This window comes from Colossoma macropomum, unplaced genomic scaffold (genome assembly GCF_904425465.1).
Source record: "Colossoma macropomum unplaced genomic scaffold, Colossoma_macropomum, whole genome shotgun sequence".
Lineage (NCBI taxonomy): Eukaryota > Metazoa > Chordata > Actinopteri > Characiformes > Serrasalmidae > Colossoma > Colossoma macropomum.
Window position 1 is genome coordinate 15139636 of NW_023494787.1, and position 228667 is coordinate 15368302.

At 38.8% G+C, this 228667-nt stretch overlaps 11 protein-coding genes across 24 annotated transcripts; 5 read left to right on the top strand and 6 right to left on the bottom strand.

The window, feature by feature from the left end:
* Positions 1–26816: 26816 nt before the first annotated feature.
* On the bottom strand, positions 26817–42204 carry khdrbs1b (KH domain containing, RNA binding, signal transduction associated 1b). Of its 3 annotated transcripts, XR_005007051.1 has the most exons (11): positions 41847–42204; positions 38485–38609; positions 36929–37045; positions 32859–33005; positions 32165–32295; positions 31450–31663; positions 31205–31272; positions 30941–30999; positions 30616–30807; positions 28504–28568; positions 26817–27655 (listed from the first exon to the last, which is right to left on the bottom strand). XR_005007051.1 is itself a non-coding variant. In XM_036566214.1 (9 exons), the coding sequence occupies exons 1-9, from the start codon at positions 41941–41943 to the stop codon at positions 30701–30703; spliced, it is 1065 nt and encodes a 354-aa protein (XP_036422107.1). In that variant the 5' UTR covers positions 41944–42203; the 3' UTR covers positions 30414–30700. The 3 variants fall into 3 exon arrangements, 1 of the variants encoding a protein (XP_036422107.1); XR_005007052.1 differs by lacking the exons at positions 26817–27655; positions 28504–28568 and adding an exon at positions 28593–29296; XM_036566214.1 differs by lacking the exons at positions 26817–27655; positions 28504–28568 and having other exon boundaries at positions 30414–30807; positions 41847–42203.
* Positions 42205–64328: 22124 nt separating this feature from the next.
* tspan13b (tetraspanin 13b) lies at positions 64329–73797 on the top strand. Its single transcript, XM_036566215.1, has 6 exons — positions 64329–64547; positions 66998–67165; positions 67839–67919; positions 68453–68566; positions 70352–70462; positions 72332–73797. The coding sequence occupies exons 1-6, from the start codon at positions 64485–64487 to the stop codon at positions 72404–72406; spliced, it is 612 nt and encodes a 203-aa protein (XP_036422108.1). The 5' UTR covers positions 64329–64484; the 3' UTR covers positions 72407–73797.
* A 1524-nt stretch (positions 73798–75321) lies between these two features.
* Positions 75322–78196, bottom strand: agr2 (anterior gradient 2). Its single transcript, XM_036565648.1, has 8 exons — positions 78081–78196; positions 77619–77760; positions 77330–77393; positions 77093–77145; positions 76138–76214; positions 75987–76050; positions 75784–75867; positions 75322–75601 (listed from the first exon to the last, which is right to left on the bottom strand). The coding sequence occupies exons 2-8, from the start codon at positions 77749–77751 to the stop codon at positions 75552–75554; spliced, it is 525 nt and encodes a 174-aa protein (XP_036421541.1). The 5' UTR covers positions 77752–77760; positions 78081–78196; the 3' UTR covers positions 75322–75551.
* A 5358-nt stretch (positions 78197–83554) lies between these two features.
* ppp1r10 (protein phosphatase 1, regulatory subunit 10) lies at positions 83555–95059 on the bottom strand. 4 transcript variants are annotated; one of them, XM_036566221.1, is made up of 18 exons: positions 94521–95059; positions 89941–90053; positions 89733–89819; positions 89482–89617; positions 89332–89383; positions 89095–89181; positions 88797–88928; positions 88481–88586; positions 88215–88318; positions 87947–88050; positions 87460–87619; positions 87093–87236; positions 86743–86989; positions 86546–86621; positions 86053–86271; positions 85822–85963; positions 85325–85687; positions 83555–85203 (listed from the first exon to the last, which is right to left on the bottom strand). In XM_036566221.1, exons 2-18 carry the CDS (start codon positions 90045–90047, stop codon positions 85079–85081), a joined length of 2391 nt encoding a protein of 796 aa, XP_036422114.1. In that variant the 5' UTR covers positions 90048–90053; positions 94521–95059; the 3' UTR covers positions 83555–85078. The 4 variants fall into 4 exon arrangements, with proteins under 4 accessions (XP_036422114.1, XP_036422115.1, XP_036422116.1 ...); XM_036566222.1 differs by having other exon boundaries at positions 89941–90056; XM_036566223.1 differs by lacking the exon at positions 94521–95059 and adding an exon at positions 92908–93115.
* Positions 95060–95771: 712 nt separating this feature from the next.
* Positions 95772–98088, top strand: mrps18b (mitochondrial ribosomal protein S18B). The gene is made up of 7 exons (XM_036566225.1): positions 95772–95873; positions 96200–96350; positions 97050–97147; positions 97255–97323; positions 97421–97487; positions 97610–97669; positions 97771–98088. Exons 1-7 carry the CDS (start codon positions 95796–95798, stop codon positions 97965–97967), a joined length of 720 nt encoding a protein of 239 aa, XP_036422118.1. The 5' UTR covers positions 95772–95795; the 3' UTR covers positions 97968–98088.
* A 344-nt stretch (positions 98089–98432) lies between these two features.
* On the bottom strand, positions 98433–113710 carry abcf1 (ATP-binding cassette, sub-family F (GCN20), member 1). 4 transcript variants are annotated; one of them, XM_036566217.1, is made up of 27 exons: positions 113538–113710; positions 112873–112919; positions 111647–111724; positions 111370–111499; positions 111189–111220; positions 110855–110995; positions 110116–110175; positions 109771–109866; positions 108987–109046; positions 108106–108186; positions 107882–107977; positions 107674–107796; positions 107047–107147; positions 106792–106877; positions 106530–106669; positions 105602–105750; positions 105363–105446; positions 104559–104683; positions 104287–104399; positions 104021–104192; positions 102460–102534; positions 101239–101309; positions 100954–100986; positions 100698–100866; positions 100405–100469; positions 100247–100319; positions 98433–99387 (listed from the first exon to the last, which is right to left on the bottom strand). In XM_036566217.1, exons 1-27 carry the CDS (start codon positions 113593–113595, stop codon positions 99221–99223), a joined length of 2625 nt encoding a protein of 874 aa, XP_036422110.1. In that variant the 5' UTR covers positions 113596–113710; the 3' UTR covers positions 98433–99220. The 4 variants fall into 4 exon arrangements, with proteins under 4 accessions (XP_036422110.1, XP_036422109.1, XP_036422112.1 ...); XM_036566216.1 differs by having other exon boundaries at positions 111189–111223; XM_036566219.1 differs by lacking the exon at positions 110116–110175.
* Positions 113711–118756: 5046 nt separating this feature from the next.
* On the top strand, positions 118757–126934 carry cunh6orf136 (chromosome unknown C6orf136 homolog). The gene is given in 8 exon segments (XM_036566226.1): positions 118757–118938; positions 119958–120191; positions 121679–122356; positions 122453–122541; positions 122822–122921; positions 122923–123023; positions 124077–124146; positions 124541–126934. Coding segments are annotated over 7 exon segments (1281 nt in total). The 5' UTR covers positions 118757–118938; positions 119958–120092; the 3' UTR covers positions 124685–126934.
* A 1821-nt stretch (positions 126935–128755) lies between these two features.
* bag6l (BCL2 associated athanogene 6, like) lies at positions 128756–146547 on the bottom strand. Of its 5 annotated transcripts, none has more exons than XM_036566228.1 (25): positions 146435–146547; positions 145362–145449; positions 145028–145145; positions 144585–144820; positions 143916–143987; positions 143095–143217; positions 142768–142940; positions 142435–142564; positions 142092–142295; positions 140679–140907; positions 140439–140498; positions 139874–140184; positions 139030–139108; positions 138529–138845; positions 138106–138385; positions 137668–137837; positions 136720–136773; positions 136529–136631; positions 135917–136041; positions 134300–134434; positions 134116–134184; positions 132148–132360; positions 131566–131673; positions 131268–131414; positions 128756–129908 (listed from the first exon to the last, which is right to left on the bottom strand). In XM_036566228.1, exons 2-25 carry the CDS (start codon positions 145437–145439, stop codon positions 129813–129815), a joined length of 3630 nt encoding a protein of 1209 aa, XP_036422121.1. In that variant the 5' UTR covers positions 145440–145449; positions 146435–146547; the 3' UTR covers positions 128756–129812. The 5 variants fall into 5 exon arrangements, with proteins under 5 accessions (XP_036422121.1, XP_036422124.1, XP_036422120.1 ...); XM_036566231.1 differs by having other exon boundaries at positions 138529–138746; positions 146425–146538; XM_036566227.1 differs by having other exon boundaries at positions 146425–146538.
* A 554-nt stretch (positions 146548–147101) lies between these two features.
* Positions 147102–152163, top strand: tdp2b (tyrosyl-DNA phosphodiesterase 2b). 2 transcript variants are annotated; one of them, XM_036566232.1, is made up of 7 exons: positions 147102–147660; positions 147902–148071; positions 149011–149178; positions 149280–149371; positions 149447–149565; positions 149794–149964; positions 151332–152163. In XM_036566232.1, the coding sequence occupies exons 1-7, from the start codon at positions 147529–147531 to the stop codon at positions 151602–151604; spliced, it is 1125 nt and encodes a 374-aa protein (XP_036422125.1). In that variant the 5' UTR covers positions 147102–147528; the 3' UTR covers positions 151605–152163. The 2 variants fall into 2 exon arrangements, with proteins under 2 accessions (XP_036422125.1, XP_036422126.1); XM_036566233.1 differs by lacking the exon at positions 147102–147660 and adding an exon at positions 147803–147838 and having other exon boundaries at positions 147930–148071; positions 151332–151750.
* Positions 152164–160082: 7919 nt separating this feature from the next.
* Positions 160083–167980, bottom strand: tmem64 (transmembrane protein 64). Its single transcript, XM_036566235.1, has 3 exons — positions 167269–167980; positions 161865–162020; positions 160083–161638 (listed from the first exon to the last, which is right to left on the bottom strand). The coding sequence occupies exons 1-3, from the start codon at positions 167956–167958 to the stop codon at positions 161453–161455; spliced, it is 1032 nt and encodes a 343-aa protein (XP_036422128.1). The 5' UTR covers positions 167959–167980; the 3' UTR covers positions 160083–161452.
* An 8732-nt stretch (positions 167981–176712) lies between these two features.
* necab1 (N-terminal EF-hand calcium binding protein 1) lies at positions 176713–227827 on the top strand. The gene is made up of 13 exons (XM_036566236.1): positions 176713–176957; positions 180099–180123; positions 183779–183887; positions 191713–191738; positions 192000–192097; positions 201168–201304; positions 212397–212518; positions 214089–214165; positions 215904–215957; positions 221693–221805; positions 224707–224784; positions 227032–227123; positions 227302–227827. The coding sequence occupies exons 1-13, from the start codon at positions 176865–176867 to the stop codon at positions 227328–227330; spliced, it is 1053 nt and encodes a 350-aa protein (XP_036422129.1). The 5' UTR covers positions 176713–176864; the 3' UTR covers positions 227331–227827.
* Positions 227828–228667: the final 840 nt, after the last annotated feature.

Consider the following 228667-nt stretch of genomic DNA (forward strand, 5'->3'; position numbering starts at 1 on the left):
GAGAGAGAGAGAGAGAGAGAGAGAGAGAGAGAGAGAGAGAGAGAGAAAGAGACAGAGAGAGAGAGAGAGAGAGAGAGAGAAGAGAGAGAGAGAGAGAGACAGAGAGAGAGAGAGAGACAGAGAGAGAGAGAGAGAGAGAGAGAGAGAGCTCAGTCTAGGCCAGCCACAGTGAGTGGAATGTCTGCACTGGTGGTAATTCATTTATTAAGTCTATTAGAGTTTATGGGCCAGTGGACAGTAACTTACATTTATTACATTCTAATCTCACCAATCTTGAATAATAAAAGTGCCATTTTTTATTTTTAATTTCTTAACAGTTCAGATAACTAAACGGCACAAAATTGGGGTATAAATTTACATCAGAAACTTGGCTGTGCTGTAATAGTGGCTGTATTAATTGAGCCATGATTCCAGGAAGTTGTGTTTTCAACCTGAAAATCAGAGACCATCTAAGAAAGGTTTAAAATAGACCTTACAAGGTTTACAGGAAGCCTACAACAAGCCAAGAAAGGATTACAATGGATTAAATGAAGCAAACAATCTAAAAAGAGGACTAAAATAGGTCTTGAAGAGCTGTAAAAAGATCTTAGAGGGAAAAAACAGGTCTTAAAGAGGATTTCAGCCCCTAATTTAATGCATACAATAATTTTGAATTGATTTTAACAAACTCTCAATAGACTTGGAGCTCTTATTCTCTCATTCTCTGATTCGGTGCAACCAAATTTCAAACTGGACTAACAAAAAAGAAAATTAAGCACAGTTAATAGCAATTTAGCTTCAGTTCAGCTCAGCCTACCACTTTACCTAGCATGGGCAGACAGATGATTCGGTACTTTGTTGCCCTTTAAACTGGACAAATTGTTAGTATGGTACAATGCAGTACATGTAGCATATCTATATATCATTCTGACCATCATCTGGGGCTTGAAAAGCATTCCATTTTCCTGCTGTGCTGCCCATCCATGCTCCTCTGAGGTGCTCCACCAATGACTCTTTGTACCTTGGCAGTGTATTTCATATCCAATATAGCAGCATCCAACGTAAAAAGCTTGTGATATAAAAAAATACATCCCTTAAAAAGGCTCAATCATCATGAAAGATTATGAGCACCAACTGGGTCAGAGTCTTAGCACAGTCCTGCTATGGCAGTCTTCTAAATTTTGATTATCAATGGACCATTTCACTTTTTAATTGTACTGTGTACTTTAGTAATGTTTCATAGCCTTACAGCAATAGAATGAAGGGCCAAAGACCCATGAGGAAAACACTGTCTTGCTTTAATTGGGCCTGTAGCCCTTAAGCCATTCCTCTGCTGCCCATTCACGATGTTGCGCATTTCACAGCTATGCAGTAGATATGTCTTAATCCCATTTGGTGGTGGATAATCATACTCTTGTGCTTTCAAAAGGAAATACACTAGCATGACATGGAGCTTACATGTTCACGCACGCTCGGCTTCACAGTGTCTAGGATGAGGCCTACTGGGACGGAGAGTAATATTAGTCTGGTGTTCTAAAACAGCACCTCCACTTCAGACCTGATAAATCCCCACAGGGCCCATTGCTAGTGGACGTTCTATTCAGATTATGCAGAGGATGAAGACTGTAGGATTTATCATCTCTACTGCTATCTTTGCTCTAAGAAGACAATTTGTTAATGTTAAAGCTCATATCACTCAATTTTAAGACCACTATGGCTAATCCATCCTTATATTCTGAATAATTTAAAAAAAAATCTGTTACTGGCGTAATCTCTTCAATCTGACAGCTTCGACTAACATTATGATAGCCATCACCAAAATAGATGCTCAGAGAATGTTCTCCAGCCTGACTGACTCGTTATCTCCATCTATGTTATCTACAAAGTAGCAAAGTACACTATAAAATAGTATTTTCTGTCAAAGTACTATAAAATTTAATGGTCAAGATCAGTTTAAAAAAGGTTAAATACATGCAAATAAACTACACATATACTGTATTTTAACACTGCTGTCAAGTGACTTCTGAGTTTATTGCAATAGAGCTATTAAGAGTTTTGTAAGTCACTAATACTTCACCCATCTGGTTGTTAATGTTGGTTAAAACTCCCAGCTTGACATTGATGTAAAAAATATTGACTTATTGGAAACTTGTTTAGCACTTTCTGCTTTTAATAAGTGATGTTAAAAAAACGTCAGAATAAAGAACACAACTTGAAGTATTAGTGACTTATTTAACTCTTAGTAGCTCAAAAGCAGTAAACTCCAGAAGATACCCAGACAGAGAGCATATATCATTCGGGCTTGATAAGGTCAGCACTCCGCTGACTGTTTGCCATTTCTGGTCCACCCTTGGCCCACCCAGATTATTGTCCTGCATACAAGCTCCACCTAGTTTTTAGTCTCCTCAAACAGATTTTAAATGCACAGAGCCTTTTATTTTAGAAAGTAAACTAAGACAAATATTACAAACAACTGAGAGAGAAAAAACAATGACTAGGCCTAATTTTATAGAAAATGTTGTTGACACCGTACTAGAATTATTTACTAAACTAATTTACAAACTATAACTAAAGAAAGGAAGGAAAAATAAGTACATTGGACTGTGAGGATATGAGCAATGAAAAGTGGAATTTTGTCTAATACTCTGTTTAAACACTGGTGGGCCACCTAGAAAACGCTGAGCAAAATGCCAGCGGACCAGCTTTGTCATCAGTGGGCCAACAGTGGCCCACTAACCTCCTACTGTCTGGGGACCTGATTCTACCCAGAATCTATAGGGAAAAGATTTAATATTATACAAATTATAAACTAATAAAATGTAAATTTAGATGATTGTTTCATGCTCAGTAATTTGCAAGGTCTTAACAAAGTGTTACAGATAATAATGCTTTTATTAGATATTTCAATTAACCTCAAATTATGTACTAATACAGTAAAGCAAATACATGGAAGATGACACAACCTGCTGAATTCCTACTCCACACAGTCCCTCCTCCTCCCTCTTCACTCCTCCCCCCGTTTACTTACTAGTCTAAAGAATGGTTGCGTGTTCAGCATCAAACTTGATCCCTTTACTCGCCAAGAGCTGTTGTCAGCGCTGGAAAGCAGCATCAATGCTAACTATTGTTTTGCTTTTATTTATGCCACTTCTTTTCTTTGTGGTTTCTTGCCTGGAGTGTCCATGCTACTTCTCTCATGTTACACTGATGGCAGACTTGACGCTACAGTAGCTTAGTATCTCCTCTTGAGATGCAAAGTGGTATCACGAGACAGGACAGGCCAGGGCTAGCTGGTTAGCATGCAGTGTAGGCACTGCTAAGTTTGTTGATCTGGAATGAGGTGTATAACTGCTTGCGGCACAAAATCCTGCACCCACATTGGCAATGACTTTCAGTTACTGTGCATGCTTGTCTTTGTAGAGAGAGGGGGTTTGTAGAGAGGTTTGAATTGAGGGGTGTACTGCTTTAGGCTGGTGGAAGTGAGTAAGAGCTGCTAACATCATTCACAGCAGAATTACCTGTTCTTGGTCTACAGCCAACAGACATTTTTAACTAAACAACTTCCGATTATTGAAACTATGTACTAGCTCCATTCACACGTTTTATCTTTCAGACAAGGTCGCAACTTCAATTTACGCATTTCATTTTATGCATACCGGAATGAAATGTAAGACAAGGTAGTGTTTGTGGCAATGCTATCAAAGTGTCTATCATTGCAGGACTGTAAGATTAGCTTGAGGTGCCACTGACAGACAGGGGTATTTTATCATCACACTTCATCACTCCCAGAAGACATCTGGGGCCTGGGAATCTCCTGAAACCTCATCAAGCCTTCAAGCAGACAACAGAGAGCAGTGAAGAAGGGGGGTGAGGGGGTGTTGGAGGGGATGTGGCAGCTGGAGCTTATCGGGTTCCATTCAAACACAACCACAAAAGTATCAGTCTTCAGATCTATCAGCACTAAATGGAAGGTTGTGGTGACAAACCAGTCGTGTGACTGAAATGGAAAACAAGATTAAAACAAGATTAGGAGATGTGCTTAACCAAAACATGCTGACCAGTCTGGGTCTGTCACACTGGCCTCGTTCTCCTCCCAATTATTGAACTGGACTTGAAAGCCTTGCCTTAAAAGGATGTCAACTATCCACCTTTTATGTTTTTATGCACATTTTGCAGACAAAGAAAATAACCCATCTTTACAGAGGAGACAATTCACTGGTTGAAGTATTCATGGGATATTTTGTGAACAAGTTGTCGACATATGAACATGCGTACTTACTGGAACAACCTGAAAAATACACTTTTTGTGTGTTATTCGAACCAACAATACCAAGCAGACAATAAATACAATAAATACAAACAAAAAATTGAAAATACATTATAGACTATATAACCAGGAGTACAGTGGTGAATGAATAACGTGGTGGAGGACAGATAAAATGACTCTCTAAGTCCTCAGCAGTAATGATTATTTGCATATGCATATCTCTGCTGTCAGAACAAAGCCTTGCCATTTCCATTTTTGACGTTCTTAGATTTTTTCCATCAACTGCCCTTTAGATCGTGGGGAAAATTTATGATAATTGGACCAACAGAAACGGCTCAAATTACTTGGAATAAAATCTGATTACATTAACTTACATTAAAGGTAAGCACGATTTTTCTCATTCTTAGAAATATGATTGTTTTGATAGCAGCGATGTTTATTACTGTCAGTGCACACCGATATAGGGCTGTTGCACAGTTTTTGAAATCAAATTAAATGCTATTTAAGACCTTTCTAAGGCCATTTTAAGACCGCAACATAACAAAAGCAATACAATTTCCACAACACACACACTCAAATATGGCATGTATTAAATATTCAAACCTACTGGTTGAAAAAAACATGGATAATTGCACAATCCTTACGCTGTGTTTTCAGTGCGTTTGGTTTTATCTGTTCTGACTTCTTGATTTTCATCTTCAGTCAGGTTAGACCACAGGACTGCTGTCGGCTGGATGTTTTGGTTGGCAAATTACTCTGGATTAGTTAAGACACAGTCTTTTGCCATCATCTCTCTCAAAGAATAATTAGAGATTTCCTAGTTCTTGTTTTTTTTGCCCACCAATCTGATCCAAGTTCTTAAACACTGAATAAACACGGATCCTGAGTTCAATCTGCTATTTGTGTTCTCTTAGATAATAGAGCTGCACAATTCAGTTAAGTCATGCTACTTTGCAACATAATATGACTGCAAAATCAGTTCATTTTAGACTGAGCATTATGTGACATTCTGGACTGGATGTTTTGTTTTTTAGCTTACTTTTTCAAAATGTTCCATTTATAGTTCCATATATTTCCTTACGATCAAATTTGATTGACTGATCTGATTTTTTTTTACTGTTACTTTAATATTCTACTGTAAAATCACTTCATTTTTGGTATGTGAGCAGTATTGTACACTCTGAACTGATAGCTTTAGATTCAATTGCTCATGTGTCATTTATATAGTGGTGAATATGCTATGATTTCAGGCTGCTCTTACATGCCACAACAGCTGCTCCTTTCTCTCACCTTTGAACGTGCTAATGCTCCTGCTAACGTCAGTTTTGAAGCAGATATGGCGCACATGGCTGGCAAAGCACAACATTTCTGTGGTAGTTTAACCAGCTACTACTTGAGGGTGAAAAAGAGCAGAAGAGTATTTAGTACACAGATTTGTTGGCATGTCGTTCGCAGCAATCAGCAGAAAACAGTCTTTAGCTGCGCACTCACATTTTACACATTTTATACCGGATCTGCAGATATTACAGGTTTTAAGCTTCTTCTTTAAAAACAGTTCAACACTGCAGACATTTACACTGCTTTGTTTTCTTCTGAAAACCCTCCTCATCACTGCAGCTTGGTGAATAATGTCAGTTTATGACTCCTCTAAGACAGCTGTTCAATCAGAGTACAAAAACAAAAAACAAAGAATTCAAATTGCATCGAGCTTATTTTAGTTGAAACCTAAACTATTAAATGTGCCCAGAGTGAACATCCTAATAATTTAAGACATTTTCAGACATTTTATGACCTCTTTTATGATCTCTTTTAAGACTTTATAAGACTTTTTGAGGATCCATGGGAACCCTGTGATAGCAATATTAATAGTAATGCTCAATTCACTCATGGAAAAAGTATTGATAAGTAGTGAAAAGTAGTGTTACCAGCTTAATAAGCTTCAATAACTGCATAATAATGGACATAATAATGAACACCTAAAATGCTGTGATGTATAATACACAAAAAAACGTGCTCTGGAAAATGCTTAATTCACCTTAGTTGTTGCTTAATAAAGTAGTAATGAGCAGCTAGCTAATTACCAGCTACTGGCTTATTATGGCTTAATAGCAATACAAAAAAGTAATGCAAAAACATTAGAATATCCCTCTGTATTAAAGTGTTATTTGACATTTTCTGTCTGATTTTACATGATTTCAAATACATTTCATAGTCTCCCCCCTTTCAGCAGAGATGCCTGGTCTTCTGATGAGTGCTTCCGGGTGAGTGCTGAGTGGACAGATTTACCTATAGGGACTTTGCCTTAGATTCAAGGGGATTTTCAATGAAGAATCTAAAGTGACAGTGTAATTCAGCCCCGGACTAGACATAGTTTGTGTCCAAGAATTCAAAGAAGTAAAAGTAAATGCACTACTTTGAGCTCATATATCCATGTTTTAGCCTATTTACCTTGAAACTGTGGTATGATTGGTCTCATAGTATCTTATCCATTCCTCATATAGGGTGCCTTACTGCCTCACGCATTTTACAATCATCTTCATCCAGAGTAATCACTCAGCCACTCAGCTAAAGCACTTAGTGAAAGTATGTTCTTCATCAGCGAGGCTCAGGTGAGATCAGCTGAGTGATGTGATCAAGAAGCGCTGTACCTGCACTTAATCCCCTCGTGCCGGGTTACCTAAGACCCCCGTGACTAAACAGCTTCTCGGCACATTTCTGCAGGGAGATGATGCTGACACGTACTTTGATGATGAAAGGAGAGAAAATGAGCTGTTGGTGGGAAGAGAAACAGGCTCATTAAAAACACGTGTTGCTGGGCTGTAGAACGGGACCCAGAACAGAATCCAATTATCACCTGCCTCTTTCCCACCGCCACATCAATAATCCATTACAAAAGAAGCCTCCGCAGAGACGCAGCTCAAACGGGGCGGCGGGGCTGGCGTCTCACCCTCCGCCACCTGTTCCACTGCCGAGCTCGCACAGGTCCTTCTGATCCGGCTCACATCACACACGCGCTCACATCTCACCACTCAGCTCTTTTGCCGCCATGAACTGGAGCTCTATAACCCTCCACACACTGCTGCACTGTCTCTGTAAATTTGGCTGTGTTATGTTGCACATCTTCAAATAAGACCTGCATGTTAGAGTGGTTCTTGGATAGAATCAAGAGTTTTAAGGAAATCATCAACTCTTTCCTCTACACATGCACGAATACGTGCTTGTGCATTATAAAGATGGAAGAACCTATATGTAATAATATGTTACAGTGCTGTGCAAGTTAGAGACCACAATACATTTTCCAGTCAGAACAGCATTAGTACAAGTTATACGTTTTTAAGAAGATATATTGGAGGAGATTAAATGTAATATTTGCCTAATAAAGGACAAAATGAAAGACGAATAAATAAAAGAGATTCCACCACGTCAGTGTCCCTGCAGACCCGAATAATACCTGCTCTGTGCTGGTCCTTGAAGAATGGGGTGAAAGGGGGCTAAAAAAGTTCGTAGAGAAACAGGTGGACTACAGTCTGTAATTGTAAAACGTGCACCTACATGGTAAATGAAGCTGATAAAATGGACAGTATGTGTAGATACATGGAGGTGTTACTAATAAAGTGCTTAGTGAGTGTGTATATATATAGATATACATCCATCCATCCACTAAACCACTTGTCACGGTGGGGTGCTGGAGCCTATCCCAGCTGTCATTGGGTGGAAGGCAGGATACACCCTGGACAGGTCGCCAGTCCATCGCAGGGCAGACAGACAGACATACACACACACACCTAAGGGCAATTTAGCACGTCCAATTGGCTTGATTGCATGTTTTTGGACTGTGGGAGGAAACCCACGCAGACAGGGGGAGAACAGGCAAACTCCACACAGAAACGACCCTGGTCACCCGGGAATCGAACCCAGGCCCTTCTTGCTGTGCGGCGACAGCGCTACCCACTGCACTAGCGCTAGCCACCCCTCTCTATACACACACACACACACACGTAGTGCTATCTACAGCATATTAAGCTTTTCATTCAGGAAGCTGTTGTGTAAATCATATAGTATTCATGATTTACTTTGAAAGGCAGTGACATCAATTATAAAATGCACAATACTGGATTATAAATCATCTGCCCATTAATTTGCATGGAAACATGTCAGTTTTGTTTTTGTGCTATGGGAGGTTAAATTTTAAGTAATTAGTTGTAAACTGACAGAAACAGTATGTGACCCCACAAAAAATTGTACCGTGCTTATTCCCCCGAAGGTCTTTCTGAACGCTCTCCGCTCAGAGCCTAACTGCCTCATCTGGCATGTTGCCTTTCAAAAAGAGACAAGCTAAACAATGCCTTTTGCAGTCCCACAAGCCCTCAGGACCTTTACAGAGAATGTTCAAAGGTCAAAAGGAGAGCAAGGCAGGTCAGGTCACACCACTCATAAATTGGCTGCTCGCATGGGAAGGGAGCAATCGATCAGCTGTACAAGGCAATCCTCAAACCGCAGAGAGAACTGCAGCATAGCTAAATCATTCTTGAGATTCCAAGTTAAAGCATTTTTTTTATATCATTATGAATTGCTCTATCAGTAAATATGTCATTAATGTTGCTCTCATTCACTGGGATAATTAAGTATCATGACACTTAGCTTGCTGTTGCCTTTTTCTGGATTATAAACGTGTCACAACATGGCATCTTGTATATGAATGAATTGAATATGCTATTCAATGCAATACAGAATGCAAGTTACAGCAAACATCCAGTTGAAAGGCATTACTCATTATTTATTCAATTTATTCCATCAAAGGACAATTCAAATCAAGTCATTTTATACATTTTTTAAAACGTTTCCCCAGAAACATGTTGTGAAAGAGGTCAAGTATTGAATGCCTGAATTTGAAGACACAGAAGGAGACAATGAAAAGAAATCAAAAGAAGAAAGAAAGTAAATAATAAATAAATAAATGCATGCGTCAAGGGTTTGAGTGTCAAAAATCACGACAGTGTATTCGGAACAAGGGAAAGCTCCCTGAGGCAGGAGGAATAGTGCTTGAAAGATGCAGAGATTGACAGAAGGTTACAAAAAACAAAGCCTTAAAAAATTACCACACAACTCCGTTTACACATCCAGTGACCCACCGTGACCTGAAGCTGTGCATCATTAGCTTTTAAAGCCCCTGCTTATAATAGTACTACCATTTAGAAAAAAAACCCTCAGAACTAAGCTAAGCTGAAATACATAACCTGGTGCAGGTGGCAAAAATCCCAGGCCTCAGTGCTAAAGAAGAAACTAATATGCCTGATGAGTCATCTCTCAGTTTTTATTGCCTGCATGAATTTTTCTTTTGAATAAATCCAAACGAAGCCCACCGCCTACACCACCTGCACCCAGCTGCTCGACATGATAGCAGATCTTTTCTTGCCGAACGCTCCAAAGTCCAGCTAAACACCGTTCACGGCGTTTATAACTGTGCTACATTGGACCTCAAATAGCAGACCAGCTCTTCACTACTGAGACAGTTAAATAACATCAGCTGCTGCTTCTGTTCTCAGGCTCCCATCCGTTAGTAATGACACCACTTATGTGATCATTCGCTTTAAAAATGACATTTGTATTTTGACACCAGTTTATATAATCAATAGCAAGTAATAATTATCATAAATAAGTGTTAACAGTTCAGTGCATGCCAGCAGCAAATGGTACATCGAGGGGATAAGATACCACCGAAAAATAAATCATGTAAAATTGTGGTAAAATGCCTGGCAGCAAAGTTTTCAGTAAAAAAATGGTAAAGAAAATCAGTAACAAAAAGTTTTATTTGAAGGCTACCTATAACCCTATTTTCCCAGTTGGGATGCTGTGCAAAACATCAACAAAAACAGAATTCAATGATGGGTAAATCATTTAAACCCCTATATTTAACTGAAAATGGAACAAAGACAACATATCAAATGTTGAAACTGAGAAATCTTAGTTTTTTGAAAGTTATATGCCCATTTTAAATTTGATGCAGGATATTTACATGATTTCAAAAATATTGGGACTCTTCTTGTAACAAAACTCTGTAAGCATTTGGAAACTGAGGAGACCAATTGCTGTAGTTTTGAAAGTAAAATGTTTTCCCATTCTTCCTTGATATAGGATTTCAGCTGCTCAACAGTTCAGGGTCTCCTTTGTAATATTTTTGTTTAATATTGCAACAAATGTTTTCAGTAGTGACAGGTCTGGACTCCAGGCAGGCCAGTTTAGCACCTGGACTCTTTTATTATGGAGCCATGCTGTTGTAGTACACACAGAATGTGGTTTGTCATTGTCTCACTGAAATAAGCAAGGCCTCCCCTGAAAAAGACGTCATCTGGATGGCAGCTTATGCTGCTCCAAAACCTGTATATGTCAGGCAGCATTATTGGATACTTCATAGATGTGCAAGTCACCCATGCCATGTGCTTTAATGCACCCCTATACCATCACAGATGCTGGCTTTTGAACTGTGCTTTTAATGAGCCTGAGGGTCCCTCTCCTCTTTAGCCTGGAGGACACAGCGTCCATGATTTCCAAAAGGAATTTCACATTTTGATTTGTTGGACTACAGGATACATTTCCACTTCGGCTCAGTCCATTTTAAATGAGCTCAGCCCCAAAGAAGACTGTTTCTGGATCTTGTTTATGTGGTTTCTTCCTTATGGTGCAGGGCTAACTTGCATTTTTGGCTGCAGTGATGAACTGTGGTCACAGACAGTGGTTTTCAGAAGTGTTTCTGAGAGATTTCCACTGCAGAACCATGTCTGTTTTTAATGCAGTGCTGCCTGAAGGCCCAAAGATCAGCTAGACAATATTATTTGTCTGCCTTGTTGCTTGCATATAGAGATTTCTCTGGATTCTCTGAATCTTTTAATGATATTATTTATTGTAGATGATGAAATCCCCTTCTCTGCTACTTTATGTTGAGAAATATTATTCATGAATTGTTGCACTATTTGCTCGCAGTCTTTCACAGAGTGGTGAACCTGATTGGTTGTGAGATCTTCCACCAGGTGTTTTAACATTACACAACTTTAGCAGTCTTTCCTGCTCCCATCACAACTTTTTTAAAATATGTTGTTGGAATCAATTTCAAAACAGGCACATATTTTTCAAGCAATAACATTTCTCAGTTTCAACATTTGACAAGTTGTCTTTGTGCTGCTTTCAGTTAAATATAGGGTTTAAATGATTTGCACATCATTGCACGAGCATATGCACTGAAGAACACCACATATCAGTTCTGTGAGATTTTGATGCCCTCAGAACTGAAAACTTTCGTTCACGTTTCATCATTTTAGTTTAATGCTGCTTTACTTTGAGGTCATCTTTCATGTAACTAGTATACGGTGTTCTTATTAGGTCTTTTAATGTCTCTGACTTATAAGTTCTATTACTTGTGACTGATGGTTTATAACAGTGTTATGAACAGAACAAATCTCAGTCATTTTAGTTTAAAGGCGCTTGAGTCTGGGTTTGTTTGTACTATGGGAAGGACAAAGAGAAAGAGAGGACTGAAGACAATCTATATACTTTGCAAATCTCAGCCGTAAGAGTGTTTCATTAGAATAGACATAAATAAGCATAAATACAAAAGGGTAACAAGTATTTCTCACTTCAAAAAAACAGGAATTAATATCTTGTAAGGTAGTTTGAAGAATAAAGTTCTGTTTTTCTCTGATTTCTCCTGGACGCTTCCACCCATCACATAAATTTGTTAAATTCCATCACCATCTCACTTGATTTAACATAATGAAGTACTAATTAGCCAAACCAGGTACTAGATGAAGAAAACAAAAAACACTGGGCTTCCTGAAGGAAAGGTTTGGAAAAGATGCAATGAAAACACATTGATTTATTCAAAATCACTGCTTATTGTAATTCTACACTCTTGAAAAAGATGATTCTTCAAAGGTTCTTTGGTAAAGACATTGGTTCTAAATAGAACCATGGACACTCAAAGAAGCTTCTGCATGCTTAAATGGTTCTTTACATGGTGAAATGTTCTCCAGATTGATGGAGAATGTGTTGTATGTGTTTCTATATAGAACCGTTTTGAAAATGCTCCTATATAACACCAAAATGGGTCCTTCTATTGTTACAAGCTTGACATAATCACAACAGAAAAACCCTTTCTGGTGCTATATAGGGCCACTGTCAAAAACATTCTGTATAGAACCACATATAACGCATGCTCCATCAATCTGAAGAACAAATTCACCTTACAAAGAACCATTTAAGCATGCAAATGGTTCTTTGGGTGTTCATGGTTCTATATGGAACCATTATCTTTATTAAAGAACCCCTGAAGAGCCAACGTTTTTAAGAGTGCAATATTAGTGTTTTTTCTGAGCAAAAATGTTAAGAAATGTAAATGTTAACCGATAAATAGCTTTTAAAATATAATTTAAAGATTTAAATAAAGACTTCTGTACAGTCCTGTGTATATAGACAGTTTGGCAGATATAAAACTAATTGAAATTTCTTAGAAAAACAGCCTATTAGCAGAAATGGTAGTATTTTCATTGCTGTAATTTACAGGATAAATGCCCGTCTCTGCAATTTCACCTATTGTTTTCCACAAACCATGTCGAATTTACATCACAGTGACTGTGAAAGGCATCTATTTAACAGTGTATGGTGCAGACCTTGTGTGATCCCACCGGGTAGAGAGACTGAGAGGGCTAATCTGGAGCACAACAGGATCCACACTGAGCCCTTTATCATAAGTCTTACTCACAGGCCAAGAAAGGAAAGCAGAAAGAGAATCAACCTTTTCTAATGTCTACTACATCATTTGTTTTGCCTCTCAGTGTTTTCGCCAGGCATTTTTTTCATTCTCTTTTACACTATTTCATAAACAATCTGGTAGGCAAGACAATAGAGGCGCACAGGCTGAATGCAGCGAGGGTAGACGGGCCAGCGGAGATGGGGCTTTCTTTTTACGGGAGATTAAACACAACCTGGAGGGGGAGGGAAGGATAGAGAGAGAGAGAAAAAGCGAGAGAGAGTGATCTCATTAGTAGGCAAAGTACTCGGAGACTCCAGCCCTTTGTGTGTGATGCTATGTGTTGACGAGCTGCCAGGCGGTTCAAGGAGAGACGAGAGTGTCGTGGTTTCCCCCTCTCCACCACAGCTGAGCCCAGACTCACGGATCACTAATACATGAATGGTTACAGAGCACATAGGCTTAAGTAATGTTCCTCTGTGTTATTCACTGTAATGTACGTGCCTGTCACAACGCTTTTCACCGTGCAGAGGAGCTCGAGCGGTGCCAGAGGCTTTAGCAGGCTGCATGCGCGCCCTCGCTGGGATTGTTAAAGCCACCACGGGCCACAGAGCAGCGCGAGCCTGCGGATACAGAGCAGCCCACGCAGGCAGCACCGCCACGAGACACGCCACAGGAGCTCTTCACACTCGCACAGCCTGCTCCTGCACAATTAATGGAAGAGGGAGAAAACGAGAACACTGCTGGGAGAGGGGAGGGGGCAGGGTGGATGGTGGGGGGGGTGTAGAAAGAGAGAAACATGTAATATTCAGACAGAAGATCGGGGTCAACCTAAAACATTTACCTTCAGGGGTCCCTAAGGCCAGAACACCCTGACCCAACATTATCCAACAAACACTAACAAACCCAAATGCTGGGTTGTTGTGCCGTACCTGTGTATGATTGCTGGGGGTCTCTAGAATGTTCTCCATTCATTCACATTGTTCTAGAATGTTCTTCACCCATTCATACTCTTACATCCACATTGTTCTAAAATGTTCTCCCCCATTCATACTGTTCTAGAATGTTCACTTCCTCCAATACTGTTCTAGAATGCTATCATGCTCATGAATACTTATCGAGAATGTTCTACCGCCCATTCACTGTTCTAGAATGTTCTCCAGATTCACACTGTTCTAAAATGTTCTCTCCCTCAATTCACACTGTTCTAGAATACCACCATGCTCTCTCCCTCCCTCATGCATGCTGTTCTACAATGTTCTCTCCATTCACAATGTTCTAGAATGTTCTCTCCCCAATTCACAGTGTTCTAGAATGTTCTCCAGATTCACACTGTTCTAAAATGTTCTCTCCCTCAATTCACACTGTTCTAGAATACCATGCTCTCTCCCTCCCTCATGCATGCTGTTCTAGAATGTTCTCTCCCCAGTTTACACTGTTCTGTAATGTTCTTCAGATTCACAGTGTTCTAAAATGTTCTCTCCCTCTTTACACTGATAAAAATACTTTTGCACGATTCCTAACGCTACACTCGCCTACTGATTTCAATCTCTATGGATAAGAGCATCTGCTAAAATCCCATACATAACGTTTTGTTATATAGTTTATTTTCATTCTTTAGTTTCAGTTCAGTTTTAGTTATTTCTTCCTTAGTTTTAGATTGCAGAGCGCACCAATGGCCAATCACAAGGCTCTCAAATGTCTACTTTAACTACTGATATTCCATGTCTCCGAGAGATGTACACATGGCCGGTCATGTGTTTCCTGACTTTTGTAGGTGTGCCGTGACGTGTATGTGTTTACAACATAAGGTCTATTGTCCTTAGTATAGGCACAAACAGCTCCATTTACAGATATGTAGTTGTATTTAGTACACAGTTCATCTCCATGCTGGTTTTGTGTTTTCTTTTTTGTGATTTCTTTTTGTGATTAACTTTTTGTTGCATTGCACAAGAGGTGTGGGGGGAAAAGCAGAGAGGCAGAGAAGGCAAGATGACGATATACAATGCAAAGCATACACAAAGATGAAAGATAAGACAAAGACAGTACAAATCAAACAACCAGACAATATACACTGCATAATACAAATGGAAATTCTCCATTGTCCAATTGCTTTGTTTTGTTAAGCTTAGCTCTAAAATATTCCATTGGAACTATAATTTGAAATCTAGATATCCATAATATCATAGCTGAAAACTGTGGGGCAATCCAAAGTTGTAAGACAGTTTTTTTGTAGCAGTAAAACCCACCATTAGCATCCTCTGCTGAGTCAGAGAGAACTGAAGGGCTGAGTCATCATCTAAGAGACATAAACGTGGCGACAGTGGAAAACTGAGATAAAGTAACTTGACAATACAGAGGTCCATAGATCTGCTACTTCAGAACATTCCCAGAACGTGAAGAGTTAGAAATATTGCAGGCGTAATTATAAATACATGTCATTTAATATCTTCTGTAAGGTGTTGCATATCGCTGTTGTCGGAAGAAAACATTGTATCTCCAAAATGGTAACTTTACAGGAGAAGAAAAAACCTACTTTACTTTTAATGCAAGTCAATGGAATAAGAATTTCAATGTAAAGGACAACAGGCATTTTCAAAATATGCCAAAAATTGAAAAACGACAAAATTGGAGATACAAGGTTTTCTTCTGACAACAGTGATATGCTCTGTGAATTATTTTATACTGGATAAACCGACGAGTCAAATTTTTAGACGTTTGACCCAGATTAGACCACATAGTATTCCAATCTAAAGCAGGACCAGCAGAGGAAAGTTCTCACTTACAAAACTGTTCAGTTGCCAACCGCTTTGTATGACAGTCTACCAGAGCACTATAAGTGACACTTCATTTCTGTGTTCTGATGGCTGTTCTGGCATCAAAGTGTACAGCACACAGAATATTAATTTGATTCTTTTGGTCATCAAAATGGCACTATGGTCATACAGTGTTGTCATTTGAGACAGATGAATAACCCCCACCCCAAACACTACACTTCACTGTGCATGTCATCATTATCCAGTGTGGGCAGCAAGTCAGCAGTGGCTTAATAACAAAATATGTACATGTAGGTCCTTTCAGGGCTAAAAGATCAGTTGACATTAACAATAGATTTTTACACCATTTTTCACCATGAGAAATATTGCACATACCAACTAGACTTAAGATAAATTCTAAATTTCTTTGCCAAGATGCCATTTTTTGCAGTACAAACATGAAGCTCATCCATCGTTGCTAGTGTTGTTTGTTAACCCCTTATAATCCAAGGCATATTACATACTAAGGCTTATTATTCAATAATTACAGGGAATTCAAAGCAAACAGATTGACCTATTATTAGGTATAGACGTGCGTAATAAAACCGGCAGGCCCAAAGAGGTTAACATTAGATTTGCGAGTGAAATAATGTTTTACTCACATATAACCTTGCCTACTTTCATGGTCCCATTATGCGATGGGAAACAGGCACAGGTGCTCCACCAGGAGATACAGTGTTTTGAATTGAGATTAACCGCACCGTGCCATACCACAGTGGCTGTGCCTTTAAAGTCATGAACATAAACTATCAAGGCAGAGAGATTGCGTCTGAGCGAAAAATGAGAATTGAGCAATAAGGCTTGTAATGTGAACATAGCCTAAAACCCAAATGCACATATTATTCATAAAAGAAAGTGCAAAGACAGATTATGAAATAGTGGGTTACTAGGCTGCTTGGATAAAACGAGGGCCTTTTAGGAGCCTTCCTCTGCACGTTTAGCCATCTATCTTAAATTAAACCCTTAGGCAGCATCGTGCATTTTCCATACACCTGTCCATCAAACCTGCGTGATGCGCTGGGAATGGAAATGAGCAGCAAAATGAATGATCGCCTGGGCAGAATTCAAAAGCAGATAGCATTGACAGCACATGAGCAGTGGGTACGATACCACATCACTGAGTTCCACAACAGGTCCGCTTTCACTGATGAGCGAAGAAAAGGCTGGAGAGATCAATTAAACGAGTGGACCCATAGGAGTCTGAAATTGGCAAAGCTGTGACTTGGGGAGAGCCTGCCTATCTGAGAAAGGACAACATAGAGAGAGGGAGAGTGTGTGAGAGAGAGAGAGAGAGAGAGAGAGAGAGAGTGAGAGAGACTAACAGAGACAAAGCAGACATAGTAGGGACATGGGAAAGAGACAGGGACCTTCAAACAAAGACGGAGTGATGGGGCAGGGAGCACCGAAAAGCTACAGAAAGCAATGGGAAGGTGAAAGAGTAGCACAGACAGATAGAGAGGCTGAGGGATGGTTATGGAGGGAGAGCGAGCAGAGAGAGAGAGGAAAGAGGGGTCAAACAGACAGGCTGGTGATTCTCTGTCCGTCCTCCGTTCGCTGCTTAATGACGTCCCAAGTGACGAGCGCTGGCTTTCGCTCCTGGCAGCTGGTAGATTTGCCAAATCTATCTCCTCTTCTTCTGAGGGACGCGGAGACCAGATGTGACTCAATTCCGTCTGACAGCTAGGAAAGGGGCGTAAGAGGGATGCAAAAGTGAACAAATTCTAATTTCCCCCAACGTAGGAACATTTCCATACAGTACTACAGAACGGAGCATTTTCTTCAAGCTTCTGTCTGGCCGGGCTGCAGAACTGGGAAGGTTTCATAACAAAGCATTAGGGATTCTCTCAGGGCACTCCAGGCATTGATTAAAATGGTCCAGCACTGCCAAGTCCTTTGCTCAGAGCTCAGGGCATGCTTACCATCTGCAGCCTGTTGGTAAATGTGGGAGGCCTGGAATTATGAAGCCGAATTAATAATTTCAGTCATGTGCTTGTGCAAAGAATTATGTTGACGTCTTCATTTGTGAAGCCATCCAAACAAGTCAAGGGTAAAGAGCCGACAGCTTGGAGCAAAAAAAACAACAACCCACAAATATATTTTGAGCATAACATAGATTATAGTACGCCATCACTGTTAAAATAACCAGAATGATTTGACTCTCTGACATATTTAGCCTCATATCCTCAGGGTAACCCACTTAAGATAGAGAGTTACAGTTCCCATGCCTTACAGTCCAACCACACCCATCCAAATTAATTTGGTTATAAAATAAAGACTGTACTCTGCAGCTAAACAGACTTATTTAGCAAACCCTCAGGCAACAGTAAATCAAAGCAAAAAAGCTGCAAAGCCAAGCAGATCTATAAAGAATGAGTGGAATAAAAAGCTTTTTGTTTTACAACTTACTTGCTTAAAATGAACACATTTGACATTGACTTTTCATAAAAATGCTACAAACATGGATACATGATGAAGGTAAGTGGCGAACTGTGACTATTAGAACCAGGCCTTCGGTTCGGTTCAAAATGTTTCTTTTTTGATGACTCTGCAATAATGCTATTTTCTACTAGTAACCTTATGGGATCTCTAGTACTGTATTAAGCTAACAGTGGTGTGCATGAAACGTTTATGGTTTAAACACAGACCTCTGAAGCTTGTAAAAGACATTCCATGCTTCATTCTGTATATTGTACCTTGAATGTAGCAGTTTTACAGTGACTCCTTCAGTAAAGAGCCATAGAGCTGCCATTGTTTTCTATTTATAACTGCTGACTGAAAGCTGGTTGGACCACAGCTTGTATTCACAGTCAACAAGGTTTCGAGGTCTTTCAGGAGGCCTACTTTTTTCTCACAAAACTGATCCCACCTATGGTAAATCAAAACGCAATTGTCAATAAAAAGTAAAAGCTTAAAGTTTAAAGCCTTCAGTTCATCTGCTAATCAATAGAAGCTTGACTGAATCTACCCAAACAAAACAAAAACAAACTCAAAACAAACACAACAAACAAAAATCAGTTAAAAATTAGACAGTTCTGAGGATTCCTTCACATGAAGATGCCCTATCAAACAGGCTTCAAAATCACACACAAAAACTAAATAGATTTCAAAAGCTTTTATGATAATATGGCTCACAGATAAAACATTCTCCCCAACGTTTCAAGGTCAATTAAGAGATAAAATGCAAAATGTTGCCACTGACTTTCGATATAACATGCAAAAAATGGCATATTACTACTTTATCTAGGTTTCATATTCATTTGAACACTGTATTCTAAAAAAAGTAGATATATTAGATTCCAAGCCTATTCCCCAGACTGGATCCGGATTTGGGACATAGTTGATCAGTGCCTCTGAGTCAGCCTCAAGTCAGCCGAGCTGAAGCTGTGGGGAGGCTGTTACTGTGGTGACTGGATGGGTAATTAAGGTGGCAGGCTTCTGAAAGTGCTCCCTGCCCTCCCCTGGCCGGCCGCTCTTCTGGCCCTCTAAAATTAGAGTCCAGCCAAGGGCAGGGCCCGGAGACGTACAGGGACCAGCAGAGCCACATGAGAGGGAACAGGATGGAGGGATAAGAGGGAGGGGGTGAGCTCAAAACTCAACAAAGCAGTATAAAAGGAGCAGACAAGGTGCAAAACCTGTGGAAGGTAAGCAGAAAATAGTTGGAGAGAGACGGAGAGAGAGAGTGATAAAGTGAGAAGGAGGGAGAACCGGAGGTGTCGTCGTGGCCGAGGCACAGGGGACTCGCATGAGAGTGCCTAAAGCTCAGTAAAGTACAGCCATCAAATCCTCCACCGTCTCTCCTCACCACTCCGTCACACTGAATCTATTTAACATGAAAATTGATTCATACCGAGACCTAAATTGTTTTTGAGTGATTTGCTCCTGTGGCCAGACGGTGTCTGGAGTCAAGTGCTGCAGTTAATTAGAGGCCGCGAGTTACCATGCTAACAGAGATGAAAAGATGTAAGTGTGTGTGTGCGTGCGTGTGTGTGTCTCAGAGCACTGTAGACCACAAATCTGACCTCAGATGAACTTTCTGGTCTGATTCAACCTCAAACCACATAGGGAACATGTGCTGTTTCAGGATGGATCTGGAAATACAGCATTAAAGCCATGCAGTTATGTATAGCATTATATAAAGGTGGGTAAAAATGAGGAAAAACAACACAAAGTGTCTTAATAAAGCGCTGTTCCACCACAATGGAAAACCATTCTTCCGAAAGATATTCCCTCACTTGGTGTTTTGATGACGGTAGCGGAGAGCACTGGTCAAAAATCTCCCATAAGTGTTCAACTACACTGAGTTCTGTTGACTGTGAAGGCCGTAGAATATGATGAACGTCATTTCAATGCACATCAAACTATTTATTGACCTCTTGTTCTCTGTCGATGGGGACACTGTCATCTTGGATGAGACCACTCCCATCAAAATAGAAATGCTTCATCATAGGATAAAGCTGATCACTCAGAATAACTTTGTATTGACATTCTCAGTCACCTGAGGAACAGCTGCTCTTCTGATTTTCCTTACACATCACACTAATGCAACATGTGTGCTTTCCAGCACAATTTCCAACCTAGTTTACTGACATCCGTCCCACAAATCTAAATGCAGATGTCACTTTAGACTGGCTTTACAGGGTGAAATTTTCATTACTCCACTGTTTAGGCAAAGCAACTTATGTTTTCAATACACTTCATGAACCCTGTTATATAAAGTCACCTGCAAGGTTTTATTTACATATATGTAGCATTTTTATCATCTTCATACACTTTTTGCAGTCACTGCCAATCTTTTGTTCTAGATCTATATATTTGTCTTTTATCTACGTTTTTGGTTCTTTACTAAATTATTGACATTTTAAATCTCTTCTGTGTACGTTAACGCTACGAAAATTCATGTTTAAGTAGCTATTATGGTTGTGCCTAATGCCTCACTTAACGTGTCCATGTTGTACTGCAACGTGTCCATGTTGTACTGTGTTAGCTGGCTAGTTAAATTAGGTTGCAGAAACGTTAGCTTTGAGAAACCCACTTTTGTTGTTCTCAAGAAACTGATCGAATGAAAATCTACTAACCTAATTCAGAACAGAGCCTTTCGATAAAACATTTTAAAACATTTTCTTGTCCATTGATCTGTTATCTGTGTTTTGATTGCCTGTTAAATAAAACTTATTCCATGAAGTTTAGACATTTGCAGTGCAAGTGCAATTTAGTTTCGCGTAGGTTTCAAGCAACTAAAGCTGCATGAAAGTTTCACTGTGTAAAGCCACCCTTAGTCACGGTTCCTATCAAAACCTCAACAGAACACCTACTGAAGACTCAATAATGAACTCTCTTTCATCTTGGCCTGCTCTGCATGTTATACATGCCGCAGTGCATGGTAGGATGTTAATAGCTTAATTGTATCATGCAGTGCATCTGTCTGGAAGCATCTGCATTTGTTATGTTTTTCTGTGAATTTATTCGGATCTTTACATTAATTTAATCACATGTTTGTAGTTTTGTTGTTGCTGCTGCTGTTGGTTTTGTAAGATGTTTGTCATGATTCCATAAAGTGACCCTGGCTATGAGAAAGGTGCAATATAAATTGTACTCTATTAAACCTTATAGTGTAAGAATTTTTTCTGTCATTCATCAAATGCAGTATCCCACTGTGGACTGAAAAGAACCACCTGAAAAGCAAATCACAAGTCTACAAAGATGCAATTACAGCCTGATGTGACCTACAGTCAATATTGTAGTGATTCATACGCAAGTTTGTTCGTCACAAAGAGACAAAATACTTCCATGAGGGAAAATGGCTCGGCTTCCGTATCTAATAGACGGTGCTTTATATGATGAGAGAATGATGGCGCCTACTTGCCCCCGGAGTGCACAGTGCTGGATGAAGAGTAGGGCTGAATGTCTCATTGATCTATGTCTGCCACAGCATAGGAAACCTGAGAGTGCGTGCTCCAACAGTGAATACACATTCCATTAAAACGTCTAGACTTAAGCTATAACCGCTCTCAAAAGAGCATGGACATTCAATAGGCCTGCTTTCAGCTGAACATAACTTTTTAAGTGCAGAATGAGTCAGGTTTTCTGGGCTGCGGAGAAAAAGCACCCCTAGAAATTTGGAAGAACTTCAAACAGAGCACAAGTGAGGCTCGTTTTTGTTCTACCTTTTTTTTCTGGTTCATAACACATCACCCAGCACAGCAACCTGTTTCTCAGCAGGGCTAGTGATTTTTGGAGAAATATCCATCAGCCTTTTATAGCTGCCCTACTTTGGCTAGATTGGGTATCAGAGAGTACATCAGGCCTTCAACAGAAAACTTGCATCCGCAGAAAGCAGGCTGTAGCGTTATGAGAACAGAGCACAGAAGGGGTTTGAAGAATGTCGGTATCACCACTAGAAAGCCATTTTTAATTTTTAAGAGTGATTTACATCAATGTAGCATTTACAGGTTTGCGCAAATCAGTATTTTATCGACGAGGACTATATTCTCAATTCCTTTTGACAGTAATTATTCATTTACTCTCTGAAGCTGCCTCAGTTGTATCAACATTTAAACAGACTGCAGCCAAGTAGCAAAGACAAATGAGTATGAACAGTGCCATTTCATCTCCAGTGTCACTGTTTTGTATTTCTCTATCCAGAAAGCCAGAGGAGTAATGACAGAAATAGAGCAATACTTTCCAAAGAAGCGAAAAGGAGAAACTGTCCTATCGTGGTCAATCGCTTGTTCTGACTCTTTTCCATTACTTCCATTACTTATCTGGATGTAGGAGAACAGTGCATTGGGAGGTTAAGGGAAAGCAGCCAAAGCTGAGGTGTCCAACCGCACTCCTAGACAGCCGTTAAAGCCAAATTCCACATGGCCAGATTCAATTCCTTCTGTGTTTAGCGAGGCAGAGACCTTTAGGAGGCTTAGGTAATAACAGTGTTTCATTTCAAAACTTGCATACGTGGCTTACAGCCATGCTTCTCTAGGACCAGAGCCAGAAACACAGGCACACTCAGCCCCTTCTAACCTCTCCTATGCATTAGCAGGTCTGAAAGAGCATAAAGCAAGCACTGGTTCACTATGAACGAGTAACACGTTGTGACTGTGTTAAGAAAACCTCATATGAAATGGCAGCTTTATGGGAGACGGGGAATAAATGTTACCTTTTAATATACGTATTATTATTAATTAGTAGTAGTGTTTTCAAATGGTCCCTAACTATTAGTATAGTTTACTACAGGTACCACACAAGTATTATAGATAAGATTATAGACTATAGATATCTGAAAATCCAGACTTCATTTCCAGCACTTACTGTTTATGAACAATTCAGCTGAGAGCAGAGTGAGTGCTAATGTTACAAACATAGACAGGGTTAACTGTAACAGATGTAGGGGCTTGTTGTATTTTGTGGCTAAAATGCCTAGTAGATTGAAGCAAATATAATTAATTGAGTAAAAGAGGCTGTGTAACAGTTCTGTCACATATGCAAGTCAGTCGACCCTTCCATTATTAAGTTTCCAGTCAAACCGGCCATGAAATTATTCATTTTTCAGAAGATATTCTGAGGAGAGTAGATAATATAAAGTAATCCACCTGCATAAGTAAGGGGAAAGTCAAAGTAGTTTCCAAAAAGTGGAGTTCCAAAGATGTTAAAAAATATACAGGGAAAGTGAAACTCCTAACAACTGTGCAAGACCTGATAGATCACTAATACTGTCCCCAGCAGATAAACAGCACTCAAAGCTTTCATCTTTGAGAGAGAGGTGAAAATCAAGCTGCTTCAGATCTGAACAAATCCACAGGTGTTTCTGTCCATCCTTCCACTGTGAGAAGACAACTCAGTGCTATGAGTCTGAAAGGACGTGTAGCTGTCAAGAAGCCCTCATGGAGAAAATGAAACAATGAACAATGGACTGACCACTCGAGAGTCTAGACCTGAACATCAGTGAATATGTTTGGGATTATTTGGATCATGAGAAGCAGAAAATGCACTGAACCTTAGACTGAACTTTGGAGGTGTGGAAAAATATCCCTGCAGATTTCTTCAACTGAAAGTGAGTCCCCTGAAAAGAATGGAAGCTGTAATAAAGGTAAAGTTGAATTCTGAAAATCATGAGATTATATTTAGTTGCTGAGACATCTGTGTAACGTTCCGTTAAAAAACTTTTCTGCGTTTTTCACAGTGATTAAAAAAATCTCCTCTAATAGTTTAATTTGCAGTACTTGGCTATTTTGGCTATTTTGACCGGAAATTAAACAAACAAAGGATGGTCTCTGACTGTTTCACAGCACTGTACATGCAACTCAGTAATCAAAAAACAGGTGTGATTAAAAAAAGTTACTCTTATGGTACAAAACCAGTCTGCAGAGCGAATCTCAAGAAATACCTGTCCGATTGCTGTGAAAATCTGCAGGTGATGTTAGTATGGGAGTACAAGAAGAGCCAATTACATAAAACATCCATGTTATATTTTACCCCCTCTACCCTACTACATGAATGTTAAAGGAGGCAAAAATATTTTAGACTATGACTGAAGCACTATACTATAGTTTTGTGTAGTACTAAAACATCTTTTTCACAAGGGGTGTAAAAAATTGTCTGATTTTTTATTCTTTTTTTGCTGAAAATATGCACCCACAGGCAGAAAGTAGATGAGAAATTCGGTTCATGACCTCAGCTCTCATCACACCACACTTGCCCTCCGTATGCACTGGAGAAAGGGGTAGCAGAGAAGAGAAAGCCAAACCACAAGCTGAGATTCAGCCGTAATGCAAAGCGCCACACATGCCACTCACCCCATTGTAACAGGCATTTCCCCTGCAGCTGTAGGTCACATAGATCACACATGTACAGCGCGCACACTCTCCCCAACTCATTCTCTCTAAAACGGTATACATGAAATCATTAGCTGCAGAAAGATGACCTGAATATTGAGTTTTTCTAAAGAGCTCTCCACTTTTCCCCCAGCAGAAACATAAATGTATTATTTCCATTATCTGCTTTTGTGGTTTCTCATTATACTGAGGCCCATTTGCAGATTGGGCAGCCTCCTACTCACACATACGCACGGCTGTTCGATGGAGCTTCAGCACACGCTAATGCTTATTAAAATCTGTGGTGAGGAGTGATTTGTGTCTAATGTAATAACGCAGAGTTCCTGTTAGCCAGTCAGCAATCAGTGCTACCTCTAGGGGACTGACACACTGTCATCAACAGTAATTGGTTGGAATGACATGCCTCCGTTCAGCGGGAGTAATACTAGCAAAAGATTGAGGTGCAGGCACAAACCAGGTCTAGCACAGCATTATTGTGCAGGGTAGCATTTGATGTCATACATGTAGAAAGCCAATGTAGTTAAAGCTAAAAAAGCTAGCACGTTTTACCCATTAAAGGAGACTTCCACCAACGTTTCAAAATGTATGCATTATTAAGTGGTTAAGATGTCAAAGTCAGTCAGGTTTGATGGGAAACGCCCCGTTCTAGAGAAACTCACAGTGGTGTTAAGAACCAGACGTCCAAAGAGTTTAACGCCTCTAAGCGCTCTCTCACAGAAAGTTATTACATTAAATGGTTATAAATATGCTGAGACATTGTTTTACGATAGTTTTGAAATACGATTTTGGCCAAATTTTTAAAATACACCAAGGGTAGAGTTTCATACAAGGTTTTGCAAAGCATAATAGTACTCAAAGAAAACTTTTCCCAGATTTGCCTCAATTTAACCATCAACAACTTCACAAATAAAGACTTGGAAGACACATGTAGGTTCACCGGTTATTACTGACAGTACATAATATGGCTGTTTGTGTTGTAGACATTGTCGACCCTAGCTCCAATTATCACCACTGACGCTGAGTAGTGACAGACATTCATCTAATGTATAACTATAGATACACAGTGCTCAAAAGTAGTCTTTTCTCTGTCTGAATACATGTGCCATGCTTATTTATTACTGTCCAAACGTTAAAGTTATCATTTATTAAAGCAATAATGACCAGGTTTACTAACAAACTCAAAATGATACCAGTAAGTCACCGAAAACTCAAGGCAATCAAAAAGTGCTCAATCAGTGCTTTTTCGGTGCGAGTTAGTATTTTGTATTTTATTAAATAATATTATTTGGTTGTACATCCCTGTATTAAATGACAGCTTAAGGTCTTCTGGACACGGACTGTGTGAGCCTGCACAACCAATGCTCAACCAGCACTGTTTGATTTTCTCTTCTGGACGGTCAGCGAGTTGTTTTTCATATAGCAAAAGTTTTCTAGTTTGCTATTGTGCAGGTGAATCAAATGTACAAGTAAATCATAATACAGAATACCAAAAATGATGTACTTTTAAAAACTGCAACTACATAAAACTCCACCACTTGAGACCAATCAGGACACAATGTGTCACTTTATCCTTCCCTCACTAGATTTACTTGTTGGACATAAAGGGGTAAAACACTTACATTGAATCTGCACTTTTCTGTAAAGATACCAGCAGACTATGTTTTGCCTCTCCTATGGATGACTGGGCTTGAAAAAATATTACTGATGCTCATGAAACACCTTTGTCACCTCTACTTGGACATTGTTTAAGCTGTTACAACTTTGATAACTTGCATCCGAAAGTTCAGAACACTGTGATTCTCAAACTCTTGAGCAAGACTATAAAAGTCATGATGGCTTAAACAGATGCTTTGAGCTGTAGACAGTTTGGCTCACAACAGCAACTGCCATCTTACACGGGTGAACTTCTACTAAAACAGTACTAATGTGCATCTGCTACACATTCCTCTCGTTCGAAGGTGGTAGATATAATTGCAGTAGATATAATTGCGTCTCACAGCATGGAATCTAAGACGGGTATTTATCAAACCACCGTAGAAATCTGCTTCTTGTCGAGTGAGCTGTGGCCAAGAAAGCCACAAAGTGGACAGCAACACACAGCAAGACAGATTCAAAGTTCCATGCAAATATGGACATGCCTCTTGCTTTAAGGAGAGAATCTCCTCTGTGAGGGAATCACTAATCCCCAATGCTGACACCATGTTTAATAATAATATTTTATTAAATTACACACAAAAAAAAAATCTTACAGTAAAGTCTGTGCCACACAATTAATCACAGCGCATCAACTGTGCGCACATTGCTGTAAATGAAAAACAGTTCATGCGGCACACATTCGTTCAAAAGGATGGCTTTGGCACAAGAGCAAGACGGAAATTACCATGGCAATTAAACATGAAGACAAGGACTGTGCACAGACACACGGGCCAGTTAGTTCCACATTAGAATGCACGCTGCTCTGAGCGAGTTTGCGCCCATGTGTGACAAGGGGATGCTTGTCTGAGAGAATAAAACACTGTGCCATTATCTGAGGTAGACCAGGAGAGCAGGGAGAGAATGAGTATTTTTTTGTTAGTTGAGTTCATGGCTAAGAAATGGCTGAGGAGAAAACAGACATGACAACAAAAACACGATGGTCATTTTAAGGACAACATTAAGTGTGCTTCAGAAAGGCCTTAATGAGGTGAACATAAAAAGTGCCAGAAACATAAACAATAACCCAGGCTCATTTCCATTATGTGACCACACACAGCTGAAGGCTCTAGGACAACTAAGCCCTTTTCTGCTCCAGCTCAATAAGTGCCTGCTGCTGCACGCCTTGGCAGCAGCACTGAGAAAAACATTGATTTCCTTTTTCTTTCCTTTTTAAGATGTGCCGATGCACTTTGCTAGCACTCCGTCTTGGCGTTCTTGAAAGCTGTCCAACAGAACTTCTGTTTAACTCCATCTGTGCAGATTCAAGCATTCTTCCAAAAAGTGGTGGTGGTGTTCAAAAGTTTGCTTCAAAAATCAACAGCTTTCCCTGCAGGAGAGTGGGAGTAGTCAAATCAGCAAAAGCGACCAAGGCATGTTCTGACCACACTGCATATCAAAAAGTATCCAGACACCAATCTGATTTGTGAATTCTCTCCATAGAAAAGCAGTGACCAACAGGACACTCTGTAGCAGCAACACACAAGCCTAAGGTTACCATGCCCAATGCCAAGTATTCGCTAGAGCGATTTAAAGCTTCCCAGCACTGAGCTGTGGAGCAGTGGAACTCTGTTCTTTAGAGTGATGGAGCTCAATCTAATACCTTTGGGAAGAGTTGGAGTGCAGTTTGAGATCCAGAACTAATCGTCCAACATGTAGTACCTGACCTCACTAATACTCGAGGCTGAATGAAATCAAATCCTCACAGCAAATGTTCCAACATCTAGCTTAAGCGTTTCTCAGAAGAGTAGAGGCTGTTACTGCAGCCATATTCAAGGGTCTGTTATCACGCAACACTGAATTTCACACTTTTTTTGAAAATAAAAGACTTTGATGTTTGTGTGATGTCACAAAAAACATTTACATTTAGCCTATAGCAGTGTAGCTCTGCCCATTCATGCTGTTTCAGCTCAGGCTGCATCTTGAATGAGACAATTCAGGGCAGCCAATCAGAACAGAGATTGTAGAAAAAAAAAAAAATTAAAAAGCAAGTCAAAAATGTAGGATATGGGCCTTAATATCCTTGATTTAATAGGAAACACTGGATGAGCAGGTGTCTACAAACGTTTGGACATATAGTGTGGTTGTAACACAATTTGAACGCTTCATAGAGATGCTAACGAGATTTGTCATATAAATTGCATTGTATGTAAAATCTCAGATAAAACAACCACTAACCTGAGAAAAAGAGTTCAAGCTCACGTAAAGCTCAACTCCAAGCCAGGATCTCGAGGAACCATTACCTAAGGGAAGAGAAAAGACTCTCTGAACTCTGCATTAAACTACAATCTGACAGTTGTGTAATATAAAAAAAACATGCAATCTATAAAACAGGTTTAGATCATGCAACTCAAGCTTTATGAAATTCTCAATTGGAAAATATCACATAAGTCATTGTGTCAATTATGCAAAAGAAAAAAAAATAGCAGCAGCTTTACCAAGACACTATTACAGACTTATTACTAAAAACTTTTAGCAAGAGTTGCATTACACTTCTGATCTAATGTGTTAGTATATCAGAATATTTTGAAGAAAAAAAAAAATCTATCACTGTGATTGAGTAATTTTTTTTCCCCTTTACTTTTATTTTGGTGACTGTAGCTTTTAATTCATTACACGGCAAGAGGTTTATGTAAATGTAAGACATGACACACTACCCAAGTACAAATTTAGGGTTAGGGCTACCTTTACAATGCTGCACTTAAGGTTTATCAGTCCTCTCCTTGACTAGGTCAATTACTTTCATTAATAAAAGCAGCTTCAAACTTGACAAAATATGAACCCTGGGAGCTAAACTTTATTAAATTCTGTTATTTCAAGCTAGTCAAGACATTTCCCATTGTAAGACCAAAAATAAAACGTCATTCAAGAAAAGTTTTATACATACCCAAGCACCGAATGCTTAGCTCTCTAAAGTCATTAGGAAGCTATCCAGGTTATTTTAAAAGGCACAGGTCTTACCTCTAGGGTCCTTTTTAAGTATAGAAAGAGAGAGAAAGATTAAAGTTGCGCTTTTTAAATCAAATGAAACACTTTAAACAGAGTCCTTTAGTGTGATTTACGTCTCCACTCTACATGCATTGGTTTAAATTTAAAATCTGTTTTGAAGATGAAGAAAGGTTGATGTAACTGAAGGTTATAAGTTATTTAAAAGGGCATTTCAGCTTTTATAATGACAGGAAAAGAAAAATAAACCAGGTTAAGGTTTCATAAAAAACAAACTAGGCTTTATTGACAACTGCTGCAAAACATTTTTGGACAGATTTAGTTACCTATTTAGGCAAGCTTACACATGTAGCATTCTGCATTTTATGGAGAGGGTACAGAGACTAAATGGCAGTAAGTACAGTTTGAACGTAGTTTTTTTTAAACTATGTACAATAGAATCGGATTTAGCTGCAGTATCCCTTTACATTAGGAAGAGGTGACCCTTGTAGAGATTGTTGTCCCAATCCTTCTTAAGCAGTTTGTGCATGCAGTTTATATAACATGGTATCCTCCATGAAAAATTTGACTTATTTTATCTTTTAAATCATAAGTAGCCAAAAACAGGCCATTTTACAGAACAGTTTTGAAGAGCCATAACTTATTTTAACAAATTAAGGATTTGAGGACAGTCCATCTCAACAGTGTCTATTAGGGCTATATTTCAAAACTCTAAAATACAATGAAAAATATTGAAACCTAAATCTAAATTTACATCTTTTAAAACTATTTAACACAAATAAGGAATAATCAATGGTTGTTGGCAATGTCATTAAAGAGATTTTTCCTTTCCTTAATTAACGTTTCTTACATTACATAAAAGAAAAGATTTGATTTAAATGGCTTTTTTGATTTCCTAATATTGAGCAGAATTTTGAAATGTAGCCTAAATGGGAATCTGCAACTGCATCTCTATAGACTCTTTTAAAAGCAACACAAATTAAAGTTGTGTCCTGAGACACTCAACAGGTGGCTACACAGTTGTTAGGCTTTAACTTTCAAATTAAATATTTTACCCAACCACTGGGAGGAGAGGGTAAAGGAAGGAAGGAAAAAAAAAAAAAAAAACTATAAACAATGCAAAAAAGCAAAGTGAGAAAAGAGCAGGGCAGATGAAAATAGCAAACCAAAATAATAAAAAAAACAAACAAACAAAAAAAAAAAAAATCAGCTCTTTTTTAAAATGTCTAAACCCTCAAAAACTTCTTGAACTTTCAATTCTTGAAGCATTCAGTTGCCGATTTGTCGAGTTTCCTTTAAAAAATGTCCAGAGTAGAAAAACGAAACCGAAAGACGGACAATTACTTTTGTCGGGTTGCTTAAAGCGTGAGCTGCCATGGGAGACAGTCATCATGGTGACACATTATGGATGACGTCCTGCTTGTGAAGTTCAGTATCGTCCATAGGGGTGTTCTCTGTATGCCCCCTTAGTTTGTCTTTGAGCAGAGACCTTCCCACCAGTAGGAGCACGCTGTGTTCCATTCCAGTCATCCTGAGCTAAACATGCACAGGGACATTCAATACCATGAGTACAGATTCTCAAAACTTAAATGTATGAAACTGTGCTTTTAACTTTTCAGGAAACCTAAACAAGGCATGTATTGATGTAAGAATTAAAAATACTACGTACCATAATTGTCATATCCTTCCTGTGTCTCTCCATGTCCATAGTCATAGTACTCTGGTTCTCTGAAAGATATAACATATGATTTAATGCAAAATCTACTCCATAACGTTCTGAATTTACTATCTACAGTAAAGCATAAATAAGCTATATCAATCTAGTAAGACCTCAAGGTTCCCTAAAAGCCTAAGATGGCCTTAGTACAGTTTCTGTAAATTTGGCCACGGTCTACAATGACCCAAAAATATAAGGGATGTTGTTTCAACTCACGCCTGTGGTTGACTGTAATAGCTGTCGTAGGACTCGTAGGCTGGCTCCGTGTAGCTTTCGTCATAGGACTGGAAGGAGAAAGCAAGAAAACATCAGTCAAAAGAAGCAACTGCTGAGACAGCACGACCTTGCATGAGCACTCATTTGTCAAGCTTTACAACAGAACCGCATACACACAGATTTCAAGCAAGTCATTAGCCTCCAGACAGGCACTTAGTTCAGCTGAGGTGATTTCGGAAACTTACATATTCTTCGTAGCTCTCCTGAGCTGGAGGGCGTGGGGGTGGAGGAGGCATTCTCTGGGGTCCTGGAGCTGGGGCACGGGCGCGGCCGGCTACGGCACCTCTGGCTGGCTGGGCTGGTAGTCCACCTCGTCCTGCTGGAGCTCCTCTCACCGCTCCACCTCTTGCAGGACCACCGCGAGGTACTCCACCACGCATTGGCGGCATGCCACGACCCCTAGAAAACAACATACAAAGCCTTATTAAAAAAATAAAAGTGTTTAAAGGATAACACTACATAAGAGTAAGAGGTCCAGTTCTGGAGGGAAGACTCCAGACTACAATAAGTTTATGTTCACATTACTGGGCTGAAATGGCACACATCTGATTTTACTGCCCAACTGTGACCCAGATACATGCATACTGTTAGCTTTGAGCCTTGTGCCATTAAGTTAGCATTGATCCAAAATATGGCCATGCAACCGCAATAGGAAAGGTTGGTTTGGAATTTTTGTTCTCTGCATATGTGCATATTACATTTGTCACCCAGTATCAGCAGCGTGTCAGAAGCAGCTAATGATATTAGCTAATGATAATGCACAGAGGTTCATTGAGCGTAGGTGTTTTCACACTAATGACATATATGGATCACTTACAAACACAAATGGGAACAGTCAAGACAAAAAACAACTGAGCAAAAGTCAAGAACTGAGCATTAAGAATGTTGCACAAGTCATACCTAGGTGCAGCAGGCGGTGCCCCACGGCCCCTGACAAGTGGACCTCCTCGGCCCCTAACGCCATGATCCTGATTGCCATTCAGATAACCCATTTCCATGAACTGCTCCTGGCAAATTTCATCCATCATGTCCTACAGAACAAGCACAGGGTCAGGGGGAAAACAACACTTTCAAGCTACACATTCAAGAGTCAAGTTACATTTCACTATAATGCAAGGGTCTAAAGACGCATTAAAGATTCCTCTAATACACAACTCCTAATGAACAGGCAGAGAATCCAAGAACGGCTATTAACTGAAACACTAGCTGAGTGGCAGCAGGCGACAAACAGGTGCCACTGCACGCAGGGCCATCAACCAAAAGGATTAATGTGATTATGATCACAGTCTATAATGGAGAGAGAACAATGACAGTTGGTATGCAAATCTGACCGTCATTTTGCATAACCAAAAGAGGACAACGCAAAAGTGATTTATCAGATTAAATATTAATCTGTAGCCATGAGCAAAGTGAGCCAAGCTCTAATTTAACAATGTAAGCAGTTAATCAGTGTTAAACATTGACCTATTTGAAACTAACAAATGAGGTAGCGCTGCACGCAGGAAGAGGTAAACTAAAACCCCTGCGCTGCAGACACAATCCATCCGCCGGCTCCAGAAGGGGAGTTTTTTTTTTTTTTTAATTTGATACTTACAGGGAACAAGAACTTCTTAATCTCCTCCATTGCATGGGCCATGCGCAAGTATGCTTCAGGAGCAGGTGCGAACACCTCAATGAACACGTGGAGCTCCATGGACAGATGGGCGTACTTCGGCTCCCCACTTCTCCTCAGGCCTTCCTCCTGGTGAACAAACACCACACATTTTATAGGTACTCCAGCTCCTTATTTTTAATGAGGCTACAAGCTGAAAACTATCCGACAGTAATTTCAACCAATTACCATTAACAAGGAACTAAGAGCTTCTAAATGCAACACAGCATCTGCCTCTAAGCTTATGATACCCCAGCAAAGGAAGAACAAAACAGCAGACAGGCTTTGCTTAAGTTATGCCAGAAATACAGCTTAAAAGTTTGACCCTACCCATCTGTCCACTCAAAATGACAGAAAAATGACTGTTGAATGCAACACATCCACCTGCAGTGGATTCTATTCACTTCTAAGAAGCAATCTTTTATTGCTGTATCATCCATTCTAATCACTCTACATCCTCCATTCATCTTTTCTATTAGGCTGCTACAGATTTAGTTCATTTATTTACAACCATTACAAAAACACTACAACAGTGACAAAGCTGGCTAGCTGCAGAATGGATTGGTTAACAAGATGAATAAGAAATTTATTAAAAAAAAGAGGGAAAAGACTGAACAGCTTGTCAGCTAATGGCGATGGCATTTTGCAAAGGAGTAAAAGGAGTAATCTAACTAAATTCCGAGCGCTTATATCTCTTCTGGCAAAAATAACCATTAAGTAGTCATTAATTTGATCTACAAAAAGGAAATGCATGGAACACTTCTTTATTGTGAATGAGACTTAAAAAGAACATTTCACAATGGCATTTCTTACTGTGAAGAACAGGTCTGAGCATGTGTTACTCTGTAATTCAGGAGGGCCACAGCACTGCAGGGTTTAGTGTTCTCCCTGAAACATCTCATCAGCTAATTATCAAGCCCTTCATGAGTTCAATCTGGTGTGTTGGAGCAGGAATAACAAAGGAAATCCTGCAGTGCTCCATTTCTTCTAGATTCAGAAGGTTTTTGTTGCATTTTCCAACCCATCTGTTGTAAGAACGTGAGCCGGCACTGATTTAGCGCACATCATTCTAGGACGACATGAAATATATGGAACTACTGGCAGCCAAAAATAGCTCAACGAGAAGAACCAAGATGAGTTTCCTCATGTAATTTTAACAGAGATCTTAAAGTTTTGTGCTGCATTACTAACTTTTTTCCATTATACCTTCGCCCTGAGGACTTTGGTCATCTTGGGTTTATTGGCTTTTTCTGGTGTTCACTTCCCTATCCCATGCCACATGACTGTTAATCCATCACCAAGCTCTTTTGGCCAGTTGCACTGGGGCTGCTGAAAACTGACTAAATTCCTGTCTTTGCTGTAAGAAATAACATTAACAGGTGTTGGGAGGAATAACTAGGGCTCTCTGTAGAGCTCTGATGCAGAGAACACGAACAGAATTGCTGATTTCAGAAATTAAAATGGAACCACTCATTAATGTGGATCCCAGGATTCATTAATATTTCATACAATTATTCCAGACTTTGCTGAACTTTAAATATCAATTCCGGTTTGACGGCTTGCCATCAGCAAGACTGCTAACACCAACAGATGTGTTGCCAAGATAGCATAGGACAAGATACAGGGCAAAATACAGCACAAAAATTAGGATAAGATAATAAAAAGGAAAAGTAGTAGGAAAAATGTATAATTTATTCACGTCAGTGTTCTAGAAGTCAGGCCGTAATTTTCATGACTCTGGTTTGGCAAGCTTAAACTTGGCCCAGAACTCTGGAGATGGGATAAACAATATGCTTTTCTAAACTTAATAAGCGCCATGAATTTGTATTCCAAATGCACTCTGTGGTGAATGTGTGATAGCTTGCTTTTGCACTGCCATCTTTTTGCAGTGCAACATAAGCGTGTATGCACATTTTACGTTATGCTATTTCAACAACTGTAAAACGTAAAAGGAAAATAAATTCATGGACAATGAGACCAGGGACAGTGGAGAAGGAATGATCTTGTTGTCTCGGTCAACAGTTACCACATTTTAGTACATTTAGTCTTTTATTTTTCAAAAAGTCATTGGACTTTCATACATTTATACTAGGGTTGTATCGATTTTATCAGTTTTTTTTTGGACCGAGTACATATTTCAGTACTGTCAGATACCATATTAAGTAACCTACTTAGAACTACATAATTGTAAGAGTAAATGAGACCGATGTACCTTAACAGTTAAGTCATTACAATCTAGTAATTTTAACTGATGTGCATTGGCCACCTTTGCTAGCTAACATTTGTTACCTTGGATGGAGTAGAGCTGCAGTGGAGAACAGCGGGCAGAAAAGCGTTCTGTACAGCTGCAAGTAAGGTACGTTTCATAGTTTTGAACCGTGATCTGTCTCTTTCAGCAGCTGTCTCTGTAGCACAGCGACTGCAGCAATCAGATCCGAGGCCAATGCATCTGATGAGCTTACGTTTCAAGTTTTATGTCTTTTTGGGAATATTTTGATTGGCTGGTCGAGCTGTAGTTGGATGTCTTAGAAATCTTGAGCTTTGGTGACTTGAATTGTACATTTGAATAATCTTGTATGTACAAACCTTAACATTTATACATAAAATGCAGCCTCTACAGACAGCTCTGTCTGCAGACAGTTTCAAATAAAGCTGTTTTATTCAAAACACACTGCAAGCAGAGTACTGAGCAAACTGGCTGAGAAACTGAGCAGCATTGCAGTGATGTACACGGAAGAATACGGCCTATTTTATTTAAAAAAAAAATAAAATAAAATGAAATACTGTATTAACATTTATACCTTGTTAGTCTATTGAGTCAAACAGAGTGAAGTCAGCACACAGACTTTGGTATCAAATGTCAACCTTTTTTCTCTTCCGTTTAGTTGGCCTGCGTGTCTCCACCCATACTGGGAATGTAGTTGTTATGGTGTTTGTGTGTGTCTGTATTTAAAGCGGGCTAAAATCACACAGTGTATTCCTGGTTCGAATCTGCCAAGGCAGAACATAACCAGTGATTTGGTCCTACTGTCACAGAGTCAGTAGTTTTTCTCTGTGTGAGCAGAGCCTCTTTCAGTGCATTTATTCATTATCGTAGCAGCTACACTCTGCTTACGTCACAGCAGGTATCATGATGGTATCCGAATTTCTATGAGTAGGACTATGAGTAAATGAGCACGGGTAAATTGGGTATCAGCCAAATAACAGTATCGATATCAATGCATCCCTAATTTATAAATATTGACTCTCACTGGACTACTAATAGCTCTGACCCATCTGTCATTTAGCATAGAGCACTACTTTTACCTAACATTTGGTTAGTGACTGGACTAAAATAACTGCTGTTCCTAGCCCTAGAAAGGATTCGCTTACTCCTAATCATTGCAGTAGAGGTTAGGTATACAACAGGGAATGCCTTGTTTACTAAGAACGGAAGAACAAAAAAGCAATGATAAAAATAAAGTTAACTGAAAGCCTAAAATTACCCTAGCATACACTGCTCATCCTCAGAAATTATTTATCAGGGCTCAGCTTAGAAACACCTGAAAGACAGTTAAAAGTTTTTTTTGTTATTTTTAGCAGAACCAAACACAAAATGTATCTTAAAGAAATACTAACTTGCACAAAAAAACTGCATCCAATATTAGCTGCTGATGTGACTGACAGAAAACATGTTTACATGGCCAGTAATAAGCTCTAAAATGAGCTGGAATAACTTTGATCTGGTTTTAACTAAATTAAGCAACATGAGACAGACTTTGAGAGAAAAAAAAACAGCACACGCTTTTGAAGCTTTTAAGTACCATCAAAAGCTCATCTGTTTCGTTCAGCTGCTGTTGGACTACAAAGATAAACTTGCTTGGTCATGCATCCTGGGACTGTTTCAAACCATATTTCTCACAGACCTGCACTGGATGAACCATTGCACATCTAGTTACCGAAGGGTTAATATTTTCCACGTTGCACCAATAAAATCCCAAAATCTCAACCTGCAGTAGCTGTTTGATGTTTACCTTGGCTTTGTCTCTCATGGAGCCCTTCCCCAGCACAGAGATCTTCGCTCCCGTCTCCTCCTGCAGTCTCTTGATTGTGTTCCCCTGAGGCCCAAGAATCTTCCCAACGAAGTTAAACTGCAAAGAGGCACAGATAAAATTAAAAATTTAATTCTGAGAGTTACGAAAACCAGAGTTCGAGGTAGCTTGGCTGAACTTGTTTTCAATAACATTTTGATCTCTGTGATCAAGACAAGATTAAATAGAATTCAAGCCGAACAAAGTCCAGCGGTATTGTCTGGCTCTGCGATAAACTTAATAAGGATGTAAGTGCTCAAAAGTCCTGAGCAATTTCTGCTACAGAAGTCAATCCAATGGGAGTCAAATAAACTTATGAAGTAGAGAGACCACTCTTCTCAAACATCTAGACTACAACTGTAGCTTTAAAACTGCTTGTGCCCCCCATATTAAGCATGTTTTTATGATAAAACATTGAGTTCTGACGTCATAATGATGTGAAATCTTTGGTAAGACTTTAGCACAGGGCATGGCAAAGCAGACTAAACCCTGCTGTCAGTTTTCAGCAGTAAAGGCAGATTAGGTCTGGTCAGAATAGGAATATGATCCGTCACCAGTCATTTCAAACTAAGCACAAGACATTCCAAGTGCATGACTAAAGGGTGGAAATACTGAGAGGGGAGAGGAACCACAAGGGACGGGAGAACATAACACTGCACATACAGTAAAGAAGAGCACAAGGGCAGCAAGAGTGTTGCATTTTACTGAAAAACATTAAAAAAAAATATATGAATTCAGAACTTTTTAGACAAGGTTAGATGAGTTTGTTGAAACAAACAATGAGCCTCATCCTTATCCTAGAGCATACGTGGCTTCTTGCAGATCTGCTGCTTTAAAAAACCCATTTTAAACCTGAATAGGTCTTGGCTAAAGCGTTAAGTCAGTTTTGCTGGAGCCAAAATTGGGAATGCAAGAGTATTCCAGAACCAGAACTAGTAAACACTGAATGTTGTGTGACTACTTAAATAACTGTCACAGACATTATCATTCAAATGAGTTCAAAATGCATCCATTAGGTAGCACTTCATCGCAGATCACTAACTGATTAGCCTACATTCAACACCACTCAAAACAACTTTGAATGATGATAACCCTTTATCAATGCACAATGAACAGCAACCCTTCAACCTCTTTAAACAGACATTCACAGTGTCATTAGGGCTTGCATGCTGATGATGGATGAAGTTCTCAATATCCTATTTTCTGTCTAATATATATATATATATATATATATATATATATATATATATATATATATATATATATATATGTATATACACATATATATATATATAATGTATATATACACTTACATATATACATTATATATATATATATATATATATATATATATACATACACACACACACACACACACACACACACACACAAATATAATGGGAAAGATAGTCAGTGGCTGACTCTAAGGCAACAATGAACAACCTTAAGCACTACATGAATCAGCAGAAGACACACAGTCGTGAATGTGTGGCGCTTACCTTTGGGTACTGCTTGACTGGTATAAGAACTCTTTCCTTCAGTTTGATATTCTTCGCTGTGAAGAGATCCAAGTACGTTTCGGTGTCTTTCTCTGGTGCCTCCTCTTTCTGAACCCTCTCAATTTCTGAAAAAGAAGAGAAGAGAATTACTCTCCCCTCAGACGCAGCAGTCACTTTTACTTGTTATGCGGCTCTGTTCTCTCTTTGACATCACACATCTGCGAGAACACCGCATGAAATGACAACTGCTGAGGTCATTTGTGAACAGACGTAATTAAAATGGAACAGTCAGGCTTTGGCATAAACAAATAGGCTTTTTCATTTCAAAAGGAATAAACACAGCTAACTAAACTACATCACATATGAGGGTCAAATGCCAAATGCTGGACGGGTGAATGTCCTCAGTCATTCATAACAAAAGACAACATGCCAGTGGCTACGCCTGCGACTCTGTCTAAACTTCAGTGAATGCAACCAACTCTAGTCATTTATTTTGCCCCCAGACAGAGCAGTTACTGAGCACCAAGTGAAGCATTAGGATGCATGAGCATCAGAGCATATCTTATTTCAGACAGCTGAGGAACAATTACACATGCACGTTCCATTGAGATTACACTGACCATGAGCCAACCTCAGCAAAAACCTGAGAACAGCCAAGGCGATGCATCACAACGTGCATGGCTTAGCCTGACTAATTCGAGTAAGTCATGGTAATAAATCAACAGTATTAAACACAATACCCACCTTCGTATATAGAAGAGCACATGCAAGACGTAACTTATCCATGTTTAATATTAGAACATTCAAACAAAGCAAGATAGAGTCTATTGTGGTATATACATATAATACGTTCAGGCCTCGAGTCAGTGATGACCACTTTTTTGTTTTATATATGTATAAAAAAGGAAAAATCGCATATAGCTTAGGCCCTTGGGTTTTGCAACACAACCCGCTGCTTCAAAGACATGCAGGAGAAGCATTATTGATCAATCCAGGCCCCTAAACTAATGAGCTAATGGACTGTAAAGAGCGGATACATCAGCCGCTCTTTCTTGGGGGGGGTTAATGCAAAATCTGAACGGCCAATCTGTGAGACATGGAAAATCTGATAGGAATCAGTCACATTTGGAATCAACAGACGGTTTGAATCTACAGTAACGGTCCCACTGGGCTGCTGATCTAAAACATCTGGTGCAGCTGGACCAGAGGGAGGAGGATGACATTTCCTGTTGGGAAAAGAAATCAAATTTAATAGTCACATTTAACACTTCCCATATGACACACATAAGGTTCGGGATACATTTTCTGGCCAACAGTGGATCTATAGAGCTCCACTGTAACAAGTTACCCACTGCAGACCACACATTTAGCGCCCCATGTGAATCTCATGCATGCAGACTGAGCCAGTGCAGCACACAGATTAAAGGAACAGTTTATCAAAAAAAAAAATCTAATTTACACAAACATCCCCTACCCCTAATGACGATCAGCCACGACAAGTCTGATGTCTGAGTTTAACTACAAAACTAGAAAGTAATGTAAGTCCTCTATTATGAGTTTTACAGCTCCAGTGCAAAACTACAGACCACGTGTATCCCGGCCAATGGATTATATTTGGAAGGAAACATATTGTATAATTTTGATGTTTCTGTGAAGCATTATTTTAAAAAGCACAAAACAAATGTTTAAAAATAGTGTCTAACTGATGCACTAGTCAAACAACCTGCAATAGCTGCTTCAGCATTCACAGCAGTGATTTATATAAAGATAATTTTAGTATCTGAGACACTCCCCTAGAGTTCTGCACTCTAACATCCTCTAATTTATACAGCGTGTTAACGCCAGGTTTGCATTACAGCTACGTCTCCGCGAGTCGACGTGCAAACCCACAGGCAGCAGCGGGGAAACTCCACGAGGTCTCCCACCGGCTCTCTGCTCTGTGTACCGACATCCACGGAGCCCGCAGCGCTTCACAAGCTCAACCCAGCCGAATCGCAGCTATGCGGGTAAAAAGCAGCTCCAGTCGGGTGGGGGTGGGGGGTGGACTGGGACAAAGCGGCTTCCGCACAGGGCTGGTGGCGGAAATCCCGCGGTCCCCCGGGTCCGGCTCACGATGACAACAACGGCGCTCAGGCTTAACTCGCGATAACGTGCTCCGTTCTAACCTGTAACTGTCTAACAACAATGGTGATGGTGTTCTACCTTATCGCGCAAGGAACAGTGGTGGTAATTTTCTTGTTTCCCGTTAACGGCACAGTAGTTTTACGGTAACGTGCGTTACTCCGGTTCACAGTACAGCACTGATAACTGAATACTAGTGATGTTAGGTAACGGTTTTCTGGGCAGTTCTGGTTCACACGAACTAAAGTTAGCTTCTTACTCGCCCGCTTACTGTCCGAATTCTCCGGTCCACCTTAAAGGGGGATTCCACTGCCTTTTCAAACATTTCTACACAATTCAGTGGCTGAGATATAAACAAAGCCATTCGGACTGGCTTGATGTGAAATGGTTCGTTTGTAGAGAAACATACAGACTCTGATTTCTTTACAGTGGTGGTGATAGGAACCAGGGGTCACGATGTTTACAACACAAATATAGCCATTTTGTGCACTACCCAAAACCTCCAGTGAACCTATACGTGTCTTCTGAGGTTTTATACGTAATGTTGATGGTCAAATACTATTGGTAAAGTTTTCTTTGGGGACTATTTGCCTTACAACGCCCTGCATGTTCCCCTCCGCAAAAAATGGATTACAATAAATTAAAATACGTTTTAGACCAAAACCTTACGGCAAAAGGACTGTAAACAATGTCTCAGACAGAGCATTCATCAGGCAGCATATTCATAACCATTTCATGTTAAATCTTCCAGTGAACGAGCTTTCGAAGACATCTGGTTCCTGTCATTCATCACCACCACGGTGAACAATTCTTACTCGGTAAGTTTCTCTAAGACTGAGCATTTCACACCAAAGCACCCTGACTGACTTTGTGGACACGTCAACCGTTTAATTATGCAGAAATTTTGAAAAATTGGTGGAGTTCCCCTTTAACTGGTGCAACGGTTACACTCAGGCGCCTGTATACCTGCAGAACGCAGACTGTAGGAGCGTAACTGCTGCACCATTTAAGGTGGAACGTATAATTCGAACAGGCAGCCAACTCCAGGGTATATGTAAACTACATGTAAACTACGGAAACTATAGCTAACGGTTTTCTGTGTTCTGCCTCACAGCTTAACGGACACTCCGCCTCCGAACCGTAACGTTAACCGACTGAACATCCGCTCATTTAGACCAGCAAAGTCAGGAAAGAAAAGTGTGGAAGTGTAAGTTTGAGTTTTTGCTCCGTAGTTAATTTACCTGCGGATATGAGCTTCATGGCGTGGATGAAGGACGAGTCCAGACTGTCTCTCTCCGCCAGCAGCTGCGGGAGGTACTTACTACTCTCGTTCTCCATTTTGAGTTGGAGAGAGGGACGGAGGGAACCGGAGGGAGAAGTTTTAAACGAAGCGGGGCTGCACACCGCGATCCCTGCAGGGGGTTCTGGAGCGAGGATGCCGCTACGGAAGGTCCACTTTCCCGCGGCGACAGACACGGAGGCGTTTGTCTTCGGCTCGGTTCTGTTCGCTTTGCTTTACTCCGGTGTGATTTGAAGTGAGCGGAGCGGCGGACTGAGCGGACCTCGTGCGGGCGCGCGCCGGACTGCAAATGGAAGAACAATGCGCGCGCGCGGCGAAACGAGGACGAGCGCAGCGCTCGGGCGGAAGTGACGTCGCGGCGACGACCCACGGGGGGGCGCCCGCCCACTTCGGGATGGGGGAGGTTTAGAGGTAAAAAAGAGAGTTGAGTGTGAATTAGGACTGTTTTTACGGTTTAAACCGGTCTGATTTCTTTTACTACACGTCGGCATATATTTTCCCTCTCGTTCTGTTTTTGCTTCAGAAAATAATTCGGTCTGTAGTTTATAACTAATCTGAATCTTCGTTCTGGACGAAGCTGAACTCAGCTTCTTATTCGAATTTTCCCGTTCCACCTTAAATGGTGCAGAAAATACATTTTGACTGTGCCGTTTAAGGTGGAACGGAAAAATTCGAATAGGACAACTTCAGCCTCGTTCATACCGGCCAAATTAGTCAACTTCTGTTTAAATCACTTTCTTTATCTTCACTTTTTAAGCTGTAACGTTATACCTCCTGTTGCTAATTCGATCAGGTTCAGAAAGTAAAGCCTCGCTGAACAGAGGAGAGGTCTAATCAGTCCTCCGGCCACGTGTAAATTCAGGCCAAGTGCTGAATTTAAACCAAGAGCGTTCCTCTTCTGATTGATCAAATGAAAAAGGTCAGTGTTTGGGCAGAGCAAATGATTCCACGCTGATAAATGAAAGCGAAAAGTTAATGTTCACTCACTTCTGCCTTGAGTTTACACAGCTGATTTGGTGGCAGAGTGTGTAAACAGTGCAGTGAGGAGGCAGTGTGGGTGAGGTATGGTTAAAGGAAAATAGTAATGTTTGCTGCCCCCTTGTGGTGCAACTACGTAATTTCAAGCGCCAGGCCTGAGTGAGAGCTTGTCACTAAAGACCCAGTGGCAGCACGTTTTTACTCCAGAGTAATTGATTGGTTTATTCACTTGTCTAATTACATACATACATACATACATAGATGTATAATTAAACGAGTAATATACAGAGCACGTGGTGTAATAAAGTTCAGTGGAATGGTTTGGCAAAAAACATATACGCAGTTTAGATCAGCTCAGCTTTACTGTCATTGTACCATAATACAGCAGTACAAAGACAGACACTGGAAAGACATCATAATAGAAAAAACAATAAAATTGATGTTAAACTCTTATGTGAGGGTAGTTGTTTCATATTTATAGTGACTAATGACAATCCACGCATTCGGTGCTGAAAAAAATCATAGAAACCCTTTAAAAAAATACAATCTGTTGGTTCCTTGTGGTGTGCAGTAGTCACTACGATGGTAATTCGTGTTTTTCTAAAGGGTTGATATCACAGTGCACGCAAAGGCTTAACTAACATCAGCAGGCTATAACTTAGAGAAGAGTGGGAGGAAGAAAGAGAGAAAGAGAAAGTGGTGGAGGTGAGATCACCTGCAGGTGTCTTCCCCTGAAGCAGACTTGGTCAAAGGAGCTATAGCTTTATGCAAATTAAATGTAAAATAGACAATCTACACATACAATTGCTGATTCATCATTACAAACATAAACTTTTATGATGCACTGGATTGGCTCAGAAACAAACTGTCACCAAAGATAGTGTCCCTCATGCGTGATGTCAGCAAGAGTCGTTCTCAGTCAGGCCCGAAGCCTTGAAGGTTCCCAAATGGTCACCTTTCACTCTTCCAATGATTGGAAAACCTAATTCCAGCTCCTGAACCAAAGGCCGCCACCATATCTGATAGGATAGACTGGAGATGGGCTTAAACAAGTCCTTAACTCGTGTCAGAGCATCCTTCTCAAGAACACACCACAAGCCTTACAGAGACACAAAGGCCAAAGAACTAGATGTCTAGGTAGAACTAGATAGAGCCCTTCACTTAGGACTGATTCCAGATGCAGTTGATGGTTTCTTAATGGGATCTAAAAGTGTCCAACAGAAAACTAGTGATCTCTTATAGTAACCATTAAGCCAGTTCCCATTAGAAAGCAAAACAATCAGGTTTTAATCTTAAAGTTCTAATTGTCTCTTTTAGCAATGTTACTATTATAGTAGACATGATTGCTGCACATTGCAGTCTCTACTGCAACATATTTCACTGACACAGTCTAATAACAGACTATGCATTACTATTATAGAAGGCGTTCAGTCCTGATAGACTGTATGTGGCGTAAGGGGCCAAACCTTTCCCCTCACTGATCTGTATTTCTCTCTTGGAGTAAATAGTCCCTGTAGTTCTGATGTGTATAGTAGTTTTCAGTATGGTTAAAAAGTGTATTTTCAAGGGCATGAGTTATTATTTCTAATGTAGTTGTGCCTGGGCACAAAAAAAGACAACAAACAAGAAAATACTTATGACTACATCTTACTATTCAGTGATCACAGTGAGAAGCTCATAATACAATTTATGGACTATATTTTGACATCTTTAGTAAACATACTATGCTCAAGGACACTGACCAGACTAATGTGCGAAGTTACTTCAAGCCGACAAAATCAACCAGCCACTGTTCTGAAAGAGGTAAACACAATGGTGGGCCCGTTTCTGACTCAATCAGGAAGCAACAGCAATCTCCTCATATTAACTACAGGAACACATTTACTCCTTTTTTTCTCTAATTCCCTGTAAAAGATGATGTGTTATCTGTGAACACAGTTTCCCTCTCTGCTGGTGGAGGCAAATGGGGAGGTCAGTGTTAGGGGCAGCCACAGTTTAGCATCGCTCGGAGGCCAGAGAAACCTTTTTGTCCTGTGAAAGCTTTCAGAGCTGTCACACCTGCTTAGCTCTTTACCACTCGACCCTCTCTCTCTCTCTCTCTCTCTCTCTCTCTCTCTCTCTCTCTCTCTCTCTCTCTCTCTCTGCTGCACTTTCTCAAGGTCAGCACCAGCTCATGTATATTTTGTCTATCTCTTTTTTTTGTTCTTTCTTTGTTCTTTTCTCTTTATTATTTATTTCATCTCTATTATTTATGAATGATAATGAAGTAAAGATAATGTAAGATACTGAAAATGGAGCAAGTGCACTACTGTGGAGACGGTCACATTTTTATTCAGTGTACCCGGGGGCTGTATAGCTTGTGGGCATTTAGAGATTCTAAGAATTGGCATGAGATGAGGGTGTTACTCATGTTCATATGAGCGCCAAACTAGTCAGACAAGAGGATCCTGATTAATAATAACACAAAATAAAAGCAAACAGAGCAGAAAGTACATTCCTAGAACATTTTTAAATCCCGCATACATAATATTCATTCCCACAAGTGTGTTTACATACCACATGGAATAGATGCTGGTATAGACATTACAGGTAAAAATCCAGGTCTACTAGAACAATGTATTATTAATAGATGATACACTATATGGACAAAAGTACTGGACACCTACACACTACACCTACAGGAGCTTTTATGACATCCCATTCTAAATCCATAGGCATCAATATGGAGTCGATCTCCTTTTGCAGCTACAACAGTTTCCACTCTTCTGGGAAGCTTTCTACAAGATTTTTGTGTGTATCTGTGGGAATTTGTGCCCATTCATCCAGAAAAGCATTTGTGAGGTCAGACACTGACTAATAATAGCACTTATGGTTGGCCAGGGCAGAACTAGCAGGACAGAAAGTTCACAAACTGCCTTGTGGCAGAGGTGGCATCCTAAGACAGTGCCATGTTAAAGTCACTGAGCTCATCATTCTACTGCCAGTGTTTGTCTGTCAGGACTGCAAGGCTTTGTGCTTAATTTGATCCACCTGTTAGCGATGGGTATGGCTGAAACACCTGAACTCAATAATAAGGAGGGGTGTCCCAATACTTTTGTCCATATAGTGTACTTGTATGCAAACAAAGCTTGATTGACCACTACATACACACTGAAAAAATAAATCATTATATGAACATTAATTATGCCACATATGTTCATTCTGTTAGACAGAGTAGACCAAGTTTGATGTAGTATGCAAACATTGTTGCAAACATTGTTATGCAAACAAAGTTTCAAAAAGTACCAGTAACTTCCCAGTCCTTATATGGAAAGTAGGCTGCAAAAACAATTTTGTACTTTTGCATTTTTGTGATGTCACAACAACCAATGTATATTTACATACAGTCACCTATTCAGCCCTCAGCAGCTTAGTCTCATTCTCACTTAAGTTATAAGGAGTATTACAGCTGAAACTGCTTTTTGAATGAGGCACAATACAGGGCAGTCAATCAGAACAGAGCTCATTTACATGTATCGGTTTTAAAGGTGCAGTAGCAAAAAGAGACTTTAATTTTTGAGAGAGTGATAAAGAGAGGTTGGAAAATGGTCACATAAAAATAAATGTATGACGGTTTTTGGTACATGAAACCAAATAAATATAAATGAACCACAGGGATAAATGAAAATATAAGAAAAATGTAAGCTATAGGCCCTTTAACATAGCATACAATTGTTGATGGAACAACCCCTTTGATTATTTTTTAAACATGTAATTCAGTTTTACAAGCGTACAGAAGAAACATTATTTTCACTATGACATTGGAAAGCCTTGGCACGAGAACACTAGCATGCCTTATCTCGAACAACCAAGAAGAATACAAGACAACAAATAAAAGGTCAGGTCCAGCTACATGTTCAAGCAGTAGCCCATGGCAATACAGATATGCTTTCATGCTGCTGTATGACTGCAATGTCAAGGTTTAGGAGAGAAATGGGGCATGTTGAAAGCTTTTCTTTGTTCAGGTTTCGGGCTTTGTTCTCTCTGAGCTCCCACTGTTCGAGCTATAGGTCAGGCGCGATGTGTTGACAGTGAACAGTGCCCTGTTTTTCCAAATTAGTGAGCGAAATCTCTGAGAGCCATTGTTTTACCCTGATCTCCCCAATGCTCCATCACAGCGGCCATTTGTCACTTCAGCCTCCAGCTCCCACCACCCCCACCCCCTGTATCTCTCTCGCTATCTATCTCTCTCTAACTCTTTCTCTCTCTCACTTTCTTTCTCTCTGTCTCCATCTTTCTCTCTGTTTTTCTCTCCTCTTTCTGACTTTTTCTCTCCCTATTATCACTCTTTCGCTTTCTCTCCCCTCCCTCTTTCTGCCTCTCTTTCTTTTTCTTGTCCTCTTTTTGTCTTCTTACTCTCTCTCCATCTTCCATCTCTCTCTGTCTCTCACTCTGTCTTTTTCTCTCCCTATTATCACTCTTTTCTCCCTCTCCACTCCTTCTCTCTCTTTCTTTTTTCTTATCCTCTAATTTTTTTCTTTCTCTCTCCATCTCCCATCTCTCTCTGTCTCTCGCTCTATCTATATCCTATTTCTATCTGTCTCTCCCCCTCAGTACCTGTATCTCCCTCATTTCCTCCCTCCCTCCCTGTCTTTCTCTGTTTTTCTTTTTCTCTCTATATTTTCTTTCTATTTCTGTCTCTTTTTCTTTCTCTCCATCTGTCTCCATCTCTTTCTATTTCTCTCTATCTTTCACTGTTTTTTCTCTCCTCTCTTTCCCTCTCTCTTTCCCTCTCTTTCTCCCCTCTCTGTCTTTTTCTTTATCCTTTCAAGTCTGTCGGTTTCTCTCTCTGTCTCTCCCTTTCTTTCTCTGCTTCTTTCTGTCTGCCTCCATCTCCCTCGCTTTCTCTTTCCTTATCTCTCTCTTTTTCTCCCTCTCTGTGTCTCCATTTCACATGTGTTTCTCTGTCTGTCTGTCCGTCCATCTGCCTGCCTCTCTCTCTCTCTTCCTCAGTCATCACTACATTCGTTTTTATCCAGTGGTCTGAAGCTACACTGATAAAAAGACTCCTACAGTTTAGAATGTAATTTTTTTGTTTATTTCAGTATTGATGTTGTTTAGAGCCAAAAATAAAACACACTGACGAAAGACACAGTTAAATAATAGATTACACATATGAGACGTCCATAACGGCCTGCTTCAAAGAAGGCTGTTCATTTTTCTCCAAGAACAACATGCATTCCCTCACATCACGACTGCACAGGAGTTGAGAAACCTCCTAATTTATCAATTCTAGATCTGAAACCTTATCACCTGTGAAAAAGCCCTCAGGCACCATGAGGCTTAGAGAAAAAAGAATTACACTTTCCCTCAGATACACTAACGATGCAGGAGTGACCACTTCAAAGCGCATCATTCTCAAAGCCTTTGCATGCATGCACATTCAGGTACACACAAACATACAAACAAACGCTCCTTTACTTTGAGGAAAAGAGTGAAACGCCAAGCGTAACCTGCTTTTTTCCTGCTCGTTCTTTGATCAGTGCACAAGCCTGGGGTCCACACACTGCACACTGTGCTCTGATTTCCGAACCAAAGCCGTAATGACAGGAGGAGGGTGGAAAAGGTGCCCCCGTGCGCCTCGGGCCCAGAGGAGTTGAGACAAAGTCGCCGTAATGATCCGCAATGCAGGAAAAGAACGTCCACAGCCAATGGCATAACAGTCTCGTTTCGGAAGTTTCAAGAACATAATAACAAGGACTGTTTAAGTTTTGTCTGCGTTTTTTGTGACATACACAATCTCGGAATGAGAATGTCTGGGGACAACCATGAGAAATACTGGGCCAAATGTGGGTGGATATGTGGACCTATTATGGTGGGAACAATCTGAGTATAAAATGACTAAGCCCATCTAATGCCTTGTAAAAGAGGGGCTCTAAGTAGGGGACGGTACATCATTAGTACATCAGAAAGAGTATGATTTTGCTCTGTAGTTGCGCCTGTGTTTAATAACCCCTATGACAGAATTTCATGGTCAGAGAGACATTTGACAGCACAAATATTATATTTCCTCAATTGAAGTTTATTTAGTTTCACAAATGAGGATATATGAAGAGAATCACATTTCAGTATTAATTTAATTAACTCTCACTTTCGTCTTGACCACTAAACTCAATCTCATCTTACTCCTTCAGCTGTCAGTCTGCTTCAGATTCTTTCTCTCCTTCTCCTTGCCTGTGTTTAGTATTACATTATTTTTGCTAAACATAGATTTACAAGAACTCAAGGATTAGATCAATCAGTTCAATTTTTTTTTTGTTTCAACTGGCAAAAATCATCTCAACTAACTGGCCTCTGAGCAGCCGCCTCTTCATTTCCATCTACAGACTGAAGAATGGAGGGATATAAAATTGCCTTGTGATGAACACCGTGTGATCTTTTTTGCACCGCATTGTAAACAACAATATATGGCCAATACTAGTGTGACTGTTTTAAAAATACTGAAGAGAAATATGAAAACAAAAACTTGATAGCCAGCTTTATTGACTATAATATGCCACAACTCCGTATGGAAGGTTGGTATCTTTACTTTGCAACTCCTTTACTTCAGTCTGTATATTATATATTTGATTTTTAAAGGCCTAAGTTTCTATCATAACTGCAGTGGTTGCCAACTGACATTACTTTGCAGAGCAAGTAGCACCAGAGACTCTCCACCAGGTCTTAAATGATTGGCTTACAATTTACCAGGTCTGACATGATTGGCCAAGCCAGGGGGCTGCTAAAGCCCCTGTTGTTAGCTAACAGTAGTGTTTCTCTAGCTAACTTGTTGTGCTTGTGTTACTGATGTACTCGAGCCATTAAACAGACTAGAGGATTTTGTTTTTGTGGATGAAGTGAAGGAAAACTGACAGAACTCCTCAGAACAAACCTGCAGTGAGAATGGCAGTGGCAGTAAGTTGTAAAACATAGTTAAATGGAGAAAACATAACTCAGACATACATTATCCTCATCATTTGGATGGTGGTGTAGTATTTATATCATTTCTAGAGCTGAAAAGGTTTTGGATTAAACCGTGTGAAAGACCACACTGACAACTCAATACCAAAACTAACAGGCATACCTATATTTTCTCTGAGGTAAGCTAGATATTATCTTCTTTACTGTGTTTGCTTATACTCAATTTAATATGATGTCTAATGATAAAAAAAATTACTGAAAAAGGTTAACAAGCTAGTTTGTTTTTATTAATTTATCTGTTGACACTTAGCTAATCACATAGTACTCAAATGTGATTAATACACACACACACACACACACACACACACGCATATCTTCTAAGCCGCTAATCCTTCTGGGTCGCGGGGGGAGCTGGAGTCTATCCCAGCAGTCATTGGGCGGAAGGCAGGATACACCCTGGACAGGTCTGTGATTAAAACATTCTTTGTAAAAATACGGGTGCACTCATACACATGCCATCATTTGCATTGTTTCATTAAATTCTTTATTTAGCACTGTTACCTCATTTGAAGGATAACTTCTGTTGCTCAAATCTCCTCTTTATTGGACATGAAATCCCACCGTTTAATGCCCAGTGGCTAAAAGATTTGCCTCTTTTGAGTAATGGCTTTCAGAATTAAATTGGCCAATATTCATATTTAGTCTAAACATGGTTAAACTAGTCTAAAACAGATGAGAAGAAACTACAGAGAGCTGTATGACACTTTCTCTAATTTTTTATAAGGACATTAACCAAAATAAGATTAAGTGTATGGGGAAACTGGAGGTTTCAGTTAGTAATGCCAGCATGTTTTCAGTGTGCTGTGAACTATTAATACTGCATTTAAGTGCACTGCACAAATGTAAAATGTGTAACTAGTTGTCTCGAGCTGTTAGCTGAAAAATTTGTAGTTTGTTTATATTTGTCTTGGCTAGACTTGACGTTTCCAGCGTTGACACCCTGAATTTTTTTGTAAAGCTATATTTTTGTACCATTTATATGCAGCAGAGCTATTTTTCTTTGTGGATTGTAAATAAACTTTCTTGTTTCTTTCTTGTTTCAGTTTTTGTGTCATAATTGTCTCAAAATCTAATGATAAAAATCAATAATGAAACTGTGGTATAATCGAAATAATACCCTCGAGGTCATGTTATACTGTGACATGCCAATATTCATGTCATAGCACTTTTTTGTGGTGAAATTTTCTGTTCACTTTCCATTTACAAATCATTTTGTTGGACTACCAGCGAATTCTGAAGTAGCAGTTGTTTCTAAACCAGGTCCTGGAGTAGCATATTTGAATGTTTTTATCTGCTCTTCAACTCAGATAGGGCTTCTTAATTAGCTGATTAGTTGAATAAGATGAGTAAGAGCAAGAAAAATGTTAAAATATGCAGCACAGCTGCTGTCTGTAACCAGAACTGTGAACCACTGGCATAGAACAAGAAATTAAAATAGACATATATTTGCATACATAACTCTGTTCATTTAAGTGATGAATCCTCTTCATGGATATGATGTTGCATCATTCATGTACAGGCGTTAACCCCTTAAATGGCGAAGAACCCACCAACAGGTCCAAAGTTTTATTACACACTTTAATAACCTAAGAATAGCTCAACCAGTTTGCATTGAAGTCCCTGTAGTTACTGAATAATAAGTCTTAGTACGTCATAAACCTGGGATTTTAAGGGATTAAAGTGTAATTAGCATCAATTTCATTCACTGCTGCATTAGCCAACAGCTGCTCACCCCAGGATGCCTTCGGGGTGTCCTCTGACATCTTCCTGCCGTGTCTCATCTCTCTGGCATCTCTGATTGCTGCTGCATTCATGGAGCCTAACCTCTGGTCCAAGGGTTGACTGGGACTGTCTCACAGCATCAGTCAAATGTGGCCTTTAGCCGGCTCGACTGCTTCAGACTGAATGACTCCCTGACTGTTTTGGACGAGCAGGCGAGCAGTCTGAGTGAGCCGTAGGCCTGGAGTGCATGGTGTCAAGGTCTCCGCTGTGCTTTCTGTCTAAGCTCAGTTCAAACTTGCAGTTATGGCACATTCATTGTGCCACAGTAATGTACTATCATGGCCCTAAATGAACTACAGGGTTATTAGCTAACTGCAGTTTATGGCTCGTCATTTTCTTTCCCTTCACTTTGAATTTGTTTTGTCCTTGACGTTGCCTCTACGTATGGCGATTGGCATTCATGTCACTCACTCCCGACCTTCATTGGGCAGCGTGCCAGTGCATTAAGAGCCCTTTTAATTACCTATGAATCAAGATTAGCTCCCCAGTTGCCTGTCTGAACAATTTTCCTTTTTTCTTCTTCCCCCTGACTCCAGGCTATCTATCTATTGGAACAGAGTAGACAGTTAAGCAAGTCCAAGGTCAGTGACATTATAGTTCCATGGAACCCCCCAGGGAGCCGCTCAGTGGCTAGCATGCTAAAGGTGCTAATTAGCGCTCACTTGCAGCGCATATTCAAAGAGCTGACACCGGGGGGAGATGTGGGGAAAGCCTATGTGCCTGAGCCTATGCACCGCTGCCTGCTCAAAACCCTGCATCACAAAGCAGTCGTAGGCCGAAAAATGAGCCTGATGTAACCGGACAAAATGTACGGCAGAGATTAGCTGAAAGAGAAAGGACAGGGCAGGAGAGGAGAGGAGAGCCACGAGCGGAGCGTCCGTCCCCCACGCCTGGCCACACAGTGTCTGATCCTAATCGCTTGTCAGCAATTCAACAAGCGTTCTCAGAACTTGACAGCTTGACCTTGACTCTGGTTAGCACCCCCGAGCCCATACGCTCACTGTTGCAGTCCAACAGACCAGCGCTCAGAGGACAGAGGCTGTAAATGACCTTTCGTAGAGGATGTGCGGAGAGGCGAGAGACTGTGAGATGATATCAGATCACACCCCAACGCTAACAGCCAACACCGCTTCACACACTCACAGGGTCCGCAGGCATTTAGCCTACACCCAGCTTTAAAATGAGCAAACGGCCATCCTGCATGACCCTCCTGAAGCCTAGGCCTATTGTTCACTTATTAATTTTGAGATGTATTCTTTAGTAATGACTAAGGGTGAATAAAGTACAATAGGTCTGTATACGAGTAAAAGTAGAATTAATCAAATTCAGTATTACTTGAGTAAAAGTACAAGTAATATAAAAGTGTATCTGTAAGTATAAAAGTACTTGCCTGTGAGTGTACACAAGTAAAAGTAAAAAAAGTCATTGTAGGTACTGTGTAATATTAATTTGAAAGGAAAAGTTCTATTCACACAGGTCTCCTTAATAGAGCTCGTTCATCAAAATATTGTTACAAAGTATTTTGCAATAATGCAATTATTTTTACACATGATTCTTGAGTGCATGCCAAAGCAAGCAAGTTTGTACTTTTACTCAAGCAGAAATATAGATAGATACTTGTACTTTTACCAATAATAGTAATATTTTACCAAATGTATTTCTACTGTACCTGTCCAGGGTGTATCCTGCCTTCCACCCAATGACAGCTGGGATAGGCTCCAGCTACCCCCGCAACCCAGAAGGATAAGCGGTTTAGGAGGTGTGTGTATGTGTATTTCTACTTTTACTCAAGTACAGAATTATCGTACTTAGTCCATCACTGAAAGCAACATTGTAAATCCACATTATTAGGTTTTTGCATGCAACATGATTTTGATGCAGCTTGACAGATAAAACAATTAAAAAACAATTGAAGTTGCATGCAACACCTTTGATTGCACCACTAGTTAATCAAATTATCAGCTCATGTTTTTTGATATAGTATATTGTTTTGCTGTGTAAAGTCTTCTCTGATGTGTTATTTACATTTGCATATCTGTAGCATTTTTATCGTCTACCTGTCTATGGATCTTCACTACTTTTTTATTTTTTTAATCTGTTTCAGTATATTCAGCATTTGAGAATTTATGTTTAAGTAGCTATTATAGCTGTACTTGATATCCCACTCATCCTGTCCAAGAAGCACTGCAGTATCCCCAAGGATTCTGAGCTCTGTGTGAAATTAGGAGACATAATAAATCCAACTACACAGATCACAATAACAGCAGGTTAGCATAGTAGAACAAATAGTGGCACAATCATCTGCTTACACAGCTGCTACTGTTAGCTGGCTACAGAAACATTAGCTTCGAGAAACTTGTTTGTTTGCTGTTGTGGCTCAGGAACCTGACAAAAGGAAAAACTGCCAACCTTGTGTGTATCAGGAGGACTTAACTTTAGTCTGGCCGGTTAACCATCTTCTGTTTTATTATCGATTGAAATCAATCATTTCAAATAATTTCATTTAGTGTGATGAAGTCGTGCGTTATCTGTGTTTTAATTGCCTGTTTCATGAAACGTGTTTCATGCAGTTTGGACCACAGCAAATGGTGTGAGTTTTAAATGAGTTGCAGGGTGCTTTTGGAACGCAGGTGAGTTTAGTTTCTTGTAAGTTTCAAGCAACTAAAGTTGCATTAAAGTTTCACCACATAAAGCCAGCCTTGAGGTTCAAGCATGTTGGCTTTAAACAAGGATAAGATATTACAGCTTGAACCACCCATATCTGAAATAGGCCAGGTGGAAAAAAAACCTTTCAGTGGGTTTCCACATTAAAACTCCCATTTAGAGCAGGACTGCATTTTATCTGCGTCTTGGAAGCTGGCCCACTGTGTAACTGTGTGGTGTTTAAGTTCTGTCACTTTGTCACTTTACTCATATTGTCACCTTGTCGCCTTGTCAATGCTGCGTTTTATGTATTGTTGTCACATAGAATTTCAATGAACATGCTACAATGACAATAAAGTGTATTAATATTTATTTGTAATGATTTTACTGAGTGATATCAATATTGCCACATACAATAGTTCAATGTAGCCTGTATCGCAATATTAATTTGAAAGACCTTTTGAATATTTTCTATACTTAAACAGCAATTTGAACACATACACTCACTGAGCATTTTAATAGGAACACTATACTGATACTGGGTAGGGCCTCACTTTGCTCTCAACACAGCTATAATTCTTTGTGGCATGGATTCCACAAGATGTTGGAAACATTCTATTAAGATTCTGGTCCATGCTGATATGATTGCATCATGCAGATTATTCAGGCACACTGTTGCGAATCTAATGTTCTGCCACATCTGAAAAAGGTTGAATTCAGATCCGGTGAAAGGGAAGTCTTGCTTTATGACAATACATTTTTGTAGTTTTTAACTATCCAGTTTTGTTGAGGCTGTGCCCACTGCAGCCTCAGCTTTCTGTTCTTGGCTGACAGAAGTGGAACCTGACATGGTCTTCTGCTGTTGTAGCCCATCCACCTTAAGGTTCGATGTGTTGTGCATTCTGAGGTGCTTATTTACTCGCCACAATTGTACAGAGTTGTTATCTGAGTTAATGTAGCCTTTCTGTCAGCTCAAACCAGTCTGACCATTCTCTGTTGAACTGTCTAATCAACAGGGCATTTCTGTCTGCAGAACTGCTGCGCGTTGGATGTTTTTTCTTTATTGCACCATTCTGAGTAAACACTTGTGCGTGACTGTTGTGTGTGAAAATCCCAGGAAATCAGCAGTTATAGAAATACTGAGACCAGCCCATTTGACACCAACAATCAGGCCACAGTCACAGTCACTAAGATCATATTTTTTCCCTATTCTGATGGTTGATATCAACACTACCTGAAGCTGCTGGCTCACATCATGCATGATCACAGAATGATTTTATGCTCTACACTGCTGCCACACAATTGGCTGATTGGATAATTGTACGAATGAGTTGGTGAGTGGATTTCATATAACAGATTATAGTGAGAACCATGACATAATACAAAACAGAGCCATTTTTATCACTGCTATCCCAGCTCTTCCACTAAAACTGTCGTCCTTAAGCTACTGTTCAAGTGCCTGTTGGTATAAAGAAGGTAAGTGGCAGGGAAACCTTTTAAGGCCACAGACTTTTAAGGCTGCTCTGCATTTTAAATGGATGGTGTCCCAACCTAGAAGCTTTTGAAAGTCTTTGCTGGACTAACAGGTCTGTAAAATTCTGTGCAGCAGTGACACGAGTGAGAGAATGTGCCATCAGGGGAAGGCTGAGAGTGATAATGCACCATGACCACATGAAAAAAGAAGCAGAGCACCCTAGAGAGTCCAGAGCTACATTCCTCGCTGACATCACATTGAAAGAGTTATTCTCAGTTCCAGCAGTGGTTATAAGACAACGGGCTTTATTTCAGATGATGGCATGCGCAGTGGCTCATCAATAAGGTATGGGCTAAGTGCGGGAGGAAGTCACAATGCAACTAAATCATTAAGCTGGTCCTTTTCTCATTTTAAACTTTAAGGCGTCCTTATCTTCTGATGGAGTCTATTATAGGAAATTCTTCTCACATAATTCATGTAATTTGTATCTTTTAAAATCCTCTTAAAATATTCCAACAGGAAATTGTACTTTTCTCATTTAATCTTTACTTATTGACACTAAAAAGGAAAGTTGTGCAAGCTAACTTACCCTGCATTATCTCCACATACTGAATACTTCACTGGGCTCTCTCAAGCAGGCCTGATTCAAATTCACTCTTACATCTGTGACCCAAACCATTTCCTTTAATAATGTAGAAGGAGGCTGTTTTAGTTAAAAAATGATAACTAATTAAATAATAAGCTAAAAAGTGTGTATGAAAAGCTCTGAAAAAGCATTTACATTTGAATGAAAGATTTGCGTAGTCAGAGCGTCACTTATTTTAAAAGTGGATGTAGGCGATGGCAGTCCACCATTACTACAGAGCTGAGAACTTGCATGAAAACACACATTTTGATTTAAAAAATTGCTCAGATTGGCTTAATCTTACAATTATCTAAGCATATATGTTATATCATATAACAATATGAACAAAGAGAAACTCAAACGACTGTTTAAAAAACATAATTTTAATAATTCAAATTATTTAAAAACATGCAGAAATTACATCACATAGTAGCAACACAGAGAAATCTTTCCAGGTGAGAATTATGAGTTGGGGGGTCTTTCAAAAGGATTTCAAATGGTTGGAAACTTCCCAGCTCCCAGCTTAATCATGAATACGGAATAAGAGTGCCCCCTTGTGGAGGATCTTCAGCCTGCTAAACACAAATGAGTGAGTCAGACAGTCAGTCAGTCAATCAGAAGACAGGTCCATGAGGTGCATCCAAAACAAGGCCCTAGAAATAGGCTCCAGTATATTGTGGCCAAGCTTAATGCTTGGTGGTTAGCCACAGAACTTCCCAAAGGCTAATCAGCAGGTGGTAATAAATTCAGGGGCCAGATTCACAAAAGTGTCTTCTTAAATGGGTTTTTTCTAAATTTCATTTTTTTTAAAAATTAACAGAAATTAATATTCTTCAAGTAACTTATTAAGAATTCTCATTTTCATTTCTTAACTGTTTTCTTAAGCATAATTTTAAGAACAAGTGATATTCTTCAAAATATTACATTCTTAAATATTTTCTTAACCCTACGATAGCCTCATACTTGTCTTAGGATGTAAGAGTTGATAAGTTAAACATCTAGATTCATCATGGACGCTGCCTCTGCTACTACTGCCCATCCTCGTCCATTACCCCACAGTTGTCACATTTTCCATTGAGGATTTTTTCCTGTTGGCTCTTTCTTCCACCATGACCTCTATTTCTCATTTGCTAACATTATTTAAATGCTTGGTTTGATGTTTTTCCTCCATTTTGTTGTCCTTTGAGCATCCATCCATCCATCCATCATCTAAACCGCTTATCCTTCTGGGTCGCGGTGGGGTGCTGGAGCCTATCCCAGCTGTCATCGGGCAGAAGGCAGGATACACCCTGGACAGGTCGCCAGTCCATCGCAGGGCAGACAGACAGACATAGACATTCACACACGCATTCATACCTAGGGGCAATTCAGCATGTCCAATCAGCCTGACTGTATGTCTTTGGACTGTGGGAGGAAACCCACGCAGACACGGGGAGAACATGCAAACTCCACACAGAAATGACCCTGGTCGCCCGGCCGGGAATCGAACCTAGGCCATTCTTGCTGTGAGGCGACAGCGCTACCCACTGCGCCACCGTGCCGCCCTTGTCCTTTGAGCAGATTAAACTAAATAACAGAAATAACAATTAATACAATTTCAGAATGTGTCTTGCATCGTTTATGGTACGTGGTGAAATGCAACGTAGCCTACATGAGAAAACAATGAAGATTTTCTTAAGAAAATTGTAACAAAATAATTATTTTAAGAACATATTTGAGAACCTTGGAAGTTTTTCAAGAATTGCATTTAAGAACATTCTTATGAACGTTTTAGTGTTTGTCTTAAGAACTTTCACAAGTTTTTTTCTTAAGAGAGATTTTGTGAATCTGGCCCCTTGTTGTTTTCACATAAACCATGAGGGAAAACATTCTAAATAAAACTGGCTAGCTCACATAACATACATACTGCATTGCAGAGCACGAAATAAGCCCCAAATGTGACTAACTATGGCAAGACAGTTTTAGGACAGTTTTACACCATGATGTAGGTTCTGCGAGAGCTAATGGTAATGCAAATGAGCTGAAGAACCAGGCAGGGCTCAAATTCACCACAGCAGTTATCCTTGGGCTAGTACAAAGGAGCAGTACCTAGGCCTCAAATAAACAGAAGATGTATTTTTAACCATTAGCAGACAAAAGCATCTATGGTTTAAAGGGGAACCATTTTCTACATGATCACTGATATGTTGAAGTAATTTAGAGTGGTTTGAGGTGAAATGGTCTATTGCAGAGAAACTTACCAACTCAGAGAGTTGCAAACGTAGCAAAAAAGTAGCAAACGTATAGCTATTTTATTTATTATGCAAAATGACCAGTGAACCTACATGTTCTTGTTTAATATTGTTGGTAAAATAGTGGTAAATCTGAAAAAATGTTTTCTTTGGGGGCTAATTTTCCTTTCGAATACTCTGCATGTACCACTCTGTCATTATTAAAAAATGATCTTTTAGGCTAAATCACTATCTCATAACTATTCTAAAACAATGTGCATCAGGCAGCCTGCTCATAACTATTTCATGAATAACGTCCTGTGAGTGCTTTTAGAGGCACAACACTCTTCAGACGTCTGGTTCCTATCATCACTGTTGTAAAAAATTTTGATTCATTAAGTTTCCCTACAACAGAGCATCTCACTTCAGACCACTCCAAATGACTTTATTTACATCCTAAATGCTAAATTATGCAGATTTTTTGGGAAATCGATGGAATTCCCATTTAAACATTGCCATTTCTGATGTATAGGTTTTGAGAAATTAAAAGTAAAACTTTCTTCTTCATTCTGCACATCTCACTCATTTGGTAAGCACATTTGTTTCTCTGCACTGTAGGCTATTGAGCAAAGAGTCCAACTGCTTTCACAGTTACCTTCAGATTCTCACTTACAGCTAATATTATAGACCAGGGACAGATTCAGGGTGGTATTATGAGTCTTTTTCTGCATTTGCCAATATCACTAAACTAGGACATGCTGGAAAAGTGGGGGAGCCAACTAAATAGCTTGTCATCCTTTGAACTCCCTGTCACTGCTAATTCTTTAAGAGTGCATTATGCTGTACTATGAGGAGAGTGCTTTGTGCCCACATCAGCAGTTTAAAACAATTAGAAGAGGAAGTCATTCGACAGAGTCACAGCTGAGGCCTGTGGGACATCTAAAGATAGAGCGTGAAGAGGAGAGAACACAGCAGTGCAGACAGACAAGAAAGGGCAGAAAAAAGAATAAAAAAGTAGAAGAAAGGGCATCCAAAGTGCCACTGTAAGCTTTTTAGTGCTTTGTAAGATTGTTACTGCCAACTGGCGTTGTAAAACTGTTTTGTGACAATGACTGTTGTAAAAAGCACTATAGACATAAAACTGAATTGAAGTTAATGCTATATTAGCATTAGCCTCCTTTCAGTGAGAGGTCATTCCACACAGCAGTGCCACCCTAGGTAATGTGATCATAAAGGCCGAAGGAGGTCAAGGAGGATGAATGAGGAGAATCTTGAGTAATATATGACTTTGCCGCCATCTGTTGATGTAGTGTGATACTTCTGCGCTCTTATTTTATGACTGAGCATGAAGTGAGTTGAGGCAGTGCAGAAGGGCAGTTTCATAAAAATCAGGCTTTCTAATTACAGTATGACTAGATTTCAACTATAAGATAAATGAGATACTGTGACTGACCTCTTCATAGCCAACTAGTTTCTTGCAGAAAACAAAATATCGACATTTTTGTAACATTAACTCTTCTTGTCAAAGTCTAAGTTTTATTTTGTTATTTGTACAATATGCCAAGGACATTTGTACAGTAAAATGCTTGTGGTGAGGCTCAAGCCTATTTTCAGTTTTTGACATAATTTGAAAATGTCTGTTGCCCCACTGTGTGTAAATTTCAAAATGACTTACATTAAAAGTAAAATAGTTGTCATTTTGGAAATACAAGGTTTTGTTCTGACAGCAGTGATATATATATATATATATATATATATATATATATATAGAGAGAGAGAGAGAGAGAGAGAGAGAGAGAGAGAGCAAGAGAGAGAAGAAAACAATACATAGCTGCAGTCAAGAAATTTTATTAAGTTTATTTATCACTTATTTTTTTCTGCATCCTTTGAACATAAATGGGCTAATAGAAATGTTCTAAAAGTGGTTGGAATATTTTTACATTAACTTACTAAAAGTTAAGAACATTTTGCCTTCTGTAAAGTTGCTAACATTGAGATACCTTTTTTTGGAACACACAGATATACAGGAATGCATTATAAATGCAAAATATCTGGCTACTAAATAATAATATGTGCACTTTAGACCATAATGTAATATGAATAACCATGCATGTGTGCTGGGACAAATGTATAGGCCATTACTATTGTACTGCAAGGACAGAGAACTACAGCCAAATAGCAGCAGTTTAGAATATAATTATAGATATATAAATAAGTATACATATGTGCAGTGACAGTGTATCTAAAGCAACCATAAAGTGCAGAGTGAAAACCAAAAACTGAAAAAATGTCCATAAAGTCATGCTTGAATAGAATAGCAGCAATGACAGTAATGACTGTAAGCGTATTATACTGTTGGACTCTGTTAGTCCTTAACCATAACGATGAATGACATACTGACAGGTGTTTTGGGAATTAACTAGTGTTTGTTCAGTAACCTGAGCAGAGACCGTTCCTCCTGTTAACCTACCAAACAGCAACCTGGTAAACAGACTGTGCTCTGACTTGATTTGACATCGCCATTTACCTTTACGTTGCTCTTTAAACTTCTCAGTGTTTAGCTCAGGCTCGTCATTTGCTGTTCTCTGCACACAGAGCTTGACTCTAGAAACAGAAGTGGAGATACAATAGAACTAGGCCTACTCCCAAAATCAGATCCAAAATGAGGATTACCACCCAGAACCAGAGGTGAAGCTCAAATAAAATAAGTTAACATCTCTCCACTGGCACACACAGTTTAGTCCAAGACCAGGCTTACGTCCATCCAGAAAGCCAGTTTTTTTTCACACATCACTGATCTGAAGCTGTGTCCCAAACTGTGCCCTATTCCCTATACGGTGCACTATTTTGGGGTTCTGACATTTCATATTGGTGTGCAGAAAATCCAGCGCATTCAAACAGTCCCACAGTGCACTGCAAAAAGTAGTCTATAGCCAATGTACTCAAGCAGACAGGGCCACTGTGTTGTTTGCTTTGAAGACTCATGCGTAACTTCTCTGAGGAGGATTACTGAGCCCAGCTATAATGTCAGCGTCTCCACAGACCTCTCCACAGACCTCTTACAAATGTACTGTATGCTGTTCTCATGTGTGCAGTCACACTCAGCGGTCACATAGTATTGGTCAGGTGGCATGATGTTTATAGTGTTTATGTCAGGGGTGTCCAGTCTTAACCGCAAAGAGCCAGTGTGGCTGCAGGTTTTCACAAGCAGGAGCTCACCTGATTCCACTTCTTCAATCAACTGGCTTCAGTCAAACAACTGATCATGTGATCTCCTGCTTTGCTGGGATTAAAACCTGCAGCCACCCTGGCCCAGATAGTAAACATATATCGGTCTGCTGGCTTGACAAAGTCGGCACCCCGCTGACTGTTTGCCACTGCTGGTCCACCCTGGGACCACCCAGATTACTGTCCTGCATACAAGCTGCAACTAGTCTTTAATCTCCTTAAACAGATTTTAAATGCACACAGCTTTTTAGTTTAGAAAATAAACTAAGACAAATCAAAGAACTGAGAAAAAAAATATATAAAATAATTAAAATAAAATAATATAAAATAATTTTACTGAAAATGTTGTTGCTGACACTGTGCTGGATTGTAAGTATAACTAAAGAACGTAGGGAAGGGAAATATAAATATAAGTAAACTGGACTGAGTGGAAAATGAGCAATGATAAATGGAATTTTGTCTAATACTCTGCTTAAAGCACGGAAAACGCCAGTGGACCGCCAGCTTTGCCATCAGAGGGCCCAACAGTGGCCCACTATCCTCTTGCTATCAGCGTGGCCCTTAGTGAATACAATTGGACACCCCGGCATGAACACTAGGCTCATCATGCCACCAGTCCAATACTATATAACCACTGAGTGTGACTGCACATATGAGAAGAGCACACATTACATTCGTAACAGGTCTGAAGAGAGGTATGGAGACGCTGCCATTGTAGCTGGGCTCAGTAAGACGGGCACCCCTGGGTTATGTGATGGAATCTGCTGTCACACAGTAATGAGCATGAAACGAGTACGAAGTGTTTACTACCATCATCAACTCTGTTTCCTATAATAGTGTTCTAAACAGGGATCGAGATTTTCCAAAGTAGGGTACAGTGATTAGGGGACCATTTCAGACACGGCATGAGTTTTTCTGCTCTTGCTCTGGAAGTGCCCCACTGTGCCACATATAAACCGTGGTCAACTACTGCTCTCTAGTGGTGAATTGTAAGAATACACTGTGACAAGAAATATGACTACATTCATTTCCATTTTAGGCCTATTGCAACTGACTGATGAAGAGACCACTTGTTTTTAAGATTTTTTGCCTCTCTTTTGCCAGTCTGAAGATTTTTTTTTTCGTTTGTTTATCATTTCACAAATAATCAGTATGGTAGAAATTTACAAATATTCTTATTAATATTTACATGAGTATTGCTCTGTTTATACCATGCACAAATTAATGCATTTTTCTGATGTGGCATCGTACTATCATGACTTTAAAATCTTATTTTCTCAAGTATTTACATTAATTTAAACTTTTTTTTCCCCAATCAACAGTCTCCTGCATACGTCATATGGCCCACAGTATCAGGGCTACATCATAGATGTGAGCTGGCCTCCTCTATGGATGCTCACCTGTGAGTCAGAGCAACTGGCAACGCTAGACAAGTAAAACCGACCAATCAGCTCATCCGGGCGTTCCCTCTTCCAAGCAGGGTTGCCAGGTTGGTTGTAAACCCCTTTCTGTAATGATTTCCATGGAGGGATTTGTTTGTTATAGTAGTATTAGTTTGACATATGAATATTTAATGTGTTCAACATGACTACAAATTAGTCCGTTTTAACATATATACTCTATTGTTTTCATGCCATTCTAAGATGCTAAATGACATGACATTGTAGTCAGACAGTGACAATGAAGATCACTACTGAAAAAAACATGAAGTACTGCTATTTTAAAAAGAGTCTTAATGAAAACTGAAAATACTATAAGGAAAGATTATAACTGCATTAAAATCTATTTATTTTACTTATTTTATTTTATTGGCAGCCTTAGAAAATGGAGATGTCGTTGTTAAGTGTGGTGGGTACCAAAATGAAATATTCTGCATGTGTTTGAGTCAGTGTCAGTGCAGTAGAATGATATTGCACCAAGAACCAGACTGAACCCCTTCACTGAACTGAACTGAATTAGGCCTACTACCATATAAAACATTAAAGAACCTCAACATCACTGAATGTGTTTGGGATTACTCAGATCATGAGAAACAGAAAATACAACCAACTTCTAAGACTGAGCTTTGGAGATGTGAAAAAATATCCCTGCAGATATCTTTGAAAAACTGAAAGCAAGTCTGAAAAGAAATGGAGCTGTAATGAAGGTAGATAAATAATGAAAAAAAAATTATATTATTAAGATATACATACCATTATACATAACAGCTAAACATTACATTTAGTTGTAGAAGCACCTGTATATTGTTGTTGTTTTTTTTAAACTAAAGAACTGATCCCACTCCTTTGCATCCCATATGCATCTTTTTTTCAAGAAAAAATAATAGAATACTCCTAAAAGACACATGGAGTGCATTTCAATACATGACATGCTTTCTGTTACTGTAAATCGTCTAATAAAAAGACAGCAAAGTTACAGTTTCTACTGCATACAGTATCTCAAGGCTTGTAATTGGTTGGTGAGTTATTTTAGAAGATCTGGCAACCCTGCTCCCTCTCAGCGTTGTGCAGCCTGACGCGTTTCATTTCTTCGGTGTACACCGGCTCTGGCTGATTTCGTTTTCTCTCAAAACGCCAGATCGGCGTGTGATGTCTCTGTGATTGTGCGTGACTGGCCTTTGCAGTGAGGAAATCGTCCATCATGAGCTGCTCCGGGTTCACCTGCTCTAAAAACTGCCTGTGCGCCATCAACCTGCTGTATGTGGTGAGTGAATGAGCGCAGCTGCAGCCATATGGGAGCCTGGTGCTGCTCTTAGAGCTGCTATTTCAGCTCGAATTTGTAAGGTTTAGGGAGAAATGACTCGGTTGTGGTCAATGTTGGTAAATAATAGGCCTCGTAACAGCGAGCTGAGCTCATCTGAATTATTTAGGAAGGTGCATTGTGTGTGTGATGCTGAGCAGCTTTGGGTTGCAGCCTGTATCGTCCAGCACACCGCAGCTCATGGCGTTTCCTTTCACTCCTCCAGGCCGGCCAGACTCACGTCCTGTCTTTGTTCTAGCTTTCAGCGTGTGTGATAAGACTCCAGTCACTCATTCCGTTTCCTGCCTGTTCAGGGTGTAATTCTGCCTTTTCTGTGTGTACACAGTGCTGTGTTTTGTCAGTTTGAGTGTAGTGAAGTAAGGCCCACTGCTGACCTGGTTGTAAGCACTGGAGTGTTTTGTGATCAGATACCTGTTGGTTTCAAATGCAGAGAGTTCAGGTCAGCCCAACTGAACCGTCACATCACATCCAGTTGATGATGAGCCACTTGGCACATTTACTGTTATCATTGGCCAAGTAAAAAAATTATCATAAAAAAGGCTCGCTTGAGGGAAAAGTCATACAATCATATATCAAACAAAGCTGCCAAAGCTATAAGGGACACAAATATCTCTGCTGCTTATAAGCTTCGTTAGAATAATAACAGAATGTACTCTTTTTGGGAGAGAAAAGTTTTTGAAGTAAGAAATCCTATCAAAAAATGAACATATTAAATGTCCATGCACTACTTTTTAGAAGTACTGGTCATTTTATTCAAGTATACAGTGCAGATTGAAGTTCTCTGTGATAATCAGGGTATTTCAATGTATTTATTGCTTTAAGTTTAAAAAACAAAAAACAATACATATTAATATCTGTATATTAATAGCTGTAAACATAATTTCAGTATATCTAAATTATCTGCTACAAGATACACTACTCTTTAAATACAGGGTATTCTGGATTTTAATGTTATTATAATTTCATTCTCAATGTTTTATATAGTTTTTTTTAGTCATTTTAGAATTCAGACTCATCAACAGCATTGTTAATCATTTTGAACACATCTAACATTTCTTCATTTTTTACTGCTTTTTACAACAAAGTTGAAATTTGTGCAAATGTGTCAGTCAAAAGAGCCAGTGAGTACAAGTTATTCATTTTTCAGAGTCAGGAAAAAACACAGAAAAACATACGAAACATAAAAATTACTCAGACGCTTCAACAAATGTATATAATATATCGCTGCTGTCGGAACAAAACTTCTTATCTTCAAAATAATAACTTTACAGGAGAACATACTTTACTTTTAATGTAAGTCAATGGAACCAGACTTTTTTCCAGGTAATATTGGACCGTTTCTTTTGGTCCATTCATTGTCAAAAACTGAAAAACTGTTCCGACAGCAGCGATATATTCTTATAACATAATAGAATTATTTTTCAGTATTTAGTGCACCACTCTTATTATTACAGCTTCCAGTCTTTTTAGTAGGCTTGCTTTTAGTTTTTCAAAGAAATCTGCAGGGATATTTTTCCACATTCCACCCCTCCAAAGTTCAGTCTTAAAAGTTCGTTGTATTTTCTGTTTCTTATGATCCAAATAATGTCAAACACATTCAGTGATGTTGAGGTCTGGACTCTGGGGTGGTCAGTCCATTGTTCTCAGAACACCAGCAGCACCTTTGTTTGATTTTTGTGCAAATCTTCTTTTTTGTCTGTTAACTTTTCTCAGTGAGGTACTTCTTGACAGCTACACATTCTTTCAGACTCATATCACTGAGTTGTCCCTCACAGTGGAAGGATGGACAGAAACACCTGTGGATTTTTTCAGATCTGAAGCAAGCATGCATAATTTTCTCCTCTCTCTCAAAGATAAAAGCTTTAAGTGCTGTTTATGTGATGGGGATAGTTTTGGTGTCTACCAGGTGTTGCATGGTTGTTATATTGTTTTTTGAACTCCATGTTTTTCATGTATATTTTGACTTTCCCTTTCCTTATACAAGTGGATTGTCTTTATATATAATCTCATCAGAAATATCTCCTGACAAATGAATAACTCGTACTTGATGCCCAGAAAATTGATTTTAAAGAATATTCATTCCTTGTTGTCAGTAAAAGCACTGCTCAAGTAATCAAGTCTTGTATTTCCTTCTCCAAGGTTAAACATTATACTCTTATTTTGAATAGGTCAGATTACTGATTGTTGAGGTTAAGGTTAATTTAATCAGTGAAATAATTACCAGGAAACTGCCACCATGACATAATGACCCAAATACTGTTGTTGAAGCACTTTTATGTTAAAATTGACAGCAGTCGTTTGTTTTACTTTTCCCAAAGCAAGAGAGAAATACCATAAATCTTTTATTCTATGTTATTCTCTCTCATCACTCCTTCCTCCCTCTCCTCCTGCAGATGGTGAGCATGCTAATGATCGGTATTGCTGCCTGGGGGAAGTGGTTTGGCCTCGTCTCAAGCTTCCAGGTGGTGGGGGGCATCATCGGGGTTGGGGTCTTCCTCTTCTTCGTCGCTTTGGCTGGACTTATTGGTGCCATCAAACACCACCAAGTTCTTCTCTTCTTTGTATCCTCCACTGCAGTGATGTGTACCCACACATAGATATGACAAGGTGGTCTCATTAGGAGCGGTTTGTAAAGTGAGGGGGTTTGCGTACTTTCTCTCTGCTTAGTAATCAAACCTTGTTTTTTCACCATGTTTGAGCTGAAGAAGTCACCACAACTGTTTTGTATATTCAGGTTTTATTGTTTGTTTTAGGAGTCATGAGGTTTTTCCACACTTGTGCAATAGGATTGATTAGTGTACACTTTCAGTTAATAATGACAATGATAATCATAATAAGAAGAATACACTTAATTTGCATAAAACAAGTTTACTAAGTGCTTTAGAGGAAGATAAAAGCAGCTCAATTAAGATGCGACAAAATGCAAATAAAAAATGACAGAAAAAAGACAAAATTTGGTGAAATATGAAGAGAATACACAAAAAATAGCAGATAAATAAATGAATTGTGGTAATTTTTCACTGAAAAAGACAGATTCACTCTTGAAAGTCGCTGATCCCATTTTAAAACCTAATTTTAGTAAACCTTTTTTAAAGAATACTTTTTAAGAGTGCCAGTTGCTCTCAGGTGTTTAGGTAGAGAACCTGATGAAACAAACTTGAATGTTCATTGTTCTGTTTGAATGAATCAGCCTCACTCATCTGCCCCTTTATCTCTCCTTAATAATATCATTAGTACATGATTATCTTGTTCCTGGTCTTTGTGGTCCAGTTCTCAGTGTCCAGTGCATGCTTGGCCATCAACAAAGAGCAGCAGGTAAGACTGATCGCCATTCTAATCAGGTGACAACACACTCAGTAATGCAGAAATGTAAACCCAACATATTAAAGGCCTTAGTTATGGTGCATCAGCTTCATTGGCTCTTAAAGCATTAAGTTAATTAACTACAGGCCACTGTGGAATTTAATGGTGGTAAGTAAGTGCAGTCTGCTTTTCTCAGCAGTGGTTTCCTGGTAGCAGCATGGCTGCAGTAACCTGGACATGCTGAACAGTTTTACAGCACACTGTGTATTTTTAGAAACCCTTTAGACTGAATCACTGCTGTACATTTTATTTTTGTCAGCCAGTCTTTCACCTCTGTTCACACCGCTCTGTGCGAATGCACAAGCTTATGCTCCTTGGGATGAATTCTGTTGACAAAATAATTTACTGCTCAGAATGGCAGTCTCTGTTCATTATTGTGTGCTTGTGTGGTTCATATAAGTTGGTATAAGTTTGTTTAATTGGTTGAGCTACTAACGATTTCTTTTTTCTTTTAATAAATCATTGTTCTTGATGTGTCTGTGTAGAATCACCTGTTGGAGGTGGGCTGGAACAACTCCCAGAGCACTCAGAGGGACGTAGAGAAAAGCCTCAACTGCTGTGGATTCTCTCACGTGGACATGAACGGAACCTGTGCTGCTGTAATTCTCAAACACACCTGCCCATCCATTCAATGAATGACTGATTTTACTCAGTAACGTTGTATCTTTGCTCGTTATAAGTAACATAAATTGCAGTTTGGTCAGAGAATTATTAGCATCCCCAGTTAAAATGATCAAATATACTGGATAAAATTTACTTTTAGTTCTCTATTTCTCCAAGTTCCACGACTAACACCTTGATTAAAATTATAAATATTTTAAATACCTATTCAAATTGTATTAGTTTATCATGGGGGATGTCAGTAATAATATTTTTATGCATTTCCTCAGTGGTAAAACTCTCATATCCAGATGGCAATAAAAAACTAACTAGATATCTAGTGGGTTGTATTTTCTTTTAATATGGATATGTGTGCTATGAGACTAAATACGAGTAGCACCATCTAAAAAACTTTTCAACATGACGTTTGCCTGAAAAATTGTATTTGGGTGGGACTAAAATGATCAGACCCTCGCTGAATTCTGTGAAAAAGAATAAGTAATTCGGTCTGTAAATTTCTCAGGGTAGGAGGGAGAAAATAACCCAGGCATAAACCGATCCAGAGGGAAATATCGCAGAGTAGAGTAGCACCTGTAATTTTAATCCTGTTTGACTGGTTTTAGCACTGTTCCTTGGCACCCTCTTTGAAATACTTATGTGGAGGTATTTATTTTTAGGCACATACAGTCACATGCAAAAGTCTGAGTACCCCTTGTCAAATGACATTTATTTATTTATGTATTTATTTATTTATTTATTTATTTATTTTTATTGAAAATAAGGTAACACATCCTCTACAGAGAACACACTTAAATATAGCATCTTGCAAATGTGCAAAATAACTTGCGCAGGCTGCATTTGTTGCCCCCAACATGTTAAAATGTGTATAAGTCTGTTCTCAGGAGTGAATGTGTACAAGTATTTACATTTAGAAAATGTAACAACAAAACATATTATTTGACCAGGGGTGGCAAAACTTTTGCACCTGTAGCTGTTTTTATAGACACTACCAGATTTATGACACTATGAAACTTTAGTCTAATTTAATTTATGTAATATTTACCATCCTGATGGTTGGGCTCGGATAAGAAGGACAGACTTATGACTGGGATTTTTAAACAACAATACAAAAGTAAATAAAATAAAGTGATAATCACACAAACATAAAACAGCACATACAAATCGCAAACTAACGTGTTTGATCATATAAACAATAACTAAATTATTTTTTGAAACCACGTTTATTAGGGTCCGGTTTCCCAGGCAGGTATTAAGCCTCCTCCTGGACTCTATTTTCCTTTCAGTAGAGAATCTCAGAACATTGTGTAGTCCAGGACTAGAGTTCATCCCTGTCCGGGAAACCAATAGGAGTTCCTCCTCAGGAGATTATTAAGAAGTCCTTCTGTGATGCTGGTTGGATTCTCAGAATAAGCAATTTTCAGCATCTGTAATGAAAATATAACCATTTTATTTAAGATCCAAAATGGGCTATAAACCTATTTACAGTTTTAATATGTAATTTTGTCCCAGTGTATTATATGAAGTCGAATTCTGCAGTAATTCGTCATCAGTAAAATTCAGGAGTTGTGTGACTTTCTGCAAGCTGCCAATGAAGGTCAATGCATGCATGCTTTGAAGTGTATAAATGATGTAATTTAAATGTTAATAACATCACTGGCAGCATCTGTGATCTTGCATCTGGTCTTTGGCTCTGGACGTGTCTGTCCCATCATCTAACCCAGCATATGTTATAATTTCCTGTGTCTTGCTGTCTCTCCCTACAGGCCTGTTTTTCTCACACCAAATGTGACACCTGTGCAGCAAAGATCCAGGAGCATGCTGGGGAGGTGCTGCGCTTTGTGGGTGGAATCGGCCTGTTCTTCAGCTTCACTGAGGTAAGCCTCCTTCTTTAAACATACACGTCCCTCTCTTTTGCTCCCTTTCTTTCCTATTTGCTTTTTTGCTTGTTTCTTTTTCAGTACAATACATCATTTGTTAACTGTTATCATGATATTGGTCTTTGCAGTGCTGATATTGCAGAAGGTCACAATCTGCAAATGAGCCCTCAAACCAATCGCGTTGTCATACTCTGAGCATCTTGACCAATCACAGTGCCAAAAGAGTGTTTATGTGGCAGCTTTGATGAGTCATGTTTTTCATGCAATCCCACAAATTATAAAGCAGGCTGATCGTAAACCATGTCACGTTATTGATCACTGCTATATCGAACGTATTACATAACAAATCATAAATGTAATGTGTAGCAGTGTAATCCTAATACTGACATTGTCCATAATGCAGCACTATTGCATGGTTTACTAGACCTTTCCACACTGAATTTGTCATTCAGATGTTATGTTATGAGATGATATTTGGCATTTTAATACACCATCTGCATCTTTTAAAGATGAGATTCTCATCTACTCATCTGAAAGTGGCACATTCTGTCTTTGTGCATGAATGCCATCTGCTATCATTAAAACAGGCCAGCAACACTCAACATAAGAAGTAGGGGTGGACGATAAGGAGATATGATATTTATTGTTATTATAATAAATTATAAAAGAGTCAGTTTCGACCACACAGTCTAATAATTAAAATGGCTGTAGTATACTGCTGTATGGGCACAATGTTTTTTTTTGTTTTACTTAATAGAAGTAAAAATGCATAAGTCAATAAAGGAATTCGGACACTTTCTCATTACCAACCTTTGTCAGTCACCAGTCGCAGAAATCAACCAACAATTATCGCTTAATTAATGCTAATGCTGAAGTTGGATTCTGATCCATCCATGTAAGAAAAAAAAACTTGGTTTTGATAACTTTTTAAAATTATTATTATTATTATTATTATTATTATCATTATTATCATTATTATTATTATTATTCCATTTTCTCCCCAATTTAGTCGAATCCAATTCCACCCACTAGTTAGGACTCCCCCAATCACACAATACCACCAATGCTAGGAGGGTGAAGGCTAGCACAGGCTTCCTCCAAGACCTGTGAAGCACCACCACATCTTTTCGAACTGCCACTCACGCAACATCATTGGACAGCCGAACACACTCCGAGGACAATGCCAACCGCCAGATCTGTTACGTCAGTACTTTATTTAGAAAGAAATAGCCAGTTACAGGTAACATCATTTAAAAGGCCTGTCACTATCCCTGACTTCGAAGAAGACTGCCCGTTATGCTCAATTACAATTGTGAATGGTCTAAAAACAGCTGCCTAAAAACTTAAAGAATAAAATATAAGGCTTACAGATCAGTTTCTGAACTAAAATCAACTCTGGTCTGTTAAGGTGAGTTTGGGGTTCTCTCTTCTAGTGCACAGAGATCTTTACCCATCATTTTCACTTTAGCATTGTTGGCTGAGTTTACGGGCGCTTCCCGTGTTCGTGCTGCACTGCTTTCATTCACAATCAGAGTCGCACAGCCAGCTGTCGCAGGTTGCACAAGCGTATGCAAATTACATACAAGCACAGGCCCAGATAATACATGTTTTAGATATAGTGCGTAATTCATTTTCCTCTGTTAGAGACATACGAGTAACACAAGTAACAGAATTTTTATGGTCAGTAACTGTAGTGTTTTTGCAAGAAATGTGTTACACTAAAAACAAAAGTAACCATATAACTATAATACATTACTTTGGACTACATTACCCCAACAGTGATGTTATGTTTTTGCTATGTTGCACTACCCTTAATGAGCAGCTCTTGAAATAAATGTCCCCTACCTCTTCTCTCCCCTGTTTCAGATCCTGGGCGTGTGGTTAACATACAGGTACAGAAACCAAAAAGATCCACGAGCCAATCCCAGTGCCTTCCTGTAGTCAACGGCATGGCTGTCACAGTGACCGTCTGTGTACTTGTCTATTTGCTGGACTTCTTACTGGAGCTCTGTTAGAGACGAGAAGTGTGCGTTTGCTTTCTCTGAAGTGGAGATCACTGCTTGTTTCTGCTGCTGTGTGTACTGATCATTTTCTAGGGTGCAGTGTTGTGAAGCAAAAAAATCCTATGCGTAATTTTTGTTTGAAGATGTCTTGAATGGAGACTACAGCTACAGCAAACATCACAATGGAACTGACACTTTTTACCTTACACAGTAAACACTTCTTCAAACACCTATGGGCTATGATCAGTCTAAAACCAAGAATTTCAAAATGTGGAGAAAAACAGTCACTGTAAGAGAAAACGGACTACACTACGACTAGTATATACCTGCATGTTATTGTTTCTGTTCACATTGGTTGTTATTGTTGATGTGTGTTCAGACAGGATGAATACTGCGTTTTAAATTCCTGAATCCTGAAAGTAATATTCTTTATGATGCAGTATGTTGATACCACCACATGGACACAGTCCTCTTTGTGTACATGCACAAAATCAGTCACTCTGAGGCTACTGGTCAAGAATGCAATAAATTAATCATTGTGATTTTTGGTCAGTTAATGTGCATCTTATTTAAATGTCTGCATGACAAACTTTCCTCTGCGAATCTGGATATGCAAAAAGAAAAGGTCCTCATTGATTATCCTGAGAGGCAATTGAACCATGCAAGCAACATGAAAGCCCCATACATTGAACGATCTTTGACACATTTCACGTCACAGTTAGTCGTATTCAAAGTTTGAACAACCTGGTCAAACTGCACGTTTTGTTGGTTTTCTAAGTGGAAATAAGTCAAAAATATCCTGTACAGAGAACACACTTCTGCACATTTTAGTGAACAACTTATATGTATTTGCTTTAAAAAATAAAATGTTTCATTTTTTTCCCACTATTTTGGATTTGGCAAGTAAATAGTCAGGTGACACTTTATTTTGAGTGGTCCTTTTTAGATGAAACAAACACTCAACAGACTCTCAGTAATGTGTCAAAAACATATGAAGGTTGGGTTTAGGTTTTGGGTTGAGGTTAAGGTTAGGGTTAGGTTTTGGGTAAGACTAGGTTTTGTGTAATGGAAGAAACATATTAACGATACAAGATGTAATTTGACCAGGGACCTAACCCTTTGCATATGCTAGTATGCATTTCATTAAATCCATTTATTAAGCCTGTGACTGATAATTGTATGTGCTCAGATTATTATTTTTTTTGTGTGGTTTTGCCTTCTTGCATGAATTCTTCACTACAGTGTGCATCTCTATCATGTGGTTCTGTGAACTATGCACTCCTACATTTGAAAAGCAACAGAATAAAGAATGCATTATCACCCAGTCTCTGTGCAGTGTAAGTTGAGGGTTTCTATAAAGCTAGGTTTTCTTTTCTCATGCTAAGTGAGGGATTCTGTTGACGTTTCCTATAAAAAAAGCAATTCCGCTGGTCCGATAACCAATCAGAGGCTTACACGCACTGCTTTGTGAGCCGGGAACTCACTAAAGAACAAAAGCTGCTTTTGGCTGCATACTGGTAACCAGGCAACAGAGAGATCCAGGAAATGCACTGGCCATTTCCCTCTGGCCCCTCCTTATAGGATACAGGCCGGAGCTGAGTACCTTTCACCTTCAGCCTTCAGGCAGATCACTCAAGCGTACTGTACGTCCAGGAGGCGTACACTCATAACATAAAGGGGCCGAAAGAGTCCTTTGGAACAATGCCACAGAACAATCATGGTTTCTTAAGAAACGCTACAATGATTGGTTCAAATTAGGATTGTTCATAGTGGTGGTGATAGGAACCAGACGTCTAAGGCGTTTAATGCCTCTAAAGCTGCATCACAGAAAGCTATTACATAGCTTGTGAACAGGCTGCCTGATGTTGTGACAATGTTTTACAGTAGTTGTGCAACCAGATGTTGGCCTAAAATGTAACATGTAAGACGCTTTCAGGGCAGAGATGCACATGCAGCCTGTTGTAAGGCAAAATTTTTCCCAAGGAAACCATATTTTTCAGATTTAAAACTGTTTTACCATCATCAACATTACATATAAAAACTCAGAAGACGTGTAGGCTCACTGCTCATTTTGGATAGGAAATAAACTGGCTATATTTGCCTTATAGACATTGTGACCTCTGGTTCCTATCCCCACCACTGTAAAGAAGCACCAGAGATTACATTGTCGCTGTCCAAAGAAAAAGAAGTATCTCCGAAATTATAACTTTACAGGAGAAGTGATGAATGACCTTTACTTTCAATGTAAGTTATTGTAAAGAGAATTTATTCCAAGCAATTTTGAGGCATTTCAATTGGTCCAATCATTTCCACACGGTGTAAATGGCAGCAAGTAAAAAAAAAAAAAAATATGGATACATGTTTTTTCTCTGGACAATATGTTTCTCTACAGTAAACCATTACACATCTAACGACTCAATGTTTTTTTTTACATTTCATTCATTTAGTTATGCAAAAATTTTTAAATATTGGTGGAATTCTCGTTTAAAGGAATTATCACCTAAATAATCTCCTTTAAAAACAATAATCAGCTGAGAGTTGTGGAGTTACCGTTACCCAGGTTTGTTTAATGAATAATAAGCCTAGGCATAATGGGCACAAACTTCGAGTTGTCTGTGCTTCTTCTGTGTACCCTCCACACTACATCATGTTTTATTTTTATATGTTAAACAAAAATAAATAAAAAATAATTAGAAATTGTGCACTAAAATTTGCAGAATATTTAAGTGTGTTCCATGGGGAGGACATGTTAATTTATTTAAAAATAAACAAAACCTCGTTTTGCTCAAACGTTTGCATGTGCCTGTAGACTATACCTGATTCTTTACGAATGAGGACAGTGAAACAAGTGAGTTCAGCGCAGTTTCTTTAATTTATTCCAAAAGCAATGCATCACTGATGCCGTACATTAGATGTAAAGCTAGTCTTTAAAGGTCAACAGTAACAGGATCTCAAAAAGAATATGTCCAAAAGTGAGTTCAGAGATTTACAGTGCGTTTCTTTACATCAGTAAACAGAATAACAGACATAAACTGTCAGCGAAGAGAGCATCCAGTCTCGGCTCACGGCCCTGATGGAGTTTTTCACAACTCTGTTTTCAGGAACTTCTTGGCTCTCTGCATGTTGCTCAACACTGTTAGAGTGAAAATAAAAATGGCATTAATGCCTAGAAATAGTATTATAGAACAGTAACATACGGTATGAGAATCACTTCTATATTATATAGTATAAAGTATCTAATACTCATAAAAACAATTTGGATCCATTATCACTGAATTACAGCTGTAATAAAGTGAGTAGCCTTTTAATACTTACAGAGTTTTATGTCACTTGGCTCGTAGGCATACATGCGGTTGGCATAGCGGCCAGTGATATCGGCACGGACGGTCATGGAAGGATCTGTGGAAAAGCAGAGGGATGATTTTATTCAGTTTATCCGTTGAAGGAGAAATGGTTGCCTGTCACTGCTGAGCAAAACTGAAAAGCCCACATCTCTGAGAGAGATGCGGTACACTCACCAACAAAGATGATTCTGGGAACATACTGGCCATCTGGTGACAGGTGCTTGTCTGTGGTTTCGTACTGTAGAGAAATTACATTTTAACATAGATTCACAAGCAGTGTAACATGATTTATTGCATTCGTTAATAAATAAAGCAAAAAACTCACCACCAGGTTCAGGAGAATGAAGTCCTCATCAGCTAGCTGCTGGATTTCTTTATCCTCAGCAAAAGCCTTCTTCAGAGCTGAAAGGGCAGAACAAATATTTGCTTACTTAACGTTTGACAATGTCATCTATCTACTAGGCTATAACTCATATGGTGCTTGAATAAGCTCTTAAGCAATCCTATTTGAGCCCACTGTCAACTGATGCTGCCACAGTTCATAACATAATTGTCTCCTAGAAACACAGAAGAATAGAACAGAAATATCAATTCAATTCAGTTCACTAGAATTTTAATTATTCCAATATGGTAACTGGTAGCAGGCAGGCACATACATAATATAAAATAATACAAATAATAAAACCACATAAGAAAAGACCACCCGGAACATTATAATGCCATATAATCATATAATACAGAATCTATAAATGGGCTTTATAAAATTAGTAAAAATATATGTTAAAGAGGAGTATCAGACAAATATCCAGCCCAAAGAAACTTTGTTATGGAAACAGTCTGTTTTAACTCATTGTTTCTTCGATGTCATGAGAACTCATTTACATATATTTACCTATTCAGGTATAAGCAGTTTTTTTTCCCCCAGAGTGCAGTCTAATCACTTATCAGTCTTAAAGTCACAGTAACAAAAAACATTCTGTTTCATCCTTAGGGATAAAGAAAGGTTTGAAAATGATCATGTACAAATGAATTATGACCATTTTTGGTGCATAATGACACACAAATATTGTAAGTGGACATCTAGGGGAAAAAATAAAATACCAGAAAAATGTATCATACAGGCTCCATAAACCTGTTGTGTAAATGGGTCAGTGCTAGTTTATGAAAGAGGGTAAAATCACAGCGACAAACCACAGACACTGTAGAAGAGCATCATTATTCAGGGCTGATTTTGAGGCCTAGGGACCAGGCTGACCTATTAGGTGGAGTTAAAATCTTACCCTGGCTGTGTGGGCAGTCATCCAGGTGGAAAATCACCAAGAGAGGCTTGTTCCTGTGGAAATAGTTTTAGATATGAGGAAAGAATAAAGACTTTGTGTGGTTTCATTATACAAATGCATCCAGTAAATTGAATCAGCCAATCAATGCAACCACATACAACTGATAAAGCTGAAGCTGAATCAACGTAATGACTGATCACATGCATACTGTACTGGCAAAATGCACACGTTTCTCACTTTGAGCGTGACCAGAAGAGAGCCTCCTCATACGTTTGAGCCCAGATCAGCTGATCACCCCATCCTAAGAAGGAATTCGAAATGATTTCTTATAAGATACGAACATTCATGGTTTGTTGACGCACGACAAAACAGTAAAATATCCTCCGCTTTAATAGGAATCTAAGATTTCTTTAGGTTCAGCTCAAGCTTAAGTGTGCTGGGTGGTTACTCATGCTGTCAGTGTGGTCACATACAACTAAGCAATCAATGCTGTCATTAAAGCAACTAAGAAAGAAAGACAGCTCACCTCTGGAGAGAGTCTGAGGAATTCTCTTCTCCTTCTTCTCTGGCTTGTTGGTGGTGGGGGTCTTCTCTGGCTTCCCCAGGACAGAAGTCACAGCCACCAGGACCACGAGCACTGACAGTAATCCTTTAATCATCTTCTCAAGCTGCACAAATGAGATCAATCATCAGACCACTGTTAGAAAGTAGAGCACCGAAGGAATTTTAGAACAGCACAGATATCTATTACTGCGCTCTTGCAGCCCATGTGAATAAAATAAGCAAAGAGCGTGTCACTGAGCATGTGAGAAAGCAGGTGCATTATACAAAGGCAAGAAGGTAAAGCAGGCTTTGTGGATATGGCGTATTCCGATCTGTTCCTTGAAACCAGTGTGAGTTAATAAAGAGAGCATTTCAGCATGCAAGACAAAGCAACCATAGAAAACACAGGCAAAGAAGGTTAAAAAGCATTTGTAGATATTCTCACCCGCTCAGGTTTCTCTTCAGCCTGTGTTCAGCCTCAGTCTCCTAGTCCTGCTGTGGCGGTTACCTCTCACCTGTGCAGCATTTATACACCTGTGCACCTGAATGTCCCTCCCTCCTCTCTACCCTTCTGGAATGTGTGCTTCTGCACCTTTGTGTGCTCTAACTCTATGCTAGGAGCACCTTTATTTCTATTAACATTCTCTTTTAATCCGTACTTAATTTTGTTCTGAATTATCTGTAGAGTAACAGTGAACGTTAATGGTCTCCCGATGGCCTAGTATTCCAACTGTGAAAAGTACGAAATCTATCAATTTTAGTCAATTTTGGCTCTGGTCCAAGGACAGGTCAGCATTATGTCATGAATTTCATTCAGAGACTTTAATGATTAGGCCTTTTGTGATTGGCTCAGATCGTACCCATGATGTCAGTCCTGCATTAATGAGCTTTCATTGAATTTTGAAACCATGACGTGGTATTCTGAGTGAGAATATCTCCCATAATGTATATTCAGTCTAATGTATGCACTCCAGTTGATTTTTATGACAATCTATCTTAATATGTATTTAATCAATCTAAAAATGTATCTCAATTATTCGGTAATGGATATTATTCTTTGTTTATGTGAAAAGATAATATATTTAAAGATGCAAATCAGTTATCCTCTAGTAATGGAAATGGAAATAATATAATAGGAATAAATATAATTGATGTAAGTAGCTAATAATGTCACATTTTCAGGGGAATTTATAGTGTATCACTGTAGCTTGTGCCAGTCATTGTCTTAGAGTTTGGTGGGCTGGGGGGCCCAAGATGCTGTTTGATCACAGTCATAGCAAAGGGCCGAGTGCGGAAGGAAGCGGGTTTGTTGAAGTTGACAGACATATCTGGTCAGTGTTTCTGCAGATTTCCACAGAAACTGTGGTGGACATTCTCTCAGATCTTCATGTCTGATTCCATTTACTTTGCCTTGAAGGGAAATTTGAAAGAAATGTCTATAATTCAACCTATTAGGTGTCAATAAAGTCATTCAGAGTGCTTTGATGTGAAATGTTTCATTGCAGAAAAACTTACTGACTGATTTCTTTACAGTGGTGGTGACAGGAACCAGGGGCTGTGTTGTCTACAACACGAATATAGCCATTTTATTTACTATCTAGAATAATCCAAAATATGTTGATAATGGTAAAATTGTGGTAAATGTGAACAAGTTTACTTTGGGGACTGTTTTGCCTCACAATGCCTTTCTCGTACCTCTCTGCCATGAATGGACCTAAAAAAAAATACATTTTAGACCAAAACCTTTTCAAAACTACTGTAAAACAGTGTATCAGGCAGCATATTACTAACCATCTCATGTAACAGCTTTCTGTGAGGGAGCTTTTAGGGACATTAAACTTTAGATGTCTGGGTCATGTCACCACTACCGTGATCAATCCTGAATCTGATGATTTTCCTGGAACAGCTCACATACATCAACCACTCTGGATAATGCTGTTTATGTCTAAATGATTTAACTATACAGAAATTTAGAAGAATCAGTGGAATTTCCCTTCGATATATAATATATAATATAATTTGCATTGTTTCAAGATGCAATCCAGATCAGTTTTGCTTGTTGCAAGAAATAAGGCCTAGAACAAGCACAATTATTCAATGGAACAATTTCACTATATAAAATACTTAATATTCGTACAGCAGTCTTAAAGAGATATAGATATATATATATACACTACATTTAAGATCATTTCCCTTGCCAACATATCTGCAGAGTACAAGGAAACTTCAAGGAAAATAACTGTAACGACTCTCTCCCTCTCTCTCTGGTAAAACGCTGGGTGTGTTTTATGTACAGACCGTTTAATGTGTTCACGTCCATGGCAGCAGGCTGGAATGTGCTGCTGAAAGCCCATCCCATCACCCCCACGGAACAGGGCACTAAAAAGGAAGGAAGTTGACTGATTGTTAACGTGCTTTAGAAGGACTGACGTGTCCTTAAAACTGCTGATTTGACAATTTCACATGAAGTTCTTTTGTTTGTCCATTTTTCATGTTTGTTCCCTAGAAACTGTTTGATCAATAGATAAACATACAAAATCAATACACAATAACGACACACAACGTCTGAAGATTTTATTGCATCTAAATTGGTCCCTCACTGAAAGTTGTTACATCAGATGGTTATGAATATGCTGCTAAGACATTGTTTTACAATATTTTTAGATTAAAAAAACCTTCTTTTTTAATATACATTCATGGAGGAGAAGTACATGCAAAATAGTCCCCAAAGAAAATCAATTTCTTCAGATTTACCACTATTGTATCATTATCAACATTACATATAAAAACTCAGATGACTCTTCTAGGTTCACTGGCTGTTTTGGATAGTAAATAAAATGGCTATATTTGCGCTGTAGACATTGCAGACCCTGGTTCCTATCACCACCACTGTAAAGAAATCAGAGGCTTTAAGTTTCTCTACAATGCGCCATTTCATATCAAGACTTCCACTTTGTTTGCACCTGAATGAACGAATTATGTAGAAATTTTGGAAAATTGGTGGAGTTCTCCTTTAAAGAGACATTTTCTATGAGATGTTGAGTATGAAGAACCTTTTCCACATAATGTGTAAAAGTACTGGATTAAAAAGACTATGATAAAGAGAACTGCAGCAATCTTATAGAGAAGTACAGCAGGCTCCTATTTAATGTAATGCAAGCTATATTATAATAGATAAGAGCAAATGTGGCATCATTTGATTAAGTGATAAATTATAGGTTAAGAGCAGAGGCAGCCCATTTCAGTTCACGGTAAATGAGAGCCTTGCTGAGCACATCCTCAGCAACCCGCCTCTCTGAGTGCATAAAGCTGTGATTCAGGCCTGACAAAGACCCTGCCTTGCTGGAGCTCTGGGATAATGTGACTGCTGCAGATCAATGCTGTCTTTGTCCAGAGCTCAACCAACACCAGGCCTCCTCCACAAGCAAGCTGAATGAACAAACCTTCCCACCGCTGTGTCCCTCTGTCCTTCAGGAAAACGCCTGACTCTCTTGTTCATGTGTGGTGGAAGATGACAGCGTGGCTTCTTAAAGAAAAGGATGTCTGACTACAGCGAACATGCACTGTTTCAGTTCAACAAAGCACTGCGCACATCATGCGGCCGGAGCAATCAAGTGTAATCAGATGCATTCCTGGTAAAAGGGGTCTTTCTGCAGACATTAGAAAGGCAAAGCAATATGAGGTCATAGCAAAGACACGAATCAGGACATGGGCATGGATTAAACCAAGACATTTGTATGATGAACATCTATCTATCCATCAATCTATCTATCTATGTTTTTATGTTATCTATCTATCTATCTATCTATCTATCTATCTATCTATGTTTTTATGTTATCTATCTATCTATCCATCAATCTATCTATCTATGTTTTTATGTTACCTGTCTATCTATCTATCTATCTATCTATGTTTTTATGTGTCTATCTATCTGTTTTTGTGTCTGTTTTTATCTATCTGTTTTTGTGTCTATGTTTTTATGTGTCGATCTGTTTTTATCTATCTGTTTTTATCTGTTTTTATGTGTCTATCTGTTTTTATCTATGTTTCTATCTGTTTCTATCTATCTATCTATCTATCTATCTATCTATCTATCTATGTTTTGTGTCTGTTTTTATCTATGTTCTTATGTTTTTATCTGTTTTTATCTATCTATCTATCTATCTATCTATCTATCTGTTTTGTGTCTGTTTTTATCTATGTTCTTATGTTTTTATCTGTTTTATCTATCTATCTGTTTTTATGTGTCTATCTGTTTTTGTGTCTGTTTTTATGTGTCTATCTGTTTTTATCTATCTGTTTTTATGTGTCTATCTGTTTTTATCTATCTATCTATCTATCTATCTATCCTTCATTTATTACCACTGTCATTTTGACTGGAAATAAAGAGAGGAAAAGATATCTAGTTTTGCTTCAGACCCAAAAAAATGGTTTCTGTCCATCCTTCCGCTGTGAGAAGTCCAGACGAGACGACGCTAAAAGGATGTGTAGCTGTCAAAAAGCAAACATTGCAAATAAAAGAAGTTGTCGGTGTTCTCAGAATAATGAACTGACCACCCCAGAGTCCAGACCTCAACATCACTGAATGTGTTTGGGATTATTCGGATCATGAGAAACAGAAAATGCAACTAACTTCTAAGACTGAACTTTATCCCTGCAGATTCCTTTAAAAACTGAAAGGAAGTTTTCTGAAAAGAAAGGACGCTTCAGTAGAGGCAAAGGATGGACACACAAATACTGAAAGATTTTATATTACATTTATTATATATACACACATATTTAGGTTTAGGCTTCTGTATAATGTTCTGTTAAATGTGTCTTCTGCGTAATTCCCGACACTGAAAAATGAATAAATTGTGTTTAAGTGACCATTTAAAATTACAAAATAATTGAAAATTATCTGACTTTTGCAGAGTACTGTAACTGTACGTTTAGAAACGTGTTTGTGCACTACACTACGACCCACAGACACATATCTGACAAAAATTAAACCATAGTTAGATGTGTTGGCACTGGGATAGAGGACTGGTCTAAGAATCACTGAGACAGTAAAAAGAAACGTACAAAAAGAAAAACCAACCCTTTTCAGTCTACACTTAGGATTAATCTTGGTCTGGGAAACCAGCCTGTAGCGCATTGCCTACGTTTTATCCATCACTTCGCATGCTTGCTAAATTCCTCTTTTTGATTATGCATGTAACTGAAATGCAGTCGCACAGAGGCATCCCCCAGGACCCTTATTTATCAAATCTCAAAGAAAGGGCACTTTTTTAAGACGTTTCATATAATTGTATGCACATTTGCACATTTGTTTTCTTAACCCTCACTGCTATCCTGAGAACTTTGATAAATATGGGTCTAGATCTAGAAGGCAGTATCTAGAGGAACGAATGGGTGTGTGGACTTTACTATCGCCAGATTGCTGAGGTGTCCTTAAACTCTTTCTCTACCCGGGCTAACGCTCTGAACGTCATGTCAATATTTGTGTTCGAGGGCGGGGTGCTGAGGCCACTCCTGTTCACACACTGCTCCAGTCATCTTTGCTCAGTTCCGCCCTGAGAACACGGATGTGTGGACAGGAAGGCAAACGGCAAGATCTGATTGGGGGAACAAGACACAATTCAGCTAAATCTATTGGCCAACAAAGCCAACAGGTGCAGAGGTCTAACATAGATCTGCTATTTCTTGGAACAATGCAGTTTTTGGAGGTTAGAAAGCAAACAGCCATTGGGTGAGAGTGAACATCACTAACTAATTGGGGTTTATCAATGATTGCAACATTGATCGGGACATCTGACATCATAAAACTCCACAGAAATCAAAGAACTATGAAGAAACCGATCATATAATCATAAATGTTACAATAACAACTTCTTACAAGCATTCATTTTTATAACATTTATTAATACATGTACCCTTTACAGATATTTGTGTATGTTTATAAATGTGTGTTTATGCCCTGTACTCTGACTCATAGACACAAACCTTTCTAACACAAATTAACCTCATTCAGATAGAGGTTAAGAAAAATAAGAAAAAATAATCATTATCAGACGTCTATGAAAATAAAAACATAAGAAAAAATGAACCAAACAGAAAAAAAAGTAGTCCCACAAGAGACACAAAGGCCACTGTTTTCACAGAAAACACTTCGAATAATGTTGGCCCAGAGAGTGGTTCCAAGCCCAGGCAAGGCTCAGTCGAACACTGATGGACAAAGACACGACATAGCTGTGGCCCAAATGAGTCACAGCTGGACTTCAGTCGTGCTTCACAGCTGAGAATGTGACTGCATGGATATACATGCTCACATACACATACATACATATACGCTGAATGAAATGATAGCATGGAAACAAGTGTGGAAACAAAATTAAACATCCTGATTGTCACACTATTAGTAGCTATTTTTTAAATAATTTTGGTTCATGAGGCTCAGCCAAATTATTCAACAGTGTTTTAAAATCTTGTGGGGGAAAAAAACTGATGTGCTTCCCATAATTCTGCATCTGAGTTCAGTGAAATAATAAACACCTTGGTAATGACACTGGCAGGTACAGTGTAACCTACACAGTTCATCGCGTGCTCTTTGCACACACCTGTTTCATACAGCATGGGAAATTTCCTGCCAATACCACACACACAGGCAGGCAGGCAGGCAGCCTGAGTCTAGTTCATATCGGCCAGGCATGTGAGGATGCACCTGCCTGGCCAACTGGGTTTGAAATAAAAAAATGTGGAGGACTGTACACCACAAAACACAGTAAGGTGCTTCTCAAGTCAAGGGTAAAGAAAAATATATATATAAAAAGAAAGAAAAATATGAATCACACATCTTACAGTTGAGATCATATGGCAACATATGTCTGAGGTTCTGTAGTGCCAAACCAAATTCAAAATTCAAAAGAAAACAGTACCACTGGAACGAACAAAAACAAAATAAGCGAACATAGTGGTCACAGGAAGTGAACGGGGTGGGCACAATCTTCAGCAGTCTTAAGTCACTGTAGCATATGCGATCACAAAAATATATATTATCTACACGAGTGATCACGCCAACACCAAGTCTCTATTTACACAGGAGGATCCTGCGTGTGTCAGTGTAAATGTCCTCCACTGACACCACAGAGTTACCACAGGCTTGAGTGTTTCTCAGTTGAACACTTAGTTCTGTTGAACCAGTCTTAGCTTTACTTTCCATAAAGATAAGGTGAGTAAAATGGGTTCAGGGCTGGACTTGTAATGTGTCTTCATTGCAGATTAGGCAGCTGTAAACACTGAGGAGAAATAAATGGCCTAAATAAAGCATCCCTCCTTTTCTGTCCTCTTGTTCTAAATCAGGTGAGGCTCATTTTGAGTCTTACAGCCTTATTCGGAGATGGAGAGGCAGGTTCACAATAAGTGTACATGTATGAAGTCTTTCAGAGTTTTATGACTTTCAAATTAATGCCCATGTTGAGGGTGTAGCGGGGGACCGTTCACGCCTGGGTGGTAGAACGCACAGTTGTTTTCATATCTGCAGCTCCCCTTCATCATGAAATGGCGACACACAGGTCTTTTCGACATGTCTAAGGAAACAAAAGAGAGGGAAAACATAATTAAAAAGAACTCTTACATGAAATTACTACCATTTTAAGGACAGCAGAAAGGAACAAGAAAGAATTTGATTCTTGTGTTAGATTAACTTACCACCCATGTTATTGTGTCCCCCTCTGGGTCCCCCTCGGCCCCCACGTCCTCTGAAGCCCTGGTCTCCTCCTCTTCCTCGTCCCCGGTGGAAGTGGCCTCCTCGGTGTGGCCCTCCCCTCATGGAGTCATCGCCCCAGTAATTGCCATTGTCTCCTCCGCGGCCCTGTGGACCAGGTGGAGGGCCCATCATGCGAGGGCCACCTCCAGAGTTGAAAGGGGGTCCGTGGCCATGGGGAGGAGGTGGGTGGTTGTAGTGAGGTCCACCAGGGGGCTTGTTTGGGGGGTAACCCCCATTCACGGGCATCTGCATGTTCATGTTGTTCATATTCATGCCTGGACCATGGCCAAGCAAACCCGCGTTCACTGTAAGGTGGAAGGGGGTTGAGGGAAGTGCAAATTATTAGTTTTTCATAAAGGCAGTACTTCAAAACCGTTCATGTTCTAAATATTATTAACTGGTTCATTATGGCTGTTATTAATCAGATTTAAATACTTACTCTGTGGTGCATTGGCTGGTTGGTTTTGGTTCTGGTTCTGATTCTGGTTCTGCTGTAATGAGCCCAAGAGCTGCTTGATTTTGTCAGAGAAATCAGGCTGCTTTATCAAGTCCTCTGCTGACTGGTTAGAACCCTGCGCACCCTAAGAAACAAGCATATTACAGAAACAGCTCAGCCACTGAATCCCAAAGGAAAACAGTAAGTAAGTTAACGCAGGTCAGCTTTACTTACCATGATGGAGCTGAGAAGTTCCTGGACATTCACTGCTGGGTTGCTGGGAGGGGGTGCGTTGCCCTGTGTTTGGGGACTGCGACTACTGTTGCCAAGGCTACCCATTAGGTTAGCCAGCACAGGGGGAAGCTTGGATCCCTCCTGGGGAGCAGTGGTAGTGCACGCTGCAGCTGTACTGTCAGCAGGCTCCATGTAACTGTCATCCATCATAGTGCAATCCTGGGTCACCAAAGAAAAAGAGAGAGAGATAGAGAGATGTTAAATTCTACGTTTGCCATATACAACCACATAATCATATGCCATGTACAATTCCTTAAATTAATATGCATAGTTTAAAAAAATGAAAGCGGAAAGGAAGGCACATACGAAATGTTTCTAATACCAACAAAAAAATATGCTTGGCTGAAAATATAGGGCTTTTACAGAATGTGCTCTATCTTCATCTTATTAGAATAGCAAACAGCATGTAAGTGAACGAAGCAAGGAGTCATACCTCGTCAAGGGGAATGAGACGTGGTGGCATTGGCTCGTAAGGCTCTGGGTCTGGCTCGTGGGGGCTGTCTGGGACACTAAATAAAGCAGAAGGGAGAGCAACTTTACATTACACACGCAGAAAGAAGAAAATTAAAATTGATGAAAGTAGCTGCCTCAAAATAATAAGAAAACAAGCAAAAAAAAAAAAACACTGACCTCTCCTTGCTGAGGAAGATTTCCTGTAGAATGCCCATCTCTCTGTCTCTCTGGGTCAGTTTCTCACTGCTGTTGGCCCCTGGAATGACCAGGCTACCTGACAGTGTGAGAGGTCGCGGGGGTGTCCAGGGCACTCTCTCCTCCATGGTGTCATGTGAGAGACGACGTGCCATCTCAAACGTCTGCCTGTCCATCATCAGCTCCCGCTTAGCCGCCTCACCAAAGTCCTTAATCTTATTAACATTCACTAAGAAATAAAGAAAGAAAGACAGAACTAATTAATATCCATTAAAAAGATACACCATTTGAATGGATATGCACTGCTGTGAGAGAGTGGGTGCCATCCTTACCTCTTTCAGTCTCATCCAGGTCAAAGTAGAAGTATTCTTTGAGCTGCTCTTCTTCTGCCCAGCGAACACTCTTCTTTTTCTTTCCTTTCTTCGTCAGACTCTCTTCCTCTCCACGTGGCTCTGAAAGAGCATTGGGCTTATCACCTGGGAGAGGGAAAGAGAGACATATTTTTAATTTGTTAATTTGGGATTTAGAGAACTGTGAGGTGGATCAGAGGCCGGCTGATAAAAAGAATAAGAAGATAAATCATACCAGTAGTGCTCTTTCACATTCTTCAAAAAAAGTCTAGTACAAATACAGTTAAATATAAATTATTGTAACACGCCTACATCCACATGGTTTGACTGCAGTACAGTAAAAACTCACCAGTATCCATAGCCTCTGGTTCTTCCGTGGGGACAGGCGTCCCTGGCTGTTCCATGTCTTGGGGCTCATGGGGAGGAGTCTGTGATGCAGGAGCCTCAGGGGAAGAAGGCTTTGCCTGTGCGCCGGTGTATGTCTGGGGCTTGCTGTCAAATGGACATGGCTGTGGCAAATCAAGAAAAGACAGAGAAAGAACAAAAGGAGGAGATTAGGGTAGGAGGTAGAGATATTTCTGTGATTTTGGTAGAGAAAATAGCCATGAACGTCCAAACTACAGCCTGTCAGAATTACTGAGAATTAATCTTAATATATAAATACAACTGGCCTGCTACTGTGGTTAGATGAAAAAAAAGAAAAAAGATTTTATTTTCCAACATTAGATGGCACCAACATTCACTTCTAAAATGTCATTCACTTCTAATATATCCTGTATATCCTAGAAATAGCTAAAAAAAAAAAGAAAGACCTAATAAAAGACATCACATTATACCTTATTTGATGTAGGAGATGCTGCTTTAGGCTTCTTCTTCTTGATTTTAATTCCAGGCACTGGAGCAGAATTAAGGGCATCCAGAAAGCCAGGGCTCTCCATTGCTAAACATACAGAGACAGACACAATGTTTATAGCACTGGCTGTAAAGTAGAATACAGACTGCCAAGACACACAGATGACCAAGCAATTAAAATTCTATTTTGTGTGATAAATATTTTAGTGCAAGTTTTATTACATAGAAAAACTGGCATTAAAGTTTGCTTACGCTGTGGAGGTATGAGCTTGACTTTAATCTCTTTGGCAGAGTTGGGAGTGGTGTTAAGAGGCTTGTACTTCTTTTCCACAGGGGGAGCATCAGACAGGGAGGAACTGAAGAGAATACAAGAAGCAAGAACTTACAAGTCAACAAAAAAACCAGCAGAGGGCAGCAAATATAATACTTAAAGGATACTTAAAGGAAGAGGTGTCAATGAAGGCAAAATACTATTTAATCAATGGGGGAAAATCAGAAAAGGGGAAATGTATAATTACCTAGGCCTTTTGAGAACTGCTGGTTTGATGTTATATTTATCACCAAGTTGAGGGACAGCAGGTGGCTTTTTAGGAGGGATTGGTGTTGGGGTCTCCACCTCTAAACCTGTTGAATCAAACCAAAGTGTAAGTGCCTACTAAAGATGTTTATGAAATTCAGCTATGTCTAAAAACTACAAATCTAAAACACTCAAAACATTATTAATCCTACAGGCAATAAAAGAAAGTATTACGCTATAAATAAAAAAAAAATCCTGTTCAACATATAACATGCAGTAAAGTATGTATCCTGATATCAGAAAGAGGGGAGCCAGACCTGTGGAGCGAATCTTGGCATGGCTGGGAGCATGAGCTTTTGGTTTTTCTCTCTTCTTCTCCTCATCTGACCCTTTCTCCCCAGCCTTCACCTCAGGACGCACTTTACTGTCTTCTTTCTTCCGTTTCTTGTCTAAAATACAAATACCAGGATTGTGGCAACTAATTAAAGACAAACCACAAGAACATGCATTCACATTTTATTCATGTTAATGTGGCGTTTAGCCTGAACCCCACTACAGGAGAGTGATGAAATCACTACAAAAATGAAAACAGAAATGGAGAAAGAGAATAACTACCGTTTGGTGAAACGCCACTGGAAACGCTCTGAGAACGGATAATGGCCATCCAACCGTCCACAAGTACTGAAGCAAGCTTCCGTAACTCTGTGGGAAAGAAACCCAATAATAAACACAAAATCAAAGAAATGCACAAGAAAAAAAAGTGTCTGTCAACACAATTAAGTTCTTTTGATTACTCAAGTACATAGAGACTATGCATCACTTTTGGTAGTTCCACTCAACACCTGCTCTTACCTTCTGTCTCTCCACTCTTGCTTAGATGCTTAACCAACTTTGCTGTGTTGTTCTAGGAAGCAAACAAGTGCAAAAGATAAATAAATGAACAAACGGAAGCAACAATACACCTTAAAAACACTTCTAAAATGTATGGGAGCCAAGATATACCTGTTTAAGATGGTCCACAGTAAGGGGCAGTTTCTGCAGTGTAAGCAAAATAAGCTGCAGCAGAGGGGTGTTACTGGTGGTCTTTGAGTATGTGAGCCAAGAGTTCAGCAGCTTGTAGCCACCCACACGGATAAATCTGTAGAGTGGAAAAAAAATTGGTTTGGCACAAAACTTAAAAGGGCAACATTAACATTTACAGTGAGAGAGTCGCACAGAGGAGTTGCCCTGCTGTGCTGAACATGTATACATACCGGTTAAGAATGTCGTGAGACTTGGTCTGCAGTAAGATGTTCAGATACATGCACCTGCTGACCATTTTATGTGAGGCCTTCATTAGACTGTTTGAAAAAGAGTCAGAAACATGGGATTAAGATCACTTCAGCCGGATGACGTTAATAAGTCAACGTTATTCATGTAAATAACTGCAGCTCAATGCGGACATGTTTTCATATTTTTCACCTGAAGACTTTGGCAACACCCTCTAGGCTCCTGAGTTCTCCGTCCTTCCCAAGCAGAGCCTCCACTCCTTTCAGCACCTCCCTGGGGTCCACTGGGCCTACCGCCATTATAGGCTACTGACACAGAGGAGGGGGAGAGAGAATAAGTGCCATTTAGATTATCTTTCTGCAGGTACACAAATGCTGCTGTAATCATGACTGTCACTAGGGAGTATCCGAACTGTCATTATCACTGAAGATAAGCTGTTTGACATATTGGTCAAAGTAGTTATTGAGAGCTCATTGGAACAAACAAAGCACACACAGGTGGCTGAAATAACAAATTCCCATGCAAAAGTCACGAGGATAACATTATAAGTAGGCCGCAAAAACAAAATATCAGAGAAACGTGGTCGGTCAGGAAATACCAGACAAATGCCAAACTCTCTGATCTGATCACAACACAAATGAATGCGCCTTCAGTGCAGCTCATGTAGATAAAGAAAAGGCTTTTTTGTAAAGCTCTGCCCCAAATGTCTATCACATCAGTAGACTTCATGAAAAAGTTAGACATGATTCTTCATACACAGCATTGCAACCAAAACCACAACAAAGAAGCACTCATAAGGCCAGTGGGTCATGTGGCATAAATTGACCACAACACTTTCCGCAATAATATTCATAATCTCTACTGGTCTTGTTCTGAAACAGGAGTACTAGATGTCATTTTTAATGAAGCATGTAAGTAAAGTTTCACTAACAGAGTCCGTGTAGACAATTCATGGACTGCCAAAAATGGAATGAAGTAATCTTTAACATGAGTGATAAGAAAGAGGTTCATAAAATAAGTTAAAACATAATAAATGGAAAGAGATTCATAAAATAAGTTAAAGCATAATGAACCTACTGACTATATGCTGTAACACATGCTTACAGTTTTCCTAAAACAGACCTTCTCTGGCACAAGGTATTTGCCTATACAAACTATATTAGCATGTTACATTTAATTTACTGGAAGCTGTGCATTAAAGGCAAGTAGACTGCAGAATGAATGATTTTTGAGTCATTATTAATGTACATGGTTTATAAAAGGCTTATTATTTTATCTTAACATCTTGAATGGGACAAAATCAAAGTTTGAATGTACATTGTTACCACCTTCTGCCAACACAACACCCACCTGCTCTCCAAATTAAGGATGTGTTTATGTATATATGCAATTAGACTACATGCATTATTTCTTACATTGTCAATTTGAACATGAATACAATCATTAAAAATGTCTATGACACTGATAAAAGTTTAATAGTGAGTCATTCTAGTGACCTTTGACTTCTATATAGTTACAGTTATTCAGAAGCATAGTGCTAAAAAAGAAAAAGTACTAGAGGAGAATGTATGTAAAGCTACACAATACTGTGTTTATTATTATTATTAAACTCAATTATTTTACCATTATACTGTGATGTTCTATGTTATACAGACATTTCATCTTTAAAATAACTATAAATAACCTTCAAGAGAATTTTGATGAAAAATATTGACTTCTAATCTAATCTCACAAACTACAACAGCAAACAAACATGTACAAACACTTTTTTTCTTTTAAAGAAAGATACAAAAAGAAAAATAATGTGCAGTCAGTCCATCCCAGATCAGACACTTCACATCTGGGCAGCAGGTTGTAACTGTTTCAGAAACACTTACAACCATAACTCTCACCTGATGACTGTGGGCAGGACCTGCGTTATTACTTTCCTAAGATTGGAACTTACTCAGGTACACAGAGTATGATTACTCAATTATGAATACTGATTTATTCACATTAACATTAATTATGAATATGTATGTGAGAAAGTAAACATTACATTACATATTTGACAAATGTACATGCTCTTGCTTTATTTATCAAGGTCATTAGGAAATAACTGTCCTATGTCGCCATCATGTGGTTAAAACTGAATAAATCAAGTCAGGTGTTGGGTGCTGTTTACCTAAAGGCCATGAGTTTCATCACAAGAGCTTCTAATACATCAGAACTCAATAGACAGAGTTACAAAACTAATGAAAAAGCATAACGTAAAATATTAGACATACTCATTTGTTGCGATTAAAATGAAAGGAATAGTCAGCAAAAAATTAAATAGACACCTCTTACTGCTAATGTAGTGGATCTGCCAAGATATGTTTGTTTTGTTTTGCATCCAAGCTATAAGACCAATCCAGGTAGACTAAGTATTGTGTCTAGTAATGGATTGTCTGTTGGGTTGGGTGACACAGACTCCTATTACTTGTACTACTTCTATTACTGAAAAAGCAAACTTTGGACACCAAATATGTCTTGGCTGATCATCTACATTTGGAGTAAAAAAAGACAAAAATGGTGTAAATTATTATTTTTGCAGAACCAGTCCTTTATGCTAAATGGACACAAAACCTAATTGAGCCAGTGATCCCAGTGGGCTGAGTCCAATTAACAACTCTCCAACACACCCAGCCTCTTATGAAATCATGCTTTTTGAGGAAGCAGCCTAATGAATAAGCGAATAGATGGTCGGGTAGGGGGATTTGGAGAGGCGCGACGTCATTTTGCCCCGCCCATGCAGGGGCAGTAGTGCACTTTAAAAATCTCCTTTCAGCTGTTCGGTATGAGCATAACGAAGATCCTTGAACTCCACATTGGGTCAACTTTTAGCTCTACGGATCACCGAAAAAACGGGTACGAGCAACATTACACTTTAAATAAAAAAAATAAAACCAAAAAACTAAAAGAACTTAAAACTTGCTTCGCGTTTCCATACATACTGGGGTTAAGCATGCAACTTTCACCAGTGGATTAACGTTAATCTGTGCTGGTAAATCATGACGTTTGCTTATTTTTCGAAGGCGGTGAGAAGACTGTACGCTTAAAGGAAGGGAAAAGAAACCGTATAAACTAGTAATTCGTAATTCGATAAATGTCATGTGAGGAAATCAGGTTTTGTCTTACCCGTAAAAGTGTTGTGGTTGAAGTTTTTATAGTCTCAGAACTCAGAATCGACTTCCTTTACACGGAACATTACACAAAACTCCTGAAAATGTCACAACCGTTACACAAAACGTAAACACAGCAAAACAAGTGGCAGTTAAATCTGGGAAACCAAAGTGTTCACACTGAACGCAACTGTAGTAATGATCACACAGTCCAACCATTTACCACAATATTGTTTTCATTAAGAACTGTTAAATTAACCAAAAAAAAATAATAATAATAATAATAAAAGAATAAATGATTATTTGACCTGCCCCTCAAAACTGAAAGTGCCCCCCCCTCCCCCAAATCCTCTTTCCAGACATCACTGTTTCTTTTTGGATATGGTAGAAAAAAAATGAGTTACCCTGTCTTCTGCGTACTACTCTCTACTACTGTATACAATTATGAAATAATGAAATACTAACAATTTTACACAAAAAAACAGTTTTCCACACTGATCACAATGTTTTGTATGAAATGCAACATAAAACGGAGCTGCTGCTGCTGCTTTAGTGACCGTTGCTGCTTTCGCCATCTGTCGGCCACCCGCGTTCGAATGTTTGCAAGACAAGTGGCTTCGACAGGCCGTGATTGGCTGAGCGGGATCCAAGCCCCGCCCTCTTTTTTAACCACTTCTCTTCAAGCTCGAAAACGGGAATGGCGACGATGATGAAGAAGAAGCCCGGGCGCCATCTTAGAAAACAAGTACTAGCAAAAGAAAAAAAAATACTAAGTACGCTTTACGTCCGACATTCGTTTACACACGCGAAAAATACCAAACAAAATAAACATTATCTCAGGTTATGGTTATGACAACGCGAGACAAACGAGCGGAACAAATACGTTTCAAAAACACAGCCACCATTTGCTTGCAGTGATCCCAGCAAACGACAACCCGTCCGCCATATTAGAGCAAAACCGACTAGACAAACAAGTCTCTTCTACTCGGCATTTCACAGCTAACATTTCACCGCAAGCTAGCCGTAATACACACAAACGCAATCTTTATATCCAGACTGCCATATATATTATATATATTTGATGGGATGGTTTATTTCACTCGCTAGCTACTAAGAATCGCCTGTAACAAACGAGATACAAAGAAACACAAGTTGCATTTCAGCCCCCCGTAACTTATTTCCCCCACTCGATTAAGTCCACAGTCGCCAACTTTGCAATCTTTATGTGTAGATTGCGCAGAGATGTTCCAATGAGCTCTCCTTTCAAGATTTTAAGCCAAAATTCATTCATCCTGACTGTGCTGTGGCAATCTTTATGTACAGATTGCTTATGAGAAGCGGTCGCTAACCTATCTTATGCTTGATTTATCCTTCATTACTAGGACTGTAAATCCGTCTCACACACAAAGAGAAACAGGGCTTTCCGCCGCTGCTAACTTTGCGGTGTGAGCTCATACGCTAACTGGCTTGCCTTTCTCGCTTTATCTCAGCTTAATTTTGCCATTTTATCTAATAATTGCCGCCTTTAACGGCCAACTGAATAATTTTACCTATTAATTATCATTTTCAATACAGACAATTGATTAGCTATTAAATTTCGATTCAAATTGGTTTGAAAGTAACACTTACTATTTATAACTCTCCTCTGCGTCTCGGGTACCTATAATATATTGTGCTTAAACAGCAACAATTTTCAGACCAGTTTAAGACAGCCTAAACTGTCATGTCTTTATATCTTTATGGCTGAAAAATGGCTTAATGGGCGGGATTGTGGTGGCTAGAATCTAGCATTTCCTTCTTGCACAATCTGGAGCAGAAAAAACGTAGGAAGCAAATGTCCGTTACTCGAGTAGAAAAAACATGTTTTTGGGGTTTTGGTCTTCAAACACAGTTGAAAAATCCTCGACGTCAGATCTTCACTGAGACCGTTTCAGACCTGCAACAAAGGAAAGGGACAAAATCCGATTAGAAAAAATATAGAAAATAAAGTAACCAAAATAAATTATGCGAAAATACACCAAAATGCTTCACATTCGCCAGGATTGAAGTCCAAAGTGAATAAATGGGGGGTAAAGTTTATAAAACAACAACAATCAACGTTTTAATTCTTTTTTTCTTCCTTTTTTTCTTTTCTGAAAAACACCTCCGTCCTCACACTTACCTCAGACAAATCCAGGAATGATCTAGAAGGGTGGGACACAGTATTTATAGTCGTGACGAGTTTTGCGTCACACGGCTTCTCTAGAACGCGCATTCGGGCGCGTTCGTGACACACAAAGCGTAGCTGATGGTGACGGTAATTCAGTTCAGTTTAGCGAACCGATTCCTTCGAACGTTCTGTTTCATGAATCAAATATCCGATTGAACGATTAATTTTCTGTCTGATCACAGTGTAATGAGGTCGGCTTTATTCACGAAGCTCACAGTTCGCCATTGATCGACGTTACTTTGATTTTCTTCTTGCTATTATGTGAATTTGAAGACGGAATAAGCTCGATTCGGTTAGAATGTGAATCGGCTCAACTGGCTCATTGAATAGAATCGATTCGCAAGAACTGTTTCGCTCGAGAAAAACAACCTTTCTCTCTTCAAGGACAGCCCCTCCCCCACCATGTATGAACAAGCACGTTGTTTTTCTGAGTCAGTGTAAAAAACGTGCTACGTTTTACATAAATTGTAATGTAACAGTATCAGGTTTGAACCATATTAAACCATAGCAATCTAATTCAAGGTTTTTGACTGCATATATGTATTATTCTGAGCAGAGCTGGTTACAGCTACTAAAATAGTCACAATTAAATATTTATAATAAGACCTGAAAAGGTTTGACATCGCAATAATTAGAGTAAAATCACTCTGGTAAACTTGCTTCGTCTGCAGTCAACTTTGACCTCTCACAACAAAATGGCAGCCTCCTTGGGACGCATTGCGAGAGCTCCTTGTCGAGTTTTTCTCGTTCTGCAGAGAGTTAATCACATCCAGGTTTGTGTCAATTATTAAGACCTTTATGTAGCGATTTTAGTTGTCTAAATTGCTCTAACATCTCTGAAAAAATGCTCTGTTAGTCATGTTTTGCGACGAAGCTGAAGTCTGCTTCCTATTCGCCAGCTTGTTGTTTGAATTTTCCCGTTCCACCTTAAATGGAGCTGCAGTTACATTCTGGTGCCTCAGGCGCTACAATGTAGCTGCAGCACCATTTAAGGTTGAACGGGAAAATTAGAACAGGAAGGTAGTTAGTAGGATGTTAAGTTTAGCATCGTTGAGTTTTTCTAGCTCTGATTCTGCTTAATAAAAAGCTTTAATTTCAGAAAACTCATGAAGTGCTGAGGGTCCCGTTTGTTGCTCCGTTCCTACGACACTTCTTTTATTCGCCTAAACTGTCATCTTCTGATGGAGTTGAATCTTTAGAGGCTCTCTCCCGGTACAAAGACAAACCATGGGAGTATCTGGAGAGCGAAGGTAACTTCGGTGATGGTTTTAATCGAATATATTAATGAAACTTTGACTGCTTTAAAGGGGGGCTCCACCGATTTGTAGAATTGGCTGCACTTTTATATGGTTAAGATGTAATCAGAATCGTTCAGAGTGGTTTGGTGTGAAATGTTTTATGTTAGAGAAACTCAAGGAGTCAGAATTGCTCACAGTGGTGATAATAGGAACCAGAGTTTAATGCCTCGAAAAGCTTCCTCACAGAAATGGTTATGAATACATTGCCTGATGTCTGAGACACTGTTTACAGTAGATTGTGATGAGGTTTTCGTCTAAAACATATTTTAATCAGTTTATTTTAATCCGTTCATGTGGAGGGATACAAGAAGGGTGTTCTAAGGCCAAATAGTCCCCAGAGATTTTTTTCATGTTTTAATAATATTTTACCATCATCAGCATTACATATTAAAAACCCAGCTGGCATGTGTAGGTTCGCTGGTGGTTAGAGATAGTAAATAATTTGGCTATGTTTGTGTCGTAGACATTGGGACCCCTAATTCCTATCACCACCACTGTAAAGAAATCTGAGTTTGCAAGTTTCTCTACAATGAACCACTTCACATCAAAACGCTGAATGACTCCGTTTACATCTCAAGGACTAAATTATTGGGAAATTTTGAAAAAAAAACGGTGGAATTCCCCTTTAACTACCTTTTTTTTCTTTCGCAGAGTATATTGAGCGCTATGGATCCAAGCCTGTGTGGTCTGACTACAGACGGAACCACAAAGGGGGTATCCCTCCTCAAAAGACAAGGAAGACCTGTATTGTACGTGACTGGTTTTCTAATGATTATCTCATGTATGTAACTCTGATCTGAAGTGTGCATACAGGCATTTAACTTTCATCATATGTTTTAATTGATCACCACAACAGAGAGGAGATAAGATATGTGGGAACCCTTGTCCAATCTGCCGTGATCCAAATATCATCGTCCATTATCAGGTTTGTGCACACTTTCTCATTGTCCTTTAGTTTGGTTTGCCTTCTTGAAATTCTGCATGTGCTCTGCAAGTTATATGTCTCATATTAACCTCTGCAGAATGTGAACCTGCTGCAGCAGTTTGTAAGTCCTTACACCGGGATTGTGTATGATCCCACTCGGACAGGTAATCTCTCTCACTTTTTTGAGTGCACTAGAGAAGTGTTGCTCAACTTTGCTCCAAACTTTCTTGGTGAATTACCACAATTTTTTTCCCCATTATCATATTTGCTGTTTCGTTGACTCTAGGTGTATGCATGAAGCAACAGAAACTGCTTAACAAGGCAATTGAAACAGCGAGAGATCATGGTAAGAAAACCTATCATTTGCTTTGTTTGTACTTACACACGGTAAGCAAGTTGACAACAGCACGTTTATCATATCGACTACAGAGAATTTCTATCTTTCAGGCTTGATATCCTCCCAGTTACCATTTGTAGACTACTCTGCAGAGGACTACTCAAACGTGCATGGAGCAGTGGGACACACACCTGCCCCACCTACCTATACCTCTGGTGAACCTTGGTATTCATGGTATGGTAACGTAGAGCCAAATGAAAAAGAACTGGCCAGAGTAAAGAAGATCTACAAAGCTTACCTGAAGTAAGCTACTGGAGAGGTTTTCTGGGCACAGATTAAGTCTGGCTATGGACCCAATTACTCTATGAATGACTATTGTGTCACTGGATATCTTGAATAATAAAGGACTAAGGTTAATGTGCTGAAAACTGACCTGTGTGAGTCTATTGCAGAGTAATCATAATCAAGCATCGATTTGAAGTTGAAAGGAGTGCAGATGTAACAGCAAAGATAACCATAACTTTATTTATTCATTACACTGTTAATTAAAGTGAGACAAAAGCATGTTATCACCCAGGTCCCTGAAACAATACCCTGAAATCCCAGTGATAAACTGGAAGAGCACCAGAATAATCAGATTTATATTTAGGCCTCAAGTAAAGCACTGGATGTGCAGAACGAATATCAGAACAGCCATTTTTAAACATGGCGTTTTAAAGAGGACTGAACTAGTTGACTTTGTATCTTCCGAAATAAAGAAACAACAAAGCGCTTACTGCAAAATTCATTTATTTCCTTTTTTCCATATCAGCATTCAGATGCATATTTAATATCCCATTGATGTTAGTTGCATTTTGTTGGCGCTAAATTGTATTTCTACGTACAAGCTTCACCAATACATCTGTACTGCAGGGTATTCCACAGTTTTGAAAAACACAATGGACTGGTTTCTCAGACATGGACTAAGCCTAGTCTTTGATTTAACTGCATTACCAATGGTGGTTTCACCACTGAAATTTCATTTTAGGCTAGGCTTAATCTAGTTCTGGAAAACAGCCCCAATAGTCAGTGGATTGAGGATGTAACAGGGCTGAATTACCCAAAAGCTGAAAATGACCAAAAACCACAATTTTAATGAGCATTTAACATGTCACTTTCTATTGAAGTGTTCAAGCTAAATAGTGCTTTTTTGTGGAATCAATGGTTATAAGACACTGTGACACAGTGTAGCTGAATTCAGCTTGTACACCACTAACTCACTCTCATACAACTGATCTTGAAGTTTTGTTAAAAAGAAAAAAAAATCTGGTGCACCAGAACAAGTTCTGTGGCATTGCATCACATTGCAATAGCACTGGGCTGGTAATAATAGCGCTTGCATTGTTGATTTCAAGGACGTCAGACACAAAGGCTGAAGGACTGGTGTTCTTAGAAGTAAAAAGAATAGCTTTTCTTTAAGTTGGCAAAACTTTATATATGCTGTTTTACATGTATATAAAAAAGCATACTCTCAAATCCTTCAGTAATGAAGTTTGACATTCCTGGAGCCTTATTCTAAGTTCAGTCTTTAGACTTGATAGCCAGCGTTTCTCCAAGGGCCTCCAGCACTTCTCTCTTGTAGTCTTCAAAGTCCCCATCAATCTGGTTTACCGTCTGGTCCTCCACCACCCACAGCTGACACTGTGTCTCAGTGATCAGTCTGGCATCATGGCTCACAATAATCACAGCTATGCCAAAAAAAAGGAAGAAAATAATGACCATGAAGTGTTGTACCTTTCAGCCCCAAACACACTATTATATTTAGTGCAATGTTGGTACGCTGTGTGGTACACTTGTGTGCTTGTTTAGATTGTCAACTCCTAAGCATTATTTTTCTCCAAAGGTTTTGTGGAGATTGTTGTATGCCTAGTAAATGGCTCAAGAATACTTGAGTCTCAGAGTTTACTTTAAAACTTCATAAAAGGTATAGTGTAACTGGATTTCATTTTTTTAGTGTAGATGTTTTTACAATAAGAATCTGCATGTGATTGGCAAAAGTGTTTACTATGTTTAGAGCCATGTTTAGAGCTTTTACCTTCATGAAAGTTTGTGAACAACCACCAAGTAATTGGAATGTCTAGCAATAGTAAGTCAATGTGATTGGAATTTAAGCCTCTGTGGGTGATGTGCAATATATCTGTCAAGCTGTAACAACTGTATCTGAACAAATGATGTGTAGGGCAGTGGGAGTGGGGGGTACACCTATTAACAGTTTTTCAAGTAGGTGATAACAATTCTAACAATATTCTGGCCACAATGAGGCTTCACCACCATTCACAGCTTCAGATTGTAACAACAACTCTCATGTGATGATCATGTGACCTAAGTGAGTTTCATCACATCAGTGTGAATCACCCATAGAGGCTTAAATGGCAAGAGATGTCTTCAAGATTATACTGAAAGTCCTGTTGCCCTGACTTGCGAGACAATTTCATCTTTAGACTACAAGTCAAATATAAGTCAATCCTAGTGGCCTTAATAGAAGCAAGAGAATACGACTGTAGTGTTTCTATATGGTTCACTGTTCACCATAGGAAAAAAACTTACCTCCTTTGTATTCATTGATGGCTTCTGACAGGGCATCAATAGACTCTATGTCCAGGTTATTGGTAGGCTCATCCTATAAGAACAGAACAAATTCAAATTTGCTTCAACTTCAAATTTAAATCTTCAGAGGGACATTTAATACAAATGTTACTACTAACCAATATTAGGACGTCAGGCTGCCGACATGCAAGTTCAGCGAACACCACTCTCGCTTTCTGGCCACCTATTAACAGAACAAAACAGTAGTCGTTAAAAGCAATGGCGGTCAAAACGCTCTCCTAATCCTGCTGCTGGGAATCCACTGTATTTCACAGTTCAACACAATTTTACCAGATCCAGCTCATCAGCATGTTTGTTAAGCCCTTCGTGAGCTGGATCAGCTGTGTTTAACGGCAGTTGTCCCCAGGAGAAGGATTAAGAAACAATGCTCTAGACAGACTTGAGCTCTTACCAGAGAGTTTGGAAATCTGGATAGTGTGTGCATGGCTCTCAAGGCCAAAGCGCCCAAGACACTTCCTGCTGTCCTGGTAGGGCAGGTTGAAGTTCCTCTGCAGGTACTCTGTAGGGGACTCTTCCATGTTCAGCTGATCAGCATACTGCTGGTTGAAGAAGCCTACTTTCTGTACACATACAACAATCAATTAAACTCCAACATAAAAAAAAAAATCACAGTGGATAGAGTATATTAACAAGGTGTTTATGCTTACCAAACGGTGATTCTTTCTCATCTCTCCCTTTGTCTGAAATGTAAAGGACATCGTTTACCGTGTGCAAAGTTGAATCTGAATGACTCTGAATTCATTTAAATAAATTTCTAGTATTTATGTCCTGATTATATGACTGTATTAACATTGTCATTTAATATACACCAGCACCAACACCTGCAGTAATAAAAGATAGTGCTAATATAAGTATGAAGTACATTTCAAAAGTACCACTTCACAGTAAACGAAAGAAAGGAAAGCAGCATAATACACAATACAGGAACTTACAGGATTTAATTTTCCTGTCAGGAGAAGTAGGAGTGTACTCTTTCCAACACCATTTGGTCCAACTATACAGACTGAAACAAGAAATATTTTGATGTTAGTTCTACCCTAAAGGACAGTGATATGACAAAACCAGTATTACAATTCTTAAACGAATAGCCAAACTATGAGTACAATGACTGTTACTCAATAAATTACAATGTGTTGCACTAAATCCAATTAAACAGGGCCAATTACGCTCTCTTTCTAAAGACACACACCATTGCTCGATGTAGTGGCAATATCTATGATATTCTCAAAGCGTCTTGTGATGATTTATCAGAACAATAAAATACGGTCATAATGACCGCCCCCGTTTGCAAAAGTCAGAGATTTGCTCAAATTTGCGCAGTGACTAGCTCCCTCTGTGTGACAAAGTATGAATGGCAAGAATCAGTATTTGCAGGTGCTGCTATTGGTGCCCATGTACACATTCACATAAGATAAACAGTATTACAATGATGAATAACATGTACACTAAACTTGATGAAATACCAAGCACTTTTAATGTGTTAATATGCATTGTTCCTAAAAACTGTTCAAAATATTAAAATGTACTTTCTGAAAGTGTTTACACCTTTAACTAGCATGCGGTTTGGTGATCTGATCAAATTTGGATTTTACTTTGACCGCATAAAAAGCCAGGTGTGCGCATCCCAGGACGCACTGTGGGCAGATTACAATCAGATCTCTCAAACCACATTCAGAGGGTCAGAGACCAATCTTCATCACAATTAATACCCGTGTAAACAGAATGCATTTTTGTTATCTGTATACAATTACGCAAGTGGAAATGCGTCTGTCGAGTGCTGACTAGCAGGTGAGAGAATAAACAATGAAACAAAAAGATGAAAGCTGAAGTTAGCTCTAGACCACATGCCTTCATACAAGCTTGTCGACTCGTATGATAATGGAGAAGAGAGTAAATAAAAGTAAAACGGAAACACGGCGCATGTGTTGATGTGTTTTTACATATAAAAAGTACAGTCAGATCTCTTCTGGTCACACTAGGGACTACTATCTCGCCACACTAGGGACACATTCTAGAGAAAAGTGTAAACGGAATCCAGCCAAAGATTATCCGGACACAAAACATATGCTGATGCAAGTTTAAACATTTACAGCATTTAGCAGACTAACAGTAAACAGGCTCTGAGTTTCTCCAGAACATTTAATGCAACTTACTTCGAGATTCCATGTCAATTCCAAAGTCCACATTTTTGAAGAGAGGTTTCTGACCCTCATAACCAAAGTCCACACCTGAGCAGAGAGAGAGAGAGCGAGAGAGCAAGAGAGACTTAGCTCTGTTTCAGTAAACATCTGATCTACATTTCATAACAAATATGGAAATCTGACTAGTTGATTTTTATGATGTTTCCTCAAACGCCCATAGTGTTGGTAAGGCTACTGTGTGAGGTGAGTGTGGCTTTACAGAGTCAAGAGAAGTTTTAAATAAGGACTTGCTGTGCAATTTTCATTAAAACTTACAGATGAAACCAAAGTTATCTGCACTAAGGAGGTATAGATTATCCCTCATAATCAGATCTGCATCTTTCTGATACAGAACATTTTTCTTAAGAATACATTTTTTGTAGAAGCAGATGTTGTATGCAGTAGAGGTGGAAAAGTGCTAAAAAGGGTTAAAAGAAATGTAGGGATAATGATCATAATTGAGTTAATAATCATCATCATAATAAGTTTGTTTTCCTTTCTCAAATAAAGTGTTGCTCTTTCCCGTAATTAAGAACTTGCTTGCCTGATCCTGGCTGCATTTTGAGTCCTCATCCGAAGTGCTTTCAGTGCTTGTTTTTGTTTGGCTAGAGATCATTTTTATTTAGTTTATACTTGCATGAGGCTAAAAAAGACAAACTCCTCAATGATGCTGAATATTTTTAGCCTGAATTATATTCACTTTTTATGCTGCATTTTGTGCACTCACTCAGGTCTCAACAGGAATTTGGAAAAGCACAGCTCCCCCACATAAGGCGTGCAGCTGTGCACTTCATCATCTGAACTGGAGTTATGCTATCTGCTGCTGAGTAGGTGGACTTCACTTTAACCATTCTACTGCTGGGCTGCATCTTCAGTATAGAAATAAGGACTGATGTGGTGTGACTGAGGTCACGGTGCATGTCAAGGACACTTGTATGATATCATGGTGTTCTAACACATCCTGAGTGAGAGTTGGGTGATGAAAACCTTTTTAAAACAGTATTTCCATGAAGGGAGGAAGAGTTGCTCAAATTAAGTTGTTTTGGTTTGTCTCATGTAGTACATAAAAAAGTCTGTTTAAAAGGAAAAAAATGGTGGTTTATGTGCCAAAGCCTACATTTCTTAACCCTTCTTGGCCTGATATGATAATTCATCTTTGCTCATGAACATTCTGTTCCATTTCAATGTAAACTAGAACTAAACAGAGATTGTTGCTAAGTAATTTACAGCCATCGAGGTCACATTCAGTTAGGCCTCTTGTTTACATCTGAAAATTTGAATATGCAGATTGGGTAAATAACCCAACAGCATATAGACTACTGAAAGAATAAGAAAAGCAGGCTTGCTGTTTTATTTATGTTAAATAGTACACAAATCAACATACTAAAGTTACTTTGATCAAATGAATGAGCAAATCGGGCCTGATGAATTACCAAATCGAGCAATTAATTCAATAATCATGACTATAAGTTACATTTTAAGAAGCATAATGATGTCGATGGGAGACGTGTTACGGGAGGCATGTGTTACTCACTGTGCAGGCCGAGAATGGGTGGAGATAGGGGTGGTGGATCAGGGAAGGTGAATTTCACTGTGTATTCTTTAGGTCTCTTCAAAAGCTCTTGGGCCTCATGACTGTCCTCATCCTGTCCCTTCTTCCTGCCCTTCTGCTGCTTTCTTGTCAGGGCCTCCTTTGTTTGTTTCTCCTAAAAAGAGATGTAGGAACGAAGTGAGGAGCTATTACAGACACAACACAGAGTAAATACTGTGTGTTAAAAAAAATACATTCTAAGAACTCACAGCTTGTTTTGTGGACTTTCCTCCAGCCTTTAGGTCCTTGAGCTTTTTCTCTTGTTTCTCATACTGTTTCAGAAGCTCCTTCTGTTTCTGCACATACATCTTCTTAAACGCCACTAGGAAACAAGGCAAAAAAATGAGCAATTTAGTCACAATGCAAGGCGTTTTCAACTACACCCTGATCATACAAGGGCATGTCCATATGGATCTATTAAGGAACTGTACATGTCCAATAATTAGGGACACTGGCATAATTTCAGTTTAGCTGTACTCACAGTAGTTGCCCCTGTAATAGTAGAGTTTCTGGTTGTCCAAGTGAATAATATCTGTACAAACATCATCCAAGAAACTCTGGTCGTGGGACACAATCAGAAGGGTCTTCTTCCAACTTTGCAGGTAGCTTTGGGGAAGAAAGAAAAATAAATAAATAAATAAATAAATAAATAAACAAACAGTTAACAAGATGTGAACTACTTGACCAGCAACAATCAAGATTAGATAGAAGGGACTACATGCATTAGATCATATCTGCAGACTGTAGGTCCTTAATATTTAATGGCCCACTTCCTAAATTTTTCCATCTATTCTACTTTTGTTCCCTCTGAAGTCCACTTATTATAACCACATGTGTGTAGATTTATGTACCAGAAACGGTCATAATTAACTTTTTATCCCACTGAATAAAACAGGTTGCTTTTGTTACCACACCTTTAAAACTGATACATGTAAATGACCTCTGTTCCGATCGGCTACACTGTATTATCATTCATCCAAACAGCAGTCTGCCCTGAAACACTCCTTATAACTTGTGCATGAATGAGCACAGTTAAGCCGCTGTAGGCTGAAATGGGAAGATATGTCAATGTGTTTGTGTAACATCACAAAAATGAAGAAATTAATTTTTTGCAGCTTACTTTACGTACATAGACTAAATGAACTAGGCAGGGAAGCAACATGAAACTCTCTTAATTTAAAAAAGAAGGGGAAATTCAGTGTTGCATCACCATGTAACCCCTAACCGCTGAGTCCCTAAATGTCCCATGAAGTAACACCTCAGGCAGTCTGCCCTCTAATCTTACTTGTTAAGCCAGATGACAGCATTAAGGTCCAAGTGGTTCGTTGGCTCGTCCAACATCAACAGAGTGGGTTCCATGAAGAGAGCTCTATATCGGACAGAAACACATTATACTGCAATGGGAATGTGCAATATACCCTCAGTGAAAAAACATTATTTATAGTTTCTTTTATTTCTGGTTTATACTAGGATGAATCCGAGCATTTTCGTAGATTACTGTTGATGGTGGTCATCTTTGCTGACCTGGCTAGTGACACTCTCATTCTCCAACCACCAGAAAACTTCTTGGTGGGTCTGTTCTGCATCTCAGGTGTAAAGGACAAACCAGCCAGGATCCTGCGAGCCTTGGCCTCTGCTGCCGCTGCTCCGATCGCCCTCAACTCTTCATATACCTGTCAGAAATGACCACATTTGTACAGTTATCTTCTCATTCTGCAATTTAAACCACAACTGACAAATCTTTGATAAAGTGTTGCAACTTAAGTAGGGGCACAAACTAACATGGGGTAAAATGTAACATGGATATTTTATGTAGTTCAACATACTCAAGCAGAACCCTCTTTAATCATCTTATATTCCTATAGCAACATCATCTGTGATTTAGACAGTAATTTGATTTCTTCACCCTGAAGATTCTGAAGACATTAAGACCATAAACGCAATTTGTTCATCATAAGTGTTTCTGATAACTGAGTTGTGTGTATAGGTCACAGAGTTTACGTTATTGTATTCACTCCCTTGGTGGGTGTAACACAGCACCATTCTGAAGTATGTAAATAACTCACAGTGAGAGCTAGCCAGGCTAAAGTACAGTCTCCACATGGCAGGGTTAATTTTAACACGGTGCTACAACCAAGCCTCCCAAAGTAAACAAAGAGAGAAGTCCATATCTGCCCATATAAATTCAAAACAGTACTATTATTGGGCGTTTATATGCACAAATTAATCCAAAAAGTACTAATTTACTAAATTAATTTGCCAGGTTTGACACTGCCTCTATTCACCAACCATACATATCAGAGTAGTTTGCGTATTTTACATTTAATATAATTTTTCTGTATTTATGCTCACCAAAAGAAATAAAATCCTGTACTTCGTGCATAAAATGATCAGAATCATTTTACGCAACGACACACACACGCACGCACTTTGAAGCTAAAAGAATCCTGACCTTCTCTAGTCTTTCTGAGACGCCGTCTTCACCCTTATCCAGCCGACTCTGCAGCTGCTTCTCCTCCTCCAGCAGCTTCAGCCGCCTTGTGTCAGCCTTCAGCACAGCCTGCACGGCTGGAGTGTCATCAGCGATCACCTCTGAAGAGGGAAACAGCTTCGTAGTGCATCAGCCAAACAACACAGAAGGTCAAAGACAGCGCAAGGGAAAGAGAGAAAGAAGGGCAAGGACTAAGCTGTCTGGGGAATGAAAACATACATACCTTGTTCACAGAGCAGCACATCAATATTGGGAGGAATGCTGAGGGCTCTGTTGGAAATGTGCTTCAGTAAAGTGGTTTTTCCTTTCCTAGATAGAGGGAAAGTGGTAGACATTAAGACGGTGTGAGAACTGTCAGGAAAGGTGGCATTCGTTTGAAACTGCCTTGGTTTTCGGCACTTGCCGCAGCCTTTAACATTTAAATGAAACGCTATTACGACACAAGAGTTAACAAGAAAACGTCCAAGGATCTGCTTACCCGTTTGGTCCAACCAGACCATACCGTCGTCCAGCCACTATCAGAAGATCAGCATTGACAAACAGCTCCTTCCCGTGAGCTGAGATGCTGAATCTCTCCAGCTATGACACAATATAACAATAACACAGAGTTGAACTACCTCTCAGGAATCTGCCAGTAACATACAAAATTACTCAAAAAGGGCCTTGACCATGAAAAACAGCACAATTGTTGTTGTTTTCGTGATGTCACAAAAACCAACACATTTATCTATATGCACCTCTTTAGCCTACTGCAGTTTGGCTCCGGCCATGCATGCTAAAGTTACAAGGCGTGTTTCAACCCAGACTACTTTTAAAACGAGGCACAATACAGAGCAGCCAATCAGAACAGAACCAATTTGTTTAAATGTGTAGCAGTATAAGGAAACAGTAACAAAACAGTCTGTTTAATTCAAAGGTGGAAAAAAGTGGGAAAATAATTACATAAAAATGAATGACAGTTTAAAAGAATGACTCAATAACATACAAGAAAAATGTAGGATATGGGCCCTTTGAAGAGTAATTTAACATAAACAACATTACAGTAAGTCACTCCTGGAACAGTCCATTGACACTCGAATCAAAGTGGGCTTTCTAGCGAACTGACCTTAATATCTGAAGCATTCTCCAGCATGGCTTGCCTTGAAGACATCTCGGCCTGAGAGACCGAGAAGTCTCCCTCTGAGGCATTTTGAGCTCGAACGCTGGCCACCTGACGCTCATACTCCATCTGTGAAACCAAACATTTGTATTTACTTTGCTTTCAGGCTCGTGTAGACATTGTATAATATTCCATCCATTCTGAGAATATATACCATCTTCTTCTTCTTTTTCTTCTCCTTTTTACTCAGGTTGGCAAACGGGTCATCCTTTTCTTTGCTCTGTTCTGCAGCAATAGCATCCTCTGCACTCTGCAGGAGGGAAAAAAAATAAGAGATGGTGTTATAAAACACAGCTACAAATAATAACTAAATGGTGCAAAACTGCAGATAGTAACAAACAGTAAACAGTGTAAGTATTAAGTACACAGTGTGCTTACCATCATTGTGTCATTTTCATCACTCTTCTCCTCCTCCTCCTCCTCTTCATCATCACTAGGTGGACGAGCAGGTTTGCCTTTCTGAAAGTGAATAAAAGATGCAATACAGTTACTGTGACTGTGGTTCCAGATTAACATATACATTATGGACTGGTCTCACAACACATGGATTAAGCCTAGTCTTGGACCAAATTGCTGTGTCAACTGTGAATCACCACTAAAAGTTTTTTTAGTCTAGGTTTAGGCTTTATCTTCATCTGGGAAACTAGCTATATATATATATATAAAATTCTGTAGATGCCACTTCTAATGAGTAAATTTAGCTACTTTATGCTCATTTCTGACACAGGCGTTCCATTGCACACATACAGCCTGTATAATCTCCATAGAAAAGCACTGTTGAATAGAATGGTACATTTTGAAGCAGCCTCATATGAGCCTCAGGTCACCATGCCCAGTGCCAAGTGTCAGCTAGAGGTTTATAAAGTCCCCCAGCTCTGGGCTGTGGAGCAAGTTATGGAGTTATGGAGCTCCACCCAATACTTTTGGGAAGAGTTGGAGTGGCGTTTTGATCCAAAACAAATAATACAACATTACTACCTGACCTCACTAATACTCTTATGGATGAATGCAATCAAACCCTCACAGCAGTGTTCCAACATCTAGTGTAAAGCCTTCCCAGAAGACTAGAGGCTGTTACTGCAGTAAAGGGGCACAAACTCACTATTAATTTCTTTGATATCAACTGGAAATAATGATGAATGAGCAGGTGTCTACAATCTTTTGTACATAGCGTATGAGTTATAACAAAACAAGCATGAACTTTAAATAGTCTTAAATAGTAGAATGTAGGCATTATAGGGTAAAAACACTCCACTGACCTTTGGTTGTTCTTTCTTGCTCGTCTTCTGAGGCTTTTCCTCTTTCTCCTCATCCTCGTCCTGCAGACATTCAATCATTGGTCATGCTTTACTTGTTCTGTAATTTTCTCCACTATTCATATAGTATATTAAAATATTAAAACGGAACAAATTGGTGAGGGGTGAGATGAAAAACAGCAAAATACATATTTTTTTAATGGTCATTTAAATAAGATCAATATGGCCTCTGAGAAGGTGCCAACGTCTCTGTAAAAAAGCCAGACGATCCTAATTCTAATGAAAATGAGGAACAGTGTTTTCGGTTTTTCCCCCAAGCTTACACTGAATTTCGGTTTTGGCCAAGAACGTTCATTTCAGCACATGTTCAGTCCAATTCAGTGTCATGAGAGATCTCACGTGGTCAGTCACCCATCTTTCCAAAATGGGCCGCTTACAACCTGTATATTTTTCCCCATACATATATACTGCAGCAGTTTGCACCCTGACAAGTTTGTATAGAAAGATGGGGCACAAATTCTTTAAAAACTGGGAATGGGGCATCATGGGGTCTAAATATATCTGCCCTAAGGGGTTAAAGCCATTTAAATGACACCATTATCCAAACATAATTATTAATACAGTGTGTCGTGTTCAGTGACAACAATGTGAAACTGAGGGTAGAAGGTATAGAAGGTACCAACAGCCCTCTGCAATGCTTTGTACAAATGCATGACTACTAACTTGAGGTTCCAGCACACAACCTCTTTATTAATTTAGAAGAACTAATACTCCACCACCGTCTCACCTTGGGTGCTTTGCTGCCTGCTTTCTTGTTCTTTTTCACCTCCTTCTTTTCATCATCATCTTTTTTTTCCTCTTCCTCTTCATCCTCAGAGGCCTCCTGTTCAGAATACAGAAAATTAGGAAAAGGCCCACTGCTCAGCCTCTTATATAGATCTTCTTTGATGAGCCTTTTGTCAGAATACAGAGTGACTCTAGGAACAAGGTCGAATTAAAAAGAAGACAGAGGACAAGGAAAAGAAAAAGGGGGTTATGGGGGTAAACAGGGAGATGTGTGACAACATGGATGGGGGATAGCAGGGGGACAGGTCAGAACAATCAAGTGTAGGAGGCATTCCCATGTACCCACCTTAGGTTTCTTAGTTTTAGCCTTATCTTTTTTCTTTCCTTTGGAAACTTTCTCAACCTCCTGAATCACATACATACACGTACAGACAGATGTAAACATATTTAGTGTTTCTGTTTATGAGAGCATTTGTAACTGGATATAGTTCAAAGGTTTCGTTGTTTTCACCATCAGAAACACTAGTTGGTCTTCTAGCGGGTTGTTATTGTTCCTTTTCTTTATTAATGTTTAATATTAATTTCAATATCAGAAGGACAAATCTCAGAACTCAAAATAAATCTTTAGACAAACTTTCAGTACAAACCAATAACAATGTCTTACTTTGTATGAAATTCATCTATGGTTTGAAAGTCGCAGGGAATGCTATAAATGGGGAGGAGAAATTAAAAGCTTGAGAGACATATTGATGGGAAATACAGTGGGAAGGGGTAGGCTATAGGATTTACAAGAAATGAAGGTGCTGGAAATAGCCATACAAAGAAACTAAAAGGGGAATAAGATTTTTTTTAAAAGTGCGCTGTGATGCAACAACAACTTCAGCCATCATTTAACACTACAGAGTATTCATTTCCTCCCATCTCTCCATCTCCAGAGATCTTAGCAAGCATAGAACTATGGGCTAGTCTCAGTGCAGGTCACAGTGTTTTCCTGACTGGGGGGTTTATCATTACTCATCAAGTGTTAACAAGAAATACATACCTGAATTGCCTTGAAACATTGTTCCAGAGCATCAGCCACTCACCTTAGAGTTTTTTTTATTCTTAGGTTTATCATCATCATCGTCGTCGTCGTCGTCGTCGTCGTCATCACCACCTTCTGCATCATCCTCCTCCTCGTCTTCATCACTCTGACCCTGGCTAAGAGCAGCAAAAATGTTGCCACCCTAAGAGCAGAAAAAAAATCAGTACAGACCTCAAAAGAGCTAAAACCTCACCGCTCATGAAATGTAACTCTCTTTTTATGTTTCAGTGATGTATATCTTGGTTCAGACTGGCCTAACAATGCAGGACTTGATGTCCTGCCTTGATGATGCACCAATTCAGAAGTCAGAGAAAGTGTGAAGGGGAAAAAATTACCTTGTTTCTCTTCCCGGTCTTGACAGGAGCTACTACTGTAAAGCAAAGGGTACAGCTCATTAGTACTTACATACTAGTTAACACATTGTTTCTAAAATGTTAAAAAAATGCTTTGCACATCAGTGATGCTCATCATCCAAAGAGCAAAAAGTGAAAGAAGCTCTTGGTTTCCTGACATTACCTTTTTCCTCCTCCTCTTCCTCATCGCTGGGCTGGACAGACAGCTTCTTCAGTCGCTGCATGACCTCTTCATCATCCTCATCCCCATCTCCACCTCGCCCTTTCCGTCTGTCTTTCTTTTTCTTTTGAGGCTAATACATAACACAGATGTGCACACACTGAGAAACTCTTACAGAACCACACAAAGGTTAGGCATGATTTGAACTAAATTACAGTATCAGCAACATCAAACTCCCCATGTTTAAAAAGCACAATCTAATTAAGTAATGTGACTGTACCTGCTTTGCTTGAGTCTCTTTCACTGCAGGCTCCTCCATCTTCTCTTGTTTACTGTCAGCAGCCAGCTCATCAAAAAACTATGGATAGGAAAAGTCACAAGGTGGGTAATAACTAATTACATTTACTCAGTTACATATACTGCTTAGTAACTGATCACAATCCTGATGTTTGAGGTTCATCATTTTGTTTTAGATCAAACTGAGAAGAACTAACTTCAGTTCCATAAGGTCAGTATTTAAGTATTTTGAGCTGCTTCTTTTGTTTTTCTACTCAAGTTGTTTGTTTTTGGCAAGGCACCTTTATTTTTACCTCAGTTATTTTCACAGAGATAACAATACTTTACATCAGTATGGGTTAGGTCAGGGCTGCCCAAAGAGTGGTCCGTGGGCCAAAGCTGGACCATGAGGACATCCGATTTTCTGACGTCAAAAATACACCCTAACCTCACATCCTCACCCAATCAGGAGGCAAATATATTTGCATATTACAGACACATACAGACTTAAACAACTGTTTTCATTTTAAACTTATAATTTGGAGTTTTGTAATGCAATGTTATAAAAAACACAATTTGAAACCTACTGGCCTTGCTTATTTGTATACATAGTTTTGTCTTTTTGGCCCTTGGCCCACCACAAACATTGCACTTTGGCCCCCCAAGACAAAAGGTTTGGGCACTCCTGATTTCAGCTAATCAACACATCTCTGGGACTGGCAAAACACAATACGTGTCACTGTTAGAGTAAAGAATAAAGGAGTACACACTATAGAATTTTAAAATAAAGGAGTTTAGAATAAATGGATACAGAATAAAGAAATATAAAATAAATGAGTATAGAATAAAGGAGTATAGAATGAAGAAGTTTAGAATAAAAGAGTATAGAATAAAGAAGTATAGAATAAAGGAGTATAGAATAAAGGAGTATAGGATAAATGAGTATAGAATAAAGGAGTATAGAATAAAGGAGTATAGGATAAAGGAGCATAGAATAAAGGAGTATAGAATAAAGGAGTATGGAATAAAGGAGTATAGAATAAAGGAGTATAGGATAAATGAGCATAGAATAAAGGAGTATAGAATAAAGGAGTATAGATGTCATTCATACAATGGCAACCATTATACTTCTGCCAACAGGTCAGATCATCAGCCCACTCTGTCTGAATCTACAATATTTCACATCTCATCCAGCCAAAGCCCCGGGGGGTGTCGTGGCTTTCAACTTACGCTCTTCTTTCCCTTCTTATCCTTCTTTCCTTTCTTGACAGGTTTGTCTGAAAGATATTAAAACAACATAGTGAATTTACCACTGTTCATCTTTCACACCAACGGTGCTGACAAACACCAAGCTGACGAGGCACATTGGGACAAAGCCCTGGCAGGAGAGAGATGAGCATGTGGAGAGACAATAAGACAATAAAGAGCAACATCCGTTTAAACTGTGATAAAAAGGGGGGTCAATTTGGCGAAATGGTGAACTGTTGAACTCCTGGATGATCACAAGCTCTGCGAGGCTGAGGCTGGCTTGCTATTCGCCAGCTTCTTGTTCGAATTGTGTCGTTCCACCTTAAATGGAGCCGCCAGAATGTAACAGCTGCACCATTTAAGGTGGAACTGGAAAATTGGAACAAGAGGCTGGCAAATCAGACGCTGACTTCAGCTCTGTAGATAAAGGCCAGTTCAGGTTCACAACACAGGACACCGTCTGCATACTGTGTTCATTTAAGAAGCTCTACAGATGTGAAACAAACGAAAATGTGCACTAATGTGCACCAATGTGACCCGACCAGCTGACAGTTCACCGTTAGCGCCACTGTTACTGACGCTCAGATGATTCGGCTAAGCTACCGCTAATCTCACATCTTTAAACCCCTCGACCAGCTACAGGTTACCTGTCTGGGGCTCATCATCACCCTCCCACTCCGCCACATCCTTAGATTTCTTTGGCATCTTCTCTCCCGCTGTAAATTCCCGCTAATGTAGACGGTGAATTATCTAGATGCGCAGTTGAAGCAGACAAACATGCGGCCTCAGCTACGCTGCAATAAAGCACCATAGAGTTTAAAATGCCGGTCGTCTGGGAAGCCACAGCGCCGCCCCTCCACACTATAGGCCAGTTTTAGGTACTGCAGCCTCTCCTCCAGATCTCTTGAGCAGAACCCAAAATGAACCGCGCACCAGACCCCCAAATATACAGGGTGTCCCAAAAAACTGACATCATTTGAGATGTGAATATCTGAGTAACTACATGTCCTAGGTAAACGAAATTAAATAGGCTTCATGTTGAACAATACAAGCTTTATTTATATTTATTTATAACCAATTTTACAAAGCTTCACAAATGTAATATCTTCCGATACTGGTGGTATCCAGATCCCTTTGCCCCGCACAGACAGCCTTATTCTTTAAATTCTTTGTGCCATGTCCAAATCTGCTTTCCAGTTGGTGCATTTTTATTGAATTTTCTCAAAAATGCACGCTGCTTTGACTGTGTTCGAGCATATTCTAACACACAAAATGCCTTTTCATTTCTAGTGAACACCATGCTTCAACCTGAAAAAAAAAACATTAAAAATTAAACTTGGTTCGTTTTTACACATTTGGGAGAATTGGCTATGTTATTAGACTATGAAATGATGTCAATTTTTTTGGGACACCCTGTATTACCTGGGGCCGTTTAAATTATCTAAAGTATTGCTGAATAAAATTCTTTAACTGTTTTAGAAATGTAAGCATAAAGTGCAGCCTGCTTCCTGTTTCTGAATCGCAATTGATCGATCAGTCAGTCAGTCAATCAATTAGAACAATCAGAACAATTATCTGCCTCTGTATTGATTTAGTTGTATTGATTATGTAACCACATTATTACATAAATTTCCTTAACTTTGTCAGTAATGTAAGCTAAAAACACCTCTGTTTCCTGTCATTGAAACTGCAATCCTTTGCCTTTCTTCTTCATGACAGGCTTGTAAACCGAAGCCCTACACAGTCTGTATATCATATCATTACTGTTGGACAAAAACCTTGTATCTTCAAAAAACTTTAAAGGAGAAGGAAAACATTCTTAACTTTCAACCTTTCAAAGTCCATGCAACAATTTTATTCTAAGTAAGTTTACATTTCTGTTGGTGTATTTGTCATGAAATTTTGACACAGTGTAAAAAAATTTTAAAAATTAAAAGCAAAAATGGGGAAACAAGGTTTTGCTCAGACAGTGATGATATTAATGTAGCTGAATGCAGTCTTGTTGGTTTGCCCTGCTTAAACTGTCAGTAATATTGGAGACAAAGATTGGATACACAGCAAACTGTGGAGGCTGGTGATGGAAGGAAAGCTCTCAGAGGGCGTCAGCAGACACAATTACTGAAATAACCTACGAAGAGGGAGTGGCTGGAGACAAGCGTGCAGACATTAGTGTAGCCACTGGTTTTCCCACCTTTTATTTCTTTTGTTTTCTTTCCTCTGGTTTTTGGTATTTTCATAATACAGTAATGATCTAAGGCTGTACTTATTTAAACTGGAACCAGTTTTGAGACAAGTCTATTTTATGGGCTTTCTTTTCCCTTCTAAATTTCCTTTTATCTCAAGTTGAGGGTTTGGTATCCAATATTTATTATTATAGTATTCTTGCTATTGGTTATTTTGTATTGTAAATGAGAGGAATGTGAAATATTCTGGGGTCATTAAGGTTTACATTTTAACTAAGCGAGCACAGTAAAATGTCCTCTTGAATGTGAAGCTCTCTATAGACATTTGGAATCTATTTTTTGTGTAATTAAATGTATTTTTAAATTCTTTTATATTAGCAAGTACCAAATATCTCCTTATTAGGGCTTAGAACATTTTTTTATTTCTTTGGTTCTTGTAGTTTGAACTGTGGTGGCTGCAGATAGGCAGCTCAGCTAACTCTGTCTAGTTTCTTGTGTGATTTGGGTGTGGACCATAACTTATTCTGAAGCTTGAAATTTGGAGTGTATGTATACATAAATACATTTGGGGTGTGTAGATTCGAATTTAGGGGTGTATTGAGTGCTGTGATTTTCTTGTACTGGGCAGTGTGCTGTTGCACCTAACCATGGCACACCACAGGTATTTTTAGCCCTTACTGTATTTTCATAGCCATAGTAGGAGGCAGGAATGTTAAAGTTAAAGTATATCTTCTATTTTAAAAGGGGGCTATATGTGTTTATATATATATGACCTTTCTTTAATAAACTGTATGGTATTAAGCCATCAATTATGTCATCCATGTATGTTTGTTTAAGTGAACCTGTGCTGGGGAAAAGTGCTGCTAAATAGGGTTCTCCCACCCTTCATAATTAGGGAGTGGCATAGTCTGTATTATAGTTGGTAGTAGAGGCCACATTAACAACCACAGAAACAGTTGTAATCAACAGTCAACCAGGTGCCTGTGTTTAATCTTCTTCTTGTTCTACTTGTACAATAATTCCAGTGTGGCCGAGAGGAGGATAAGAACCCCTGTAGTCTTATTTTCTTTCAGTGTTTCTTCCTGAAGCTCTTTGGGCATTTTGGTTGCCCACGGCTTGTTTATTAGGGGTCTGCATTTCTGTAAAGCTGCTTGGGCACAGTGCCTGTGGTAAAAAGCACTAAAATTGAATTAAACTGCACTGAACATTTGCCATCTGATCCCCATAAACCAAGCCTGCATGTTATCAGATTTTATTTTTTTATCATTTCTACATGACTACTTTCCAGCCTCTGTTTACCCCTTAGAATTATACAGGCTGTTTTTGTTACTGTGCTTTGAAGGCTGATATATGTGGATGAGCTTTGTTCTGATTGGCTGCCTGTATTGTGCCTCATTTAAATGTACTGATGCACTCCTTATAACTTCAGCATGAATAGGTGTGGCTAAACTACTGTATGCAGAATAGTCGGATGTATGTAAATGTGTTTTTATGGCATTACAAAAAAACTGAATTCAAACTTGTCGAATTCAAATTTGTCAAAATCAAACACGTCTACCTCCTATTAACATGATTGCGCTGTGTTTTGGAGCAAATTTTCTTCTTCCAAGTAAATATTTGAGCTGTGATACTTTGTGCTTCATTTCTAACATGTTTACTGATAAAATAAAATTTCAATTCAACAACTAAAAGATGTATGAACACAAAACGGAGGCATTTTTGCAACCATGGGCATTAATGTTCACCACTTTCTAGTATTATTCACACAACAGCCCCTTTTTCTCCATTATAATCAAGGGGCCCAACTCTGATCTTGCAGATCCCCCTGGTCTGCACATTCTCCAACCATTTTCACCCCAAAACACCCGATGCAGTTCTTCAGGTAAGTATCAAACCATTTACGAGCTGGACCATATGTTTTGTGGCAGTTTTCCCTGTTAAATTTATAGCATAGATATAAATTAATAGTACAGTTTAAAAACTAAAATAGTTTGCTGTTCATATATATATATATATATACATATATATATATATATATATATATATATATATATATATACACATACATATGTGTGTGTATATATATATGCATGTGTGTGTGTGTGTGTGTGTTAGGGTGGACAACATGGACAGGCTGCTGACTGACTACAGCTGCTAAAGGAGAGCCCTACGCTGGCCAACTGTGATATTTTTACATAAATTGTTATGGTTGTAACAACAACATCAACACCACACAAGGGTTAAATAATAGGATGACTCATGCTGACCAGGGATATGAACTAACACAGTTAAAAGGCACATTTTCAGGTTGACTTTAAACAAACAAATGCAAATAAAAAAGGGAAACTCCACAGATTCTTCAAAATTTCTGTATAATTGCATGGTTAACGATGTGAACGAAGTCAGTCAGAGTGGTTTGGTGTAACATGCTTCATTCTACAGAAACTTGCAGAGTCAGAATTGTTTACAGTGGTGGTGATAGGAACCAGATGTCTACCTCCAAAAGCTTCCTTACAGAAAGTTTTTACATGAAATGTTTATGAATACTCTGCCTGAGACACTGTTTTATGGTAGAGTAAAATTTTGGTCTAAAATGTATTGTAATCAGTTTATTTGAATCTGTTCATGGTGGTGGGATACATGAAGGGTGTTCTAAGGCAAAACAGTCCCCAAAGAAAACTCTTTTTTTCACTATTTTACCATCATTAACATTACATATAAAACTCTGAAGACATGTATAGGTTCACTGGTGATTTTGGATGGTAAATAAACTGGCTATGTTTGTTTATAGCTCAACCATTATGCAGAATCATGCAGACATTTTGAAAAAACTGGTGGAATTCCCCTTTAACCTCCTCATGCCAAACACCCAGTATATGTCCAGGACATTTTTCCCAAAGTACTGTAGCTCTATAGAAGCAGGCGTGTCATCACACTCACTTTTGTGTGTTTTCACAGAACTCAGTCTTTGTGTTGGTTGACCATTTAATAGAATGTTTTCTTTTTTAATCTTAACTCAAACAAAAACAAACATGACAGCTGGTGAGATGGACACTCACTGCCTCAGTGACCAAATGAAATATTGTGTCTAAACTGCCCTGCACTTGTTTCAGAAATGTTTTTGTATGTATGTCCTTCGAGAAGATCCCTCTTGTGAAAGGTAAAAAAGGAGAAATGTTCAACATGAGCCCAAAGCTCCATTTTCTTGTGAATATCCCCGTTGTGGGACTAATAAAGGATTATCTTATCTTATCTTATCTTATCTTATCTTATCTTATCTTATCTTATCTTATGCAGAGGTCCAGGTAGTCCCAATAGTTCAGAAACTTTTTTCATGCATCAGCACATACAGTAAACAGAAAGTTCAGTGCTTTGTACTTTGTTTCGTGGTAAGAAATATGTTCATTTTTCGAAAACTCTCACATTTCATGCGCTCAAGTCCAAATGTCCGGTAGACTGATCACTGAATTTTACATGTTTCCCACTAAACAAAACAATAATTCACGTAATATGTTATTTAGCACGTAACAGAGAACATGTTTCCTAACAAAAAATAGTTCGTTTTTAAAGGGTCCAGTCTCGGGACTGAGGGGGTTAAATTGCATTGAAATGAACGCTTTTACTTTGAAGTGTGTTACTGAGCGCCGATGGGCGCTGTTCTAGAATGGCCCGGGGCGCAGAGCGCATGCGCAGTGGCGGCGCGGTGAAGGGCATTGGAAGCGAATGAGACGTCTGCGAAACGCTGGCAGCGCAAACTGACTTTAATATCAACACCCTTCAGCATCAGCACTGCGGGGCGGCTTCACTGGACTCAGGCGGACACTGACAGTCCCGCACAGCGCCGTCTTAATTCCTCCGTGTACAGGTTTGCGTTCTCCGCTGCCTTGGAAGGAAAGCTAGGCTAGTTAGCGATTAGCCGGCTGGCCGGTTATGTTATGCAGAATGTAGCCAAAGTCGGCTAAGCGAGTTAGCTAACCGACTACAGGGCTGCGTTAGAGTGAAAACGCAACACAGGATTTGGTTTATTTGCTTTTTTCCCTCTGAAAGACCTCATCTGAAATAGTTTCATATGTTGTTTTGCAGGCAGCTCAACGGTGCAGCGTTACTCTTAGAAACAGAACGACTAACCTCGCCTTTCCCTCAGCTTATTAAAGTTTACTGGCGACAGTTTTAGACATCCTGTAACCAAAGGGTGCACTGAGTTAGTTTCCATTCTGCGTTATCTTTAATGTTAGAAAAACTCGGGATAACAGTTTTGTAATATGTTGCACAAGGCTGAAATCAGCTTCTAATTGGTCGGCTTCTTGCTCGAATTTTCCCGTTCCACCTTAAATGATGCAGCAGTTAACCTAAGTTACATTAACTCCTGCACCCTTCGAGTGAAGTAGTCCCCGTTCCACCTTAAATGATGCAGCAGTTACATTAACTGCTGCATCATTTAAGTTACATTAACTGCTGCACCCTTCGAGTGAAGTAGTCCCCGTTCCACCTTAAATGGTGCTGCACTTATATTATCTTCGAACAAGGAGCTGGCCAATAAGAAGCTGACTTCAGCTTCGTGTAGGTTTCCGGGTCATGTAGTCATGTTTTTTTCCGTCTTTTTTCAAAGTTGCTGCTGCCACTCAAAACTGGACAGGCCATGTGCTGGGCTGCCTGTATTTTTGATTTTCTGAAAGGAGAGATTTAGAGCCCTTTTTCTGATTGATTTTGCTTTGTCATACTAATTATACACTCTGTGTGATCATATAAAATAATTTCTGTGTTGTTATAAAACTATACAGTTAGTTCAGAGAGAAGTCTCAGTTCTGACAGATGCATGTTGTTTCCTGGGTGTTGAATTGCAGTGGACGAGCTGAGCTCTGTCTCCCCTTGTTTTCTCTAAAGCCTTCCACTGCACTGCGGAGGAGCTGGACCAGGACTTGTCACTGGATGGGACAATAAACCTCATGACTGATTTGCCTAATTATGCAAGTTTGCTGATAGCATAAATTCGTGAGGTTCCCCAGTGCCCTGACCTGAATGGCTGTGTGCAGAGGGGGTGTCTCTTTTTGGGTGGGTTGCATCAGGAGCCATGGCAGAAGGCAGCCGTTAAGAAAACAGAGCTGGAGCATATGGCAGGTAGGCACACTTCCTAAGGGAGAGTTACAGGGATTTTTTAATTTGCCTGCATATTTTCAATATGTAAATAAAGTCATTCAGAGCTGGTTGATTTGAAATGCATCGTACTGGAGAATCCTGATGAGTCAGAATTGTTCACAGTGGTGATGATAAAAACCAGATGTCCAGAGTGTTAAACACTTCTAAAAGCTACCTTCCAGAGAACGGTACAGCTACATTATTGGATGTCTGAGGTATTGCTTTCTAATAGTTTTAAGATATGGTGGTGGTATGGTGAGTAGGAGTGGGTGGTATGGTAAAAATATAATACAGTATTAATAATTCTTACAATACATGATATATATCACAATATTTTGTTTTTCTGATCTTAGATCAACTGGAACAAACATATACCAGAGGTGCCACATTAAAAAAACACTACAAAAACTATGATGGTTTTTATTCAGCGTTTCACATAATGCACTGCACAATGTCCATGATATGCTCAGAAAAGCATATTGTGGTGTTGTATGTCATGATAATTGTAAAATGTTGCCATATTGCCCACTCCTGGTGGGCATAGAGGTTGGGGTGGGCGATGTGGTTAAAATACAACATCATGGTACTTTTTATAACGTATATTTAAAAAGCAAGTTGTGGTGTAATTCATCACGATTATGATAAAATATTGTGAGAGGCCCAACACCAAAGTGTCTCTAAAGTATTTGCACTGTTTTGCCATTGTAAACAGGGATGCACTGAAACATTTTAACTGAAAATGGTTCAACATGGCACTTTTGTTTGTTTGTTTTTTTTTAACCAAAATGAGGGTAAAAATGTCAGAAAAAGAGACTTAACAAATGATTTGAGTGATAATGAAAATGAGAAACCGTGAATAAAAGCAAAGCGTCTCATTCACCAACCGTTCTTAAGAAATTTCTTCTTAAAACCATCTCGCACAGATTTCACAAAGATTCTGACACTGACCAGTGATTTCTAATTGGGAATTTGTTATTGAGTGAGAACAGAATCTACACACACATCTAACCACAGTTCTGTAGTTTAGCGACACGTCAAGAGTTTAATGTAGACTTTTTCTCTTGACCTTCCTCAAGAACACGTTTAAGAAAAAAGCTTAAGAAGATATTGGTGAATGAGGCCTACTGTTTTTTTTCTTCTTTGCTGTCCTGCAGCAGTCAGTGCACACGCGTTCTGGCAGTTTGAGTAGGAGCAGATAAATGGTGGAAAGAAATGTCAGCCACGTGGAACTATTTCAGGGTTTCTGTGAGGTTGATTGTTGCTGTCAACTCCACTGTAAAGAAATTAGAAGTTGTTAAGTTTCTCTGCAGGGCACCATTTTACATCAGACGACTCTGACTGACTTTGTTTACATCACAATTATTGAATCCTGCAGAAATTAGATAATTAATATTTTATTTTTAAGTTTGAGAGTTCAAGCTGTTCATGTTGGCAGGTCTGTAATGTAGCCACATTTTTCTCTTTTACAGACACTTGACTCGCAGTTGAATGGCACCTGTAGAGTCCTTAGCAGCGCGTCATGGGCTTTGGCTCCCCCAAACAGCCTCTGTTATCAGTCTGTAAAGAAGCCGTCCCTTTCTCATCCCTTCCACCATGCCTGCCAGCCACAAAGAGACAGAGCACATAGTCTAGAAGAGGAATTTGAGGAGACCCTTAGCCTGTGTGTTCTTCTTAAACCCAACGAGACGGACGAACAACATACCCTGGTGGAGGTGCCCCTATTTGGACAAGTCAAGTTGGGCGAGTTCCTGGCTTTAGGAGCCAACAGACCCACTGACCTTGTTTTTTCTTTGACCACTGTTGACGGGTGGAGAGAAGATGACATTAGCGTTGTTAAAATGTCCGGGACTGAGAAAAAGCCCGTGTGGGAGCAGAGGGAGAGAGGCTCGTTCAGGAGTTTGTTTGAGACTGAAGGATGTCCAGCTCCATTCATTTTGGGCTCTCATTTCTATTGCTTTCACTGCCCTGGAATGGAGCATGTGCCTGTGACTGGAGATGGGCTGAGGATTGGACGTACCTGCCTTCCACCTTCCTTTACCTCTCTCTGCAGTCATGCTGAGAATGAGGGCATGGAGAGCGGTCCCAGTGAGAAGGACATGGAGAACGAGGAGAAGCTAGCTCTGATGTATGAAAAACTAAGGACTGAGGTAAAACAAAAAGCATCTTATGCTCATCCTGGTACTTTCTTGCTCCTGCTTCGTCTTCTGTATCATATTTAAATGGCTCTCTTCATTGTGTTTCAGCTTCCTGGCTTTTTTGTGAAGAATCATGATTACAGCATATATTCCATTGATGTCGAATTCATCAATGGTCTTCTCAACACCAAGACAAGGTGTGTTTATTATTACATTATTATTATTATTATAATAATGATAATCATTATTATTATTATTATTATTATTAATAATAATAATAATAATAATAATAATAATAATATATTATTATTATTTTTAATATTCAAATCCCATAATCAAAAATAATGACAACTATTCACTGAAAGGTGTTTGTAGACCTTTTATGCCTTTTATTCAGTATTTCAAGAACTCTGTGAGCAATAATTGAAAAAAACAAAACAAAAAAAAAACAACACTGTACCTTCTTTGTCTCCTTAGAGGCCGTGTGGCATACCAGCTGACCCTGTCGCTGTGGCGGTTGCTGTGTCTGTGCTATTATGCGGAGGCTCGGCTGGAGGTGCTGAAGCTAACGAAGCATCCCAGAGGACGGCTCCATCAAAGCACGCTGGAGGGTCAAGGGCCTGCCTTTCCACTCTCTACTGCTCCGCTTCTACAAGAAAGACAAGACTCAGCTTTACAGGTAGGACAGACTGTAAGCAGACTCGTTTGTTTCCCTGTGTTTTCAGTCTTCCTCTTGTCTTTGAATACACTGTTTATGTTCTCTCATATGTTGTCTGCTTGTTAACCCTTTAAGGCCACCACAAGCTAGAAGCTATTTCTGCCTTTTTGTCTGCTCTTCAGTTAATAATGCGATTTCTAAATGTTGTGTTTGATGTGTAAAGAACATAGGGCGATCAGAAATCTGATTCAAAATTTTCCCTTTTTGTTGGTCAAATATTCAAAATTCGTAATTTTTTTCCAAGAAAAATCATTATGTCTTAAAGAAAATAAATAGGATACGTAACTGCAGTAAACTTGATTCCTACATCCATGAGGGGGTGATAATTTATGCTTATCAAGCTCCCCAAAAGTACACAGTGTTTAAACCAGTGATTCTAAGCCTGGGGGTCGCAACTCGCTAGATGGTTGTCAAAAAAGGTACAGAGGCCTATTCTGATGTATCTTCTCAGTAAAATCCCCACCTCATTACAAGTTAAAGAGTTGCTAAAAAGCTGTTTGCAAAATTTCCCAAACAACAGCATAGTCCTCCTTCCATTTGGTAGTTATCATTTGCGGGAATGTTAATAACTACTGGAATGTACTAGAAGCAGCAGCAGAGCTTTAAACCTTCTAAAGCATATTTTCTGCATTCGGATGTGCATTTTATCACTGGATTCAGCTATTTTATTTTGACAGGTCTAAAAGATCATAATCCACTGCTGAAAATTTGGCGATTTTTATTCAGTTTGTGTCACAAACTACCACTTTGAACAAAAAAGTGTGAATTTTGTTGTCATTCATGTATCAATTATGCTTTATCATTTGTTCTGATTAAACAAGAGAATAATAAGCACTTATTAATCTCAATTGCAGTCTGAAAAACAGTAGGTCTAACAAGGAAATGAGCTTCATGCATATCTTACATAGTGATAGCAAAGACAATTGCACACACAAACTGCATGAAGAAGTAGCAGTGCGAAGCTATACAACCTTTGAATTTGTCCTCAAACATTATTTATTATTTTTTTTCCAGGACCTTCGATGCATTCTCTACCTTCTACCTGGGCTCTGATGGGCTTATACACTGTCATAAAGTGGAAAAGGTCAGAGCTTCTTTATTTTGCTTATAATGTTTTTCTTGTAGTCAAAACATTAAATTAATTGTTCACCAACATTGCAAATGTATACAATTCCTCTCCTCTAACCTCAGATAATGTAGATCAGCCAAGACATGCTTGGTGTCCTATCTTCACTTTAAGATATTAAGTTTGGCACTGAAGCTATGAGTCAAGGTGAACAGTAGTAGAAATCTGGGATTTCTGGGTCATCAATGTTTTTTTTTTATATATATGTTATAATAGAAGTCGTGGCTGATTTTGCATATGGACAGTTGTGTAAATTTGATTTATCTGTGAACCTTTCCTGTAAACGGTGGCAAATCTGGGACAGGGATGCTGAATCATGGCAATTGTGTGTGTGTGTTTTTTAATCTTTCAGGTAATGCAAGCTCAGCCGCCTGTGCTGCCCAAAGTGACTTCACTGCTAGCTGGGGCCCTGGTGGCCCTGGGGATTCAGGAGCATCGGCCCGCTCTTAATCTGCTGCCACTATTCCTCTCCTCCTTCAGACAGGGTCGAGAGTAAAGAAGAGAGCACAGGAAAGGCACTGTGTGGGAGTGTGTGGTTAGAGGAGCATGTGTTTCTGATGTGGAAGTGAGATTGAAGAGTAAACCTTCTCTTGGAAAAAAAACTGAAAAAGACAGAAAGAAATGACAAACCCATTAAACCAAGGATGTGATCAGCACCGTTTACAGGAGTAACAGTTGTACCATATCATTGTCAGTTATCTTACTTGTCTAATCGATTACGAGATACTGTGCTATGTCTCAGCTCTGTAGTACGTCAGTACGTCAGTACGTCAGCTGATGCCTACAGAAAGCCTTTCAGTGCTCTCAGTATGCACTGGAAATCAATGCTTCAGTATTGGCAGTTTTTCCTTCCCCATTTGCTTCCATTCTGTTTACTAAAATGATTAAACACTACCATGAACTACAGAACTTGTAGAATAGCAGTTTCTTAGTTCAGGAACATTTCAGGCATCTGTAATTAGGGAGTTTACTTGCATCCTTCATGAGAGTCAGCTGACAGCAAGCACACATCAAGAGGAGAGCACAGTTGTGTATTAATAAATGCCTAAGCAAGACTTTTCACTATAGGAAATAATTTATTGAGCTTGCAACAACATCTGTACCACCAGTTTTGTATATATCTTTCACTCATCTGGAGAAATCAATTGTCTTAACCTGTGTCCTGCGTTGTAGAGTGGCTTTGACTTCCAGCTACAAGAATTTGGGGAATAGGGAGCAAGTTTCAGATAAAAGCCAGTCTTTTTTTCTTATAGCAAATCAAATAGATAGATCCATGAAACATGAAGTAACTGTCTTCCTCCTTTTTGTGTGGTGCATGCCACCAATTGGACACGTTAGTCATTTCCGCAGTGGACATCCTTGAGGCTGGTTCCTGAAATGTACACATTACGTAGTAATGAGAAAATGTTCACTCCAGTTCAGATATAGGAATATGCGCTTTGGGATGAAAGGTAGTTCAGTATCACTTGTAAAGAGACGTACACACAGATATCAAACTTCAGCCTTCAAAATGTTTGTTTTTCTTCTTTTGACTTTGGTCTGGGATTAATTACATTGAGATGGAGCTGCTAGATGTTTTATTTGGTATTATATTTTGTAACCCCAATTGTCTGCATTGACCTTATTACTTATTTCATTACAGAATGGAGTCAGTTTTTTTGGGAACACTTCACTGAAATGCAGCATTTGTACGACAACTGATTTAAACCTACATTAACATTTAAGAAGGCTTAATCCAATGAGCATCAGTTGTCATAAAGGCTGCATCAGTCAGTTTCATCCAGAAAGTGTTATGACAGTTGATGCTTGTTGGAATAAGTCTTTATAAACATTTCAATATAAATATGAAAGGCTTATGTTATGTAGGTATTACGTAGCCTTATGAATGCTGCTGTACAGTAAAGTGTTAATGTTTTTTCTAACGCACAAAACAGCCACGTGAGTGCAGCTATGATTGAAGTACAAAGGTACTGTATAGGTTACTGCTTATATAGTACTATAAACCTGAATGGCCCTGCTATAGTGATCTGCTGTACATAGCAAATGCAGAAGCATATCTGTCTGAATCCATTTCTGCTCTGCTTCACTGTGTTTGTGATCTAAGACAGTGCTTATTTGGATTAGTTCAGGGACTGGTTACAGTCAGCTTGTTAGCAATTGAAGACAGAAGGTCTTATGAGTCTTATTACAATGTAATGGATCAGTTATGCCTTTGTAGGGCTGGTTAACACTGAACTGATTTCAGCCAAATTGTAACCCTTTTCTGTGACCTCTGTATGTTTATTAACAGATGCCTTGGTAGAGTTGTACCAACCCAGAGCATGCTAGCAAGACTTTGATTGGGAAATAGCACATTTGGGAACCATTCAGTCAAAGAGATGATGCCAAAGTAGCCTATGAGTTTGGCAGGGTTTTAACCCTAGTCTGGACAAGAAGTGGTTCTTGTTTTCCTGTTAGCCTTTGAATCTGTCAGATACGACAAAGATTCAGTTTCTGCCTCTATTTACAGTGATTCACAATCCAAGATCAGACATATAGGCATATATTAGCTGAGATATATCCTTTAACACTGTGATGGTGTTAAAACATTTCATCTTACTTTACTTTCCCAGTAATTCCAACATGTGAATTTATCAGCATATGTTCCTTTATTGTTCAGTGTTTTGTTCAAAGCCAGTTTTGTGTGACAAACACTGTAAACAAGTACAAATTACATGTGCACATGATAAAAGATGTAGAATGAGAACAGAACATGTATGATATGTCTGAGCCATCGTTTCCCTGAATACATCCGTCTGCTTGCACTTTTCAACTGGCAATAAGGCGTGACGAACTGTTGCGTAGTCTGCTCTTTAGATAACTGAGAAGTGGTAGCGTTCATAAAAATCAGAGAAAGAAAATCAGCTCAATCCTTGGTCTGGTGCTGTGATGCTTATTTATTTGCTGTCAGTAACCCAAATTCTGGTATGAAATTGTGTGTGAGTAATAAAGTGTACACAGACACTGTTTATCACATTCTCTGTCATGGTTAATACAGTGGAAAAGTACCAAAAGTACTGTGGTGGATTCCAGCTGTCTCGTAGGGACTCCTAGGGAGTTTCTAGCCTAAGACATAACTAGACTCTAAACCAGTAATTCCCAATCCCACACTTTTTGTGTTTTCCCTACCCTAACATGCCCGACTCATCACATGATCAGTTTGTTAATGAGGTAGTTAGTTAAATTAGGTGGGCTGGATGAGATAAAGCACAAAAATGTGCATAGTTGAGGGGTCGTCAGGACTTATCCTGCTCTAAACCACCCAATTTTGAGTTCAGTCAGATCAGTTTAGTTCCAGTTTCTATTCTGTAGGGCTGTCATTCAGCACACTGGTCATTTCCCTGCTCAAACAAACCTATTACACCTATCAGTTAAAGGGGAATTCCACTGAATTTTTTTTGCATAGTTGAATCTTAAGATGTAAACAAAGTCATTCACCCTGATGAACAAAAAAGTACCTGCATAGAACCTTTATTTTAACAGTGTGGTGGTGATAGGAACCAGACGTCTGAAGAGTTTAACGCCTCAAAACTCTAAAAACAGAAAGTTAAGACATGAAATGGTTACGAATATGCTGCCTGTTGCCTGAGACATGGTTTTATGATACCCAAGATCAGATATTGGCCTAATTTGAAATAAACACAGACCATTGTTTTTACAGATTTACCACTATTTTAGCATTATCAACTTTACATATAAAAACTCAGGAGACACGTACGTTCACTAAGAGATCCAAGTTGGTACATTTCTCTACAATGAACCATTTCACGTAAGACCACTCTGAATGACTTATGTGTTGACCAGGTGCATTTGAACAGGAAAAAATCACCAAAACTGTGCTGGACTCTGGCCCTCCAGGACCAGAACAGAATACCCCGGTTTAGACATTTCAAGAAAACCACCTGCATTCAAGGAACACTACAATGTTTTTAAATAGATAAATGCTTCATTTGTAGCAATTTAAAGACATTTTTTGGTAAAAGGTGTGCTTCTAACATAGAACACAAAAAAGCCTCCCATTCTTTTCTGCTGGACATGGAACAAAAAACATTCAATTTTATCAAGTACCACTAACACTTTGTTGTGCTAGTACATCCATTGTATTGTAAGGCTTGATGAACAACAGAACACATGTAATGTTCTAAGTCACTTCAGGCTATTCAACTGCTCCACATGCCCATACAGCTGTAATACTAGCTGTCAAGCTAAGCTAGGTCAATAATGATTGTATGAAATTCGAGGAATACATGAAATACATATTAACACAAAAACCTGACGATGTGATATTGAACTGTTTATGTGGTTGTGACTGTACCATGCCTTACTATAGAAGCTCACTCTTCACAAAAAAAAGTTAAAAAAAATCTGAAATGAGGAAAGTTTTCCTTCAATGAATAGTAACGTTAAGCAGTGTAGTTTATGAGATGAAGTTACTCAAAACACTGAGATGAGTTTTACAGATGGAAAAAAAAAAATCTGCAGAGTTTATACTGTTACTTCAAACAGATGATGTCAAAATGTTAAGATATTTGGGATTATGTTTTATTGCAGAACAGTCGCATTCACAAGCAGCAGATAGTTTAATAGTTTTAAATTACAAAAGGAAGGAAAACGGTAGTTGCTGTGCCAGGGAGAGTTAAGCAAGGGGACACAGGGTGATGAAGCTAGTTACACATGACGGTTACAGATAAATCAGTTACAGCTGTGATTTACATCGTGCAACCTATTCTTCTGAAAAAAAAAACAAGCACTTGGACCTCTTCAGGTGACTACTGTTCTGCCTGAAATGAACAAAGGACACATTTATTTCATGTATGCATGATAGTAACGTTGTATTGTAGCTGCTAATATTGCCACTATTAAAAACAAGTCATTACAACAATATACAACCTAATTTACAACAGACATTACAAAGGAAGCCTTAAAGATATACATAAGTTCATTAAAGAATGAATCTGGATGTGAGACATCTGGTCCCAAAAACATGGTCTACAGAGTAGATTAGATACGGTTCACGACAAATGGGCATCAATGGCTATTGCACACCAAGTGAAGAGTACAAAGAGGAGTCCCCTTCACAGCAGAATCCAGCTTCTCCATTGCCTGTCTGATTCGCTGGTTCACTATACACCGATCAGCCATAACATTAAGACCACCTTCTTGTTTCTACACTCATTGTCCATTTTCTCACCTCCACTTACCACAGAGGAGCACTCTGTAGTTCTACAGACTAGTTCATCTGTTTCTCTGTATACTTTGTTGGCCCCCTTTTACCCTGTTCTTCAATGGTCAGGACCCTCACAGTATGAGTGGATCACAGACACATCAGTCCCGTTGGAGTTTTTAAACACCTCAGTGTCTCTGCTGGACTGAGAATAGTCCACCAACCAAAACCATCCAGCCAAAAGCGTCCTGTGGGCAGCGTCCTTTGACCACTGATGAAGGACTAGAGGATGACCAACACAAACTGCAGCAACAGATGAGCTATTTTCTCTGACTTTACATCTACAAGGTGGTTGATCGGTATATGTAGAGTCACTAAGAAATCACTGGAACATTTGAATTGGTAATGATGTACTTGGACATTAGGAGTTCTCTGAAAAAGCCTTGTGTGTGTTGGGGAAACGTTGAGAGTTGTAGTCTGGATCTTCATTAACTCTTTTTTTCAAGTCATTCTTAACCTAAGAAGACAAAGACAAATCTTTTTAGAAACTCATCACTCATATACGACTATTAAAAAGTTTGGAATCACTGTCTTAACGCTGATGCTAAGACAGACAGTTGCGCCACTCGTAAGCCCTTAGAATCCTTAACATTGTAACATGCAAACTATTAAAAACAGAATTGTATCTTGATCTCAGAATTGAAAATGGTATCAGACCTAGACCTGAACATATGCATGTCATTATCCCTCTAGTGCACATGCATGTAAACATATGATATAGCAACTTCTTATTTTTGCTGTATCAGGAAAATTTATTGTATGGAATAAAACTTTTGTGTAAAATCAATTTTGTGTATTGATCAGTGGTGGACGAAGTACACAAATCATGTACTTAAGTTAAAGTAGAGATACCCAAGATAAAATATTACTCTAGTAAAAGTAGAAGTTCCTCCCTTTAGACCTCCACTTGAGTAAAAGTACAAAAGTATTTGCCTAAATGTACTAAAGTATCAAAAGTAAAAGATTAATTATGACTCTGATGTCCTATTACTGTTTTTGTACAAGGCTCTCGCTTCATCAACTCATTTTGGTGAAAATACTCCAGTGTCACTCTTCCTAAACCAATCTTTTAATAGAATGTCATTAATTAGTCTGACGCTGATGTCTATTAAAATTATCATAAGCACAAAACACTGAAGGCAAACAAGTTCCGAGTGGCTCTGAAATAACTTTTTGCAAACAGGCAAAGTTTCAGTTTAAGATTTATTTGCAACTTAATTTAAATAAAAATGAGTTTAAATTTAAACAAGTTTAAGTTTAGTAAAAACTTTAAACACAGGTTCACAAATGAGTTTTCCTTTACTATATTGCATCTGCAGGTCTCTGTTCATAAAACAAATTTACTATAAAATGAAAGAGTTTTTGTACAAATTCAGAAAAAAGAAACATGCCAGTCATATTTCTCTATTGTGGTTTATTACCCTGGCGCTGTACCCTGATTGGTGTTCTTGCTTCGTGCTTCTTTCGTTTTGTATTTGAAATGTTACGTTTTTATACACACATAAGATAAAAAGAACGACAGATTTTGCATAATGTAGTGGAGTAAAAAGTAAGATATTTGACTTTGAAATGTAGTGGAGTGAAAGTAAAAAGTCACCCAAAATGGAAATACTTCAGTAAAGATACACAAAAAAAACTACTTAGGTACAGTAATTACATTTACTTTGTTACTGTCCACCACTGGTATTGATATAAATAAACACATTAGTTTGATAAAGTTTATGTCAAAAAGACAAAAGTAAAATAAACTGCCACTAAAGCTATTCAGAAAGCAAAGTAGAGGTAAAATATAAGTTGTATTTGGATCCCTTGTCACCTGTTGTGTATAGGCCTCCTGCAGTTCTGGTGCTTCCAGCTCCCCCTGCAGGCTGTCTGGATTAGTGACAGGGCGCACTCCTACTGATCTGGCAGCACGACTCACAGCCTCAGAGAGAGAAAGGTGTGGTCCCTCACCTTGAGCAGTCTATCAAGCACAGCAAAGAGCAGTATGACAATGAAACACACACATACTGAAGTCGTGTCTGCCTTTACAACATTAAATATTCCATTATATGATTTCCTGACCCTACTTCAAAAGGTAATTTATTGCATACAAAGATAAACAAAGCACCAACCTTCCTCCTCTTGGCAGGCATTCCTTGAAGGTAAGCATCGGAAAGTGGAGGCTGAGCCTTCATTTTCCTCTGAGACAGCATGTCATGCCTAATGATGGGCACCCACTCCTAAAAACACACATGCACGCCATTTTGTCAGTCATTCAGTACAATATCAGGTATTAAGGTGGCTGTACACTTCAAACAACAAAGGAACTAATAAAAAAAAAAATAATTATATCAAACACTGAGTCATATATACACTCAAAAGAACTCCTAATATCTTTTACTATTACATGAGATGCTGCATGTATCGAAATCTGTAAGTAGAACTCTAATTCTACATGCAGTGCTCCATGCATTTGTCTTATTTGGACCAAATGTAGATAGGGTGAGGTCTCTAACAAAAGACATGGCATTTAGGAGTTCCTACTGGGGTCCCGCACAAACCACACCATACACACTCAAAACAACTGTATTTCTTACTAATAAGACATCCTTCTGCTTAGAAATCTCTTCATTTGAGGTATGCAGCCGGCTTAGGCATTATACGAGAATTCCATTCAAAAGTATGATAGGAGAAATAATCAGTGACATGCTTACAGGTGGTACAGACGCTGCCCATGGCTCCGCCTCCGCACCAGAGTCCTCCCTCCCAGCAGCTGCCATTCCAGCTGGTCCTCGTGTCTCCCCTGACAAGGGCCTGTGAGGGGGGGTGAGATCTACGGCTGGTTCTCTATTATCGGCACTTTCTCCTGAAGATGCCATGGCCTCCTCTGCAGTGGTGGCAGGAGCTGGAGACAGACCTTCTTCCATCTATAAGTCACAGTGAAGAATCACAATTACACAATTCAATACATACAACACAACACACATACAGAAACTGGACCCATATTTATCAACACATCACAAGGTAAATATATCACTAGCAGTTAAAGTGTTGATGTAACTATGCAACAGTGCAACAGTATATGACATCCAGACATGAGCTTGTCCAGCATAAAATAATTAAGTGGCTTCATAGTGCAACAGTGTATGACATCCAGATGCGAGGTTGTCCAGCATAATCAAAGACAGATACCAGGCTATATATTAGTGTTGGCTAAAACTGATGTATTCTCCTATAATCTTGTGAAGTGGGAAAACCTTTCATGAGCATGTCAACACTGGACACTTGCTAGTGTAAAAGGGGCAGTATCCTACATTTTTCTTGTATTTTACTATTTTTCCTGTGGTTCACATATATTGTTTGCGATTTTATGTCCAGTCATAATCAGCCATAATTCATTTTTTACATGATGGTTTCCAACTTCACTTTTTCCCTTAGAATTAAACATGTTGTTTTTGCTATTGTGTCTTTAGGACCAATGTGTGTAAGTGAGCTCTGTTCTGACTGCTTGCTCTGAATTGTGCTTCATTCACTCTCATTTTAATTTCACTGTGAACAGGAGGGGTTAATCTGCTGTGAGCTAACTAGATGTATATATGTAAATATGTTGGTTTTTGTGAGATCACAAAAACACAATTTAAAATGGGCTGCTTTTACAGCTTAGTTCTCATAATGGACTGCAGGATTGAATTGTAGGTTTTGAAACTTAAACAACATTTACATTCTACATAAACCTCAGTTTTCCATTATGTGGGCCCTTTAAATCAGAGGGGTGCAATTTTATCTGCAAAGTGCCAGTGTAGCTATAGGTTTTCATTCCAATCAAGGAGGAACACACCTGATTCCACTTTAATCAATTAATCTCAGTCTTCCAATGAGAGTCCACACCCGCTACCTGCATGCTACCATACTATACATACTGCACTACTGCACCATTATTTGTAGTGTACTACTTCATGCACTGTTTTGTATGGTAATATGTGCTTTTTGGTGCAATTGTTGGAATGAAAACATGAAGCCACAGCGGCCCTTTGTGGATAAGATTGGACAATCCTGCTTTAAATGGCTTATGGGAAAATACTCAGTGACAGAGAAGTTGGAATCTGAACCAAAACTTAATATTACTAAGATTTAAGGTTACACTTTGTGTTATATACATTGTGAAAACATATGAATATCAAATACTAGTATATCAAAAGGTAGCACCTTGATATACTGATACACTCATTAAATGTTTCTAGTAGCAGAAAATCTACTACTATTTATGGATGGTGCGCTTACATTTTCTTGTGCTCAGGGAAAAAAATTGAGACTGTACAGTCTCCACTTTCATCATTATTTGCTGGATGTTGCAAACTGAGCTAGTTATAATCAAGAAAATACTGACTATCGACATCTTATGGAAATCTGTGGGGCAATGCCACACAATAGAGCCATTTAAAAGAGCATCGTCCCAGTATTTCAGGCCAACTATTGACACTCTTTTCTTAAAGAACGTTTACTCAGGGGATAGAGCACAGTATATGGCAGAAAAATGCTTCATGTCTGCATGATTCATCATGATTGTGGCCTTCTAAACAAGAGCAATTCATTTAGCTGTACACTTGTCAAATCAATCATGTATTTCCAGCTATAAAAAGCACTACTAATCAAATGAAAGCTCTTAACATTTAGGTGCTCACCTCCACATTCTGGCTCTCAGTCTGCTGAACTGCTTGGCTATCTGATTCCACTCTCACAGCAGAGTTGGGCTAGAAATAAACAATACGAAACAGATTTATAGATATTTTCATCAAAATATGTATACAAAGATGCACTTAAATGGTTATATACGTTTTGAGGGGGGCATTCATATTAGAAGCTGACCTGTGTATAGATAACATAATGCTGGATCTGGTTCTCGGTGACTGGGTTATGGTCTAAGATCACATGGAGCCTCATAGACATCATACTGGTCAGCCAGTTCACTAGACTGGGATTCACCTCTGCAGACATCCTCCTCTGTACACACATGCACACACACCGAAGGACAAGTTTTATCAACATGTGTCTTCAGTTTAAAACAGAGAAATCCAGAACTGTGCAAAAGTCAGAGACCACCCATTAATCACTTAACTACCATTCCCTATAGTACAAGTAATTCAATTGTCAGGAGACATTTCTGATGAAGGAAAATCCACTTGCACAAAGAAGAACATCAAAAGAAAATAAGTAAAAAAACAGGAGTTTCCAAAACTCCAAAGGTTCAAAAATGATTACAAGATGTAGAGAAAATGGGACTCCTAACAACTGACCTGGTAGACCACCAAAACTGTCCCCATCAGATAAACACCACTTAAAACTTTCATCTTTGACAGAGAGGAGAAAATTAAGCTCCAATCTTGATTCAGATCTGAAAAAATCCACAGGTATTTCGGTCCATCCTTCCACTGTGAGAAGACAACTCAACGCTATGAGTCTGAAAGGATGGGTAGCTGTCAAGCAGCCTTTACCGAGAAAAGGAAATAGATAACAAAGAATAACATTTGCAAATCAAACAAAGAAGCTGCTGGAGTCCAAAACAAGGGACTGTCCAGACCTCAACATCACTGAATGTGTTTGGGATTACTTATATCCCATATGTCAAACACAAGGCACGCGGGCCAAGTCAGGCCCATGGCACAATCCTATTCGGACCGCAAAATTATTTTAATTTTTTATTATTACTAGCCCGTTTCACCCTGAGATGCACTACAGTTCCCAGTAAGCACTACAAACAAAATGTGCGTTCCGACCCTCTTTCACCAACAACAATCTACGATCCAGCACTTACACAGGAAAAAAAGATGCCTGGTGTCTACTTCAAGCAAACAGGCAGTTTTAAAAAACTACGTGAAACAATTTATTTTATTTAGAATTACTTTTAAGTATTCAATGTCTGTTTAGCTGTTGCAGTTTGGGCATATTTTGAATAAACAATGGCCCCTTTGGGTGAAGTCAAAATGTTAAGTAAAAATGAAATAAAACCTAGCTTGCCCACAGATTTGCTGAGATTTTTTTATATGGCCCTTTTAGTGGTTGAGTTTGACACCCCTGACTTATATCATGAAAAGCAGAAAACGCAACTGACGTCTAAGACTAAACATATGGAGGTGTGGAAAAATACCCCTACAGATTTCTTTGAAAAACTGAAAGCAAGTCTTGAAACGAACGGACATTGTAATAAAGGCAGAGGGTGGACACACTACATGCTGAAAGAGCTGATTGCATTGCTGATGATTACATTTAGTCGTTAAGGCTTCTGTGTAATTTCTGTTTAATGTATGTTTTCTGAAAACTGAATAACTTGTATTTATGTAATACAGGGTGGTCGCTGACTTTTGTACAATACTGTACACTTAAGGAAAATTAACTACACTCTGACTGCTAATGCTTAGACATTTAAAAGAAAATCAATTATGTATATTTAAGACATTATCAAGAGTATAAAGAGTGTAAACTAACAATTCGGTGGTTGATAACTGCAGTAAGAGCCCTCTGCTCTCCTCTTAAACAGTACAGATTGAGGGCGAGACATTCAAACAGACCCTGAGTGCACAGAAACAGCAAACGAGGACCAAAGGTGTGATCTGGAAAAAGAGAAAATAGTCATTCAAGCACAAAATACTTCACTCCAAAATAAGTGAACTAGGGCTGAACGATTTGGAGAAAATATCTAATTGCAATTTATTTACCAATATTGTGATTGTGATCCAAATTGCGATTGTTTTCTATGAAATAAGATCAAGCCCTGTTTTTATTGGCCAAGATCACCAGCAAATCCAGTTCTTCAGACTTTTAGCTTTAACAATGAATTAGTATTATGTATTGTGCCAGACTGCCAGTTAGTTGTGGCTGTGATGTCACATTTGGTTGCTTCTTGTTTGGTCTGACTCATCTAAGTTCTGTGTTACTAGGTTAACTTTCCCCACTTAAAATTTGTTAACACAACACTCCTGATAATCTAAACTATGATAAACATTGTAGCTCTTGCGATTTGAAATTGCAATTTTGATATAAAAACAATGAATCTTTCAGCCCTAACAAGAACACTGCTGTGGATAGAACAGTATGTACCTGTACAGCGGAGTATGTGTGTTGCCATCTGTGTGAACTGCTGTCTGAGGAAGGACATGTTAGTCTGGATGATGTCCACCCCCTCTCGCACTGTAACTGCAGACTGAAACACACAGGCCACAGAAAACATCAGGGTTACTGAGTTCATGGTTTGAAATGACAATACCTGCATGTGTTAAATACAGACTTACAAAGCTCTCAGCGATATACTCCTCCAGCCCATTGATGAGATCTTCAGCAGCAGTCTACAGGGGAACATTAAAACCCTCAATTAAACCAATAGATAATAAATGAGACAGTGCTTTTATTATGTGTCATGACTCAAAGTATATTTAGGGTTTTGAATGATTTTGTGTTAAGAAAAGTATGCGACCCAATCAGTGACACCTTCCCTCAAACAACAAGAGCTCTACATCTCTTCTACATTCATAGGCAGCACAAGCCTCGGCAAATGTCTGAAAAAAGGTCTTCCTCTTCTATAAACTTTACCCAGGGCATGTAAATGACTTTCAAAATGTCAGAATCATATACTGCCAACACTACCCAACATTTTCTGGCTTGCAGCTGGGTTGTTTGCAGACATAGCGGTGTACACACTTGATTGCACATGTGACTGCAGATGAGGCTCACGCATTATCATCTCACTGCTTGATGAAAGAAAGAAAAAAAAAACACACGAGAAGTGTCTTTCAAAACTGGAGCCAAACTGGAGCTTTAGCTGTAGTTGTTGCTGCATAAATTTGTACAGAAAAAAAGAAAGAACAAAGAACAAAAAATATTTTTCAATCAAGAAATTGATTTTGGGGCTTTTCTTAGCCCTGTACTCCCTCCTGTTTTTTCTTGGTCCAAACAGAATGCAAGTGGTCATTTCCAGCACAAAGGAGAAAGCAGCCACAATATTCACGGAGATGCTGCTCCAAACCTAGCCGTAGTGGTGGTGAACAGTAATCTCAGACAATATTTGCTGATGATTTTTTTCTCCAACAATCCCTTTACCATGGTTGTTATTATTTTGGTTTCCAGCCCCCCCCACAAATAACCGGGCTGAGTGATTTGTGCAGACTGCGAAAAAAAGTCTGAAAAAAGAGGCAAATACTACCGCTCAGCAGTATTCGTGCATGTTCACTGGACAGACTTACGGCAATGTTGGCATCAGTGGGCTCTCGGCCCTGTAGGTAGTGCTCAGTGAAGAAGGCTGTAAGTTCGGGCTGGATACGACTCAGAGGCTGAGGATTGCCATGTAGCAACAGCACCATGTCCACCATGGAGAAACTCTGACAGACCAGAGACAACAGGTCTCCAAAAAAGCCTGCCGCAGAGACAAGAGGAACATAAGAAGACTCATATGAAACCAAAAGCTAACAAAACTGTCCCAGACCCACCTAATCAATAGCGCCTGATCAGCACATCTAAATATAATGGCTGCTGATTCTTTAAAATGATGCAACATATCTGATTTAGTTCATATTGTGCAGTTTCTCTTTAATAACTGTTACACTCTGAACCTGGCCCTACCACTAAGACTTTGGACTTTGGACAACATGTACTTAGCTCGAATTCCACTCACAACTACTTACCCACTGCATCGCCAGTCCCAGGTGTGAAGAGATTGCTGGTCTGGGACAGCCTCTGGATGAACTGGGCAATGCTTTCACTGTTGCCCTGGCCAGCCCCCAGAGAGCCCATCATGGTGGACAGCACACCTTGCACAATACCCGTGAACAGCTCAGGGCTCAGTGTCTCCTCTGCTCCACTGGGGGGCTGAGGAGGGTTTGGGGGTGATGGTGAGGGGCCAGAAGGAGCAGCAGGAGGCGGCGGAGGCTGCTGGTTTGGAGGAGTGAACACAGGCTGATTGGTCTAGAAAGAAAAGCAGTAAAATCTAATGAAAAACCTAGAGAAAAAAAATTAAATATCAATGAAATGCTGGGTTTGTTTGAAAATACAAGCAAGGATGATTCTTTTGTAGAGTTTACATGCATTTAGAGGTAAACTTTACTGACCTGGATGAAATCAGTTAAGCCCTGGATGAAGGCAGGGACACCAGGCACAGTTACAGTGATGGAAGGTGGGCCTCCAGAGACATTCCCACCTACTCCAGCTGCACCGCCCAAGAGAGAGCCTAGGAGCTGGCTTAGGTTTCCCTCTGTGCCTCCTTCCTGAGACTGGCCCACGGAGGCTGTGCTGGTGGTGTGAGTGGATGTCTGGCCAGACGTGCTGGCTGACGTGGGAGGAGCATTTGAGGAGGAAAATGCAGAGGAGGGTGAAGAGGTAGAGAAAGAGAATGAGTGGGAGGAAGAGGTAGTAGACATTTGATCACCTAGGAAGAAAATGTGTCAGTTAGTTTATAGCACTGACTTCATGCCAATTTGTCCCAACTCAATGGTACACAACACTGTACTATGTCAGATATGCAGGTCGTCATAAACTAAGACACTGATTTACAGGAGTGTGAGGACTTTTAGAGAAACCTAGACAGGAGTTGCCTATGGAATGCATCTCACCTGTGTGCATCGGCATTAACAGCTGCCCGACCAAACCACTCACCATCTGAGTGAGAGGAGAGGGAGCCACAGGGTTGCCCTAGTGATAGAATGAAGAGTTGTGAAGAAAGCCATAGATAAAGAAAATATTGCTCACTTGAGGTGTTGCACTACAAATGAAGAGACATCAAAGCCAAATGAACCAGAAGTATTCATAATATGCTACGTTCACATTACAAGCCTCATTGCTCAAATCCGATTTTTTGCTCAAATCCGATCTCTCTGACACGATGATTCACACTAGTTTAGGTAATTGACTCAAATCTGTCATTAATGTGAACGAACCGGCGTCCTGAAATGACCCGCATGCGCACATCCTACTCAGTAACGTCACATAATGAATCGTGTGCATCTCGTGCATCATCAGCAAACAAATTAACGGTCAGAATGAGCCTTTGCTGCGAAGATAATTAACTCTGATCAGCTCTCATCTGTTCTTTATTAGAGCGAGAAGAAGGCGAAAAAGGTGATATGTGTTGCTTTTCCACCATTTACAGGCTTTAACCTCTGTTAAAGCTGCCATGGTAACGCTGAATGTTTCTGTTGGTGCAAGCGCAGTAGAAAAAAAAACAAAAAAAAACACATGAATTCCGAATCGAGCGTTCTCATTAAGGTCGCATGGCCACGAATCGGACAGGTATCTGATCTAGGACCACATATGAAAGTCACACAGGTCGGATTTGAAAGGATCAGATTTGCGTGTCCACACAGCCCTGAAAACATCAGATCTGAGTCACATTAGGGCAAAAAAATAGTATTTGTGCCACTTCAACCTGGTAATGTGGATGTAGCCATAATGTCTCACCTGTCCAGGCTGTTGGCTGGCTGTGGGGGGCACTGTTGCCCGAAGGTTGATGGTAGTCCCTCTAGTGCCGGCAGGCTGGGGAATCCGTGGAGAGAAGGAAGGCCGAGTGATGACTACTCTGGCTTGTGGAGGGGGAGGAGCGGCTGGGGCTTCTCCATTCTGGGCAGTTGCGCCAGGAGCACCAGCCTGTTGCCCATGGTGGCCAGCTGAAGCTGCAGTAGCCATGGCAGCAGCCTGTTGAGAGATCTGATGCACAATGGCCTGCATGAACTCCGGAGGCAAACCTGGAATATGGATGGGTGGAGTGGTACCTTTGGAGAAAAGAGAAGACGTGTTAAAAATAAAACTACAACTACTAAAGAGGAAACGCATGTTACTACATTGGGAGAAACCTACACATGATGTGCAGCGTACTACTGCTACAATCAACACAGCAGCAAATGGGTTTCTTGGAAATAAGCCATAATTGCTAGCTGAGATCACAGCCCCCATAGATTGCATTAAAACCTATTAACATCAGCATGTTTGCAGTTGGTATTCACTATGAGGAGCAGTGGACACTGACCAGTCTGTCCAGCAGCGTTGGGATTCTGTTGGCCTGGGGCCTGAGCTCCACTGCCTGAATCTGTTGCACAAAAATGCACAGATCAGTGGCTAGCATTGCACTACTGCCCCCCAGTCCGGGTCTGAGAGCATTCCCCTCTATAGAGTTTCTCACAGACCAGGAATGGACAGCTGGACTCAAATACAGTGCTAAAAACACTGGGGTTTAAGCTGAAGGCACACACAGCTGGCAAAGACATACCATCCAGGTTCATCTGCATCATGACCACAGGCTCCATGGTCTGATGAGTAATTCTGATCACTCGAGGAGCCCCCTGACCAGGCTGCTGATTGACTCCATTTGGTGGAGAGGGTGGTGCCTGTGCCTGACCCTGCTCCTCTGATTGGCCATGTGGTTGAGATGTTGGAGGCTGACTCTCACTCGCCTGTCTGCCATTAGATGTCATTGTAACAGTGGTGCCGATGTTCATCTGTTGAGAACAGGTATGCCAATCACATAGCATGGAAGAAAAACACCTTGAAACGACAATTATGTTATGCACACAATAACACGACTAGGTTCTCAGTTTAGTCTAAGAAACTGGTCTGAATCGAGATATTTACAAGAGCTGCATAAAAGTCAGTCCATTTATAACCTTGTTTACATGCATGCAAGGATAATCAGGATGCATGCAAGGATAATCAGACTTTAAAATGTAAAACAGCCCTTCAGGACATACCTAAGTTTACCCCTATATAAATGTCCTGTTTAAAAAAAATATTTGTTCATTTTTCTCCTTCTGTTGAAATATCTAATGCAGTTTGGTGGTACTGCCAGATGGCATTAGGCCATGTTTGTTTCACCACAATATATTTACATTCAACTTAACATAATTGTGTGTGTGTGTGTGTGTGTGTGTGTGTATATATACCACATATTACTGTGGTAGTTACTTGCAAAAATAAAACACATTTGGGTCAAGCTAATTTATTTGACCTACGGCAAGACCAACGGAACTGACATAGTTAGCAGTTAGCTTGTTACGTGTATATTGTCAGTGCCATAGTCAATATTAACCATTTCTCTTTTTTTATGGAATTCATGACTGCTAACAAGCAGAACAATTCCAGATTTTTTTTAATGCTTATTATGTTGCATGATTATACAGTCAAGTAAATTTGATAGACTACATTGATTACTGTGTTATATTTGTTTGCATTTTAAACCGGGTTGCATTTATCTTTTTGTTAGCCGTGGGAGCTTTTGTGGTTGGTTGTGTGGGCTGCGAGCTGAAACCCTGATCAAATGCTTTCTATTTCTGACAAAAATCTTTCACATGAGGGACAACTCTTTCTTTTCTCAAAAGTGCACCCATCTCACCTTTTGTGCCTTGTGTTTGTTTTTCGGTGTCAAAAAGCTGTCATCACACGTGACAGTGCAGAAAAAATCTGCAAAAGCTGTGTGTGTGAGTCAGTGGAGAGATGCATTTACACGCATTAATCTGTTTTAAAAAATCGAATATATTCGCCTTGATTCACACAGGCCAACTAAGACTTAGTCAGACTATGAAAACTGAACCATGCTGTTTACCTGACCATATTTTAGTTATCCTAGCAGTCTTAGTTAGACCACTACTGAACCATTATTGTGCATGTAAACAGAGTAAAAGCTCACCGGTATTGGTATATGGGGGAGTCCACTCTGCAGCAGAAGCGGGGAGGCGTAGTGGGACATGGGTCGAACTACATGTAGGTGTCGAGGAGGCTGAGCAGCCAAATTGCATCGAAGATCACTCAAAGCAACCAAGGTGTTGCCTAGGAGACGAAGAGATTCTCCAACCATATTGAGGGTGCGCTGATCTTCCTCACGCTCTTGTGTCTGTCACAACAAAAGGGCAGAAAACATATTTACATTTACAAGTTGAATAAAACATTGTTTCTTCAAAGAAATGTTATATAAAATGGCACTTCAGTGACTGAAGCATTATTACTGTAAAGGAGGCGTGCACAACACATACATTGTTGTTGTAATCAGCTAAACTAGCTGCTCCTAGGATGGAGTGAGTTCTCTCCATAAAGGGTCGGAGTCTTTCCTCCACTCTCCGCACCTCTGAGAGAACCTCCACCAGTTCCAATGGGCTTGGGTGACTGAAGGCAAAGACAGAGGGGAAAAACTGCTATAGCTTTTCTATACCTTTTGGTTTACCAAGCTACAATAATTACAATTGCATACAATGTTATAGCACAATTACTGTACAATGTACACTACTGTAAGATTCTACTGTACAAATCAATATCCTGCAACCTTTAGACAACAATATGACATGCAGGAACAGAGAGGTTTTTCTTACTTGGGTCCAGAGTGAGGAGGTCCTTCTGTTTGTGTGGAGGCCGAAGTAGAGGAAGAAGAGGCAGGGGCTGGAGGTGGGGAGGTGTCCATTTGTTGTGCTGAAGACGAAGAGGCCGTGGAAGTCGACTGCGAAGCTGTAGCACCCTGCTGGGTAGACGCTTCACTTGGCTGACCCTGAAACAAGAATCAGGAATTCAAAGATTCAATACATACATTTTTGTATACACACTTTTGTATACTCAAACAACCTGGTCTGGAAACCACCAGAAATGGCTCAAGACTAATTTTAAATAGTTAAACATTGCTGGGTGCAACAAGAAGGCCATACCTCCAATCTATGAATCAACGTCTGAGTCTCTCGCAACAGGTTTTCAGCCAGCTGAAGCCTTATCCTCGGTTCACTCTGCACTGACTGGTCCAAGTTGATATGTACGTCCACAGATCCATTGCTCTGTAATTGAGAAACATCACACATTACCTAAAGCTCTAATCATGAACTGAAACAGTGTCATCACCAACACAGGTAGCAAATATACTAATACTTGAGCCACATATACACACACAGAGCTGGGTGATATGGTGAAAATGTAATATCATGACACTTCAAGAAGTTTTCTCGATACATAATAAGTCACAATATTTCTTTCTTTTATACTGAATGAGCTGGAACAAAGTAGTTCCACATTTGAAAAGCTACCAAAAACTATGAATCCAATGCTTTATATTCATTTTATACACAATGCTGCACTAGATCCAAATAAACAAGACTAAATATGCTCTCTTTGTAATCAAACATGCAGCTGGCAAGTATTTAAATTGATCAAGCATTTTGTGATGTAATTTATCCCTATAACTATAAACATTGTAATGCAACCCAACCCAACCACACACACACACACACACACACACACACACGTTTGAGTTTCTGTTGCTGCAAAACTAGAAACTGTATTGAGTTGCAGCGAATTAAGAAATAATTTTTTCTTTGATAAAAGTGACTGTGTTTGTCACTGAAAGAAAAAGGACAAAAATGAGTGTATCTGTGTACAGGCAACTGAAACTTAACTACATTTTACAGTAGCTCTACAAGGAGATATGAGAATTGGGCATTTTAGCAAGATGCTACAGTCTTTTTGACAAGCTGCTTACCCCAGTGCTGGTGCTGACTCTGGCGTTCCTCCCAGCCTCCCCAACACCAGCCATCATCTGCTGCACAGACATCTAGAGGATGACACAAACATTCTTTATATTAAAAGATACAAGCCCACTTATCTTATATGCACTTTTTAAAGAAGCATGTCTGATGCTTGTGTGACTACTACAGATGAACTGATCATGAATTTTTATGGCAGATTCTGATATTTTTACAGTCAAATTGGCCTGGAGCAGATTTCTATTATCCTTTTTTTAACCTTAGGCTCACAACGTGTGGGCTACATTTGCAGCACTTTTTATTAACCCAGATCATAATATAAATAACATTATTTGCTCTTTAACGGGCCAAATTGGCATTTTATAGTAGCAAATAAAAAGCAACTGACTATTTAGCAGTTAATGATATTTTAGCATAGGGGTCTCAGCGGAATTCAATTACAGCAAAAGCACAGTTGCCTGGCTCATGCTATTTAAGTCAAAATACAAATAAATACAAATAATAACTTGTCAGATTGCTGAGTGTGTGTTTGGAGCAACCATACACTGTGTATCCCTAGTGACTATACCACAAGCATGACAATAAACTGTCCGAAAACTACATGCACACTCTCACTAACAAAGTCTCTCATGTGAAGAAGGCATAAGCTTATAAAAGGTGGTAACCTGTATCTGTTGGGGGTCCATGATATTGACAGGAAGGTTAAAAGTGCCCAGCATGACGTAGCTGTTGCCATTGCGGTCATGTGGAGCACCTTGAGAGGTGGAAGTAGAGGAGTGAGAAGAGCTGGATCCTCCCTCTGCTCCACCCGAGGAGCCAGGAACTGCACTTCCACCACTGCCAGACTGAGTAGTCTGAGGGGGGGCCCGCTCCACAAGATGAATAACTTTGCCATCAACATCTGAGAAAGACCAAGGGTGAAAACATTTTATATGCACAAATCTTGCATTCTTCAGAATCAGAGATTCTTACAACTGCAACGCCATGGACTGTGGATTAGATGCAAGTGTCCGAAAGCCTGACAACACCAGATAAATCCTGATTGCAAACAGTGGGCAGTGGGAACTGCGGTTCAGAAAAGAGTTACTACATATGTAGCAATACTTACTGTATTCTGTCAGTGTTCTCTCATCCTGCAGCACCCTGCCCTGGTATATCAGCCTCTGCTTATCCACAGGGATCTCAACTGAGGAGGCAATATGCTCTTTAAACTCCTTCACTGTCCACTGAGAGAAGGAGAAAGGTAATCAGTCTTTTAGCCACAAATCTAAAAAATTTCCACGTCTTCTTTTGGCACAGCAATTGTTATTGCTTTTTTTGTTTGAGCCTTGCTACAATGCGTTAAGCAAAGATGAAAATCTTAGAAAGAACCAATGACAGCATGCTTAACCATGTTTCATAAATCAAGGTGTGTTACTGAGTGGCCATGTTATTAACCTCACCTCTCCTCGGACAGTGTAGCTCCTGCTCTGTGAGTCCAGAGTTTTAACAGTAACCTCAATAGCCCCTGGCTCCTCCATGGACCCTGCACTGTGGAGGAACACATTTTTAAGTGTGAAAGAGAAACGAAGTGAGGCATTAGACAGAAAATAGGTGTACACTCTTAACAATATGGTTCTTAGATGGTATTTTAGTAAAAGCAATGGTTCTATTTAGTATTATGAGCTCTATATGAAACCATTTCGTACTTAAATGGTTCTTCGTATGATGAAATTGTTCTCAGATTGATGGAGAACGTGTTGTATATGTTTCTACATAGAACCTTTTAGACAATGGCTCTACATAGCACCAAAAATGATTATTCTATTGTTACAAGCTTGACACTGCAACAATAGCAAAGTCATTTTTGGTGCTATACAGAACCATTTTCAAAAAGGTTCTATGTAAAGCCATATACCACACATTCTCCATCAATCTGAAGAACAATTTCACTATGCAAAGAACCATTTAAGCATCTAACCTCGTGGTTCCAAACAGAACCACTGCCTTTAAGTAAAGACCCTTTGATGAACCATCTTTTTTAAGAGATTAGTACCATACTAGTCCTGTGTTGTGTATAGAAACAGACACAACACCCAGGGTTTAGCACCGCCTCCAGAATAGACGGTAGCAAATAACACACAAGACCGAGCAGCAGTAAATCGATTCCACCGACCTACTCAGTCTTTTAAAACCGCTGCACGCTACTCTTTAACAGAGACACTGGAAAATTACCTCGCTAACCAGTTTAGCTGACACAGCGATAAACTGAAGTCAGCTTCTTGTTCGAATTTTCCCGTTCCACCTTAAATGGCGCAGCAGTCTGAGGTGCCAGTATGTAACTGCTGCACCATTTAAGGTGGAACGGGAAAATTCGAACAAGAAGCTGGCGAATAGGAAGCCAACCTCAGCCTCGTTAGCTCGCTAACAGAGCCGGTTTTCGGATTACACTCCCTGCTGGTAGCTGGTTATCTTTACACAGAGCGGGAATCATTTCCTTTTATCTGATTCATGAGGATGAAATACCTCGTCTTACTCTGCTTCGCGGTAAATCAGCGACGTTTTCTCCTTAATCCCAGTTTATCTGATGCCAGCTAGCCAAATTAGCTAACCAGCTAATCCCGCACCGTCTCCGAGCAACGTCAACCTCACTGTTGGGAGTGTTTGCGTACACATTGCGCAGACCCCGTTACACGAACGTTCACAAAAACAATGCAGGGGAGGAAGAGCGCGTTTGCGCAAATGTGTTCCTGCCCGACCGCCCCCAGTGCAACAAATAGGATCAAGAAATGGAAGTGACGTAAAGACTTTTCAAAATAGTGTTTTTGTTAAAAGTAAAAAGAAATGTAAAAAAAATTAAATTATCGTGGCGAATATGATGCTCTTTGACCCAATTCCCGCATTTGTGTTTTATTGAGTTGTTAATCGGTTTCCAATTGTATTGAATTTCTTTATGACCTCTTTTGGAATTCATCTTGATTAGTTTGAAAAACATTTTGATGCTTTCAAAACACATATATATATATATATATATATATATATATATATATATATATATATGCGTGTTTCTTTTTTTTCTTTGTTCCAACTGATTAGATGTTTGAAAAATTACATATTGTGTATTTCAGACTTCATTTGAGAAATTCCAGTATGGAATGAATACATTTATTTTTGTGAATATGAACTTTTGCTGCAATGATAATCAAATAACAACAACAACAACAACAACACCAATAATAATAACAGTAATCTTTAATGTCGTTACTTTTATGCTGACTGAAGCCAAACAATACATTAACTAGGCAAAGATTAAACTCAGGGTCAATACAACCTACAAAAAATCTACATCTTTCCAGAGCTATTTTTTGTGGGTACAGGGCCAAAACAGGTGGATAAGAGTTTCTGGGTCTACCTCACAGAATAAACAGTTGAAAATGATGTCCTTTTTGAACGTAATGAGAAACTGGTTCACAGTGTCACGCTCTGACTAGTGCGCAAATCGGAACACAGCCACTGACTTCGGCGACTAGTGTTGCACCCGGAGTGTTTTTACACGTACACCGGATTGAACATGTCCCGCCGTGCGGAGCTGTTTTGACCGTCCGGACCGCGAACAGTGGACAGTGGACAATGTCCGGCAGAGAAGAAATGGAGGATTTAGAGCAGACGAGGCTGCGTCTGTGTGACGAGTTTGCTACTATCACCGGGTCGGACAGCGCGGTGGCTCAGTGTTACCTCGCTGAAAATGACTGGGATATGGAGGTTTGTAACATATTCGCCAGCTTCATTTCGCATTTTCCCGTTCCACCTTAAATGGTGCAGCAGTTACACTCTGGCGCTGCAGGCTCCGGGGCCAGAATGGAATTACTGCACCGTTTAAGGTGGAACGGGAAAATTCGAACATAATTGACCTCAGCCAAGTCACCATTTACACTCTCCGGTATGACACCGGCCTCTGTTTACATTTGAAACTGAATACTTGTTTATTATTTTTCTGTCTTAGCGGGCCTTAAACTCTTTCTTCGAAGCAGATATGGAGTCAGTTTTTGACGTTGAGGACAAAGAAGAGGAGAGGAACAGACCTTTGAGTAAGAGAAAGGAGGCTGATGATCCAGAGAAGACTGACGATGCTCCAGAGACAAAGAGGAGGATGAACCCTCAGCAAGTCCACTGGTAAAATATAGCTGGATATGGTTATTAATAAAGTGCATAATTAGTGCACTAGTAATGAGTCACTAATTGTAACTAAGTGAATTTAGTAAGTAGTGGGACACTACAGTTTACATGCACACACATCTTCACATTTGATACGATTTTTGATTTTGAGGTCAAGGTCAGTGAGGTCAGCTCTTACGGTGAAATGGAGATTGTTTTTTAATAAGGCATGGACGGCAGTTAATATCTTGAGCTCTCAGGTTAATATATTAAGGCCACAAGTTAAATTCCTTGTGGCCATGTGGCCTCAATATATTAATTTGTGGCCTCTGTATTAGTTTGTGGCAATGAGGAACTTAACTCATGGCCTCAGTAAAATAATTTGTGCCCTCAATATATTAATTTGTGGCCTTGTTAAAAAATAGTCACCATGTCACCTTAGGGGCTGTGTAGATTTTTAATACTATAATATATGGTAAATTGTCTTGATTCAGATATTTACCATGTTTATATGCTATATTGATTGGTTTGACTAAAAATATAAATGTATAGAATTGCAAAAATAATTTGTAGAATTTATAAGTGACCGAAGAAAAAAATCATTTAATGTGGGTATATCCATAACATACCCCCTGGGCCACATTACCCTGATAGGATGCACTAGATAACTACGTTTGATCAGTGACAGTAGTTTATTTAAAAGATAGCAAATCAGAGACCCTTGGAAGAGACCAAGGGGTGTATTGGTGATAATTTTAAATCAAATTTTAAACGTTCATTTTGTGAGTTTTGAAATTACACCCTTAGTATTATCTTCTGTAAAATAGCATTGCACTCCTTTCTCCTCTCTCTTTCTTCCCATTTCATAAAATCTGGTTTGTTGCAGAAGAACAACTCTTGAAATACTGAATTGTTTTGTTCTGGATGAAATTTAACCACTTTGTTTTGTAATTTCAGTATTGATCTCACTGAGGAGGAGCCTGCTTGCTCCAGCAGCACCAGCTCAAAAGGGAGCGAGGATGATGAAGGTGACAGCAAGCTCTCTCTTATCTCCTGGAATGTGGATGGCTTGGACACATTAAGTCTTGCAGAACGCGCCAGAGGCCTGTGTTCATATCTGGCGCTGTGAGTCTGCCGGAGTGAATCTCAAATTTAATAGTACGTTGTGGAGTGTTTTTGAAATTTGCTGCCCAAGTTGTTTAAGTTTGTTTTGGTCTCTCTTGCAGATACACACCAGATGTGGTGTTCCTACAAGAACTCATCCCTTCATACGCTCAGTATGTTAAAAAACGTGCTGTCAGCTACCTGTTTATCGAAGGTACGGTACTGATCTTGATGAGGTCTGTGTAGAAGTACTTTTCTGATAAAAATAAATGTTAAATTGTCCTTACAGGAAATGAAGATGGATACTTCACTGGTCTTATGCTGAAAAAATCAAGAGTAAAACTACAAAAAAGTGAAATAATTTCTTATCCAACAACACAGATGATGAGGAATATTTTGTGTGCCCAAGTAGGTTTTTGTCCACATATTGTACATACAATAGTATTTATTCTGTAGACAGTTTCAAACCATGAGATGTTCTTAATTTCACTGTAGTCTGCCATGAAACTAGGGAAATGAGGATGGTGTCCCAGAAAAGAAGAGGCACCAGAACCCATTTTGAATCTGTCCACATGAATTTAAGCTTTCTTTAACCATAGTTAAACCATAGCTAAACCATAGTTCTATACTACACAGGTGACATTCTTGGGTAAAGAACTATATTTGATGACCTCACACTTGGAGAGCTGTAAAGACCAGGCTACAGAGAGAATGAAACAGCTAGGGATGGTGTTCCAGAAGATAAAAGAGGCGCCAGATAATGTGACGGTTATTTTTGGAGGTGACACCAATCTAAGAGACTCTGAGGTAATTTTGCATGATACTGAACATCTCTTACATTTTCTAATATTTGTTTTAAAGATCCAGGTGATCCTTTTTCTTACTGAATCATATATAAAAAATCTGAATTTAAGGGCTTCTTTTACACATTAAGTGTGCTTTTACATTTTAGTGTAAACCTATGAAAAAACATTTGCCACTTCATCAAACTGACTATCATATCAAATCAAATCAAATCAAATCATGTTTACTGTCACATCACATTTACACAGGTGCAAAGATGAGTGAAAATCTGTTGCATAGCCCCTCTTGCAGTACTTCAATATACAAAAATATATAAGAAAAAAAATATATACACGTTAGTACACACCAGTGTTAGACCATTGCAGTATACAGTTTTTGTACAGTAATATAAGTTATGAAATAAAAGCTGTGATATGTACAGTTGTACACTTCCATATATGTGTGTCTGAGATACACAGTGGATAGAATATTGATGTATATATTCCAGATTATACAAGATATGGATAAAAGATATACAAGATGTCAATCTATATGTGAAGATATATATATGACTAGTTAAACTTTGCAATTTCACCACCAGAAAGACACTTCAATTCAATTCAGTTAACTACAAATGTTTATTCTGAAGCAGCAGAACAGTCAGTAAACAGTTGCTTTCCCCCCACGCTGGTGTTTTGTCAGAATGAGCTAACGTTACTCTTACAAACATCACTAAAGCTCATCATGTAACATTTTATAACACTAGTCACCAGAATATTTTAAGCCACATCAGTCTCTGTTTAACAGGCTACTTCCAAAAACCGTTGAATGAGCGTCAGCTTAATTAGCTTAAAGTATTTCCTATTTTGTAATAATAGTTTTCATGAAAAAAAGTCCTTTCCTCTCGTCCTGGAAACCTTTCCAGTGCTTAATGTGCTAGTCCACTGGACACAGGGCTCATCGAGGGAACTAGCACATTAAAATGTTTACCCAGTCAAATGATGGTAAAGATGATGAAAAGCTATAATGTCAATCTACATATTTATTATTATATAATTTATTTTTAGCTATTACTTATGGCTCAAAATTATGGGCAGGCTCAAACAAAGCTCTTGGTGAACAATACCTCAGTTTGTCAGAAAAATCGATTATTAGTTAATAAACACACCTGAATGGTCAAATATCAAGATATTCATTTTTTGCAGCCCTAATAACAGCTCATGCCAGAGTTATTAAGGAGAAATAAATGTAAAGTTTTAGCAAGTTAGTGATGTTCAGGTTCTTGTGTTATATTGTGGCATAATTTAGTCTACAACTAGGCTTAATCTTTGTTTGGGAAGCTGCGCCATATAGTTGTTGATCTTTCGTTATCTTCTTCCACATTTGGGTAGGTGGCTAAGGTGGGAGGTCTCCCTGCTGGCGCGATTGACGTGTGGGAGGAGCTTGGCAAACAGGAGCACTGCAGATACACCTGGGACACTAAAACAAATAGCAATAAGACTGTGTCTTACGTCAGTAGATGTCGCTTTGACCGCATTTACCTGAGACCTGCAAAAGCAGGGCCTCGAATGGCTCCTGAACACATGGCCTTGGTTGGAATGGAGAAACTGGACTGTGGCCGCTACACAAGTGATCACTGGGGAATCTACTGCACTTTCACCTGATTTTTAAAAAGAATATCTGAATATGATGTATTCGCTGGACAGCATGGGATGAACTGTTGAAATTGACTGAAATTAAAGACCTACCTCGATTTCTTTACATATTTTTGGCTGTACATTGTTTGCTGTGCACAGATTCATACAAAAAGGCAGTTTCATACAGATACGCCACTGTAAAAAAAGTCAGATCTCCAATTAATTTCCAGTCAAAACGGCCTGTAAATGTAAGTTATTAATTGTAGCTTGATTCAGGCGAGAAGGCGTGGTCTACACTTGCCATTTCTAATCATTTTGACCTACCCCTACAGTGTGACCGTAGATGCTCAGTCACATTCTTACAGTTCCTGCTTGCCTCACCAAAACACTTTCATATTTGATGAGTCAAGCAGTGACAACATTACATTCAAGCAAAAGAACCACAGCCATGATCAATCATGATCTTACCAGTTTGTATCATCTCATTTAGGGACTGAAAGTGCCTCTCTTAGGACTGGTTCCTCTAAATGATTTTGCTTGAGCTTAGGCTTAATTACACAAAAGCATCCACCATTGTGTTTTATTGTGTTTTAATCAAGACTTCACCTGTTCTGGGAACATAAGCCTTTAGAAGTCTTGATGCATGTATTTTTATCATTAATAGTTTTGAATGTGCCTCGTATTTTTGATATTAATGTGTGCATAAATATATAAAATCTTAATAAACTAAATTCTAATGTAGTGAAATGAATCTAATGTATGTTGGGCTGATTAAACAGTATTGACGTGTAATTAGATATGGCCTTTCAGCACTGATGGGTATAGATGTTGGGTAGATTTAAAAAAATGCTGGGTTTTGATACAGGGGTGGGTGAGATATATTCAATATTGGTATCAGAAAAGGAAAAGTAGTTTTGTGCAATCCGTACAGTCCTGTGGTGCATTGAAAAAGTAGTAAGGGGTAAGTATCAAAGAACAGACTTAATATATAGACCATATAAAGTTGGGGTGCATGATTACATATAAATAATATCAGTATGGACAGATGTATAGACTGATATTTCAAACTGATATTTGATAACTTGTGTATTTTTACTCCAGAAGAGCAGAACTTCTATGCAACTTTGGGTTACTGAGTTAAAATGTCTGCATTTGATTAATTTTACTGAATTTGTGACCCTCTACAAATTAATCCATTTCCCTATAATGTTCATCCAGGTGTATATATAGTACCAATTTCTACCACCCTTCTTTACTTTCTAGTTAAAACAGCTATTAAGTACAAGTTATTCATTTTCCAGCGTCAGGAAAACAGAAAACACACAGTACTGTGCAAAAGTCTTAGGGACCTAAGCAGTTATCTAGTTATCTAGTGAGCTAGTTTGAAGAACAAAGTTTGGTTCCAGATTTTAATTTAACATAATCAGCACTGATTAGATAAACCAAGTATTGGATGATGATTACAAATAATACCGGGCTTCCCCAAGGAAAGGTTTGGAGATGGTTAAATGAACATATTGTCATGTATAAAATCACTTCTTATTGTATTGTAATTTGTATTTATTCTACAATTAGTGTTTTGTCTGAGCACATAAACACTTACTGACCAGATAAATAGTTTTTAAATATTTTTTTCCCTAGGTGGCTAAAACTTTTTGCACAGCACTGTATATTTTACAGAAAATTTCACAGAATCCTCAACAACTGTTTTTCAGTATGTGGTGTGTCCACTCTTTACCTTTATTACAGTTTCCTTTCTTTTTGGGAGACTTGGTTTCAGTTTTTTTAAAGACATATTCAGGGGTGTTTTTCCACACCTCCAAAGTTCAGTCTTAGAAGCTGGATGAATCCAGGTATTCCCAAACACATTCAGTGATGCTGGGGTTTGGACTCTGGGGTGGTCAGTCCATTTTTCTGTTAAAACCAGCAGCTGCTCTGTTTGATTTATGAGTTTTCTTCTTTTTAGTCTGTTTCCTTTTCTCAGTAAAGGCTTCTTAACAGCTACACATCCTTTCAGACCCACAGTGCTGAGTTGTCTTCTCACAGTGGAAGGATGGACAGAAACACCTGTGGATTTGTTCAGATCTGAAGCAGCTTGATTTTCTCCTGTCTCTCATAGATGGAGGCTTTAAGTGCTGTTTTTCTGATGGGGGCAGTTTTGGTGGCCTAACCGGTTTTGCAAGTGGTTGTTAGGAGACACATTTTCTCTGAATGTTTCAATAAGTTTTTTGAACTCCAGTTTTGGAAACTCCTGTTTTTTTATACAAGTGGATTATCTCATATTCAATCTTCTCAGAGTTCCATCAGCCATTTAAGATGCATATGAGAGAGACATTTGTGAGGCAGTTATAGTGAGTTTGGGGCACTGCTTTTGTGAATGTTAGTGTCTGTTTGAAGAGGAGCATAATGTCAGTGACTCCTTTTGGAAGATCTTGTCAGAAGGACTCACCTGTAACTTGTTGGTTTTAAAGGGGAATTCCACTGATTTTTCAAAATTTCTACATAATTCAATCACCGAGATGTAAAGCAAGTCATTCGGAGTGGTTTGATGTTCATTACAGAGAGCCGTACTGACTAAATTTCTTTGCAGTGGTGATAGGAACCAGGAGACACAGTGTATATAACACATATGTAGCCAGTTTATTTACTATTCAAAATGACGAGTCAACCTACATGTCTGCTGAGGTTTATATGTAAAAACGATTACAGACAGTAAAATAGAGGTAAATCTGAACGGTTGTGGATTTTAGCTATTACTTATTATGTGTTTTAGGCCAAAACCTTTTCAAAACCATCCTTAAAGCATAATTTTAACCATTGTATTATTAACATTTGACATAAAAACTTACTCTAAGGAAGCTTTTAGAGACATCAAATGATTTAGATGACTTTAGACCACTCTGAATGACTTTGTTTACATCTTACCTATTAAATTATACAGAAATTTTAGAAAAAAAAATTGGTGGGAAGAGTGAAAGGGTGGAAGAGTTAAAGTGGCAGTAGGTGCACAAAAGTAAAGAGTGGATTAACCAAAAATACTGCATAGATTTGAATATTTGTTTTCTGCTTTTTTCTAACTGAAAAACTGAATGTTTTGAGTGGACATTAAATAAATATGTGGTTAAAAATAGTGGAGTTATTGGTTTATGTCTCATAAAAGGCATTGCTCTATAAAGTTTTAGGAATAGGACTGTAATAATGTTAACAGTTAATTAGCTGCTCAGCATGTTTGTAGTTGTGTGCAGAAGCAGCATCCTGTCAGTGGTCAGAATGTGAATCGGGACCTCATTCCCCACACAGACCGTATCTGGCATTCACTCAGCTGGATTCTGTTAAAATATAATGAGTCTATTTTAAAGTACACCAGCTGATAAGAGAGTACTTGGACCTACAACAGCTGGACTAACAGGCTATTATCTGTGTGTACTTTGGAATTTGGCTCTGACAGTCACAAATGTTGTATGCTTTGTATGCCCTGGTTTATTAGTGGGGACATTTTAGGCCCTAACTGCACTTAAAGTTGCTGGCGATCTGTGCAGGCTGTTTGCTATCTTAGGCAAGACAGACATGTGACTCCATATGACCTTGAGGACTGCCAGAGCTGATCAACCTTTGAAGAGGTCAGATGTGTGAACACTGCATCTAAACTGTCATGAAATCTACATTCTAGGAAGATTTCTGCCTGAGGCTCTGTGATACAAAGAGAAAAATGCTACATAGTACTGCCATGGATGTAAACACGCTCCTTTGTTGCTCTTCTCCTAGAGTCTCTATAGTTTACAACCCTTTTATTTCAGTTCAAAGTTTTACAACCCACATTACGCTCATTTTGTTTTTGTCTTTTTCCAACTTCTCTTGATTCATAAACTTTCTGTCTTGCATAAAACAGTGAAATTGAATGTTCCGGTTATGAACTATTATCAACCATCATGACTCGCTAATGCTGGGTTCTGCAGAGTGGAGGCTCGTATATCTAGTGGTTCACATTAAAATGATCTAATTTACACAATTTTCCTCTTACCCTTGTTTTGTGTCCTTTCAAAGGCTAATGTCGCTAAAACATAACGGAAGTGTATGTCTCCCATAGACTTCTATTATATTAGCCTCAATGCTCCACAACTAAACTAAAGAAAACCTTTGGACACCAAACATGTTGCCTGCTTGACTGTGTTTGGTGTCAGGGCAATGTGTAAATTTGATTGGCCAATAAACCATTCCTTTAAAAGAGTGAAGAGTGAGAAAATAATCGATTATATGAGTTTAAAATATACTAAATCATCATTTATAGGGAACTTTCTATGGAGAGGTGGCTGTCCCAAACCCTAAACTTACACTACATTTTCCATTCTTTAAAAAAATAAAAATATAAATATATATATATATATATATATATATATATATATTTAAAAGATTTGGACTGATCATGAGTTACATTTTTAATGAAAAAAAAAAAAACTGTCCCAAGTTTTTGTCATTACCAAAACAGTTTTAGTCAGTAGGCGGAGCCTTATTTTTGCCACATAGCTGCATTTTAGAGGAGGGAGACTGTATCCCTGTCCCTCATGGCCACATGGTGAGTTAGATCCCATTGTTTTGAGGTGAATTTGACTCTGAAAATCAGTGTGTAACATTAAGAATTGTCACTACCGAAACATATATTTTCTGTTACTAACTACACTTTGTGTTTTAATGAAAACTATTATGATTTCATGTGTGTACAACTGTTCAAAGCTGTGTTTGCTAGTCATGTACTGGCTAGCTGATTTGATTTTTGCTAAAATTGTCACTACCAATACATTTTGTAAGGTTTCAGTAGTGTTATGATTGTTTTGTTGAGAAAATGGAATGTTAAATCATTTATTTTCATAAAATAAACAAAATTAAGGCATAGGGTCACTCAGAGCAAAAATCCAAGTCAGAAGTCTGAAATGCATTTTCAACTCTGACTTTGAACCAATTTAGATGCAAAAATGCAGAATTTTGGACACCAAATTCATCTTAGCTGCTTTTCTACATATGGGATAAGGTGAAAATTCTAAACTTGATTTCTCACCACAGTATCACTTTAAAACCACCTAATCACAGTGTCTTGGTTTTCCACAGTCCAGACCACATAACTGGTCATTTCTGCTTTGGTAACAGTAGGATTAGTATAAGGCTTTAATAAGGGTTTCACAGTGACTTGTTAATGCTAAGATGGCATGGAAGTAAAGGTCATGCTGTGTAATGTCAGAGCAGTGAAACACAGCTTGAAACTTTATATGCATAAATTTAATCGGGCGCAGCACCCGAGCAATCTGCAAATGTCACATCTCACTGTTTCGGTAGGAGATAGTGTGTAGACAAGGAAAGAAAACTTTGAAACCTTCATTATGTAATCAGGCAGCATTGGACTGTCAATCAGTAACTCAGCTACATTCGCAGAACTCACCTTAACAAAAATATCTTGCACCGAGAACTGCAGCAACGTGACTGCAGAAAGTAGAAAGAGCTAATGTCATTACTGAATGGCCTTAAATCAGAACAAGTACTTTATATTATAGACATTTTTATTTCATAAATAACACAGAACAAGCATGGTACAGCGATAAATATTCATTTACACACTGTAAGAATCTGTATTACAAAATACAGTGTTATTGTAATGCACTTGTTTCATGGGGGTCGAGGTTTCGTAATAGTACCTGATTTGCCTTTATCTAAAATTACATCCATACCTTGCTGTGAATGTGCTGTAGCCATATGCGTAATCTCAGATAAAGGCTTGTCAAGAACCATACAGAGATGCCCCCACATCAGATTTAACAGAGTTCCTCTGTTGCATAATCTTGTCTGTTAAATGGGCAGATAGATTAAACAAAGGACACTGATGTGTATCCCAACAATGTCATATTCCCCCATAGATTACCATATATATGTAGAAAACCATAACCTTTTTTGCATTTGACACTATATGCCTTAAACATGTCCTTAGTTTTAGTTTTATACTCAACAGAAATGAAGTGTCTGAACATGCCACAGGCTGTTGTCCTGTCATGTCATAGGCAGCAAGAGGTACAAGGCAGATTGACATCGTAACACAAGACCAGGAATGTTGTTGTCCATGTAACTCAAGGATGTTTCTGCAAGTTCTGCTTTCAATTATTGCTAAATTCAGAAAATAGAAGGCCCATTCCATTTTCCATATACAAATTCATTTGGGATGCATAAAAGAATTACAGAATTAGACCAACTGATTTGTACCACATTATCAGCAAGGAATGTGTCCTTTTGTGTGCCATATCATACGACATGCAAGTTGGAAAATAAAAGTAACAAATCAATAGAAAAGTTCTTCGGCCTGTCTACCATAACCGTTTCTATCAGCCTGTGAAGATATAATTAGATGATAATATAAATGTTGCAATATTAATTGGAGCCCTTAATCAGCATTTCACTCAGACCTTTGAGTCCAAGTAGCAGCAAAACCATGTAAAGTGATGCAAAAATGGAAAAATGGGTGTTGAAGATCCCTAATGTCACACCGTTCACAGACCTGTCGATTGTCAGTTAATGATGCTGTAGATGTACAGTGAATAGGTGATGTGACAAAATTCTGGAAGTTTCAAGTGCTGTTTCCAGTCAGTTGCAGGAGTACATTTCAGTCAATGTGCAAACCAGGACAGACAGCACTTGTTAACTAAAAAAGTTAAACATTAGTACTTCTGGGGAAAATTTCATGGCAGAAATTCAGCATGAACTACAAATAATTCTATCAGCAGATAAAAAGATAATAGCTTTATCTATGCAAAACCTAATTTAAACCTACTTGTTCTCAGATGCATACATTTTAAAGGTACAATAAAGTCATAGTTTTGCATTTAGCTTGTAAGTCATACATTAGTGGCTCAGTGCTGGTCATATGGCTGGTCACATGACTTGTAATGACATGCAATGACCTTTTGCCCTGTTGCCCTGACCACTGTAAAAAGAAAGGCATTTTTCTATGTTCCTCTCCAACCGGAAAAAACAGGGCCACCTTTTATAAAACTCTCAGAAAAAGAATACGTTTACTAGGGATGCACAGATATAGGAACATGCCGATGCTAATAGCGGATATTTTTCATGTGCATACAGTTGTAGGCAAAAGTTTGAACACCCCTGGTAAAATTACGTTTTGTTGATCTTCTAAGTAAAAATAAGTTAACACATCCTCTATGTTTACAGCTTAAATATGACATTTTTCTGCCAATTGTAGTGAACAATTTATAGGCTAACCATTTGAGAAAAAATAAAACACTATATACATACATACATACATACATACATACATACATACATATATATACATATATATATATATATATATATATATATATATATATATATATATATATATAAATTGTGCTATAACTTTTGCACAAGCCACATTTTACATCCACCTACCTCAACATGCAGCAAAATTCAGCAAATGAACAGTAACTGTGTATTAAAACGTGCAGAAGTGTGTTCTCTGTAGAGAATGTGTTAAATTATTTTCACCTAGAAAACCAACAATTTATTTGACCAGGGGTGTCCAAACTTATGCACATGATCTGTCGATGCTGATTCTGATGCCGATACATAAACATTTATAAACTGTAGTAACTGGGACTAAATCTAGCTGAATTAGCATTACAGAGAAATACAACATTTATTTTTATAGGGTTGCAAATGCAGTAAAATGAATAAAATGCAGACAAACGCAGATATAAGCTTAGTAGCTCAGCATTGCCTAAATGTTCTGCTCAATAAATGAGTCATCAAATATCGGTTTGATTTTTTGTTTTCAAAGCCATTATCTGTTGGCACCAGCATGATTCCGATATCATGCTGCATCCCTTTTGTTTTAGCCTCAGCTCAGAACCATTAATTTGAGATGTTGTATGAACAGCAGTTCAGGATTCTGTGAGCTGTACTCTTTAGTATTGAAGGACCAATGAACCCAGGAGGACTCTGGGGTAGGAGACACACTGTGCCTATGGCGCTAAGCTTGTTAAGAGACAACCTTGGGCTAATTTAAACAGCTAGAATCCAAATCGACTAAGTCAGGCAAAGCTCAGGAGACATTTGTGTCTAATTAAATGAATCTCTAAGGAGTGAGAAATGCAGACCGTGTCATGAGTCCGAGACCATCGGCATTACATAATTACTTAAGGTTATCAGTTTTGATATGTGTGCACATTGAATCACGTATTCGTTGTGGACCTCTGTGGAGACGATAGAGGATCTGTGCATACATTTCACCAATACACAGTCGTATACAAGGATCTGGGAACCCCTGGTTAAATAACGTTTTGTTGATTTTCTAAGTGAAAATAAGGTTAACTTTCTCTATAGAGAACACACTTCTAAACATTTTAATGCTCACGTTTTCCAATACGTTAAACTCAGCAAATAATAAGAAATTGTGCACTAAAGTTAGCAGAAAAATGTCATATTTAAGTGTGTTCCCTGTAAAGGATGGGTTAACTTATTTTCACTCAGAAAATCAACAAAACATGTCATTTGACCAGAAGTGCTCAGGCAAATGACTGTATCCATTTCTCCCATTAAATCCTGTTGTGGGAAAGTGACAGAGTTTGGCCTAAAGTGCCGCTAACGAATCCATTCCCATGGCTAATTTAAAATCTGTGTGAATCTTGAGTTTCTAATATTTTATCCCATCAAATAATTGCAGTAATAATATTAATATGAATCAACTATCCTGCTTAACTTAGCATTTAACTTTTCCTCTCCCGGTTTTAAATAATCATAATATAAACTACCTGAAACATTAACAGTGATAGCCTAACACACGTATTGCACAAGATAAAATGCAATGTAAATTTGTTCCAACTTAAAAGGCAAAATTAGTGAGCTGAGAAAACAAAACTTATAGCAGCCCTATAACAAAGCATTTGGTTAAATAATACAAGAAAGAAGGCCAGAGATTTCAGCAGTCCTCCCCATACAGCAATATGAGAGACTGAACAGGGAGGATCACACTGTTCAGTTAATCATGCTGCACTCAAGGTTCTTGGCAGGACATTCTTAAATATCCTGCTGGGAAATTTTTACTTCCTTTCCATCTGTTCTTGGCCGAACTGTAAAAATTGTAAGTAAACCCAGTCTGGAAAAGCAACAAACATTTTCCTAGCAAGGGGGTACAGTTTTTTCCCACTCCAAATAATAATAATAATAATAATAGTAATAATAATAATAATAATAATAATAATAATTTTCCTTTGTTTATGATATTGAAAAGTATCAAAAAGAAGCATAAAAACTGACAATATTAAGCATTTACAGCCAATGTAATAAACCTTAAATCAGACATGTTTTAAAGAATTATGTTGCTCACTGAGCGTCATCTGATATACATTAGCAGCTGGGCCCTCCACAGCAATATACTCTACAACACTGTAGTGCTCTCCCTAATCACATGCTTTACACCTGCTCTAGATATATATATAAAAATGTTCTAGTTTAAATTTGTACGATATAAAAAATAAATTTCAAAACAAAACATACAGAAGAAACTATGAGGCTCTATTTTAACTTCATCTTTCGTTACAAAATACTGGCCCATTGTCCCAACCTTTGGGGATGATATCCAACCAGTGCTGATCCTCTCTGGGAAGAAAGTTCTCAGCTTCGTGAACACGTCGCCACACACCAGCATTAAACCTGAACATGCAGGACTGACCAGGGCTGCAGCTTCTCCCTGCTAGCTGTACTACAGGGACACAGACTTCCTGCCATGGCCTAATCATCTCCTCTGATCCGTCTTCACCTTGGCATTCCTGTCAGGCTGTGCCTCCAGGTATGAGGCAGGTGAAATATGCTCACAGCAGGAAAAATGTTGACATTAGGCATCAGACCACATTAATCCCCCCACCTGCCAAAGCTCTTTTACTGCAGTAGGTGGAGCTACTGTGGTTTGCCATGCTGCCATTCATGTGGGAGGATTTCATTTCCATCTGACAGGCAGCGATGGCAGCGTTCAGTTCCATTTGTGCTCGATGCACGACGTAAAACATCAGACCTATACTGATGAAGATCTGGGGAGAAAAGAGAGAGAAAATGCTTCAGGAAAAACTGAACATACTCGTTCACTGAGGTGTTTCTAAGCAAACAGGTTCCTGACTAAACCCCCAAAAAAGATCAAAGGACAAACCTTTAATCCCTTCGGTATTAGTTGCTGCATTACAACTGACAAATATAGGGCTCAGACAAGGGCTGACAAGAGAAAACACTGCAAACTAAGTGCAACTGGAAAATGCTTACTTGTAGACTGAACACAAAGTATCCACTTATGCTCTGCTCCGCTATAACGTCCTCCATAGTGCGCAGTGTGGTCCCCAGGTAGGAGTTCAGGAGCTGAGTGGGCAGAAGGCCCACTGAGGAAGCCACTAAGTAATTTGGCAAGGACACATCTGTGATCTAAATGGAGGAGAAACAACATAACATGCATGCAACATAACATGAGAACTGTTGTTCTATTACAAATGCATTCCATGCAAATCACATAGCTGAATAAGCAAATCTGTATAGTTAAGAATGTTGCCAAACTGCTTTAAGGTAACAAAACAAGTTGTCTCTGTTTTCACACAGACTTAGTAACTGTAGAAAAAGGTGATGAATGCCATAAGCTGCAGTCACACGACACATGAAAAGTTTGCGATCTTTTTTGTGAAACAGGCTATAAAAATAGAAGAAAAATATTTACATATTTTGCTTGTATTAAACATACATGTACAAAGTGCAGCATATGTGATGTTTTTAATTAGATGTACTGAATATATTTAACTGAATATTTACACATATGCCAATACATGCACATATATATCAATATATGGTCAAATATGCACATACGTAGATATGTAATAGGGTCAATTTTTAATGTTTACATGTCAAAAATATATGTAAATAGATTTCCTTTGTGTATGGGAAGCATATAATTATATCAAATGATTATATACTTGTGAGACTATAATGCTGCACACTGATCTGTGGCCAAAATATAGATAAGTGCCATGGTTGGCAGCAGTGGGCTGACTTATGTGAAGCTGCAGTTAGCCAAGGAGCTAACACAGCAGTTAATTTAGATGGCTAACTCATCAGACATGAACAGTACAAATGCACAAGTGAACATAATTAGATCAGATAACTACATACTTGTCACAGCATAGTGCTGCACACTGATTTGCAGCAAGAAAGTGTAGATAACTGCAGCAGTGATGTGACTTGTGTGTGCAGTTACTCTGCCAATGAGCTGATCAACTCATCAACCCATCAGCCCTCAGTAGCAGTAATGCTAGAGGCCCAAAACCTGTTTGCTGTAGAGAAACCAAAAGATACTGGTAGGTTTTCGTTGAAGTTCCACAGAAATGGTTAGAAACTTTTTTAGCCATTAAGCTCCATTCATCCACATTCACCAACTGTTACTTGCTGGTGTCTCTGCAGTTTTGCAGTTATGTTTTTGGTATAATGGGAGAAATAGGAAGTGGTTAGGCTCCCCTTAAACCAGCTCTGGTTCTGCATGTTAAACATATTTACCCTGGAATTTTGCAACATGAAACCGATCATCAGGGTGAATTCTACTGAAATAAATGTAATTTCACTTCTGTAATTTTACTGACTCGGGCCTTTAGTAAACAGTTAGCACGCTGCAAAGTCTTACAATTATAAAAATGTGTCAAATCCAATAAATAAATAAATAAATGAGTTTTTGACTTATGTTAATGACTTATTTTTTGGTTCAGAAAACATTAGCTCAGAATATACATTACCACTGTTCTCAGTCTATGGTGCCATGATACCATTTTACTGAGTACAGTACACCAAGTAAACAGTTCATCCCAAAGTCATACGTCACAGCTAGCCCAGTTTCTTCAGTGTCTGGCTTCATGACTGGATAATTAAGTTAACTCTCAATTCTAGAAGCTCCACAAGCTGCTTTCTTAGAATTTGTTCTTGACACAGTCAGATACTCGCAAGCTTACACCTGCCTTCATGCAAGAAATACAACACTGACTCACAGTAAGGATTCACAATCACAGACTGATGAATAATGGATTAGAAGCTAATGTCAAGTTTGAAATTAGAGAACAGTAGGTTTTTTTCCCCTGCATAATGATGACGGCACCACAGTTTGGCAGCTTTTACTGGACTCGCTGGGGTGATGAAGATAGACAGTAGAATATAGACAGCAGAATATATGACTAGGTTTTCTTTTTTGTATTCCTTCTTGTTTTAATAAGAATTATTATTTTTGGAAAAGCTACTGTTTTGGGATAATGTAATGTTTTGTAATGTTTTAAGATGGCAGACATCTTTTAAAAAAACTTGCTGGTTTTGCTTAAAAGGTTGTTTTTCTTTGGGTAGCTTTTCTGCCAAACAGCAGCACATCTCCTTCAATACAGGCTGTATTTGTCATATCTAAGCACGTTACTAATGATTAGTACTTTCTATTTTCCCCATGCAATGTACAGATGAAAACCAAGATACTTTTTTGCAAAGTATGCAGCCCACATCGTATTGGGTTACCCATATAATGCAGCTCATTCTACTTCAGCAGAAAACACAGGGCACATTGAAACATAGACATCTACAGGAACTGCTTACTGTGAGCAGACGCAACGTAATTCCAGTATGGCCTAGTAAGTACCCATATGCATCACGTGGTCGGTTGGTGGATATATTTATGCAAAACAGAGGAGCAACAAAAAGCTGATTAAGACCAAGAAAGCTTCTGAACCACACCAACACTTAAAAAGACCAAGCTTAATGTAAATGTAAAAGCCCATCTGAGAACTAAGCTCCTTTATGAAGCGGCTTCACTGAATAACTTCAAAAGCTAACCAACCTCTAAAGCTAGCAGAAAGAAACTTCAAAAACCAACAAAATGTGAGCTCATACATCACCTACTGTTCTCTAAAATCACCCACGCTTCATACACTCAGACACAATGGTCTCTTTTCCCAGTATAGCAAACTTAGAATGAGCTGGGTTCTAGATAAGGTTGTGCCAACAACTGCAACCAATTTTCCCAGAGAGGAAACTGTAAATCTAACAGATACAAGAAGCATTACTGAGCAAAAATATAAACAACAATTAAAAAAAACAAAAAGAAATTTGCTAGACTTTTCACATTTTATGTACGGCACTGTTCAAAACTCAAAAAGTATTTAAGGACAACTTACTCATTTTTTTCAGTGCCCAAAAGCAGAAAAGAAACATGACAGAAAATTACACAGAACACCGCAACAACCACAAAATACAGTATCAAAATATGTTCCGTATTTACTGAGTCCAGTCTTTGCATTCATTACAGCCTTTTCTCAGGAGACTTGCTTTCATTTTTTCAAAGATATTTACAGGTATATTTATCCACAACTCCAAACTTAAGTCTTAGAAACTGGTTGTATTTTACGCTTCTGCTTTTTATGGTCCAAGTAATCACAATTACAAATTTAGACTCATCATCCATAAAACCCTACTCCATTTCTCATGTCCAGTTTTGGTGTTCTAGTGCAAATTTTATACTTTTTTTTGTCTGTCTCCTTTTCTCAGATACTTTGATACTTTTTTTCTTGACAGCTACACTTCCCTTCAGACTTATAGTGTTGAGTTGTCTTCTCTCAGTGGAAGGATGGCCAGAAACACCTTTAGATAAAGCAGAGACTGATTTTCTCCTCTCAAAAAAAGCTACCAGGTCTTGCATGGTTGTCAGGGGTCCCATTTTCTTTGAATCTTTAACTCCAGTTTTCGAAACACTTGTTTTTTTTGTTATTTCTCTTTCATCTCCTCAGAAATATCTCCATTATCTATTTAGATGCACATGAGAAGAACATTTGCAAGGCAGCTAAAGTATGTTTGGGTAGTTGCTTGTGTGAATGTTTGTCTTCCTTCAAAGGGACACTGTCAGTGACACCTGTGATAACCTTTTGTTCGGAGGACACAGCTGTAACTTGTTGGTTTTCAAACTGGAAGGATAGAAGAGTTAAAGTGGTGGTAGAGTGCACAAAAGAAAAGAGTGGATGGATTGAATACTGAAAGACTTGACATTATACTTAGGATCAAAGACTTTTGTGTAATTTTCTATTGAATATATGTTTCCTGCTTTCCTGACACTGTAAAAGTAATAATTTACTCTGAATATCTATTTTGACTGGAAATTAAATAAACAAATTGGTGGTCTCAGACTGTTGCACAGTACTGTACAAATGTCAGAGGGTTTTTTTGTTTATCTCCTACAAACTGGACAAGTGTGCAGTGAAAGTTTCAATAACTGTCTACTGTCAGTTTAAAACACCTCAAAGACGTTAAGAACACAACCATTTAAAAGCACATATTATAAGACACCTAGAAGGATCGTTCTTCATATCCTGTTCCGCAGTCAAGCACTTGCTATGTGAGTGCACATCTATGCACTTTTCTGACCTTGGCAATCCTAAATGGTGTCAATTCTCTCTCATGTGTCACTTAATCAAATATTAATAATGTAGGCTACACAACGCCCCTGAGAGTAAAATTACTATGTCAGACAGTCACTATCCTCCAGCCTATATGTGCAGAACGCTTAGCTTTGACTTGAATCATGGACTAAGAAGGAGATGCTCTCATCATTTCACTCATAAGCTGGATCAAGTCAAAATCCTTTAAATACTAGAAGGCTTTAACTTAATTAATTAAAATCTAACACCGCTTCTCTCCTATTATGAACACAGACGCACAGTGCTGAGAGGTATACAATCCTGCTTTCAGTGTTTCGGGTGTGCGGATTTATGAATTTGACTGAATCAATGGCGAGCACTATTTTGGTATTCATTATTTCCCATTTGAGTTCGGTTTCTGTTTTATTTTACAGCTGTAGTTTGTTTTAAAAGTTAGACGTCGCAAAAACTACAGTACCCATGATGCATTGCGCCCATAACTCACCGCAGGCAGAGGCGAGAAGAGACGAGAGCGACACAAACAGCCAGAGAAGGAAGAGTTTACAAAACACAGGATCATCTTCTCTCCTTGATACAGTTCTACAGAACTAAAGCGGCTCTTCATGCTGAAGCATTTATGAATTTTCCGATAATAGTGCTCTTTTTAAAGGCCTAGTTATTACTATAGTTATCATTCCGTGGTACTGGTACAAAAAGACAAACTGCTAACAACACTACATGCATCTGACATGTATATATGTGTGTATATACATACTATATATACTAGTTCTGAAATATACATACATATATATATATATATATATATATATATATGTGGTATATATGTATGTATGTATGTATATATATCACTATACACACATACTACATACATACACACACATATATATATATACTAGTATCTATAATATACATACATATATATACATATATATATATATATATATATATATACACACACACACACACCTCTGCACATATACACACACATACTATATATACTAGTTCTGAAATATACATACATTATATATATATATATATACACACATATATATATATATATACATAATATATATATATATATATATATATATATATACTACACACATATATATGTCTCAACCAGAGCTAAACTACTACATATATATGCAGTATATAAATATATGTGACACATATACAGTAACTAACAGTTTATTTCCAAGCTGGCAGTTTATTTAATCCGGTCCCCCACTCACCGAAAACACTGCGTTCTGGAGGCCGAAGGGGATCGGGGTGAGCCGGGCCAGAGCCACCACTTTCAGCCCGCTCCCGCCCTCCACCACCCGTATAACGGCGCTGAGCTGCTCGCTGTTGCCGACCCGATGCAGCACCCAGTGGGCGAGCAGCCGCTTGCACGCCACGTGGGCCACGAAGGTTCCTATGAGGACCCCGACCATGACGAGGCCCAGGCCGAGCACGAAGCCGTACAGGTAGCCGGCGGCCACGTTCAGCAGGATGTAGCCCCAGCCGCACGGGAACGACACGGTGATGAGTCCGATCACGAAGAGCAGCGCCCCCACCAAGCCGTCCAGGCTCTCCACCCACAGCAGCAGGTCCTTCAGGTGCTGGCGGACCAGCGCCAACGACGAGAAGCACACGGCCGTCAGCAGGCACGCCAGCAGGGCGCTTTTGAAGCAACAGGTCGCCACGCAGCACGGGCTCCTCGGGTCCCCGACCGAGAAGGACGACACGCCGGCCTCGGCGCTCTGCAGCTCCGCCTCCGCCTTCCCTGCGCCGGCGCTGCAGATCAACAAGTCTATTTTATCGCAGTCCAGCGACTCGGGGGTTTTCTGCAGCCAGCGGTTCAGATGCATGTGGCCCTTCCCCGCGGCGTGGCGCACAGATTTGGCCAGAAGCTGCACGGTGGCCGCCGCCAGGCTCCACATGTTGATCCGCAAGTCTGTCGGAGCCCCGACGGCCCGTGAGGTTCGGCTCAGACGCGGTGTAAACAGATGCCAGGGCTACTCTCTCTCCCTCTCTCTCCCTCTCTCCAAACTCAGCGCGGATGCTGATGTGAACGGCTGTAAGCCGTTGGTCCCTCACTGCGCCGAGCTGAGCGAACCCACCCACCCAAAAAATGCAGTTTTGTGGGTTTTGTGGCGAGAGGCGCTCTATTTCACCTCTCTGGCCCTCCAGCAGCGTTTCAGCCCTGTTTGTCCTGACAGCTCCAGATCAGAGTCCTGCCACTTCATCAAGGACTCGCACTGTGCTTCAGTAAAAATAAACCCTCCACCCTCCCCCGGGCTCACCGCGGCCACCATGTTCACGAGGAAACCCAAAATAACACCGACCCGAGCTCGAGCGGCACCATGGGGGACGCAGGATCTCTCTCACCGGGTTCAGTTCCAGTCAGCGTCGATGTGAAGGCTGAACTTCCACGGCGCTCCACCGTCCGGCGACGCGCGGATCTCTGCGCTGCGCTGCGCCCCGTTTGGTTCAGGTCCGAAAGCGCCGCTGCTGATCCATCGTGGTGAGTCATTCCGTTTCACCGATCGCCGTTAAAGTAAGTGAAAACGGCGGCGCTGATGTTCAGTCGGTCAGACGCTGTAACTGAGCCCTCGGTTTCGGACAGTAAATCACAGAGGCGCTCGAGATGCTCTCCGACCACAAATCGCACCTCTGTTTGTTTCCCACAATGCCACGCGGTCGCGTCGCTCCGTGGGGGCACACGTGATCTTTTTCGTATCGCGAGAGGTGGACAAACGCGCGCGCGCGCGCGCGCACACACACGTTGTTTTACATGACTTGTGGGAACTTCCAATGATTTCTATAGATTTTTGTATTCCTGAGCCAAGTAGCCTACAGTACACCTACACCTAACCCTGACCTCAGAATTCAGACTTAAACCCAACACCAACCTTAACCTCAGTATATAAATCTAAACCTAACCTTAGAATCCAAACCTGAACCCAACCTCAGAAACCTAACCCTAACTTAACCTTAGCATCTAAACCTAAACTTAACCCTAATCTCAGTATCCAAACCTAAACCTAATGCTAACTTTGGTATCCAAAAGGCAGTCCTTCTGCCCCCCCAGTGAAAAGTAATTTGTGGTGAAAACAGCACATGCTCAAGTAAGAACCAGCTAAATGTCATCACTTGTGCAAAAACAAGGATAGCAAGACAAACAAGCACACACACACACACACACACACACACACACACACACACACACACACACACGTCACATGGATCATGACATTTTTTAACAAATAACAGCTGTATGTGCAATATCTTAATTAAGTTATCAAACTTACAAAGTTTGTCATTAATGTTGTTAATGTTTTTGTTATATATGTTCTTAAGAATGCTGGTATTTGCTTTAAACACAGATGTATGTAGCTGTAAAACGAATGTCCTTTTAATCCAATAATAGCCAGGGCTCACCGGAGGGCCCAAAGTTTTATTCCACATTTCTACAACTTAAGAAAAGCTTAGTTTGCTTTGTAGTCAGAGTAGTTATTGAACGATAAGCCTTAGTATGTAATAAACCCGACAAACTAAGAGGTCAAAATACACATCGAAGAGTCACAGAAAAGTAATGTAACAAGTAATCATGTTAACTGTTAATTAACTGTTGAAAAGCTGATGTAAAAAGGTCTAAGCTTGACAACAGGCAGTGTGGCAGTTTTGCATGAAATATCCCGCCCTGTCACATTACCCTCTGCCACAAGTTCAGTGTGTGTTCATTATTTATTTATTTTTTTTGGTAAGAACAATATATAACAGAAACTCTGCAGGACAAAAAATGATTTCTTTATGTGAAAGAAGATCTAATGGAATGACTCTCGTATGCAAAAGTTTCAACACACCCAGTCAGATGATGTTTTGCTGATTATCTAAGTGAAAATAAGTTAAAACATGATCTACAGTAAGAATTCATATATGTGATTATGTGGCCGGGGGTAGAAAAACTGTACATCATACACTTGTTTCTCATATTAAGGAATTTTTACATTCACAAAGCAAAAAGGGCTCTTTCCAAACTTCATGCAGTTATTGGAAGATTTTATTCAATACGTCAACCTTATGAAGCACTCGGAAAACAAGGAAGCACTAAAGACACTCAATGCAAACAAAGATTTTAATGTTATGTGTATATTTTGCTTCTTTTTTTTTGCACCCCAGGCAATGAATGTCTATCTGTTTTCTTGTGTCTATCTGTTTCTTGCCTATTATCTGTAGCTCTAATTACTTCTTGGCATTAAAAAACATACAATCTCAATTCAGTGGTGAGTTTCACAAACCAGTTAATGTACCAATTTGATACTAAGTAACTTTGGTCCATTTCTATTGATACATTTGACAAAACAAAACAAAAAGTTTCTAACTGAATACTTATTTTCTGGAAATCTCGCACTTGTGGAGTGTGTACGTCAGTGTGAGCACATGTGTGGGCCAGATGTACACACTGATGCACACACATACTATCCTGCAGACATTTTCAATTTCTTTTAAAAAGGTTTTGTATTTATTTTACTAACACCTGCTTTGTTATTTCCTATTGTTTGGACCTGCTTGACCACTTTTGTGCCACTGATGTGCACTCCACCCTCTAACTGCACACAAGAGTGCATAGCACTGATGTGTCCAGGATTGTACACATGGTTTGGCCAAAAGGGGATGGGAGAGGGGACAAGAGTACGCTTAGGAGGGTGGGAGTGTGGGGTGTGTTACAACGTAATCATTTATAAGTTTGTATTCTGTTGCTGTCTGAACAAAAAACTTTCTAAAAATGGTAACTTTACAGGAGAAGGAATAAACATTGTTAACTTTTAATGGAAGTTAATGCAAAAAGATTTTATTCCAAGTAATTCAGGAGCATTTCTATTGGTCTGTTCATCATGAAATTGTCACATAATGTCTGACTGTCACTTTCAAATTGTGTTAAAATAAATAATAAATAAAAAAGAAAGACAAAAATGGAGATACAAGGTTTTATCCTGACACAGACGATGGGCTGAGTATATCATTGGTGTTTTTAAGGAAAACGAGTGGACACACAATGACATTACTGTATTAGCTTCATATTTGCTTTTTGTAGTTGTTTATACTGAAACTAATACGATGTAGAGGTGTACACTGACTAATGCAATAATTTGTTCATCAACAGATTTTGTTCAAGCTGTCCTGAACTGATATGCACACTGCTTTGAGAAGACACCTAAACTATATATATATATATATAATTAATGCACACTTCTGTGTTTTCATTTCATTTATTTACAGTCGTTTGCAAAAGTTTGAACAGCCTCAGTCAATTGTCATGTTTTGCTGCTTTTGAAGTGAAAAAGTGAAAGTGAAAATAAGTTACCACATTCTCTACAGGGAACGAATTTGACATTTTTCTGCAAATTTTAGTGCAAAATTTCTATGTATATGCTGATATGAAAAGCATAAAACATATAAATGTGCCATCACTTTCACACAGGCCACATTCTTACCCCCGCCCCCCAATTATTAAATTGAGCAAAAAAAAAAAAACATAACTGTACATTTAATCTATAGAAGCGTGTTCTCTGTGGAGGATGTGTTGACTTATTTTCACTTACAAAATCAACAAAACACATTATCTGATCGGGGTGCCTAAACGTTTGCATACAACTTTGAGTCAATTACCTCTTTTCTGATTGATTGTCCTGTATCAGACCTCATTCAACAACCAGCCTAGGCTAAAACACTCCTTATAACTTCTATATGAACTGATATATGCTAAATATGTCATAGGTTGACATCACAAAAAGCAGGTTGTATTTGCAGCATAGTTTCCAGGTATGGACTGTGTGGACTGGAGAGTGAATGGTACATTTAGAAACATTACCAATGTTTACATACTACATCAAACTTACATTTCACAATAGCGAAGAAAATTCAGCTTTCCGTGAAGGGCCCTTTCAGTTTATGAGAGTCAAATAAACCTATTGAACGCAGGCAGTGAGGTCAGAATCAATACAGTCAATTACAGACCTTGTCACAGCTATAAAGCGGAAATTTGTAAGGGTGTGTCACTGAGATACATGTGTAATCTCCTTGCCACAGGTCAAGTTTGGTATGAACAGCCAGGATATTTATATAAAAGATAACATCATTATCTGGTACAGCTGCACTGCATCTGTTAGTTTCACATACAAATGACTGTTTCAGATTATGAAGATTATGCAAGATCCTCTCTGAAGGCCTGACATCCTGAAGACTTGCCTTCTGATGAAGCTTGTTGCTAATCAGCTTTGAAGCTATATATTTGAACAGTTTTAAAACATTAATGTATTCTCTTACTTTTTAATAACAAATAAACAAGCCCTATAACTGCACAAAACACTTTTAATGGTTCAAAAATAGTCGTGTAAAATGTTCCGTATCATGGAAAAAGTTTTTCTCACCATTCTATGTAGTGTACTACATAGTTGTTAAAGTTTCACAACATACCATTCACCCCCCGGGTCCATACAGTCCATATATGTAAACTAAGCTTCAAAAACAGCCTGTTTTGAAGTCACTGTTTTCATGATGTCACAAAAACCAACTCATTTACCTGTATCTGCCTATTCAGTCTACAGCAGTTTATCCCCGCCTATTCACACTGATGTTATAAGGAGTGCTTAAGCTCAGACTCCTTTTTTTAATGAGGGCAGCCAATCAGAACAGACCTCATTTACATATTTCACACTTAAAGGCACAGTAACAAAAAACAGCATGTGGAATTCTAAAAAAAAGGCTGAAAAATCATCATGTAGAAATGAATTTAAACACATAAAACCCCAAAAACATCATCAAGAAAAAATAAATTACAAGAAAAATGAATGATATAGGCTCTTCAAGACTGGTTTTGGTGAATAAAATCACACAAAAGTGGATCTCTGGCAAAAAATGCTTTACCATTTTGATTTCTCTAATGTTTTCTTTTATATTAAATCTTTATCAATAAACAGGCAATATTACTGCACAAAAGCTTCAATGTAAACTTTGTTAGCACTGAAATGTTATTATTAAAATGCAAGAAATTTAGCATTGGAAAATTCATTTTGAAAGTTTGAAAAAGAAAAAAGAAGAAAAGAACAGAGCAGTGCAACAGTCAGTAAGTAATGCTTAGTAATGTAAGTAATATAAAGTAATAGAGTATAAATGTGCAGTATTTTTTTTTTATCTAGCATACAATTCAGAAATGAGATCAGGAAGTTGTAATCATTGGAAGCTTATTTGGTGTTACTATGCTTCACCACAAGATGTCGCTGTGTAAATATATTTTTCAGCACTCGGACATTTATGACCAGCTGCAGGCCTGTATACATGTTACAAGTTTGAGTACACCTGGAAACCTTATTCCAATTCAACCTACTTTACCTACTCAACCTACTATATATCATTAAAATATGACATTAGGTACCCGACCCTAAAATTACGTGATGTAATGTAGACTTTGCACACTTCCCATGTTTTAATGCAGACTTACTTATGTAGCCTTGTGCTGGCAGGTGTGAGACACCAAAGCCCTTATAAGTCCTCCTTTTTAACATCTCTGTAGATGCTATACATTCAAAAGAAAAGCACTGCCAATAGAACGGGATGCTCTGGAGCAGCCATGTAGGAACCTAAGGTCACCATGCCTGATACCAAGCAAAGGCATTGGGCCCTATGTGGAGCAGTGGAACTGAAGGTGGAGCTCCATTAATACCTTTCTAATCCAGAACTAATCATGCATCATCAGTACCTGACTTCATTAATGAGTGAATGCAATCAAACAACTTCAACATCTAGTTTAACACCTTCCCAGAAGAGAAGAGGCTGTTATTAAGCCCCCTACCTATAGTCCCATCAGAGAGAGCTGCCCGAGTTTCTTTTACAGGTGGACATGCGTTTGGTCCACATGTTCATCTGGAGAGAGAAATGGGACATACAGCAGTTTTACATATCTATGTGTTGGTAGTTACGGACCAGTTAAAGGACTTGCATCATGCAAACTGAACTTTCCTCTGTTTTGTTGAATAAAAGAGTTATATGTATTATATAAATGTATGTAAATGCCAATATTTTGAAACATGTCATTTAATCATCAGTCCAGTCCAGTCCAGTCAGTTCATATATGGAAACTAAGCTCCAAAATTGGCCTGTTTGAACGAATAGTTCCAATGTGTTTACATATGTCCACCTTTTTAGCTACAGCAGGTTAGCCCCACTAGTTTGTTATATTAATTTGGCTCTGGTTTTACCCTTGGCTTTTTTTTGTATAATTCTGAGCCATGTTTCTAAGCAGGCCTCGCTAATTCTTTCAAAATTTTAATTTTTTAATTTTTTACTACAGTTTATGACTTGTTGATGAATTTGCCTGCCTTCTGTGAACTCTGTTTCTGAAAACGTATCCAGTGAAACCATTTAGCAGTAAAGCGTTAATTAGATGGTACATTATTTAGAAGGTAGATTAGTGATTTATTGAAAAATTGGAAGTCTTTGAAGAATAAACTTAACATAACAATCAACCTAAAACTAACACACATTCGCTGAACATGCTACAATAAGTTAAGTTATTCTGATACATTCTATGGTAAAATGAAACCTGGACAGTGACTTTGGATTTGTTTTGTCCTTTTAACTTGGAGCGTTTACACTGTGTTTTATTCCCACATACCAGTGTTATGATGCACCACCTCCAGGCGCCAGACTGTAACTGCAGCACCATTTAAGATGGAACGGAAAATTTGAATAACAAGCCAACATTAGCCATGCAACTAGCAAATGGAAGCTAACAGCTCATAGATGCTGCTCGCCAGCAGTGTTATGCATAGTCTAGTTAAATGAAAGGACAAAATTAAATGAAAACAATTTACATAGAATGTACACTTATGAAAAAGATGGTTCTTCAAAGGTTCCTTAGTAAAGGCAATGGTTCTATTTAGACAAATACCATGACGCAATGTTAGAGCGAACAAAGACAGAGTATTGTTGCTATCACAAACATTAGAAAACGGGACAAAACAATACTGACCTATTGGTTCTGTGAAACAGCAAAAATAGGTTAGTGTTATTCACATGTCGAGTAGAAACAGAGCACACTTCTCATCCCTTATCATGCCTTTTAACCCTCGATGAAGCTGAAGTCAGCTTCTTTTTCTCCAGCTTCTTGTTTGAATTTTCATGTTCCACCTTAAATGGTGCAGCAGTTCCATTCAGGTGCCTCAGACTCCAGAATGGAACTGCTGCACAATTTAAGGTGGAATGGGAAAATGCAAACTACAGCCTCGTCAACTCTCAGAGGTCCCTCGACTGTTAAAAACGCCCTTGCCTGATCTAAGACCTTCATTCTCAATCTTTGTTCTTCATATCTTCTCCTCTTTGGTTATTTCTCTCCATCTCTTTCTTGACAATATGTGTTCAGCACGTAGCCCCTCCCCTTCCCAGTGCGCAAACGGACAGCTAGTGGACCGTGAGGAAACAATCACTGAATTTGACAAAAAAGTGTAATGGACTGAAATTGTATACTGTGCCTTTAAAGGTTCTTTGGTTCTTTGTATGGTAAAATGGTTCTTCAGATTGATGGAGGATGTGTAATATAGGGTTATATTTAGAACCTTTTACAAAAATGGTTCTATATAGCACCAAAAAAGGGTTCTTCTGTTGTAACGAGCCTGACATCGTAACAATAGATGAATCCTTTTTGGTGCTATGTAGAATCCTTTTCAAAAAGGTTCTATATAGAACCATCTACAGCACAGTCTCCAGCAATCTGAAGAATGCTTTCACGATGCAAAGAGCCCTTTAATCATGCAAAGGGTTCTTTGAGTGTTCATGGTTCTAGCTTGTAACAATGGAAAAACCCTTTTTGGTGCTATACAGAACCACTTCACCATGCAAGGAAGCATTTAAGCATGACATGGTTCTATATGGAACTCATCGTTCTAAATAGAACCATTGCCTTTACTAAAGAACCCTTGAAGAAACATCTTTGTGTACTGTTTAATGCAACAGTATTTAATAGCCACACCCTCACCCTAAGAGACCAAAGCGCATCGACTTTAATATTGATTGTAAAGTGTTTTTCCATTATTGATTAAATCGCCTCTTGTGACAATGAGAAGAAAAAGCATTGTAAAGAATCGGGTGACTGGCGTGAGCAAGGGGAGTGAGTGAGTGAGTGAGTAAGTGAGTGAGTGAGTGAGTAACAGTGCGTGAGTGAGCGAGTGAGTGAGTGATTGAGTGAGTGAGTGAGTGACAGTGAGTGAGTGAGTGAGTGAGTGTGCGAGTAAGTGAGTGAGTGAGTGACAGTGAGTGAGTAACAGTGCGTGAGTGAGCGAGTGAGTGACAGTAAGTGAGTGAGTGAGTGAGTAACAGTGCGAGTGAGCGAGTGAGTGATTGAGTGAGTGAGTGAGTGAGTGACAGTGAGTGAGTGAGTGAGTGAGTGTGCAAGTGAGTGAGTGAGTGAGTGAGTGAGTGTGAGAGTGAGTGAGTGAGTGAGTGTGCGAGTGAGTGAGCGAGTGACAGTGAGTGAGTGTGCGAATGAGTGAGCGAGTGACAGTGAGTGAGTGAGTGAGTGAGCGAGTGACAGTGAGTGAGTGTGCGAGTGAGTGAGTGAGTGAGTGTGCGAGTGAGTGAGCGAGTTAGTGAGTGAGTGCGTGTGGCGGTCACGTGTCGTGCGCTTTGAGGCGGGAGCGCGCACAGAACGGTGGAACCTGTGGATTGTGTCGCGCGCACTGAGGCGGGGACGCGCGTGAGTTCTGCCTCCCACAGCTGTGGGTGAACAGGGGGTTTTCACTGAGGACACCGGGACCGCTAGCCTGTGCTGCTCTCCTCCTCGCAGTGAATGAGAATGGATTGCTCTGAAGAGGTGCAGTCCCTGTCGGACGAAGCCAGCACTCCAGTGGAGTTAAAGAAGGGAATGTCAATCTTTCTGGATGTGAGTAGAACCGCTGAACGAAGGGCAGCACGCACTGAACGGCTCGCTGTGGAAACAATGTTGAGTTGTGCTAATGAACATGATTTATAGCGCCCTGTCGGCTCTGAGCTGATGATAAATATGATGGTGGAGTCACAGATCGTGTTTGTTATCCTGTGTTCCAGACTGTTTATTCGCACTTTGAAAGACTCAGTTAACGTTGTGTTAAAGAGTTATATGAATTCTCGTTAGGTTATATGATGGCATTGTACACATATTTATTGTATGGATAATACTATTATTACCATTATTATTATTATTATTATTATTATTAGTATTATTATTACTTAAAAGCAAAAGAAGGTGTAGATTGACAGCCAGGGCTTAAACAACAGAAATTCATCCAGATGTTTTTATCCTCTGTGTAAGACTTAAAGAGGATTTCTACTGATTTTTTTTAAATCCTGTGTAATTCCGTGCTGGAGATGTAAACAGTCATTCAGAGCAGTTTGATGTTAAATGCATCATTGTAGAAAAACTTACCGACTCTGATCTCTGATTTCTTTACAGTGGTGCTGATAGGAACCAGGAGTCACATTGTCTCCAATAGCCAGTTTATTCACTATCCAAACCCACTAGTGAACCTCCACATCTTCTCAATCCTCACATGTAATGTTGATAATTGAAGAACATTACTATATATATATATATATATATATGTATATATATATATATATATATATATATATATATATATATATATATATCTTCAGTGCTATTTTGCCACACAAAGCCCTGCATGTGCCATGATTGGATTTAAAAATATGGCATCAACCAATATTTTACCATTTAATGTGATGACTCTCTTTGATGTAGTTGAATGTGATGATTCTCTTTGATTGCAGTTTCTACACAATGGAGCACTTCACAACAACACGCCCTGAATGACTTTGTACACACATTAATGATTTAATTATGCTGAATTTTTGAAAAATAAATGGAATTAACCCTTTGATCAGAGATTTCTAGAATCCTCTAGAGGACCAGAGGAAGGTGTGCCTCAGGCTTATGTTTACTATTCTTTTGGCTTTTCTTTGTCTTGCTCATAGAAGTGCATGTCTCCAATTCTGTAAAGTAAAAATTACTATTATGCTTCCTGTGGCAAATGTTGTGGAAAAAACACAAACATTAAGGCATTTTGGTTAAAATAAAAGGGTTGGGTTAATAAAAGCATTGGTCTCTAATATAATTACATTTCTAAAGTTTATTTGTTCAGCATGATTTTGGTGAGCAGGTAAAATGTACCAGTGCTTTTTGTGTGGTGTACAGCAGTTGTTCATAGTCCACTGGGCTTTCTATGCGCTTGGTGTCGTGATGAGCCAAAGAATGATTGATGTCACTTAATGAAACCTTGTTTTTTACTTTTGCTCTCACATATTGTGTCACCGTGTGGTGGACATCACCGCCGTAATGGCTAAGATGACACACATCTCCACTGTATTGAAAAAGATGATGTAACTGCTGAGCCTGTTTACTAGATTAATCACTGTTTTGATGAATTGGACTGCATTTAAGAAAAAATTTAGGGCTACAGCTTCTAAGCCTGATATGCTTCCTGTGGCAAATGTTGTGGAAAAAAACACAAACATTAAGGCATTTTGGTTAAAATAAAAGGGTTGGGTTAATAAAAGCATTGGTCTCTAATATAGTGGTGGCATAGATTTGCAGTAGTTCTTCTCTCAGGAGGAGGCTAAATGCAGCGTGGTCTTGGCATACACACCACGGTATAATTTTTAGAGTGTGAATATTCTTGCTGTGAAATAACATCCTACTTAATAGAGTGCTACTGAGCTTGGGGACTGTAGTTTCTCCTGACTCCTGACTGTTCTTAAAAGCTCTCTTTCACTGAGCTCAGGGACTGTTTTACAGTAAGATTAGACCACTATTATTTTATCACAGTATCATGGTATTAGATGATACTTGAGTTTGCATTAATAAAGATGATGATAATGAACCCACGGCAAAAGAATGTTCCACAAACCTGACACATAGTACTGTACAAAAGTCAGAGACCACCATTCATTTCATTTCCACTCAAAAGTACATCTGTTTTCAGCATCAAAAGAGCAGCAAACATATATTTAACAGACAATGACACAAAAATCTCCAAAAACTAACTATAATATGACATTTTCAGTGTTTATGTGTCCACACTTTGACTTTCTTACAGTGTCCATTCTTTTTGGGAGACTTGCTTTTAGTTTTTTTTTTTTATAAATCTGCAGGGATATTTTTCCACACCATCAAAGTTCAGTCTTTGAAGTTGGTTGCATTTTCTCCCTTTATTGATCCAAGTAATCCCAACCACATTCACTGATGGTCAGGTCTGGGCTCTGTGGTGGATGCCCATTGTTCAGCTTCTTTGTTTCATTTGCAGTTTTTCTTCTCGGCTCTTTCCTTCTCTCACTAGCTCCTTGGTAGCTACACATCCTTTCAGACTCATAGCGTGGAGTGTCTTCTCACAGTGGAAGGATAAACAGAAACACCTGTGGATTTTTTCAGACCTGAATCAAGAGTGGAGGTTGATTTTCTCCTCTCTGTCAAAGATGAAAGCTTTACGTTCTGCTTATTTGGGAAGGGTTTTGAGTTTTGGTGGTCTACTAGGCCTTGCACGGTTGTTAGTGAGTCCCATTTTCTCTATAGTTTTAATCATTTTTTTCAGTTTTGGAAGCTTCTGTTTTTTCTCTTGTTTTCCTTTTACTTTCCTCTTCCTTATGCAAGTGGATTTTGAGTGGAAATTAAATAAATGAAGGGTGGCCTCTAGCTTGGACTGATTTGTTCCATTTTCTTGTCTTAAAATTACACCAAAAGCAACCTTATAACAGTTAAACTGTCCTCTCAAAACAATCTGGAGCACCCACATTCATTGCAGTTGAGCTTTAGTTATCAATCAATATCATTAAAACTAAAAATTGTTTGTGATACCACTAGCGGTGTGCCTGTATAGATGATAGAGCACCCAGCACTAAATACCACTGTAAGAGCTCTCTCCAATGATAAAGATTATTTGAACCCTATGGTGCAGAAGTATCTCCTCATAATTAACAGAACAGAGAACTACTACATCCAGCTATATTATCATTATGTTCTCTTCTTTTTCAGATATTGAGAAGAGCTGACAAAAACGGTAAGACCTTTCGTTTTCAGTCTTCATTGAGTCCATGCATGCATAATATATATGTTGCAGGCAATAAGCCCGTGCCAAGGCAGACTTAGTTTCTCTGTGCGACTGTCCCTCTCACGCCAGTGCTGTTGCTCTGTTGTCATGGAAACACTGGACTGTCCGTACCTCTTTTAATGCCGGTCAATATTTTAGCGCTTTTACACAGGAAACTGGGCGCTAAACAAATGTCACTGTGAGTGCATGCTTGGGCCACCTTTGACTGGCATCGTTCTCACAGGAGAGTAGAGAAATTTAGATTTTGTCTTGTTGATCAAATTGTAGAATTATATGCAAGGCACATTCTTCAGCTGATAGTTTTGCTGAGCATGTCAGCACTGATAATTGTATTTTTGTGGGGCAGTTGAGACCAGATCTAAGATGTAGTTAGGTTGTAATATTGTTAGATAGTCCCAAATTCCCATAAAATAAACAGAAAATGACAATTATGTAGGTTGGTGTAACCTTCATGCAGCCTAGTCGAGTTTGGTTCACACCACCCAACACAAAGTCCTTGCACAAGACTCCTAACACTACATATAGCTACATCTGTATCTGAATAAAAAGTCACTTTGGATAAGACTAGAGCATCTTTCAAATGCATGTATGTAAATAAAATAGAATATTGTATGGACTTCATGCAAATATTGTGCACATCTGTGACTAATGAGATACTTAGAATTCATATTGGGAGATTTATAGTGTTATTGAACCTTTCTAACAGTAACCTGGCTATTCATTCTGTGTTCATCCCAGTCAGTACAGAACTTTGTTAATCCTTATTTGTTAATCTGTACATCTGCGTTTCTCAAACACATGTTGTATTTGGTCCACTTAAAACTACACTATGTAAGATATAGGAATTTGGAGACCTCTCTGGTGGAAATGTGTAATTGCATGTAAAATGAGGAGAGATAAGATACTTTATTGTCATTGCAATGAACAATGACATGTACAATATACAATGAAATAGGGCAGCAACCCTAACGGTACATTAAACTAGGAATAAAAGAAGAATATAAGCTAATATGAAATACAAGATATTAAAAGGAAAAGACTATATAATTTCAATTTAATGAATAAAATAATAAAAATTATATAATTTAAAATGATAAAGAAGTAAAATAAAAAAGGGTGAATATAAAAGAATGTAGCAGCTGTGATATTGCACGTGAGGGTATTGAACATTTATGGATGATAGTGATTCTATTTGCAATAAGTGCAGTTTAATAAATACATATAAAAGTGCCAATGAATGTAAACATCTTTTACTACTTAAAACAGTTTGTAATGTCAGTTGTGCTTTAGACCCCTCCACCGAGCAAATGAATCTCACGATTGTGTGGTTGTTGAAAGAGAATTCAAAGAGAACTCAGTCAAAACTTGGTGATCGAATGTCTTCCGAGGATGTATGTGACTTATCTATGACATACTATTATCATATCATCACCAGTATAATGTTGATTTTGCATTTGAGACCTAAACATCGAGCTGGACCTTCTTTTTGAGCCTGTGTGTGAGGCATAAATACATAAAGGCATACAGCGTGCTCTGAAAAACTCTTTGTGAAATCCGAACTGACACCTCTGACTTTTAAATTATTATTTCACACTTCACACGGCGACTCACAGCGGTGAACGCTCACCATATTTAGCAAGTTTTTTTTCTCCATAATGGTACCCCTTTCAGTTTTAACAAAATATCTTACAAAGTGCAGCTTTAAATTATAGACTTCACTGACTTCTTTTACATGACTGCTAAATGACTTGCCATAACACAGTAAAAACTAAATTTCACAGTGGTCTGTGTTCCTCCCCATCACTCCCCTTGCCATTCTTTCACCTTCCTCCAATGCTCCTCCTATGAGTCTCACTTTTTTAAATTCAGAATTAGTGGCTGTGTTGTGTGTAGCCTGTGCTGTCATGCTTATGTTCATGCTATTTTGAGTGCATGCTGGTATGACTCACCTCAGGACTTGCGTATGTCACCATTTGCAGACCAACCTGAGGGCACAGGCGCACAAGCTCACTGCCCCCTCACTTATATTATGGTGGGGCATCTCTGTTTCCACACCTACACAGTGCTCACTCCCAATAACAACTCAAAACCCATCATATAAGATACACATCAGTATTTTCTACACTTGACCCTGTGCCAGTCTGTTCACATCCTGGAGAGCTGAAGTTTAGCGCAATTTGATTTGACTTATCAGTTAATTACAAGGTTTAGTTGGTGTGTTGGAGCAAATCACCAAGCTGGACTCCTGCCCTCCCTAGAATTGGAACTGAAAACACTGCTCCGTGCCATGAATATGATTGCCTAACAGTGCTGGGGTAACATGTACACAGTAAAACGTTATGTAATGTAATTACTTTTCCCTGTAACACAGTGTTGTTACGCATTACAGTTACTGACTTAAGAATTTCCTTACTTGTGTTAATCAAATGTCTCTAACAGAACAATATTACCTACATGTGATGCATTTAAAATATAAATTTCCTTTATATACAGTTGCATGCAAAAGTTTTTCTGTGCCCCTGATCAAACAACGTTATTTCGGAGCCCTGCTGGAGACATCCCACATAAATAAAAATTGTGTATGGCTACAACTTAGTAAGGCATGGGAATGAGATAATTCAGTCATGGTCATAAGTTGTATTGTTTTTATTCATATGGGATGTCACCAGCAGGGCTCCGTACGTTTTGATTTTGAATGTGAAAATATTTTAACATGTCCTCTACAGAGAACACTCTTCTGCACATTTTAATACATACTTGCTGTTGATTTGCTGAATTTAACATAATGGAAAAAATAATAAAACAGGAAATGTAGCCTGTCCAATAGTTAAGGCATGTTTTATATTTTTTGTTTTATTTTTACCAATATGTCCAACTTCAAATAAACAGAAATTGTGCATGAAAATCTGCAGAACAATGCCATTATAGAGTGTGTTCTCTGTAGAGGATGTGTTAACATATTTTCACGAACAAAACATTAATTTGACCAGGGGGGGTGCAAACATTTGTACATGACTGTAGTTTATCCTATGAGCAGCACAGCGAGAACAAGATCTGTAAACTCAACAAACAGTCACCTAATTGTGGCTCCTAATCATGCTAGTATGAAACTGACAGACAGAAAATCCCTGTGCTGAAGAAGACAGAGCCCCACACTCACCAAACAGATGAGATTTTTACAACAACTCTACAAGCTTTACAAGATTTTATTTCAAGGTGGTTGTTCTCGGACTGTTTCTACTGACTAGTTTCTAGGTTTGTGGACAACATCAGCTGTTAATAATTTTAATCAAGCATTACCATCAAGTATAGTGAGAGGCTTTTCCAATGATGTTTACTGTGACTGATTAATTCTTTTGAAACAAAGTACTGAAAAGGGCTACTGGGTTTGCCCCTGCACTTTCTAATATGTACACATGTGTTTGGGTTTTAGTGAGTAACAGAAGTAATGTAAAATAATGAATAATGAGATTAATACCAGGAAGTAATGAGCAAAGTAATCCCATTACATTTTTAAATAAGTAGTTAATTATTTTTCTATAGATGAATTTTTTTTAGTAATTACTCACTGCTGATGCTTTAACACTTTGTTTTGCTTTTACAGATGATGGGAAGTTGTCCTTTGAGGAGTTTAAGGCTTATTTCTCAGATGGAGTTCTGTCAGGAGATGAACTGAAAGAGCTCTTCCATACGATTGATACTCATAATACAGAGTAAGTAAATAAGTTATGTATTCCCTGTTTACGTTTACTGTATCTATGTGTAATTTCAACACCAAAGCAATTACTTATAATGCTCACTAATGCTGCTGTTGCTGAATGCCATCAGCCTCACAGCAATGTTCTGACAACTAATGTAAAGCCTTATCAGAAGAGTAGAAGCTGTTACTGCAGCAACAGGGGAACAAACTCCCTGTTAACGCCTTGATTTCAGAAGAAATGTTGGATGAGCAGGTGGCTTTTTACAATATATACACAGTCATACGCAAAGGTTTGGGCACCCATTTGTCAAATTACATGTTTTGTTAATTTTCTGTGAAAATAAGTTAACATATCCTCTATAGAGAACAGATGTAGACGTATTTTAGTGCACAATTATTGTTTATTTGCTGAATTTGACATATTGGATAAAATGTGCAAAAGTTTTGGCACATTTTATATTTCATGTTTTATTTTTTTTATGTGGCAAACTAGAAATTAAGCATGCAATATGCAGAAAAGTGCCATATTTAAGTTTTTCCCTGTAGAGGTATATGTTCACTTATTTTCACCTAGAAAATCGACAAAATATAATTTGTACAAACTTTTGTATATGACTGTATATATACATTCACTAGTCACTGTATTAAGGACACCTCCTTCTGTCCACACTTGTTGTCCATTTTATCAGCTCCACTTAGCATATAGGTGCACTTTGTAGTTCTACAGTTACAGATTGTAGTCCATCTGTTCATTTGCTTTATTTGTTAGCCTCTTTTTACCCTGCTAATGAAAGGTCAGTGCCCCCACAGGAACACCACAGAGAAGGTATTATTTGGTTGGTGGATCATTCTCAGCACTGCAGGGACACTGACGTGTCCACTCACTGTCCACTCTGTTAGACACTCCTACTTTGGTCCACCTTGTAGATGTAAAGTCAGAGACGATAGCTCATCTGTTGCACAGTTTGTGTTGGTCATCCTCTAGTCCTTAATCAGTGGTCACAGGACGCTGCCCACAGGACGCTGTCGGGTGGATGTTTTTGTTTGGTGGACTATTCTCAGTCCAGCAGTGACACTGAGGTGTTTAAAAACTCCAATAACACTGTTGTTTGTGACACGTCCACTATCATGTCAGTGTTACTGCAGTGCTGAGAATGATCCAAATAATACCTGCTCTGTGGTGGTCCTGTGAGGGTCCTGATCATTGAAGAACAGAGTAAAAGGGGTCTAACACAGTGTATGCTGAGAAACAGATGGACTACAGTCTGTAATTGTAGAACTACAAAATGCACCTGTTTAGCAAGTGGAGCTGGTAAAATGAACAATGAGGGTAGATTAGGCTCATGTTGCAATACTTAAGTTCAGTCTTGAGAGTATCTTGATCTCGTACTGGTCTCAGCTCCGTTTGGACTAGGTCTTATCTTGGTCTTGGGATAAGGTGAACTCTTAAATTGTTGCTGAGACCAGTCGAGGGCAGGGCCTCCATCTGAGGTAACTGGACTTTTTTTTTCACCATGATTAAATATCAACAAAACCTTCAAACAGAATGAAACAGTCTTTTCTCTACATGTTTAAATCAAATCTGTTCACTGCCTGTTGAGAATCTAATTGATCATTCCATGATGGTTTAATTGGGTGCTATTTTTGTTGATGCTCATTGGTTCCAAAATTAAAATGTCCCCTGAGGGCAGATCAGAATATTATTATCACAGTGTTTTCATTTCATAGCGAAAAATGGATGAATGTTGTTTGGTTTATATTCCGTTGACTTAAGGCTGTGATTCTGAATAGGTTTCATAGCAGAGACAGAGAATAATCACCATCATTTACTTCCAAAAGTTACAATGCAAAGTTAAACTGAGACAATAATATAATAATAATAATATTTTTAGGCTATGTATCATTTAATGTTAAATATTAAAAATATTATAAAATATAATGTTATTTATTCATATATCATGAATGTACAATGTACTACAAATGATTTTTAATTTCTTCCCTCTTTTCTTCTTTTCAGTTTTATATTTTGAAAAAATCTTGATCTGGTCTTTGTCTTATTTTGGACTTGACCACTCCTGGCCTTGGTCTTGACTCAGACTCAATGTGTCCAGGTCTCAGTCTCTACTCAGACTTGCCTCTAGTGATCTTGTCTACACTAGATTAAGGTTGCACAATGACATCGGAATCATATTGTTATCGGCAGAAATTGTAAAATGAAAAAGGTTGTCTGATGTTTAGATTTGGCCAATGTTTTAATCCGATATTTGATGTATTTACTGAACTCCAGAAAAGCAAAACGTTTAGGTGACACTGTACTACTGAGCTAAAACGTCAGTATTTTATTCATTTTATTGCATTTGTAACCCTCTACAGATACAAATGCTTGTCACATTTCTCTGTAATTCAAATTCAGTGTCAATTTCTATATATTTTTAAATGTTTATATAGCAGCATCTACAGATATGTATATGAAAATGATCTGATATCACCCACAAGGTAGGTGTGAGTGTATGTAGGTGCCCTGTCATCTATTTTGACTACATTCAGAGGGTTGACTTTTTCTTACCAAAGATTTCCATACCTGCACAATATAGATTGAGCACGAATTCCTCTCTTTGTCCTGGTGCTTTGATGTTTGTTGACAGAGCAGAAGGTGCAAAAAGAATCTCTCTCTATCATGGCCACTGTTTGTGTTGGCTGTACTGAAGCTTACTTGTTTTTAGCTCTTGCCCCCTCAACAGTCCTGTGCCTGATAGCGAATGTCATAAGCACAGGCTCTGTTGTGTGGAACATCTGAGAACTACGAGGAGGCTTTTTCACTACAGACCCAACCTGACACCTGACAGCCATGGTAGACAGAGCCTTATCTATATTCAGGGCTAGTGCGGGGTATATTCACATTGTTGATAACATTAGTTAACCCCGTAAACTTAGATTAGACACTTCAATAACCTTCGATGCAGACCTTTTTTGTTGTAGTGTTTGGTGGTCTTCTGTTTACTTCTATAATGATAATAAGCACAGTTTAATGGATTTGATTGCTCTGTGGTTGACTCACTTAAAGTGAACGCTAGATCTGCCTGCTACATCATATTTTACTGTAATTGCGATATGAGTTTCTGCCATAAATACGTAATTTACTAGCCTGTAAAAATGCTTCAAACATTAGGGTTATTCTCACAACAAACGTGCATCACTATAAAGCACTTTGAAAGGAAAACACTTTATTTATGCCTTTCAAGACCTCAAGGACACAGTACAAAGTAAATGTTGACTGTTTCTCAGCCTTTCAAGGCACAAAAACGTGCTTGCAGTTCTGATACAAGCAGCTGTTAACATTTCATTGCTTTTAATTTTGTGCAATGCTGAATGGTGATTTTGTAATTTTGGCACACTATTTTAATAATAATTTATCACGTCTCATATTGTGATATACAGCAGCTTTATTGAGCATCACATTTTATGTTCATATCATGCAGCCCTGTGTGAAGCACTTACCAGCCTAATTAACAGAAATGTACAAAGTATTTGTACTGGTGTGCAAAAAATACATACATTCATACATACATACATCATTTAAACCGCTTATCCTTCTGGGTTGCGGTGGGGTGCTGGAGCCTATCCCAGTTGTCATTGGGCGGAAGGCAGGATACACCCTGGACAGGTCGCCAGTCCATCGCAGGGTGGTGTGCAAAAAATAAAACACATTATCAATTATCAATAACAACAACAACAACAGTAATAATAATACTATGACACAATATTAATGTAATGCAATAACAATAAACAACCAACCAAATAAATAAATTAATAAAAAAATAAAGATTTACATTAATATTTAAAACACCTATATACTTTTAACTCTGAAAAGATTTTTTTTTCTGCGGAAAATGCTGGACTGTTCCTTTAAACTACTGGATATTAACTGTCAAAGATGTCAATGTGCTCGGAGGAAAACACTAAACACCCACGCCTGCCATGTCACACCTAACTGGCAGGTATATTGCTTAGTAAGCCTATTACTCTCTGTCAGCTTCGGCACTCAGAAAAGCTGTTAATTCAACATCAATCACACTGAAACGGCTTATTTTTACTGGACTTTCAAATATGCCAAAGTATAGTATTGTGCAAAAGTCATAGACCACATTATTTATTTAATTTACCATCAAAATGGGCATAAAGTACCAGTTATTCATTTTTCAGAGGGATTTCTGAGTAGATTAGATATAAAATAATCAAAGGAAAATAAGTGAATAAACAGTTTTAATGATTAAAAGACAGAAAAAATAAGACTCATAACTGTGCAGGACCTGGTAGACCCCCAAAACTGTCCCCATCAGATAAACTGAGTACACTTAAAGGGTCAAGGGTTCAAGGGTTCTTTAGTAAAGAAAAAGGTTCTATATAGAACCATAAGCACTCAAAGAACCCTTTGCATGATTGAAGGGTTCTTTGCATGGTGAATGCGTTCTTCAGATTGATGGAGAATTTGCTGTAGATGGTTCTATACAGAACCTTTTTGAAATGGGTTCTGTATAGCACCAAAAAGTGTTCTACTACTGTTACAATGTCAGGCTTATAGAAGAACCCTTTCTGATCCTCTATGGAAGCCTTTTCAAAAAGCTTCATCTACAGCACATTTTCCATCAATCTGAAGAAACCTTTCACGATTAACTCTTTAATCATGCAAAGGGTTCTTTGAGTGCTCATTTTCTTTACTAAAGAACCCTTGTAGAACCATCATTTTAAGTGTGCACTTAAAGCTTTCATCTTTGACAGAGAGGAGAAAATCAAGCTGCTTCAGATCTGAAAAAATCCACAGGTGTTTCTGTCCATCCTTCCACTGTGAGAAGACAACTCAGCACTATGTTTGAAAAGATGTGTAGCTGTCTGAGAAAAGAAGAACATTTGCTGATTGTTCTCTGACCATCCAGAGTCCAGACCTCAACATCATTGAATGTGTTTGACATTATTTTGATTAAGAAAGGCATAAAATGCAAAACCAGCTTCTAGGACTATTCCTTCTAAAATATTCCTGCAGATTTCTTAGAAAAACTAAAAGCAAGTCTTCTGAAACGAATGAAAGCTTTAATAAAGGTAAAGGGTGGACCCACTAAATATTGAAAAATTTAGTATTATATTTAGTTGTTAAGGCTTCTCTGCAATTGTCTATATACCTATACAGTTTAAAGGTCTTAGGTACATTATTGAAAACCATTTATGTTGGCAGTAAGTGTTTGTGCTTGTAAAAACACTGCAAATAAATAAAAGTACATCAAAAAGTAACTAGATTTTCTTTGTCTGAAGAACAAAGTTTGGTTCCAGATTTCTCCTGGACTTTATTGAATTTAATGAAAGATTGATTAGCCAAACCAGGTATTGTGTGATAGCTGCAAAACACTGGGCTTCCTCGAGGATAGATTTTGACTGGAAATCTAATAAAAGAGGCATGGTTTCTGACTTTTGCACAGTATTGTATGTAATCCAAATAGGGCAACTGTCTGCATAAACCCTAGGACCTTATGAGGCAAAGAAAAAAAGCTAGCACTAGGTTGCAGAGTGGGTGTTTCATGCATTTAAATGACCTCACTTAGACGTTGTGTTTGTTTTCATGTGGTTCGAAAACATTCAGTTCCTTTAATAATGCTAAAGGAAGTCATCTCTGTAAATGAGCACTTGCTGCATGTTCTCTTATCAAATTGCAGATTCTTTCTGATCATAGATCATCATGACTTAAGCATCATGTTTGGTTCTGAACAGCAAGTGCTAAACATTCTCTTATATAAGTGTTTTAGTGTATCCTTGTCAGCAAATGGAGACTGAAGTAATTTAGTTGCAAGTATGTCTATGGAGACTGAGTCAGTGTGTTGCATAAGAAAAAGCCGTGCTCCTCCAGAGTCTGTTCCATGCTCAGCATGACAGTGGCACAGGCTTAATAATGATGTTATGCTTGACTTGATTTAAATTGTTTAAAACCCTCTGCTTTTAAACCCTACAAACTTTCAGTTCTGTTAGTGTTTTATGCTACTGTAATATGATATCCTGCTGTTATTTTTAGTGCTTCGTGACACAGAGTGGCGTTGTTTGCTGTCCGCGTTGCTGGGAGACTTTTTTTTCTTTGATTTAACAGACAAATTGAGTGATATTAGGCTTATTGGCGATTTACCCTAGGTGGCTTCTGAGGTTTTGTGGTTCTATCAATATGTTAATTGAAGGCTGTGCCTCCTGCTAACAGGTCTAGCCAGACCATCAGCTAGCCGTCTGGCCCATCAGATCACTGGGTTTGCCTGACCGCAGAGCTTGTGCTGCCTCTAGGATGGCAGCAAACGCAGACAGTGCTACTAGATCACTGTCACACATCGTAAATCTGACAGTCCGCAATGCTGAAAGCAGAATTATGATGGCTCTAACCCATTCATATCTAGCACAAAACAGCAGATGACAGGATGCATACAGTGATTGAATAATGAGCCATAAAAAATCGCTTGAGGCTACACTGTCTGGACAGGTGACAGGTTAAGTGTACTCACGATTAAGTTTAATTAAATGTGCTGTTTTGAAATCACAGTTAAATTTGCAAGAAGTGCCTGGAGTCTTTATAAGTAAAGTAAGTACATAAAAAACATAATAAAAAATGATAAAGTAATTAAACCATAGATATTTACAAGGATTATGATATGATCTATTTAAACCCAAGGCATTGACTGAGATAGTAATAAGCTAAATGTATACAAAAGCATCATTTATAGGGCACTTTCTTTTGGAAGCTGGCTGTCCCAAACCCTGAGCCCTAAATATACACTTGTGAAAATAATACTTGCATTTCTTTTGTATTTGTTTTTTAAAAGATGCTATGAATTAGACGAAACTGAAAGATTTAGATTCATCATGAGTTTAATTAAAAAAAATTCAAAACCTGCTGTTTCATGTTTTTATGTCACTATTGAGTTTTAGTCCATCGGCAAAGCCTTATTTTAGCCACACCCCTGCATTTTAGAGCAGGAAGTGAGACTGCATCCCTGTCCCTCATGGCCACATGGTGAGCAGTTACATTGTTTTGAAGTAAATATGCCCCATAAATTTGTGTGTACAGCTGTTCAAAGCTGTGTTTGTTAGTCATGTAATGGCCGGTGTTTTTGAGTTTTGTTCAAAATTAGCTAAATTTGTCATTTGCGAAACATTTGGTAAGGTTTTGGAGACGTTATAATTTTTTGTGTAGTGACAAAATGGGGGTGGCACAGCGGATAGCACCCTCGCCTCACAGCAAGAAGGGTGTTCAGTTTCCCGGCCAGGTGACCAGGGTCTCTTCTGTGTGGAGTTTGCATGTTCTCCCTGTGTCTGTGTGGGTTTCCTCCGGGTCCAAAGACATGCAGTCAGGCCGATTGGACAGGCTAAATTCCAAGGTGTGAATGCATATGTCAGTGTGTCTGCCCTGCGATGGACTGGCGAGCTGTCCAGGGTGTATCCTGCCTTCCTCCCCAGTGACCGCTGGTTTTCTAAGCGGTTCAGAAAATGAATGTGTGACAAAATGGACTGTTCACTCATTTATTTTAATAAAATAAACATAATTACAGCATAGGGTCATTCAAAGTGAAAGGATTTTAGTCTAAAGTTAGTTAAAAATCCAAAATGTGTTTTTTTAATCTCTGACTGTGAACCAGTTCTGTGTAATGATCCATATACACATCAGTGCTGAGCCTTTGAACTGTATCCAACATAAAACTATAGTTCTTTTAATTACTTACTGAGCTTATTAATTATTGAAACTCATATGCTGACTCTATGGCGTTTATGAATCTATGGACGACTGAAATAACTGTATGATCTTTTTCTTCCAGCAATGTGGACACAGATGAGCTGTGTGGTAAGAAGAGATTTTTTAAATTTATGATTGAGATAGTGATAAGACATTGTGTCCTTCTTTGCGTAGACAGTGTGCTTCTGTGGTGACTATCAGTCTACTGAAGTGTCCTTTCTGTGCTTTAGCTTGGCAAGTCACAACTGCTCTCAATGGGATACATCTTTAAAGCAGCCAAATATAATGATAAAAACGATAAGTTTAAAATATTAAGTCGAGGAATTTTGTAAATTTTTGTTTATTATGACTCTTATGTGTCATTCTCAGAATACTTCTCTCAACATCTTGGGGAATATGAAAATGTTCTTGCTGCTTTAGAAGACCTGAACGTCTCTATATTAAAGGCTATGGACAAAACCAAAAAGGTGAGTGATTTTCATCATTGTTCTTTGCAATGTTGTGCACATACTGTACAACTTTATGTAGCTACATGCATTGATTACCAGTAAGTTGTGCATGCAAATAGTTCTTTGAGTGTTCATGGTTCTATATAGAACCATTGACTTTACTAAAGAACCCTTGAAGAACCATCTTTTGTAAGAGTATAGATGCAGTGCATGTTCACATAGAGAGCCCTCCTGAAAATAAGGCTTTTATTTGCTGTGGACGCTTGTTAGGACCCATATTTCTCAAAAACGTCAGTGTGTGTCTTGGATTGTCTGAAGTTTGTTTTGTTTCTCCACACATTAATGTTCCCTTCACGCTGGTGGAGGCGTGTCTTCATCATGCCTGTCTATAAAACTTTGCTTTGTTCTGTGTTCGTGTTTGTGTTTTTGGCGTTTGATGTTGATGCGAGGTTTGTGTTTTGTGACAGAGCCTTTATAATTTTACTGTCAGAGTCTCTTGTGAACATAATGTTCCTGTGCTCTAGAACGTGTCTGTGGTTTCATAAACATTGAAGTTGTTTGTGAGTTGCTCAAAGGTTTTTTTTAACCCCTTTTTGAAAAGTGCAACTGTTTGTTTTTGTCTTAGTTTAGACGTTACAAATGATCGATTTTTCTATGCCCAGTTTCTGGGTTAGGGTTTTCCTTGAACTCCTCTTTAGTCTGAGACTGAAAGAAAAAACCTGCAAAGAAAAACACCAAAGCAGACACTAAGGCTGTTCAACTCCAAACAGTTTGGAGTTGTTTCTGATTCCAATTTCAAGTAATGGGAATTGGTTGAGTTGATTTCACATCATAATCTTAATTCCAGAAACCAACACTGTCAGAAATAAAGGTTCTGTGCAGGTACATTTTTCGTTCATCGAGGTACAAACAATGTAAATGTTCCCTCAAAGGTACAACAGTGGTTTTAAAGTCCAGTTATGTACCTCAAATAATTTTTTCCCAGGTAAAAAAGTACATATTGGTGGTACCTTTTCATAATCTAATGTTCTAAAACAGAACAATAAAATAAAAAGCCTGGAGACGCGACGGGGTGTGTGGAGTCAGTACAATTTAGAGAATATAATTTCAACAGATTATGGTACAGTTATGTTCTCTGACTAAAGGTACTGAGATGTATCCTTGAGGATTCCAACCCAGTGACAAGAGGGGTACTGCCCCAGTGACAGTTTCATACCTTTATTTCTGAGAGTGTAGATATGGGCAAATATGAATTATATTTTACATTAGCAAGGCCATTTGAAAGGGTAAAACTAGCTAAACTGACTAACTAACAGGGCCGACCACACTTTCAGAAAAAAAGGTCTGAAACTGTCACTGGGGCAGTACCCCTCTTGTCACCGGGGTGGTACCCTCAAGGGTACATCTCAGTACCTTTAGTCATGAAACATAATTACACCATAATCTGTTGCTTGTATTGTGTGTTGATTGACATTGTATTGACTCCACACACCCCGTCTCGTCTCCAGGGCTTTTTATTTTATTGTTCTGTTTCAAACATTAGGTTATGAAAAGATATTACTTATTTAAGGTACACAACCGGATATGTTGTAACTGGCAATGTTGTTCCATTGTAAGCCAACGAATAACTTTTACTGTGTTTTCTGCTTGGCTAAAGTAAAATACAGTGTTGTGGAAGGATGTATTTTTTCATACAGGCTGTCTAAACAGTGACAGCAGAATATTTGTGTGCATGCAGTTGACGGCAAACTTCAGTGTCACTGTGTGGAATTGATTCCAAAGCTTAGAAATTGAGGAATTGATTTTCATTGTGAAAAAAATTCGGAGGCTTAGCAGATACCAAGGTCTGAGGCTTGGTGATGTTTCAGTCTTGTAATTGTCTTGGCCAGTAATAACTTCTAACATATGACTAGTTCTTCTCTGGTTTATTTGGCCCAGTGCTTCTGTAAAATGGGCTTGACTGAACAGTGATGTCCTGTTATTCCAAAATGATGAACACTGCCCAGTAAAGCCAGAAACATTAACTGGGTAATGACCTATTCCCTCATATTTGGTTAAACCTGTGAGAGCATACACACTTTACTATCTCAATATGAACTGTAAAGGTAAAGTGAGCATAAGGTGTGATGTACATAGATTTTTGTTTGCTTGTCTTTTTTCACCTTGTTGCATCTTGCAGAAAACAGAAACATCAGTATTTTGATAGCTATAGGCACTAATTGCTATTGGATGCCTATTTTGTGTTACGACTAGCAGCAGTTTTTCATATTCTGTCACTATATCCTCTGACTCTTTCATCTAGCATATTACAGCCATTCTCCCAGAATCGCTCCAGCTCCAGTCTATAAAAACCTCACACCTGCTTTTTTACTCCCACACACAGCCATGCTTCATTCATACTGACAGTCTGTTACTGTAAAGGGCCCATATCACATTTTTCTTGAGATCCACTTTTGATATCAGTGTGTTTATGTAGCAAAAACAGCCACAATTCATGTTCACATGACCATTTTCCATTCTATCTTCATCTCATAGAGTTTAAACAGTTTGTTTCTGTGATTGTGTCTGTAAGATTGATATATGTAAATAAGCACTGTTCTGATTGGCTGCTCTGTATTATACCTCTTTTGAAAAGCAGTCTGGACTGAAACACTCCTTATAACTTCAGTGTGAATGGGTGGGGTTAAACTGCTGTAGGCTGAATAGGTGTAAATGTGCTGTTTTTTGTGACATTACAAGAACAAAGGAGTTGAAAACAGACTGTTTTCGCAGTCCAGTTTCCATATGGACTGGGCAATGAATGTTTTTGCAATTTTAACAGGGCTGAAAAATGCATGGCTTTCCATGATATGAGTCCTGTAAGGTGATTTAAAGTAGAAGTATGTGTGCATTTGTACAAGTATTTTGATTGAGTTAATAAACAGATCATTTTGGAAACATGACTACAGTTTTTTAATGACTTACTGATGCAGAAATAACTAGTCTGTGAACCAGTTTTGATAACGGCGTATAGTGCTGTTATTATACAGTGCAGACTGCCTGTGAAGTATGGCTGTAATTGGGCACAGTCTGGAATGTAGTAAAAAAATCCATTCAAAATCTGCTAAATATGGATTTACGATAGTTTGAAGAAGTTCAGTGTTGCGAATGTTAACCGTAATGCATTTTATTGTAGCTTCAAAGACAGTGTCATAATAGACATAATAGCTGTCTGGGAGAACAGTTTATTGCCAACATTAGCATGTCACTCTTCAAAAGATCAGTAAACCTTCTTTCACTCCTAAAAGAATCCTGCTAAAAATACAATCTATAAAGTGATCTTTTGGCTTTGATCTTGTCTTGCTGTTATGTTTATTATTCTCAGCCATGCTGATATATGCATGCTCATTACTCAGACCTGAGAAATAGCTCTTATCTTCCAGAGCTGAGACTGCATGTCCTTGTTATCATGAAAGGCCAGCCTGACCATCATAGAAGAACACGGGTACCAAATGTATTCTTCAAACGTCGCAGAGACACTTAACCGAGGCCAGTTACTGCTTTGCTCAGATAACAAATTGCTGAGACCCTGGTCCTGCAGTGACACCGCAATGCATGTCAGAGGGTTAGTTTCAGGTGTTAAAGGGCAGTAGTGTTTGTGATTTGGCTCTGTTTAAAAAAAAAAACTGATGTCTGATCCATCTTAATCAGCATATGGTAGAGAAATTCTTTGTGTATGGATTAACACAGGAAGACCTTTTTTTAATGTTATACTAAGCAATTCACTTTCCATCAGACCAGACTCTGTAAAATATAGCATTCAAGAGATCACAGTAACAGCATTCTGACCATTGACATAAGTCTATGATACTGACAGCCAGGGCACAAGATGTGAGATCATATCTGAACATTTTTTTTGTATTTTATTTTTCTGTGAGGTCCACTTATGACATTTATGTGTTTTTTATGTACCAAAAATGGTCATAAAAATTAAATTTTACACACCCAACCAACCTGTATCCCTTTAAATTAAACAGGCTATTTTAATTAAGACTAAAATATGTTAATAAGCTGCATTCTGTATTACACCTGATTGGCTGTCCTGTATTGCACTTAATTAAAAAAAAGCAGTCCGAGTTGAAGCACACCTAGCATTAGCATAAACGGGTGGGGCTTAATTGTTGTATCCTGAATTTTTTTGTGATATCATAAAAACAGTGAACTTGTATTTACATACTACATTAAACATACTACATTAAAGCTGCACTGTGTAAGTTATGGGGATCTGGAGACCTCAATGGTGGAAATGTGTAATTGCTTGCAATGTGTGGAGGAACATTTTGCATCCTAAGCATTTTGTGCCTTGGACCCCTTCCCCGAGTGGATGAATCTGGTGAGTGGGAGCGTGTTGAATCAGAATTCAAAGAGAACTCAAGTCAAGTCAAAACTTGGTAAAGGACGAATTTTCCAAGAATGTAAGCGAATAATCTACTGTTCCTCATCGGTATAATGTTGATTGTACATTTGAGACCTAAACATCAAGGAATATATGAACTGACATGGGAAATATAGCCTGACACAGGAAATATGACCTAACGTTGACTTTTGACTTATTATTTTAGGCTTGGGGAACTCACATCAGCACATGGACAGAACATTTTAGCTTGGTTTTTTCATGCTGATCCAATTTTAACAAAAATCCTACATAATGCAGTTTTAATCTCCTTTATTTCAAAACAGCGAGGTCTGGTTTTCCATGATATTTCCATGATGGCCCTTTACCCCATCTTACTTAATGTACAGGCTGCGATGCACTCAGAATGTTTGTCTCCTTTAACTCATTAAAATCTGACCCCAGAGTAGTTGGTGAGTGTCCATGTCCACACTGGTGATATTAAAACAGATCAGCATGTGGAATTGTTTGGATGTTCTACCATGTTGTTGATCACTGTATAAAAGAAGCTCTGTGCTGTTTTTATTGTTGGTTGCACTGTGTGTGCACACATTCAGAATGCAGTTCAGATTGCCATTGAAAAATACGTATTATTGGTTTGTTATTGTTATTGATTAGACCATTTAATCAACAATAAAAGAAGACTGAAGTATGAAGTATATGCATATTTATATATGACTGCTTGCTCAAAGTGGTAGTTTCTGGTACAAGCAGTATAAAAATCCATACATTTTCAGCTTTGTTAGATCACATTCTTTTCATGTCAAAATAAATGCGACAACAGCATTGAGAAATCGCACTATTAAAGGAGAAGAGTAGGTTAAAAGGCAGAAACTGCCGCTTTGGCCTGGTATTAAAGGGTTAAATGTTGGAAACGGGAGATTAGCATAGATGCGGGCTATTTTAATACTGCATTCACACTTTGTCGTACATATTTTCCGCAGAAGTGTGACATTTTTAGGGCACATTGTGAAAATCCAGTTCAGATGCTGAAGCGGAGAAACAGTTGCTGCACACTAATAGGGCAGTGAGGAGAGTGACAACAGACGATTGCAATATCTACAATTCAATTACAGGCGAGATGTGGAGATTACAAACTGGTGAGGATGCTTGGGGACCAGCAGAATTGACGATGATTTCTTCAAAGATAAACCTCTAAGCAGCAAAGCCAATTTTCTCCTGTCATATGGGGTTTGTGATGAGTGATTACATCTTTAGCGACCATCAGATTTATCATAGCTAACCTTAGAGATGACTGTAAAAGATAAAGGTATTTGACAGAAATAGTGTGCGGTATTGATTTCCATCTGTCTCTTGCGCCAGGTCGGCGTGTATTTTCCTGCCATTAATCATACATTAGACTGGAAACATTACAATGTGGTGCTGATTGAACTGTGCCTGCGTAGGAGAGCCAGCTGCTGTTGTTCATGCTGCCTCTGTAGACAAACAACACCAGCAATATACCAGCAGATGTTTCAGCCTTTTATATTATTATCAAAAAAATGTCAGCTATGAGAGCTGTGTGAGAAGGCAAAACACTTTGGGAGTATTTAAGCATTGGGGGCATTTTTGCGTTAAATGTCTCAGACTTGTAGTTTAAGAAAGTGGGAAACTCTTTCATCGATTAACCATTCAGTCATGTGTTAAAGCCTGTGTTCATGACCTTGAGGCAGCTGATGGATCTGAACAGTCAATACTGTGTTTGTGATGTCTTACCTGGCAAACTACTCAGGCAATGATATGGTAGTGACAGTTTACATTCCTTGAATGCAGTAAGGATGTACAGATATGGAATTTCTGGTCTGATAACAATGACCTGTAATTACTGCCACCTTGTTGTGGCTGATACCAATAACAAATTGCATTTTAAAAGAAGTTCACATTATAAGGTGTATATGAAGTTCAGTGAGTGTAAGAAAGCTTATAACTCAAAAGATGGATCAATACTTTTCATTAGACCAGTTCATTGGGCTCCTGAATGGCACAGCGGTCTAAGTGTTGGCCCTATCATTGAGTTCAATCCCCAACAATGCCTCAGCCATCTATGGCTGGGAATCCAAGATAACTGTCCTCCGTCTGGGTGGGTAGGATAGTCCGCCATCCTCCCCTCCTTCCCCATCACCCAGTGTAATGCCAACCAAAGTGGTCGTCTTTTGGCTGTCGCACAAAATTAGCCGTTAGCATTGTCCTCCAAGCGCTGTCCAGTGACATTGTGTTAGCAGCAGTGTGGAGTTCCATGTATCTTGAAGGAAGCATGTGCTAGTCTTCACCTCAAAGCTTATTAACATTGTGTGATGGGGCAGACTTAGTTGGTGGGTGGAACTTGCAGTAGCTAAGTTGTGGAGAAAATTGGTAATAATAACATTAATAATAGTAATAGTTAGTGTAAGTTTTCCTTACTAAGTAACCATGACATTGGTAAATCAGGCATGGTATTTATTGTATTCATTTACATTACTCTGCATGTGTAATGCTTTTATCCAGAGGCATTTATAATGCTTGGTGAATGTAGTATTGGGGGTCTTTCCAAAGACTATTATTGTTATAGCTGTGGCATTCCTAACACCTAAGAAAGTTGATACAGGCATGCCCAACACTAATGACTACACATGCTTTAGTTTGGGTGAGAGCCCAAAAGTAGGTGACTATTTTTAATTATTGGTCATAATTACAGTTGAATGCAAAAGTTTGAACACTCCTGGTTACATTGCATTTTGTTATTTTTCTAAGTGAAAATAAGTTAAAACATTGTCTACAGGGAACAATTTTACCCCACAATTTCCATTTATTTGCTGAGCTTAACACATTGGAAAAAATAGAATTTAAAATATAAAATGTGGTTTAAATTTTGCACAGGCCACATTTTATGTTTTAATTCTTTTCCCCAATACGTCAAATTCTGCAAACAGTAATTGTGTATTAAAATGGTGGATGTGTTAAATTATTTTCGCTAAGAAAATAAACAAAACATGTAATGCAGCTGTAATTTCATCTTTGAAGAGATACAACAGCATCATGCATTTGCCTGCTTTGACCTTTCTGTGGAGCTGCTTTGTTAAAAATGTTGGCCTTACACAGGACCATGGGGGAGATGTGATGTTTTGTGTTGGTTAAAATGGCTGCAGGTGATGGAGGTCTGTGCTGCTGTGACTCATGGCTGGGCTCTTAAAGGTCATCTCTCTGTCTCTGTCTGCCCACCCTACTCAATCTGCTTTGATATCAGCTCTGTGAGAGAAAGTGTGAGAGAGCCACAGTACTAGATACAGCCACGCTGAAATGTGAGAGTGGAGATTCCAGTTGTTGTCCCTGGGTCTGCGTCTTTAGCATGCTAGTAAAAAATGGTTTCAGCACCTTCTGGGTCTTTGATGAGATTTTTGAAAAATCTGATTTACCTGATTTCCCCCAGAACCCAAATTTAGTCCAGTAGCTGAGATATGTTTGGTGTCTCAGGTTTGCTTCTCTTTGCACTGGATCTATGAGACTAAAGTAGCTGACAGTTAGTGGCAGAGTACTATACTGTACCAATTAGCCTTGTACAAACTACATACCTAGCACTCGCCTTAAGCTGTATGAAGTTGTTGAGAAATCTCAAATAGACTTGCTTATGTGGTTTTTGATGCTGTATGATATACTGTATGAAGTACAGACCAAAATCAGACTTTAGTATATCCGCTGTTACTGTTTTTAGCTATGCAGCATGCGTTTGTTTGTAGCTCTTGTCTGTGGCCTGTCTGGTTTGTTGAGCTACTCCTCAGAACAGAACAGTGACTATACAAAGTGATGCGTGTCAGCATCTAATAACCGACATATAGGCTCTAAATAACACATAGCCTTGAGCTCTGCTTTTCAGTGTGTGGCGACTCCCATTAAAATATAGTTGAGAGGCAGCTCACCATTGTCGAAGTGTTCACTTTCAATTGACATGATCTTGATCAGGCGCATCCATTTAATTGAAAGACCTGATGCATGACCTCCGTGAGCATGCACCGTCCTCCTCCACAATCACACGCCTGATTGAAAAATATCCACGAGGGGCTTGGATACTTGGCACCAGGTGTTTTTGCTAATTTCAGCCTAATGCATTCTGTTTGACTCTATTCCTCCATTTTATTTAGCCGGATGGTGGGACTCATAGTCACCTTTACTCTGGAATCTCTTGAAACTCTTTTAAAAATGTAATGAAAATATCATACACTTTCCTGGTCAGAGCCGCACCAGAGATTCAAAATAACATGTAATTGTGCCACGTTACTGAAGCACATTCTCCTTAATGAGATATGAATTGTGTCATAGGTTTTTAATTGGTGTTTTAATTAAAGAAAGTGATTCTGTGAGAACCGCAAGTATTAAACATTCTAAAATTTTGTTTTATTTTATTTGAAATAATTTTGTGCAATGGAGAAGGTCTTCTTCTTTGAACGTTGTCCAGTGCATAACAAGAGAATTTTCTTTTTATCATCACCTGGTTCACAGGGAATAATGATAAACCCCTGTCCCCGCTAAAATGATTCTGACATGAGCCATAACTGGTCTAATAAGATTTGTGATCAAAGCCGTTCTCAAGCCGCTCGGGGCTTGTTATCCATAGTAACTGGAAGAGAGTCTGCAGAGAGAGAGGACTCGATGCTTTATAAACTCTCTTTCTCTGATGCACAGGAGTACCAGGAGGCCACGCACCTGGAGCAGTTTGTGACTCGTTTTCTGCTGAAGGAGACGACCAGCCAGCTGCAGTCCCTCCAGAGTTCGCTGGAATGTGCCATGGAGACCACAGCCGAGCAAACCCGCCAGGAGAGGCAAGCCGCTGCGTCCATACACACACAGCAGTCTAGGGTTACAAACACCACTTATGGCAAACATGACAGCACATCCAGAGTGGCTTCACTTATTTCATTTCAAGCCAAACCAGTCAGGAAAACAAAGCAGAAAATTACACAGACAAGCTGACATTATTTCATATTTTACAGTACGTCCACCCTTTGCCTTTATTACAGCTTCCATTCTTTTTGGGATACCTTCAGTCATCAGTTTCTAGTTTTCAGCTGCAGGGATATTTTTCCACACCTCCAAAGTTGGTTGTATTTTCTGCTTCTTTTAAAGTGGAAGTAGGACACACAAAAGTAAATAGTGGTCAAATTAAATACTGATAGATTTGATATCCTTAGACTTGGAGGCTTTTGTGCAATCGTCTTTGAAATATATGTTTCCTGCTTTTTTCTAACACTGAAAAGTGAATAGCTTGTGCTTGAAGGCCATTTTGGAAATTAAAGAAATGGAAAGGGTGGTCTCTGACTTTGGCACAGTACTCTGTATAGATATACAATAGGTTTCATTTTCCTTTTAAGATTCTACTTACTTTTTGCTGCAGTGTTCTTACTAATCCTCATAATATCAAGGCAGGAGCACAATTTTGGGAATCTTTGAAAATGTCTTTAAAATAAAATACTGAAATATCTAATTCAGTCCTTTGGCTTTGACCCTTCAAATTGAGCTCATTTACATACCTTTGCCTTTGATCATTGTAGAGATGTCTCTAGAGCTTGATTAGTCCACCTGTGGCAGATCTAACTATCTGGAAACTGACAAAGACAAAATAATGAATGCCTTACCCAAGGTGGGAACTGAATACCATATTTGGGATTTATGATTTAGAAAGACACACCAGCCTCCATGAGATCCGAGAGCTCAGGACGAAAAACCAAGCCATGAAACTCTCTGTAGACCTCAGTGACAGAATTCAGGTGAACAGTCCAACTTTCAACTGCTAAAGTATTTGAAGTTCCCAATTCATTATTATGAAAAGGGAGAAGTTTAGAACAAACTGGAATGTTTGTAGAGACTGTTCAGCCGAGCCCTCGGTCAAGGGGGTAACCAAGAGCTCAATAGTCACTATAACAGAGTTTGAGAGATCCTGTGCAGAGATCGGAGACCTTGCCAGAAGGACAGGCATCTCCGCAGCGCTCCATCAATCATATCTGTGAGGTAGAGTGAGCAGACAGAAGTCACTTCGGAGTAAAAGACATATGACAGCCCACCTGGGGTTTGTCAAACTGCACTTAAAGCAGTCTGAGAGCAAGAGGAAAAACATTCTCTGGTCTGATGTGATAAAATTGAACTCTTTGGGCTGGGTGGCAATCCCTATAGTGAAACATGATGGTGGAAGAATCATGCAATGCGTACACTTCTCACTGGCAAGGACAAACAGTTCAGAATAAGTCTTAATGAATGAGTGAATGTCTTAGAATCGCCCCAGAAAGCCCAGTTTTGAACCCCATGGGAAACCCACTGGAGAGATGTGTAGAGAAGAATGTGAATAGACAGTAATTCACAGATTATCTCCAACCAGTTTGACAGAATTTGGAAGAACCTGCAGGAATAATGGGAAAAATAACCTAAATGTTATGTAATCCAGATGTGCAAAGCTGGTAAAGGCAAACCTGAAAGATTCTGCAGTAGACTGTAGTGGGGCTGGACAATTAATCGTATTAAAATCAGGATCTTGATTTGTTACTCAATGAAATTCTGTTCAAGACGAGCATTTGTTTGAGTATGAAGTAGTGCTGAAATGCTCACTGCAACACTGACCGCAGCGGGCACTTCACGGCCATTACCAGGCATTTCTGTTCTGTGAAGGTACAGCTAAGTGAAGCACGTTTTAAGTAAGAACCACCACACCACACTGTTGCCACTTCCCAAGTGACCCTGTGTTAGTGTGTCTGTCAGACTGGTTATGGTTGCCATGCTCAAAGGTTTAAGTGTAATTTTTAATGTTTGCTGTCACTTGTGTTCCATTTTGCTGATTTGAGGAGTTTTAACACATTTTAATTTTTGCTTGGGGAAAATGTAAATTTTGTATCAGTGCTTAATACTGAAACTACAACTAATATGGTTGTATGCAAAAGTTTGGGTGTTTACATGTTTTGTTGATTTTTTAAGTGAAAATAAGTTTACACATCATCTACAGAGAATGCAGTTACTGTTTATTTGCTGATTTTAAAACACTGAGAAAACAAAACCTAAAATGCGGTCTGTGCAAAAGTTATGGCACATTTCATATGTTTTAATTTTTAAAATATTTTAATCTCAGCAAATAAACTGAAGTTGTGCACTAATATTTGCAGAAAAATATCAAATTTAAGTATGTTTTCTGTATAGGATATGGTACCTCTTCTTTTTTTAATTTTTACTTAGAAAATCATCAAAACGGGGACTTTTTGTTGGATGAAAACCTCGTATCTCCAAAATGGTGACTTTACAGGAGAAAGAAAAAACGTTCTTTACAATTAATCCAAGTCAACAGAACTAGACTTTTTGTCCAAGTAATTTGTGGTCCATTCATCATGAAATTTACACACAAAGAAAAAGGCAACAGACATTTTCAAATAATGTCAAAAACTGAAAAAAAACCCTTTACCCTGTTCTTCGATGGTCAGGACCCCAACAGGACCACCGCAGAGCAGGTATTATTTGGATAGTGAATCATCTTCAGCACTGCAGTAGCACTGACGTGGTGGTGCAGTGTGAATGAACCTCCAGCAGTGCAGCTAGAGGTTCATTCACACTGCATATTTATTGTAATAATACGGGAAGTTGCGTATTTTTAGATGTGCCTGTAAGAACTGTGGTCTCCACTGATATCACCTGTATGAGTGTTGGCTGATTAGGGGTTTATAATCTTCCTCCAGAGCTCAGGTAGCGCTCATGTCTCTGACTCAGTGCCGTGTGGAGAGGGAGGACTGCAGGCTCTGTGGGAAACTGCTGCTTTTAGACTGCAGTTTAGAATGCAAAATGAGCTGTTTCATTCCAGCACCTGGATGATTGCATGGTTCAGAATGATGTGTTTGTGTGTGCATGTGTAAGAAAGACTGCTCCCACTTCCGTTTTTACCCTCCCACCTGAACCAGCTGTGGTGCTTCGGTCTACCTAAGCTCCAGTGCGAAGCAGCTGGCCTGTAGAAGTGATGAATGTTGCTGATGAAAGTTGTTGCTTGAATGCGAGAATGCATCCCTTTCAGTTTCACAAAGGGGAATGTTCAGGTTTCATAACTTGTGGCATCACGATTACTAAATTTGGCTCTCGTCAGAGTTGACGCAGTGTTTTTCCTCGTATCCATTCACATATGTTTAACCAAAGTCCCTCCAGGCGATGTCCCAAGCAGTCGTGTCCTCTGCATTCCAAATATCCTCTACACTTTTCATTTCCATCTGCAGTGCATAGGGAAATAAGTGTAGCTGCAGATTGAGACTGAATGTCCTTTTCACACGCAGCCGTGCCTCTCATGTTAACAGCCATTCAGAGCATGTAGAGGGCAATGATAGGGCTGAGCTGCTGCGGAGCTGCTCTCATCTCTTCCTGGGGCTGAGAGAGAGAGAGAGAGAGCCAGAGCCACACAGCTTCACAAAGGCCACTCCAAGAAGCTGCTCTCCTGTGGGTGCGTTCAGATACTCTTAAATCCACTCTACTCCTGTCTGCCCTCCAGCTTCACTCTGGGTCGTGGATTTTTTCAGTGCGTGAACATGGACAGTTAATGGTTATTTTCTGTAGAGCCAAGAAGGCAACTTTGAAGCTTGATTGTGAAAGGCATCACTGTATACCCTCTTCTTTAGCTTATTAAGTCCATGACATATGAAATGTTTGCTTTTAGTTTTTTTTATTGCTGTAATAACAACATGTTGTAATGCTGTAACCACTGAAAAATGAAAAAATGCTCTTAATGAATGAATGAATGAAAGTGAACTTGGACTAAGGGTGTGATATCAATTCACCATTCATTAGTTGTTCATTCAATCAAAAAGCAATCGTAAATAATGACATATCGATTCAATTCGATTCAATTCAATCAGGGATGCGTCATGGCCTTGCAAGAACCCTTGGCACAAGAATCTTTGACCCCTTTTACACCTGGTTACTTTATGCATCTTGACTATCAGGATTACATCTGTAAAGGCCAGAATAAAGCAAGTGTAAATGCACCCAAGATGCATTTAAAACAGATACAAATCCAATCATTCAGACCACTTCAGGGTAGCCTGAGACACATTTGAGCCACATGTTATAGCAGTGCAAACGCATCCGTCTCTCCAAGACACATTCGACAAACAAAACTCCTCCCCATGCAGTATGGCACAGGGCACATGATCCGTGTCTGTGAGGAAGATAATCATAGAGGACGCACACGGTTGGACTAAGCATAATAAAATACTTAATAGCAATATGGACAGACACTACTATACAGAACAAACTGCAGATGAAGAGGCTAAACATATAAATAATTGGAACTTGGTTGCTGCACAACGAGTGGATTTGCATATTCCGTCCCACACAGCGATTGGATTTCAGTCCGACTAACCAGAGACGCATTTGACCATCAAGTGTAAATGCATGTGGCTAAAATTTTATCAGAATACAACCCAGATACTAGTCACATGAAGTGACCATGTGTAAACTGGGTCTTTGGCGCCCAACCCCACCCCCACGCACTCCACGAGTTCTACTTAATAAAATAAAGACCTGAAAAATGAGGTTTTTTCAAACCAAATCGAGTCATAATGCAAAAAACTGGACTCTTATACACATGGAAATGGAAATGCTAACATCTCATTTGAACGGCAACAGCAAAATCCCATGAGTTAATAATAACTGAAAATAGAAAACAGACCAGAAAATAGATTTATTTCATTTGATTGATTAAATTTATTTTGTCATTCGTACATATTCAAGGGGTATTTGTTCATTTAACATTTATATCTACATTGGATTGTATTTGAGCAATCTCTGGCCTTTTGGAGTCTGAGGCCCCCTAAAGCCCCTGGCAGTCAGCCCCTGGGCACTGGACCCACTGCTCTGGTCAGTAATCTATCCTTGGATTCAAACACTCAACAATAATTATTAAGGAATAAATATTATAACGCATTAACAGTATTTCCAAAACATTCCCAATATGTTAAAATAGATTCATCCAAATTACTTCAGTAATATTTATTACATCAAAGGTTATTTTAAGAGTATATGCTATAAACAGGCTAAATTACCTGCACACAGGTGTGTGTGCACCAGAGAAATCAGATGACTAAGGATGATTCCCATCAGAGGTGGCACGAAAGTCAGAGGTGGCACAAAAGAAAGGAAAGTCAATGCCTGTTTAAAATATTTTTGTTAATAAATTGCAATTAGTTTGCAATTCAGATCGATGCAGTTGCATTGGGATGAATTCTAATCAGTGCATTGAGAGAACCTGATCTAGTGCACCTCTTTTTTGGACCCTTTCAATTGGTCCATTCGCAATAAAATGTTTACATAATTTACAAACTGACAACTGATAATTGCTATTGAATAGATATCATGCACTATTATATACACATTTAATATCTTGTATGTTTTCGTATTGTAAGCACAAATGAACCAAACATCACTAACCAAACGTCACTGGACATATTTGTTGTTTTCTGGACATTGGTGGTCAGGTTTTGATTCCTCTTGTCTGTGTGCTGTGTTTAAAGTGGCCAGTGGCCAGAGCAAATTGAAATGGTGCAGCCACTTCTCTATTCTGTCTGAAGTGTTTAGGCAGGCTCTCTGAGGAGAGGCCTGGCACAGCAGGATGAAACGCAGGAGGTGAGCAGCAGCCGGAGCCCTGGCTTTACTGGAGCACCTCTTCTGAGCTCGCAGCCCATTCACTCCATAGCTTTCATCTGAGCCACACACAGGCTCTATTAGGGGCCATTAGGAGTCAGTAGAGCTGTTGATAGTGTACTACTGTCAATGGGCTGTGTTTTAGAAGAGGAAAGGCTGTTGGGGTTGTGCTAGGACCTACAAGACTAGCATAAGGTATACATTGTATGGTTAAATTAAGCATATATATTGAAAATGCCTTGGTTTCTAACTTGTGCTGCAATATAATAGACTATTTAGTGTATATTACAGTTAGGTGACATTGGCATATTAATATTTACTTTTCTTGTGTCATGAGATGGTATGCGCTGTGGATCGAATATCATTGAATTTAATGCTATAAAAAATTGTGAAAGGGCTTCCAAGTAGTGCTGTCATCTAAGCGTTGGTGCTATCATTGGGAGACTGCAAGTTTGATCTATGGCAGTGAGTCCAAGAGAGCGCAAAACCCTAATTGCATCGGTCTGTGTTGGGGTGGAGCGAGATCAGTCGAGTATGTGTGGTCCTAATGTGATGGAGGGAACATTCATTTGCATTGAATTTGTTTGCAAGATGAAGTTAGACTGTGAAGCTCTGTAAGATTTGGGGATTTGGAGACCTCTCTGGTGGAAATGTGTAATTGCATGCAATGTGAGGGAGAACATTTTGTAAAATGAGTTGTGCTTCAGACCCTTCACTGAGGGAATGAATCTGATGATTGCGAGTGTGTTAAAAGAGAATTCAAAGAGAACTCAGTCAAAACCTGGTGAAGGACGTGTCTTCTGGGGATGTGAGTGAATGATCTACCATTGTCATCATATATTCATCAGTACAATGTTAATTTTGCATTGGAGACCTAAACATTGAGCCAGGACTTTTGAGCCTGTGTGTGACTCACAGCAGTATATGAACACCATATTCCAACATGTTTTTAGTGGGTATTGCTGGCAAGAGAACATGATTTGTGGTATCAAACTTACTGACATACATTGGAGTGATTTATATTGTTCCATAATACAAAAATCCCATGTGCTCTGAAACCATTTATATTATGTATATATTTCCATTTTTAGTCTAAAGAAAATTACCTGTAAATCTTATGGGCCTGTTTGGACCCCCACCTACATAACTTGCATATTGTCTGATTAACAAGTCTTAATCCTCTGAAGTCCACCATGTCCCCATGATATGTAAAATCATGCCTCACATATTTTACTAACTCTAAAACCATTTAGGATAGAGTCTTGCTTTACATTGCGTTTTGCTGAGGAGATCTGCCAATTGAAAGTCACATTTTGAAATCTGCTCATAGCTTTTGCAGCTTAGTGGTGAAATACCATGCTCAATAAAAAGCACTTTGTGTATACTTTGCACTGTTATGTGGTCAGCGTTCAGTTTTCACGACAGTGGCAACTGTGAGCAGCAGTTAGAAGGCTTGTTATTTAGTCCCTACACCAATCAGCAGTTTGCAGCTTTACATGTCACCAATGAAAAACGTGGTTGGATCGAGTAAAACATGCTATCAGAGAGGGTCTCTGAGCTAGATGATTGTTTTTTTATTTGATGATAGATGGGCTGGTGGGAGGGGGACACAGTCAATACTCTTTGAATTGTGATTAATGGAACCAGGGACCAGAACACGGTAAAGAATTGATTTCAGGTTGACTTTAAGATTAGTAACTGAATAAAAACCCGTGCAGTTTCATTGGTTAATTATGCTTTCACCACATCAGAAAGATCTTGTTTAGCAATTAGACTTAGCATTTGTTTTTACATGTGTACTGAAAATGTATTATGTTCTGGTTCAAGAATCACAATACATATCACATTGTGAAATTTATATTTCGTTACAGCTCTAATGTTGTTGAGCACAATGTCAAACAGGAGTTTCCTGTCTGTATGGTCTGTGAACTCATCTCACCCTTCGTGTGGTAGCCCCTCATAGCTTTTTGTGTGTAGCATTGCTTGTGTCAGTGTGTCATTTGTCAGATGTGCCCCTGTTTCCATAGCGAGCAGAATAAAAACACCCATACATTTACCATCACAGTAATGCCTGATATTACATGCTGCTGCGATGTTTGAATGATAACGTCTCAGGGTGCGGAGCCACAACAAAATCTAAATGCGGCTCAGCTCTCCGCAGGTTCTTGGGTTTGTGCAGGTGCATATATCTGGCTCTCATTGAGTCTTAATCACCTGTGTAGACCAGCATGAGGGCTGACTCATCTGCTGCTGATTATGCTGTTGCTGCTGCGGAAATCAGGCGTTCTTAACGGTGTAGGAGTGGCTCCTCTCAGGACCAGCATTGTGTAACAGTGTCTTAGAGGATAATGAGGACCCAGCTGAGGCGTAATCCTGACACCTGCGCTTCTCCATTTGGTTCAGTAAAGCAGCGTGGGCCAACATAGACCCAGTATTCCGATGCTTCACACTAACGAGAAAACCCAAAATAGACCACGTTAAATTAGCACTATGGAAACACTTGCCCTTTTATATAAACCAAAGCCTAAAATTGCCATCCTGATAGTATTTTCTAAGGGAATAGAATCACTTTAATACACTATATGTCAAAAGTATCCTAACAGCTAAAAAGTAACCTTTATATCTGAATTGATTAGGTATAGGATTATAGTCAATAGACTGACCACCCCAGAGTCCAGACCTCAACATCATTAGATGTATTTGAGATTACTTGGAAGCAGAAAATGCAACCAGCTTCTAAGACTGACCTTTGGAGATGTGGAAAAATATCCCTGCAGATTTGTTTGAAAAACTGAAAGAAGGTCTCCTGAACAGAATGGAAGCTGTAACAAAGACAAAGTGTGGACACACTAAATACTTAGATCTTGTACTTAAATGCTATTTTGACTAAAAATTAAATAAAGGAAGGGTGGTCTTTTTAGACATGGCACAGTGCCATACAGTATATGTGAAATAAATATTGTTAACTAATGTATGAACATTTGATGTGATTATTTCAATATACACTCCGCTATTTACAAGTGGAATTTTTTGTTCTATTGTCAGTGGACTGACTTTCCTCAGTATAACTACTATAGAGATTTCATTTGAAATGCTCTTGTTGCACCTTTCACATTTAATAGCAATCCCTTTCTCAGTATGAGCACTTTTGTGAAAATTACTCTGTCCCCTAACTCTGCTATCATGTCATTTCGGTTTAACAGATAGCGTGGGCTGGAGCCATTAGGAGTCAGTAGTGCTGATGGTAATGCTCTACTGTGAGTGGACTGTGTTCCATAAAAGGGAAGCCTGTCAGGGTGTTGTTTTACGCTAACACCGGTAACATTATAGTGACATTGTAAGGTTAATTAAAGCATGTATACTGAATCCTAACTATTTTATAACAGAAAAGGCCCTTTAGAAGTTTATGGCAGTAATTAGATGCATGTGGGTTATGTGTTAGCACAACCTTCAGCTGTAAGTTGTCAAACATGATGTTAGACGAGTGTTTCATGTCAGTATGATCTATGTACCATTTAGAATCTCTCCCCTTCATGTGTGTTTCTCATGGCTGTGTTGTGCTGCTCACGTTGATGTGTCATTCCTCAGGAATGAGAGCAATAAAATAGCGCATCCCATTTGTGTTGATGGTACTGTCTCAGTATGAGTACTTTTGTGAGAAAGACTCTGACCACCAACTCTGATATCATGTCATTTCAGTCATGTAGGGGCTGCAAGGCAGAAAGTGCTTTAATCAAATAGGTAGCAGAGCGATTTGGCACTTTGATGAAATGTTAAGATGATGTAACCTTTCTCTGTGATCTAAAGATTTTTTACTTGAATATGACTCCATCAGAGCAAATACAACTGGACAATATTAATAACAATAATAATAATGATAATAATAACAATAATGTTTAATTTATGTAGTGCCTCTCTGAAACTCAAGAATGTTTTACATTTCCAAACAATTGTCAACAAAATACACACACACACACACACACACACACACACACACACACACACACACACAGAAACACATGCATACAGTTCCCCAGCTAGCAAGGAAAGAAACTCTCCTGACCACAATGTATAGTTCCCTGGCTCATGATCCAGTCAGACTGGTTCACAGAAATGACCCTGGTAAACTGTGCTACTGTATTAAGAAATGTCTCAGCTTGTGACTTTGTTAAACTGTGCTACCATTGTAAAAAGTGTCCCAGCTCAAAGCCTCGTTAAACTGTCCTACCATGGTAAGAAATGTCCTGGCTTGCAGTTCTGCTAAACTGTGCTAACTTGATAAGAAGTGTCCCGACTCTTGGTCTTGTTAAACTGTGGTACTGTGGTACAGCTCACAGCCTTGAAAGCAACTTTTCAAGAAATTACCATAAATATATAATTGCAGTATAATATGTATCATTTAATAACTTCTTTAGTACATTTTACAAAATCAATCATTACTATAGTGAATCCAAAGGAAATGTGTATATATCCAGTTTTTCCTATGTATTTAAAGAAAATGTAGATAATATACAAAACGTATTTGTGCAATACTTAAAACTGTATCATGTTTGTCAAGTGGCATTTATTTAAAACAGATCGTTACAAGACTTTGTAAAAGGTGGCTGGTGTGTTTCAGATTGTTATCATATAAGCAATTTCTTTGCAGACTTCTACAGGTTTACATTCAAAATATTTTTTGAACTTCTGAGTTAATGATTCTATCAGACTCACTGACACCACTGTAAGAAAAACAGCCCACACTCCTAAAAAAGAGAACCATTTTCTTTACTAAGGAACTCTTGAAGCACCATCTTTTTTTAAGAGTGCAGACTTTGAGGTTTCCACCAGTGCTTTGCAATGCTTTTAGTGCAGTATGGTTTTTGCTCAGTGTTTCTCTTTGAAACAAACTTTATTTTGTTAAATTTTATGAAGAACCTTAAATAACTTTTTTGAAATTTACCAATAGTTAAAGTGTCCAGATACTTTTTTGTGCAAACATACAATCTATCGGTGCATAAACATCTTTACGTCAATTTCTAATATTTATCTTCAGCAAGCTATGTCTGATAAATGATGCTAGTCTATTTAAAAGCTGTATTATTAGACCCAGGATGGGTGTAATGGTTTATTGATTTGCAGCTATTTTCCCGAGGAAACCGATTCAGAACAGGCCGTATCTCAAATAGCTGGTTGTTGATGATTATGCTCCTTCTGCTTAGAGCAGTGCACCACCTGAGCTGTCTTTGGGTGTTGATGTCTTTGTGGTCTCTTTCACAGGCAGGGTCCCGTGAAGCCCGAGGTGCTGTCGATTCAGTGGTCAGGAAGGCGATCCAATCGAAGACTTCAAAGGAATAACAGCTTGTCTCCAAACAACCCACTTCTCAGCCTTGTCAATTCAGGTGTTTATTCTTAGCTCAGGAGCTCCAGAGGAAATAGTGCTCGCCTACACTGCTTTGGCCCATGCATGGGGAGGGAGAGTGGGTGGGGGGGGCTGTAGGGAGGCAGGGGTCATTCATCTCTGTCACCCTGTAGTGATGGAGCTTCGAAATTGTAACATTTGTCTGCAACATTTCAATAGAATCAGAAACAGAATCAGAACTGTTCACAGTGGTGGTGATAGGAACCAGACGTCTGGAGTGTTTAATGCCTCTAATGGCTACATCACAGAAAGCTATTAAAACCATGACATGGTTATAAATATCCTGCCCGATGCCAGGGACATTGTTTTATAATCGTTTTGAGCAGATTTTGTTTTAAAACATATTTTTATAGTCCATTCATGATGGAGAGGTACATGCAAGGCATTTTTTATTTGTTTAGAATGTTTTCTATTTTTTATTATTTATATTTTTTGACTAAAGATTTTACTACTATTTTTACCATCATCAACATTACATATAATAACTAGGAAGGAAAGTGTAGATTCACTGGTCATTTTGGATAGTAAATAAAATGGCTATGTTTTCATCATGTATAAACATTGCAACACCTGGTTCCGATCACCACACTGTGGAAGTCAATTCCACCTATTTTTAGATAGTCAAGCTCAGTGCTCACTTCTAAGAAACCTTTAAAAACATATCTTTTCAACTTAGTGTTTAATTAAACTATAGATTTTATAGTATTTATCTGTTTAATTTGATCTGTGTCATTTTCTGATAGAATTTTTGAACAAATACTAATGATTTCTTCTATTACTGTTAAGCTTTAGTACCTGTCTGTAAATTGGCATGAAAAGTGCCAGACACCACTACTACTACTACCACCACTACTACTGCTAATAATAATCATAATAATAATAATAACCTTTATTTTTATAGCACTTTTCATGCCAGTCCATTAATAAAGATGATTATTATTATTATTATCCCTGACCTCACTTTTTAATTGATTACGATTCGGAAAGAATTCAGCATCATCAAATCTCAAATTACACCAGAATTCATTTAGATTATTTTGGTTAGTATCATTTATTATAATCCGTTCTAACATTCCAAACTCAGTGCAGTTTAATGGCCATGATCAGGTCAATACATTACACCAGCAATAACAGATGTTATTTAGCAAGAGGCTGCATGTTATCTCAGTACAGTAGCCCCAGGTACAGCATGAGTCACTACTTCACAAGCACTCAGTAGAACAAGCGTTGTGATTCATATCTTTGATTCTGTTCACCGAGTCATTTTTCTTTTCTTTAATGCACTGTTGTGATTTGCTATTCGCTAGAGTTCCTATCAAGGGCTGTGCTGTGCCTCGAGCTACCGCTTAGTCGTCCTAAGAGAGAAAGGAAAGCTTTAGATGGCTCTGAATTCTACTCACTTTGTGCCGTGACCCTGAAAATCTGTTATACACTAGCAGACCCCAACACCATTCCATTTCATTTAAGCTCATTCATTTGTGAGAGAGTTCTGTACAGAACCAAGGTCAGGCTCTGTGTGCTGAAAAGTCTGAAAACGTCTGCTTCTGTAGGTTTGTATGAGGAGGACAACCAGTGGATGACCCAGATCAACAGACTGCAGAAGCTGATTGACCGCCTTGAAAAGAAGGTAACGGCTCACACAGAAACTGGTTTGGCCGTATTTAGCAGAGATACTTGAGTAGCCCATGTCCATATTCAGGCACTGGTACTTTGGCTTCTGAGTAGGGATGTGCATTCGGACTTTGATTTGATATTCAGATGCCTGTAAGAGGTAATGAAAGGATATCCGGTTAACTGCAAGGAAGGAAAAATCAACAAAAGGGGAAAAAGGGATTTAGTGTAAAGCTGTAGTCTTACTTTCCAGGTTATAGCACAGGAGTATAACATTTTAAAACATGTTATATCATTCAAAATAGCCATGGGAAATTGGTAGGTTTTGATGTTAGAGGAGTATCAGAAGCTGCCTCTTCAGATGAGCTGATAAGCCAACACCAACAGTACAATATTGGATGCCAATAAGGACCCATTGTCTTCGCCACAGTGGACGATGTGCCAACATGTTGCTTTGTCAGGGAAACATATTTCCACATATTGCACATATTTTCAAATTTCTCCATCTTCCAGTGATAAAAAGTAACAAATAATTGAATAATGAGTTCAGTGTTCAGAGCCCTTGAGAACTCAAGTGCCATCGGGTGCCATCCCTACTCTGCAACCATCTAAGCACTGGCCCTGTTGTGGGTAAATAGAGAGTTTGATCCCCGGTGATGTCACAGTCATCCGTGGCTGGAGAGCATAATAGGCTTCCCTCTCTTTGGGTGGGCAGGAGGGTCCTCCCTCTCCCCCATAATTGAGGTCAATGGTAGCCGCTTCACGTGTCGCAGAAGAAGCACAAAGCAGTACAGATGAAATTAATGAAATGAATCTACGGAAATTAATCAAATTAATGACTGAAATGTAACTGAATAAAATGTATATTGCTTTTCTCACTTAACAAAGGATTATCATTTGGAAATACTAAGGGAAATAGAATAAATTTTAATATTAATATTAATCAATATTATATTTGTGTACATGTAATGTAAATAGTTCTTTACTGTGGTATTTTGGGATGTTCTATTTGACTAATTTGTATTATATTCAAGCGTCTGTTAACAATCTGAATTGACAAATGGATATTCGGTTAACCCTGGGTAAGAAAAGAACAGCTACAGGGCTGCTTTTTTTCTTCCAGTTGGTGGTGCAAGTGTTAGTCACAAGTAATATAGAATGTATGAATGTACATAAGAATTTACAGCCACACTTGTATATAAGACTCTCACTTATACATGAGATTTTCCTGAAAATTTTATTCATATTTATTTGCTGAATTTAACATATTGGCAAAAATAAAACATAAAAAACTCATAGTTTTATTTTTTCCCAATATGTTAAATTCAGCATATTAGAAAATCAACAAAGCATGTAATTTGTCCCAGGTTACCAGGTTTTTTGTGACCCCGACACAAGACGTAACTTTTTTTCTAAGCTGTACTTTTGTAATGCAACATGACAAACACCCAGATAGTGATTTTTATGTTCCAATGCTGGCACCTGGAACAGTTACTGAGTGTTTGTTATGGAATATTAGCTGACTCGTATTGTCATCTGCATAATTATGAAATGGCTTATGATTCATGCTGGCAATGTCACGTTATCTCTCTCTTAATCTCTCTCTCTCTCTCTCCCTCTCCATCCTTGCTCATGCACCCTTTGCCACTTTTCATTTACACTGTGCTTTCGTGTCTTTGAGTCATGGTGCAGGGTTAATTATAACGGAGGCATTTGGCTTGTTGTGACTGCGCTGTTTATTTTCTTTTCGTTAGGAGCTGCGTCTGGAGCCGGTTGAAGAGGAGGTCTCGGAAGGCACCACCAAATCAGTAACTCATTTACGGCTCCCTCTCTCCATCTCTCTGTGTGCTCCCTCAGCGTTCCGACTCATTACTACTCACTCTAGATGCTGTTGTCTAGGAAACAGTGCGGCTCTCGAGCTGTTCTTTTTTTCAGATGTCTATCCCTCTTCCTCTCTTATTTGGCTGTTCTGTCTTGTCGCAAAGTACTTTTTTGATTCTTGCTGGGCTCATATGGCAAAACCAAGAGACTGAACCGAGTGTGTTGTCTGTGTATGAGATGGAGAGAATAATAAATAGCCGTGAGCAGTTCCGTGGCACCCTGTGGTGAGTGGCAGTGAGCTCAGGAATGCATGAGAAGCAGCAGGAGATCTTGTTGTTCGCCTAAAAACATGGAATCAGATAGTATGAACATGCCCACGTACACACAATCATCCAGACACCAACAATTCTGGAGTAAACCTCAGCCGCCGTTCCTCAGGCGCTAGAGGTCAGTTTTCCAGACATGATTATTAAGCCTGGAAAAACACTTTTTTTAGTGTAGGTTCCTGGTGGCGATGAACTGAAAGGAAAATTCTATCTATTTGTCACAATTTCTGTATAATTATATAGGCAAGATGTAAACAAAGTCATTCAGAGCGGTTTGATGTGAAATTATCTGTTCTAGGGAAATTACTGAGCCATAATTGCTCATAAGAGCAGTGATAGAAACCTGATGTCAGAAGTGTTTAATGTTTATGCTTTCCCTCAAAAGTTCTAACACAAATTGGCAACTTTTCAAGAGAAAAGAAAAACATTGTTAACTTTCAGTGAAAGATAATGTAGAAGTATTTTATTCCAAGCAATATTGGGTCATTTCTATTGATCTGTTTATCATGAAACTTTTGCACAGTGTAAAAGATAGATAGATAGATCTAGACTATCCCGCTGGGATAGAATCAGTCGATCGATTGATTCTATGCCAGAAGGAAATCGTCTATTACAGCAGCACAAAGTATAGTAAAGAGCAGAACAAGAGCAAAAACATTGTTGAATGCTATTATACAGATACACAAACACAAGAAGAAGTAAAGGTATATAATAAAATATACCAAAACAACCATACAATATATTGTGCAGTACGAAAAGAAGTAAGTAAAATTGCATAAATATGCAGGTCACAACACAGTGGTGCATATCACGTCCAGTGAATGAACCGAGTAACTACACACTGTAAATGATAACATGTGTTAATAGTTGTGTATGTATGGGTGTATGCAAAGGTAAAAGGTAGATCATGCCATTAAATGAAAACAACAAAAATAGAGGCCTGATACACTGTTTTATAATAATTTTGTGATGAGGTTTTGTCTTAAAACACATTTAAAATCCTTTTATGGTGGAAAGGCACACAGAGGGCATTGTAGGCAAAATAGTTCCCAAAGAAAACATATTTTAGATTAACCACAATTTTACCATTATTAGCATTACATATAAATTTGGATAGTAAATAAAATGGCTATATTTGCTGTGTAGTCATGGTGACCCTTAGTTCCCATCACCACCACTGTAAAGAAAGTTTGAGTTGTTAAGTTTATTCAGTGCACCATTTCACATTAAACCAATCTGAATGACTTTGTTTGCATCTCAGTGAAGCAGAAATCCTGAAACTGGTGGACTTTCCCTTTAACATATGAACAGATAACAAATATTACAGAAATTACTGAGCTGAAATAGCATCGTAATGGAAAGAGCAGGTGGAAATAGCGTCCTGGCATGACCTGCGTTTCATTTCTTATTTTTTCATTCTGAACTGATATTACATTTCAAAACACGTTCAAATCGAACACTTTTGCAAACCACTTGACTGAATGTGTGTATTTGTGAATGTGTGCACATGGCTGAGGAACACAAAAAGTTTAATCATTTATGCTTCATGAAGTAATTTTCTCCGGGTGAGGCTTAATTGCACATTTTGTAATGAATGTGCATGAAATTCTCTTCTCCAGATGAGGCTTAATTTCTTATTGTCATAAATTAGTCTTTGTGAGACCGTGACGTAGCCTTTAGAGCAGACACTGTGTGCTGTGGATATGTGGTGCAGAAACTGAAGCCTTACTGTTTATGCATCAACAGTGTTAAGATTCTTCTGTTATAGATCACCCTCTTCTACAAATAGTACATAGACATTATACATTAATGTGTGTTTATGTGTATTTGTGAACCACTAGTTTCACTAGTTAGCTCTTATTTCCTTGTCAGTGATGAGCTTGGGCAAATAATGAAAATCAGTATGTATAATAATAATAATAATAATAATAATTATAATAATAGTATATGAGGGCTGGGATGTAAAGAAACACAAGTTTGGGGAATACATATTCACAATACAGAAACATATTCAATCTGCACTAAGTCCAAATTACATTTTGAGAAGGCAGTATTCAGAAAACTGCTACTTTTTTGCACTTTTAAGAGAGTACCTTTAAAATTCTTACCTGGTAAATAAAAAAAAAAAAACTTTAAAATGACACCATCAAAACTTGATTATTGCCTACTATAAATTCAAATATAGAAAAACACACTGATTAGACAAACTCTAAAGGAGAAGAACATAACAAACTTCTCTACAAACACTGCAGTTCCTGCTAAAGCCTGAGTAGACTGACAAACCTAGGTGATGAGTCAATTTGTGAACTTTCCGTTAGTTCACAAATTGCTCCCGGCTGAGCAAAAGTGGGACAACATGTATACAGTTGTATGCAAAGGTCTGAACACCCCCAGTCAAATTACATTGTTGATTTTCTAATTGAAAATAAGTGAACACATTCTTTACAGAGAAATCAGTGTTTACTTCTCTACTGATAAACTTAAGCATAGCACCTGAAAAATTAAAGATAATACTATTATTAATTTTGTCAGCTGCGTCAGGCCCATTCAAACTGACTCTCCCTTTCCTTTTATACATTTTGAAATATAAAATACTGTCTATACTGTGGCTTGGCTGAATATTTGATGGTTATTATTTACTGCGAGATGTGTATCCATATTACCCAGCATGCCAAGTTAATCAACATTTTAAATTGAATATTTTGTTAATAGTCAATGTCAATTCATTGCTTTCTATTTTGCATCAGTCCAGAGTTGTACCTAAACCTTGACTAAAACACTAGATAATCACTGTCTTAGCACCTAGGAGGAGAGTGCCATCACACCCATATATTGTCCGGACTGGACTGGTCTCCACAGAGGCTACTGCTGCAAAGCACGAGTTTCATTTCGTGCACACGCAGATGAACACATTATCTTTTCCAAGCTGCAGTTTGTAAACACCGTCAAACCTAGCACATCAACTTTATTTGTTATACATTACTGTTATTTGCTAATATCAAACTCGGAACGCAAGTTTACCTGACTGCTGTTCATGCAATTCAGTTTCAGTCTTTTGTTTTCTTTTTTCATGACCAGATGGATATTTTCACTTAATCCTCTCATCGAAGTTGTGAACAGTAAGCCGCTTTGACACCAGGGGGAGGAGGGCGCTTGTGAATTTTGCAGGGCCCTACGCAACAAGCGTAGTGAGCTTATAGGGCCGAACAGCTCTGTACATACTGGAATATAAAATGCATAACTTTTGCACAGGCCATATTTTCTGTTTAATTTTTTTCGTCCAAATATGTTACTTTCAGCAAATAAACAGTAATTGTGTATTTAAAGTGTGCAGAAGTGTGTTCTCTGTAAAGGATGTGTTCATTTATTTGACTTAGAAAATCAACAAAACTTGTAATTTGGCCATGGGGTTCCCAAACATTTGTGTATATTTCATCAAAATTATATTAGTTATTTGAAAACGTATATTTTAAGTACCGTCCCACTTTTGCTAAATATGCTACAAAATGTGAGACATCTGTATTTATTATCTGAATTTATTCAAGTTGTATTATATGCTGAATATCTTTCTGGATACATGTGGGACAGAGCATTCAGTATTCAGCCATCAATGTTTTTTTAACAGTGTTCTGCCTGACTCTGATAATAATATGTTTTATGTCTATAGCACCTATAAAAAAGACGTTTTAAAGGGTAGTTTAAATAGGAATTAAAAACAAACAAAATACGGAGAAAGGAAAGAGAACAGATAATTGCAAAAAAAATAAAAAGTGAATAAAAAGAATGATATAAAATTTAACAGAAAAATAAAACATAATAAAATATAGCCCCAAGAATATTTCGATGTGTGAAATGTGGCAAATGCATCAGTATCAGCTCATACATATGTGAGGCTGACACAAGAGGATTCTGGATATGAGTGTGTATATGTGCATGAGCATGTGCATATGAGCATTAGGAGGTGCACAAAGGGAGAGTTTATGGGAGGTGGCACCAGTGCAGTGCCTATGGAGAGGTCAGCTTTGACCCCAGGGAGAAAACTCTCACTTCCTGTTACCTTCAGTTGAGCCCCTATCTGCCCATCAGCTGGCCTCCAACAGCACTGCCTGTCAAAGACCAGCCATTATTCCACTGTTATTTACGGCTTTACCTGCTACTGCAGCCTCAGGGCCTTCCTCCCTGGTTGCTTCTGCACTAGTTGTTCTGAGTCACTGTGACATGACCATTGGCTGCATTAACGAGTGAATGACAGAGCGCTTTGGACACATTAGCCACATTTCGCCCCTTGTAATTGTGCCAGACTGGTTTAGCACTATTCCTGCTTCTGGGTCTTTTTCTCTGTTACCATTCCATTCCTAAACCTCCTCCAGTCAGCCGTATTTGCCCAAGCTTCATCCCTCGTGTTCCCATCTCGAATCTAGTCTGAGTCACTTTGTCACATTCCCCAACCTCATTCTTGGCCCATACCCCAGTCTCTGTCCCTAGACCTTGTTCTCTCTTCTTGTCTCACAGCTACTGTCACTGCACTGCATGTCTGCATCCTCCCTGTAGGTGCACTAACCCCAGTCTTCATCACTGATCTGGGCCTGTGTTTGCTTGGTTGCTTTGCAGCGTCAGTTGTCCCATTTTTTATTTAAACGTTAAAGAGACCACCTCATGGAAATCAACATTTTCCTTACTTCATCAAAATAAAAGAGTTGAAATGTTAGCAGGAACCGGCAAAAGTGGCTTGTTTGTGATGTCACAACCACAAAACATACAAATGAATGCCTATTCAGTCTACAGCAATTTAGCCACCTCTTTACATTAAAGCGATGAGAAGTGTTGCTACTGCAGTCAGCTTATAGCAATGTTATTGGAGCAGAAGATGATTAAACGTTGTACTGTTCATGGCTGTCAGGAAGCAAACATGTCATTACAGCCTTCTGGAGGACCTAGATATCCGAACGGAGTTGTTTTCTTTTTCCAACACCCCTGAAGATTTAAGTCCAAAATCAGTAGTTTGCTATGTCCATTTAAGCCTTGACTGCTTTTGAAAGATGCACTATACAAGGCTGCCAATCAGTACAGAGATAATTTACATATAGCAGTCTTATAAGGCAATAACAAAAAAACAGCCATTTTCTAGTTGATAAAGAGAGGTTTAAAAATGTAAAAATTAATTGGAGCATGTAAAAAGATTATGGCTATTCTGGACGCATCAAATCACACAAATGCTATCTGTGGGCTTCAGGGACAAAAATAAAACACACCAAAAATGTAGAAAATGGGCCCTTTAAAATGTGCTGCAGAGCTTTTCTGGTCTGGCATCGGTTCTCCTGTGCTCAGGTGCTTTGAGGTGCTTGTGTAGCATGTGAGGCTCCTTTGTGACTCATGCGTTCTCTCTCTTTTTTTAGCACATTCTGATTGTCCAGCGGCAGCTGCCGGTGCTGGAGGACGAGCTGGAGGAGTTCCGCCTGGCTCTCCGGCAGTACATCGACTGTGCCAGCGCCCAGACTGGCTGTCTGCAGTGAGTCCACACACCTCCAGCTCTGCCACCGTGCCGCCTCTGTGGCGTACAGCCTGCATCCACAAAAATATCACACAAGTGTCAAAAAGTGACAAAAAAAAAAAATTCTTTGGCAGAAGAATGTTCTAGGCTTGGCATTCGCTGGGTAGCAATAAAAAATGTATGGGGCGCCTCGTGTAGCTTCAAAGAGGTTATGCTGGTTCATGTCTCAGTTACAGTGCGCAGTGATGGCGTATATTTACAAGCCCTGGAAACAGGTTTGACTTTTAAAACTGGGGCATGACGAAAGTGACAGACAGCATGTTAAGTCTCATCATTATATTTCCCCCGTGACCCAGGGGCACTGGAGGCGTACTCATCCACATGCCAAAAGCTTCTCCAAGTTTGACATTAATTGGCCTCTTCCTATTAGCAGAAGGAGCTGGTGCAAGAAAGCACGAGGATGAGGAGAAACACAGAACGATGTGTGACTACTAGATTTGGCCTATACTGACACTCACATAGAAATGATCCTAAAGGATTCAGTGACAGAATCTAGTTTTATTTTTGCCTTTTTGTTGCAATATTAACCTTTTCTTTATTTTATTCTGTTATATTGTATATAAAAATAAAGCTAAGGCTCTCCTCAGAGGTGAGTACGGCATAAATCCACCATGAAGTAAAAGTATTGCTTCAAATTAAATAATGACTCAAGTAGAAGTAAATGTAGCTTAGCAAAACACAACTTCAGTAAAAAAGTATCAGCTACTAAAACTACTTAAGTACTGAGGTGCTTGTAGAACTGCAGCAGTACCTCCAATACTTTTTATCATAGGAACTGAACTTTGCAAGGTGATATTCCTCTATTTTGGGGCTCATTTTGGTCTAAAATAAAATGTTAAAGCCCTCATAAAGACTCAAATTTAAGGGGATCACAGATTTGTCAAAATTTCTGTATAGTTTGATTGCTGAGATGTAAATAAAGTCATAAAGAGTGGTTTGATGTGAAATTGTGAATTGCAGAAAAATTTACAGAAATAGATTTCTTTACGTTGGTGGTAGGAACCAGGAGTCGTAATGTTTATGCCACAAATGTAGCCTTTTTATTTAGTATCCAAAATGATCGCTCAGGCTACATGTGTCTTCTGAATTAATGCCGATTATGGTAAAATAGTGGTAAATCTAAAAATTGAGATTTCTTTGGGGATCATTTTTGCCTTACACCAACTTGCATATCCTCTGCCCGGAACGTATAAAAGTACCTTTTAAGCCAAAACCTTATCTAAGAATTATGGTAAAACAGTGTCTCATGCCTCAAGCAGCATATTCATAACCATTTCATGCAATAGCTTTACCTGATGTAGCAGTTAGAGGCATTAAACTCTTCAGACATCTGGTTCCGATCACCACTGTGGTGATCTTCTGACTCTGAGTGTTTCTCTAGAATGGTGCATTTCACATCAATCCACTCTGAATAACTTTGTTTACATCATAACTACTTAATTATGCACATTTTTTAAATGGAGGAATTCCCCTTTAACTCAATGTGTATAGCTAAGGTGAAACTGAGGAGAAAGTGTAGTATTTTCCTTACAAATATCCTGAGTAGAACTAATATTAATAAGTATTGTCATCTGAGAATATTCAGAAAAGTACAAAATCACTAAAGTTTTATTTCAGTTCATGTAAATGAGTGAAAGTAAGTGGTTAAAGTTTGTCTTTGGCTCTCTTACAGTGTTGAGTTGATCTCTTTAGAGAGAAGTAGGGCTGCACAATATATCGTCCCTTAATCCCTAATCATTATCGCAACGCCAGACTTCGCAGTACTGATACAGAAATGTGCTGAACAATCCAAACCCCTTCAGAAACCAGGGAGCAGCCATATGTCTGGAGAATTTAAGTTTATTTCTTGTGCACAGGTACCAGACATTTAGGCAGCCCATAATACAATGGACTGACACAATTTTATAGGCTGGACTGATGTCAAGATTAGGCCAAGCCTATACATGACAAGTGACAGGTGTGATAGACATGGCCATGTAGGGGACAACAAAAATAGGCAGAACAGTATGTTCTACATACAATCACAGCACATGGACACACAATACTGTGTATAGTAATTTATAACACACCACTAAACACATTGCACAGCAGTACATTCCTTCAGTGCACTATGCAAACCAGCCTCTAACCAATCACTGGATGTCTGTGTGTGCATCCTGACCAACCACAAATGTTTTTTAGATGTTGGGATGAATCAAAGCATTCACATGATCCAACAAACTCCAACAATAATTTAAGCCAGTCACAACAAGCATTCACTGATGCGTGTTTAATACATTGGAAAGTTTACTGCTATTGCAATATTTAGCCACCACTTTTTAAAGTTTTATTTGATGTGAAGTGGTGCATTGTTTACAAACGTATTGACTTTAAAATTGTCTTTATAATTTCTTTACAATAGTGGTGTGAAGAACAATTGTAGCCATTTCATTCACTATCCAAAACAACCCGTGAAGCTACACGTGTCTTCTGAGTTTTGAAATGTAATGTTGATGATGGTAACATGGTAGTGAATCCGAAATAATATGTTTGTTTTGGGGACTGGTTTGCCTTAAAATGCCCTATATGTGTTTCTTCACCATGAATGAATATAAAAAGGCCAAAATTTTATCTCGAAACTATCATACAACAATGTCTCGTTCCTGCATTAGGGCAGGAAACACATTCAGCTCTGCAGTGTTGTTGTTTTTCTGGGTCCATGAGTCAGAGGCACTGTTGTAGGTGTTTGTTTGTTCGTTTGTTTGTGATGATTCCATAATTGCAGCATTAAGTCCTCCAGAGGGAAACTGAAAGAAACAATTTAATGGATTGTTGTGCAAAGTTAATAATCCTACACTGGTTACTGTGCTCTGTTGGCAGTGTTGCAGTTCAGAGGATTGCTAATGAATCTCGCTTCATACTGTACGAGTTCTGGGAACACAGCAGTGTGTGGAAGAAGTAAGGCATATTTTCATTCTAGTCAGTTCCTAATGTGTAATCTTTATTCTTTCTCCAGAATCTCCTTTATTAAAATTAGACTGAAACTAGACTCAGAATGTAGTTATTTTTAACTCTTGAAGGGGCTCACTGGCCAGACTAGGAAAACACCCTTATTTGATGTGCTTTAAATGTGGGAGGGCCTACAGTTGTTTTGGAGTGGCTTATTTGCGGGCAGGCTGTTTGACATGCATTCTAGTTTTCTTGCAGTAATGTCAGCTATCTGGTATTCTTTTGCATTCACCAGCTAGCAAAAAAAAATAAAACTTCAAAAGGCACATTCAGTATCCAATTGCATACCGGGCCCTTTAGCAGTCCCTGCAAGCCTCCCAAAAATGCACCCTAAAGGAGTTTTTTCCAAAGTTCCTCCCACTATTAGAAGGGCTTTCCTGTTCTGGCTGTAGTGGCTCTTACAATGCATGTGTGCTTTGAACTGTTTATATAAACTTCAATTCCAAAAAAGTTAAATGTGAAATGCCAATAAAATCAGAAAGCACCCATATGGAAAAAAATATATGGACATATATTTTTAGATATTTGAAATCCATTTTATATGCATTCCAGTCCATGCTAAAACACATTTCACACACTAAAATGTATTTCAGAATATATTGCCTTATTAAAATACATTTATTTTAAAATGTATGGGGGAAATATTACACATAGAAATGTACCACACTAAATGCATGTATGTAAATGTATTTATCAAATACATTTGAAAATGTATGAAAATACTGTCTAATCCACTTTACTGTTTGGATACCTTTGAAAACGAATTTGTATTCCAGTATCTTAATTTAAATATTAGCAAATGAACCTTTAACATGACAAAAGCAAGTGTTGTAGGTATGGATACTTTGTGAAAATGCAGTTTGATATCTTGTTTATTTGAATACAAGTTGTGTGAGTGTCTCACTGCATATGTACGATACATATTACATAATGCAAAGTCAGTATTATTCATTCAGCTCATGTCTATTTAGTTATATCTGTAACTTTTGTTAAAACTACATTAGATTAATGTAAAATACATAATAACAAGTACAAATAAATGCATTTTAAAAAACATGTTATAAATAAATTTTTTGGCCATTTTCATACATTGCAAAAATATATTTGATGAATGACAATACATATGCAATATATATATTAAAAACGTTTATTGCTAATTTTCATACATTGCAAAACATATTTGATAAATACATTTGGAATCTATTTTTTTCCATATGGGCAGGTATTTCTAATGGCATGGGTAACTTGCACTTCTGTGAAAGATATATACACATTTTGGTGCAACATGTACCGCCTACACCACCTTTTCAGGGATGTCCATGCTTATTTCACCATGACAATGCCAAGAGCATGTGGGTGCTAGACTTGCCTGCTCTTAGTGGAAATCTGTCTCCTATTGAAAATGTGTCATATTATAAATCACAAAATACTACAACAAAGGCCTCAAACAGCTGCACAGCTGAAGACTTTTAAGAATAAATGAAAGAATGCCAAAAAAATAAACACTGGAGCAATTGGACTCTTTAGTCTTCAAACTTATTAACCCCTTACCAAGCCATAGGCCCACCAGTGGTCCCCAAGTTTCATTACACACTTCTATATCTTAGGAAAAGCTCCATTAGTTTGCATTGAAGTCCCTGTAGTTAATTAATAATAGGCCATAGTATGTAATAAGCCTGGAATGTTAAAGGGGTTTGGGGTTGTTAAAAGGAAAGGTGATGTAACACAGTGGTAAGCAAACTTTTCTGTGCAAACTTTTTTTTGTTGGAAAGTTCTTACAAAAATACCAATCCAGTTCATGCAGTACAACATCAAATATTGTGTTTTTGTACTGCTTTCAAGTTAATACAGGTCAAACAGTATTTACTAATCACTGCTCTGTTTTTATTTGCATTTCACATTTCACATGATGTCCAGTTGTTTTGGAATTGAGTTTTATATGTATATTTATGTCACGGCACTTATATCAAACAGAAACTGATCCACAAACTGCCATGAGTGTAAAACATTTTACTGACCATATATTTTATTACATTTTGATATGTTATCTCTTATCTGAAAGAATGAATGAGGAAGAGGACCTGAAATCAGATTTCAGGTCATTAGCATTGTAAGGTTTCCATTTAAGGGTTAAATAATACTGATATTATAGTCAGGCTCTAGTATATGTCCAAACTAGGCCTTTTCTGTGTGCAGCCATCTGCAGACAAACTACAGCAAAACCTTCCAGAGGGGCAACGTGGACTTCTTAGAGACACCAGAGATCACAACAACTATGCTGGTACCAGGTGTGGTGCATATTCTCTTTATTGGCCCTTGCATTAGACTGACTCACTGTGCTATCCAAGAACCATCTGATTAAAAGAGCATTTATCACAATCAGAGAATCATGGCTAGTGATATCACTTGTAATAACTGATGAGTCTTACATACTTTGAGTCTAATCAGTTATGTTTCTACCCGTAGCGTCGTGGTGGGTCCTGAACAACAATTAGAGCTGTTTGACTCCAGATATCCGGACACGAGAGCTTACAAGGACCAAAAGGGAAGCTAGTTCGACATCGCTGTTTCTTAATCTTCTGGAAGTGCACCCTTGTGTTAACGCTTGCTGTGAAGTCATGGTGAATACCATCAGACATCTTTGTTCCCTCATCATTAGATCTTTAAACTGAGTACACTCCTAGATGTAACCTCCTAAAGCAATGACTTCACTGTTCCAATGATGGTGCTCAGTGACACCATCACTGTGTTGATGTTTCTTCAGGATTAGCACTTTGTCAGCAGTACAGCGAGTGTGAGCTGCAGCGTCCTGTACCGTTTTAGCTAGTCTGTGTAAGTGTCAGGACTCAAGGCCTCATGCCTTATGTAGCAGTACTTGTACTACCCTGATAAACCACAAGGTTTTGACTCTAATGTTTCTGTATAAAGGTACACCTCTGTCGCTGTATTTTATGTAGTTTGTCAACTCTGAATAAATATAAGGCTGTAGTCATCCTGTTTGTTGTTTCATGTGTTTGGGATGCAGTTGTTTTTGTAAGATACTGCTGTCTCTGCTGTAAGGTCTGTCTCTTTCATCATCTCTTGGAATAGGAGGGTTCCTTAGTCTTCATATGAGGTCATACAGTACATTTGGATACTACTCATAGAAGAGTTCCATTTACTTTTATGCCCACTATTTTTACTGTTTAAAAATAATAGAAAAGACATCAAAACTATGGAACTTATGGAATTATGCAGTAAGCTAAAAAGTGTTACATCTTCTAACTCAGACTCTTCAAAGTAGACACCGTTTAACCTGATGCAGCTTTAGACACTTATTCTCTCAAGAAGGAATGTATATTGTATATTAAACATTTTGTTTTGAAAATAAATTCATACCTAGGTTTATATATCTTTGCTAATTGCAGTGCTCAAAAAACATCTCTTGCTTTATTTAGAATTTTTGATCATATTTTAATTGGATGGTCCCCCATAGATGATCTACAGATACTTAAATCATGAACAAACTTTCTGCTGATACTCAGTTGATTATCAACACCATTATGGTCAGGGTCAGGGTTAGGAGTGTGTTGTTTTTGCACTGAGGTTAGGGTTAGGGTTAGGTTTAGGGTTAGGGATAGATTTAATTCAATCTTTCACACTCATCTTCAAGTTCAGTTGCATTTAGTAAATATTTAGTTGAGTGTCACTTAAAGACAGACTGAGAATCCACAAGCCATCTACAGTGGACCATCTAAATGAAGTGTTACAGAATTTTTACATTTGTTAATGTAGTGTGGAAAGTATGGAAAGTATGCTTGACCATATTCAAAAGTACAGCTATATTGTGACT

Bases quoted from the DNA above. Each gene is read 5' to 3' on its own strand.
- khdrbs1b (XM_036566214.1), bottom strand. From the start codon at position 41,943: ATGGAGAACGAGAGTAGTAAGTACCTCCCGCAGCTGCTGGCGGAGAGA. The intron at 33,006-36,928 runs GTAAACATCAAA...TTTGTTCACCAG, and splicing joins CCATGAGAGACAAAGCCAAG to GAGGAAGGCCTGAGGAGAAG. The intron at 30,808-30,940 runs GTACGTAGTATT...GTGCATGTTTAG, and splicing joins GGAAGGATATGACAATTATG to CTCAGGATGACTGGAATGGA.
- tspan13b (XM_036566215.1), top strand. From the start codon at position 64,485: ATGAGCTGCTCCGGGTTCACCTGCTCTAAAAACTGCCTGTGCGCCATC. The intron at 67,920-68,452 runs GTAAGACTGATC...GTGTCTGTGTAG, and splicing joins CCATCAACAAAGAGCAGCAG to AATCACCTGTTGGAGGTGGG. The intron at 68,567-70,351 runs GTAATTCTCAAA...CTCTCCCTACAG, and splicing joins TGAACGGAACCTGTGCTGCT to GCCTGTTTTTCTCACACCAA.
- agr2 (XM_036565648.1), bottom strand. From the start codon at position 77,751: ATGATTAAAGGATTACTGTCAGTGCTCGTGGTCCTGGTGGCTGTGACT. The intron at 76,215-77,092 runs GTAAGATTTTAA...CTGCCCTTTCAG, and splicing joins TGACTGCCCACACAGCCAGG to CTCTGAAGAAGGCTTTTGCT. The intron at 76,051-76,137 runs GTGAGTTTTTTG...ATTTCTCTACAG, and splicing joins TCATTCTCCTGAACCTGGTG to TACGAAACCACAGACAAGCA.
- ppp1r10 (XM_036566221.1), bottom strand. From the start codon at position 90,047: ATGGCGGTAGGCCCAGTGGACCCCAGGGAGGTGCTGAAAGGAGTGGAG. The intron at 87,620-87,946 runs GTATAATGTGAT...GATTTGCCACAG, and splicing joins CATCTCCTACATCAAATAAG to CCATGTCCATTTGACAGCAA. The intron at 86,990-87,092 runs GTAAGGATGGCA...TTTATTTCTTAG, and splicing joins CCTGGATGAGACTGAAAGAG to TGAATGTTAATAAGATTAAG.
- mrps18b (XM_036566225.1), top strand. From the start codon at position 95,796: ATGGCAGCCTCCTTGGGACGCATTGCGAGAGCTCCTTGTCGAGTTTTT. The intron at 96,351-97,049 runs GTAACTTCGGTG...TTTCTTTCGCAG, and splicing joins GGAGTATCTGGAGAGCGAAG to AGTATATTGAGCGCTATGGA. The intron at 97,324-97,420 runs GTTTGTGCACAC...TAACCTCTGCAG, and splicing joins ATATCATCGTCCATTATCAG to AATGTGAACCTGCTGCAGCA.
- abcf1 (XM_036566216.1), bottom strand. From the start codon at position 113,595: ATGCCAAAGAAATCTAAGGATGTGGCGGAGTGGGAGGGTGATGATGAG. The intron at 106,878-107,046 runs GTAAGCAGATCC...CCCTCTATCTAG, and splicing joins GGTCTGGTTGGACCAAACGG to GAAAGGAAAAACCACTTTAC. The intron at 100,987-101,238 runs GTAAGTTCCTGT...TTTACATTTCAG, and splicing joins TGACAGGAAAATTAAATCCT to ACAAAGGGAGAGATGAGAAA.
- bag6l (XM_036566228.1), bottom strand. From the start codon at position 145,439: ATGGAGGAGCCAGGGGCTATTGAGGTTACTGTTAAAACTCTGGACTCA. The intron at 143,988-144,584 runs GTTACCACCTTT...GTCATCCTCTAG, and splicing joins TGGACCCCCAACAGATACAG to ATGTCTGTGCAGCAGATGAT. The intron at 143,218-143,915 runs GTAAGCAGCTTG...TCTCAATTACAG, and splicing joins GAGTCAGCACCAGCACTGGG to AGCAATGGATCTGTGGACGT.
- tdp2b (XM_036566232.1), top strand. From the start codon at position 147,529: ATGTCCGGCAGAGAAGAAATGGAGGATTTAGAGCAGACGAGGCTGCGT. The intron at 147,661-147,901 runs GTTTGTAACATA...TTTCTGTCTTAG, and splicing joins AAAATGACTGGGATATGGAG to CGGGCCTTAAACTCTTTCTT. The intron at 149,965-151,331 runs GTAATTTTGCAT...ACATTTGGGTAG, and splicing joins CCAATCTAAGAGACTCTGAG to GTGGCTAAGGTGGGAGGTCT.
- tmem64 (XM_036566235.1), bottom strand. From the start codon at position 167,958: ATGTGGAGCCTGGCGGCGGCCACCGTGCAGCTTCTGGCCAAATCTGTG. The intron at 162,021-167,268 runs GTGAGTGGGGGA...TCCTCCATTTAG, and splicing joins TCCAGAACGCAGTGTTTTCG to ATCACAGATGTGTCCTTGCC. The intron at 161,639-161,864 runs GTAAGCATTTTC...TTTTCTCCCCAG, and splicing joins ACTTTGTGTTCAGTCTACAA to ATCTTCATCAGTATAGGTCT.
- necab1 (XM_036566236.1), top strand. From the start codon at position 176,865: ATGAGAATGGATTGCTCTGAAGAGGTGCAGTCCCTGTCGGACGAAGCC. The intron at 191,739-191,999 runs GTAAGAAGAGAT...TGTCATTCTCAG, and splicing joins GGACACAGATGAGCTGTGTG to AATACTTCTCTCAACATCTT. The intron at 192,098-201,167 runs GTGAGTGATTTT...TCTGATGCACAG, and splicing joins CTATGGACAAAACCAAAAAG to GAGTACCAGGAGGCCACGCA.